Genomic DNA, 243,793 nt, shown 5'->3' on the forward strand with positions numbered 1-243,793 from the left:
AAGCTAGGACACATCTTCTTCCACTACATCTCTCCTCCCTCCCTGCTCTCTTGCAATAAGCACCAAATTGTAGCACACAATATTTATTCCTCTGTGTTCCCTGCAGTGAGGCTTGAACCCCATTTTGGGGGTTGTTTGTGATGCTAGGGACTGAACCCGGGAACTCCTCCATGCAAAGCACATGCTTTGCCACTGAGCTAAAGTCTCTCTGGATTCCTTTGCTTGCCTGCCCTAATAGGGCTTTTCCAGTGCAGACGTCGGTGGTGCTATAAAACTCACATGAGGTTTGAGTTGGGAAATAAATAAAAGAAGTGCCTTAAAATCATCTTTCTCTCCCCTCCCCCAACTTTCTTTAGAAAGTCCTCAGGCACCTGGAGCGAAGCAGAGAGTGCAGCTCTGCATCCCTTCTTAGTATATGAGGGCGTCGCTTTAAAGGCAAGATCCCACATCTCATTCCCGCCGCGGCCCATCCTGGAGGGACCCAGGCGGTGAGGCTGAGCTCCGCGCTTGCAAACTGCAGAGACAGCTGGCCTCTTTTGCAAAATAGCAGCCGCTGAGCACCCCCACCATCGCGCTGACATCACTCAATGCCTGCCTCGCTGTAGGCAGGTGATATATAAGACAGATGCCACCGTGCCTCTGCTTAACACGTGAAATGCATTTCTTAATTTCGTTTTCGCGACGCACGAGTGGCACAGCTCCTGTAAGCGGGGAGGGATCACAAGCTGCGAAGTAAGCGGCGAGCACTTTAAACTGTTTGCTTCTGGTTTTTTTCCAAAGGAACAGAGCGGGCTTCTGGGTTGCCTGCTAAATCTTTGCTACTGATAACAAGCTCCACCCTGCACATGCTAACTTGATTCGAATTATAAAACAGGGTTCTATACGGTGCCCTGGCAGCGCTCTTAACACCAGCCTGCAGCAGGGTTTCTATCAGGCCACGGAAAAGAGAGCAGGAGATCTGTCTGTACTTGAAGCATCGGTGCACAGTCTGCACGCAACACACATTCAATTCAACTCCCTGAGGAACCTGCTTGACACTTGGAATGGGTGACTAACAAGTAAATTGTCCCAAATCGCATGCAACTCCCATCACCTCTGAACATTGGCCACGCTGCCTGGGCTGGTGGGTCCAGCAAGGTTTAGAGTGCCACACACCGCTACTGCAGGCAACAAGTACAGTAGAAGAGGTTTGACAATGAACAGACAGGGACTTCGTCCTCCATTTGGAAAAGTTCCCCAGCATTCCACCAGAGGGCGGTCCCAGCTCCTGGCAGTGCCGGCCTTCAAAAAAATTGCAAAACTCCCATGCACAAAGCTTTAATTAAATATCCCTTTGAAATTCAACGCGAATTTGTGGAGCTCCGAGGAAAGTACTTCCCCAGGGGTGATGGGTGTGTGTGTGTGCAGGAAGTGGGACAGGCGTGGTTTCCTAAGCAGAAAGACAGTGCAAATTGCTCTCTGGGTGGACCCTCTTCCAGTAAGGCTACTTTTGAGTGGTTTTGAGAGGGATGAAGGAGTGGTGTCCAGGGCAGGGACACAGGGAAGAGGGTACAAAGGAATCTGTTTGGTGCGGCTCTCAGAGCTCAGGGGAGGAAGAACTTAGAGAAAATCTCACGGGTCCTCTTATCTGAATAATGTACTGAGTGTAGAACATCTTGTTGATGGAAATATGTCCTTGCTCTACCATATTATTTTTATCACCATCATCTGTCATTTGTTATAATTTACCAATCTCTTACCAGCCAGTCTGTTATAAAAGCTGGACTGTAACCCTGCTCTCCTAAACTACTACTTTTAAAAAAATGTATTGGTTTTTACAAGAACAAATCTAAAACAATAAAGAGAAAAAACTTTTAACGTATCCATATATGAGATTCTCTGAATCTTGTGTCTTCCCCCCATCCCCTGCATGGGTCCTTAAAATATTTTTTTCTAAAACTACATAGCATTATGTTCACAGTTTTCATCCCTCTAAATTATCCATATATTTCGTTTCTTTACAAGTTATTTCTAAAATCCAACTAACGTTTTTATTTGTTTACTTTGGTCTCCTAAGTAAGTTATGAATTTCCCCCATTCTTTTTAAAAGTCATTATTTTCTTGATTCCTGAGTATCTCAGTCACTTTTGCCATTTCAGCATAGTCCAGCAGTTTGGCTTGCCATTCTTCCCTACTAATGGACTGTTGGTTCTTTCTAACTTTGGGCTAGTAGCATCCTTGCAGCTGTTGTCACTTACATAAACAGTCTTTCTGGTCTTTTGGGTTGTCAGAACCTTTAATTCCTAACAGAAATGCTTCTGGGTTTTTAAAACAAATATTATTTTAAACATTTTTTAAAATTCATTGTATATCAATTCCCAAAAAGACTTTGTTAGCTCCTAAACTTCTAAGCAGACCTGATTAACCACCATTCTGTGCATGCTATAGAACAGGAAGCCTTGGAGAATTGGGGCCCACCTTTCCAGAGACTTAGTTCTTTGGAGATTCCCAGAGCAAGAAGTGTTCATCTTGCCTCCCTGAACTGGATTTCTTGTTGCAGCATAGAATATATTGGCTGCTGCCTTGCCACAAATACATTTAATACATTACTCTTTCCAGCCTCCTTCCTAGAAAACCCCATCTGCACGGAAGCCTCTGTCTAACTGTTGCAGCTACGGATTCCGATGGCTGCTACAGGCAGTTGGAAAACCCCTTTCCAGGTCTCTTGGGACCACCACCAACTGCCCGGTCATCTTCCTTGGCACAGTCTGCCTTCTTCATTAGCAAGGAGAAACAATGAAGCCCTAGTGAAAAGAGGGTCTTCTGTACACATGCGGCTCCTGCATGAACCATCCCTTAGTACATAGGAAGTGGGAGAATTTTGATGCAGTTCACATTTAAATGTGAACCTACCTAATCTACACTTTCTGAAGCAATGTGAGAAGTGAAACTCACATTTGCTATGAAATTTGCAATGCAATTCTCCAGTCAAGCAATGTGGAAAGTGTCCATCAAAGACTGGAAAAATATGAAGCTGAGAGGCACCTCTAGTCAGGCCCTACATAGGGGGGCCACCACTGCTGCCAGCCCTTCCTGTCACTCTGGGAGATGGTACCTGAGAGTGAGTCAGATACCAAGGCACTACTTCCATCGCCAAGGTCATGGAGATGCTGGCACAAGCAAACCTCACGGGCCCTGCCCACTTGTAGGAGGGCCCATTTGCTTTCCCAGAGCAGAGACGCCTGCCGCTTGCCCTGCTAAGGCTTGTGGCCCCCTCCCAAGCTCTGTAATGAGCCAGTATAGTCTAGAGGTTAGAGTGCAGGACTATGATGTGGGAGACCAGGGTTTGAATCCTCACTCAGCTGGGAAGCTCTCATTGGGTGACCTCCTACCTCACTGAGTGGTTGTTGTAAGGATCAAATAGGGAGGAGCTGAACTATGCACGCCACCTTGAGCTCCTTGGAGGAAATGAGGAATATGGAAATGAATGAATGAATGAATGAATGGAAGAGGCCGGTGGGGGAGCGCATTGTTGAGTCAACCACTTCAGCTCCTGCTCAGCCATGTAATTCACCTGCGGTGCATCACTCAGATGTAGGCATTAAAATAATTTTGGAGAAGCAGAAAGCCAAGGGTTCAGGTTTGTTTGTTTGTAAATACATATATTTATACAGTCATACCTCAGGATAAATATGCTTCAGGATAAGTATTTTCGGGTTACACTCCACGGCGACCTGGAAGTAACGGAGCACGTCACTTCCAGGTTTCGCCACTCTCACATGCGCAGACGGTCAAAATGATGTCATGCACATGCGCGGAAGCGGCGAAACGCGACCCATGCATGCGCAGTGTCTTACTTTCTATTCAGGATGCAAACGAAGCTCCGGAACGTATCCCGTTTGGATCCTGAGGTACCACTGTATATCATATAAACATATCGCAGTGGTTTACAACAACATAAAAAAACCACACAGTGAAATCTTTAAAAAGTTAAAAGCCAAAGAATTAAAAACAAGCCTTAGTAGACCATGATGAGAGGGTGTGCGCTTAACTGCCTGCCTGGCGGACAGAAAAGCTTTCAGCAGGCATTTAAAAGTTGGCAAAGAAGACTCCCACTGGATCTGTAGTTCTTCATCCGGCAGCAAAGGCCAGGACAAGGTGGGCCGATGATCTGACTCAACCCTAAACGGATCATCATTTTGTTCTCAGGTAGCATTGGGAGTGGGCCGTGATTGAAGGAGACAGTGAAGAACAAGCCAGTAAATCTCTCCCCCCCCCCCAAATATACACGGAAATTATCACCTTGATAAGAACAGTGGGTTGCATCCGTCATCTTCCACCAGCCTCCGACTGATGCTTTAAGTGACAGTTTCCTTCAGCTTAATTACAGCATCCCTTTCATCCCTCAGTCTGCTCCCGCTCCTCCCATCTCTGCACCACGTAACTGCCAAGCCCACAAGAGTGGCTGCCTGGGGCTCGGAGCAGGGGCTCCCTCTTCTTCCCCAACACTCGCCTCTCCCTTGTAAAGGAGAACTGGCCTCCTTCGCAGCTAAGGAGGATGGCCCTCTCCCCAGCGACATCTCTGCCGGTAACCTATGGTCTCAACCCAATGTCCCACTGGGCCAGCAGATGGCCATCCAGGGCTCTCCATGGTCGGGTGGACAGGGTCCCAGGAATGCCGCGCCACTGCAACGCAGTTCTTTGCTTATTTAAAGAATAAAAAAAATCAGCCCCACTACCAAGACTTCCTATAGCAGGTCTAGGGGCCAAATGTTGTCTGCCAGGCTTCTCTGGCCCTTGGAACTCTGTCCCCGCCACACACTTTGCCAGCCTCACTTCACACCCTCCTTGGGTGTTTTTGCCTGGCTGGACTGTGTCCTTGAACTCTGATAATGCCCCCTGTTAGGTTAAATGGAGGATAGATGTGTGTATGCGCCTAGAAAGTTGTCTACTGTTCCAGAAGGAACATTTATATTAATTGCTCCAAAAACTTTTCCCTCTGGCCCCACCCACCATTGGCATAGGACCCCCAGAAGGTTGATCAGAAGGGAAAGTGACCCTCAGACTGGAATAGGCTTCTCTGGGTTCCACTGGCCAGGAAGGTCAAGGAGCTGCATGCTTATTCTGGTTGATTTATTGAAAGTGCCAAAGCTAAAGGGCACGTGCCTGGTACCAGGGAGGCATTTAGCTCTGGGAGCCTTGGAGGCAGCATGTCAGAGGCTGAGAGACTGCCAGCTCCATTCCCCACAACCTGCTAGCTCTCTCTCTCACCTTACCTTGCATGTCTCTTCCTGGGTCACTACGATCCTCAGGAAAGTGCTGGAGATGAGCAAATCTGTCAATTTTGGGTTCTTATTCCCCCCCCCCCAGTCTTACATTCCGTTTCTCACATTTTCACATCAGTTTGCACTTTTTAAAAAAGTCCTCTTGCATTTTTAGTACAAATTTCATCTGCTTTTTAGCACAAATTTCTTCTACTATGCACAGTTCGTGATACTCATGCTTTTGCAAAGTGATTTTCTCCAACATGATGCATTTTTACATGTTATTTTCATGAATATATACAATGTACACTTTACCCTCAAATATGCATCTTTGTGCACAATGCACAGCTGGAGAACCGCATTACAAAATTGGTTCACACTGCGTTTCAGAAAGTGAGGATTGCCTTTAAATGCAAACTGAATCTAGTTTCTCCCCTGCCTCTAGGAGAGACAAGATTTCCATGTGCTTCAAGGCTTGTCTCCTCTCCACAAACACCAGAGCCTTAAGTGTGGTGGCACCCTCCCTTTAGAATGTACTCCCAGTGAACATCAGGCAGGCATCTATAGTGTTGGCATTTAGGTGCCTGCTTCAAACTCATTTGTTCGCCCAGGGCTACCCAGCTAAGCTGACTTGTTAAACTGATCTACAGAACTGCTGATTTTAAGCTATTCACTCCAAAGACATTTCTTTCTTAATGTTGGCAGTAGAGATTTATTTTATTTTGTTGCAAATGGAATAAACAAATAAATGCATCTGCTCTCTTAAGAAGGGGCCTGAAGGAAGGATTGCATAAATTGAATTTAATGGTACTTTTCCAGTCTCTCCATACTCAGAAATGTGACATCCACCTGTGGCCTCTTTCTGATAGAATTTGCTCCGTGACAAGGCTGCTCCTGTGCAACCGAATCTGTCCCTTTCTGCAGCGCTGCCCTTAATCAGCCACCCTGGTGGCACGCTAATGAGTGTTTGTATTATTAATAACATTTAGTACCAGCTGCCCCACATCCAAAAGGGCTTTGAAATCTGACCCTCCACATGTAGACTCCCCTCCATGCAACAGCGGTATTAGATGAGTCACACAAGATCCGAACTTAATTGAAAAATGTCCCTCCATATCCACAGCTGTTTGCTACTGAGCTGCCTCAGGAATCACCTGTACAGGTAGGGCAATGAAATACAAAGGAATGTTTGCATACTACCTTTGATTGTCTTTTGGAACTGATCATGTTAGCGGCCTTTGGATTCTTTCTTTCTTTGTGGAACAGCAGGTTATAAATACTTTAAGCCCTGACTGATCCACGCTCACCTAGATCCAGGCCTGCAGCAGATCTTGACCTAGTGACTTTGGCCACAGTCAGGAGGGGTGTCAGCCTGTGCATCCCCCCCCACTGCGGTCAAAGGAGGACACCTCAGGGCCCCTGACTTGCCAGCAAAGGAAGCCCACTTGCGCCAATAGGTCAAAGGAGGTCAGGTGAACATCCCTTAAGCACTTACTTAAAGGCTTCTGGCTTGCTCTGTGGAGCGAGCAACTGGGAGACGTAGTTTGTGCATTGCTGCAGAGAGCCAGGCGTGGACCTGCCCTCTTCATAGCTGAGCCAGGACTGCCACATCTGCAGCATATGTTTAAAGCACTTTGTTTAGCAGGCATGGCTTCCCCCAAAGAATCCCTGAAAGCATAGTTTGTCAAGGGTGCTGAAACATGTCAAGAGATCCCTGTTCCCCTCACAGAGCTACGATTCCCAGAGTCCCCTGGGAAGAGGGATTGATTCCTAATCTTCTGTAATATCAGCATCAAGTAGACAAGCACACAGGTGATCAGTGATGTATCACAGTTCCCACAACCAAGTCCCCTGAACTACAACTCCTATCAGTTGTGCTGGCTGGAGCTGATGAGAGTTATAGTTCCAAAAGTTTGGAGAGTGCCAGGTGTCTGATTGCCTGCTTGATGCTGATGTTACAGTCCCAGCAGGAGTTGGGCTTCTTGTTCTGTTAACTACCTATATACCATGCCAGGGGTGGAGATTCTGTGGCCTTCGAGATGTTTCTCCAGCTCCCATCATCCCTGACCATGGGCCTGTTGGGATCTCCACTCAACCAAGCTGATAAAGCTCATCCTCCTCCGGCCGAGTCCTTCGGAATCACCTCCGACATGATTGACAACCTGAACCTCTGATAAGGCTCCAGGCACATCCCCCATTCAGCAGAGAATCAAAGTAGCACAGGGAAGAGACGAGAGGTTTGGGCTACATTGCTAGGAGTTTTAGTACAAGCTACGCAGGCAGAAAAGACATTCTCTGTCTGTGAAAGACAGAGAGCAACTGGAACAAACAAAGGAACAGGAAACCACTAACGTCACATCCGTCTCCCGTGAGACTTCCAACAGTATGGAATGTGTGGAATGTAAACAGAGTCTTGTGACTCCAAAGCAGCTGCACGGTGGCAAACAGAAACTAACAGGGCCTTGCTGGCTAGGACTGATGGAAGCTGGAGTCCAGCAAAGTCTGAAGAGACACCAGTTTCCCCAAGGTCACCCAATGAGCTGCATGGCTGGGGGGAGGGATATGAACCCTGGTTTCCCAGATCCTAGGCCAGTGCTCTAACCACCAACTACATTGCTCTAACCAACTACATTGTCTGTGAGCTAAGGAGCACGGTCTCTTTCTATGTCATGCCCGGGTGACCACCTGTGAGTAAGAATGTGGTTCCACTGGGTCCATCTAGCTCAATATTGTTGACACTGACTGGCAGCAACCTTCTAGAACTGCTAGCCTTCAGGGTTTCAGGCAGGAGTCTTTCCAAGCTTCACAGGAGATACCATTGGGGGATTGCACCTGGGCTCCTGAATGCAAGGCATGTGCTCTATCACTGAGCTACAGTCTTTCCTAAAAAAGTTGCTCCTTCCCTGTGGTGGTTTAACTCCACAAAGCTCTTTCAACTGCTCTCAGGCTAGCTTCCCTCCGGTTTCCATAGCAATCAGGGCTCAACAGACTCTGCTTTTTGAGGAGGATTCCTCTCTCACATTCTGGCTTGAGAAGAAGCTGAAGCTGGAAGAGAACTGAGCCACTAGGGGGATCCCACGCACATCAGCTAGTGAGGAAGTGGGAAGGCTAGGAGCCAGACACCAGAAACCTATGATTTTGGAACAAGTTTTCAGCTTGTCAGGAGGAAATCAAGAGAAACCAATTTGACAGGAAACTGTGCAAAGGTTGCCACTTTTTCCTCTCGGCCCTGCTCTGCTGCACTTTATCGGCTGAAGCTTTTTTCTTTCCATAGAGAGAAAGCAGTGAGAGAAAGGGAAGCTTTGCCTGCTTAATCTGTGTGTTGGTCTGCTTTATCAAGAAACCCTAAGAACAGGACCGGCAAAACTACTGGCTAACTTGCACATGTCTGATGAGCACTCGGGTGTTAATTCAGAGGGTGAGTCCAGCGCATTCATGCTTGGAAGTCACATCTTCTGACAGGGGGCATCCTTCCCTGTGCCAACTGCATGTGGGCTGGTTGTGGTGAGGGAACTGCACATGACCAGAGGCAATAAAAGTGACCATTTGACCACATCATTCCTTCTGGGGAAGAGCCCCAGTTAAGAGAATCTGGTCCAGAGCTGAGCCCTGGCTCAAAGGAAGATGCTGCAGGCTGGATACCTGACTTGTCCATTGGCTCTGTGCTACCTTGCAATGGTCTGCTCTAGTGCAAATGCAGCCCTCCAGAACTCTCCACCTGGCCCTCAGGACTCCCTCAGGCCACACCCCTTCCCACCCCTGCTCCATGCCTTCCTTCCTTGCTTTTGCCTGGCAGGAGTGCACCCTTGTCCTTTTATCACGCCTCTCGCTTACGCAAGCCTTGATGGAGTGTGCATGTGTGGAAACTCTGGTTTTGGAAAACCGGGATGCGGTCTGTTGTGCAAAGGTAAAAACCACACCCATTGCCCCAGCCACCACTGCTACGCGGCCCCCAGAAGGTTGACCATGAGGGAATGTGGCCCTTGGGCTGAAAAAGGTTTCCGCGCTCTGGAGGGATTTCACCAGGGATGCGTACAGAGCAATCCCATGCATGTTTACTCAGAGAGAAACCCCAGTGTTCAGTGGAGCTTGTGGCCTGGTAAATATGAACTGTATCACTGACTTAATCATGACCTCAGCCATGTGCTCTGGCATCAAGCATGGGAGGTAAAGGTAAAGGGTAAAGGAACCCCTGACCATTAGGTCCAGTTGCAGATGACTCTGGGGTTGCGGCACTTATCTTGCTTTATTGGCCGAGGGAGCCGGCGTACAGCTTCCAGGTCACTTGGCCAGCATGACTAAGCCGCTTCTGGCGAACCAGAGCAGCGCACAGAAACACCGTTTACCTTCCCGCTGAAGCAGTACCTATTTATCTGCTTGCACTTTGATGTGCTTTCAAACTGCTACGTTGGGACTGAACAACGAGAGCTCACCCCGTCACGGGGATTCGAACCACCAACCTTCTGATCGGCAAGTCCTAGGCTCTGTGGTTTAACCTACAGCACCACCTGCATCCCAAATCAAGCATGGGAAGCACCTTTTAAATGTGTCCTGCCATCACGTCATTTCAGACTCTGGCTTTCATACCCTTAAGATGGTATTGTTGCTTATTTGGGGAAGGGCCCTAGCTGTATAATGGCAGAACACTTGCCTTGCATGCAGAAGGCCAAAAATTCAATCCCTGGCATTTCCAGGTAGGAATGGGAATGTGCCTTCCTTAAACCCTGGAGAGCTTCTGCCAGTCAGTGTAGACGATTCTGAGCTATAGGGAACCGTGATCTGACTTCCGATGTGATAAGCCCTGCTGCCTTTTGGGGGGTGGCTGTCCATTCTGCTAAGCGGGGCCCTGCATCTGTGCTCCAAAGTCCTCATCTGATGCCGCCGCCCGCTTCAAAGTGTCCCTATGCAAGCTGCCGCCTCCGTTTGCAGTGCATTGGATGTACCCCCCTCTCCTTCAGACCTCTGTCCCCGCTCCCCCTTTGCATTTCCTAATAACTCAGGGAGCGACGGCGATGCTTTGCCCAGTGCCGGACCCCTTGTTGCAGCATTGCAGCAGCAGCCGCCGTGCGCTCCTGCGAGCTGTTGCACGGGGAAGGAGGGGCTGTGTGACCTTGACGGCGCCGGCCAGAGAAACGGATCTGAATGCACTGCTGCAGCCGGGAGGGTTTCTGCCTTCCTCCCGCTGCTGGCATTGCACAGAGCCGGTGGTCTGCGATGAGGGCTTGCGCCGCACTCCCTCCTCCGCCCCCGCTCGCCACACAGGCAGCCAAACACTTTCCATACAGATGGGATCTGACATTGTTCGCAACACTCGGCGTCCTCCAGAGAGCTAATTGATCGCAGGGAGGGCTGGCAAGGAGCGGGGCGGGCTCGGCTCTCTCCATGGACATCCCTCTGCCTGTCGCTTGTGGCTCTGTAGCCAAGGCTCAGGCATGCAGCCTGCTCCTCTATGGACCCGTTTAAGGCAGGGGAAAGAGACTTCTGTTCCACCGCAGGACCTGCGCTCCCCAGAATGATTTAACAACCTCTCTTCATAGGGATGTCTGGAAACTGTAGCTCTGAAGGCAAAATAGGGGTTCCCCTTCCAGAGCTACAATTCCCAGAGTTCCCTGGAAAGAGGGATAGATGAAGCCTCTCTGGAAAATGTAGCTCTGAGAAGGGGAGGGAGTGTCCTAACAACTCCCAGCGCCTTTAACAAACCACAGCTCCCAGGATTCTCACAAGGGACCCATAACTGTCTAAAGTGGTGTTGCAGCGCTTTAAATTATATGCCATGAAAATGGCCATTATCTCCATAAGGAGGGAATTCTACAAGCCTGGAACCACTACCGAAAAGGCCCTGCCTTTTTTGTGCTTGCGGCTCTAATAGATCTTGATGGCAGGACCTCTAAGGCGGACATCCTTTCAAAGCACGCCAAGGCAGTGTCTTTAACCTCCCATTCTCCAGCCATGAGCACAGGCCTCGAATCCAGTCGTACCATACACAGACCTGATAACAATCTCCTTGACACTTTTATTTTATTTTATTAAAGCCACCCATCTTTCAGCAGCGTCTCACTATCTCTAGAGAATTCTCTTTAGATGCTGGGATGATAGTGCTCCTTCCGTTCAGAGAAAAGTCAATAGCATCGCTCTCGGATGCTCGCCTCCAGTCAAGCACGATAAGGCCAGATAGACAGAGATTGCGGGTGGGGACGGGGGGACAGTTCTGGCAACTGGCCAATCAGGAAACTTATTAAACCAAATAAACAAATAAATAATGCGGCTACGCAGTGAGAATTAACACAGCCGCATGGGTTGAATTCACCATCACTACCACTGGCAGCTCTGTGTAAAAGTGAAATAACCCCGATTTCTGTCTGTAGTGGTATCGAAACTGGAGATGCAAGAGCAGTGGAGACTGGTCCATTGGGGCAAATAGGGCACTGCCCCACTGCCCTCAACCTGCCCTCAATCAGACCCCACCTGCCTGCCTTCCTACTTGCAACTGGTCTAGGTGGTGGCACTGCCTCTGTCAGCTTCCTCCTCCCTAGTCTGAAATTTGTAGACCCAGCAGGGAGAAGGACAGAGGGGGAAATTAGTTGACCTTGCTTGTCATTGGCTCTGGTACCACCTGCTGTTGGGCTCCCTGCCTTCTACCCTACCAGTCCTAATGATCACCAGGGACCAACCACTGTGATAGAGCAGGGATGGGCAATCCGCAGTCCTCCAGGCATTTTTGGACTCCCAACTCTCATCAGCCCCTGCCAGCATGGCCAATGGTCAGGGATGATGGGAGTTGTAGCTCAACAACATCTGGAAGGCCATAGATTCCACACCCAGAAGGACCAGAGCTGAGTGGGGCAGCACATGCTTTGCTGCACAGGGTGCCAGGTTCAGTTCCTGGTTTCTCCTGTCAAAACTATATTATGGGAGCAACTGGTGTTCATAAGCAATACTGCCTCCAACCATGGCAGCAGAGCTTAGCCATCATGGCTGCTAGCCAACCATAGCTGCCTTCTCCATGAACCCACCAAGCAGATCCCAGTTGACTGATTTTTTCCAAAGGGAAATTAAAGGCAAAAATACACCAGGGGGAGGGGGGTGGGGGACAAAGATAGGGTTGCCAACTGACTAGTGGAGAAAGCTGCTTGGCCTGCTCTAGTGCAGTTTGGTGTGCAGAAAACCAGGCAATGATGCATTTGACGGTATGGAGGAAAGCGAGCTGATCTGATATCTGCAAGCTCTTCTTAAAGGCAACACTACAGTTGCCCATTTGCCTCTTTGCAGGTATTGGAAAACGGGGCCATTCTGGTAAACAGGGATACTTGGGAGATGTGTGAACTTGTGACTGGTCCTATGTTCCTGCTCAGGATCCCACTGTCCCTGCCCCACCCGCCAGACTGCCAGACTGCCCCGTGGCAGCCACCTATGGCATCCTGGCTCTGCTGGGAAAGTGGGTGGGCAGCCGGGGAGAAAAATAGCTGCAGCTGATTCTTCCACTTATTTTTTTGTGCCGTTCACAAGTGATATAAATAGAGCTAGGCCCGGTGCCTTTTGTTGTGATGGCTTCCAAGCTGGCTCTTTATAAACAATTCTTCGCACTTGCCAAGTTTCTGCCTCAGAATGAAGGACGGGAGGTAGAAATGGAGATCTGTGCCAGCCATGGCGCCTGTTCAAAGACGCCAACATTCCTGTGTGGGAAACTCTTCCGTGTAAGAAATAGCATCCAGTCTGCATGCAGCTATGGGGAAGGCCTGTGGCTCAGCGGTAGAGCATTCGCTTTGCATCTAGGAGGTCTGGTACCTGCAGGCAAGTCTAAGAAAGACACCTACGGACCACATTCACACCATACATTTAAAGCCACACAGTACCACTTTAAACAGTCATGGCTCCCCCATGAAGGATTCTAGGAGCTGTAGTTTGCTAAGGGTGTTGAGAGTTGTCCAGAAACTCCTCTTCCCCCTCCCAGAGCTGCAGTTTCCAGAGTGCCTTAATAATCTATCCCTCTCCCTAGGGAACTCTGGGAATTGTAGCTCTGCCAGGGGAATGGGGGCCCCTGACAACTTTTAGTACCCTTAACAAAATCCAGACCCCAGTGTTCTTTGGGGGAAGCCATGAGAGATTTAAGTGGCATCATCATGTTTTAAATGTATGGAGGGAAAGTGACCTTAGTCTGAGGCCCTGGAGAGATGCTGTCAGTCATTGTTGGCAATGCTGAGTTAGATAGACCAATGGTCTGGCTTGGTATGACACAATTGCATGTTCCTAGCTTGTGTGTGGCCACTGAGCACATCAGTATGTGTTTGTTGTCCATGGATATGCTGGGCAGGTATAGCCAATCAGTGCCTCCTATATATACAACCTCCAGCTCATGGAGGTTCAGCATGCTGGGAAAAAAGCAAATACCGTATTTTTCGCTCTATAACACGCACCTGACCATAACACGCACATCGTTTTTAGAGGAGGAAAACAAGGGAAAAAACATTCTGAATGAAACAGTGGATGTATCATTTTTGTGCTTCATGCTGTGGCCACAGACATGTGATCTGATGGTGAATTTGGGGTGACCCAATGCAAAAATCCTGAGAATTCCTGTGGATCCATGCTTTGTAACCACGTTTTTGCACCATTGCAGCCTCAGGCAACAGTGGGTGCGTGATTTTTTTGGTGCAGGCTGTAGCCATGGACATGCTATGTGATCTGATGGTGAATTTGGGGTGACCCAATGCAAAGATCCTGAGAATCCCTGTGGATCCATGCTTTGTAACCACATTTTTGCACCATTGCAGCCCCAGGCAACAGTGGGTGCGTGATTTTTTTGATGCAGGCTGTAGCCATGGACATGCTATGTGATCTGATGGTGAATTTGGGGTGACCCAATGCAAAGATCCTGAGGATCCCTGTGGATCCATGCTTTGTAACCACATTTTAAGTGGGGAGCGAAGGAAAAACAAAGAAGGGACATGAGAGGGGTGTGCAGAGAAGCAGCTGGCTAAGAATGCAGGAGAGGGATTTAACGGGAGGGAGGAAAGAAAGGCAAAAGTTTCCCCCCACCCAAGCCAGCCATCTCTCTCTCTCTCTCTCTCTCTCTCTCTCTCTCTCTCTCTCTCCCCCTCCCCCCTCTCTCTCCCTCTCCCCCAGCAGTACCGGAGCACAGAGACGACACTTTCCCCTCTTCTTGCCTGGAGGGGAAGGGCTTTCCCTGCTCTTTGTTCCATTTCAGCAAACACAGCAACGAAACAGAGATGGGTGGGCAGTAAGACCCTGAGGCAGAATGCAAGAAAGCAGCCGCTTCCTCTTTTCAGGTTTCCCTTCTCCGTGAAGCGTGATTTGATTTTTGCCTGATTTTTCTGCTCCAGGGACCACACATTCGCTCTATAACACGCACAGACATTTCCCTTTCCTTTTTAGGAGAAAAAATCTGCGTGTTATAGAGGGAAAAATACGGTACATTTTCTTCTCATTGAACTTCTAACTAATGCATGTGTTACTTTAAACCACATGAGGGCATTGTTTTGTTAGACAAACAGGGCCCTCATGTGGTTTAAAGTAACATGTGCATTAGCTAGAAGTTTAGTGAGAACAAAATGTGTTCGCTTTTCTCCAGCATACTAGATTGCTATCTAGCCAGCACTTGTTTGTAGCCTCTTTGTCTAATTTAACTCTGCCCCTAAAAGCTGAAGCATTTTTTCTTTGTCTCTCTAAACATTTTGAGACATGATATGCTATTTCTCTCTCACACCACTATTCGCCCTGTAAATAGTTCCTGCATGAATAAAGCCTTTGAACTCCATAAACTGTAAGTGATTGTTCCAATCCAATTCACCCAAGCTGCAAGCTCTCCTAACACAGAGTTCAATACGGAGGGTCCTTTAAGGAAACTATTCCCAGCCTTACATCTCCGGCGTATGCCTTCTGTTTCTATAAGGGGGAAGATGATTTAATCACATACCATATCACTGAAGACTTTGTGAGTCTAATGAGCTTAAGAACTTCTCCCATTACTTACAAGCACTCTGGGCATAAACTCCTTACTTCTGTCTTTCGATCCCTGTCAAACAGACCACCCCCACCCCTGGACCAGATATGTACCGTATATTGCTTTGCAAGCAAAAATGCATTCACTACCACTCAAGTACCAAGTAGGTGGGTAGGATGTCAAATTTGTATTGAATTTCTGTTGAATTTGTAATACCTATGCAGCTTACAGCAGAGGGTCAGTGTGCAATTTACTTCAGAGGGTGGGAGTGTCATTTTTCTCTTTCTTTTAATGTGTATCTATATTTACATTTCTTTGTCGAATATGTGTCAAAATGATCCTTTGTTTGCTGTATTTATATCATGGTTGCTTGTACCTTTAAAGGCTAAAATTTCCTTTGTTGATTCAGAGGAAAAGAATGCCAGGCCAATTTTGATGCCAGTTTGAAAACCATTTTTGAGTGTGATGCACAATGGATGAGAGGCTCTGGGTTGACATATGTCATGAAGTGACCCACATTTTTTGAGCTTTGTGGCTCCATTTCTGGGAAACCAAGAGGAATTAAACCTCAGAATGAGGTCTCAGGCTGCATGCATGCTATACCTTTAAAGCACATTTAAAGGACATGTTCCTTGCTTATCCCCACTCAAAGTGCCCTCTGGGTATTGTAGTTCACTGCTCAGAGTTACAGATCCCAGCCACCCTTAACAAACTGCAGTGCCCAGAATTCTTTGAGGGAAAAGATGTGCTTCAAAGATAGCCCCAGAAAGAACAGGGGCAAGCCCATTCTAAAATTGAAACCACCTTCTTTCTGTGTTCTTTCCATGTAACAGAGTGGGATGGACTACTTTGGAAAGTAGTGGACTCTCTTTCACTGGAGACTTTCAAGCACATTGGATAGGACACTTTGGCAGTGATTCTTGCATTGCAGGAGGGTCAAACTAGGACCCTCGAGCGTCCCTTCAAACTCCACAAATCTATGATCACGATGCTCAGTCAAAATGTCAGGGTCATATCCTAGCTCAGTAGACCCATCAAACTGAACAGACCAAAGTTTTAGCCGTGCTTATTCCTTTCAGTGGGACTGCTCTGAGTAGGACTAGCATTTGGCGACAACCCTGAGTGGGGTGGGGAGGAATAATAAAACGAGGCCAAGGTTTGGACCTTCCAAGCCTAGTGAGAAGCTGAACACCTCAAGGCTGGTCTGTTTCAGTGTCAGGCAACCTGCAGCCAGAACTGTGCAGAAAGCTGAAAGCTGGCTTTGAGTGGGAGGAGAGATGATGTCATCCTTGCTGTGGCTGCTTGGCTCATTGCAATCGGGGGCTGCAGAAGCAAGCATATTCCTGCCAGCCCGGACCCCTTGAGAGACTTTTCGGAGGGGAGGCACTTCACCTCTTCTTCCAGGGGGAATCAGCAGAAGCTTCCTTTTGCAAGTGTGTGTTGTATAGGCATTCATGCATATATATGTACCGTATGTATGTGTGTGGTGACAATACTCTCTGGATTCCGGGGTTGTGTGCTGAAGAAAGAGGAGAATTTGTACTGCATTAAAACACACACACACACCAGCAATGGCTACAAAGCAGGAATTTCAAATGGCTCTGAATGCAGAGAATGACAGGCATGGAAGAGGGACAATCAGGGCGGGGAAGAAGGAGCAATGGAGGTGGGGGGATGCATGCATGCGCTGAAATAGATGTATGGCCAGCTCTCGGAGACAGAATAGCCAGCCAAACCACAGCCCTGGCATGAAAGCAGGCAGGCGTGTTGTTGCTAGTGTGTGTGTGCAGAAAAGAAAGCCAAGTTGCTTTTCCAATTACAGCCCCAGACAATGAACCTGCCCTGCCCCCCCCCTTCTCTCCCCTCCCCACAATCCCTGCTGAATTGCTTGCTGGGTTTCTTTTTCTCTCAGATGAAAAGTTCCCTGTGTATACAGCCCAATCTAAAGCAAAAGGATAAAAATATCCCATCTGCAGCAGCAGAGGTCTCCTTTAGAACTTCTTTCCCCCTCTTTTTTGATGAGTCACATTTTTGGGGAGAGGAGGGGGGTGCACGCTCACCAACCCCGCAGCTGCTGTGCTGTGACTAATGGGGATCCAGCAAGGGTCTGTGTGTGTGTGTGTGTGTGTGTTTGTGTAGGCCTGAAGGACAAGCGCGCTTTTCCCTCCCTCCCCTTGCACTCTCTCTCTCTCTCTCTCTCTCTCTCTCTCTCTCTCTCTCCAGCCTCTTCTCCTTCCTCGCCTCCTCTGATCTGTCTCATTATTATATCCCCTGAGTCATCTCCTTCCACCTCCACTTTGGTGTGGGGTAGCTGCCTTTACTGAAGCCTTCAAAGGGCTCCGGCGCCACAGGAGCTGAAACATCCGGCAGGAGGAGAGAGAGGGGAGGGATTACCTGGACTTGCCGCCGCAGGTGATAAAAGGACAAATTTATTACAAGGGGTTTGGGCTCCCAGCACAGGGGAAACCAGGCCATGATCTGGCGGTCAGCAGTACCACTTTTGTGCCTTATGAGCCACAGGATAAAGTCAAGTGGTTTCCTATTGAGGTCTTACATCTAGGGACAAATGATCAATGGCAGGGATGAGCACAGAATTCCCTGGAGAGACAAGGTGACCTTTGAATGACCTCCAAATACAAGGCAAAAACCTGTGGCTGTAAACTTTCTCGGACAGGCATAGAGTTTTCAAGGGGTACTTCCAGATGGTCTCTTTATACAACATTGATTTGTTTGTACAGAGTTTGTATGGAGGTTAGATGATGTTGGCTTATTTACTGAGCATTTGTTCTGATTTGCTTGCGGGGAGGTTAGATTGCGTTGCATCAAAGCAAGCGTTAATGTACACTTTCCAGTGCAGTTTCCCATTGCTTTCCTTATTGCAAAAAGTCCAATCTTCTGAAGAAACAGGTTTGTTGCGCAAGGCCTCCCAACTGATTTTAATTGTGCAATCTGAATTTGCTTGTATGGGACTAAATCCCACCTGAAAATAGCAATAGTCTGGAAGCACCCAGAGATGGAACTAACCTCAGCCTTTTGATCTCTTTGCAAGTCCAAGGAGTACATCAGCTGCTTGCATACAATGCCTCACCAATCCATCTGTATGAAAGGCGGGTAAAGTCAGTCATCATCACTGTCATCATCATCATCATCCCATTGGAGGAGATGGATTTAAGGGACAGTGGCTAAGAACATAAGCAGAGCCTGCTGGATCAGGCCAATGGCCCATCTAGTCCAGCATCCTGTTCTCACAGTGGCCACCCACATGCCCATAGCTCTGGAATAGCTCAAGTTGGTAGAACATAAGGCTCTTAATCTCAGAGTCATGGGTTCAAGCCTCACGTTGGGCAAAAGATTCCTGCATAGCAGAGGGTTGGACTAGATAACTAGTGGTCCCTTCTAATTCTACGATTTTATAGCCACCATAGCTAGTAGCCATTACGAGCCCTCTCCTCCACGAATTTGTTCAATCCTCTTTTAAAACCATCCTGGTTGGTGGCTATCACTGCCTCCCGGGGGAGCAAGTGCCATAGTTTAATTATGTGCTGGAGGAAGAAGTCCTTTCTTTTATCCGTCCTGAATCTTCCAACATTCAGCTTCAAAGGATGTCCAATGAAAAGTGGGATTTTCTAGCTCATAGCTTATTTGCTTAACTCAGGGGTAGGCAGTGTGGCTTGGTGATCTACACATCCCACCGTCCCCAACTGCTGGCTGTGCTGCCTGGGACTGGGGGAAGTTGTAGTCCAAAACATCTGGAAGGCACAACATGCTTTACCCCTTTACCACTGTACTAGCCATCTTGAACATCCAGACTAATAATTCTCAGGCTTGAATCCATGTTGCGCAAATCATTTCCATGCCAGATCCACACCGTTTATGTCACTAACATTTACACATGTCTTTTCCCCAAAGAATCCTGGGAACTATAGTTCGTTAAGGGTGCTAGGTAATTGTAGGTGTGCGAGGGTGAAGCTACCAGCCCCATGATTCTTTGAGGGAAGTAATATGCTATAAATATGCATCAAATCTGATTTGAATTTAAAATGTGGATTTGCCTACAGTACTTTAGCTTGAGATCACCAAATCAGAAGAGAGCTAATGGGAGGAAACCCAACTGAATGGTCATTACTATGTTTATGGAGTATTCACCATTTTCCCACACCAGCAATTTGCAGATTTTTAGTGGTCTTTGACTTGCTTCCCTCTGTTTGGATGTGTTTTTGTGTTTCTGTGCCATTTTATATATGCCAGCTTCAGTCAGGCTTACTTACAGATGGGTACTGGAGCTTTGCAGTTGTGCTTGAAGGCTGCAGTAGAAAATTTGGGTTTAGAGAAGGCGTTTTGAGGTCTTGCAGTTATTTGTCTGATTTATTTATTTGCAGATCTACATCTATAATCCCATTCTTTTGCGGAAAAGGACTCCCAGAGTGGCTTCCAGTGATCAGTAATAACATAATTCCTTCCCTTCAGGTTTGCAATATAAAAGGCATAATAGAAGACGCAGCATCAAAGGGAAAAGGGATCAGGAGGGAGGAGGAGAAAAGAAGAAGAAGAGTTTGGATTTGATATCCTGCTTTATCACTACCCTAAGGAGTCTCAAAGCGGCTAACATTCTCCTTTCCCTTCCTCCCCCACAACAACACTCTGTGAGGTGAGTGGGGCTGAGAGACTTCAGAGAAGTGTGACTAGCCCAAGGTCACCCAGCAGCTGCATGTGGAGGAGCAGAGACGCGAACCCGGTTCCCCAGATTACGGATCTACTGCTCTTAACCACTACACCACACTGGCTCTCGCTTTCAGCACTGGTTCTTAGCTACGGTGTTGTTTTAAGTGGTCTTTCTAGCAGGGGGCATGGAAGCAAACTCTCTGCAGATTTTCCTCTGTGGATGGGTGCAGTTTGGTCCCCCTGCTTTCTGCAATGTTCCCCAGTAACCTCACCATGGTTTTGCGTCCCCTTTTGGGTGTCAGAGGCTAGAGTGTGCTGCCCTTTGATGCTGCATTCCCAGGGTATTTCACATGCACTCAGAACCTTGGGCCTTTGGGACCCAGATGGCATCGTGGGAGGTGCTGCACATTATGACGAGAGAAGGTGGCGGAGGGCTTGCCACGGCACTTGTGCAGATTTCCTCATTGATAATGAACTTTCCCAAGCAGAGTGGCTGTTATCTCAATGCCAAGCTGCAGGAAAGACTTCCAAGGGGGCAACTAGCAACTGGAAATGCAGGCTCCCTGCTGGTTCCTGTGTGCCTTTGGAAGGGGAACCCCACCCCTAGTCTCTCCCCAAGCAGAGATACCATTATGCGCAATATGATCACCGGCCTGGTGAGGGCTGTTAGGCCAGGAGCAACAGCAGTGCACATTAATCAAAAGCAGAGGGAGAACAATGCAAAGCTGCCAGTTGGCGTTAAATGTTGCCCCCAGGAAATTAATGAGCAGATGACAGCCAGTCGTTCATCCCTCTCTGCAAAGCTCCTGGAATATTTATGGCATGCTCTTGGCCCCTAAGAAGGCATCAAGAACCTCAGGAGAAGAACATTGGGAGGAAATATTTTCTCTCTCTCCAAGGAAGGGAATAGGGAAGGGGGGGGAGAATCAAAGTAAGTGATCAAGGAAAGATTGCATGAATGGAGTAGAGCAGGGTTGTTGGGATGCTATAGCTGTGTTTCTATGATGGAAGATGATTATCTCTAGGTCTTTGGAGGGTTCCAAAATGAGGAGTGAACAGGGCCAGATTTAGAGGAAGAGAGGCCCTAGGCTACTCCACCTGTGAGGCCTCTCCCCATCCCCCACCCTCACAACTAGAGAAAATGGAAGAGTGTTATGAACAAAATTGAGTGAAGCCAAGGATGATGGAAAGTATTTAAAATTCTGCAATTCACAATTTCTCCTCAAAAGGACATAAGATATTATTGTTAAATACCATGGTGATTTTTTCAAATGCATAAAATTAACACTGAAAAACTTTTGCAATAACTGAACTTGGTAAACCTTTTGTGCTCTGGGCAGGCCTGGAACTAGTTCCCATGTCTTGTTCCTCTCTAAGGAATCAAGGTCAGCCTTCATGGCATTTAAAAATGGCTCAGCATCCTCTGAGGTTCAGCTTGCGACCTCTTGGAAGCTTGAAGGTTCCCAAACCTTCTCTGAGCTACTAACAACAGCTGTATCTGCTATGACTGCTTTAGCAAACTCTTCAGCATACCTTTTGGGTGGTTTACCCTTTGTGGCCCTTTCAGATCTGCGTACTATACACAAGTCTTCCATGTTAGGCTTCTCCTCTTTATGAGAAGGACAGGGATTGACAAGGCATCTGACCCTTACCTGAATCTCATAGCTCTCCTGAGCTCTGATTAGTTATCCTTTAATTCTTGGGGGAAATAATTAGCATCACATGTCATATGCATGGAAGTTGCTGAACCAATTAACCAACTAGAAGGGTTACTGTTAATAGCACCAGTTTCCCTATAACTTGATATTCCTAGATAGTTTTGATGAACTGCAAAAGCATTTTTAGTTTGCTTTCTGTTGCCACCCTAGAACTTTTCTTTATTAGTGCCACTTTGTTTTGTACGATTCCTTGCAAATGAAGGAAAACAACTTTTCTGCTTGTATATGTTGATAATATACAAATAATAATAATACAAATAATACAAATGTGACCTGTGTGCTTGCTTGCTCGATTAACAGCTGTTGGGAACTTCAAGGTCCCTGCTCTCCTTTCTTATGGTCTTTGTACTGGACCTGGAGACTCTAAAAGAGAGCATTCCATGTCAAGAAGGAGGGGAAGTGGGCACCCTATCAAATGACAGGGCAGGAGCTACACGGAACAGGGCCTTTTCTCTGGTGGTGCCCATTGTATGCCTCACTCTTTCCAGACCTGCTTTCTTTTGGCCCGTATTTTGGAGCTTTATAATTTAGGAAAACTCTGGAAGAACTGGTTGACAAGTCATATCAGTTGCTGCCGTATGAGCGGATTTTATTTGCTGCTATTCTGGGCTTCTGGTGCACCAGGGTTTACACCAGCAGAAAAGAGTTGGGCAGAATGCCAGAAGGGATACAATTTATGAGTTTTCTCCATTATCTGCACAGCAGTGGGTGTTTAGTCAACAGTGCAAAGGCTGAGCTGAAGCATTCCCTGCTGGTTACCTGCTTTCAGTAATAGGGGTCGCTGTTTGGTAGTACCCAGTTGGTTAGCTGTCAGATTCTAGAGCTCCCTATAGCTGTCAGATTCTAGAGCTCCCTTAGGTAATTCACAAAATACAGCGTCCATTCATAAAACAAAGTGTTCATTCATAAAGCAGTAACATAAATCTCCATTGTTACATATTGGGTGTATATTTCAGCGGTTGAACGTACAGGATTATGGCCATGCTGTAGTGTAGTGCTTATGCAACTGTGAATAAAAGGTGGCTGGGCTCATTGTCTCAGGGTTTGGAGGGAAGAGGTGACAAAACTGATTTCCAATAAGTGCTCCCCCTTATTTCCATAACAAGTCCTTCAGTCTGTACTCTGAATGGTGACACCAGGGACCTAGAAGGTGCAGGGCTTGTCAGTCAAACCCCTGCACAGTTTCATCATGGCTGACCTTAAGGCAGTTGGAGCAATTGGGCCAAACAGGGCCCCGCAGGCCGCTCCTAAGGGGGCCCCCACACCAGGGCAATCTAGATGGATTTTATTTACATCTATAAGATTTTGCAGGCTTTGGCTGTGAACTGGGGCCCTACAAAAAAATAATAATCAAGTTGCGCCCCACTGCTTCAAATTGGGCCCCATTGGCTAGCCCTGAGTCTCATAGTTGCTGGGCCTGAGCTGCCCTGCCCTTGCATGAAGTCTTGGGTTTACAATTTTGGGAGAGGGGAGACTGCAGCACTGGGGAGCGGGGGAGCTGGCAAGGCCCCCTAGATTTAGAGGCCCAAGTTGTCCTGCCCTCACATGAAGTATTGGGTTTGTAATTTTGGGAGAGGGGAGACTGCGGCACTGGGGAGAGGGCAGGCTTGTGAGGCCCCCTAGACTAAGAGGCCCTAGTTGCCCTGCCCTCGCATGAAGTCTTGGGTTTGCAATTTGGGGATGGGGAAGACTGCCCGCTGGGGAGTGGGAGGGCTGGTGAGGCCCCCTAGATTTAGAGGCCCTAGGCTTCAGCCTAATTAGCCTATACATAAATCTGGCACTGGGAGGGAATTATGGCATGAGGTTGAATCCTAATAAACTCATCCTGGAAGCAGATAGGGATATAGGAAGCTGCCTTACACTGAGTTAGACCATCATCTACCTAGCTCTGTATTTCTACACTGACTGGCAGCACCTGTGTGGGATTTCAGGCTGGGGGCATTCCCCAGTGGCGTAGCGTGGGTTCTCAGCACCCAGGGCAAGGCAAGTAATTTGCGCCCCCTAACCCATGGATTTTAGCAGGGGGCAGAGATCTGCGAGTGCGAGCACACCCCCCCAGATGTTGCGCCCGGTGCGGCTGGCCCCCCCTGCACCCCCACGCTATGCCACTGGCATTCCCAGCCCTGTCTAGGGATTGATCGTGGGAGCTCCTGCATGCATAGCAGATGCTCTACTACTGAACTACTACTGAGATCCTGCCTCAAGTGGCAGATTTTGGGATGCCATTGAAGAGTGGCAAACTGTCAATCAACCAAGTGTGCTTTTCACATAGTGTCCCAGGGTTTACGAGGGCTTCGCAGAAGCTTATTAAGAGACTGGGCATGTTTATGAAGAATATTAAGGGGAGTTGTGGTAATGGTTTTCAACTATCTGAAGTGGTGTCCAGCTGAAGATGGAGCAGACTTGACCCCTGCTTCTTCAGAGAGCTGGATGGCCAAAATATGGGGAAGTAGGTTTCGGCTGAATTTTAGGAGAAACTTCTTAACAGTAAAAGCTGTTCAACAGTGAGAGAAGGTGCTTCAAGGGGGGGCGGCTCTCCTTTGCTGGAGGTCTCTAAGCAGACCCTGGGCCACCATCTGTCAGGGATGCTGTAGTTCATGGGAGAGGGAACTATGACCCTTAGATGTTTTTGATCTGCAGCTCCCTTCATTTCTGACTCCTAGCCTAACCCTCCAACCCAGGAAATGGGGAACTTGTGGTCCTCCAAATGCCTTGGACTACAAATCCCATCAGCCCCAACCAGCATGGGTCAAGGGAGATGACCAACCTCTGGAGAACCACAGGTTCTCAATTCCTTCTCTTCCCACTATTCCACACTGGCTCTCTTGTTAAACATTATCATGCCACAGCTGATGAGCATTTGGCTTAGACCCCAGAGAGTCACTGCGAGTTGGAATTGACAACCCTGGACTAGAATAACCAACAGAGGGTTTAAAGCAGCTTCCCAGGATGTGTTGCATTAGAACCAGCCAGATTCTCTCCCACAAACTTCTATTCAAGAAGCAAGCCTGCTTATTTTTAGGTCCAAAGAACCACCCTCTTCTTCACCTTCTCATCTCCCATCTTTCAACATCCTACGCCTCTCCCTACCTTTCTTCCCATGCAGGAAGCTCAGCACTTTATCATTTCTGTAGCAGGGAGAACCAAACTCACTGAAAATGCCAAGTGACAATAAAAAAAAGAGAAAAGTTTCCTCCCTCTTTGAGGAGACCAGAAAAGATGCACACGGATGTGTGCCAACTTGATAGAGGGCTTTTGCAGGCAATGTTTTCAGTTCACTCCTTCTACCCTTTATTGATGGACTGTCTGATCTTCAGTTAAGCGGGGGACTTGCCCTAGGCATGCAAAGTGGAGGGTGCAATTTGGGCATGGGTGGCATGGTTGAGGTGCTGCACCTCAGTGGACTTCTTTGCAATTACTGTATAACAAGAAGTTGAGTGCATGTTCACATGCACACATGCACCATCTTCAAGTATCTGAAGGGCTGTCACATGGAAGATGGAGCAAGCTTGCTTTCTGCTGCTCCAGTGGATTCAAATGGCAAGAAATTAGGTTCTGGCTAAATATTAGGAAGAACTTTCTGAGGGTAAGAGCTGCTTGACAGTGGAACAAACTACCTCAGAAGGTGGTGGACTCTCCTTCATTAGACGCTTTTAAGTAGAGGTTGGATGACCACCTGTTAGAGATTCTTCAGGTGCGATTCCTGCATTGCAGGGGTTGAACCTGCTCACCATTGGGGTGCCACTTCCAATTCTATGATTCTGTGCTCTGGAACAGCCTTGCATGATCATTACGCTGCTTTCCTCTTCTCCAAAGTTCCAGATATTGGCAGCTTCCAGGCAGCAGGGCCTCTAAATGTGATGGAGCAGCCATCTGATCCAGTCTGACAAAGCCTGTGTGTTCCTCTGTGCCCGGCCAAGTCTCAAGGCGATGGCAGCACCAGCAGGAAGGGGAGAAAGGGGGATCCCTCCAACCTTTGCCTGTCTACTTGGCTGCATTAGGAACAGAACAAGAAGAGAACAACAGCTTGCTGGCGGGCAGCAAAGGGAAGCTGTCAGTCTGCAGGAGCCTGCCAGGAGAGAGGAGATTTCCCCCCCTTTAAAAAAAAGGACTAGTTTTCTCTGTGTTTCTAATAAGCCCCAGGCTATTTATGCAGGAGAATGAGGTATTGGAATCTTGCAGTGGTAGGAAGGACTGGACCACTTTAGAGTGTTGGTGGGGAGGGCAGAGAAGGGGGCCACAACTCGGTGGTCTTGCCCATGTCTTGCATTCAGAAGGTCCCAGGTTCCAATCCTGGCATCTCCAGGTAGGCCTAGGAAAGGTCTCCGTCCAAAAAAACACTTTCTGTCAACTCTGGCTGGGACTGATAGGAGTTGAAGTTCAAAGCAATTGCAGGTTAGAGATGCCACCACTAGAAAACTGAGGCTGTTTTTGTTCCTCTAGCTTGCCATACACAGAGAAATGAAACCGAAATCAGAGCCCCCTTCTCAGCCCAAGAGTCTGCTCTGCAGCATGCCCAAAGGAATCACCTAGGCTGCAGGCCAAAAGAAATCTCCTGGGCCAGGAGCCAAGCAGAACTCCTGCAGGCCTTGGGCCAAAGAGGGCATTCTGGAGTTGCAATTGGAAATAATTTCATAAGTTCCCAGCAACAGGCCGCCTTTATAGGATGAGATAAGATGCAATGTGATAATAGCCTAGAGATGGGCTATCTCTCCATATATCAACTCTCCCCCTCATCTTTGTGCATCAAATCATGCCTTGCTTCTAATTGTGCAATGCAAACATCTTCCACTAGGGGAAGCAGGGTCTTGACAGCTGTGGCCCCCGAGGCTGCGGAATTACTTCCTACTGAAGCAGAAGAATTATTGCTCTTCGCTTGCCTTCTGGAAGGCGGCGAGGGTGAGTGGGGAGCCTGCAGTTCTCTAGACATCTAGACATTGGTCAGGCTGGCTGGGGCTGATTGGCCCTTAAGTACCGCAACATCCTGAGGGCCACAGGTTCTGCTGTTACAAAGCCAGCCATTTCTGCCTGACTTTGGGGATTTTGCTGTTTGAGGAAAGTTTTGACCTCTAGATAATATTTTTGTTTTGTATTTTTAATTCAGTTTTATGATTACAATTTCACATCTCTCTCTCTCTCTCTCTCTGATGCTGCAAGCTACTTTGGCAGCATGTCAGGAACAAGGAAGCCACTTTACACCTATCCAAAAAGGGAAGAGGTGCATAGTTAGAAAAAAGGACGCAGATATGTGTAGCATTTGCAAATGTTAATTTATACCTATAGATTCAAAACACAGAAATAATTACTATAATTTAACTAGAAACACAATCTATCTCACCATAGTGGGGGAGCCTTTGGCATGGAGACCTGCTTGGTCTGCTAAGTACTAGCTGTTGATAGGCAGCTCCAGAGTCCCTGCTCTCCCTTCCTCTAGTTCTTTGTTTTTAAGCCAGGCATGGACAAGACAGATCTCTGGATCACAGAATCATATAAGTGTAGGGTTGGAAGGGATCCTAAGGGTCATCTAGTCCAACCCCATACAATGCGGGAATCACAGCTGAAGAATCCATGACAGGTGCCCATCCACCCTCTGTCTTAAAATGCCCAGTTAAGGAGAGTCCACCACCTTCCAAGGTAGTCTGTCTTATCATCAGAATGTTCTTCCTCATGTTTAGCCCTAACATTTAATCTCCTTTCTTGTCATTGAAATCCATTGGTTTGAGTCCCTATCCTCTGGAGCAACAGAAAACATGTTTCTCCCCATCTTCAATGTGACAGCCCTTCAGGTATTTGAAGACAGCTATCATACCACCTCTTAATCTTCTCCAAGCTCAGCATCCCCAACGTTCTCAATCGAGACCCACCAACTCTCTCTGCCTAAGACCCCCAGAAAGCTGCCCATGGAAGATACGGAGCACCCTTCTTTTGATGTGCCCCTTTCTCTGGGGTACAGCACACTCCCTTATAGGGCAGATTCCAATGCTCCATCTAGGAGCCTTCTCCTTTCCTCTCATGGCACACTTGGAAGAAGAACGGAAGCAGAGTAGGCCAACTCTGTGCATTGAATATCTCAGCATAAAAGTACTCTGCCCCCACTTTCTGGAACTGCTGCCAGGTACCCACTATTGTGGCTTGCCTATTCTGTGCCTCCAAGGCCACTGTGACCCACACACCCACTGCTCTGGTCCGCCTGCAGTCATTGGCAACAATGATTGAATCTGTGCTTGCCAAGTTCTCAGGAGATGTCTGAATAAATGCTGAGCGTCCATTTTACTGGGGCAGGAGGACGGTTCTGAGCAAGCAGCCTTCAGGAACCATGTACAGAATCCATTGATAGGCCAGACCTTGTTGCATGTGGTGATGAGGGCCTCCTACTCTTATGCAAAGTCAGGCAGCTAGTTTGGGGTGACATGTAAGGGCAGCATGTTGTTAGCTATTTACTTCCATGGAGAGGCACTTTGGGGATTTTCTGCCTGGGGTGCCACAAATAACTTGGCCAGCTTTGCGGTAAACGTACCTTGACTTGGGAAGATTTGTACCATTTGCTTTATAATACTGCCTCAGGCAAGAAAAGAACTTGGGCCCTCGGGCTTGATTATAAAATGGGAATTAGCAATGCTGTATCTTAAACTAAGAGCATAAGAAGAGCCCTGCTGGATCAGACTAAAAGTTCTCCTTATTCAGCATCCTATTCCCTGGCCTCCAGGATGCTAACTAGGAGGGAATGAAGTCCATTGACCTTTCCTGCTGTTAAGAGTGCAAGAAGAGCTTTGTTGGATCAGACCAATGGCCCACCTAGTCCAGCATCCTGTTCTTACAGTGACCAACCAGATGCCCGTGCATCTTCTCAAAAGCTTCTGCATGCTACGATTCGGCTCAAAATCCAAATCTGAATGCAGAACCACTAGTACGCTCCAACAACAAATATATTGAGGCATACCACCTCCTTTGCTAATCTGTCTTCCAGAAATATTTTAAGGATTACGGGGGTGATGTGTCTAACATAGATTAGCAGCTCAAAACACGCCCCCTGCCCCCCTGCTTCCTCAGGTGGAGATCTGTTAATTCAAGCCTTTTCTTGTACAACAGTGAGACTGATAATCTGTTTATTTTACAGATACAGTCATCAAAGTGATCAGGCAACCACTGAGAAAGTGCTAGTTCTCCCCTCAAGTAGCATCCACCCCCCCATCATGCTGTTCTTGTTTTTTTTTTATAAATATTTATTAAGGTTTTTTTTATAAAAGAAATACATAGATAATAAACAACATTACTTATATCATAACAAAATTTCATAACTTGTTTGGACTTCCTCACGTCTCCTGCTCCCACTTACATCGTTAAAAAGTTTTTTTTTCAAGCAAATTATCATCTTGTTTACAATCTTATATCCACTCATTTAAGTATAGTCTAGCAATTCTCCGAAAGGTTTATGTTTTCCTTAATCTCACTTATCATCAAATTCCAGTCTAGTTTAGTGGTGGCCAATCTTCTTCAATCCTTTCTTCTCCCAGGTCTCGGATTCTGCCAGTCATCTCCGCCAATTGCATATAGTCCATCAGCTGCATCTGCCACTCTTCCAGTGTGGGTAGAACTTGTGTTTTCCAATTCTTAACGATGAGTATCCTTGCTGCCGTTGTTGCATACATAAAAAATGTTCGGTCCTTCTTTAACACCTTCTGGTCAACAATACCCAGGAGGAAAGCCTCTGGTTTCTCCCATCACGCTGTTCTTGGACCATTTCAAGGCTGCTTCTTCCCGGGCATTTGCAAAACTTAGAAGACTGGTTCCTTCCACTGCCTACATACCAAATGCCAGACTGTTTCTCTTCCACCCAAAACCAGTGGGGAGAGTTGTAAACTCGCTAAGCTACCAGCTATTAAGGCTCGTTTAAAAAAGCATCTCTCAGCACTTGTGGAGGAACATCTTGATCCCTCCTAGCTAAACAAAAGCCTAGGAATGATTCTCTCTGCACTTGGCACTGTGCAATAGCACTCCTTTTTACAATGTATTTATAGCTCCTTGCATTTGAATTGGGTTGTTCTTGGATTAATTCCAGATCCGAGCTGAAGGGCCGGGCAGCTGAGAGACACCATCCCAGCTGATTAAAGTGCTGGGTGATATTGTATAGTTCAGCTTTCTCCTGAGTATGGATTTCTCCTCTTGGCTTCCCCCCCAGATTGACTGCTCTCTGTGATATATATATATATATATATATATATATATATATATATATATTCCAAAATTGTCATTATTTGTTACATATGCAATGGACCTATAAATCACACCAGTGATTGGAGAGAGTGTGCACTTCCTTCTCCTGGAGCTTGCCATGGCTCTGGAGAGACAATACCTGGAGCTGGTGGCGAAACGGAACATATTCTCCATAGTCTCAGAAGCAGCTTTGAACGCTAGGTCCCAGGCTTGTAAACATGGAGTGACACAATGCCTCTAAATATCCAGGTATCTGTGGTATAAAGAGTACCTCTTCTTACAGATCATGCTTCTGTGTCACCCTTTCTCTAAGAAACTAAGGGTAACATGCAAAATGTTTCCCCATTTTATACTCACAATGATCTTGCGAGGAAGGTTAGACCAGCACAACCAATTTTCTTAGGCTATTCAGGGCTGAGCAGGAACTGAATGAGTTCTCTGATTATTTGGTGGTGGTGTGGAATTCCACCTGCTACCCTTTGAGAAAGAACCTTCCCCTTGGCTACTGCTTTTAAAAAGCTAGATTGGACCTAATTTGAATCGAAACCAGCCTGTCTTGCCCTGTATATCACGCTGGCTCTGAGGCTTTTTGGGTTTTTTGCAGAACAATCGTGCGTTGGCACACAGATGCCTCCTGTTTGTGGGTGTGTAGTGTAGCTATCTATAATTCTGCCCTTTAAAGCTTCCACAGTTCAATGAGAAAGAAGTATACCCACATTCAGCTCCAGAGAACAAAATATGACAATGGAACAAACAGGTAACTTCTTTACTTTATCACAGTTGCTAGAGTTTCCTGTGCAAAACTAGGAATTCTAGAGAGAGGGACTGGGGAAATGAGCTGCAGAGATATACAAGGAATACAAGAGTAGAGTGGTACCTCAGGTTAAGTACTTAATTCATTCTGGAGGTCCGTACTTAACCTGAAACTGTTCTTAACCTGAAGCACCACTTTAGCTAATGGGGCCTCCTGCTGCTGCCGCGCTGCCAGAGCACGATTTCTGTTCTTATCCTGAAGCAAAGTTCTTAACCTGAGGTACTATTTCTGAGTTAGCAGAGTCTGTAACCAGAAGCGTATGTAACCTGAAGCGTATGTAACCCGAGGTACCACTGTACAGATTTTTCAACCCAAGTCTCCACATTGTTTTGAAGCCTATAGCAGCTATGGTCCACGTAATCCCAAGCTTATTATAAGAACCACTGAGGGCTAGAAACTTGCTAGGTTTTAAGACGGTGGAGATTTTCTAGATTCTTCATATGCCAAGAGCCCATGTTCTGCAATTGCGCTGAATACCAATGATGGAAGCTTCATGCGACCTTTGGCGGCACTCTCTGCTTCTCCCAGTTTGACCACCAGTGCTGAGATGGGTGTGTTTGGGGAACCACAGCCAACCAGCATGACTTTGATTTTGGATCCACTAATTGGTGGAGCTGGGCTGAGTCAAATCATCTGAAGTCTCCCTTGGCTAAGAGCAGAGCCCAGATGCTGTATGCTGACAGCTTCCCAAAATTTCTGGAAGTTAAAGATCCGGTACCCAGCTCCCTTTGTAATCCATTCCACTTTTTGCATCCCCCCCCTCTTCTCCATCTCACCCACTTCCTAAAATGCTAATGTTATTAGCTGTAATTGATTGGCCTGTAGTAAGCTGTATTTCTCCTGCAAATGCAGTCTACAGAACAGAACGGACAGGTCCTGCCTGGGAATTTTTGGATGTCTTCCCTTCTTCCCTCAGCATGTCTTAATAGATCACACTTAGCTTAATGTTACTTCATGGGGGACTGCATTACCTCTCTTTCCAGTGGGAAGAGGAGTCAAAGTGGCCGTGTGGATTTGGGAAGGGCCACAGCTCACTGGTCCCAGCATCTCAAGTAGGGCTGCAAGAGATGCCCCCTGTCTGAAACTGTGGAGTGTTGCTGCCAGGCAGTGTACACGGTACGTAGACAGATGGAGCAATGCTCTGATTCAGTATGAGGAAGCTTCCTGTAACCTAATTCTGGGAAGGGATGTAGAATGCATGTTTTGTAGGGAGAAGGTCCCAGGTGCCGGATGGACCAAATTGGTCTGACTATATATAAGGCAGCTTCTTGAACTGCTCATCTGTCTGGGTTCAGGTTAAGGGGTGTCCACACTGTTGCCCTTGCCCTGACAGTAATGATGGACAAATCTGTCGATTTTGGTTTCTTTTCTTCACTTTTCCAATCTTAAGTTCAGTTCTCCACCTTTCCACATTAGTTCACAGTAATAAATCCTCATGAAAATTCATCAGCATTTCTTTGGCGCGAATTTCTTCTAGCAGACGCATTTTTGCACAGCGGTTTTGGAGAGCTGCCGATTCCCTATCTCTGATTTTCCCACTGTGGTGTGATGAGACTCTTCAATTCCAGTTTTTAAAGAGTTTTTTAAAGACAAATAAACATCTATTCCGGCTTGAGTTTTCTAGATGGTTTCATGATTACTGGTTTGATGACTACTGCTGTTGGAATTATTTTTAATCTTTTATCTGGGCTATAATGATGAGGCTTGTCTGCTGTCAGTTTGTGGCATTTTAATAATTGTTTTGCTCTTATTTTATCTATTTTTGTGTGTGTGTGTGTGTGTGTGTGCGTGAGAGAGAGAGAGAGAGGGGGAGAGAGAGGGAGAGAGGGGGAAAGAGTGTTTTGTATTTTAAATGTTCCAAGCCTCCCTTGGTGCTTATCTCCAAAGGCAACCTGAAAATACATAGCAAATCAATCAATCAATTAATTTGAATGATTAATAATTGATGGAAATAAGTTAGTAATAAACAAACAAAACATACACAGGTCCCACTATCTGAACACAATGTGTTTGGAGAAAATGGTTTGTTAGGCGAGTGTTTGCATAACGAGTCCATGATTTTCATTGATTCCTATGGGGAAATTCCTAATTCATTCCCAACCACGCAATTTTGACCCCAGAATTATGGGAACACCCTCTGAAATCTTGCAAAAGGCAAACAAGGAAGGGAAAAAATTCTCTTGTTTGTTCTATCTCTGCCGCTCCTTCCCACTATGGTTTCTGGCAAAACGGCTACCATGGACCAGCAAAACAGAAAAAAGTGAGGCTTGTTTAAGGCTGCTTATTTATTTACCATACTACTCACAGTTCCAGCTGTTTGGATAGGTGAATCTGTGGTATGTAGAGCAAGGTGTGGATACTAATTCCTCATGTTTGGATAAGTGAGCTTTTGTATAATGAGCATTTGGATAGTAGGACCTGGTGTAATTGGAACACAGCTGTCTGCTGCTACCACCACAAAGCCCATCAGTGAGAACTTTGCTGAGAACCCTCTACCCAACAACAACGATAACCTGAAGCTGGCTGGCCCTGAGAGCTCTGGCAGACCCCTGAGACGGGAAGAAGAAAAAGAAGAAGAGTTTGGATTTGATATCCCACTTTATCACTACCCTAAGGAGTCTCAAAGTGGCTAACATTCTCCTTTCCCTTCCTCCCCCACAACAAACACTCTGTGAGGTGAGTGGGGCTGAGAGACTTCAAAGAAGTGTGACTGGCCCAAGGTCACCCAGCAGCTGCATGTGGAGGAGTGGGGAAGCAAACCCCGTTCACCAGATTACGAGACTACTGCTCTTAACCACTATACCACACTGGCTCCCACCACATGGGAAGGAACCATGACTGTTGCAGTTTTGGGTGAGGAGCAGGGTTGTCAGTTTGGGTGAGGCTACAGGGTGCAATGCCCCTCCCCCCCAAAAAAGTATCACTCACAAATAAGAGGAAGCAGACATGAATAAGAGTGGCATATGCCCATTTTAAAGCCATGCGTGCAGGTTCATTCATTCATTCCATACAATTCATAGACCAAAGTCACACCCCTCACTAGACCTACTTCATTTGCTTCTTGAGTCTTTTCACTTACCCTTGAACTCTGATAAGGCATCTTGCAGGCCCAGACTGAGAACAGAGAGAGGTATCTGTCTGTGTATAAACTAGCCGACTGTCAAAAGGTAACACTTAAACTTGTTGCTTCACTCACCTTTGCCTCTGGTCCTAGAAAGTTGCCCAGGAGGGAAGATTAGACAGACAGTGTGGTGTAGTGGTTAGAGTGCCAGACTAGCACCAGGGTTCAAATCCCCGCTCACTTGGTGACCTTGGGCCAGTCACACTGCCTAACGTATCTCACAGGGTTGTTACGGGGATTGAGCGAGAAGAGGAGAACCATGTCCTGTACCCTTGAGCTCCTTCAAGAAATATGTGGGATAGAAATGCAATCAGTCAATCAATCAATCAATCAATCAATCAATCAATCAATCAATGTGCAGCCCTGAAAGAGACTCCCTACTCTTGGCACCAACTCTGGCATCCAGCCAGCAGACATGAGATGGGAAGCTGAACTCTGCAACAGCCACAGCTAAGGCTGAAGGGACGCCGCCAGCAGGCCAAGTATCAGCCGCGCTCCTCTGAAATGGCCCATTGAAGAGCTCCAGGCTTCTCGGTTGCAAGTCAATAGACCCAACACCAGCTCGTCTATTTATAAGCCTGACAAAAGGCCAGAGTGAAGCACTTGGCCGAGGGAGCTAATCCCTGACACTGTTTGCCATTGTCCACCGCCCAGTTGGCAGCTCCCTCCCCCGTGGATGCGCACGCTCCCCATTCTAGACTAGCAGCTGGGCGAAATGCTCCGCCAGAGAGGGCACTTGTAGGGCAGCAGCTGGGCTCAGGTGCCAAATGGCTCCCGCAGGCCCACGTACTGCTGCAGCCTCGCTTCTTTTTGGAGGCGACGGGGGCTACTGGAGATTGCGGAGGCTCAGGGGAGCAGCTAGGCTAGGCCAGTCTCGGGGGGGGGGGCGCACCAGCAATTGGCAAAGCTTTGGGTACAGCCGTGGATGGGAGAGAATCCCTTCCTTGCCTCCACTTCCAGCCAGCGTGGTGTAGTGGTTAAGAGTGGTGGACTCGTAATCTGGTGAACCGGGTTCGCTTCCCCGCTCCTCCACATGCAGTTGCTGGGTGACCTTGGGCTAGTCACACTTCTCTGAAGTCTCTCAGCCCCACTCACCTCACAGAGTGTTTGTTGTGGGGGAAGAAGGGAAAGGAGATTGTTAGCCACTTTGAGACTCCTTAAGGGGAGTGAAAGGCAGGATATCAAGTCCAAACTCCTCCTCCTCCTCCTCCTCCTCCTCCTCCTCCTCCTCTTCTTCTTCTTCTTCTTCTTCTTCTTCTTCTTCTTCTTCTTCCTCCCATCATTGCTGTAGCTCAGTCCTACAGCATCTGCTTTGTACACAAGAGGCCCTGGGTTCAATCCCTGGCATCTCCAGGTAGGGTCCCCCCTCCCCATAAACTCCTCCTTGCTATATACAAATGGAATCTGTCAAATGGGGGCGGGCATGTCAGTGGGCCAGTGAGGATCATAGAACTGTACAGTTGGAAGGGCTTCAAATGTAGACACCCAGTCCAACCTCCCGCAATGCAAGAATCACAGCTAAGGGTATAGGGAAGTGGGTCTTTGTTGTTGTTCATGCATGAAGTAAAATAAAGCAAAGCATTATCAGCAAATGCCTCCTCCTGCCACGTTGATTCTCAGTCCTCCCTGGCCTCCTGGCTCACCGGAGGTTGCCACCCAGCATGCCTACTTTGAAAGTGGCCACAGTGACGCAGCTGCAAGCTTGTGAGATTTGAGACTGACTTTCCCTGCTGAACGCGCTGGAGGCTGGCCAATGGCAGCGGGCCCAGCGATTTTTTACTCTACAGATTGGCAAGGGAGGGCAAAAGTCTGCTAGCAAAGGATGTAGGAGGAGAGGAGGGCATAGATCTCTCTTAGCATGTCAGGATCATATCCGGGAACATTTCTTGCCTGCCAAGCTCCTTGTTCCCCTTGCTCGAAGGAGATCAATATTCCAGGCTTCAGCAATTTAAGAAGAGCCAAGGAACCTGCAAGTGGGCAAGAGAATTCATGGTGAACTTTCCATGCTTTCCATGCTTCTTCCTCCTCGCCGGTCACTCCCTCTCCTCTGCCCACCCCAAAGAAAAGTCTGCTGAGGCATTGCAAGAATGACTAAACATAGTAAGAGCCATTCAACAGTGGACTGACTGCCTTGAAGGTGGTGGACTCTCCTTCGTTATATGTTTTTAGAGCTTGGGATTTAGACTATCAGGGATTCTTCAGATGGGATTCCTGCATTGCAGCGGACTAGATGACCCTTCATGTCCCTTCCAACTCTACATTTCTGTGATTCTATTAAAAAAGACATCTGGAGGGCTCCTATAAGAACAGGGTTGGGGAACCTTTTGGGCCCGGCCGGCCAACTTAAAATTAAAATTAAAAGAATGTTTGGTGGGCAGAGAGTGAATGAACCAAAGCCTGTGTGAATGGGGTCAGGAGTTGGGTCAGGCCAGCCTGTGCCACTTTCCTTTGCTGTTCAGCCTCAATGCAGCTATACTTAAGCAGAAACACAGGTTGTTCTTGGCACCAGTGACCTCCGCTGATAAGAGCTGCCTCTGTCGAAAGAAGGCTTGTGCTTGTGTGGCAGACATGGCTGCTTGCCCTGCCCTCCTGTGCCAGCAGAGGCCTTCCTTTTGCCTCTTGCCCACAGCTGGGATGGAGAGGAGCCACATCCTCTTGTCTGGAAGGCAGAGGAGGAGGCTGAGCACCCCTCCCAACGAGGAGCTCCGTGTAGGAGAATACAGGCTCCCTTGTTTGTACAGCGGGGTCCAGGCACCTTTTTCAAGAAAAGAAAAGGAGGGAAGCAAAAGAAGCAATTAATCTGGGTCATGACATTCACCCGGAGGATCTGAAAGCCTGAGACTTGCTTCACACCAGGATCAACAAAGCTGGAGAAATGCATTGTGTGTATCCACCTCCGCCTCCCTTCCTCCTCCCCCTTTCTCTGCTCCCTCCATTCCCCCTGCTTATTATTCTGGGCAAGTAAGGCACAGAGTACAAGATCTACATACTGCGGCACAAGGAAGTTACCCTTCAAACAGAGCATAGGTTGTGCTCAGTGACTTGCGGTCCAAAACCTGAGCATGCCACCTGTTTTTCTTTTTTTAAAAAAAGCCAGCCTATGCTGATTTCTTCCCTCGCTCTGCACACAAGTATCCTGCAGCCGCCAGAAGTTATTTATTTATTCTGTGCTTTGGAGCTTAGGTTTTTTTTTATGCGCTTACACAAGACAGAAAAAGGGTTGACAAATGTCATCGTCCCCCGCACATACACACCTTGGCAGGTGCCTCTTTAAAGAGCACTGCCTCATGGGTCAAAAACCAGTAGTGTGGCGGCAGGTTCAGAAGTGCAGGGTCCCTGCATGATAGCCACAGCCACACTCTCCCACCGTCACTGGCATCTGTGGGTTAAAAAGGATCCCGGCTGGTAACTGATGGGGAAAGACTTGAGCCTAGCTGGCAAGAATAGACAATGCTAGGCTAGACAAAGAGGCTGATTCAGGGCGAGAATAACTTGCCCAATCTCATCCTGTGAGCTTCATAGGGATTTGAACTTGGAACTCTCCATCTTCATCATCCCCCCCTTTCTGCAGTAAACCACACTCAGGGGGGCTTACAACACCAACAAAGTTACGTAGTTTACTAAGTTGCAAAATATAACAAAACTGAAACAAAGAATAAGTTAACAAGAATGTCTTATTGACAAATGTACAATAAAATTAAGCATTCCTCTTATCAGGGAAGGCAGGGATTTTTTGAGGCAAAACAGGACTTTGACGTTCATCTTCTCCACCCCAGGGGTAGGGAAGCCAAGTGACAAAGCCATGGGCCAGAACATCTCTCTCTCATCTCACTTGCCACACTTGGTGAGATAGGGAGCGTTCAGCAAGGACTTGCTGTTCATTGGAACACTCTGAAGGGGGGGGCATTCCACCAGCAGCAGAAGTGGTGGGGCAGGCGGGGTGCCGCCTCGTGTATTTCCGCCACCTGAGGCAGCTGCTCCACCCTGCATCATGGGCGGGCTGGCTCCGATGATGAAACATCAGAAGGCAGTGCATGTCTGGACAGGCCCCAGGCTGCAACCCTTTCTGGCCCTGCCCACATCCTCCTCAAGTGTTTTTGTCCAGCTAGACTGTGCCATTGACCTGTGCTAACCACTGTTGCTTGCATGCCTGGAGAGAGAGGGGTGTGCAGGGAACCCCTGACTTTTGCTGGGATGTCGCCTACTGCAGAAAGTTAAGAAACATGTCCTTTTTTTTTGCTCCACCCACTTTCGTCTTGGGCCTTTGGTCATGTCATCAGAAGACTTCCCTATAAGGAGATATGTGCCTTGGGCTTAAAAGAAGAAGCTCTGCCTCTCCCGTATTAGAGTCTGCTACCTGACCACTGTGTGTGTGTGTGTGAGAGAGAGAGAGAGAGAGAGAGTACACACACACACACACACACACACACACACACACACACACACACGTAATCTTCCTTCTCCGCATCCTGCATCAGAATTGCAACAAACCAACTGGGATGAGGCTGAGCAGGTGTGAAATCTGGAGAGGATGCAATGCAGGCTGCATCCCATCAGCCAGCAAGTCCCCCTTCTTCCCGCCCCCCCCCGCTTATCCGCCAGTCTCCGGGATGACATCACAGCTTCAAGGGGCTCCGAATTGGATTGTGTTTAATTAGCAGAGAAACGCTGCATTGCAGGATTCAAGGACTTTTGAGGGTCTCTCCAGCTCTCGGAGATTTGTCGCCGTCTTTTTTTTTTTTTTTTTTGGCATCAGCTGCTTGAGATAACCTACATCTGCAGTCCGGTACAACAGCTCAGGCTTCGAGGGGGGAGACATCCTGTGGCACTTTTGCCAGAGGATTTCAAAAGCCTTTATATTTCACTGCTAATTGATTTTGCATTTTAAAAAATCACAACTCCCCCACCCCCACAACCCCATACCTTTGGATAGAGCTGTGGTGAAGTTTGTTTTGCATGCATTGGTGTTTGGGGTTTTTGCATAAGCTGTGCTTTAAACTGCTAAGCCACTGTAGAAATATTTCTGAGCTGAAGGGAGATTAAAAATCTTCGTACAGTAGAGAATTTGCACTACGCAGCCTTTCCCAGGGGTAGAGTACTTGCTCTTCAAGCACAAGGTGCCTGGGTCAGTTGAACAGGTCAGGTAGCAGGTCATGTGAAAGACTTTCTGCTTAAGATCCTGAAAAGTAGCTGCCACTCAGAGAAGGACAAATTGCCCAACCTGATCTAAAGCTTCTTCCTGTGCTTTGGTCCTATATTTAAATTCACGAGACCCATGCAGAGAAGGAGGGGCAGCCAGGTACACTTGCCCTGGTCTTGGTGGGCAAAGCTGGCCAGGGGGCCCCACCAAGGACCAACCTGGTTTTCCTTGTTTGAGTTTATAACAGGTATAGGCAAACTTGGCCCTCCAGATGTTTTGGGACTACAACTCCCATCATCCCTAGCTAACAGGACCAGTGGTCAGGGATGATGGGAGTTGTAGTCTCTAAACATCTGGAGGGCCTATGCCTGGTTTATAACTTTATAACATCTGCCTATGCCTGGTTTATAACTTTATTCCAACAATACTCCCACCCCAGGCCTCAGGCAAGCTCTGCACAAGCCTGAGATCCACTAGGGCAGGGAACAGATGACCTGTGGCTCTCTAGATGTTGTTGTTGGACTTCATCTCCCATCATCCCTGTCCATTGGCCTGTTGGCTGGAGCTGATGGGAGATGGAGTCCAACAACAGCTGGAAAGTCTCAGATTTCCCACCCCTGATTTGTGAGAGAAAGAGCGAATATAATAATTTTATTATTTACATGCCGCTCATCTGACTGGGTTGCCCCAGCCACTCTGGGCGGCTTCCAGCAAAATATAAAAACACAATAAAACATCAAACATTAAAAACTTTCCCTATATAGGGCTGCCTTCAGATGTCTTCTATGGGAGGGCGTTCCACAGGTTGGGCGCCACCACCGAGAAGGCCCTCTTCCTGGTTCCTGGTAACTTCACTTCTTGCAGTGAAGGAGCCGCCAGAAGGCCCTTGGAGTTGGATCTCAGTGTCTGAGCTGGATGACGGGGGTGAAGACGCTCTTTCAGGTATACATGGTGCTGTCCAACTTCAGGCACATTTTGATGAGACCTAATATCTGGATCCGTTACAGTCTGGCTTGAGGCCCAGACATAGCATGGAAACTGCCTTGGTCACCCTGGTTAATGACATTGGTCAGGAGAGAGATAGGAGGGGCTTGTTTTTTCTTGATCTCTTGGCCACTTCTAATACCATTGGCCATGGTACCCTTCAGGAGCTGCTCATGGAGATTGCAGGCATTGTACTTCTGTGGTTTTGTTCCTACTTCCAGGAATATATATAGAAAGTGGTTATGGGAGGCCACATTTCAATGCTCTGGCAGTTTTCCCATGAAATCCCACAGGGTTCCTCCATGTACCTCCTCCTACTTACACATCTATAGGAGGCTGCTGGGAGCTGTCATCACTATTGTAATATATTTTTTCGTTAATTTTTACAAACATTCTCACAACAATCTTCATATTTAATAGTTACATTGTATCATAAATTGACTTCCCGCTGCCACTTCCGCAGTGTTTTCCCTCAAACCTTTTCAGGGAGCTGTCATCACTTTTGGAGTGACACTTTTGGATTGAAGCATCACCAATATGTGGATGATAGCCAGCTCGGTCTGTCTGCTTCATCTGACACAGGAGAAGTGGCCGAGGTGCTAGACAGGTGTTTGGAGGCAGTGAAGGGCTGGATACAGGCCAACAAATTGAAATGGAACCCTGAAGAGACAAGAGGTGTTCTGTGTTCCATGTTCTTTGGTCTAGGAGGTGGGAAGACAGCCTGTTCTGGACGGGGTTGCACTTCCCTGGAAAGAGCTGGGTTTTTCCCAGATATGACATTTTCACTTGAGGCCCAGGTGGCCTTGGTGGCTAGGGGTGCCTGCTTTTCATTCCAGCTGGTTCAGCAGCGGCAATCCCTTTTGGATAGAGATGCCTTGGCTACTGCACTCCATGCTCTGGTAACTTCCAGGCTGGATCATTGCAGCGTGCAGTGGTACCTCGGGTTAAGAACTTAATTCATTCTGGAGGTCTGTTCTTAACCTGAAACTGTTCTTAACCTGAAGCACCACTTTAGCTAATGGGGCCTCCTGCTGCCACCGTGCAATTTCTGTTCTCATCCTGAAGCAAAGTTCTTAACCCGAGGTACTATTTCTGGGTTAGCGGAGTCTGTAACCTGAAGCATCTGTAACCCGAGGTACCACTGTACTCTGTGTGGGGCTGCCCTTGAAGATGATTCAGAAAATCCAACTGGTTCAATACGCAGTGGCCAGATTAGTGGCTGGGGTTGCCTTTAGAACTCATATAACCCCTCTCCTAAAACATTGGCTGCCAGTTCATTTCTGGACCCAATTCAAGGTGTTCTTGCTAGTGTTTAAAGCCCAGAATGTATCTGGCCCCAAATATATGAGAGACAGTGTCTTTCCTAAGAGACTCTCTTGTGTGTTCAGCTCAGCAGAGGGGGCTCTGTTGGTAGTTCTGTTGCTCTGAGAAGAGTGGGTCGAGGTGGACCTGAAGAGGAGGCTCTGTGGCACCCCCTAAGCTTCAGAGCTCTCTCCCTACAATGTACACCTGGCACCTTCACTATGCAGCTTTGGGCAAATGCACCCTAGACCTTGGTATTTGAAACTTGAGATAAGTGTTTTTTTCAGGACCCACCCTATTCCTGTATTTTGTTTTAACTATTTTTTAATTCTGGATTTTGAATTGTCGAAACTCACCCTAGATCCTGCTGATAAAGGGTGAGTAGTTATAGTAATAGTAATAGTAATAGTAATAATAGATACATGCACATCAAACAGCAGAAACTCCTTGTCATTGCTGGTGTACTTAACACCTTCAACAAAATCCAGTCACTTCTCTAATCGTATACTGTGATCAAATACACCCCAAATTAGTCATATAGGTACAACAGACTGATTTGGGCATATATTTGATTGCAGTATCTTGATTACTGAAGCCTTTTTAAAGCAAGGGTTAAGTGCTCCAGCAATGACAAGGGAATTCTGCTGTTGCTATTTAAGATCTAACAGAAACAGTGGGAGATTCACAGTCCAGTTGGTAGAGCTGTGTGTATTCATTATACTCAAAACAAAAATTAAAATTGCACACTGAGGAAACCCAGAGTTTATTCTCAGGAAAGAGAATCCTGCAACCTGTGCCTGTTATTCATATGAAACACATTTGCATACCCTCTTCTGCCTAGGCAGGAGCCATGCAGAGTCTACCAAAGCTGTCCTGGATACCAAAATGCCCCCTGTAGAGTCGTTCCTTTCAACAGCAGCTTCTGCCACAAGGATTGGGAGCCTTGTTCAGCCCAAGGGCCACATTTCCTCCTGATTGAACTTCCTGGGGCCATGTCCCTATGGTGTGCGGGGCTAGAGGCAAAAGTGGGTGGAACAGCAAATGCAAATGTTTCCTTTGTACAGCAGGCTGGTTCCTACACACACTTGTGCGCCTATCTCTGTCCTGGCGTTGCCAGAGTTCGACACATTCCAGCCAAGTAAAAATCACACAAGGAGGGTACAAAGCAGAGGCAGTGAGGGGTGTGGCTTGGGGAAAGAGTGTGCAGTGGCATAGCGTGGAGGGTGCAGGGGGGGCCGGCTGCACCGGGCGCAACATCTGGGGGTTAGGGTTAGGGGACGCAAATCCATGGGTTAGGGGGCGCAAATTATTTGCCTTGCCCCGGGTGCTGACAACCCACGCTACGCCACTGAGAGGGCATGGCCTGGAGAGAGTCTTAAGGGCCAGACGGAGAGGCCCGAAGGGCCACATTTAGTCCTCGGTCCTCAGTTGTCCACTCCTGTTTACCAAGAGCATTTTAGCGGCTGAGAACCTGGATCTGCAAACAGTGGTACCTCAAGTTACAGACGCTTCAGGTTACAGATGCTTCAGGTTACAGACTCCATTAACTCAGAAATAGTACCCCAGGTTAAGAACTTTGCTTCAGGATGAGAACAGAAATCGTGTGGCAGCGGCATGGCAGCAGCAGGAAGCTCCATTAGCTAAAGTGGTGTTTCAGGTTAAGAACTGTTTCAGGTTAAGAACGGACCTCCAGAACAAATTAAGTTCTTAACCCGATGTTCCACTGTACTCCACTTGCTACTGTCCATTTGCTAATCTCCGTTTGCTGCATCCCATGCGTTGAGAAGCTGTTAAATGTGTGGCAGAGAGGCTTGTTGAAAAGTTGGCAACCCTGCCCTTTCACCCCACTGGAGATTCTGCTTCCCTCATCCTAGTAGAAGGAGGTGACAGTAGCATGATGAAAGACAGGAGGGGGGTGGATGTGGGGAGAAAGATAAGTGGGTGCCTACATGGTAATGCCTAACATTGCTTTGTGGGAGAGAAGAATCTCTCAGTGGCTAGAGTGCATGCTTTGTGTTGGCTAGAGTGCATGCTTTGCGTATGGAAAGTCGAAGGTGCAACCCCTAACATTGCCAGTTGGAAGAAGCAGCAGGTAATGGGGAAAACGCTGGATAGCTGCTCTCAGGTCAGAGTAAATAGCATCACACTAGATGGACAAGGGATCTGACCTGGTGTAAGGCAGGTTTCTCTGTTCCTAATGTGTTTATTTTCTTTTTTATTACACATATACCCCAGCTTTCCTCCAAGGAGCTCTAGGGTGTGTTTGTGTGTGTGTGGTTTTCTCCTTCGCCATTTTATTCTCAAAACTACCCTGTGAGGTAGGTCTGACTGAGAGACTGTGACTGGCCAAAAGTCACCCAAGGAGATTTGCGGCTGAGCGAGAATTTCAACCCTGGTCTGCCCAGGTCATAATCTGACACTCTCTAACCATTGCACAGCCCTACCTGGGTAACTGACAATCTCCCACCCCTGTTTTCCTGGCTCTGCTGTGGAGATTGCCAGCTCTTAACCCAGCCCCTGAAGCCAAGCCCTTAACAACACTTCAACATGCAGAAATGAGTGGATGGCGACTTTAGATTGGCACTGTGGAAAGCTTCTGCCATTCAAACTGTTGTTGAAAGTCAAAGGACCAATCCATTCTGTGTGGATTCCCCTCCCCCCTCCCTCACTACTGTTCTGGCTCTGTTCCTGTGCATTTAAACAGCAGCCTGGGATGCAGGGCAGCAATTTTCCCCCATCAATCTTTTCCCCCCTTCTGCTGCATGCTTAGCCAAGCCCATCTGCAAAAGCAGGCTTGCACGGCTTGGGATGACCCAAATACCAACCACACACTGGCATCTTCCAGGGCCTGGAGAAACCTCCTGTTATCTGCTGCTTGCATAGAACTGGAAAAAAGAGGGGGGAGGAAGTAGAGGATGAGGTTGTGTGTCAATCACTCACATATGGCTGGTGGGTTGGGCAATAGTTGGGCATGTATGAAGGCATTGCTTTCCATTCTACCTCGCCTTCATCACGCGCAGCATCGTTTGCATTCTGCTGCAGTTCATCTTCTACCTAAAGGTACGATTTTTGCATTACTGCCTGCTGTGGCAAAATTACGTAACTTACGTAATTAGTTACGTAACCTACGTTGCCATTATGTTATCACACCCCATTCATTTCCTGCAAAGGAAATGCAATGCAGATTGGGAAGTGGGGCATGTAATCCATTTTGTATCACTTGTGGACTGACAGCAACAACAACAGAATATTTCTTGGATTCACTGGATTGATTTCCATTCTGGATATGGGATGAATTAGTGCATGTCAGCGTTTTCCTCTTGTTTCCATTTTTGTCAGAATTCTCCAATATTCTTCAGCTATAGCTTAGTCCTAGTGCATCCACTTTTTGTTCTGAAGGTCCCAGGTTCAATCCCTGGCAACTCCCTGGGAGAGTTTCCTGCCTGAAACCCTAGAGAGCCACTGCCAGTCAGCGTAGGCAATATTGAGCTGGGTGGACCACAGTGGTCTTACTGAGTATAAGACAACTTTCTCTGTGGTGAGCTGTGTTCTCTGCAAGTGTGTTGCAAAGGCAGCTGTGCCCTGACTCCGACCCTCATTTACATTTAAAGCACTATGATATGGCTTCCCCCAAAGAATCCTGGGAAATGTAGTTTTTTAAGGGACCTGAGAGTTGTTAGGAGGCCCCTATTCCCCTCCTAGAGTTACAGTTCCAAGAATTTCTTGGAAAGAGGGATTGTCCTTAACAAAGGACACTTCCCAGAAGTCTTTGGGAATAGCCCTTAAGCTTTAAAGCAATACAGTGGTACTTCGGGTTACATACGCTTCAGGTTACAGATGCTTTAGGTTACAGACTCCTCTAACCCAGAAATAGTACCTCGGGTTAAGAACTTGGCTTCAAGATGAGAACAGAAATCGCCCGGCAGCACAGCAGCAGCGGGAGGCCCCATTAGCTAAAGTGGTGCTTCAGGTTAAGAACAGTTTCAGGTTAAGAACAGACCTCCAGAACGAATTAAGTTCTTAACCTGAGGTACCACTGTACTGTCATGCTTTAAACATAGTGTTGTGAGTTTGAGGAATCAGTCTATATGATGCCTGAATCCCTTCTAATTCCTGGGATCCTGGATCCAGAAAGGGTTAAAATCTAATGGATGCTTCCACTGTTGAACCATCCTCTTGGTGAGTTAATGGCACTAAGTACAGTTGCTAAAGGAAGCTGCTCTGCTCCAGAGGGCAAATGGGTGGGCCCTACTCCCTTTTGCCCGTTGTTAGTTGGAAGACATATGCCAGAGTTGAGTTGAGAGAGCAGGGCTAGAAGCAGGCAGAAGCCAGAGAGCGAGAGCCATGCTTGATTTTTGCTTGAGTCCAAGGCTGTGACTATGGGAGAAGCAAAATCCAGCTGGATAGCTCCATTGGTTAGAGTGTGGTGCTGATGATGCCAAGGTTGCAGGTTTGATCCCTGTAAGCGACAGCTGCAAATTCCTGCATTGCAGGGGATTGGACCAGATGATCCTCAGGGTCCCTTCCAACTCTATGATTCTAAGATCTTCTTGGAGTGTTAATGCTGGGAGCCACTCCATCGTAGGCTCAGGTTGCATATACAATCGTACCTTGGTTCTTGAACGCGTTGGTACTCGTCCGTTTTGGCTCCCAAGCACCGCAAACCCGGAAGTAAGTGTTCCGGTCTGCGAACGTTCTTTGGAAGCTGAAGCTCCTGCAGCCAATTGGAAGCCATGCCTTGGTTTTCAAACGGTTCAAGGTGTCGAACAGACTCCCGGAAAAGATTAAGTTTGACAACCAAGGTACAAGTGTACAGTACCTCTGGCTGCGAACGCGATCCATTCCGGAGACCTGTTCACAACATGTAAAGAACGCAACCCGCAGTGGCATGTCTGCACACACGCGGGTTGCGATTCACCACTTTTGCTCATGTGCGTGATGTCATTTTGCGCTTTTGCACATGCGCGAGTGGCGAAACCCGGAAGTAACCCTTTCCGGTACTTCCGGGTTGCTGCGGGACGTAACCTGAAAGAACATAACATGAAGCGGACGTAACATGAGGTATAACCGTATATGTAAACAAACCATATAGCATAAAGACATGACAGTCTCCACTGTCCCTCATTCCAAGGAAGCCAGATATCAGGTAAGCACCTGGAACCCCTGGGATCTCGCTCTGCTTGGAGATTGGGGTGGCTTGCAACAGTATGGTGCAGATGTGGCCTTGGTATAAGGCGCATCCCTATGTTTCTGCGTCCATCCAATGTTCTCTCATTGCACTCACTGGACAGAAGCCTGCAGGGACTTGGAGAGAAATCCTGAGACAGATAGGAAAGCTTCCATGTGCTTGGCTGTCTGTTTGGGAACATATGCCTGCCTGTCTGTTCCAAGCCTGCTGCTTATCCGATTCCTTACAGTTAACTTATGTTCCCATTCCCGCCCATCTGTCTCCCCAGCTAGTCCTCTTCTATATCTCACCTTTTTTGGGTTATTATTTTCGTTCACTCTTGACTTACAAAGGAGGCAGGAATTCTCAGGGCTGACCTTGCAGTTGGTGCCTGGATCTGAAATAAGACTGACCTCATCATGGTGCCCCCAGTTCCACATTCATGCCTTGGGCACAGAGCCCGGTTATTCGTTTCCCCCCCCACCAACCGCTTAGGCAGGCTGCTATTTACTTATTTACTTTACCAAAAATATATATAATTGCTTATTGTGTGAACAACATCACATGCAGTTTTGACCCCTAGGCCACTTCCAGACAGCCTGTTGATTGAGCCGTCATCTTAATTTGTTCGCAAAGAGGGCAGACAGTACCGGCTGTTTGTTGAAAATTCGTTCCACTTTGCTTATGGGGAGTTTATAGGATGGTTGTATGCTTAAAGCACATTTTCCCCACCCCATAATCATGGGAACTGTAGTTTGTTAAGGGTGCTTGGAACTGTAGTTCTCTGAAAGTTTGAATTTTCAGGATTCTTTGCAGGGAGAATGTGCCTTCCATGCATGGTGTGTACGCAATCAATGCTCTACTGCACTTTACAGTTTTTTCCCAAGTCATTTTCCTTATTGCAAAAAGGCGGAGGTGGTTTTTCGGGGGGGGGGGGCAGGAGTAAGTGGGTTTGTTGCACAAGAATGCCCAATCAACTTTAAATGTGCACCATGAAATGTGATTGAGTCATACCCCAAAATAGTGTCATTCTGGAAATACCTTTAGCCTTTTATGCTTTTTGTGGAAGAAGTTTGTTATCAGGCTGTGAGCTCAGGGCAAGGATGTGACTAGGCTGGAGCAAAGTTCAGGATCAAGTAGGGTTGCCAACTCCACCCCCCCCCAACCTCTGCATGGACCAATCTATAAATGGGCCAACGTAGCTATTTTTACTTTTTGTGTGTGTGAATCTTAACTGTATCCCTTTGTGTCTTCTCTTTCTCTAGCCTCTTTGTCACTTATCAAAATAATGGCTTTCGGAAGGGGTTTAATGGTGTCCCCTCTCAGTGGTGCATGCAGGTTTAGTGGGGTTCTCAGCTGCTGGTATATTTACATGTGGAGAGATTGATAGGCCTGGAACACAGAGATGAAGGCAAAGCAAGCTTTATTCGCTCCTTCCAAGACTGGCTTGCCCTTGCCCTCCTCTGTCACATAGGCTGTAGTTTGTTAAGGTTTCCTGGGAATTGCGGCTATTTGAGGGGAAAACTACAGTGCCCAGGATCATCTGAGCGAAATAACATGAATGCTACCTACCATACCCTCCAACATTTCTCTGATGAAAATAGGGACGTCCTAAGGAAAAGCAGGACATTTCGAGATCAAATCAGAAACTGGGACTGTTATGTAAACCCAGGACTGTCCCTGGAAAAGAGGGGCACTTGGAAGACCTGAGACTCCTCTGAGCAATAACTGTGTCCACCTCGTTTTGTGGTTTTGCGCGTGGAGTGAGCCCAGGCTTCCAAAGCAATGCTCGGTTATGGGGTCCTGTCCAAATGCCTGCACTTGCCTCCTGCCTGTGAGAAAGATGTGGTTGGCTGGAGGGAGCCTGGAGAGGGGTGGGTAGCATTGACAGACAGCAAGAGGCTGGCAGTCACTATTCTGCCCGCAGAATAACGCTTTTGCTACACACTGGTAAGCAGGCCTGCAAGGATTTCTCTCCCTTTTAATAGCCACTAAAGGACTCAGCCAACCTCTTTCTCTCCCTGCTAAATAAATCATGCTGGAAATGACCCTGCTTGGCTGGCGGTGGAATTCTATTCACTGCTTGGCTCCTGATGACGCAATGCTGCAGAGCCGGTTGAGAGAAAACCCCTGAGTCCACGGAGACCCCACAGATTCCTGCTCTGCCTCCTTTTCATGCTCCCACAATTTCACTGGCCCCTGCTTGCCTGGCTGACCATCAACAAACAGCATTCTATTTAATTTTTGTGGGGTTCAACATGGTTTCGATGCTTGGCCTAGAGTTGCCTTCCCCAGCTGAGTGCCCGCCAGATGGTTTGGACTACAGTTCCCATCAGCCCCTGTTAGCACTGCCAACGATTGTGGATGATGGGAATTGTAGTCCAAAGTGTTTGTAGGTTGGGGAAGGCTGTCATAGACATTTGGCATATCTCCTGTTTGAGGAATGTCCCCCAGTGGTAAGGCCAGCTATGGAGACACCACTTGTAAATCGAACACTGCTATGTTGTTCACTGTTCCATTTATACCCCACCTTTCCTCCAAGGCATGGCTGAGGACCAGATAGAGAGCTCTGGAGGCCGTATTTGACCCACCAGGCTTGCAAGAGTGGGCACATATATTGCCTATGCACCACCTCAATCACTGAGATCCTCTGATGCGACACATCTTGTGGTTCCCCATGTGGCCCCTCAGGGTTGGTTGGCCTGCCCTGGACTCAAGACTGAGGCTTTGTTGTGGCAGGCCCTGCCCTGTGCAACTCCCTTCTGGCAGATATTTGACAGGAATCATTTCTGCCTTCTTTTAGGCATCTCCTAACTGTGTGGAGTCAATACTGCCTGCACTGACTGGCAGAGGCTCTCCAGTGTTTCAGGCAGGGGCTTCTGCCAACCCTACTTGAGCAAATCTGCCAGAGACTGAACCTGCATGCAAGGCAGATGCTCTACTCTTGTGTTATGGCCCTTCCACAAACCAGCAGGAATATCCTTTGGTAGGTATACTATGAGATTCTGAGTTGGCCTCTGAGATTTTGAAGAAAAGGAAAGACGCTTTCCTCCTCACTCCCTTCTGTGGGCTCTTTGTCTCCCAAGTCCCAGTACTGTACACTGTTAATATTGACATTCCTGTTCCCCCACCCCACCCCCAGCGTACATTTTCCTACAGCTTGTTGTGTTTGTTTGTTAAATGTTTCAGAAGCCCCTGAGCACTCTCTCCCCCCAGTCTCTCCATCTCTCTTTGTTTTCCCCTCTGTTCTTTCTGCTTTAGAAACTCTTCCATCTCTAGCATGCGACGTTTGAATCCAGGGTTTATTTTATTCAGCTTGCAAGAGTGTTGGGGGTTGGGAACGGGGCAGCGTGTCTCCATCAACCCCTCTCAGTATCAGGGATACCCTCATGTATCTCTGGCTATATAAAGTTGAAAACTTTGAGCATCTCGTCCGCCCACCTCCCACCCCCCAAAGCACCTTCCTTTCTTCCTGGCTCACAAAGACCTTTGTGGCAGCCGCTACCGTCTTCTGCAGCCTTTATTTATAGCCTTGCCTTGCCCACATTCTCTTCCCAGCACAGCTGAGCAGCTGAACTCTTCATATCTTTGGCAAGACTTTCTTGTCTTCAGCTCAGCTATAGACAAGCATTGCAAAGGGAGGAGGATTCTACCCCACCACCTTTCTGATGAACCACCCCAAGAGTTTTTAAAGCACCCCCCCTTGACTGATGGGGGCAATATTTATTTTATTTGGTTCATTTAAAAACATACTTGCATACTGCAATGTCATAAAAAAATCAAAGCAGTTTACAGGTATATATACACAGAGTAATAAAAAAATACACAGATCAGAAAGTGTATTGAAGCACATAGTTTAGCTATGGAACTCGTTATGGAAAAGGAGGCAACAGAGGACACCAATCTGAATGTCTTTAAATGAGGATTGGACAAATTCATGGAGGGTATGGCTATCAATGGCTATTAGGCATGATGGTGATGCTGAGCCTCTACAGTCAAAATGCTTCTGAACACCACTTTCTGGAAATTGTAGGCAGGGAGAGCGCTCTTGTGTTTGAGTCCTGCTTGATCGTTTCCCATCAGGGCATCTAGTTGGCCACTGCAAGAACAGGATGCTGAACTAGGTGGGTCACAGGTCTGATCCAGCAGGGCTCTCTTGATGTTCTTAGGTGTTCAGATTAATTGCAAGCCTGAAAAGTTTTCAGCAAATGTTTAAATGGCAGTAGAGAAGATGCTGGGTCTCTGGGAGGAATATTCAATGGGACTGGGGAAGCGAGACTAAAGGCTCGGTTTCATGGTCATGTCAAATGAGCCTCACCAACTTGAGGGACAACAGCTGATCTCAGTGATGGAGCTGGATATAAGGTGGTCCCTAAGGTACCCTAGACCTAAGTTGTTCAGGACTTTGTAAATTAAACCTGGCTCAGGAGTGTATGGGCAGCCAGTGCCGATGTTTTAACAACGGTGCTAGAGAGATATATGCCAGATGAAGCCAATGGCCCTTCCAGTCCAGCATTCTGTTCTGACATAGGCCAGCCAGATGCTTGTGCAAAGCCTGCAAGCAGGAACTGAGCACAACAACAGCACTCTCCTCTCCTGTGGTTCCTTGCAACAGATATGGAACAATCTTCATCCCAAGGTCCAAGTTCTCTTGCGGACAGCCTTCACATGGTAGGTGTGTTCAAAGGCAGCTAGATGTGGGCAGAGCACCAGATGTGAGTCTTGCTTTTTTAATATACATTTCAGCTGTGCAAAAGTCAGAGGGCTCTATATGCAACCACATGCCTCCATCCTTAATCCAGGCAAGTGAGAAGCACCATTCAATCCAAGGTGGCAGTCCAACCAAGCTAAAGCACAGGGAGGATGTGTGGCTTCCAGAGGGGATGTGGCTTTGAGAGAGTCCTGAGGACTGGATAGAGAGCCCTGGAGGGGAGACTGTGACCATGTCAGTTGCCTGTCCAAGAACATTTGATGGGCAACTTCAGAGTCCCTGCTTGCTGTGGCTGATGAGAATTGTAGTCCAACATCTAGAGGGAACCAGGCTAGCAAAGGCTGTCCTAAAGCTTCCAGGAAATATAGGGCATGTGGACAAGAGCGATTTTCTGTTTCTGCTTTAATAGGAAGGGCCCTTTTCTTATCTGTTGCATCTAAATTAACACCAGTCACGTCTCAAATCAGTTTTAAAGTCTCTGCCCCAAAATCATGAACCAAGGGGCAAGCTACTCAAACGTGGATGTACATTCCCATTAATCACAACCTTTCCAGTGCACTCTGCCCCCCCCCCCCTTTTAATAGATTCATTTCACATTCTGGGGATAAGGAACTCAAAAGTAAGGACTTTCCGGTCAGCATATATAAAAAGTAAACGTATGCAATAACCTCCTTTATCCTGATTAGTTGTTTATGCTGATGTCATTATGTTATCGACACAGACCCTAATTGGACTTGTCAGATCTTTAACATTTCAGTAGCTTTGTCAGGGTGGTGGGGAGCCAGTCACCACCAATTACTGTAAGCCTTTAAATAATGGCTTTCAGCTCAAATGACATAATCTAAGACTGTCATTCTTTGAAGCAGGTGATGAACTTTTCTTACCTGATTTCAGTGGTTCCAGGCTGAAATGCTATGCACACTTTCCTGGAAGTAAGTTCAACTGAACTTCTGAGTCGACATAGAATCACAGAACTGTAGCATGGGAAAGGACCGCAAGGGTCATGTTGCTGCAACTCTGTGCAATGCAGGAGTCGCCGCTAATGAATCCCTGACCCGTGTAAGATTGCACTGTGATTTCACTGTCAAAGCACAGTTGTTGGGTGGAATGGGTTGGAGTATCTTTCTTCAATATAGTGCTTCCCAGATTTTGAACTACAGCTGGCTATTTGCCTTGCTGGCTGGGGCTGATGGGACTTGTTGTGGAAAATATCTGAAGAGCATCAGGTTGGTGGGAAGACTCGGCTAGAGTTTTGGAGTGAAAGCAGGGAGCTGTGGGTTCTAATCTCCACTTGGCCTCAGTACCTTCTGGGTAGTATTGGACTTGTTGATGCCTCTCAGCCTAGCCTACCTCAAATCAGTATTGTGAGGACAAAGGAGGAACCACATATTCTCCTACCTTGAGCTCTATAGGAGATGGGTTAACAGTGTAACACATTTTTAGCGCTCTGTGTTCTGAAATCATGTCAGTTTCTGCCTTTGCTCAAGGCACTGCAGATGGGGCCACCACAACAGTCTTGTGCGGTAGACTGGAGTAAAAGATGCTAACTGGCTAAGTCACATTTGAATCCAGTATTAAGTGCAATATTGTCCATGGCATCACACTAAACTGTCAGATAGCACACACCATTTAAATCTTTCTTTCTGGACAGTATATTGCAGATAAGGAACTGAGGCTGTGAGAAGAGGGCATTTAAGCCCCCCTGTCCCCGCAACAGATGAATACAGCAAATTCCTCTGGTTAAAGGTTGACGACTGAATTCATTTGCAGAGATGCAAGATTGTCTATTTAAAGAATTCCTCTCCTGTAGCCAAAAAAGGGGAGGCGTGTCCCAGAGTGGCTTTTAGATCACTACAAACAAGACAGTCCCCATGCCCAGGCTTCTGATTCAAAATGACACGACAAAAGGAAAATTGTGTAGGAGGGTGGATGAAATGAGCAAACTCAAGTTCTTCTAATGACCAGCTGGGGTGTGAAACTGCAACAGAGGTAGAGCTAAGGTGTTGGTCTCTCAGCTGTGCTAATGGAGTGGTCTTCCTGCCTCCCTTATTTTCCTTCCTCAGCTACAAACCTGATGCAATAGCTGTTGCCAAGTGATAGCTGATGGAGGGAGGAGTTTGGTAACTCAGCATGGCTGATGGTGGCTCTTTATCCCTTTGCTCCAGCTCAATTTTGACCAGTTGTCATTCATTTGACCTTGAGAAAGACAGAAAAATCCTGTTCCTAAAAGCTATTCCCATTGTTGTGGTCTAAGATGAGCCACAGCTGTCCACCATCACTCAATGATAGATTCTAAAACTTATTAGGGTCATCATGTTGACGTTTCAGATATCCTAGATAACACGAAATTTGAGCCCCCCCCATTGTCCAGACACCACTGGCTGGGACCAAGAGCCCTTCCACATATTACACAGAACAGGGTGGCAAAAGTTTGTTCTGTACCACTTCACATTACAGATATATACTTGGGAAGTATGTGTCATATCTTTGACTGATCCTCATTGAAAAAAAGCTTCATGAAAACTAGTGCAGGCTTACATACCTCTTTCTCCCTGACATACTTAATTATTTACTTAATTAATTAATAACTGCATGCAGATTGCTCTTCTCCAGTATGTCAGTTATCCTTATCGTTTTAAAGATGACTTCCCAAACTTGCAATCTGAATGTGGTTGGCTGGCATCCATCTGTCACAGGAGACATTGGAAGAGTGTGCCTTTGCAGATGAAGTTAATCCCTTGGAGATTTGCAGTGCCTGCTGTGTCTGTAGAGACCAATACAGGAAAGACATGTTTTGTTGCAGCTAGGGCAGATGATGGCATCTGGTTGTGATGCAGCTGTACCATAGTGTTTCTTCTTTCTGCGCTGCTCCCATTGGTCATTTCTCCTCTGGTCACTGCTGTGGATACAAAGTGGAACAGCTTGGAATTCTGCCACCTTGCTCTATAGAATGTGTTGATCAGATTCGATCCATGAGGCCCTTAAGGGACCAGTTGTCCACCACAACCACCTTCCTTGGCGTGGGTGTCTGACAGCAGCCACATGCAGATTCCTAAATGCTCCTCTGTCCCTAGTTAGAAGCAACTTCTGTGATCTTAGAGCTAAGGCAATGCTATTAGGTGTGTGGTCTGTTGGGTTGCAAGCTCAGGTTATGCTGCAGTGATGAAGCAGCCTGGCCTTGAGATCAAGAAGAGGGGTATTATTTAGGTACAGAATCCTTCATGACTGCGGGAGCTGTGAGCGCCTGTCTACTGATGCAGGTCATCCCAGCTGCAAGGGAAATGAATGACCAGGAAATTGCTGCAACCGCTCAGCCACTCTGCTGGCCACGCTGTGATGCTGCGCATTGCGACTCGCAAGTGGTTTTCTTGGCTCCTTCTCAAGCATGTTAATGATTTCATTAAGTGCCATCAGGGAGATTCCTGCGTGCCGCTGGCTGCCCATGCAGGATTCGAGACACGTCAGTTTTTTGCCTCTCCACCGGCCAAACAGTCCTCGGGCAATTCTGTCTTCCTGGCCCATTTCCCCACTGAGCGGAGGCCAGCAGTTTGTCCTGAGTCCTTTCCAGACCATTGGGCAGCTAAAAGTGTGGCTCAAAGGCACACAGTCTGCTATGGTCTGCGGCACACAGGGGAATGATGTGGCTGTCACAATGCTTAGCTCTCCTTGCTGGGAAGGCGGGCAGAACATTTGTAGGGCACTGGGGTCAGCGCGGAAACCCCCTCATTGTATTCTGTACAAACATGCTGTTACGTGCCTCTGCAATCTCTAAGCGACAAGAGACTTCAGGGGTGCCTGTGCCTACCCAGGGCTCGATTTACTTGGAATGAAGGTCAGCAGAGACCATGGTGCCTTTAACATATATGGTTTTTCATTTACTCATATGCACAACCTGGGCATAGGTTAGAGGGGCTCATGGCATTAACCCACACATATTTGCTTAACCTTTAGTTTTCCAGGGAAGCCCCAATGTCCAGCACAGAGCAGGGCATGTCTCTGTGTCTTCAGCTTCCACACAACTATGCCATTTGTTCTCCTTCTTGGCAGCTAGGTGAGGGGTGGGGTGAACATTTGTTCTGAGCTCAGTCGACCAGTGGTCTGACTCAGTAAAATTCAGCTTCTTGTGTTCCAAAGCTGCCTATAGACAGCATCAATTGGCCAGTGCCTGTGAGGTCCCAGGGGCATTCCCTAATCTCTGAAGCAGCCTTTCACCTTTGTTTCTTTTTTGAAAAAAAATGTTTAATATGGTGAAGTAGTTTCCCCAGGAAAATTTCTGACATGTTCTGGTTAATGATTTTTTTTTGGGGTGGGGGGAGGTTTCCTCCAAAAAGCTCAACAGTTTCGGTTTGTTCCCAAAAACTTTGCGGGTGTCAGGAATATGGCAACCTAAACTTTCCCCATTCATTCCAAAGCTCATCTTTGTTCTCCCCTTTTATTCAAGGCTCATCTTCACTCTCCCCCTTTCATTTCCAGGCTGATTTTCACTGTCTCCTTTCATTCTAAGACTCATCATCATTCCTCCAATTCACTCCAATGCTTATCTCCCTTGGCCCCCTTTCATTCCAATGCTGATCTTCACCCCCCTTCAATTCTGATGCTGATCTCCAGCCCCCGCTTTAATTCTGATGCTGATGTTTACTCCCCACTTTCATTCCCATCTGCACCATCACCCCACCCTGATGCTGATTTCCACTCCCCCTTCTCTCTCTTTTTAAAAAAATATTAATATTTATTAACAGCTTAAAGACTATAAAAGAAAAAAAATTTCAACAAAACAATACAACACAATACAAAAACAAAAACACTACGTAACACTAACACAAAACATTGAATTAACAGAACAAAACAAACACAATTTAGAACACATCCAATAATTTCAATATCTTAACTTTCATTCTCTTGTTTCCACGACCTGTTCCACGACCTGTTTCAGCAATTCCTTTCCATCTTCCTCTGTTTTCTGTCCTGCAATTTATCTTAACTTATTCTAACCTTATTTTTTCCCTTTAATACATTAAAAATCTATTTGTACTTAATTCCTTATAACATTTCTGCTAAAGCCATATAACTTCATTCCAACAGTTTTCTAACATTCATTAATTTTACAGTATTTCTGTAAATAATCTTTAAATTTTTTCCAATCTTTTTCCACCGACTCTTCTCCCTGGTCTCGGATTCTGCCAGTCATTTCCGCCAGTTCCATATAGTCCATCAACTTCATCTGCCATTCTTCCCGGGTGGGTAAATCTTGTGTCTTCCAATACTTCGCGATGAGTATTCTTGCTGCTGTTGTTGCCTACATAAAAAAAGTTCTGTCCTTCTTTGGCACCAATTGGCCGACCATGCCCAGGAGAAAGGCCTCTGGTTTCTTCAGGAAGGTATATTTAAATACCTTTTTCATTTCATCCACTCCCCCTTCTCATCTCAGCTGGCAGGCGGGTGCCGTTTGATGTTCACCTCAGGTACCAAAGTGTTTTGGGAAGGTCCTGTCCATGAGCAAGCAATGCACCCAGCACATTTTACACCACCTTGTTAAATATCTATCTGTCTTCATCCTGAATCTCCTGGCACAATAAATGAATGCCAGATCTGTCAAGTTGCAGGGTAAAGGGAACATACAAGGCATTGAGAACAGAGAGCCCTAGTTGCAAGAACGTCTGATCTGGAAGCCTTTAAAGAGGTGAAAGGGTCATCTATGGTTGCTAAGATACATCCTAGCTGGTGTCGAGTTTCATCATAATTCCCTCTTTTGGGGGAGAACTGGTTGTGGGTTACAGGCTGAATATTGGCCCCCCACCAGCCCAATACAGGGAACAAATTGTTCAGCTTGGTGGGTCCCACAATTTACGGTAGTTGCATGTTTACTTTGGGTTTTAATTACCTTTCAAATGATTTTTAAACACATGGATTTTTAAAATTATTATTATTAACTGGTAATTTTAACGTTTACATATTTTGCAAACTGCTTTGAGGTTTTACGACGATCAAACGGTATGTAAATATTGCAATAAAGAAATAAATCTCTCCTCTGGTGAGATGTCAAATTTGAATGTGCACTGTGAACATCACAGATTTTGTTTCAAAGTTTGACATCCCCAGCAGGTCCCGATCTGCTGGCACCTACCCATTTAGATTAGATATATTTATTTATTTATTTGCAAGGGATTGAACATGACAGCCCATAAGATGTCAGATGCTAAATAGCATGAGAACATAAGAAAAACCTGCTGGATTGGGCCAGTGACTCATCTAGTCCAGCACCCTGTTCTCACAGCAGCCAGCCAGGTGCCTGCAGGACCTGAGCACAAGAGCACTCTCCCCTCCTGCTGTTTCCAGCAAGTAGTATTTGAAAGCAATAAAAACATGGCAGGCCAATGTCCCATCTAGTCCAGTCCTCTGTTCACACAGCGGCCAATCTGCTTCCCTATTGGTAAGCCTGGCCTGCAAGCAGGAGCTTAGTGCTACAGCAGCACCTTCCCGGCTTGTAATTCCTAGCGGCTGGGATCAGAGGTATGCGACTTCCAACAGTGGGGGGAGCACACAGCCGTAATGGCTAGTAGCCACTGGTCACCTTGCCCTTCGTGAAGCTGCCAGCTGTGTGAAGGATTCCTTTGTCTTTCTCACGCAGCAAATTAACACGCTCCCCCTTCTCCCAAGCTGTTCTCTTTTCATGAGTGCATTGGGGGAGCGATGAATAAAAATAACATCAGAAAGCGTCTTTGTGTTTGTGTGTGCTTGTATGACACTCTCTCTCTCTCTCTCTCTCTCTCTCTCACACACACACACACAGACATGTAGCTCCCCCAAGTGAGAGGCTGCCATCTGCTGAGTGGGCGAGAGAGCACGAGACAAATCTCCCCCCCCCCCCATTGTTGACTAAAGGAGGCATCTGCAGCATTTTCTGATGCCAAGCGAGCAAAAGGTTCAAGGAAGGAGAGCCAGGGCTTTGCATCAGGATGCCTTCATCATCCACTGTGGACACCCTGGTAGAAGCGTGGTGGAACCAGATCTTATGAGGTGCACCAGAAGAGGAGGGGTTTGTGGGAGCCTCGGGGTCTCCCCTCTGTCCATTCCCAGGGCTGGGCTGGCTTCTGGGCTGGTTCAGCGCAGCGGTGGAGCATTGACAGCAGCCTTGCCAGAAGCCTTTCCCAGCCCTGCATTAGGCAGAGTGAGGCAATTAACAGGTGGCAAATTGTCAACGGTTAATTCTGTTCTGAAAGTTTTGTGCCGCTGTGGATTATGTATTTCTTTTGCCTCGTGTGCCAAAATAATCTTGGGCCAGCCCTTGTCAGAGGCCCATAAAAATTCAGAATGTAACCAAACTAACTCACAGAGGTTGGGTTGCCAACTCTTTTCTTTTTTTAACTGGCTCAGCTCCTGTGCTATTAATAGCAGCTCAATATGCTAAATTCGAGCAAGGTGGAACTAGTCCCAGTGAGGGGGAAAAATGATGGGGGGGGGGGAACCCACCTGCTTAATTTTTGTGTCCAGCTGCAGTTCAAATCCCCTTAGCAGGGCTTACAGAAAAGTTGGCAACCACACATTTAAGTTAAGTCACAGACTAATCTGCCCACCTGGGCAGCCGGGCTGAAACATGGCTCATTTTCTCTAGGTATGGGCTGTTAGTGGTTATGCAGAAGATTACACACTTTTATTCAAGGCTCAGGGACGTGGGTGGCGCTGTGGGTTAAACCACAGAGCCTAGGACTTGCCAATCAGAAGGTCAGTAGTTCGAATCCCCGTGACGGGGTGAGCTCCTGTTGCTCGGTCCCTGCTCCTGCCAACCTAGCAGTTCAAAAGCACGTCAAAGTGCAAGTAGATAAATAGTTACCGCTCCAGTGGGAAGGTAAATGGCATTTCCGTGTGCTGCTCTGGTTTACCAGAAGTGGCTTAGTCATGCTGGCCACATGACCCGGAAGCTGTATGCCAGCTCCTTTGGCCAATAAAGCAAGATGAGCGCCACAACCCCAGAGTCGGTCACGACTGGATCTAATGGTCAGGGGTCCCTTTACCTTTACCTTTATTCAAGGCTCAGGCTGTAATCCTATGCACTTCTACTTGGGAGTGAGTTTGCACATGCCCCTGTGTGTAGGGCTAGCATCACACATTACTTTAGGTCAGTTGGATAGCCAGATGCTTTTGGAATTCAACTCCCAGCCCCAGCCAGCATGACCAATGACCATTGTGTCCTAAGGCAATTTAAGGACAGAGCAATAGTTCTGAGACATGGATGGGGGACATACTTCCTTTGTTTTTTTGTGAATACTCAGGTCTTAGAAGAGGTGTTTCCCAGAAAGTAACAGATCTTTAAAGATAGTACTTGCCATTTGTAGCTTTTGTAAAGTACTCGTATTAAAGATAACTTTAAAAGTGTTGAGATCTGCTGCCCAGTAAATCAGGAGCACCTTTTCGGCTGATCAGAAGTGTTGTTCATCAATTGGTTGACCAAGACTGAAATCTTTGATGCACTTTATCTGGAAGTGAGTCCCATTGAACTCAGCGGGGCTTACATTTAAGCAGATGTGTATAGGATGGTGCCATCATTCTCACAGCTCTAATCTATATCTAGCTCAGGAATGGGGGAACCGTTTTCAGACTGAGGGTCATGTTCCTTTTGGGACAACCTTCCAGGGCCGCATGGTGGGTGTGGGCCGGGTGCAAAAGTGGGCGGGGCAATGAATGCAAAGTTTATCTTTGTGGAATAATCTAGTTTCTGCACATGCTCACAGACTCCTCTCTACCTTCCATCCAGATCGGCAAGAGGCACAGTCAAGGTATGATGAACAGATTGCAGTCAAGCAAAAGCCCTTCATGGACAAAGCAGGATGTGGCCTGGACCCAATGAGGGCCAGAGACAGGGACTGCTGGAGGGCCACATTTGGCCCCTGAACCTGAGGTTCCACACCCCTGAGCTAAATGGTATTATCAGGGAATAAAACACTTGTGGCAGGATATGTCTAGCCAAAAAGAAAGATCTCTACACTGCAGGGGGTTGTACTAGATGACCCTTGGCGTCCTTTTCAACCCTACAATTCTTTGATTCTATGAAAGCTCCCTGCTCTAAATTTCACCACTGTGGGGATGGTAAGAAAGAGGGAGAGAAGGGGAGACAGGAAAGGAAGAAGCAGGGTTGCTAACAGGTGAATCTGAATAAACATGGTGATTCTATGTCCTTCCATGATCTATCTTTGCACACAGTTGTCATTCTCTCCCCACTCCCAGAAAAAAACACCCCATACAGCTTGCTATTGTCCACTCAGCATCAATGCCTGCCCTAATTACCCAGCAGCCTTTGCTGTCCTTGTCAGCAGCTCATGGGGAATAAATTCCGACGGGTGTCAACCCTTCGTGCCTCAATTAGTTACTTTTTAAAGGAAGTGCTACTGCATATTTTTGCAGGAATGCTGTTTCCATGGCACCCAGCCGGCAGAAGCGTTTCCACGAGCTGGACGTCTCCCTGGCAAATCGACACTTGCAGAAAGTTGACCCTAGCCAGCTTTCTGCCCTCTGTTATCACACATTGGACAAACTGGTATGTACACAAGTGCATGTTCGTTCTCCGGCACACAGGCACAATGGATGCCTTTGTATGCCTCTCGGATTGATAGAGCGACACACAGCATGTTGAACGTGTCAGCCTATTAATAGAGACACTCTTCCTTTTGCACAGAGCCAGGTGTATATACATGATTATAAGTAGAGCTTGCTGGGCCAGGCCAGTCCTGTCCAGCTTCCCATTCTCACATGATGTGTGCAGGAAGCCTGTAAGCTGAATGTGAGCGCAGCAGCACTCTGCCCACCTGCAATTCTCAGCAACTGGTATTCAGAGGCATAAAACCAAGCTAGGCTCTGATTTCAGATTAATGGTTCCTGGGCCAAGCTGGAGAGTCTTCACCTTGAGACCCCTTGATCTAGGGCTGCCATACGTCCCAATTTCCCCAGACATTTCCAGGATCTGAAAAGGCAGAATTGGCCTCTGTGGGGAATTTATGAAAGGCGGGGCTTTGTCCTGGATCTTAGACAAATCAATTGAAAAAATTGGAATTTTTGTAAAGCATCAGCTCAACAATTTTTGGTCTTACTTAAAAAAAACTCAACAACTTTCGGGGTGCCTTGCAATATGGTAACCCTCAGGCATAAGAAGGTTCTATCAGCTCCAGTCAGCTCCCAAGAGTCAGATACGATGAAAGTTGCAGTCAGGTGCCACATTTTCTCCTGCCTTTGGTGAAGCTAGTAGAGATACCTTTGCTACTCAGATATGGCTTTGTGTGCCATTTAGGCAACTGAACATTTGAACATGAGATCAGGCCAATGGCTTTCCTTGTCCAGCATCCTAGCCAACTAGATACCTGTGGGAAACCTACACACAGGACCTGAGCGCTCTCACCACCTGTGGTTTTCTGATATTGGTATTTAGAAGCCTCACTGCCTCCAATCTCCGCTTCTCATTATGCAAAGTACAGCAATCATGGCTCATGTGTTACTGCAGGGGTTGCCAGTGTGATGCCTGTGGACACAATGGTACTCCCGATACCTTTGTCTGGTGCCCCCTTCCTGCACCTCCTTGGTCATGAGGTGGTGGGTGCAGTTACTCTCTTAATCCTTGGAATGTCCATAGAGCTGGAGGAGGAAGTTGGGAGTGTGGCACTCTTTGCCACTTCCTCTTTCAGCTCTATGTGCTTTTCAAGGTTCAGGGTAATTCTACTGCTCCCAACTTTTACCAAGACCTCCTGGAAAAGAAAAGTGTGTGTTTATGCATGTGCTTTATCCCTGTCTGCTTAGGAACACCCCTCAGAATTGGTCCAGAGTGTGGAAGAAGAAGGAGACACAATGTCCAGACCCTCCAAGTGTCCCTACTTTCCAGGGACAGTCCCAGGTTTACAGAAGCTGCCCCAGTCTTTTTTTTTATCCCGCTTTTCCTTGGGATGTCCCTATTTTCACTGGAGAAATGTCAGAGGATATGCAATGTCTCCTTCCTCAACCCCTTGCAGCGGTATGCTTAACTGCATTTAAACCAGCCTTTCTCAACCTGTGGGTCCCCAGATGTTGTTGAACTACAAATCCCATCACCCCTAGCTAGCAAGGCTAGAGCTCAGGGATGATGGGAGTTGTAGTCCAACAACATCTGGGGACCCACAGGTTGAGAACCGCTGATTTAAACCCTAATTATACATTACACCCACCACCAAGTTAATATGGGACCAGATCTGGTTTGGAGTGTGTTGTCCTCAGGTTGGCCCAAGGCAGGGCAGCCTGATTTGAGCTTGCCAGATCAGGGCCATGCAGTGGATTGGGCCGGGCAGTCCTAGCGTAGAACTTACAAAGGGTGGATTGGATGCAGGGATTCCTAAGGCAGTGGTTCCCAAAGTGGGCGGTGAAATTACCCAAGGGGGCACAAGTGGTGGCGTAAATGATTTTCAGGCTTTGAAAAGCTGGTATCACTGGATCAAGTTCATCAGTTTGGTTGAATTAATTAAACTAAATAATTTAAATGGGATTTTGAATAAATGTGCAACTAATTGTTACTCTTTGAATTTTATTGCATTATTATCTTCCTTAGTAGGCTGTGCAAACCACTATTCTGTATAATGTTTTTGATTGGGTAGGGAAGGGGGGCACTGGGAATGAGTTTATCAGACAAATGGGTGGTGACTTGAAAAAAGTATGGGAACCATTGCTTTAGGCCTCTGCCAACTTCTTGAAGAAATTTCACATGTGGAGCTGTCCATGGTGCTGCTGTACCTTGTGGGTATCTGCTAAGGATAGATCAGATCAGAAACTTCAGGAGGAGCAGACCAGTAAGGCACCAGCTGGAACAGGATATCCAATGACTCCCTAGAGAAGCTCCTTGCTCACAGGCTCTGCTCTTGCTACTGCTCCTTGAGCTGGTGACAACTTTTCACTTCGCCCCCAAAACTTGTGTGCACCTCGGTGTGATGCATGTTGCTGCAGGGAGAGCTGAGTCATGTTCTAATCCCTTTCTCCAGTTTAGCTTTCTCTCAGCATATCAGTCCCGTCATGTTTCCCCCATCCCTCGGAATGATGCTGGTGTGACTGTACATCAACAGGTCTCTTGTGGAGCAGTCTCATGTTGCTCCTCCAAGGGTACATGGCAGAAAAGAAAAGAGAAAGAGGCCCTCTTACTCATTGCTGAGGAGTAGCTCCGCTGCTGATTATGAAACGTGCTGAGTCAGAAATCTATTATTCCCTGCATTGATGCAAATGGGCTTGTTGGTTGCCAGTGGATCACCTTACCCGTCTTCCCACCCCTCAGGGTCTTTATGCATGTGACAGAAGAGGTCTGATGTACCCAAGGGAGAAGAGTGAGGGCGAGCAGGCTGAGTCAGCGTTTTTCAAACATGGTAAAGAGGCCTGAGTCACAGCCGCAGTGATGATGACAAAGCAAACATTTTGTGCATGAGGAACAAGCCTAGGCTTGTGGGAAGGGTGGAGTGGGTGGGTGGGTAGTTGGACTGGGAGCTGTCAATCAGGTGAGAGGTGAGGGGGGGGGAGGCGGAAGCTTGGCATGTTCTTCCACCCTAGTTCCTCATTAGATGTGGTAATTGGAGGTGATTAATTTACAAATGCGCTACCCGCAACTAGTGCTGACTAAGGTTTCCAAAGCTCCTTGAAATGACTCATCTGTCTGAATTCAAGGATAAGGGTTTAGCTGGAGGAAAAACAAAGTGGATATGATGGAGGGTTTGCTCATCTTGTTTAGGACTATGAAATACAAGTTGTGTGCTCCATCTCTATGGGCAGGTGCTAACAGGGGGACAAGTTCCAAAACACAGCCAGGAAATGCTTTTTTTTTATTTGGATCAAGTAAACAGTTACAAAACAGCAAGCAAACTTCTGAGTGTTTCAGAATGCTTCACCAGGCTGCATGTTAAACAAAGCCAGGGTTTGGGATGGTGGGCAGTGGCGTAGCATGGGGGGTGCAGGGGGGGGGGCCGGCCGCACCGGGAGCAACATCTGGGGGGGGCGCTCTCACACTCGCAGCTCTCTGCCCCTACCTGGCTCACTCACTCTCTCTCACTGCAGTGCTGGCTGTGCGAATCCGATCCGAGCCGCCGGGTCGCTGCCCACTGTGGAGGGGGTGGGTGCCAGGCGTGCGGTGCGGAGAGAGAGCAAGGGACTATCTGGGGGAGGGACAGTGCAGCGGCCGCCCAGCGCAGCGCTGAGTGTGGGAAAGAACCACACCAGACCGCCCAGGCAGCAGCAAGAAGAAGCTGGCAGCGGCGGCAGGTTAGGGGTTAGGGGGCGCAAATTACTTGCCTTGCCCTGGGTGCTGACAACCCACGCTACACCACTGATGGTGGGGAGAGAAAAGCCAGCTTGATGTTGAAGCCAGGCAGTCTGCACTTAGTCCTAAAATGGAGTGCAGGAGAAGACAGCCAACTTGATTCAATTAAGCAAAAGAATCAGAAGGCACATCAGAGGCCATCTATTCCAACCCCCTGTTGATGCAGGAAACTCTCTACGACAGCATCTGTGAGCACCTAGGAAGCTGGGGCTGATAACCTATGAGATCTCTGTTGGGTGGTGCGTTCTTCAAGCAAGGAGCTGTGGGCCACATATGTTACCTAAGTCAGCATCTGCTGAGTGGAATGATCAGGCTTTTGTGATGTCACGAGACAAGGTATGCAGCTGTGCAGTAAGCATGGCATCTAGTTTAGCCCTGTGGCTTAATGGACAGAAGTCCCCAGAAGATGGTTCAGCATGGGGTCTTTGGAGCATTGGTGGCCAACATTTTAGGGAAGGATACCCCAAGTCAAGTCAGGATTAAGAGACAGTGCTGCTTTGGTGCACACTGCAAGGATGTATCCAACCACCTTCCCCTCTATGGCTGCTGGTGCTTTTGTTTCTAATCTACTAAGCCAGACAGGCAGGCAGGACAGACCTGAGGCAGGTTCATCTTCTCTAGTAGTGCCACAAATCCCAGCTCCCTGTCTGCACCACCTGACCTATATCCTTCCTTTGGGCTCCACATACATATATGAAGTGGTGAAGTAGGCTTTCAGAATGGAAATAATAGAATCATAGCATCGGCAGGGACCACAGTTGTCCTCTAGTCCAACCCCCTGCAACGCATGAATATTTTGCCCATCCTGGTCCAGCAGGAGTTGCTCACAGTTTTTTAAAAGCTTATGTTATCCGTAGTCTTAAGGGCTAGCAGCTTGCTTTCAGCAAAACAAAATGAACTCTAGTCTTCGAGGTGCCATCTCATGCTCCTGGTTCCACATCTACAGGGCATAATTGCAGGGTGGACACTACTTGGGAATATCATAGCTTCTTTGGAGTATCTCTCTGCTGAGATGATTTCTTGCTTTTGACTAGATCTCTGGGTGAGAAGGCTCCTCTGGGCATTTACTTTAGGCTTTAAAAAAAGGCCTTTCAAACAAAGTCTCTGCCAGCATTCAGGGAGATCAGGGGCATCAGCTATCATCAGCATATAGATTGGGACATTAATGGGACAGAGCTCAATAGATGAATTGGGGGCAGCCTACAGAATGAAACCCTGCTTATAAATGGAAACAAATAACCACTGGGCAGCTGTGTGGAAACTAATGACAACAACTAGAGGGGTGGGGGGGACTGGCCCTCTAAGCCATGGTCCTTACAATCCCCATTGCATCTCTGCAGATATTTGCACTTTGCAGCAAACGATTCTCATGGAAGCTAATTGCCAGGTGCATATTTTGGGGATAAAGCTCCTGCAGCACCTGTGATACCTTCAGAAATGCTGGGGTGGTCAGTAGAAGTCAGGTGCTGAATTCAATGTGAGCCTAGACAGACTTGACCTACCTAGTGATTTTAAAGGATGGGCTCAGCCTGCCTACTTATTATCCTATTAGGGTTCTTTTTTACTTTTGTTAAATGAACTGAAGAATAAGATAATTGTTCAGAAAATTAAGTTCATTCTACTTTAATCAAAAGATGACACCTTCCCTCCTACTGCAGACTCTAGATTCTTTTAAAATCATACATTTGTTTGGCTTGCCCAGGAAAATATCATCTGTGGGGGATTTACTCCCCCATTTGAGTTAAAATTCAGTCTCGCACCCTGGTTGTCCCCATGCCTGGCAGGCAAGTAGCCTTCCATCCCTTTTGCTGGGTCTAATTCATGGTATGAATGTTGAAAAGCAGCCAAATATTTAAAAACTCCCCTAGGTCTTCTGCATGCATCTCTAAGTAAAGGGTGGATGGTTCTATCCACTTCAGTATTTCTCACTTTTTCATTTTTCCAATCATAAGTTCATTTCTCTAATTTCTACATCAGTTTGCAATTATTATAATTTTTTTTAAGTTCTCATGAACATAAGAAACCCAGCCAGATGGGCGGGGTACAAATAAATTATTATTATTATTATTATTATTATTATTATTATTATTATTATTATTATTATTATTTTTCGGTAGCAAATTTTGTCTTCTATTGACATTTTTTCCAATGCAATTTTGCCTAATGCACACATTCTTGCAAGCCCTTTTTGAAAATCAAAATTATTTTTATATGCTTTTTTTGCCAATATGTGAATTTTTATGCAGGCTTTACCCCAGTATATGCATTTTAGTATACATTAGTTGGCTAGAGAACTGCATTGTAAAACATGGAGAAGTGTGGATTTTGAAGAACAGCTGCATTGCAATCCACCTATTCTTTTGTGAAGTGCAAATTTGGTTGGTTAGCTTTTAATGGCATCAAATTTCTCCCCCACCCCTATCTCTTAGTCTCTTCCCAAAGTGCAGAGAAGTGGGAAATTTCCAGCCATTATTTATTTAAGTGCCCAGGCTGTACTTGGACCTGAAAGAGACATAAATAATGATTAAGAACAATAGCCCTTTTATTAGTCGAGCTTGCAAAGGTGCCCATGGCATTATGCGGTGATGAAATAAAACCAAAGGCGACCTAATAAAATAATCAGTGTCAAATGTCAGACTCTTGGCACACAAACCCCAGTAACATAAACAACATGCTGGCAGTGTGTGTATGTGTGTGTGATCTTTATAGTGGAGGGAGGAGATTCACTAGAAACCCCCCAGGCAGAAGAGAGACAGCAAGGGGGCCATTGGTTTGATTCCCTTGCATTCCAAAGGAAAGAATAGATTGGTAGGGAGACAAGTAGCTTCTGTTTTTCAGGGTCTAATGGGAAGGACTAGCAGACTGAACCATTTGCATGGTCCCTTTATTGTGAAGTCTAATTGTAGGTAATAGAATTCTGATGATGGCAGGGAGCTTTGAGCTCATCTAGTCCACTGAATTGTATCAATCACTTTGATGAATGGTGTCAGAGCCACCCGAGGTCCCAGCTCACAAGAGACCAAAGTCCAGTCCAAGATATATACAAAAGGTTTTATTGAAGAACATTGTTGTCGTTACATCCAAGCTCCGTGGCTCCGCATCTATTACCCTTAGATGTTAGAAGTCCCCTCTGAGTCAGTCCCGCCCCTGCACCAGCTTAAGAGGCTTGTACTGCTCCACCTTTTCCTCTCTTTCCTTTTCCGCAGGGTCTTCCTGCCCCCCTGTGCTCCCTCCCTCCGGGACTCCCCCGAGGCTGAGTCTTCTGCCGCCTGCTCCCCCCTCCTTCGTGCTTTGGGACCAGGCTCCTCCTCAGGGCTCTCCTCATTTCCGCGCACCTCCACATTTGAACTTGGCGCGCGTACGTTGCCTCTGACCTTCCTTTCGACCGTTACGCTACTCTCGGTACTACACTCCTCCCCTTCCGGCAGGACGTTTTGCTCCGAACTCCTTCCCCTCTCTGCTTCCTGTTCTGCTCTTTCTGACACACTGGCAACTCCACCCCCTTCACTCCGTTCCGACGGAGAGGCCGGTCCCGATCTCCAGCCCCCACTGGGGATTTCCCCTTCGTTCCCCTGCTTCTGACTGCCTCCCTCTCTACTGCCCCTTGGCCTGACCAGGGGGGCTCCCTTTTGGGAATCCTCGGATTCACTTGACGGACTCACTGACAACCTCGGGTTGTCGTCGTCCTCTTCCTCGTCGCCCTGGGACCCCTCCCCCTCGCTCTCTGTCCCTGAAACCCTGACATCCATCCCCCCCTCGAAGCCCCCCCTCCCCCCTCCCGCCCATCGGGTGCAGGTTGTAGGAGCTGCAGCTCTTCGGAGGTGGATGCAGGATACAGGTTGTGTACCTCCATATCCTCTGCTTGCAGTTCGGTGTATGAGTGTTCGAATGCGGGTTCTTGACCCAAAGTGTTCTCTTCTCCCTCTTCCATTGGTACCTCGTCTGGTGCTGCCGGCCAAGGTCCCGTCAGCCATTTCCTGCGCCAGTCCTCCTCTGGTTGCTCGTCCCACCAATAAGAGGGTTCTGTGTCCACCCCTGAGCACGATCCCCTGGGCGGGCTAGATTCTGGCGTTCTCTCCTCGGCTGAAGAAAAACCCCCGAAAGTACTGTCTGAGAGTGTGGGCGTAAAGAGCCAGTCATCAAAGTACTCGGCTGGCATGGGTCTATGCGGGAAAAGGGCATGGAACTCGTCTTTTAGAAGAGGTTCGTCTAAAGCGTAGCCCGGCACCCAACCGTTGGCACTGGCTGGAGTGCCCTCTGTGGCTAGAAAGTATTCTACCCCCTCTTCCCCCCATCTCGAGTCCAGGATTTCTGTGACCTCGTTGAGTGGTTCGGCCCTAGGCGCCCTCTCCCTCTCCTGTGACTTAGTGTGTAGTTGCGGGACTGTTTCAGACTCCTGAAACCTGTGCGGTGCCTTGTAGGGGGTGAGCACCGACCTATGAAATACCGGATGCACTCTGGAACCTTCGGGGAGGGCTAGTCGAAAGGCTACAGGGTTGATCTTAGCCTCCACCTGGTACGGCCCTAACTGCCTGTGTCCTAGCTTCTTCTTGGCCAACGACTTGGCTGGCATCGCTTGGGCCGCTAACCACACCCAGTCCCCCACCTGGATCTCCTCCCCCGCTCTCCTGTTTTTGTCTGCCTGCACCTTATATGCTTGCTTGGCCAGCTCCAAATGTCTCCGCAGCTCTTCGTGCACCTCCTGCAGCTCCGCTGCAAACTGGTCGGCTTCTTGCGGCACCCCCTCTCTCGGTGCCCCGAACCCCGGGAAGGTTCTGGGATGACGACCGTTGTTCGCGAAGAACGGCGTCACCCCCGTGGACGCGTGCTTCGTGTTGTTATAGGCAAACTCTGCCATCGGCAGGTAGTCCACCCAAGCTGCGGGTCGCTGATTGGCGTAACATCTCAGGTACTGCTGCATGATCGCGTTGACCCTCTCAGCTTGGCCGTTGGTCTGTGGGTGTCTCGCCGACGTAAGGTTGATCTTGACGTTCAGGATACCTAAAAGCTTCTGCCAAAAATTGGAAACAAACTGGCGCCCCCTGTCGGACAGGATGGACTGCGGCAGCCCATGCACCTTGAACACGTGATCAATGAAGAGTTTGGCAGTCTGTTCCGCCGTCGCCACCTTTGCGCACGGAATGAAGTGCGCCATCTTGGTGAACAGGTCCACAACCACCAGTACCGCCGTCTTCCCTCTGGAGCTGGGCAGGTCAGTAACGAAGTCCAGGGCTACCCTCTCCCACGGTTGCTGTGGCGTTTCCAGCGGTTCCAACAGCCCCGCTGGCTTCTGGTGTACTGGCTTGAACCTCTGACAAGTGTCACACCTGGCGACGTAATCCGCTACCTCTCCGCGCATCCGGGGCCACCAAAAGTCCCTTGCCACCAGTTCTATTGTCTTCTCCTTACCGAAATGGCCAGCACTGGGGGCGTCGTGCAACTGCTGCAGAACCTTTGCGCGAAGCTCGTCGCTTGGCACGTAGAGGGCACCTTTGCGAGTTAGCAGTCCGTCGCGTAGTTGGAACTCTTCGCCACTCTGCACACCTCTGCGCAACTCCTCCATTTTGGACTGTGCGAACTGATCCACTTGCAACGCGCGTCGCACCGTGTCCAGATCTACTGTGATGGCAGCGCACGACCACGCCTGCGGTGCGAAAATGTGCTTGGCTGCTACTGGCGCCGCTTCATCGAGATATTGCGGTTTCCTGGATAGCGCATCGGCTATAACGTTGGAATCTCCTGGGATGTACTCTATCCGAAAGTCGAAATCCGCGAAGAATTCCGCCCAGCGCATGTGTCTCTGGCTTTGGAGCTTCGCCGTGCGCCAATACTCTAGGTTCTTGTGATCCGTGCGGACCTGTACTGTGTGCTTGGCTCCTATGAGGAAGTGTCGCCACGCTTTGAAAGCTGCGTGAATGGCTAACAGCTCCCTGTCCCATATGGTGTAGTTTTGCTCCGCCTTGCTGAGCTTTCGGGAGTAAAAGGCACCGGGTCTCCAGTTTCCATGTGGATCTTCTTGCAGGAGTACGGCTCCAACCGCTCTGTCTGACGCGTCGGTCTCCACTCGCATGGGCCTGCCTGGATTCACGTGCAGCAGCTGCTCCTCGGAGGCGAAAAGGTTTTTAAGCTTCCGAAAAGAGCGCTCCGCCTGTTCCGTCCACACGAACCTCTTCTTCTTGGAACTCAGAGTGTCCGTGATCGCTGCCGTCTCCTTTGCAAAACCTCTGATGAATTTGCGGTAGAAGTTGGCGAAGCCAATGAATCTCTGGACTTCCTTCCGATTGCGTGGGCTCTTCCAGTCCAACACCGCGCGGACCTTGACGCTGTCCATGGCGAGCCCCTTGTCGGACAGCTTGTAGCCTAGGAAATCCACCTCCGTCACATCAAACTGGCACTTCTCTAACTTGGCGTAGAGCCTGTTCTCCCGTAGTCTCTGCAGGACTTCTTTTACGTCCTTCTCATGGGCCTCTTCCGTTTCCGAAAAGATCAGGATGTCGTCGAGGAAACACACACATTTCTTGTAGAGAAGTCCCGCTAGCACGTGATGCATAAAGGCTTGGAAGACGTGAGATCCATTTTGGAGACCAAACGGCATAACTCTGTATTCATACGTGCCCAGAGGCGTGAACATGGCCGTCTTCCACTCATCGCCCTCCCGGATGCGTATGAGGTTATACGCTCCACGCAGATCCAATTTGGTGAAGATCTTCCCCTTCCTCACGGTTGCTAGGAGATCATCTATCTTGGGCATGGGGAAGGCCTTGGGCTTGGTCATACTGTTTATGAACCTATAGTCCACAATGAGTCTTTTTTGGGGCGTGTCCTTCTTCTTTACAAAGAACACAGGACTGCCCCCCACTGCTTTCGATTCCCGGATGAATCCACGCTTCAAATTGTGCTCTATGAACTCCCTGAGCTCTTGCATCTCGTCCTCAGACATGGAATACAGTTTTGCAGTCGGCAACTGCGCCCCCGGCACCAGGTCGATGGCACAATCATAAGGTCTGTGGGGCGGCAACTGGTCAGCTTCCTTCTCGCAGAAAACCTCCAGGAACCCTTCGTACTTGCTAGGTACTGCCTGCACCATGCCAAGTCGCAGCTGCTGCTCAGCCCCCTCCTCCTGGCAGGACTGGATGCAATTTTGAGCACAGTACGATGAGCAAAAGGTGATCTGGCGTTGGTACCACGCTACAGCCGGACTGTGTCTCTCCAGCCAACTCATGCCTAATACTATAGGCGTGTCAGACAGGTGGGTGACATTGAAGCTAATGACTTCTCGGTGATCTCCTATCCGCATCACCATGGGAGGTGTCTGTTGCACAACTTGCCCTCCAAGCAATTTCCTGCCATCCACCGTGACTACGTTCAGAGGCGTTGTGGCGGGCAGAAGCGCTATGTGATGCTGCTTGACGAATTGCATCCCCACAAAATCGGCGTTGCTCCCAGAATCGATCGTGATGGGCACTTCTAGGGTGGTCCCATTTGGCAACTGAAGTGTTGCGGTGAGCTGCACCGCTGGCTTGGGTGGTAAAGGGTCTGTGGGTTGCAAAGACGCTGGGGACTGTTCCATAGATCCGCCTGGCTGAGCCTCAGCATTCGTGCTTACATCCAGGCACTTTGTTTCCCCTGAGGCTCCTCTTCTTGGATCACTTCTGCTGCTACCGTTGCTAAAGCTGCAGTGTGTTTCTGGAGCCTCTGGGGGCACTCTTTCGCCATGTGCAGTGCACTGTCACAAATGTAACACTTCCTGGTCCCTCTAGGAGGCTTCGCCTTTACTGCACCGGAAGCTGGGGCTCTGGCTGTTGCTTGAGCCTTAGCACCACCAAGTTCCATCGGCTCCTCCCCCTGCCTCCCCAGCGGCGAGGGATGTGACTGACTGAACTCCCTGGGGATGAAAGAAGACGTCCTCGCTGGTGGACGCACCTGACGTTCTTCCTCATTGTGCCAAGGACGTCCCTCGTGACGTATCCCAATCGCCAGAGCCCTCTGCACCACCTCCTCCAGGGTCTGAGGTCTGTATCCCCTGGCAAGTTCGTCTTTTATGGGACCGCTGAGACCCTCCCAGAACAAATCCCTCACAGGTGTGCAGTCTTTCTCCCAGCGTAACGCAGTCAGTAAAGCAAAAAATCTGGAATGGTACTGACGCACAGTGGCTTTGTCTTGCCGCAGTCCAAATATCTCCCTGCGTGCAAGATCCAAATCTACGGTTGACTGGAAGCAGGCATCCATCGCTTTAATGAATTCAGCAGAATCGCGGCGGGCAGGGCCATCTTCACGCCACAAATTGCGCAACCAGTCTCTGGCCGCCCCATACAAGTGAGAAACAATAAACCCCACTTTCTCCTCCTCATCTTTAAAGTCATGACGAAGCAAGTGCAATGCATACAAAACGTCTGCTCTGAAACTGGGGTAGTGCTTCAGGTTCCCATCGAAGTGGGTGACTAGGCTGCCCCCCCGCCTTCCAAGTCCAATTCCCTCTGATCTGGACCCTGGGAACCCTTCCCTGCTTGCACGCTCCCACCTTGTTTGCAGGTCTTGGCAGCGCTTCTCCATTTCGTCATGCTTCTTCTGAGACGCAAGGACTGCAGCGGTGAGTTCGGAAACTGTAGTTCGCAGTGCTGTCAGCTGATCCTCCGCACTCATGGCTGTCACCGTTTGTGAGCTTTGCAAAAAAAAAAAATTTGCGTTCTTTGGGAGGGGACTTACTGTCGGAGCCACCCGAGGTCCCAGCTCACAAGAGACCAAAGTCCAGTCCAAGATATATACAAAAGGTTTTATTGAAGAACATTGTTGTCGTTACATCCAAGCTCCGTGGCTCCGCATCTATTACCCTTAGATGTTAGAAGTCCCCTCTGAGTCAGTCCCGCCCCTGCACCAGCTTAAGAGGCTTGTACTGCTCCACCTTTTCCTCTCTTTCCTTTTCCGCAGGGTCTTCCTGCCCCCCTGTGCTCCCTCCCTCCGGGACTCCCCCGAGGCTGAGTCTTCTGCCGCCTGCTCCCCCCTCCTTCGTGCTTTGGGACCAGGCTCCTCCTCAGGGCTCTCCTCATTTCCGCGCGCCTCCACATTTGAACTTGGCGCGCGTACATTGCCTCTGACCTTCCTTTCAACCGTTACGCTACTCTCGGTACTACACTCCTCCCCTTCCGGCAGGACGTTTTGCTCCGAACTCCTTCCCCTCTCTGCTTCCTGTTCTGCTCTTTCTGACACACTGGCAACTCCACCCCCTTCACTCCGTTCCGACGGAGAGGCCGGTCCCGATCTCCAGCCCCCACTGGGGATTTCCCCTTCGTTCCCCTGCTTCTGACTGCCTCCCTCTCTACTGCCCCTTGGCCTGACCAGGGGGGCTCCCTTTTGGGAATCCTCGGATTCACTTGACGGACTCACTGACAACCTCGGGTCGTCGTCGTCCTCTTCCTCGTCGCCCTGGGACCCCTCCCCCTCGCTCTCTGTCCCTGAAACCCTGACAAATGGTTTTTGATATTTTCTGATATTTTGAATTATTATGATTTCATTAGGGACGCAGGTGTCGCTGTGGGTTAAAGCCTCAGCGCCTACGACTTGCCGATCGAAAGGTTGGCGGTTTGAATCCCTGCGGCGGGGTGCGCTCCCGCTGCTAGGTCCCAGCGCCTGCCAACCTAGCAGTTCGAAAGCACCTCCGGGTGCAAGTAGATAAATAGGGACCGCTTACCAGCGGGAAGGTAAACGGCGTTTCCGTGTGCGGCTCTGGCTCGCCAGATGCAGCTTTGTCACGCTGGCCACGTGACCCGGAAGTGTCTCCGGACAGCGCTGGCCCCTGGCCTCTTAAGTGAGATGGGCGCACAACCCCAGAGTCTGTCAAGACTGGCCCGTACGGGCAGGGGTACCTTTACCTTTACCTTTATGATTTCATTGAATTGTATCAATCACTTTGATTATTTTGTTGGTGTTTGGTTTATTTATATGTTATTGTGTTGGATAATACAGTGATTGTAATGTTTGTTGTTTTGTAACATTTCTGTGATTATTGTAAGCTGCTTTGAGCTCAACATTTGTTGTTGGAAAAGCGGAAGAGAAGTATCAAATCAAATCAAATCTTCCCTCTACCTCATGCAGGATCTGCAATACAGGGTGTGAATGCAGCATCCCTGACAGGTGGTTGCCCAGGCTCAGCTTAAATATCTTCAGCCAAGGAGAGCTCACCACCTTCCAGAGTATCCTGTTGCACTGCCCAAGGCTCTAATTTCTTTATTGCTTTATTTATCAAATTTATATCTTGCCCTTCCTCCCAAAGGAGCTCAGGGTGGCAAACTACAAGCTGTATCTTATCTCAAAAACAATTTCAATATGATTGCAGACTGGTGCAGATCTCTAGTGAAAAGGTTTGTTGAAAGAGGAATGTCTTCAGTAAGTGCTGGAGAGACAACAGAGGCTGTAGCTGTCTAATATTCAAGGGGAGGCCATTTCAATGCAGTAGCAGGTGCCCCAACACTAAAGGCCCAATTCCTATATAGTGCAGGATGGACCTCCTGAGACAGATGGTATCTGCAAGAGAGCAGAACTTATGCATGCAAGGCATATGCTGCCCTGAACTGTGGTCCTTCCCCAAAATTACTCATGAAACATTGGAAGCTGCCTTAATACTGAGTCAGACCATCTAGCTCAGTGTTGTCTCAGCTGACTGGCAGTGATTTCAGGCCGGGGTCTCTTCCAGCCTTACCTGGAGACACCAAGGATTGAACCTGGGACCTTCTGCATTCAACACAGATGATCTGCCATGGAGCTACAGCCCTTTCCCAATAATCTGGCTGGGGCTGATTGGAGTTGGAGAGTTCTACAACATTCAGAGTACCTCAGGTTCCCTGCCCTTGCTACCTAGAGCAGTGTTTCCCAACCGGTGTTCCGCGGCACACTAGTGTGCCGCCGGACGTTGCCTAGTGTGCCGTGGGAGGGAGGCGGGCGAGTCGGGCTAATCCTCCGGCCCCGCTCCCCCGGGGAACGTGCCCCGTCATCCGCTTCTGCCTTGCTCCCTGTGACAGGAATTCCCCAAACTGCATCAGCATCTGCCGCTTGCCCAGCAGCCCCGGCGCTGCCTTGCGCCCGGCGCCCCCGCCATCCTCGGCGCAGGGAGCGAGGGGCGCGCAGGCAGGCGCTGCCCGGCGGAGCGACGGCTCCTTCCGAGCGGCTGGCAGTGTCTGGGCATGACTGGCCTCCCGCCTGGTCCCGCGGCGGCTGCAGACGCGGCCGAAGCAGTGCAGGGAAGGAGATGCCCGGCCGCCCAGCCCCGCCCCGCACGCTCCCACTCTCTCTCGGCGGCCGGGGAGCGGGGCCAAAGCGGGCCCCCACCTGAGTGGCGGCTGCGTGAGCCAATAGGCGAGCTGGGGCAGAGGGGGAGGCGGGGCTCCGGAGAACAAAGGAGGGAGGGGGCACCCGGGAGAAGGGGGCGGGGCGGGAGGAGCGGGGAGCGCGGCGCTGCGCCCGGGACGCCCCAGTTCCGCCGGGTTTGAAGCCGGCGGTCTACCTCTGCTGGCCGTGGAAGGCAGCCGGGTCTGGGTCGCACCCCGAGAGTGGCGGGGTCCGCGCACAGCCTGCCCTCCAGGCTGGGAAGTGGCTCCTAGGCTCCGCCTGAAGCCACGCAGAGCCCGCAAGGCGCCCTCGGCGCAACTTGGCCGGGGCAAAAGGCGAAGCTCTGGAGGGAAAGGCGGCCGGATTCCCCTCCTCGGCGGGTCCGGTGGTCTCCCGCCTCCTCTGAGGAAGGGTCTCTTCTTCAGCTTTTCTGATCCTTCGTGGCCCCGTTGGGAGAAGCCGAAATAAATAATGGCCGTGCCATTAAAGTTCTCTCTTTTATAAAAGGGATCCTAATAGAATCGTAGAGTTGGAAGGGATCCCCAGGGCTATCCAGTACTGTACAACCCCTGCAGTGCAGGAATCTCAGCCATAGCATCCATGGCAGACAGACATCCCACCTCTGCTTAAAAACCTCCAAGAAGGGAAAAACCTCCCGAGGGAGACCATTCCCCTGTTGAACAGCCCTTACCAGCAGAAAGTTCTTTCCCATGTTTAGTCAAAATCTTTATTGTAACGTGAATCCACTGGTTCGAGTCCTACCTTCTCTACCTTCTATGCTGTTACTATTTTTTTATTTTTTTTTACATAAGTAAAAAGTGACCTTTCCCCATCTGGCATGGTGGTGTGCCTCGAGATTTTTTTCATGAAACAAGTGTGCCTTTGCCCAAAAAAGGTTGGGAAACACTGACCTAGAGGACCTCTCTCATAGAGATGCCTCTGTACCCACAGAGAAGCAGGCCTAATGGAGGATTTCCATTTTTTGACCAGCAGTTCATGTAGTGGGTCGCTCGGGTCTTTGTTTCCCCCCTACACCGTCTGTCTCACTAATGGCCCCAGGCCTCCAGGATGTGCTCACCTAATGGCTGCCAGAGTGCAGCAGGCACTGCTTTCCCCTGCTGTGTCCAATTACTCCGACCAAGCCCCGGGACAGATGAAAGCTGAACGGATTGAGTTCCGGCACAATAAAGCAACAGTGATTATAGCCTTGGCTGAGCAGAAAGCTCAGACACGGTGTTCCTCTGTTATGGTGATGGCAGGGAGGTTGTTGCTAGGCTGCAGCTCACCCTCTCCATATCACACCAGCTGCCCTTGGCATGAATTCCATGTCCCAGCAACATAGTCCAAGCTGCCCTCCAAGTTCCCTATAGTGGCCCAGTTTTCACAGCATGGCTGGAAAGGGGTGGGGGAAGAGAGCGCTTTTCTGTCCCTCGTTTCCAGGGCTCCAGAGATAATTGCAGACAAGCGGCTGCCATGCCGAGGAGGGAAATTGCAAGTCAGAGAATGAGTGTGTGACAGGAAGAGGATTTGAAGAGACTTTGGGGCAGGCGTGGGGGTTGGCCCCTGGAAAATGGCAGAGAGCCTTCAAAAAGCACTTAAGAACGCCTCCCTCTGCCCGTCATTTTGCTTCTGGGGAGCTCAACAGCACAAAGCCAAGAGCTTGTTAGCTTCTTGGTCCCAGTGTGCTGAGTAGCAGGCAGTGTGTGGGTCGGTGCAGTTTGGTCCTGATGGAGCATTTGCCTGTTTCAGATCGTACACATAGACCATTGCTCAACTGACTATGAAATCTCAACTGGAGATTAGGGCTGGAACACAGGAAAATGATGCTCAGTGGAAGAAAAATGAGTTGAGGGAGCTCACTACAGGGATGTTTTTAAATTTGTTTGCAGGGTCTGAGAAACCTGGAGCTCGACCTTATGATGACAAAACGTGCTTGGCCCAATATCGCCATGCAACACCAGGGTTGACCGTGGGCTTGGGGGAGCAGAGCCCTCAACGTAGTGCCCTCTGGAGTGTCAACCTTTATGCCAGTCACCCCCCCCACTCCCCTGGCAAGCTTATCTGATGGTGGAAGGGGTGCTCCTCCCAATGGAGGCCTCCATTTTTATTTCCCATAATGCCCTTGAAGGAGCATTGTTCCAGGGCACCATGGGAAGTTAAAATGGAGTAAGGGGATCAAAGGCAGATAGGTCCTGCCAGGGCTATGGAGCCCCAGCATCTGTCCAAGGAAAGTTTGCATGGTGATGCTGTCATCACCAGTTAAGTCTTCACTGTTCTGTTGCCTTATTCATGCTCACACCTGGGTCCTTTGCAATGTTCAAATGCTCAGTAGATGCCTATCATTCCGTATTTAGAAGCTTTACTCATCATTTTCTTCCATCTGTCCCTGCATTGCTCAGGAATGGATTCTCAGTAACAAGAGAGTCTGACTGTGGATTTGGTCATTTCCATGGTGGGTTTAAGGTATGGAGTGCTTGTTGTTGCTATCGTCACTCCATGACGACATTGTGGCTTTCACTCTGTGCAGCATGACGGCTGCATGCAATTAGCCCAGGCCCTGTGCCAAGTGGCAATGCAATCCAAAACCCCTTGCAACTTTGCAGGGAATTCTGGGACTGCCTCACTCTTCACACATCACATTCCCCCTCTGCCTCTCAATAGTTGTGGCTTTGTTTACTGCCAGCAGCTCGGGGGGGGGGGGTGTCCTCCAAAGCCAATGTGCCAGGAGCCAAAAATTCAACACAACTCAATTTTCAAGGAGTAACCAAGGATGGTGATGCAATTGCTGCTTTCAGGATTGGGTGGGCAGAGTAGTCATACATTAGCCTTTCCTAGCTTGCTGCCCTCCAGATATTATAGATAACGACTTCTATCAGCTCCAGCCAGTCAACATAATCATTCAACAGTGCCACATGACCTGTTCTGCACCCAAAAAAGTAGCTGGATACCCTTGAGTGTGGTGAAGGACACTGTCCCATTGACAGTATTGAAGTAAGATTTCACAGCCAGTACAATCCCCGCGGCGGGGTGCGCTCCCGTTGCTCGGTCCCAGCAACTGCCAACCTAGCAGTTCGAAAGCACCCCGGGTGCAAGTAGATAAATAGGGACCGCTTACTAGCGGGAAGGTAAATGGCGTTCCGTGTGCTGCGCTGGCTTGCCAGATGCAGCTTGTCACGCTGACCACGTGACCCGGACGTGTCTGCGGACAGCGCTGGCCCCCCGGCCTATAGAGTGAGATGGGCGCACAACCCTAGAGTCTGTCAAGACTGGCCCGTACGGGCAGGGGTACCTTTACCTTTACCTTACAGTCAACGTCTGCATATGGAACACAGTGAGAGAAGGCAGCCATCTTGTCTGTCTCGGGCAACAAAATGTCTGGGGCTGGTCCTGAAGTAAGTAGAGCTATTTCAGCACTTGTGAGATACATTTCCAGTGGCTAGAACCAATCAACAACCGGGCCATTGCCTTCTGCACCAATCAAAATGTATTTGTAGTCTTTAAACGCAGCACTACATAGCTTAACCTTTTTAGGCGGGGTGCAGGGAGGCTACTTTGAGTCCACCATTTTGAATGAGAATTATTAACAAAACCCTGATAACTGGGGCAAGGGGGGATGTTTGGACTATTTGCATGTCATTGCCTTTGTGGGTGTAGTTGGAGCATCTTCATGTACATAGTTTTGGGTGTAGCTGATGCTGAGGAGCTTGGAGCCAAGCAGCTTATGCAGTGTTTGCTGGCAATCAAGGCAGCTGGACCTGTTTTATCTTGAGCATGTGTCAATGGTTAGAGAAACCGTTGGACCTCCAGATGTTGTCCATCAGCCCCAGCCCTCCAGGTGAAAGGAATCACCCTGATTGCTTTTTAGTGAACTTCGAGTGGATGAAGGGATGATGGGACCTGCAGTCCAAAAAGCATCTGCAGGGCCACAGGTTTCCCAGCCCAGCCCAGCCTCATGTCACTTGCCTGGAGACTCCCTGTGTTCACCTGCTGTGCATGTGTGTCTGAATGAGGCTGGGCACCTTTTCCCATCATGGAAATATTTCAGAACAAAGGCTAAGCCACACAAATCAACTGCAGATATGTTGTGCAGGTTTTCGGAATGCATCAAGGATGCTGACTCCTCCTCCCTGTCGTGTGGGAAGTCAAATTTGAACCATCTGTCAATACAGAAGTGATTATTTCTCTCCTTTGCCCTGTGCTGGATTTGCAATAAGATCTTCTGCTTCATCAGTTAGGATAGGAGAAGCCTTATACCCAGGCCGTGCCCAGTTCTTCATAGGCCAGGGATAGCAGGCCTGTGACTCTCCAGATGTTGCTAGATTACAACATGACTGTTGGCTGGGGCCATGCTGGCTGATAGGAGTTGTAGTGCAACAAAACCCAGAGGACTGAAGGTTAACTGCCCCTGCTCTAGACCGGCACTGACTTTGGAAGATCTCAAGCTCAGGTGTTTACTAGTCTGTTTCCTGGGATCCTTACAGTTGCCAGTAACCTGGTCAGATACAAAGGAAGACAAGGGCTTCTGTGCCTTTAATAGCTGCCCAGAAGAGAGAATTTTAGGAGGGGCAGCTTCTCACCCCTGTACAACAGTCCATGCTTGCAGTATTCCCTCTTCTGCAAGACTAACCTTGTTTCCCTTGCTTTCTGGCAAACAATAAGTCACTAAATTCAGTCACTTACCACAATCTAAATGTGGAGCCAGGATTTTCTCTCTAGAGTTGAATTCAGTATCGAAAAACAATAACTGGGGTCAGAGGTAAACATGTGGAGGATGCGCATGAACGATGAAAGTCTTTTGAAAAGCTTAGATATCATTAATACAAGTAAGGTTTGAATGTGGAAATGGTGGTGGAGGTGAATTGGGGTAGGTAGAGGTTGCATAATATTTTTACTGCTTTAGAATGAAGAGAGCCGCTTTGCACTTGGATTTTCTTTGACTTAGCAGCCAAAGGTGCTTCTCTGATGGGGATTAATGCCTTGAAGATGAGCCATGCTGGCTTGTGGCTACAGTCATACCTCGGGTTGAAGTAGCTTCAGGTTAAGCATTTTCGGGTTGCGCTCTGTGGTGACCCGGAAGTAACAGAGCATGTTACTTCCGGGTTTCGCCACTCGCGCATGTGCAGGTGCTCAAAATGATGTCACACGCATGCATGGAAGCGGCAAAAACCGACCAACGCATGTGCAGACGTGCAGTTGAGTGTTACGTTCTATTCAGAATGCAAACGGGGCTCCGGAACGGATCCCGTTCGCATCCAGAGGTACCACTGTACTCGTCACATCCCGCCTGTTTGAGTGGGTGGGGGTGAAAGGAATGATCCTGATTGCTTTTTAGTGAACTTGAGTGGACCAATAGACCAATTTCAGATCCTCCCAGTTTCTCAGTTTCCAGAAGTTCAGTTCTCCACATTTCCCCATCTGTTTGCACCAGCATTTTATTGCAAATTTCTTATAATAAATTCATTTAAATGTGAAGCCAAGCTCCTTAATATACAGTGGTACCTCAGGTTACATACGCTTCAGGTTACATACGCTTCAGGTTACGTACTCCGCTAACCCAGAAATAGTGCTTCAGGATGAGAACTTTGCTTCAGGTTGAGAACAGAAATCATGTTCTGGCGGCGCGGCAGCAGCAGGAGGCCCCATTAGCTAAAGTGGTGCTTCAGGTTAAGAACAGTTTCAGGTTAAGTACGGACCTCCGGAACGAATTAAGTACTTAACCTGAGGTACCACTGTAATGTAGTTTTGTGTGTGTGTGTATATTTATTAATTGATATAGGCCTTTTAAGGCACGCTTTACCTTTGCATGTGCATTTTTGTACACATTACTTGTTTGGATAACTGAAGGCAAATTTCAAAGAATGGCTGTCTTTCGGTTTGCGTATTGTTTCAGAAAGTGTGAATTAGGTAAGTGGGCCTTGACGTGTGAACGGAATCATGTTTCTCCTCCATCTCTTGGGAAACTGATTCTGTCCCTTTCGTAGCTTCACTGAAGAGAGAATTTTAGAAGGGGCAGCTTCTCACCCCAGCACAAGTATCCCTATTCCACAGACTAACACTTCAGACCGGCAGACCTGGCCCGTTTCTGTGGTGGCCTGTCTGCTCCCACTTGCTCAGCTTGCCTACTTGTAAAGAAGCTACAACAACATCATGAGTCTCTGGTGTTTCTCATGAGGAATCCAGCTGTGCAAATGGCAGCCTGCCATAAAATCTTCTACTGCTTGAGGAAGTGTGCAGCAATATCACTGATTTCCCAAGCTGCCTACAGGCATGGCCAAACTTGGCCCTCCAGCTGTTTTGGGACTACAACTCCCATTATCCCTAGCTAACAGGACCAGTGGTCAGGGATGATGGGAATTGTAGTCCCAACACAGCTGGAGGGCCAAGTTTGACCATCAAGCAGACTCTTACTATGTTCTTATGGATTCTCAGGTGGTCACCTTACCAGACACTGCCCGGACTGAGACTTGCCTAGCTTTACCAAAATTACCACATAATGTCTCTTCAGATCCCTGTCCTGGCGATGGACAGATCAGTTCATTTCACCCTTAAAAAAAACAATACCCGTGAAGTATATTGAAGAATTCAGAGAAACAATAAATCTGAAAAGTTAATCATGCTCCAGTCCATACATTGGTCCAGGAGGTGCTGATCAGGTCAGATCACATCAGAATTTATTATATAGTTAAATAATTTCTCAAGAACACCTATCTGTAAGTATGTGTCTTGGTCCTAGAGCCACGTATTTGAAGTCTAGAACCCACACAGTCATTGTTGTTGTTGTTGTTGTTGTTTAGTCGTTTGGTCATGTCCGACTCTTCGTGACCCCATGGACCAGAGCACGCCAGACACTCCTGTCTTCCACTGCCTCCCGCAGTTTGGTCGAACTCATGCTGGTAGCTTCGAGAACACTGTCCAACCATCTCGTCCTCTGTCGGCCCCTTCTCCTTGTGCCCTCCATCTTTCCCAACATCAGGGTCTTTTCCAGGGAGTCTTCTCTTCTCATGAAGACAATCACTAGCAACACCAAATAGCTTATGCTTTATTTGGGGCAGTGGGAGCTCTGACATAGGAGCTCATATAGGCATTTTTTCCTGCCAAATCTTTATGATATATTTTTGGGGTGGGATGGGGGGGGAGGATGTGGTAATTGCAAACTCAATTACCCTCAGCCGTAGAACAGCTCCTATTCCTAGCCTCAAAGTGTGAGAGACAAATTACTTGGAATATAAAAACATCTTAAAAACAACACATTTTGTTTTGAAATATTCGTAGTCCTCTGTGCCAAAAAATATTTCCCCCTCTTTTTGAATACATTTATGGTCTACTAAAGATAGACAGTGGCTGTCTTCTAATTCAGGCATGATATGTAGCAGGGATTTGCTTTTCTTTAAAAACAAAACAAAACCCTGCAAGTTACTATGCAATCCCACCTGACTTTAAAGCATTCTGTGTCTCTATAAATACATTAGGATTACATGAATATAAGTTGTTTTGTTTATTAATTCCATTTATAGTTTGCATTTTCCTCCAAGGAGTTTCAGGTAGTATAAGTGAAATTCCACCTCTCATTACAACCTCACAAGGTAGGTTAGGATGAGAGATGGTAATTGGCCCAAGGCCAGTGCCTTTCTTGCTCGAGTGGGGATTTGAACCCTGGTCTACTAGGTCATAGTTTTAGCACTATAACTTCTACTCTGCAATGGCTTTCCAGTGGAATCTGCAAGCAGAAGCTTAGGGCTGAACGATGCATATAATTAAACACATTGCTTGCAGTTGTACAACTCTATCAACAGCAGCCACTAGGGGGCTGGCAGTCCATGGGCTGCACAGAGGGGGGGGGGTTAACCCTTTCCTTCCATACTGTGGTTCTGGCCAATACCATCCCTGATTCTCCCGAAGCTGCTATCTGGCCCAGGAGTGAAGCATTGGCGGCAGTGAAAGGGTTAAAACCCCTCTCACACAAGCCATGGCTCCTATCCTGATCGCTTCCCACTCCCAGCAGTGGAGATCCGAGTCCCAAATTAACGTGTTCTGCATATCAAGGGGGAATGTGCATGTTAAAGATACTGTGCAGGCAGGCAAGCCCTACCTCTGTGCATGTGTCCCTGCAATGTGGAGACCTATTTGCAGAGAGAGCCCCGTGTTTTCTGGGACCCCCGTTATGCAGAGTTCCTGAACACATAGGAAGCTGTGTTATACTAGGTCAGACTATTGGCCTACCTAGCTCAGTAGTGCCTCTACTGGCAGGCTGCGGCTCTGCAAGGTTTCAGGCAGAGGTTTTTCCCATCCCTGTTGGAAATGCCGTCTTCATTGGGGATTGAACCAGGGACCTTCTGCATGCAAAGCAGATGCCCTACCGCTGAGTTTTGCCTCTGGAAACTGAGGAAGCTGCCTTCTCTTACCATTGGTCAATGACGCTCAGTGTTCTCTATTCGTCTTCTTATGTTTATATGCATTTCTTTATTGTTTAGCTGTTGTAAATCACTTAGAGATCTTGGGATAGTATGTGGTCTATACACGGAAATAAGGGATAAAAAAAATCTCTGTGTTTAAAAATCACAGATAATTTGGACTGATGGACCTGGAAACATCACTTTCCAAGTCACCAGCACAACTCACCAGAAGGGGGAGCTGCTGGCTTGGGCTGTGCCACAGAAGGGCGCCAGCAGCACTGACTGTGTCCAGAGAGTGCTACTGCAGAAGCCATCTCGGCAGGTGCCCAGAACTTTTAAAGGGATACCCAAGTGGTCCTTATGGGACGCAGGTGGCGCTGTGGGTTAAACCACAGAGCCTAGGACTTGCCGATCAGAAGGTCAGCGGTTTGAATCCCCGTGATGGGGCGAGCTCCCGTTGCTCGGTCCCTGCTCCTGCCAACCTAGCAGTTCAAAAGCATGTCAAAGTGCAAGTAGATATATATATAGGTACTGCTCCGGCGGGAAGGTAAACGGCGTTTCCGTGCACTGCTCTGGTTCGCCAGAAGTGGCTTAGTCATGCTGGCCACATGATCCGGAAGCTGTATGCCAGCTCCCTCGGCCAACAAAGCGAGATGAGTGCCGCAACCCCAGAGTTGGCCAGGACTGGACCTAATGGTCAGGGGGTCCCTTTACCTTTAAGTGGTCCTTTGGGTCAGCAGAATGCTTGACTATGCACTGTTCCATCAAGGCAGTTCAGCGGTCCTTATGTTTTTTCGGATCCGATCCCAAGTGCCAACTCAGGACTTTGACAGGGGGAAATGCACCTCAGAATTGACTTTATTTTATTTATTTGGCAGGATTTATATGCCACTTAATAATAATTTTTAAGAAATCTCTAAGCAGGTTACATAAAATGTAGTAAAAATATTCAGCAATAAAAGGAACCTTTAAATGCAAGCTGATGCAATAAAACAACCAAATTATAGATAAAACCAACAGATCTTTTTTTAAAAAAACAAACAAATGCACATAATAAAATTACCTGCTTGTGTAGGATTTTGCCTAAACAGAAAGGTTTTCAGCAGGCATTGAAAACAATACAATGAAGACACCTGGCTCATATCAATAGGCAGGGAGTTCCAGAGGATAACTACTGCCACACTAAAAGATGGTTTGCACCAGGGAGAAGAGAGTATCTTTCCATTTTACGTTCATTATTTCAAACCCAATTGCTTAGAACTCATCCAGGGGGTGGTCTAGTAGTAAGCACAACATTGCCTCCTAGCAGAAGGTCCAGAAAGGCAATAAGTAAAGAGCCATGAGTTAATAATGGGAAGGGGCCCATCTGGCATAGTGGAGGTAAATGCCTTTTGAGAGCAGCCAATTCAACGACAATGGAAAGGGCGGCTTCCATATTGGGAATATAATGGAACCTGCGTGGTCAGAGATCCTTCAATCCTGCTTAGCATTAGGCCTGTGCTGGCAAATGTTAGCTGTACAGCTAAGGGAAATGACACGGTGAAGGAACCCCTGCCTGTAAAATGAAGGTAGAGACTGCCCTGCCAAGCAAAGTCATTTGGATCCCATTGATATGATGATTATTAGGTGAGCTGACTGTTCACCCAATATTAATAAATATTAAAATAACAGTGATTAGGCAATACGGCTGCACATTTTGCATTTTGGAATCAAAAGGTATCAGGCCTCCAAAGCCCAGGCTTGTGGTTTGAGGTATACAGGTATTCAGTCTTCTACACATTATGCAGAATGAGGCCATAGAGATGCTGACTGAACCACTCCAGACTGCAGGTGAGGGTTTGTGTGTTTGTGCGCGCAATATTTTAAAAGTCTTCTCTGTTTAAATAGTTCCCCACATGTAATCTGCAAATTCATCAGGGAGAAGTTGACAATAAGATTTTTCTCCCTGCAAGCAGGAAGTTTGTTTGCTTACATGAGGAAAGATTAGAAATATAATCTCTCATTCCTATACACACCCACACCCAGGAGTCTTTGCAAAACCTACCAGTTTGTTCCATGCAATGTGCAGAATAATACTCAGCAGTGTTTTGGATGTTCCAAAGATTTGACAAGAGAGGAAGCACAAATAGTTAATACTGCTTCTCCTTATGCACCTGGATTTTATCCAAAGTGGGAGAGGTGCATTTTCCTATGAGTTGCATTTTTGGGAAGGGTACTCAGTGGCAAAGTACCAGGATTGTATGCAGTAGGTCCCAGATTATATTCTCAACATCTCTAGGAAAAGCTGAGAAAGAATGTGGCCTGTGATCCTAGAGTCACTGCTGGCCAGTGAAATGCAGAGCTAGATGGATCAAAGATCTGGTTTAGCATAAGGCACTTCCTCCTCATCAAAGGAAGACCCTGCTGCAGGTCCCAGCATGTACCAGAACTAGAGGGAGTCAGGGCACCTTGGGACCATAACCCAGGAATGTGCTGCACTCAAGAAATCTACAGAATTTGCGGGGCTGGTGCACTGCTTGCTCGGTAGTAGGAGAGATCTCATTGCACGAGAGAGGAGGAGAAGGGCTCTCACTGGTGCATCAGGAAAGGTGTGACAGCCATATGGACGACAAACAACAGCAACAATGTAAAATGTCAATTGCTGCAACAGCTCCACAGAGCAGCTCTAACAACAGATGAACAGCTCCACTGCTGTTCAGCATTTGGGCAACAAGGCCTCTTCAGAACCTTGCTGGTGTTGCTGAACAGCTTCTCTGATATTCACTATGGTGTACTTTCCTCTGTGGGTAATAAATAGCCCAGTACTGTGGAACCCCTAACCACTCTTTTTCCTTTCATATAAGCTAGGGGTGGAAAACCTGTGGCTCTTCAGATGTTGGTGGACTACAATTCCCATCATCCCCGACCATGAGCCTTATGGCTGTGGCTGATGGGGAGTCCAACATCCTGAGTGCCACGGGTTCCTCATCCCCAATTTAAGGTGCTGTTGGCTTTGATTACTAAGAAGCTTAAGACTCTCATGATGCTCTTACTCTGCTTGTTGTGTGCTCTAATTCCATTGACTGCTTTTCTATTGTGACGTTTTAATGTTCTTTTAATTTTTTTCCATTTGAAGTGGTGTGTGTGTGTGTGTGTGTGTGTGTGTGCGCATGTGAATCACCCTAACCATCCTGTGGAAGGGAAGGCCATAGAACAAACAAAGAAGTCAAATTTTAAGATCCACAAGGAAACTCTAAAGCATTGTAATTCTTGGAAAGGGCTTAGCTTAGATTGGTTTAGATATGTATTACAGATACAACTTTAAATGAAGCACCTCACTAGAGGTCATATGCGGAGATGGGAAGAACAGAGAACCTGGCTGTCAGTCTGGTATCTGATTTGTGTTTCTAACTGAGGGACACAATGCACAGTTGAAGATAGCAAATATACAGTGCTCAAGACTCATTCAGACTCATTGACACCACTGCACGCCTGTATCTTCTGGGATTGCTCCTTCCCAGTCCTAGGTGCAAGGAGGCATATAAGAACATAAGAAATCAAGGCAGCCCCCCCCCATGGCCTTAGGCAAGCTGCTTCTCTCATCTTGACTTCAGTTCTGCTGCAGTTTCCATTCAGCTCAGAGGTAATTTCCCAGAGGGGTTTGGTGCCACCGTAATGTGAACTGTCAAAACGATAGGAAGTTTGCAAATGTGTGAAAATGCCGATTTCCTGGGATTTTTAAAAATAATTTTTAGAAGTCACCCAAAGTGATAATTTTATCAACCCCCTTTTTTTAAAGAGAGAGAGAGAAGTGTTTTGACTGTGTGCTATTGACTCTTTTTGTAATCTACCAATTGCTGAAGCTGAGAGGCCTATATTGGAAACTGGGAGCTGAGTGTCTATACCACAGGCATTGATGAAGCTATCATACCACCCTCTGTGTTGCGAAAAGGAAGGGTCAGATCCAGTGTTGGATTTACGTATAAGCTAAACAGACTATAGCTTAGGGCCCCACTCTCTTGGGGGCCCTCAATTTTTTTAAAAACAAACAAACCTGAATGCACATTTCCAAATTTGTTTTGGGTATAAGCTTTCAAATGCATGCACACTTCTATACATTTTTTATTTATTATTTATTTCAACTGCATCAGACCAACATGGCTGCTACCTGAATCTAGAATTATAAAGATGAATGTATTACCAAGAATATTATTTTTGTTTCAATCAACACCTGTGATTGGCAAGACATATTGCTTCAACAAATGGCAAAAAGGCATTTCTAAATATATTTGGCAAGGGAAAAAACTGAGAATAAAATATAAAATACTGATAGACACGAAATATACAGGAGGTTTCTCCCTGCTGGATATGAAATTATATTATGAAGCATCTTGTCTGTGTTGGATGAAGGAATGGTTGCTGTTGAAGAAACCACATATTTTAGACTTGGAAGGTCATGATAATATTTTTGGTTGACACACTTATCTGTGGTATGAGAAGGTGAAAGTTCATAAAGGTTTTACAAACCATATAATTAGGAAAAAAATCTGTAGAAAATGGGACAAATATAAAAATTTATTGGAAACTAAAACACCACTTTTTCACCTTTGGAGGTAAGTATGACGGAAAGTTGTGCAACTTACAGAAATTTATTAAGAGAGGAGAGTAGAGAATTTAAATTAAAAGAGTTTAAGGATTTACAAGGAATGTTAACAACATGGTTGTAATATCAACATTTGAATGAAATATTTTAAAAGGATATGAAGTGGAGGTTTGTGGAACAACTATCACAATTAGAGAGAGACCTGTTAAATTGCAATGTTAAAGTGATGTCTAAAATGTACAAGGTGTTATTGGAATGGGAGACAAAGGATGAACAAGTGAAATCTTCAGTGATACACTGGGCAATAGGTGTTGGTCATAATATAGAAATGGAAGCATGGGAATGATTATGGAGTACGGATATAACATTTGCAGCATTTTACAGTTTAAGAGAAAATTATATGAAAATGTTATATGGATGGTACCTAACCCCTAGTAGATTGGCAAAATGTATAAATCAAAGTCAAATAAGTGTTGTAAAGGAAAGAAGGCACCTTTTTCACATGTGGTGGTTTTGTAATAAGGTTAAAGCTTACTGGGAAATGATCTATAATGAATTGAAAAAGATATTTAAGATAACATTTGTAAAAAACAACAACTAGAAGCTTTTCTCTTGGGAATTAAAGGATTAGAACTACCCAAACAGTATAGAAATTTATTTATGTATGTGACTACAGCTGCAAGAATGTTATTTGCCCCAAAGTGGAAGGATGAAGAGGTCCCAATGAAAGAAGATTGGATACAGAAACTAATGGAGTATGCAGAAATGGTGAAACTTACTGGAAGAATAAGAAATCAAGACAACAAACTTTTTAGAAAGGAATGGAAGTGGTTTATTGAGTATTTACAAAAAAAAAATGTAAACAGATCAAGACATTGGCAGGATCATTGTAAAAACCTGCAGTTTTTTAAAAAATATATGAGATAGATATCAGAACAGAAAAATAAAAGAATAATTTAAGACAATTTGGAGTATGCAGGAAAGGATGAAATGTAAGGAACCGCAGAAAGAGGGCAGAGGGAGTTGAAACTGAAAATGCTAAAACTTGGCAAAGTAATGTATATAAGATGAAAATTATTTTTAAAAAATAATAAAAAAGAACTCATTTCCCTGTGATACACAGCCAGTTGTTTCACACACCCACAGCAGTAGTGTTTAGGCAGGCTCTAAAATCATTTTTCATTCAGGGTTCCTTTTAATGAGGGGGTTTCATAGGTAGGAGCCTCAGTTTATCTTCTAGCATGGCTGCCTGAGGTAAATTAACCTGAAATGTTTTGACTACTGTTCTGATGACTGTAGTTATGTTGTGTACATCTGAAATTGTTTCAAATGTTGCAAAACACACTCATGCCTAGTAAATGTATCAGAGAGAAATAAATAAATGTAAGTCAGGGCTTACCCCTCCCACTTTCTTTCTTGTATGTGGCAGGACTCACTAGTATGGAGTATGGGCAGGTCTTTCTTTGCTGCACATGGCAGCCATTTTGTGCTGGCGCCCGTGATACTTCTATCAAGATATGAATGCAGGTACCTTTTTTTCTTTTCTTTTTAACCGGAAAAAGCCCTGATGAAAATAAAATAAATGTAGTATCATCAACAAAACTGGGCAGAGCAACTGTTGTACAGGAGGTTATGTTCCAGCCACATGTCAGTGGTGTATCATTATCGTTACAGTTATATATCCCACCTTTTTTCCAAAGAGCTCAAGGTGGAAAGGGTAAAGTCAGCCCAGGGTTCCTTGCTGAATTTCCTGACTTAGTATATAGCAATCGTCCTACACGGATGGTATTTTACATAGGAAACAGAAACAGAGTCGGGAGGACCTTCAAAGGTCATCTCGTCCAACCCTCTTCCAATGCAGGAAATCTGAACAGTGATGGGGATTTCATGCATCAGCAACAGGGTGAATGGACTAGCTGATTTTAAAATAATTACTATTATTATATTTAAATCACATCTTTCCTCCACAGAGTTCAAGGCACTGTGTACGGTTCTCCTCTCCCTCACCCTCAACTAGGACGTTCATAATAAAGCATGCAAGTTTTGCAGACTTATACCAAAAACCCACGAAGTGTCATATGTGTTGCAATTATTGCTTTGCACCCTTTATTATTTTGCAGAGAAGAGAGGAGGAAAATGCTTTGTGTTCAGAGCAAGACATTTTTTCTTTCCTTATATCCCACCTTTTCTCCAAAGAGCTCAAGGTGGCATAAACACTGTTCCCCCCTCCAGTTTATTCTCATGACAACCCTGTGAGGTAGGCTAGGCTGAGAGATGCTAACTGGCCAAAAGTCACCTAGGGGGCTTCTGAAAGGTGTGGAGGAGGTTGTAAGGCCAGCACAGGATCCCGAGGGCCAGATGCAAATGTTTGGAGGGCCCCATCCAGCCCTGGCCATTGCAGTTCTCCACCCCTTGGTTCATAGCTTTTGAAATTGTAACCCCAGTCTTCGGCAATAATGCTTTGAGGGTTTTTTTATACAACCAAGCAATTGTATATAATTTGTATGAAATGAATAAATACCCAATGTGGAATGTACAGGTCAGCTATCATGGACAGAACATGCATGAAAATGGATGGGGATTGAGTTTGTCAGGTTAATCAACAACTAAGGAAACATTGTGCAAATTGGTCTCTGAAAGCTTTGTTTTCTGACAAAGAATAAACCAAGTTCTGCGTGACATAGCTAAATACTCTGGTGTTTGGTAGGTTTATTGCTCTCATCGGACCTTTGAAGTCCTCCAAATCACAATCTGAAAGGTGGGGACTGTGGGTGTGGGTGTGTTTCCTGTTGCGCTGCCCAGGATATAAAAATGGAAGTTTAAAAATAAAAACCAATAAACATCAGATCATCAAAATGGGATTAATATAACATAAAAAAATGCTAATGGGATTTGGAGGCTTGGTAATCAAGGCTGAGGATTATAGGGATCATCAGAATAAATCCCAACCGCTGAACAAGGTTTCCAGTGTATCTTTCGTGGTGCTGGGTGGTGGGGGGTTAGACGTGCTGGGAATGAGCTGGGGTATCTGTTGTGAAGTCAAAGAACACCAGGTTTTAAGAACAGAGTGTAAGGTCCCATCCGCACTGCACATTTGAAGCACCCTGATGCCACTTTAAGAGTCATCGTTCCCCCCCCAAAGAATTCTGGGAAGTGTAGTTTGATAAGGATATCTGGGAACTGCAGTGTGTTAAGGGTCTCCTCACAATGTTAAGCACCCTTAAAGAGCTACAGTTCCCAGGGTTCTTTGGGGGGGAAGCCATGAATTATAAAACGATATGAGAGTGCTTTAACTAGGTGGTGGGGATGTGATCTGAGTTTCCAGAGAGCTCCATCAGTGTAGATCCCCGGCTCCAGGAATCAGTGGATCCCCTCAGCTGATGCAATTTAGGGACTCTGCTTAGTTTGGAAAGGAAAGAGACATGTAAGCTGAGAATCCTCTTACAGGGACCCTGGCCTTCTGAATACTCTATGTGCAATGATAATGGCAATGTTTTGGGGAAAGACGACCGTTTCTTCATCTTGGGAACCCAAGGACTGATTGACCTTGACACCCCCAGAGCTGGCTTTGCCCAGGTCACCTGGGAGGAAGAGGGTGAGGGTAAAATGTGCAGCAGATCAACCCAGCATCCTCATCAGGGACTTTGTGGCTGCTGTTATTTCTTCATCCCAGCAATCCTCATTGCATCCTAAAATCTGTTTTAAACCTACCTGGTAGCCAGTTAAGTCTTCCCTAGGCCTCCTTCCCCCTACCTTAAGATAGTTACAAACTGCTGATGTTTGGGCTACAACATCAGCTTTTCCTCCCACCTCCAATCATCCTAATATTGCAAAACACCAGGCCCAAAGCATTCCGTAGGACTCAAAAGGTTGCTCGCTATTTGGGGGCATTTTAAATTCATCAATTAATCAGTTTTAATATTTGCAACCTGCACTTTCATAAACTGCATCAAGGTGGCTTACAACCTAAAATACAATAAAATAAATAAATTAATAGATCTCTGAAAAACATAATTAAAAACATCAATAGATAGTGGTTGCTTAACAATTCATATTGTGAAGGCCTGTTTAAAAAGTACAGTTTCTAAGGCTAAAAGAAGACAGGAATGGTTCCTGCCAAACCTCTAGTGGCAGGGAGTTCCACACGGCAGATCCTGCTGCTACACTAAAGACTCAGTGCCTAGTAAAGACCAGCCAGTCCTCAGAGGTAAGTGGGGAACCACCAGAACTGCCCCCTTGGAGGATCTCTGCAATTGAGGTGGAACACGAGAGAGCAGACAGCAGATCTTTCAAGTGTCCCTGTTTTCCAGAGACATCCCTGATTTAGAGAAGCCGTCCCTGGTTTCTGATTTGATCCCAGGATGTCCTGCTTTTCCTTTGGATGTCTCTATTTTGATTGGAGCAATGTTGGAGGGTATTGAGTTATCCGACCCCCGAGCGGTTTGAAGGCAATCCTGTATAGGGAAGTGATTTTTTAAAAAAATGTTCTATTATGTTTTTTTAATATGTTGGAAGCTGCCCAGAGTGGCTGGAGCAACCCAATAAGATGTTTGGGGTATAAATAGTAAAATTATCATTATGGAATGGGACGTCCCTATTTTCATCAGAGAAATGTTGGAGGGTGTGAGACAGTCGTTGAGGTACTTTGGGCCTGAAGTCAAGTTTAGGGCTTTGTGAGATAACACAAGAACCTTGAGGTTTTGGAGCCCCTTGATCATTTTGGTTTTCCTCTTCCAAACACTACAATATCATTTTTTTAGATGAAGCAACCAGAACTATGGACAGTGTTCCAAATGTGTGGGTTGGACCATAGATTTGTATATATTATTATTATATTGGGGGTTTTATTTTTCAATTCCAATTTTCAATTTAATTGAATAGATTAGTTTCACACATCTGAGTAAAGTTCAACATTTTCTTTTCCAATCTGCTATTTTTGGTATACCTGTTTCCCTCCTCCTCAGCTACTAATATTTTTTTTGCTGCTGTCAGTAAAGTCTGATGTGATTCCCTCCCCACATTCCACTCACAGCCAAATAAGGTTCAATGGAATGTCTGCATCTATTATTGCCTTAATCTTGCTTAATAACCTTATCCAAAAAAATTTGCATCACCAGACTGTTCCGCCAAGTGTGCAATGTATCTGCCTGCTGATATTTGCCTCTCCAACACTCAGCCTTCTCTTCTGGGTAAATCTTTTTAATCCTCCTTGAAGTCAAGTGCCACCCTGCTATTATTTTAGAGGAACTTTCGATGGGATTTACATAGGGTGAAATATGTCTCCTCTGCTCCTGTTTGCATCTCCCTTTCTGTATCTGTCAGATATTAAGAACTAGGCCAGGACTAAGACGTAAGCTTGAAGTGAGCGAAATCCACTTCCTGAGCTCTTTTTCTTTCATGCTCCAAAAATGGGGAATCTACGGAGAGAAACGGGGGGCAGACAAGTTATACTTTATGATCATGCTCCTCTCTTTTCCGCGGCTACACCTCTGAACCTACTGACCTGGGAAACCTCAGGCCCAGAGACCGAGTGTGGCCCTGTAAGCCTCTCTGTCTGGCCCCCAGAACCCTCTCCAAGCCACACCCATCAATGGCCCCCTGCTTCATACCTCAAGTGTCTTTGTCTGGCTGTATTGTTCCTTAGGGACGCGGGTGGCACTGTGGGTTAAACCACAGAGCCTAGGACTTGCTGATCGAAGGTCGGTGGTTCGAATCCCCGCGACGGGGTGAGCTCCCGTTGCTCGGTCCCTGCTCCTGCCAACCTAGCAGTTCGAAAGCATGTCAAAGTGCAAGTAGATAAATAGGTACCGCTCCGGCGGGAAGGTAAACGGCATTTCCATGCACTGCTCTGGTTCGCCAGAAGTGGCTTAGTCATGCTGGCCACATGACCTGGAAGCTGTACACTGCCTCCCTCAGCCAATAAAGCGAGATGAGCACCGCAACCCCAGAGTCAGCCACGACTGGACCTAATGGTCCCTTTACCGTTACCTATTGTTCCTTTTGGTTGCCTGGGTAGAGAGTCAGTGCAGGAGGAAAGAAACTACCCTGCTGTGCAAAGGTCAAAATCATATTTGTTGCTCTGCCCATTGTACTTCTGGTGGTGCTGTGGTCTAAACCACTGAGCCTCTTGGGCTTGCTGATCAGAAGGTTGGTGGTTCGAATCCCCACGATAGGGTGAGCTCCCGTTGCTCTGTCCCAGCTCCTGCCAACCTAGCAGTTCGAAAGCATACCAGTGCAAATAGATAAATAGGTACCGGTGCGGCGGGAAGGTAAATGGCATTTCCGTGTGCTCTGGTTTCCATCATGGTGTTCTGTTGCACCAGAAGCAGTTTAGTCATGCTGGCCACATGACCCGAAAAGCTGTCTGTGGACAAACGCTGGCTCCCTCAGCCTGAAAGTGAAATGAGCGCCACAACCCCATAGTCACCTTTGATTGGACTTAACCGTCCAGGGGTCCTTTACCGTAACTTTTTTTATCTTTACCTTATTTCTGGTCCCACCCACTAATGTCATGTGGCCCTCAAAAGGTTGCCCAGAAGGTAATATGGCCCCTGCATTGGAAAAAAGGGTTCCCCTCCCCTGTTCCAAGCCTGGTCTCCATTTCCTCTCCTTCCTCCCTGCTGGTACTCTGTGAAACATCCACTGGAAACAATGGTTGGCTGTGGTTTCCCAGGGTTTGTGCATCCTTTCCAGCACCGTTTGCAGGCAACTAGTTTTGCATAAACTGAGTGATCATCTCCTGCTTGCATCCAGGTGTTTCTTCTAACAAAAGGATCTAGAGGGGAATGCAGCTGTGCACTGCATCCAGGTGCACAGCGACACTGGTGACAGGTGCAGAAATCTGTTTCAGCGTGAAGATTCCCCTTTGTTAGATTAGGGTACACGTGTGCACACAGCAAAACGAGCACATGCAAAGCTATTCTGACTACACAGACAATGTACACACAGCTTGTCCTACATGAAAATTCCTTCTGGGTAGGAGGAAAAAGAAACGCCTGAGATTACCAGTTTGCTGCAATTTGGGTGCAGTCTAGTAGGGTGGAAGGAGCACCTGCTTATGTGCTGAGTTCTCAGAAGGAGAAACCCAGAGTTGTGCTCTACCCCCCTCCCCCTTTGCATATCTCAAACTTTCTCCTCGCGCAGAGCTGAATGCTCGAGTGTCCATCTTCTTAACTCTCTCTCTGTCTCCCTTTCACGTTTGGCTGCTGATTATGTTGTAACTCCTCGCTTTTTCATTCTCTTTGGCAGAGAAGGATGAGCCGAGGGTTCAGTCCCCATGAAAGATGAAGTGGAGGGAGAGGGATCCAGAGGGAGGGAGGGAATGAGAAAGCAAAGAGGTTCTGCCTGCAGACAGATACTGCTCTCTTCTCCCCCTGACAGCTGGGCTCAGAATCTAATCCCCTGCCCAGGGTAATAACCAGCACCTGTCCCCGGCTCAATAATCTTGAGCATTGATTCCAGCAGGAGGCCTCCTCTGGCATCTGCGGATCAAATTAATTACCCTGGGGGAGGCGGGGAGATGAGCCGGGTGCCACGTTGGAGTTTTCAGACTGAAGGGCAGCTCCTCCTGCAGCCTCACTTGGGACCAGAAGGGCAGCTTGGGACTTTGACCTTGTCTGAGACCTTGAACCAAGCTGAGTTTCCCAAGCAATGGACTGTCAAGGAATGGATGGGTGTAATCAGATTTCCCCTGCAGGTGGCTGATTGTTCTGGTAGGATTCCTCTTCCTTGTGGGGGGCAGGGCAGCGTTTTCATTCCAAGGGCCGCATTCCCTTTGTCAGCAGCCCTTTGGAGGCAACCTGTGTCCAGAGCGGGGGGTGGGGGGGGGAGAGAGACAGGACTAGAAGCAAAAGAGGGTGGGCAGGGAAACGCATGTGACTCTTTCATTTCCATTGATGAGGTTTCTACACATCTCTCTCTGTCCTCCATATGTATCCAGGAAAGCAAGAGGCATTGCTAGACTTCAAGGACAACAAATCCCAACAAGGCAAAGTTACTGAAAGAGGGCACAGAGCAATGTTGATGAGGGGTATGGCCTGAAGAGGGTGCTGTTGCTGAGGCAGAAGCATGTAAGGTCTGGCCAGAGAGGTCAGGGGAAGGGCAGAGGCTCTCCCTGACCTTTCTAAGACCTCCTAGCTGGTTCTGTGTGAATGATAGGCAAGGCTGTAGGGGCCCCATCTTTTTACCTGAAGACAGGTGTGGACCAATATTCTCACTCGCACATCACCTGTTTTGAGGTCTCTGCACTGGAGACCAACCCATTTTCCAACCTCAAATCAAAGTGCTGATTTTCTTACTGCAAAACCCTCAAAGAATCTTGATTATATCAGGAAATGTTGCTGCGATCTCCCTGCCCACCCCTCTTTGGCGCTGGAGATCTTCCCTTGCAGTCCCTATGGAACTCTTCCAGTAAGGGTCATAGCTCAGTGAGAAAGAATATGTTTTGCATGAAGAAGGTCCTGGGTTCAACCCCCAGCATCTCCAGTTAGGGTTAGGAATGACTCCTGTCTGTAACCCTGGGGAGCCACTGCTGACTGACACTGGCAGTACTGATCTAATAGGGGATGCGGGTGGTGCTGTGCTCTAAACCACTGAGCCTCTTGGGCTTGCCGATCAGAAGGTCGGTGGTTTGAATCCCTGCAACAGGGTGAGCTCCCATTGCTCTGCCCCAGCTCCTGCCAACCTAGCAGTTCGAAAGTACGCCAGTGCAAGTAGATAAATAGGTACTGCTGCGGTGGGAAAGTAAATGGCATTTCTGTGCACTCTGGTTTCCATCATGGTTTTCTGTTGCACCAGAAGCAGTTTAGTCATGCTGGCCACATGACCTGGAAAGCTGTCTGCGGACAAACACCTGCTTCCTCGGCCTGAAAGCGAGATGAGCACCGCAACCCCATAGTCACCTTTGAGTCCAAACCGTCCAGGGGTCCTTTCCCTTTTACCTTACTGATCTAATGGACCAATGGTCTGACTCTGAGTAAGGCAGCTTTCTACGTTCCCTCTGTTCTTTGATCTCTGAAACATCATTTGAAAGAGGCTTTGAAAAATGCCATCAGGCCTCTCTCCCTCCCCCAACTCCCTCAAGCATCCGCAGATGCCAGCTCACCCTCTCAAAGTCTCTCTTAATCACCTCGCTGCTGCCACTCCTCCCCCCCCCCAGTTTAGCAGTATTGTCATCCCAGTTAATCAGTGACCCTCACCATTAAGGATCATTAAAGCTTAATTCACTGCCCGGGGAAACATTTTCATTATTAAGTGGAATTGTTGATTAAATGGGTCCCCGATTACAAGGGAAATCTGTCCCTTTCCTTATGGGGAGGGGAAAGTCTGCAGGGCAGCACCAGTCATAAGTTGGAATTCCACTACAACAGGGGAGCCAGACCTTGCAACGTTGGTTAGGTGATAATGGGCAGGTGCATAGTGGCAATATTCTTACAGCTCTGTAGATATACTACTTTGTGCCTTCCAGCAGGGATGGAGAACCTGCATTTATCCAGATGGTCTTGGGCTCCCAGATTCCATCAGCACCAGCCAGCATGGTCAATGGTCAAGAGTGATGGAGACTGTAGTCTAACAACACCTGAAGGGTATCAGGTTCACCATCCCTGAGGTAGAACCGTAGAATCATAGAACTGTCGAGTTGGAAGGCACGCTGAGGATCATCTTGTCCAACCCCCTGCAAAATAGGAACATGGGAATCAAACCAATGTCCCAACGGTCTCTGTGTAAAGACCTTTCTAGGGCTAATACAAGTTGTTGGTGACCTCAGGCAACTCCAGAGTGCATGGGTGCTCATCTCTTGCCTTTGGACTTTCCACCGTTATCTGGTTTCATTTATTTGTTACTTTTCCTCCATGAAGCTCAAGGTGGCCTATATTCTTCTGCTCCTCCCCATTCCCCCCCCCAATAACCCTGAAAGGTGGGTTAGGCTGAGAGGCAATGGCTAGCCCAAGGTCACCTAGTGACCTCTGTGGCTGAATGGGGATTTGAACCCTGGTCTCTCCCATGTTCTAGCCTAGCACTCTAACCACAAAACATCACTGCCTCTGGCTGGCCACTGAGTGAACAGATTGCTGGATAAGATGGGCCTTTGGCCTGTTCTAACAGGGCTCTTCTATTGCTTTTTCATTGCTAGGGGAGAAGGGCCTGAAGCCTGATGAATGCTTTGATGTGTGTGCATGTGGAAGCTGAAGGAGGCTTTGATGGGAGAGGATGAGTCAGGTGGTGGGTGATGAGTCTTCTTGAGGCCAGCCTACACAGCTCTTAAACCAGGAGTTGTGTCAACAGCATCCAGCCTACATTTCTGCCTGGTGTGACTCCAGATGCTGATCGCAGCCACCTCGGGAACAAGTGCCACATCTCCACTAGCTTTCTCACAGAAGCCTCTTCCTAACAGCTCCCAGCTGTCTCCATACATAGGTGCAGAAATGTCTTCACATCTCTCGCTGCTGGGAGCTGACAGAACCCTCACAGAACAGAGCATCTCACTTAACTGAGCTATAAAAGAGGCATGAAGGCCGGTTCTACATTTCTAGCTGGGATGGTGGATCAAGCAGGTTTCTGGCTTTTGTTGGAGCCAGGGAAATAAGTGTCTTATTACCCCATGGTGATAAATTATGGCCAAGTTTGCACAATGAGCAGATGAGGCGATAAGCCCATGTCTGGACCAAACGCTCTAAAACAACTGCACAGGTGGCTATTTCATTTTGAGGCCCAATTCAAGGTGTTCATATAAGTTTTTAAAGCTCTAAATATCTCAAAGACCACATTCTTCCCTGCATACTCTCTTGGGTGTTAAGATCATGAGGCAAGGGCCTCTTGGTTGTTTCACTGTCCTCAGAAGTTTGGGTGTCGGTGGCCTGGGGGGGGGCATTCTCTGTAGCAGCCCCTAAGTTGTTGAGTTCCCTCCCCCCAGAGGCACACCTGACACCTTCATTGCATAGTTTCCACTGTATGCTGAAGATGTATGCCTTTATTCTGCCCTCCAACACCTGTAGAATCATAGAACTATAGAGTTGGAAGGGACCCCTAGGGTCATCTAGTCCAACCCCCTGCAATACTGGAATCACAGCTAAAGAATCCCTGACACATGGCCATCTGACCTCCAGCCCACCACCTTCCAAGGTACTTCCAAATAGCTCTTACTGTCAGAAAGTTCTTCCCAATGTTCAGCCAGAATCTGCTTTCTTGTAACTTGAATCCATTCGTTCAGGTAAATGAGAAATATATATTCAGCCCCCCCCCCCATTCTCGTGACCGTAATTTGTTTTAAGCTGTTTTTAATAGCGGGTTTTAAATTGCTGTAACCCACACTGGTATATTTGCATGCCTTTTTGGAGGGGGGAGATTCACTTTTTAATTAACTTTGGTGAGTACAAAGATGCAAAAAATGGAAGAGGAACACACACAGACAGACAGACAGACAAACAAACACACGCACACACACACACAGCTTCATGGCTTGTAAAATTCCAGAAGTGTGCTTGCAAAACAATAACAGTACAGTAGACTCTCTCAATACAGAAGAGGAGGATTCTGCAAAGATCCTTAGGAAAGCCCAGTTTACCCATGGCTACCAAACAAAATGGCTGTGCAAGACAGAGAACTCCCTGGCTCAAGGCCGAAGCCCCATCCCCATTTCCTTCTTCCCCTCTCCCAGCGTGCGTGGCACCAGGCAACAGGGGCTTTTTTGCACATAATTCCTAAAGCCTAGAGCTTGCCACTTGAGGAGGGTGTGGATGCAAATTTGTCTTTTTGATGCCTGGGTCAATGAAATTGACTGGGCAGGAGTGACAAATCAATGGTAATTTGGTTGGTGGGTCTGCTGGCATAGCAAGAAGTGAGTAATTAGAAGGGCAAAAGAAGTTGCAAACAGTGGGCGCGGGGGGGGGGGGGGGCTTTGCCAAGCCTCCACCTATGTTATGGGTTCACTAATTAAGTCAGCAGCCAACTGGATTGTTATTAATTTGACGGAAAGGTGCTTTCTCCCTCCCTCCATCTCTGTTTGTCAGTGAAGCCAGGATGAGATGTTGCTTCGGAGAATAAATGAGTATCTACCTCTGGTCTTCCTCTAGGTTTGCCTATTTTATCTGTTTCTGAACCTACGAACAGTTAGACTGCAGAAGGGGGCAGGGAAACACCAATTGGAGACAAGCACCATAGCTCTGTAGGGACACGGGTGGCACTGTGGGTTAAACCGCACAGCCTAGGGCTTGCCGATCAGAAGGTTGGCAGTTTGAATCCCCGAGATGGGGTGAGCTCCTGTTGCTCGGTCCCTGCTCCTGCGCACCTAGCAGTTTGAAAGCATGTCAAAGTGCAAATAGATAAATAGTTACTGCTCCGGCGGGAAGGTAAACGGTGTTTCCGTGCACTGCTCTGGTTCGCCAGAAGCGGCTTAGTCATGCTGGCCACATGACCCGAAAGCTGTACGCCGGCTCCACCAGCCAATAAAGCGAGATGAGTGCCGCAACCCCAGAGTTGGTCACGACTGGACCTAATGGTCAGGGGTCCCTTTATCTTCACCTTTACCATAGCTCTGTAGTACAACCCAACTGGATGTGTGCAGATGGTCTGAGGTTCGAGTCGTGCTATCCAGTGCTTTCTTCTAGAAAAAAAAGGTGCTGATACTGCATAACCAGAAAAAAGGCACTGCTGCTGTTTCCTAAGAGCACACAAACACAATAATCATAGAGTCACAGTATTATAGAGTTGGAAGGCACCCCCAGGGGTCATGAAGTCCAATCCCCTGCAATGCAGGAACAATCCCCAACAGATGGCCATCTGCTGGATCAAGCCAATACCCCTTCCTAGTCCAGCATCCTGTTCTCACAGCAGTCAACCAGATGCTCCAAAGCGATGCCTGAAAACAGGACCTGAGCGCAACAGCACTCCACCCACCTGTGATTTCTGGTTAAGTGGCATTTGGAGGCAGACTGACTTCAAGAAAAGTGGAAAGGACCTCAGGTCACAGAACTGGAGGCCCCTGCCAGACAGAGCCGATAATGTTGGCTTTCCCCTGGCCCACTAGAATTTGCACACAGCCAGCTGCATTTTTCTTTTTTGCCATTTTTATACCGAGCTGCAAGTCAACCCCGTGATGCACGGCATTGCAGTGTGCGTGTCTTCCACTAAATCAGTGGTAAAGCATAAAGCAGAGATAGCTGGAGAAGAGCCCTGATGGAAACCCAGGGGAGCTGCTGTCAGTTAGTGTGGACAATATTGAGCTAGGTGGACTGATGGTCTGGCTCAGTATAAGGCAGTTTTCTATGTTTCTATTAGCTGGGAAAGGGCTATAGCTCAGGAAAACTGCATGCACAGTAAAACTCAAGAGAAGTTCATCTAGCTTGGTGACAGAGGACGCGCTTTGCATGCAAAACTGCCCTGATTCAATCCTAGATAACTCAATGTAACCATTGAGAGCTGCTGCCAGCCAGTGTAGATAATATTGAGCTATATGGACAAATGGTCTGACATGATATATGACATATATGTCCTCTTCCTATGTCCCTAGCTCTTGTGCAAGAGTTTGTGGAAAAACTCTGATGCACTTCCTTCTTTTGCTCACAGGTTTTTGGATCCAGGCCTCTGTTTTTTCAAAACCACCATGAAGTCAGCATCGTGTACAGTTTTTGGTGGTACGAGACTTGCAAAATAGCTTTGTGCGCCCTTCTTTCATTTGATCAGCCCGAATGGCTGGATTTCAAAGTGTCAGATTTTAAGCCTGAAAGTGTGCAGTCAAGTTTCAGCATCAAAATCTGCACGGTGGTGTTTTATTGGATATCGAAGTTTCCGCTTTGGAGAAGTTCTTTCTTCTCCTTCATCATCTGCCTTGATCCCAAAGCCTGGCTTACTTTTCAAAACCAACATGGTTATTCCCTCCCCCTGCCAGGATATTTCCCAATCTCCTCTTTTAGAGCGTCAGACAAAAGATCTCAGCAAAGGAACGTGAAATTGCTCTACGGTTCTTTTCCCAGACATGGTCAAAAGAAACAGATTGAGAGAGAAAGGGAAGACGAGGAGCGTGGCAATGACAGCAACATTTTGGAGGAAGTCGTGATGAGGCTTTGCTGGAAGGCCTGGGGGCGAGGCGGGTGGGGAGACTTTGATTGCAGCAATGAAATATAAGAAAGCAGTCATTCAGAGCAGCTCAAATCTTTTTTAGCTGTCTCTCCAGTTCCCTGGTAAATTCCACCACCCACACAGCACAAGTCTGAAGCTTCCAAGAGCAGTTGGATTTTCACTGAGAAGTGGCAGCATGAACATAACAACACCCCATCTTGGAGCAGATCAAGTAGAGAGCCCTGAAGCTCAGGAGAAGTTGGAGAAGGTCCCAGGTCCAAACACCTTCATCTCTGGGCAGGGCTTGAAAGAAGACTCAGCTCTTAAAATCCTGGAAGGTTGCTACCAGTCAGTGTTGACAATACTGAGTTCGGTGGAACAATGGACCAATTCAGTATGAGGCAGCTTCCTGTAACCTGATTCTGGGAAGGGATGCTTGCTGGGTGACCTTGGGCCAGTCGCAGCCTTCTCTTAGCCTAACCTTCCTCACAGGGTTGTTGTGGGGATAAAATGAGCCATGTATCCGCCACTTTGAGCTCCTTAAAGAAAAAAAGGTGGGATAGCAATGTAACAGCTATCTAAATAAATGTACACCGGATATTAATTAGAGCAAAATTTGGCCCGGATAGGCCTGGTGCTACTTTACTTCACAGCCAATAGCTTGGTGCCATAACTGCATCTTCCTGCTCCACCTAGTGAATGGAGAGAGCCAGAAAGAGCTGGAAGAATACAAATGAGATTGAGGAAAAAGAAAAATGAGTTGGGAGGAAGGGGGTAATGTGAACAGCGGGGCCCAGAATGACGGGCTGAAAAGGATCCAGGGAAGCTGAGGAGGGCGAGAGGACGGAAGGGAGGAGAGGGGGGTCACCCTCAAAGATGAGCTAATGGAGACAGATGATTACTCATTTCTATTAAACACCTGTGTTCGTTCACTGCTGCCCACTAAGTGCTGCGTTAAAGATCAGATGGTAATGAATCCATTGGCGTGGAGTGTGCCTGTCACCGCTGTTAGTGTCACGGCTTTGCTAATATTATAGTGAAGGGGGAACTGCAGTCTGGTGACGCTTCCTTCCTTTGTGAAGAGGACACGTTTGCCACTCACCTGTCTCTCGCAGGCTCTGCATCCTGGAAGCTTAGGCCTGCTACGGGAGGGGACTAGGAAGCCACACAGCCAGGTTACTTGCCCTGAGCATTTGGGATGTGTTTCTCTCAGAACCAGCCAACCACCAAAGATGCTGTTTGGTTGCAATGTGGGCAGCTGGCTACCTGACCAGGAACTGGAGTCAGCTTCCTTGGGTGGAGAAGAAGCTCGCACCTAGGGGAAGTGTGAGCTGCATCTTGACCTTTGGGAAGGATGGGTCTAAGCCCTCTCAATATAGAAGTGTTTGAGGCCTCTCTAGGAAACAGCCAGGAAGCAAATGCACCAAAGAGGGGAACCAGTGGCAGGGAACAACTCTCTTTCCTCCCAAAGGTGAACCTTCAATTGAAGGACTTTTTCAGGAAATATTTTGCTCCCTCAATGCCTCCCCCCCCTTGTGTGTGTTTGTGGGGTGTGTGTGTTGAGATTTAAAAATGGAGAAAATGCATTGTGCTCCAGATGACTAGAGAATATTAATACACAAATGTTGGGTCTCCAGGAGGTGCCCTGAAACCAGTAATTTCCTTGCATTCATCCATTTACTTACTTACTTTATTTACGTATTGCCCATCCTTCACCCTAAGGTCCCAAGGCAGGTTGCAGCATTAGAAACAATATTTAAAACAACTTACAACCATAAAAAACAAGGTGGGTCCTAAAAGTATACTCCTCAAGTGTGAAAAGCCAGGGTGAAGAGGTTCATCTTCAGCATTTGCTGGATGCTGCATAATGGTGCGAAAGTCCAGGCACATCTTTCTGGGGAGGGAGTTTCATAGCTTAGGGGCCACCGCAGAAAATGCCCCCTCTTGGGTCACCCTTCTAAGTCTCTGAGGTCACAGCCCTAGAAGAGTCCCCTGCACTGATCTCAGGTGCTGAGGTTATGTAGGAAGTGAGACATATTTCAGATATTTGGGGCCTGAGTTGTTTAAGGCTTTAAAATGATGGAGCATCTCCACCTCCATCATTCTGCCCAGACACTGAGGTCCAGTGCCGAGGGCCTTCTGACGGTTCCCTCACTGTGAGAAGCCAAGTTACAGGGAAGCAGGGAGAGGGCCTTCTTGGTAATGGCACCCGCCCTGTGGAACGCCCCCCCACCAGATGTCAAAGAGAAAAATAACTACCAAACTTTTAGAAGACATCTAAAGGCAGCCCTGTTTAGGGAAGTTTTTAATGTTTAATAGGTTATTGTATTTTAGTGTTTGTTGGAAGCCGCCCAGAGTGGCTGGGGAAACCCAGCCAGATGGGCGGGGTATAATTTATTAATAATAATAATAATAATAATAATAATAATAATAATAATAATAAATCTCCGTGGTGTATGTGTGTGCTGTCTGAAACTCAGCAAGACCAAAATAGCCTCCGAAAATAAATGTATGTGCCCTTACCTCTCATCCCCCACCTTTTAAAATCCCCTGCCCTCTCCTATTCCAAATGCCTCCACTGATCAGCTACGAAGGCTTCCGTTGCCTAAACTACCAATTAAACTTACCCAATCTTGCTGCTCTGCTTTGAATAAATCAAAAATGCTGCCTAGGAGAGCAATCTCCTAGACTTGTGGGAAGGCCCACAACTCACAGGATTACCGATGGGCTGGGTAAGCTGGTTTAAAATCAATTTCATTGTGTCATGAGGATATTGCATTTTTAATTTCACCCTCCCTCCCCCCCCCCGGACGTTTTCCATCACTGTCTCTTGGAGCAAAACAAACACCCTTCCCTTGCAGAACAGAATCTCCAACACTTAGAAGTTGCTTGTAGAGGAGGGCATGTGAGGAAATGGGGTGAGGAAGGGAAAGGCAGCGTGTCAGATCTGCTCCTGTATTTCTGTGGCATTTATTTTCTAGGCCATGTGCTCCTAGGGGAAAGGAGGAAGACAGAGGAAGGAGAGATGTAGAGAGCTGCTCTTTATAGAACTTTCGGTGCTCCTTGGTCTCTTCCTCTATGCGGCAAGCGAGGACAGGAGATCAGACCTCAAGAAGCGATGCAGTAGCGCATGGATGCAGGAACTAGGATTTTTTAAAGAAGTAATTCTGCTGGGGTGAAGGCAATTTGGCTCTGTGGTGAAGAAAGCAAGCCATAGATAGCTTGGGGGTTGGGGGTGGGACACAGGGCAAACTATAGTAGTTTTTAAATAATAATAATAATAATAATAATAATAATAATAATAATAATAATAATAATAATATTTATACCATGCCCATCTGGCTGGGTTTCCCCAGCCACTCTGGACGCCTTACAGCATTTATAAAAACATAGTAAAGCGTCAAACATTTAAAACTTCCCAATACAGGGCTGCCTTCAGATGTCTTCCAAAAGTTGTGTAGTTCTTTATCTCCTTGACATCCCATAAATCTAGAACTTGTGGACACCCAGTGAAGCTGAATGATGGAAGATTCAGGACAGATAAAAGAAAGGACTTCAGCTACGGAACTCACTCGCGCAGGAGGCAGTGATGGCCACCAACTCAAATGGGTTTAAAAAAGGATTAGACAAATACATGGAGACGGCTATCGATGGCTAGTAGTCATGATGGCTGTGTTGCCCTGCAGGGATATGGTTGGCCACCGTGAGAACAGGTTGCTGGTCTGAATGAGCCATGGGCCTGATGCAGCAGGCTATCCTTCTGTTCTTAGGCTTTTAGCAGCTGGGAAATGCTAGTTCTGTAAAATACAAAGCGCCACATCCCATTTGTTTGTTTGTTTGATAAAAACTTATACACCACTTGATTGTAAAAACAAAACAAAACCCTCAAAGCAGTTTACCAAAAAGATAAAGTGATAAGATCAAGAAAGATTTACTGCAACTCTACTTTAAAACACACAGAAGTTAAAATACCAAAACAGGTTAAATTTACTTTGACTTTCTTCTGCTCATAGCCTTGCTCTGTGGGTCAAACACATAGATTGTAAGCTGCTTGGGGCAGGGATCAATTGTTTCCACTTTGGTTACTCGGTAAAGGACCAGGATGACAGTGTATATATAATACAGGCTGTGGAATTCAGGAGCTCTGCATTAATGACTACTAAATATTGATCGGCAATTATTCACAAGCAGTGGCATAGCGTGGGTTGTCAGCACCCGGGGCAAGGCAAGTAATTTGCACCCCCTAACCCATGGATTTGCGCCCCCTAACCCTAACCCCCAGATGTTGCGCCCGGTGCGGCCGCCCCCCCTGCACCCCCACGCTACGCCACTGTTCACAAGGTTTCCCAGTGCGTCCACACTGCTGCTCCAGTGGGAGAATAATAGAATAATAGAATTGTAGAGTAGAAAGGGTCCCCAGGGGGTCATCTAGTCCAACCCCCTGCAATGCAAGAATCTTTCACCCAATGTGGGGCTTGAACCCACAACTCTGGGATTCAGAGACTCGAGCTTTGGGAAAAGGTGGGCAGGATCTCTGGAGTAAAGGCAGCACGATACTTGGTTGGGATCATAAATCTTATCTTGCCAGTGAACTCTCTTTAGACACCTCTTTCACTTTATATACATTGAAAGTCTTTAAACTTATCTCAATAGTCAACACCCAGGGAGGGCATTCCAGAAGCAGGGAAACCACCACTTAGAAGGCCCTGTCATGGGTCAAAGCCAACCGGGCAGCAGCCTAAAGTGGCACCATCAACTGGGCTTCACCTGCCGTCCATAGGGCCTGAGCATTGTGGATATGTTCTGTTGAACCTCCATCAAGGCTGCGAATAGCAGCATTGTTGTGGCGTCCAGTCTGCTTCCACTGCGATTGTTGAATTGAACAACATGGCTTCCACAGGATATTCACAGCACTGCAACCTGGGGCATTTTGAAACTGCAGCCAGATACCCACTGCCAGGTAAAAATTGAGTTTGGGGAGCAAGTGAGGTCAATTTGACATAGCTGCCAGCTCCGTGGGCCCTTGGCAGATGCTCCTGCAGCTGGATGTTGAAACCACTGCTTCTTTGCATGTTCCGCAGACCAGATATATGCCTGCACATCTGAGGACGGGATTGACACCTTTATACTGATTCATCTATCAGTGCTCAGCATAATGCTGCTGAGATGGAAAAACCAATGCAATAAAGGGCCGATGCAGCTCCTAGCTGATTAAACGATGCCTTCAATGACATAACCAGCTTACTCTCCCCTCTCATAAATCTTCTCCTCTCCATTGCCCCACGACATTCTCCCAAGTACAAGCTGATGTATGCTTCTTGTGGTAAATGCAGGCCTGGGAATCCTGGGTAATGCAAATTGGCAGGATAATGTGGAGGAGAAGGGAAAGCAGTGGTGAGAGAGAGAGAGAGAGAGAGAGAGAGAGAGAGAGAGAGAGGGGTTGCACTGAACTCTCTACCCACCACAGACTTGCCCCTATATCCTTCCCCCACCCCCCCAACTAACATTCCCACATCACACAAGGAAAAACACCCCAAGGGTGTGGAGCATTGCAGAGAAAAGCCACAAATGGGGAACAGTTTAAGCCTCCCATCAACCACTGTATCTCTCTTGCAAGTACAGCCCTCCTATGCTTCTTTGCAGGGGTCATTTCTTTTTGCTAAGCTTGCTTGTTTTCCTATGCAACATCTTCTGTTCTGGGATGGGATTCTCGAGCTCCAAAAGGCCTGAAGGCATCAGTCCCCTGTGTTCATTAAAATGTTTCTGGTTCCCTTGTTTCAGTGACTGCTGCAGGCTTACAAGCAACCCAAGGAACAAACAATCAAACAAGTCAATGGCCACTTCAAACCACTGGCCTGGGCAGGCAGTGGATCCCTCCAGAATGGTGTTTCTTTGCAGGTGTAGTCTGCAACATGCCATGGATGCATAATCTTGCATCGGTGGTGCATTTATACTGCCCTGCTCACACACCATTCCACTTTATTAGTTGTCCTGTGATGCATCCTCAGCATTATTGAATTATTGCCATCTGGAAGGACATTTGTGAACTATAGCACAACAAATGCAAGACATGCATGCCCCCCCCCGAGAGAGAGAACATTTGTGGTATAAAATGTTACAGGATTTCAGCAGAAAGCTAAGGCACCTGCACCAATTGGAAACAAAGCAGTATGTCTTGTTGGATTCTGTTCAACAGAATTCCTGATCTGGACCTTGTGTAGGGTAGAAAATAAACTGCTCTCCACCACAAGAATGAGTTTCAAAGGTTTACTGCAGCAAAGTCTTAAAATAGTTACTTTGTATTGTATAGAGTTTAATTATAACACATTGCTCTTAATCAAGCAAGCAATGTGGTTGTATCTTCTTTTTAGTCCTCAGTACAATTCAATAAACGTTCCTCTGTCTGGTCCCAGAGAGAGTTTTTAAGCAACTTGCCTGTTCTATCTTTGTGGATGGTTCCATTAGTGACTTAGACTCCGAGGTCTCAGGTTTCGTCTTCCCTGAAGAGAGATTGTTCGGGTTTCCAGTGATGACTCATCAGTTCATTTAAAGACTGAAATGGAAACATCCAACCTTTTCTGCCGCATTTACCAGAGTGAAACCTCCTGCCTCATGCAAACTTATCTGCTTTGCAAATGCAAACCTTTACATTTGTCCCCTCAGAAAAACTTCAAGGCATATAAACATTATATTTCATGCACACTAAACTTATATCTTTTACATTTCTGCCCTGAAACTTTTGCAAACACAAACAGTTTGGAAGCAGAGTCAAGTATAACTGCTCCAATAGCATCACAGATGTACAATAAAAATTATATTAGGAGGGACTCAGTGTGCATCTGATGTTACCGTTGTCTCAAGCATCACACAAAGGCTAATCAGACCTCTCTGCTGTTAGTTTTCTTTGGCTGGGTGTGTTAAGTAGTGGTACACAAGCTTCTCCCAGTTCAGCTCAAAATATTCTGAGCTATAGTCTCTCCCATGTCCCCAAAACTGGGGAATGGTATGATTTATGCCAATGCAAGTCATTTTAGAAGCAGAGTGGGTATGCTGTTTGAGATGAAGGACTACATTCCATCATGGGCCACATGTTATTAGTGGGTGGGGTGAGGTAAAAGTGGGTGGAATACTGCATATGACTCTTATCTTTGTACATTACGCTTCATTCTGGTCATACAGAAGTCAGAAGATTTTATGGATATTTAGTTTTTTTATTAAGTTTTGGTAAATCTTAAACATCAAATCAAGTACATAGCAATTGACTGAATGAAGTTAAAAAATATATGTAATAAGGGGGAAATGAATACAAATAAAGAACGAACACTGAGCAAGTATGAAAAATGTATACAATAATATTCAGGGCAAGTATAGCAAAATTTCCTCCCTTTATTATCCATGCAAGCAAATCAGGATGGATGCTTAGTGTTGTCTACCTCCTCCATAACAAGTCAGAATGAATGGTCAATAAAAAACAGAATGCAAATGCTTTTGGATGGGATTCAATTGCTTACCGGCAAATCCAGGTTGTGCAATTATAGTCCTGTGCAACAAACTTGCTTCTGCAAAAGATCAGACTTTTAATGAATGTTCAGCAAAGGCCAGATATATATTCTAGCCTCCGCATAAGCTTTGTGCAGGCAAATCGGGATGAATGCTTGGTAAATAGGTCATCTGGAGGGGCCCTCCGTTTTATCTGCCTCACAGGGTTGCTATGAATTTGAAGGCGGGGAGACTGTGCACACTTTCCTGAGCTCCCTAAAATGCAACTAATAGATGTTGCTTTTATTTTATTTGCAACATACCTCTATGTAACCTGAAAGCATGCCACACAGTTCTGGCTGGGCTCAAACTTCATGGACTTCCTCGATCCAAATGTAACACTGAAATAATCAACAGACAAAACTAAGCAAGGCTTCAGACCATGAGAGAGAGTATAGTGTGGTGGTTACAGTGCTCCATGGAACCAAGGTTCAGCTCCTTGCTCAGCCTTGACTTGCATTATGTGGTACTTCACCCACCCTAACCTACTTTGCAGGGTTGTTGTGAATATAAAGGGTGATACTGCACCAAACTCCTTGAAGTAATTCAACAAAGTGCCTCAACTCAAAATGCCTATTTCTTTCCCCTCTTTGTTGATTTTTTAAAAATAATATCTCTCTGTATAGTTATATTTTAAAAATGATTCTGTCCTCCTCCCATTTCTTGATCTTCTCAATGTAAAGGTTTGGAATAGAGAACTTGGGGGGAGCTGAAGTGCCATGGCACAGATCTGCTAAATCCTGGTGGATATATAGCATTGCAAATTAAGAAAAGAAAAAGAAAAAGTATGTTCACTGGAAGTGGGTGTGTATTAAATCCTGAGTGAGGCAGCTTTTTGTGTACCAGTTAGTCTTAACAATGATATAATTTACTGACCCTGTGAAAAACCTTTATATAGTTTATGAAGTCATTAGAGAAGCAGCTCTGCTTTTTAAAGAAGTCACTTCCCAGGCTCTGGAAAACTCCACAGTGAACTATCCATGGTCCTGCTTCCCAGGCAGAGAGATCTTGCGAAGTCACACATGTAAAGTACCTGGGACAGGGGTCTGCAACCTTTAAGACAAAAAGAGCCACTTGGACCCGATTCCGAAGAAAACAACAACTGGGAGCCGCAAAACCTACCGGCTGGCCTACCGGGGGTCCAAAACAGGGACGTCATTTTCCTCCTGGCAGTCGTAGACCTGCATGCGAGACGCTGCCCTCCGATCTGACAGCGGGCGGGAAGGTGACGTCAGGACGGTGCGTGACTAACGCACACACCGCCCCATGCGATGTCACAGCCAGTACAGCGCCAGCCACAGTGGGGAGTGTCGGGGCGCACAATGCACCTCCTCCTCTCGCTAGTATCTGCCCTGGAGCCATGGCAAAGGTGTAAAAGAGCCACATGCGGCTCCGGAGCCGCGGGTTGCGGACCCCTGGCCTGGGAGAAAGCAAAAGCTAATCTGAAGGACCTTGAAATCAAATGTTCCAATGACAGCCAGTGCAGTGTAGTGGTTAGAGTGCTGGACTAGAACCTAGGAGACCAGGGTTCAAATCCCCACTTGGCCATGAAGCTGACAGGCCAAGTCACAGTGTGTCAGCCTAAGCTATGTCACAGGGTGATTAGGAAGATCATGGTTATGTGTGGTGATGCAGCCCTCAAGGAACCCTCAGAGCAGGATGGGTTCATCTGCCTCATATTTCAGCTGAAGCAAGGAACAGAGGATGCTGACGTGACATTGGTCCACCTAGCTCAGCACTGTCTACCAAGGATGGTGAACAGATGGAAAGTCCTGCTGGGTCAGGCCAAAGCCCCACCTAGTCCAGCACTCTGTTCTCATGGTAGCCAGCCAGATACCCATGAGAAAACCTCAAGCAGAATGTAGGTACAACAGCACTCTCCCCTCTTGTGATTCTCAGAAGCTGGTATTCAAAAGCTGCCTCCATCAATGAAGGTCCAACAATAGCCATCACGGATAGATTCCAGGTCCCATAAGCTGCAGGCAACCCAGCAAATGGTCAAGGATTATGAGAGCTGTAGTCCAGCAACAACTTTTCAGGCCTTGGTTCCCCACAGCTAACCTAAATTGACTGGAAGAGGGACTCCAGCATTTCAGCTAGGAGAGTTTCCCAGTGCTACCTGCATATGCCAGGGATTGAAGGAAGGACCCCTTCTGTACAAAGCATGTGCTCTGCCATTGAGCTGTCTCTCCTCCAGGAGCCAGCCTGCCATTCACAGAACCCAGCCGCATCCATTGGGTTATGGATATTCTTGTTGGCTGAGTGATGGATACTGATAGAGCATTTTGTGTACAGCTGTTCTGTTGCTTGAGAAATGGGAGCACAGAAGGGTTTCTCAACATGCAGGAAAGGAAGAAGGCCAGTCATTACTAAACTACCTTTCTCCACTACCACCACCATCATTATTTTGAAAAATCTATTAGTTGTATGTGATTTCAAATGTCGCCCTCTACTGTCCTTCAGTGCTTTGTGCTAGCAAGCAAATTGGGTCTTTCTGGATTCAAAACCCATTGCTGGATCTCAAGGCAACTCTTGATACAAACACAGTGAAAGACTATCGATGGTATAAACGGACAGGAATGGCCTGAGGTGAAAGCACTGGGGAAATGTGCCACCCACTGTAATTCTGCTCTTATGCAGCCATTGTATAAGGATCAAACCTTCATCTAAGCTGCCCATAGAAAGCTCTTGGGGATTTGTTGTATTCATAGAATTGTAGAGTTGGAAGGGACCCTGAGGGTCATCTAGTCCAAACCTTGCAAAGCAGGAATCTCACCTAAAGCATCCATGACAGGTGGCCATCCAACCTCTGCTTAGAAACCTCTGGTGACCGAGAGTCCACCATCGTCCAAGGGAGTCTGTTCCATAGCTAAGCAGTTCTTACTATCAGAAAATACTTCCTCATTTCTTGTAACTTGAAGCCATTGGTTCAGGTCCTAGCCTCTGGAGCAGCAGCAAACAATTTGCTCCATCTTCCATGTGATGTCCCTTTAGATATTTGAAGATGGCTATCATATCTCCTTTCAGTCTCCTCTTTTCCAGGCTAAACATACCTAACTCCTTCAACCATTCGTCATATACGGCTTGGTTTCCAAACCCTTGATCATCTTGGTTGCCCTCCTCTGCACATGTTCCAGCCTTACTGAAATCAAGATATACTATGTCCACAGCATTCCCCATATCCACCAAACTTGTAACTCTATTAAAAAGAAAGAAAAAAAAATGAAATTCACCTGGCATGACTTGTTTTAGAGAAACCCATGCTGGGTCTCTCACCATGGGATCTCACCCAGAAGTTCCTTAAGCATTTTTTAAATCAGCCTTCTTAAAATCCAGAGTGGATGTCCAACTACACTCAACTTTCCCTTACCTCTGTATTATGAAACCCAAGAGGACATGATCACTTACATTCCATAGTTTCCAGTATTTCTTTTTCATCATTCAGATATTCCAAGTTGGTGAGGACCAAGTCCAAGAAAGATGTTCTCCTTGTTGTTTCTTCCACCTTCTGGGAAATGAAATGGTCAGTGACGCAATGGAGGAATTTGTTAGACCTTAGATTCTTGGCAGGGTTTGAGTTCCAACAGATATCAGGGTAGTTGAATTCTCCCATGATTACTGTATCTCTTCTCTTTGAAGGCTTGGTAATCTGCTCTAGGAAGGCATCATCCGAGTCTTCAGTCTGGCTTGGCGGTCTCTAGCAGACACCCATAGTAAGGTCACTGTTGCTTTTCTCTCCTACCATTTTTACCCATCTCCTCTAAATCGTCCTTCCATGCTCCAGGTCATGGAGCTCTTCACAAGTTGGTCTGTCTCATAGGTAAACGTTCATTAAAAGATTCCACCCATGCAACCTACACTTGCTGATTCTCTCTACCTGCATGCATGCTGCAACGAAGACCATAATGATTAAGAAACTCTTTTTTATGCTAAGCAACTTCAGATTTTGTATTCCAAGTCCAATGGAAAGTCACCACATATGCAAGGAGGTCACATGTGAAGATGCTGCACTGCACTGGTACCTTGGATACCAGAAAGAAAACAAACGATCCTGGCATAGCTCAGCAATATCCAATCCCAATGAAGCTGCAATGCTTCAGCCCATTCATATGAGGAGTAAGAAGATGTTGTTTTTATATACTCCTTATATACCCAAACTTCTTCTAAGTGGCTTACAATTATAATACATAACTGAAATGCAGAATAACAAATCCACCGGGGCATTATTAATTAAAATATGACCATGGAGAGCCACTGCCAATCAGTATAGGTAATACTGAACTAGATGAACCAATGACCCGACACAAGCCAGCTTCCTATGTTCCTGGTGGCGCATAGGAAGATAGGAAACTGGCTTATTAAGTCATACCATCTAATTCAGTACGGTCAGCACTGGCTGGCAGCAGCCCTCTAGGGTTTCACACAGAGAAACTTTCCCAACCCCTAGCCAGGAATTGAACTTGAGACCTTCTGTATGTTAAGCCGATGCTCTCAGCAATCGATGGTCCTTCTTCATACAGCATCACCGAGAGGGTTGCAAATATTTTCTGTATTAAAAAAGAGAGTGAGAAATGCAAAGCATAGCACTGTCAGAAAGCATGTAGCTGTCAGGTAAGATCAATTTTCAAATTTATAGCGGAATCCTATCTACTCAGAAGTAAGTCCCACTGAATTCAATAGGACTTACCTCCAGGGAAGTATTGTAAGATTGCTGCCTTGGTTATGCTGTAAGTTACCATAAACCATAGTGACATTTGAGAGAGAGAGAGAGAGAGAGAGAGAGAGAGAGAGAGAGAGATAACAAAAGCATATAAGAAAATCCATAAATATGAAGTATAAAAATGTGTGGTACAAACTCACCACAATCCAATCCTTCTGCAGTCTGACTCTATGCATGTGTCCTTGTAAATCAATCCTGCTGAATCACAAACTTTAATCCAATTTATTTCAGCAAGAGATAGGGTTAAACAAAGGTTTAATTTGTACATTGAAATAATCCAAAATGCTTGAATTTGGTTGGATCATGACCATGCTTCCTAATACACAGATATGGGGAAAAAAGGAAAATGAAATACAAAGAAGTCATTTAACAAATACTTAAGACATGCCAGCCTCAGGCTGAAAACTAACAAGAAAATATAGTTGAATGAATTCTCTATTACTAGGGTAAATTTCTCAAGGGTTGCCCATTAGTGGGAGTAGATTTATCTGATTTTTGTTTTTGCTTTGCTGCAACGACAGCACATCAAATTTGCCTAGGCTCCTCTCATATCCGGGGCCAGCATTCTCTGCCTGAACTGAACTCCCAGCTATAGGCTTGTCCCTGGACTTGGCTGAGGCCTGACCTACCCGTCTCACAGTTAATTCTTTGCCAGATGTGTGTGTGTGTGTGTGTGTGTGTAAAGAGAAAGAGAGAGAGAAAAAAAACTATTTCAATAGCAGCAGCTTTAAAACCCTTTGATTCCCCCTCAGTCAGTGAGTGGCAGCACAGTGGAAACATTAGACCTTGACAAGATGGCTGCCTCCCAGCCCAGGCTTGCGTTTCAGTGATGGGAGAAATGGAAGACACCTGCCAAAGATCCTCTCTGTCACTGTCTGCCTTGGACCTGCTGTACTTCTGCAGGGCTTCATTAACGGGGGGAGATAAGATTCAGAGAAGCCCTGCGCTGTCAGCTTCCATTCACCCCATGCCAAGCCCAATCCTTGGCTCCAGTCAACACTGAAAAACTCATTTGTCCTCCACCTGATGCCCTCCAGACACGATGGAGTCAGGCATCTGCTATAGCGGTCTTCTTTTGCCTTCACTGAAGGCATTGCAACCCCGAGAACTTTTTTTTAAAAAAGAATTATATTAAACAAAATTTATATACAGCCACAACTCGTTTTATTATGCTTCACCTTATTGCGATTCACAGGTGTTGCTCCTTACAAGGACACGGGTGCAACTGGTGGCAAACTGGCTGCTTCCAGGGGAAAGAAGCTCACCCCCTCCCATACCCTCCAAGTGTCCCTATTTTCCAGGGACAGTCCTGAATTTACAGAAGCTGTCCCAGTTTCTGATTTGATCCCAGACTGTCCTGCTTTTCCTTAGGACACCCCTATTTTATCAGAGAAATGTTGGAGGGTATGGAGTTATGTGACCCCCCAAGCCAAGGAGATTTGTAACTATTCAACCTTTAGAGGACATCTGAAGGCAGCCCTGTATAGAGAAGTTATTTTTTAAAGAAATGTTTAATGCTTTATTATGCTTTTATATAATTATGGTGCTGGAGGACACTCTTGAGAGTCCAATGGACTGCAAGAAGATCAAACCTATCCATTCTGAAGGAAATCAACCCTGAGTGCTCACTGGAAGGGCAGATCCTGAAGCTGAGGCTCCAATACTTTGGCCATCTCATGAGAAGAGAAGAAAAGAAAACGATCCCTGGAAAAGACCCTGATGTTGGGAAAGATGGAGGGCACAAGGAGAAGGGGACGACAAAGGACGAGATGGTTGGATAGTGTTCTTGAAGCTACCAGCATGAGTTTGACCAAACTGCGGGAGGCAGTGGAAGACAGGAGTGCCTGGCGTGCTCTGGTCCATGGGGTCACGAAGAGTCGGACACGACTAAACGACTAAACAACAACAACAAATGCTTTTCTATATGTTGGAAGCCACTCAGAGTAGCTGTGACAACTGAGTCAGATGGGCAGGGTATAAATAATAACATTATCATTACAGTATTGATATTATTTAGATACCCCCATTTTCATCTTTCTCTTCCCTCAGCCTCACATGCTAAGGAAGCCTCTCTGGCCTGCCTCTCATGCAGGTCCCTTTCATCTTCTATCCATTGCCTTCCTGGTGATGCACACCAACTTTCTAAAAGTGATCCCCAAATATAGACCAACAGAACACATGAGACCCTGGCTAGGGGTAGGCGGGCATCTAAATGCCTCGTGATTTCCCAGTTTCCCACAGCATGCAACCCAGTGGTAGCAGCATTGGCTTACATGCAGAAAGTCCCAGGTTCAGTCCTCATCAGCCTCTCCAGATAAGGATGGAGTAGATAGAGATCCCCACCTGCAACTCTGGAGAGTCACTGCCAATTGATGGACCAGTGGTCTGACTCATAATAAGACAGCTTCCTATGTTCTTAGAGAGGGGAGGGAAGGAGCGACCCAAGCCAGGGTTTCGTTGGAAAGGTAATTGACAAGATAAGACCGGGGCATTATATTACCCAAGTCGAAGCCGTATAGGAGGTTAATAAGACACGACAGACAATTGTTGCCGTCTGATACAGCGAATGTTGTGCAAGTGAGTCTATTAGTGGGACGGATGACTAATACGGTATGTTGGGGAAATGTGCTAGCGGGAGGAAGAACTGCTAATATGATTCAATTGACCCATTCTGCATGAGTTAACACATCGCTTTATCCCCCCCCCACCCAGAAAAAAAAGTCATAATCACAGGTGGATCATTCTGACTGGTACTGGAAGATCAAAAATAGTTTCCTCCCTCAAGCCAGCTGTGACAGTTAGTCAGTGATGAACCACTGATCATCTAGGGAAAGAGGAGAGGAGGGAAAGACGCAATGAGCTAAAATAAAATCTCAAAACTTACTTGATGTCTTCCAAAATCTCATTCGAGGGCTTGTTTTGCTCTCGTAATAATAGTTTTGAGGAATTGGCAAAGTTCATTGGTAGTCCAACCCACATCCCTGATGTTGCCTTGTTGGTTGGATTGGGAAGCGGGAAGAGGTGTTGGTTGAGGCCACCTCATTCTGGGCCTTTGTGTGACGATGTTGGAGGATAGAGTTCGGCTACATTCAAACCATGCATTTAAAGCACTATGATGACACTTTTAACAGTCAAGGCATCCCCCCTAAGGGATTCTGGGAGCTGTAGTTTGTTCATGGCGGGGTGAGCTCCTGTCTTTCGGTCCCAGCTCCTGCCCACCTAGCAGTTCGAAAGCACCCCTAAGTGCAAGTAGATAAATAGGTTTATAGCGGGAAGGTAAACGGCGTTTCCGTGTGCTGCGCTGGTGCTGGCTCGCCAGCTGCAGCTTCGTCACGCTGGCCACGTGACCCGGAAAAGTCTTCAGACGGCGCTGGCTCCCGGCCTCTAGGGCGAGATGAGCACACAACCCTAGAGTCGGACACGACTGGCCCATACGGGCAGGGGTACCTTTACCTTATTCCATAATGATAATTTTTCTATTCATACCCCACACATCTTACTGGGCTGCCCCAGCCACTCTGGGCAGCTTCCAACGTATATAAAAACATAATTGAACATTATTATTTTTTAAAAAAAACCTCCCTATACAGGAGGGCTCGGGGGGGGGGGTCAGATAACTCCATTACCCCCCCCAACATTTCTCCAATGAAAATAGGAACATCCTAAGGAAAAGTGGGGCATTCTGGGATCAAATCAGAAACCGGGATGGCTTCTCTAAATCAGGGTTATCTCTAGAAAACAGGGACACTTGGAGGGTCTGACACACACACATTTTGGTTGACTGGGCCACCTGTAATGTGCCCTCACCTGCCTTGGGTGGCAGATTTTGAGCATGTCTTGTGTTAGGTTAGGCTCTAGAAAGCCTCAGGCTGTCTTTGCCTTGACATTAGATTTGGGGTGGAAGACCTCCGGCCCTCCAGGCCTCTCTACTTGGCCCTTGGAATTCTCTGCAGACCACACCCCTCACTGGACTGGCTTCATCCCTCGAGTATTTTTTGCCTGGCAAGAATGTGTCCTTCAGCACTGAAACTGCCTTTAGCTTCCCTGGATGGAAGGTAGAGAGGGTGGTGCACATGTTTTTAGAAATTAGCTTAACTTACAAAGGTAAATGGTATATTCCTTGCTCAGCCCAGTTTGCCTCTGGACCTACACACCACTGGCATGTGGCTCCCAGGAGGTTTCTGAAAAGGGAAGGTGGCCCTCAGGTTGTAAAAGCCCCCCCCCTTCTTAAGACAGTTTTCTTATCAGGGCATTTGGCTGGAATAATATTGATGGTGATGATGATGATGATGTTGATGATGATAGAATATAAATTAACACAAGGAGTCTAGACACTTCTGTCCTATTTTTGTTTTTGTTTTTAGCCCAATGAGAAGAATGCCATCTGAGTCACAAGGTGATCAGGCTGTTGGAAAGGAATTTGCAAGCTTTCACTTCAGATCCAGGGATTAAGAGCTGACTTGGTGCTTTTTCTCCCCAGCCCTCCTCCCAAAGTCTCCTGTTTTTGCAAGGAAAGCAAATCGCAAAGGGTTTGGGACCCTGATTCTAGGAACTTTTGTCTAGAAGGTCTTGGCTGGCCTTGGGGCCTTGTTGCCACAACTCAAAAACATGCAAAAAGAGCCTTGCTGGACCAGAATTATGGGGGGGGGGATGGGACAGAGGGTGTGTATTCTGGAACATGTCATTGGCCTCATTCCCAAATACATTTAAAGCATGGTGGCAGTGTGGGCAGAGAGGACACGGGTGTGGCAGTGGGGTCACAGCTGCAGCCAGGGTGCAGTGGCAGGGCCCCCCGAATCTGCTGTCAGAGGTGACTGCCTCCCCTTGCCTCATGGCCCTGCTCCCAGCCCTCCCTGAAGATGCCACAGGGACTTTCTGCATGAAAAGCAGACGCTTGGTCAAGTGACCTACAGTCCCTTTCTGCCAATTTTTAGTACTGGGGTGGAAATCCTAGGGGGTGATCTGTGGGAGTCACAGGGCAGTAGTGCGTGGAGCCAGAGCTGGTGGTGGGCGGAGCCAGCAACAAAAGTGCACCATATTATTTAATCTGGAATAAAGACCACCCTGATTGAATTTTCACCATTGTTACCTCAGATTGAGGTCCACTTAGAAGTAAAAGTCCCACCGAGTTTCATTTTTTTTTTAAAGAACACAGAAATTTATTTATTTTTTGGTACAACAAATCAATGCAGCTGTGGTTCTGTAAAGAAAGCAATATCTTTCTGACTTTAGTGCAGGGGTCAGCAAACTTTTTCAGTGTGGTGTAGTGGTTAAGAGCAGTGGACTCGTAGTCTGGTGAACCGAGTTCAGTTCCCTTCTCCTCCACATGCAGCTGCTGGGTGACCTTGGGCTAGTCACACTTCTTTGAAGCCTTTCAGCCTCACTCACCTCACAGAGTGTTTGTTGTGGGGGAGGAAGGAAAAGGAGACTGTAAGCCGCTTTGAGACTAGGGTAGTGATAAAGCGGGATATCAAATCCAAACTCCTCCTCCCTCCTGCTCCTCCTCTTCTTTCAGCAGGGGGGCAGTCCACTGTCCCTCAGACTTTGTGGGGGGGGCAGACTATATTTTGAAAAATAAAAAAATGAATGAATTCCTATGCCCCACAAATAAAAGCACACATTCTACTCATGTAAAAACACGCTGATTCCTGGACCATTCATGGGCCAGATTTAGAAGGCGACCGGGCCAAATCCTGGACCTTAGTTTGCCTACCCATGCTTTAGTGCCACACATGCAGAGCAGGAATGTACCAATTTATTCTTGTACAGCTGTGGAAAGGAACACATTATCCTCAACCCCAAGCCATACAACTAGGAAAAAAATGTGTGTGTGTGTGTGTGGTGAGGAAATCAATTTATTTGTATCAATAGCCTGCTAATTGTATCCTGCTAATTGTTCTGAAACTACGTAGAAAGTGGAAAAGCAGTTTTAAAAGCAGGTGGGGGTGGGGAATCAGCCACAAGGAAACAAGGAGGAAGAATATTGACAAGCCAGTAAGTCTGCAAATGAGTGTCTGGGGCTGAAGCCTTATGAGGAATAGTTGAAGGAGAAGAGGAGACTGAAAAGTGATAAGAGAGACATCCTCACATACCTGCAGGACTGTCACATGGAAGGTGGAGCAAGCTTGTTTTCTGCTGCTCCAGAGAGTAAGACCCAAACCAGTGGATTCAAATGAAAAGAAACAAGATTCCTACTAAAATTAGGAAGAACTTTCTGATGGTAAGAACTGTGTGACAGAGGAATGAACTCCCTCAGAACGTGGCAGGCTCTCCTTCATTGGAGGTTTTTGAACAGAGGTTGGGTGACCACCTGCCAGGGATCCTTCATCTGTGACTCCTGCTTGGGAACCCGTTCCTACAGTTCTGTGATTCTATAAACTCTGATGGAATCGAAGGATGGAGTAGGTTTAGGAGGCTGCAAGGACCCACAGGTTTCCACCTGTTGTCTAGCCTATATATTATCTACTCTGAGAGGCAGTAGTTTTCTGGGCCCTCAGGCAGAAGCCTTTCCCATTAACTGCTGTGACCCATTTAATACCAGGGACTGAACCTGGGACCATCTGCATGCAAACACGTCCCCTTCCGCGAAGCTGTGCTCCCGCTTCTTGCCCTCCCACAGTCACTGTGACAGATTCAGAATGCTGTCCGCAGCTACTAACAAATGCATCTTCTGTTTTTACATGCACACATTTGCATGTAGGAAATAGCACGAAACCCACATGTAGGTTGTGGGTGATTGCACATACTGTGGCATTTGTCACTGGTGTATACATGTGTACAATGGCAATTTTATGCCTAAGACTGCAATCCTGTGCACCCGGTCTACAAAGTCCCTCCATTTAATTCAAAAGCACTTATTTCTGAGAAAATTTGCAAGGGATCACGTTGCACAGCTTTGATAGTGGCACTGACAAGACCTATAATAGCTCTGGCATTCCATTTAATTGAAATAATTAACTGTGGGCTTCTGGTTGCACTATTTAAAGCTGCAAAATTCCCTGGATCTCCCAGTAGTTTTGTCCCACTGAGACACTGAATGTCTGGAATGTCCCTAGCTGTGCAGGTCAAACAGTGCAGCATCAGCATCTGGTGTGAATACCTTTCCCTAATATCTTAATTGCAATGGCCTTTCTTTACTTATAAAAGCTGGCTGGACATGAATGTCACTGTCCATGTACAGAGTGCCATTAACTTCTCAGGTTCAATTCACCTTGAGACTCCTTGAGTGGAGAGAGAAAGAGAGAAAATATTGCACAAGTTAGCACCTTTCCTTTTCCAAATGAAGACCTATTAGAGTGTTATGCATGGGTGAGAAAAGCTTCTCTTCCAAAAATTCTCTCTTCTGTATGACTGTTAAGGGCACAGAAGCCTTGTCCTCTGTATCAGGTCACCCTAAATGCTGTGCCAGACTTAAATAATAATAATTCTGATGTATGTGTACACACACACACAAACAAACACACACATGCAATAAATTGCTCGTGGGGACAGGCTGCCACCAGCACTCTGGTGCTTAGAAGCTTTCACTGTCTCCCTATGTTATTGGGCTGATTAAAAGGGTCTTGTATTCCTTTACAAGGTTCTTAACAATTTGGGCCCAGAATAATTTTAAGTACCTAGGGTTGGAGCATGGCAAGAGGTAGGTAGGAGTTACTTTGACACCCCCCCCACCTTTCTGAAAAAAGTAGGGCGGTCTCTAGTCTTGACAGATGAGCATCCCTGCCATAGCTTTTGGAATACCTCTCCCTATATGAACCTACCTGGACCCTCTGATTGTCATCCGAGGCCCTTCTTGGGGGCCCTCCTCTCAGGGAGGCTCAGAGGGTGATGATGAGTGCTATTTTTCTAGAAAAAAGAGGTGCCAGAACTTACCATGAATGCCTCCCTTGTTCTCTTATAATGGCAATGGCACCCAGCTGAGAGGTGCCAGATCTGAGTTCAGGTGCTTTCCAGCTGAAAACCAGCCCTGGATGACAGGGGGCCTTTTTGGTTATGGCTCCCTGTCTGCGGAATGCCCTCCACAGCAAGGTCCACCTGGTGCCTTTGTTGACATATTTTTGGAAGCAGGTGAAAACATAACTCCTGGCCCCAAGGGCTTTCTTAGACTGAGTTAAGCCTATTTTATTGTTAGTGTGCTGCCAAAGCTTTCTAACATTGTTCAGTGGGGGCTGTTTTTTAATATTTTGTATGGAATGTTAATGTTATGGGAATTTTTCTTTTCTATGGCCTAATACGTTTATGCATATGTTTTTAAAATGTAAATCACTTTGTAGGGAAGAAAATAAATAATAATAATAATAATAATAATAATAATAATAATAATAATAAAATTTTAAAAACCACATTCCCTCTTTATGTGGATTCCCAAAATAAATGCTCCCAGAGGGCCCACTTTTCTAAGATACACCTCAGCTCCCCACAATTTGTCCCATTGCACCACAAGGGCTAGAAACCTGAACACCAGGCCACCCCCCCACCCTCCAGGCAACCCCCCCACCAACTTCCTCAAATGCTTTCGCCTGGCTGAAAATGCCATTGCACATAGCTGTCAACTTTTCCCTTTTCTTGTGAGGAATCCTATTTGGAATAAGGGAATTTCCCTTTAAAAAAGGGAAACATTGACAGCTATGCATTGCACTATAATAGTGTCTATTGGAAGATGTAAATATATTTGTACATGTGTGTGCATCAACCTCCAGCGGCCCTCTGCATGAAGCGAGAGTCACACATGACCTGTTGCTCCATCCACCTTTGCCTCTGGCAACCCAGAAGGTTGCCCATGAAGGGCTATGGCCCTTGGGCTGAAAACAGTTCCCCCTCCCAGCTGCAGCATAACCCAAACATGCAGAAAAGTAGGCAACCAGAGGTGCAGGTGCGACTCTCAGTGGCTGGTGTGATGCAGGTTGGTTTAGCCTTCACCCTAATGGTGTTTTCAGTGGCACCTTTCACATATCAGAGCAAGAGCCAAGGGGTGCATGGTGGGGATAATGGGCTGGGATCAACATCCTGCCTCCAATTAAGCACACAGGGCTGCCTTTTACCGAGTCAGAACAGTCTCCCATCTAGCTCTGTACTGTCCACACTGATTGGCAGCATCTCTCGAGGGTTTCAGACAGGAGGCCTTTCTCAGCCCGATTGAATCTGGGACCCAGGGGGGGAAGTGAGGTGATTTTATATTATGGACTTTATGGTCTTTATAACATCCCATCTTTACACAGAAATGCAGGAAGCTGCCTTGTATTGAGTCAGATCATTGATCCACCCAGCTTAGCATTGTCCATCCTGGCTGGCAGAGGACCGCCAGGGTTTCAGGAAGGGGACATTCCTGGAGATGCTGGGGATTGAACCTGGGACATCCCTGCGCTAAGTTGCAACCCTTCTATTTAGATGGATAAGGCCAACGGCCCATCTATTCCTGCACCCTGTTCACCTAGTGGCTTGTTTGGGGGAAACCTAGTATTACGTCACTCCAAAACGCGGTAAGCCAGCCCTGATGCATTCGGACCCGCCTCCTCCTGCTCGTTCTGCTGAGTGGGTCCCCGGACTTCTACCCGCAGCCCTGCCTTGAAGGTCTCCGCTGCTGGGATCGTCTGCATGCAAAGGATGTGCTCTGCCACTGAGACAGCGCGACTCCCATGAGAGGGTCCGGGAGGGTAGGGCTGCTGCAATGTGCCTCTGAGTGGGAAGCACGTCCCCCTCCCCAAACCTCTCCGTCCATCATCATGACCACGAGCATTTTGCTAGGGGGCGAACCCTGCAGCACCCTAAAATTCAACTGTGTAGGGGGGGGGGGAATCAACCACACTCAGAATATTGGGGGAGAGGGAAAAGGTTACCAATTCCGGCATGCAATACACACAGGCAGTCTCCTCCCTGCTCCCCTGAAGCAAACCTTGGTCGTTGGTGGCAGGGGAAGGAGGGAGACCAGCAGGAACGGAGGGCTGGTGGGGGAGAAGAAAGGAGTTTCAGCTGCAGGAGCGCAAGCAGGGCGAGTGGGTGAAAGGCTGACAGCTCCGCCATCCCACTCGGGGATCGGAGTCATCGGCAGGAGTGTGGGAAGCGGCGGGCGAAGTGGAGAGCAAGTGCATCGGAGCTCTGGAAAGGGGCACCTCCTCCCCTTCCCTCCCTTCTCCTCCACACCAGCTGCAATGGGGAGCTCTGCAGAGCTGGGGCTGCAGCCAGCACCCCGCCCCCCCGCGCTGCACGGACCCCCTCCTCCTTGCTGCTCCCTTCACCCTGCTCCAGGGAGCCCCCTCCTCTTGGGGAACCGGCCATGCAGCTTGAGCAGGGAGGGAGTGAGGGAAGGGAGAGAAGGGGGGAGGCACCCAACTCCTTCTCCCTGGCATTGCGCATGATTCTGCGGCTCTGTGCATTGCACGCTCCAACCCACCTTGGGAGGAGGGGGGAGGAGGGGGAGGCTTCTCTCCCTCCCTCCCCCCTCCCTAGCGTTGTCTGCGCCCGGAGCCAATGGGGGCCCGCCTCTCTCCCCGGCCGTCCAATCGTCGGCCGGCGGGGGCGTCGCCCAGGAGGCTCAAATGGCCCAGGCTAGGCTGCGCGCCGGAGAGGAGTTGTGCGCTCTGGCTGGCGCTCGCTCATTGCTGGCTGTGCGTTCCGCGAGCCGCGCAGGTGCCGCTGCACGTCGGGGAGAGGCAGGATGGCGAGGGCGGCGGGGAGGCAGCCAGGAGGAGGGCTGCGGAGGGCATGAGAAGGAAGCGGAGACGAGGGGGAGGCAGCGCGCCTTGTGCACTCGCCCCGGGCTGGGCTGGGCAGATGAGAAGGTCCCCGGCAGGGCAGGGCGCTTTGCAGCTAGGATGATGCTCCTGGTCGGCGGGCGGTAGTACTATGATTTGGTATGTGGCCACTTTGATAGCAAGTGTGATCAGCACCAGAGGACTGGCAGCAGCTCAAGGTGAGTTGAAGTGCACCGGGTCCGTCCCCCCCTCCACCCCCCTGCAGCGGTTTCTCCTTTGCGCTCTGGGCTGGCCTCTTTGGGCACCGGGAAAGCTCTCCGGGCTGACGCTTCCTGTGTGGACCTTCCCTTCTCTCTCTCTCTCCACCTTTCCTCTCTCATTTGTTACCTGTATCCCTTCGATTCGAGAAAGGATGCTCGGCTTTTCCTCCGCCGCGCCGCCGCCTGCGCGCAAAAGGAGTTTCCCTTGAGAGTAGGGGAGCGCTTCAGATTGTAAGGAAAAGAAAAGAAGAAATACTCACAAATAAAAAAGGCAGCATGCTTTCTGCTCCCCGCCTTCCTCCCCGGAGAGGGGTTGGTTTCAGAAATGGTTAAGTGATACGGTTTCATCAGTACAGTAAAAACCATAAAAAAATAAATAAAAATCAGCCAAGGATGCGATGAAGCGAGAGCAGGACTTGAATAAGTCTTTTGCAGAGTTTTTGAGACCTTGGACCACGGCTCGTTCTTGGTCTTATTTTATTTTTGTTGCCTGGTTTTTCTGTAACGAATTCAGAGGAAGGTTTGGCAGAGAGGATGTCGATGGACTTTGCAGAAAGGCGTGCAATTGACCAGTGCATGTTCGTGATCCAAGTAACGTATGAGTCCGTGATCCAGCAAGAGGACGATTATTTTCTTTAATGCTGAAGTTGCTTAACAAAGCAGTGCTATGAAGGCTGCAATCCTGTACATGCTTACCGATGATGTAAAGCCCTACTGAACGCTTCAAGGCTTGCTCATATGTAAGATCTGTTTGCCTGGAAGTCTAAGCTACTTCCAACCTCTTTTCTGAATACTCTAGGGAGAGCTAGAGATCCTGGGTCAGTGATGAAGCATGTGAACCTTTTTCACATGTGTGTGACCTGTCACTAGGTAGCTGCCTACAGTATTTTTCTTGGGGCAGAGAGATCACCATTGAAAGTGAGATTTCTAGTTTCACATGTTTATCAGAAAGAAATCCATCTGGGCTTTGTATTTAAATGTGATTCTGCGTAGTTACCGGTAAATACTAAGATATAGAGAGTTGGTTAGCTCATTTTTTTTCTTGCAGGCATGAATAAGCTTGTGATTCAATAGAAGATTCTAACTTTACTTAAGAGATGACAAACTGGATTTCCGAGAGGTTGGGTAGGATGTTTGGCAAAAGGCAATTCTCACCGCGTTGTGCTGCAGTCTCTGGTTTCAGGGCTTTTTCATTGTTGCCACCAGTGCTGTGGAATGCCCTCCCAGCTGAAAAGGAGAGGCTTCATCAGTATTGGCATTCTGCCAGCTCCTAAAGACACACCTGTTTAGGCAAACTGTCCCCCGAAACTGAACTTCAACTTTTATTTTTTAAATTTGTTATTTAAAAAAAGCCTGTTCAAATTGTCAAGGCTTTCAACTTGTGCTATTCTGTATTTTATTTAGTATTCTCTTAAATGTTCTGAGCAAATTGCTACCGGGTATTTTAACCATGTATGTATTTTATAATGGATTTTATAGCTGTGAACTGCTTTGAAGCCATTTTGGCACACGAGCTGTATATAAATAAATACCCATATTAATAAATATATATATGTGCCTCTTGCCATTGCAGTGCAAGGACTGTGCGGGTGAATATACAATTTGCTCAGGGGGCTTAAAGTTTGCAGCATAAACCTGTATCTTATTTCTTGCCCAGTGAATCAGCCTTGGTTATGTATGATTGTTAAGTACTTAAATGATTCTGAACACCATCTGGGGGAAAGCTTAGAGTAGCAGTAGCCTTGAGCATTTTATGAAAATGCTAATCATTTTTTAAAAATGACCTCTGTGGAGGGCAGTCAACCCAAACTCAAGCGTATGAAAGCTTAGCTCATAGATAGCCATTGTGTGCACCATATGGGATGGAAGACACCTGAATGTTGCTGGTGGTGCTGGGGGAGATTGGGGTTGCAGGGAACGACCACTTTCAATAAGTTAACCAGAGAGAGCTGCTGTCTGGAAGCAGGCAATGCTGCAGCCCTGAGATCCATGAGTGCAGAGTAAGAAATAGCGGAAGGAAAGTGGGTTTGTCTCTCCATTCTCTTGGAGGCTGGCACAGAGCCGGCTGGCATGACATGCACACCTTACAATTTTTTCAGTTGAGAGCTGGTGTCCAGCTATGCAAACCAGCCTGCAAGTCACTAGTCCACCACACTTACCTGTATATCATTTATGTCAGCACCCTGCAACAAGGGCACACAACTCCTCCTAGCTCACAGAAGCTGTTCTCCTTGGTTGCTTGGAAATGACATTGTTTGCCGCAGGTGACCAGGCACGCTCACCTGCCTGATATAACCTCTTGTTGCTTTGGGTCAAGGGCCTCTGGCCAGCTCTCCCCTTTGGTTTTGGGGAAAGGATGTTCTTAAAAATGATTTTTAGTAAAGCTTGGCTGTTCTTAAGGGATGGTGTCAGGCGTACATTTCCAGGATTAGCATATGTGGCTCTCTAAACAAATTTCCCGCAACCATGTTCACGATCCATTAGTTTAATTGCATTTCTCCGGTGTCATTTATTTTCTGGTTGCTAAGCACCTTGCATTAGTGTGTTTAGTGGGAATCTTCCATCGGAGGCTAGTGTCGCTACCCCTGCATTGCGAGATGTGGTCTGCATGTGCAGCAGTATGAGGTGGGAACAAGGTGCTTCAGACTGCAGGTAGCAGTACTGGTGAATTGCATTGTGGAACTCCCTGCAAGCAGAACACTAGCACAACAGGGAAGGGGCTGGGATCTCTCCCTGAAGTCCTAGGTTTTATTAATTGCACATTTTTGTGGGGGTGGGGAATGGATGGGATGTTGAGTTGTGGCAGAGGTGGCGCTGTGGGTTAAAGCCTCAGCGCCTAGGACTTGCCGATCGAAAGGTCGGCGGTTCGAATCCCTGCGGCGGGGTGCGCTCCCGCTGCTCGGTCCCAGCGCCTGCCAACCTAGCAGTTCGAAAGCACCTCCGGGTGCAAGTAGATAAATAGGGACCGCTTACCAGCGGGAAGGTAAACGGCGTTTCCGTGTGCGGCTCTGGCTCGCCAGAGCAGCGATGTCACGCTGGCCACGTGACCCGGAAGTGTCTCCGGACAGCGCTGGCCCCTGGCCTCTTGAGTGAGATGGGCGCACAACCCCAGAGTCTGTCAAGACTGGCCCATACGGGCAGGGGTACCTTTACCTTTACCTTAACTTTGCTTTGCCTGGCATAATGTTTTATTTGGAATAAATAATGCTGATGGCAAGGCATTAATGGCTGCAAACCTGAATATGCTTATTTATTTCCTCCAAGGAGATCAAGGTGGCATGCATGGCTCTCCTCCTCCCCATTTTTTATCATCACAGCAACCCTGTGAGGTAGGTTAGACACTGTGGCTGGCCCAAGAGTCACAGTGGAGACTTTGTGGCTTGCATCTACATAGGTGGCTGAAATCAGAAAGGAGAGGTCCATAGCTTAGTGGTGGCACAGCTGTTTGGCATGCGGAAGGTCTTGGGCTCGGTCCATGATACATCCAGTTAAAAGAATCAGGCTGGAACTTATGGGAAATGCCTCTTCTAGAGAGCTGCTGCCCATTAGCATAGGCCAGAGTGGCCTGGAGCAATATTTCCCAGCTTGGTGCCCTTGTTGGACTCTTGCTCCCATCATCTCTGACATTTGGCCATGCTTGCTGGGGGCTGATGGGCGCTGGAGTCCAACAGCATATGGAAGGGTGCCAGGTTGGGAGAAATCTGTGCTAGAGGAATAAGCCATGCAGAGTCGGGCAAGGCCAGTTTGCACCAGGAATTACACATTCCTGAGATGCTCAGTGCCGTGGGTGCATTAGAACCAGCTCAGACAGCTGGATCACCTAGCTTGGCACTGTGGTCACCATGGCAGAAACTCTCCAGGTTTAGGATCTCAGTCAGGCTTCTTTTATTTATCTGCTTATTTATTGCAGTTTTAGACTGCTGTTCAGCCCACAGGATCCCAGGGCAGTGTAGAAAAGTCTGCAGCAGTGGTGGGAAACCTTTGTCTTGAGGGGTGTAATTAGGAATTGGAGATCCGACTGCCAAGATACTTTGGGAAGCTCCCCCCACCTTGGGGTGGACATCCATCCACTCCTGGATGTCCAATCAAGCTCAATGTTGGAAGATTCAGGACAGATAAAAGGAAGTACTTTATGCAGTGCATAGTTAAATTGTGGATCTCCCACAGGAGGCAGGGATGGCCACCAATTTGAAAGGCTTTAAAAGGGGACTGGACAAATGCACGGAGGACATGGCTATCAACAGCTGAAAGCCATAATGGCTATTCTTTTGTCTCCTCTTCCAGAGACAGCAATATTTCTGAATACCAGTTTCTGTAAACCCCAGGAGGGGAGAGTACTCCTGCTTGCTGGTTTCCCACAGGTATCTGGCAAGCCCCTGTGAGAACAGGATGCTGGACTAGACGGATGACTGGCCAGATCCAGCAGAGCTCCTCTTGTGTTCTTTCCTGCCCCTGACATCATATATAATGTCAGGTACTGTACAGCGAAGTTCCAGCTGTGGTTGCTGCAGAGGAAGAACTGGAAGAGAGCTCAGAGCTCCTATTTCCCCCCCCCCCCCTGCAGCAAACCAGAATGCAAACCAGGGCTCCAAAGCAACAGACCCCCCTTTGCAGTTCCAGTCACAGCTGCAAAGGAGGAACCGCTCCTGATTATTCTCCTGCAGCCGGGGTCCTCCCCTTGCAGGATTGGATTGGGGACCTTCTGCATGCAAAGACCTTGTTCCACTGCACTGCAGCCCCACCATTGAAGAGCCGATTAACAAGTTATGCTCTGGCTCCTACCATCTCTCCATCTGCCGGTGGACCTATCGGACCATGTAGGGAAAGGCTTTTTAATCAGTCAAACCAGCTTGTCCTCTTGTGGCTAGTTGGGATTGTCTCCTAGGGACTATACAGCGAAATGTGTGTAAATGTTGCTGCCTTCCCCTCTCTTCAGACTGGCGACGTGCCAGAATCACAGGTGTGCATGGGCTGGTATCAATCTTTATAGGCTTGTAAATCATTTTATTGGCATATTTACACAGCCAGCACAGCGCAACCACCTGTAAGCAGAAATATCCTTCTCTCCCCACAACTCCAGTGGATCAACCCATGTTGTCCAAAGCAGACAATTCCATCAGCAAATGATAGCCGTGCAGCCATTGCCAACCTGGTGCCCTCCAAATGTTGCTGTTGTTGAACTCCCATCAGCCCCAACCAGCATAGCCCATGGTCAGGGATGGAGGCCCACAGGTGCACCATCCCTGTAGTCGACAATGCCCTACAGCAGGGATGAGGAACCTGTGGGTCTCCAGGTATGGTTGGACTACAGTCTCCATCATCCCTGGCCATTGGCCATGTTGGCTGGGGTTGATGGGAGTTGGGGTCTAGCAAAATCTTGGAAGCCATAGGTTCAACCTAGGAGAAAAGTCATGGCTCATTAGTGGAGTATGTGTGAAGTTCCCAGACTGAATCTAGTTCATCTCCAGATAGGGCTAGGAAGACGTCTTGTTGAAACCCCGAAAAGCTGCTGCTAGTCAGTGTTGAGTTGGGTGGAGCAATGGCCTGATTCAGTATGAAGCAGCTTCCTATAACCTGATTTTGGGAATCTCAATGGCAGAGTGCATGCCTTGCAAGGAGAAGGTTCAATCTCTGGCATCTTCAGGTGTAGAATATGAAAGACTCAAGTCTGGAATCCTGGAGAGTCGCTGCCAGTCAGTGTAAACAATACTGAGCTTGGTAGACCAATGATCTGGCAGCTTCCTGTGTGTTCCTAGGGCTGCCTTCCAGATGGTGGACTCCAACTCTGATCAGCCCCAGCCAGTGTGACCAATGGTCAGGCATGATGGGAGTTGTGGTCCAAGACATCTGGCGGTCATCACATTGAGCAAAGCTGCTCTCAGCGGTTTGTTCCTTGGGGCCCAGGACCTTTGTGTTCTCCCATGAAGCACACTGCATGATCTTGGTCACTGCCACTCAGCCTTATCTCCCCCACAGGGTTGTTGTGGAGGGTTAAATGAGGAGGGGGAGAATTTTCCATGTCACCTGGAGCTCCTTGGAGGAAAAGATGGGATATAAATTCAAAGAATGAATCAGTGAATAAAATGATTGCACTGTCAACACCATGTATGTTGATGGTGGCATGTGAAGATTTAGAATTAAACCGGAAAGAGGGAGGGATTCTTATTACAAGAGGTACCCCGCAGTAGAATAAAATCTTGAAAATCATCAGAAGAGCAGCTCTTTCTCCCATTAACCTACCTGTCATTGCACACCTGTGCTCATTATTTTATGCCACACCAGCAACTTGAAAGGGAGAGGGAGACAGTATGTGCTGAATTTTCACTTTGCTGCTTTTCGAGTGCATGTGTGTTGGGGGTTCTTTCCCTTTATCTACCCTCTACATTACCCCCCACCAGACCAGATTTTTGTGTCCTGCCTACTGTTCCACTGTGGGATCGAAGGTAAAAGGAGGAAGGAGCACAGTGAGAATTGATGGTGTGTGTGTGATGAGTTGGTGGAGGATGAATGGCAGAAACTCCCCCTGTCAATGCAGCTACCTGGAGGAGGATGTGGGTGCAGGGATCATCCTGGGTTTCTTTGCACCAGAAGCTTCCTCTTTGCAACTAGCCCCCTTGGGGGTGACACACTTCACAAGGGGAGGGGCCACAGCTCCTTGGAGAGCAGGCCATGTGCTTCATATACAGAAGAAGATCCACAGTTTGCCAGTGATGGGAAATATTTCTCTACCCGAGCCCCTGGACAGCTGCTGCCACCACTGAGCTGGGCGGTCAAATAGTCGAATTACCTGGCAGAAAGCAGCTTCCTATACCCCTGTTACCAGTGGCTGCACGTCCCAGTTTAAAGTGGCTTTTTCTCTGCCAGTGAGATGCTGTTTAGTGAGTATGATGATGCCACGGTGCTACATAGCCAATCAGGTTTGGCATGATGGTGATGTCATGGAGGGGAAAGGAATCCCTCCGGTTTCTCTCTCTCTGTCTGAATGGGGAAGGAGGCAGGCATCTCCATTGCTCAGGCAGCTGCATCGATATTCCCTGCATTCTTCTGCTGGTGATTTCCTGCTTGTACAGCAAGATTTCTGCCCTGGGTCCAGCCTGGACTTGCAGGAGCAGCTGGTGCAGAATGTGGATGGGAGAATTCATAGAGGGACACATGCATTCTTTTGAAAACAATGAGAGTGTGCATAGATTACTTCCTCACTGAAGTGCACGTTCTTACTCATGTTTTAGTTAGCTGCCCATGATTTGATTGAGATGAGGGAGGCTCTGTCAGGTTGCCTGATCATAATGAGATGGTAACCCCTTCTCTCATCACCCAGTCTCTTGTGAACATTTTTTTTGTGCCCTTTTATGCAGGAGTGCAAAAATACCTGAAAGAGATAATGGTCATAGATGGTTTTGGAAGTGGTGAAAATGCCTATGAAATGCACACCTGACTTTTGACTTGGCGTGAAACCACCCCTTTTGCCAAGTTTGCAGATGCTTCTCTGACTAGTCACCTTGAGGTGATTTTGTATTTGCCACAGGTAACCTGATAAATGGTTGTTCATGTCTTTGGTTTAATCATCATCATCATAATAATAATAACAACAATAACAACAATAATAATTTATTATTTATACCCCGCCCATATGGCTGAATCTCCCCAGCCACTCTGGGCGGCTCCCAATCGAGTGTTAAAAACAATACAGCATTAAACATTAAAAACTTCCCTAAACAGGGCTGCCTTCAGATGTCTTTTAAAGATAGGATAGCTGCTTATTTCCTTCACATCGTTAGGGAGGGTGTTCCACAGGGTGGGTGCCACTACTGAGAAGGCCCTCTGTCTGGCTCCCTGTAACCTCACTACTCGCAATGAGGGAACCGCCACAAGGCCCTCAGTGTCCGGGCTGAACGATGGGGGTAGAGATGCTTCTTCAGGTATACAGGACAGAGGCCATTTAGGGCTTTAAAGGTCAGCTGATCTTGGGTTTGTGTGTGTTTGTTTGTGTGCACATGTACACCACCTCAGAGATTGCCATGAAAAGTAGTTAGCCTGCACTGGAGATGATTTCAGCATGCCTCTGGGTATCATTTTGCAGTTCTGTGCAATGGCAGAAAAACTGCAGCATTTGAAATTGCCCTCATAGAATCATAGAATGGTAAAGTTGAAGGGGGCCCTGAGGGTCATCTAGTTCAACCCGCTGCATTGCAGGAATCCCAGCTAAAGGCAGATGGCCATCCAACCTCTGCTTAAAAACCCCCAAGGAAGGAGAGAACTTGGAACTTGGGGTGTTTGTCAACTACGTTTTACTCTGAGTAGGCCCATTGAAACCAATGAAACGGTTTGCATCAGACTCTCCTTCCCCATTTTAGCAGGAGGCGGTTTGCTTGAATCCTGCCAAACTGAGCAGGATTTAACCCCTGCTTATTAGCTGAAGAATGCGGGTTAAATCCTGCTCTCTTTAGCAGCACGCTCCTGATCCTTGCTGGTGAAAATGGCTCCACGGACCAATTTGGATCCACAAATGGGTCAAGATTAGGCTACAGCCTAGAAGTTCTCCACCCCAGCCCCTAGGCTCCTGGCCATCTTTGCTACCCTTCCCTGAACCAGTTCCAATTTGTGCATTGCACAGAGCTGGACATATTAACCCCTTGCATTGTTTGGTTGTCTTTTAACATCATTGTATTTGTTTTTGTATGGCATCAGCTGCTTTGTGCTTACATTTGGAGTAAATGCAAGTATTAATCAACACTGGAGTGGACAGGTGGGGATTTGTACTAGAATCCCCTTGGTCCTATTATTGAAACTCTGACCATTACATGAAATGGGGGAGGATGAATCTGTCAATTTCAGTTTCTCATTGTCCTAATCTTAATTACACTCTTCCATATTTCTACACCAATTTGCATTTTTAAAAAATGCTCATGAAAATTCACCAGCAATGTAGTGTGCCTTTCTCCTCCTAATATGCACATTTTTTGCCTGAAGTTTTGCACAACTGTTCAGACTTTTTGTATATTTCCACCCATTTTTGCCTTTCCACACACCTTTCCTCCTGGTTTATGCATTTTGCACATGTGGTTTGGTTAGAAGAAAGTGCACTGCAGAATTTGCACATTTTAAAAGGATATCTGTGATTTGCATTGAAACGTGAACTGAACGCCCCCCCCCCGGTAACGCTGCACCGACTTCCTAAAAGGTGCCCCAGCCTCTTCAGTTGCTGGAGTGCTTAGTGGGAGAGCCCTTCCTGGTCTTGAAAGATCCACTGAAGATTAGTGAAGGGGGGGAGATAGTAGCTCCTTACTGTCTTCTTTCTGGGCCAAGAGGGGTGCTTTAAGGAAGGGGGGGACTCCATGATTTTTTGGGGAAAAAAAGAGTCTCCCCTCCTCTCCATAAGTGTAAGCTCAGCTGTGATGCAGTGAGATAAATAGACCAGGTTTAGAAAAGGGAAATTGGAACTTGTCTGAGCATAAAGGAAGGAGAAGAGGTGGGCGCTGAATTATATGACAAGCGTGTCTGCCTTGAGCGGTGTGTGTAGCGCAAAAGTGAGTGCTCTACAAGTGTACGCACAGGGTGAAGAATGATGGCTGCGTATTCCAATTGGTGCGTGGGTGTGGGTTGAGAGTACTACACGATCGTAGCGAAGCCTGCGTGCTGCACGAGCCGTGGTGTTTCTTGCGAGCATGTACCAGAAGCGTTGTGCAGGAGGGTGTGCCCTTGGGAGGCAGATACGGTAACTGTGGGTGGAATCTGCAGCATGCAGGACGCCAACTGTCATGTGCAAAATCTACCATGCACCCCCGGTGTGGACGTGTGTGCCTGTGCACACTTGCAAAGTGTAGAGCGAGAGGGTCAGGAAGGTAAAGTGTGGGGAGTTCTGGAGTTTGGTGGTGGCTGTTGTTTTTTGTGGTTCTGACAAATGGGTTGCAAGCAAAGAATGAGCTGTGGTCAACTTTGTGGAAGGACATTTTGAGTATCAGTATATGCACAGGTCCAAACCAGAGCAAGAGACGGTCTCCTCCATGTGATGAATATAAAATTGTAAAATTTAATAACAAATATTTAAAAATAAAAAGGGAGATGGTCTCCTCCAGCATCCTTCAGTCCAGGAGTGAGTGCAGGGCAGCTGCTGCTACCATGGGCCTTGGTGATGCAGCTTCTTCAGTGGCAGAGGTGGAGAGAGGCAGCAGATTTCGATGTGGGTGTGCCAACTACCTCCTTAAGGAGTCAAGGCCTGGTTGAGGAAATCCCTCTCTCCCACCTGCATGGGTTGGTTGCATGTAACCAGGTGCATCCTCTCCTCTTCTGGATTGGCCTGGGGACCAGCTGAACTCCTTCATATGTGTTGAAAGAGGCAAATGTATGTGCTATGTGAATGAAGACACACACACACACACACACACACACACAAAAAAAAGAAAGATCACTGGAGTTTGTAGTTCTTGCTTGCATGGATGTCTTGCTGAAACTGCTGACTTTTCTCTTTTGCAAATAAGCCATGAATACTGAATGGAATCTTAAGGTGACACTCCAATCGATAAATGCTTGCATTCCTGGCTTGCTAGTTTGGACAGCTCAAGGCGACACTTCATTCAAATGGATGCACAGCAGATGGGGGTCCAAATGGGGGAATTTCTCCAGACACTTAGGAGCCACGTTTTTTGTGGTCCTCAGCAACTTCTTCCTGGGTGTGCAGTTTATCTTACTTCAGTTACTACCGCATTGGCCTGAATATAAGCCGCACCTGATTATAAGCCACACCTTTAAAATTACCCATAAACGGGGGGAAAGACAATGCCCGAGGAGGAGCGGGGCCGAGGTGGGCCAAGGAGGCAGCACCTTCACTCCGGTGGTGGTGGGGCAACAGCACTTCCAGAGGGTCAGCACTACCATGCCCCCCACCACGGGATGGGTGGAGAGAGGTGGCGGCTGGCAGGACTCACATGCCCCTCAGTGGCTCAAGCTGGGCAGCACCTTGGGCTATCTCCAGTCCAAGATGTATCCTGTTCCTCCTCCTAGCAGACCTCACTCTCTGCCTCTCTCGTCTACGCTCCTCCCTTCATTCCTCCTCCCTCCTCGCCGCCTTCTTGCTTCCTCTCAGGGACCTCCTCACCATGCCGTCATCTTGGGAGCCGGCCCATCCGAAACCAGGCAACATCCAGGGACAAGCCCACTCCAAGCCAATTTTTGTAAGTTTGCGAATATAAGCTGCACTTTAACTTTTCACAGTCAGAATTTGGAGGAAGAAGGGTGGCTTATATTCAGGCCGATTTGGTGCTTATACAGTAATTTGTTCATTGCATTTATATCCTTCCTTCCGCAAAGACACTTGCAGCAGTATCCTAGGGTACGAGTCAAAAGCACAGGAAGCGGCCACCTTGCTGAAGCTAAGCAAGGCTGCATCTTGTCAGTGGCTGGATGGGAGACTTCTTGGAACCAAAGGCATGGCCCATAAGTGTTCCCATCATGGACAAAAGACAGGATAATAAGTGTGACATCTTAAATAAGCTTTAACCAGTAGACCCAACAGACCTGTGCTCTTGGAAGGCAGGCTGGGAAGGAATGGATGTGCCAAAGTGCACTTTTTCCTTGCAATTATAGCCCACCTTTTTCTCCAAGGAGCTCAGGGTGGCATGCATGCTTCTCACTTTTCTCATTTAATCCCTACAACAACCCAGTGAGGTAGCTTAGGCTGAGAGGCAGTAACTGGCTTGCAACATTCTAACCACTATACCATACTGGCTTTATGACATTGGGTGACTTGAATCTGGAGACGGGAATAGTTGTACTTCCCTCTCCCCAAGGGTTGAATTACTACAATAGAGACTGTGCTGGCCGTGATGTGCACACTGATTTCCTTAGTCCTTTTGTGGTGCATCAAAAGCCTGTCAGATGACATTAGGGCAGTAGGAATGAGGGCGCTCCCCACAGGCAGCAATGGACGTACAACACTGCCTTCAGTTGCCTGTGGCGTTGAGTCTCCTGGCTCAAATGTGTGTGGGGTGTACCGCTGACTACATTGCTCTCTTGTTTGGGGTCATTGGGCAGCAACCTTGATCTTGCATTGTGGGGGAAATGGTTGGATGTTTATCTGGCCAGTGGTCACAAATCCATCATTCAGGGGCAGGGAACTTGTTGCCCTCCCAGAAGCTGTTGGACTACAGCTCCCATCATCCCTTGCTGCTGGCTTTGCTTGCTGGGACTGCTGGGAGTTGGTGGGTAACAGTTTCCTCATTCCTCCTGTAGGTTGCTGAAGGTGTTAACTTGCACTCCAGATATCTGCATCTTGTGAATGATTGTGAGTACACAGTAGCAAACATTAATCCAGCACTGAACTTTCTCTTCCGCTTGCTGCAGATAATAACCATAATAATTTCCCTGTTGCTGCTACAACCATTAATATTACCACATCTCTTATTGTAGTTCTTCCCTGCTTTTCCTCTTTGATCCCAAGGTGGGTTACATGTGAAACACATTTCTATGCATCGGGGCGGGGAACCTTTTTCACTTGAGGGCCACATTCCCATCTGGTCTCCCTTTTGGGGGCCACATGTCAGAGGTGGGTGGAGCATTGAAAGTAAATTGTAGCTTTGCTCAGTAGGCTAGTTTCTTCAAAGTCGCCCATCCCTCTCTGTCCTATATCCAGGCAAGTAAGAAGCACCATCAAGAGGTCAAAGACATATTCCAGTCAGGCAAAAACACCCAGAAAGGAGACAAAGCAATGCTCAGTCCTGAGAGTCAGAGAGAGAGAGGCCTCCTAGTGGGCTGTGTTTGGCCCACACACTTGAAGTTCCTGACCCCGCTATACATTAGAAGCACAGCAAAAGTCATGAAGCTTTGGACTAGGTGGTGCCTGGCTGGGGAAAGCTCCATTGCTTTCCTGCCTTATCCTTTTTTAATCTTGGTTGAGTCTAGAGGGAACTTTCCCTGCCCTGCCTCCCCACTGTGAGGTCCTATTGACTTCTGGCTCTTGGGAGGAGAGCGAGAGCCGTAATCTTCCAGTCCTGCTGGGCAGGCAAAGATTAATCTGATTCCTCGTGATTACTTTCCAGGCTCCAGTAGAAGGTGGTAGAGGTGGGGGTGGGGATGGGAAGAAGAGTAATCACCCAGGGTTCTTGGTAAGACTACTTGTCAATTGCACTGCTAGCAGTGGACACGTGGATGCTTCCAGCAGAAGTCCAGGGTGGTGCATTGGTTGGAATGTTGGCCTGGGGCCAGGGAGACCCAGGTTCAAATCTTCTCTTGGCCATGAAGCTCTCTCTGAGGACTCGTCCCAACTTCTGCTTGTCCTGTGCTTAGAAAGCATGAGCCTGAGAGGTTTTCTGCTTGCCCATTGCTTTCTCGGCATGGTTCCAAGTGGTCTTTCTTTTGTCCCACCACTTTCCCTGTGGAAACCTGCAGTTTAGCGCTGAATTGGAACAAGCATCAATCCACAGAAAAACCAAAGGACGTTTGCTCCAATTCAGTGGTAAACAGCTGGTTTTCCCGTGGGAAAGTGGTGGGGCAAGTGGAAGTGTGGACGAACCCTGAGTGACCTTCGGTTCATCACACTCTGGCTTCATTCATGGGGCAGTTTATTCCATTGTCACGACTTTCCCCTAACTGCTAAGTTCTGCATTATATTTGAGCTTTCACATGATGTAACAGCCACTTCTGGAACTATAGTGGAATATAGTGCAAGTTGAGTGCTCCTTTCCATGTTATTTGCTTCCAGGAAAAATCTACTGGCAATACGGAAATGAGTGCTAAACTTGTGCTACATTTCATTGTAGTTGTGTGAAAGCTCAAATAAAATGTAAGAAATAGCTGTTAGGGAAGCAGTGTGGAAATGGAACAAACTGCCATGTGAATGGAGCCCCTCTCTGCCTTCGGTCTTTGTCTTCTGCCATTTCTATCCCACTTGTTCTCCAAGGAGTTCAAGGCGGTTTACAGTGTTCTCCCCCCTCTCCATTTCATCCTCAGAACAACACTGTCAGGTAGGTTAGGCAGAGATCATGGCTGGTTGCAGGTCACCCAGTGGGCTCCATGGCTCAGCAGGGATTTGATCTCTGGTCTCCATGGCCTGAGTCCAAACACTATGCCAAACTCACGTTGCTTCCCTCCCTCTTAGGGTTGCTGTGAGGCTAAAATGGGTGGTGACTGGTAAGTTTGTGGATGTGGCGGGTCTTTTTCTTAATGGTAATGTTTGCTTTGAAACTTAAGGAGGCTGACGTTGGATGAACAGGCCCTTAAAATGTAGGTTTGGGTCTGTGCTTGGTGGGAACCATCTTGCTTCGTAGGCCCCAATATGTTATTCATGTTGACTGGCAACTCTCAGGACTGAATGGGGGCATTGTCCTCTTCCTATCTCTGCTTTCAGAGAACAGTGAGCGCCCTAGTTACTAGATTTAGGACTGCATTATTATTTTTCAAAGCCAAGGTCTGGAGCTGTTATAAACAGAAGCCGGTTTCATGTTCACCATTCTCCAGGCCACAGCAGGGCAAACAAACACTATCTAGTTACCGGTACTTCATAGTGAGACAGTCGGGCTGTTCTGAAGTGGCAGAAGGTTTAATTGGTTTAACCTGACAATATCTAGTATTCAGGCTTGCTTTGCTTTCCCCATATTTATTTCTTGTTGAGGATCCTTGAGGGCACCGCAGTCATAGCATACTGAGGGGCATTGTTGTTGTTGTTAGTATTTTATTTGTTTGCCACCCATCTGACTGAGTTGCCCCAGCTACTCTGGGTGGCTCCCAACAGAATATTAAAAACATGATAAAACATCAAACATTAAAAACTTCCCTAAACAGGGCTGCCTTCAGGTGTCTTCTAAAAGTCAGGTAGTTTATTTCCTTGCATCTGATGGGAGGGCGTTCCGCAGGGCGGGCACCACTACCAAGAAGGTCCTCTGCCTGGTTCCCTGAAACCTCACTTCTCGCAGTGAGGGAATTTCCAGAAGGAAATGCTCAATTTCAGTGTCAGGGATGAACAATGGTGGTGGAGACACTCCTTCAGGTATGCAGGGCCAAAACTGTTTAGGACTTTAAAGGTCAACACCAACACTTTGAATTGTGCTTGGAAATGTACTGGGAACCGATGTAGATCCTTTAAGGCCTGTATTATATGGTCATTGTGCACTGGGAAAGCCTCAAAGGATCTTTGAAACCCTAATTTCTTCTACTTGCCTCTGCATATATATATATTTTACTGCCAGAAAGAGGGGATTTCTCTTTTAGCCTTTTTCTTGTGGGGTGTTGGGTTCATCTGAATGGGGTAGTGCCTGAACCAGTTCCAGTTCCCCCGTATATCTGCTCCACTTCCCATTTTTGGGCCCCTCCCTGTTTTCTCTGCCTGTCTGTATGACCTTGAGGCAGGTTGCTTGACCTAGACGGGTCCAAGTCATTCCATATGGAAAATCTGGTTTAAAAAGCAGGAAATAAACCCTCCCTCCAGATGCTGCTTCTTCACCGATACAGAGAAGCAAACTGAGGAGAAGGAAAGGTCATTGACCAGGGACTTGCAAAAAGATGGTGATCATGGATGATGGCTGTTGCCAGAGGTGGTCAGGGAGGGGGCCTGTGCACGATGTGGCATGGATACACCCCACCCCTTCGGCAATTTGATAACCTGCTGGATGTTTTGTAGTAACAGGGAGGGAAGGGGCATGCAGAAGCAGGGCAGATTCCTCAGAAGTTTCTTAGATGACTGAGCATCTAATTGCAGCATTCTGTCACACAGTTTCTAACTGGCTGAGTACAGATGCTGGCTCCAGTCTGGTTTGACTGGCAATGTGTTGTGTGTGAGCTTATGATTCACCCAGTACTTCCTGCTCTTCCTTGATCGTAGTCCCCCCCTCCTGCCACCCTGTCATAGAGAGGAAGTTCCAAATATGTGATTCAGCCATGGAATTTGCTCCTATTGGATGTGGTGATAGACACTTGCTTAGATGCCTGTTTCGCTTCCTTAGAAAAATAAGAATGAAGGTGGAGCCCAATACATGGAGGACCATTTCCTGAAAGATAACCTATCAACTACTGTTAGCAGTAGGAACAGAGAAATCCCCTGCCATCAATCCCGGTTTGTTTTTCATTTTAAAGCGAACTGGCATTTTTCAGTCTTAAAAGCAGTTATTAGATTGCCTAGCAGTTGTTCTCTGGATTCCCACCCCCCTGCAGTTTTGGTGGAAAAAATGTGCAAAATGCTGATTTGAGTGGAAATGCGTTGAAGGGGAAATGCACAGAAAACCTTCCAAATGCATATAGTGGGAGAGAATGCAAAAAAGCGTGTTTTAGGGGAAAGTGCATCTAATATAAATCCCCCCACCATGCAGTAAAAAGCACCTTCCAGGAAACAGAGCAAAATGGGCATGGCTGAATACATGCCAAGCTGACACAGTACAGGCATAGGCTGATTTGTCCACCCTTATTTACGTGTGTGAGCTGAGTGGAACCTCCATATCCACAGGAGGCTACCAACGACTAGCTGGCCACCAAAGTTGGAAACTCAGTGCTGCATTAGATAGACCTGACACAGCAAGGCAACTCTTATTCTCTATTTTTCCACCCTTGTACACCTCTACTCCTTTTGCTGTCACACTTCGGAAAATATTCCCTTCCTGAGATTAGGCTTAATTTGGGGTGTGTTTGGAGGTCACCGGACATGCTCAGTTCTTCTTTCTTCTTTCCGAAAGGTTTAACAGGAAAGAGCTGCCTGCTACTTCTTGCTCATCTTAAGAGCTTGGTATGGACTCATCATGATAGATTTGTGTGTGGGCGTTACAGATAGGTTCCCTGCATTGCCATGGACAATTGGAGGTGTACATTCTTCTCCCTCTGGTTGCCAATAATTTGCACTCTACTTTGGGGAGGACCCAGGAGGATGGCTGTGCCACTAATGGAGCCACATGGCAAAGACAGGCAAGGATGCAGGGCCAGGATGCAAAACCCTCCCAGTATCTCAGTCCTGGTTTGGGGCAGGGCATATATCTCCCAGGCCTGCTAGGAGTTCCAGATGGGTGTGCAAAGTGGCAGAGTGGTCCACTGAGCCCTTTAATTACCTGTTGATGGCAGAAAGCCCAGTGCTTCAGACACTGCCTGTAGTGAGATGGTTTTTAACATCCTCTAAGCTTTTTTCCTGTGGCCTTGAGTGAACCCTTCAGATTACACTGACAAGCGTGGCTGCTTCTGCGCAATGAGGTGCTTTGGAGGAGCTAGCTTCCTACTGCACTAGGGCGACGGAGGCAGGGTTGGATGCTGCTGCTTGTTGAGGCAGAATGAACGGATGCAGCCAGCATCTTGGAGGGGATGAAGGGCAGGCATTCCAAAGACCAAATGGAAGGGGGGGGGGCTCTTATTGCATCTAAGGGCTGCATGAGATGGGCAGCACTCCTTCCCTGCTGCTGAGCCCTCACCCAGAACCCAGATATCTTGTATCAGCTGCTCTGTTCTGCTGCTGTTCTCATTTAAAACCCAGTTGTTCTGGTTTTTAAAACTGCTTTCACCAACCTAGTGTTTTGAACTACAGCACCTGTAAGCCCCAGCCAGCATGAAAACGAATGAGCCCGACCATCTTATTGAACATGCCAAATTAAAGCATGCGTTGCTTTTTTTCTTTCTTGGCAAAATAGAAGACCATTGGGGAAGATATTTGACTTCTGGGTCCAGCATTATAAATGATATAATAGGTCATGTATTGTATTCTACCCTGGCGGATTATGAATATTTATGAACCCTGTTGACTGAACAGCGTGGTCACTTAAACTTTCTGTCTCATGGAACATATTTGCCCTCTAATTGCTCATTGCTTGTTGAACGTTTGGGGGCATTTTGCTCATGGTTCAGCACACCTAACTCTTTTAACAACCCAACTCTCTTTTTATTGGATTGTGGGCTGTTTTGCATAGTGGTTAGAGTGTGAGACTAGAACCTGGGCAACCAAATCCCCATTTGGCCATAAAGCTCCCTGGTTGTGACCTTGGGCTAGTCCTTTTTCTCAGCTTTAAGCTGCCTCACAAAGTTTTTGATGGGGATTAAATGAGGAAGAGGATAACAATGTATACCATCTTGAGCTCCTTGGAGAAATAAAATAGTTTTAAGAATTAAAAAAACAACAACAGAAAAAAGGACCAGCATCAGTTTCCAAATGTTTGACAGAATATATCTACCTGTTTACTAAAAGGGATAGAAATATACAAATGAGCTCCACCCCATAGCTGTGGGGCTGCAGCAGTGAGGCCCTGCTTTTAGTAGACTGCCTCAGTTTGTAAAAGGCTGGGGCCCTGGTTTCTTGGGCCAGAGGGATTTTTCTAGAGAAGGCGTCCCTTGATACAACCACTTTCCAGACCATTTAGGGTTGTAAAGGGCATAACTAGCACCTTGAATTTGACCTAGAAATTGGCTGCCAGTTGAGGTGTGTTAGAATACGCATGCTCTTGCCAACTCACATCTGTCAGCAGATGAGTGGAGCTATCTTGTAACCAGTGAAATGTACCAGTTGCTGTTTCTGAACCAACTTCATGAGTAACCTACATAGAACACAGTAATATTAATGAGGAATTCACCAAGCCATGAGTGACAGTAGCAAGAAAGTGATCTTAGTATCCTTGTGTCTGTACAGAAATATATACATTTTGCAGTGGCAAGGGACCATTTTTTTAAAGATAGATTTGATGCAATGTAGTTTTTATTCATTTACTATATTAATAAATATGTTTCCCAAGTTGAACCGCCAATGACGCATGTTACTCTTAGGAGGGGTCTTTTGATAATCCATGTGTTGAACAATGTTATGGATTTATGTTTGACTGACTCTGCTCCACACCTGGTTTGTTATTGCTTGTTTATTAAAATCAATAAAATGCACATTTTTAAAAAAGAAAAGAAATCCATACCTTTTAGAAATAGCTTTTCTTTTTCATAAGCTGATACAATTCTTGAAGGGTAAAGGCAGGTGGGCTTGCATGCACAGATGTTTTGAATGATGCTAATCCTAAACATATCCAAGAGAAAATTCCAGTGAACTTAGTGAGGCTTACTTCTGAGTAAATATGCCCAGGCTTGAACTGCAGGTAAAATATGAAGACTTCCATTTAAAAATAGAGAAAAAAATCAGTAGGTTTAAATTGTATATAGTGTAACAAGTTAATATGCACTCTCACTCAGGAAATAAATGCATTACAAAATGGTAAGCTACATCTGTCCTCCCCCTTACAATTTAAATTGCATTAAAAAAAAATCAATTCACCCTAGAGCTAAAGAGGTTGAGAGAGATTTTCTCGGCCGTGGACTGTTCCATGCTCCTGTGTTCACATCTTCATGACTGCAGTGTTGAGTGTCATGCATGCAAATAAGAACAGAACTTTCAGATCTCTTCAAACCCATTACTCTTTGGCGGAGTCTCATAACACAATCAATTGCAAGTAATCTAATGACAGAAACACATGTGATTTTGTAATGTTTATTTGGGTTCAGTAGAAGGATGGGGAACCTGTGTTTCTCCAGATGTTGTTGGACTGCAATTGCCTTCACCCCTGACCATGGGCTATCTTGGGTGGGGCTGAGTCTCTGAGTCCAACAGCAACCACTTGTTCCCCATATCCTGTTTAGAATGATGAAAGTGGTTTGGCATTTGGATGTGTGCATGCCAACTTTGTTTCTCTTGGAAAGGGATGCTGAGGTCCACGATTAAGTGGGATCTTCTGTCAACTTTGGGGGTTGCTTATCTCATGTGCTTGAGCTATCCGAACATGCCATTACTTGGGTTGAGCAGGTAGCTAAAGCCAGAGGAGTTGGACTGGGATGTGGGAACTCCAGGTCTTTCCAACTATTCAGTTTTAAGCTTTGTTGGCAATAGTCAGATCATATCTGGTTTATGGTGTCTGATTCAGGGCACCACATTTTTAAAAGGATGTTGGCCATCTGCAGTATGTCCAGAGAAGGGTGACCATGCTGTTGAGATGTCTGGAAACTAAAGTCCTAAGAGGAATGCAGTGGAGGCAGGCCTATTAGGGCCAATGGGGCAATGCCCCACCTACTTCATTCTTCCTTCACCCAGCCCCCATTTGCCTGCCCTCTTACTTACAGGCAACCCAGGGGGTGGCACTGCCTTTCAGCTTCCTTCTCCTTAGTTTCAGGGTTGCCCCTTGTAGAACTCAGCAGGCAGAAAAATGGAGATTAGTTGGCTCTGCCTGTCATTGTCTCGAGATCCTTCTATTGTTGGTTTCCCAGCCATTTGCCCTTCCATTCCCAAGGAGCACCAATTGCCAGTGGAGGAATGGCTGAAACAGCTAGAGACTTGATAACTGCCTTTGAATCTCAGATATTTGAAGGGCTGTTATGTGAAAGCTGGAGCATACTTGTTCTTCTGAAGCTTCAAATGATCAAGGGAAATGGAGCGAGACTCCTCTTGAGGAAAGGTTGAAGTGTTTGGGCCTTTTTTCATTTAGAGAAAATGTGATTAACAGGTAACATGATAGAAAAATTATGTGTGGCATGGAGAAAAGGGATAGAGCAAAGTTTCCCGCCTCCTCTCTCTTGAACACCCAATGAAGCTTAATGTTGGAAGCTTCAGGGCAGCTAAAAGAAAGGACTTCTCCACACAGTGCAGAGCTAGACCATGAAGCTTGCTCCCACAGGAGGCAGTGATGGCCACCAACTTGGATGGCCATGTTCTACCACCATGGCTATGTTCTACCACCATTATCAGCATTCTGAATACCACTTTTTTGGGAACAGCAGGTGGGCAGAGTGTTGCTGTGCTCATGTACCCAGTAGCACCTGGTTGGCCACTGTGAGAACAGGATTCTGGGTTAAATTGACTATTGGCCTGATCCAGCATGACTCATCTCATGTTCTTCTTCTTCACTGGATGCATTTAAGCAGAGCCTGGCCAGTCCTCCATCAGGGATGCTATAGTTGCAATCCTATGTTTTGCATTGAACTGAGGGTTAGACCAGATGACCTCCAGGATCCTTTCTAGCCCCATGCTCTTAGAAGTACTTTCATGGAAACTGACCTGGGTTTTGTTCTGTGGTGTGTATTTTTGGTAGTTTTTTGTGTAGGCTCTGTTTCCCACATTTACATCTGCGTCACCTCCCCTCTCCAAATGCAATTAAACATGGCATGCTGGAGGAGTGGGAAATCAAAATGGGCCAAACAGTTCATGGTATTTGGGGGGTGTTGGACCTAAGGAAGGCAGAAAGAAGGCATCTTGGTCACATTACTAAATTTGACCAACTACATTCTTTCTGTGGCACCCTTGTGGGGCTCAGGAGCCCCGTTATGTCTCCCCTTGCTTGCAGAGCTGGTAGCCCCTCACCACTTTTTGAACACCCTCCCTTGTGGAATGTTCTCTCAGCCTCGTCCCCTCTCCCCTCTCCTTGGGAGTCCTCTGGGCAGCCGCAGCTGCCACCCCTGGTCTCTGAGCTGCCCCCCCCACCCCAAAGAGAGGTGTCTTCTCACACTGCCCCACAGGGGCCTGGGAATCACCCACAGCCAGCCTCAGAGGCACTGTTCGTTTGGGGAGCTTGTAGCCAGGGTTGCTGCAACAAATAGCCTGCAAGACTTAGAATCAGAGATGCAAGAGGGCATCAGAGGAAGGGAGGGAAGGAAAAAGGCCAGAGGCCAGTGTTGTCCACAGCACCCCCGACTATCATTCAAGGCACCCCAAGGTGCTACAGCACACTGGTCGAAAACCACTGCCATAAGCCAAAAAAGCTTGTACAGTGGTACCTTGGTTTAAGAACAGTTTAGTTTATGAACAACTTGGATTAAGAACGCTGCAAACCAGGAAGTAGGTGATTTGGTTTGTGAACTTTGCATTGGCATAAGAACATGTTTTGCTTCCTGTTGAGTGTGTTCCATTTGTAAATTGAGTCCCCCGCTGCTATGGGAAAGCATGCTTTGGTTTAAGAACGGAATTCCAGAAAAGATTAAGTTTGTAAAGGAAGGTACCACTGTATAAATTTAATTTATTAGGATGCATTTATTGCTATTAAGTTGTCTGCTGTTGCTGCACTGTAGAATAAGTTCAAAGTGACATCGTTTTTAGTTGTTGCTACTTATTTCTAACAAGATGGAAATAATACAAGAAGTCGTTTGCCTTTAGCTTCAGCAAGATGGAAACTTCTGGTGATAGCTTCGGTCAATTTCACAGAAGCTTTCTGAAAGATTTTAAAAGCAGCTCTGGAGATCTATAGTTGTGATCTTTCTCCCCCTATGTATAAGGTTCCTCCTACTCTTTGTTGGAACTCTTGAGTAATTCCGGGCAACGTAACTAAAATAAGAGAAAGAGGGAGATACCAGCTTTAATCTGTCTGCTCCTAGTCAGGGTTTTCTATCCAACCTATACCATTGAGCAGATGGAAGTAAGAAAGGTAAAAGGCTGAAGGAGTATAATGAGAATGGACAGAGAGAGATCTGGGAGAGAGTGATGGGTTGTTGGAGGACAGTGGAAACTTTCTCTGCTAGTGCAGCCACCTGGAAGAGGATGTGGACCTTGGCATTAGCTGGGCTTCAAAGCAGAAGCTTCTCCTTTTTGCTGGGGTCCCTTGTGGCAAGGCACTGTGCAGGGAGAGGGAGCCAGAGCTCCATGGTGCTTTTGCTTACAAGAGGCTCCAGGTTCAGTTCCTTCAGGTCCAGTGAAAATGGATTGGGTAGTGGAGAGCCTGGGAGAGATGCTGCTGCTCAGAGCAGACAAGTTACCGGGAGAAAAACTGACTTGGGATAAAGCAATTTCGGGATAAAGCAATTTCTCATATGCCAATGATGCTCAAGGAATAGGAATGTGGGGAACATAGTTTCACATAACTCCATACCCTCTGACATTTATCCGATGAAAATAGGGATGTCCTAAGGAAAAAATGGGACATTCCAGGATCAAATCAGAAACTGGGACAGCTTCTGTAAATTTGGGACTGGCCCTGGAAAATAGAGACACTTGGAGGGTCCGGTGTAGCTGGAGAAATTTGCACTAAGAGACTTACAAATCTTCATGATAACTTTAAAAAAACAAAACAACACTCAAACAGTTGTGGAATTTTAGAGAACCAAACTTAAGACTGGAAAATGACAAAGTAGAGAAACTGAAATGGATTCATTTATGTGTCTACCCACACAGATATTTGCTTACAGAGGCCTTTTTTTGTTTGATGGACTTCATGGCTGAGACTCTAGCCTTTGACCCAACTTCTCCTTTTTCAGACTGATGATGCTTCTGTGACTATGACCTGCCCAGGGACTCTGGTCCCAGTTCTGCCAGGGATAGGCTTTTGCTACTTCTTTATATAGCTGCCTGCTTGCTGGGCCATGCTGCCATCCCTCCCCCCTCCAAAGAAACCATCCAGAAGATTACTTATTTCCCACAGTTCACTTGCCCTTTAGCAATTACTGTGTTTCCACTTTGCAGAGGCTAGAGAGTATCTGCTAAGGATGGGAGCTGGGAGAGCGGGGAGAGGGAAGTGGTGGGGAGACAGAAAGAAATGGCAAAATCTCTTCTCCTCTCTTTGGCATTACGTGACACGTATGTGCTCTGGTTGTGGCTTGTGCTTCCACGTTGAGCTTGCAGGATGCAAATAGATCAAGGGAGAGCTCTCCCATCCAATAAGCACGCGGCATGCAAATAAAGCAGGAGAGAGAAAAGGTGACTTCATATCTTTGCAAAGGAAAAGCCGTGAGCCGTGTTGAAGCTGACATGATAGGCAGGCGGCAAAGCAGAGAGAGGAGGAGGAGAGGGTTAGCTTCCATTGCGTTTCCAACACTTCAGATTCCCCCTTTTCCAGGACTTTGCTTCTGTTTGCCTGCAGTTAAGCTCGTGTGGCGATCCGCTGTTTTAATTTCTGCCCCCACCCCTTCCATCTGACGCCTGCAGGACAGGCCTGGGTTGCTCAGTAAATGAGAGATGTGCTGTGGCCTCATCTTTATTATTACCCGTATTCCAGGACTTGACCCTGGTATTAAAAATAGCTTCCTTGGATGAGCCCTGCACAAATTAAACCTTATGCTGCATCTATTCTCTCCCCCCCACCCCTCTCCCTTTTTTAAACTAGATGCTGAGTAGCATATGCAATCAGCCTTGCTTAGAAGCCTGTCTCATTTGCTTAAATGGCCTCTAGGGGAAGCATCCCAAATGTTGACAGAGGGGTTGTAAATTGCAGTAAGTAGGAGTGATGTCATGCATGCGGTGACAGGCGTTTGCTTAAATGAGAGGAATGCAGTAAAGGCTAAAACATTAGGGACTTACGTGTGTGTATGAGAGAGAGAGAGAGAGAGAGAGAGAGCAAGAATGTGTGCACTCTAATCAAGGCTAATTGTCAGATAATTCTTGCTTTAATGCAAGGGTCATATAACTTCCCCACAAACAAATCAAAATGAATGCTTGTTAAATAGCCAATGTCATCTAATCTCCCTGCAAACAGTTTGGATGGATGATCAGATTGGAGAACTGGACCAAAGTTAACAAAATGATTAACTGCAATTCTAGGCTGCATCAACAAAAGTATAGTGTGCTGATCAAGGGAAGTAATAGGTAAAGGTAAAAGGACCCCATGACCATTAGGTCCAGTCGTGGCCGACTCTGGGGTTGCGGCGCTCATCTCGCTTTATTGGCCAAGGGAGCCGGCGTACAGCTTCTGGGTCATGTGGCCAGCATGACTAAATTGCTTTCGGCAAACCAGAGCAGCACACGGAAATGCCATTTACCTTCCTGCTGGAGCGGTACCTTTTTATCTACTTGTACTTTGACGTGCTTTCGAACTGCTAGGTTGGCAGGAGCTGGGACTGAGCAACGGGAGCTCACTCCGTCACAGGGATTCGAACCACCAACCTTCTGATCAGCAAGTCCTAGGCTCTGTGGTTTAACCCACAGCGCCACCTGCGTCCTCAAGGGAAGTAATAGCAATGCTCTATTCTGCCTTGGTCTGACTCCCACCTAGAGTTCTGTGACCAGTTCTGGGCACCACAGTTTGAGAATGACAAGCTGGAAGCTGTGCAGAAGAGGGTGACCAAGATGATCAAAGATCTGATGAGGAACCATGAGGGAGTTGTGTATGTTTAGCCTGGAGAAGAGGTGATATGAAAGCAACCTTCAAATACAAATGACTCACACCTTGCATGGGGCTTACGTTCTGGGGATTGCGCATAAAGCTGAAATCTCATATACAGGTGGTAACCATTTCATATGGGCGGTTCCGTTCCTGGCCCCCATGCCTGTTGGCGAAGCATGTATAAGCACGACCTTGCCCCCCATCTGAGATCTCACGATAGCTTCCCAAAGCCCGGTAAGAAGGCAGAGAACTTAACAGCCCTTTCCGCAGCAGGAAAACCCAGCATGGAAAGAGCTTGCATGGGATAGCTCAGTTGGTAGACATTGAGATTCTTAATCTCAGGATCGTGAGTTTGAGCCCCGCATTGGGCAAAAGATTCCTACATTGCAGAGGGTTGGACTAGATCAGTGTTTCCCAACCTTGTGCCTCCAGCTGTTTTTGAACTACAACTCCCATCATCCTTGACTAGCAAGACCAGTGGCAAGGGATGATGGGAATTGTAGTCCAAAAACAGCTGGAGGCACAAGGTTGGGAAACACTGGACTAGATGACTCTTGGTGTTCCTTCCAACTCCACAGTTCTATGAGCAATAAACAGGTAATCTGGAAGCTGCCAAACCCTAATTGTATGTACATTACAAAGTAATTGCAGCCAATGTCCTCATGGCCAAGACATGGAATAGGAGGCATTGAGGTTTACTCCAGTAGTGGAGTATATTCTTACCTGAGACTTTTCAGGGAGGGAGGTTGCTGGGCATATTCCCATGCCTTTGGCTTGGCTCGCTGTCAAGTTTTATTGGAGCTGCTGTGGTTATGCATTTTTATTTATTTTTTTAAAAAAATTGTGTGCTGAGAAACCATTAAAGGATTGTGTGGAGATTGAATTACCGGCTTCCTTCCTGTCAGCAGGGCCCACGAGGAAACACAGTCTAGTCGAGAGCTGTTTCTAAACATTATGCTACTAGCATGGAGGGATCTGGAAGCTGGCTCAGGATAACGGAGACAGGAGATCAATCGGATGTCGTCTACCTGGGCAGCTTCCTGAGAAATGCTGTTTCCAGTTTAATCTCCGGGTTCTTTTCATAGCTTGAATCGAATTTGGGGAAGGGGCTTCTGGCACCTTTCCACCCTCTGTTCTTTTGCCTCAGCTGCAAGTTTGAGCTGCTTTGACATTCAGCGGGTATGTGGAAATGATCCTTCATTGAAAGGTAGCTTACCATGGTTGTATTTAAGCTCTCAGAATGGTTTCCAAAACCAATTCAAACAGCCACTTGCCTTCAGGTTTATAATCTAACAAGCCATGACACAAAAGGAGGAAGGGAGGAGGAGGAAAGAGGAAAGCAAGCAAACTCTTAAATGTATTCATGTGACTGCTTAGTAGATGCAGATTGTGCTTGTTGAGGGATGGTTTAAATCTGTTCTTACTTCTTACTTCCATGTAAGGTGGTACATTTAATCCCCGTAATAATCCTGTGAGGTACGTTAGTCTGAGAGGCAGCGAATGGTCCCAAGGTGGAGATTCAAGTGGAGATTCAAACCCTGGTCTCCCAGATCCTTGTCTGACATGCTAACCACTACACCACACTGGCTCTCCTCACTGAGGACTACCTGCTTTGACAGCTACTGATGCAATGGAATACATGCGTGGCTTTGGTGCCACCTCTGGATGTGCATGGATTGTGAAAAGGAACCACTCAGCTTGTTGGGAAGTGTATTTAAGGCAGGGAGAACCTTGCTTGTGTTGCCATCTGGCTGTCTTGGGGAGCAGAAGTCTTGTACAGGGCTGCTCCATTCATGTTCTGCATGGTCTTCTGCATACCGGGTAGAGGATAACTTCTTTTTCTTCTTTTTTTTGCATTTTATTGAGAAACCAAGTAATTCACATTTCTCAAACTGATAGGTAAATTGAGGCACAACTGTCCTTCGAAACTCCCATGTCTCTGAATTTTGCAAATCAGTTCTCTGTAGCAACAAAAATGTACTGAAAGTGTGCATAAAAATGCATATATTTTGTGAAAATGGCAAAAATGCATTTTATTGGGGTAAATTGCTTGCAAAAATGTGTATATTAGCCAAAATTGCATACAAAAATACGTTTTGGTGGCTAGACCTGGGAGCTCACCTAGGAAAGCTAGAGTCTGAAGCATAAGTAGCAAAATCCTTGAATGACTGATTAGGCAAGGGGCTAGTCCTTAGTATTTTTATGTTGCCTGCCCGAACCAGAGGTTCATATTGACTGCCATGTTCCAGGGTCATGTCTGGGTCTAAAGTGGACTCTGAGTACACACACACATACACACACACACACAGACGGTAGCCCACTAGATTAGCAGCCATTTGCCAGGGATGCTGTGCTGGCATCCAGCATTACAGACCCTGCATTGAGCCAGAGGGTTGGACCTGGATGACTTCCCTGGTCCCTGGGATTCTATGCCTCTTCCGCTGCCTGCTTCCCATTTCCTTCTCTGTCTGCTTTGCTCTGCTTCGAGCCTTGTAAACTAAACTGAATTTGCAAAGCCCTACAGGTGAGCAGGTGGCCCTGGTGCTGACCGGGAGATAAGAGAACCGGGGACAGTGCCAAGGTGCATCAAGTCCTCTGTTTCCTGGCTGGTCTCCAGCTGTGCGTTCGGGAGATGCCGCAATTGCTTTGTACCAGAGACAACTTGGACCAGCTCCGAGTTTCCACGCTGCATAAAATGACTGGGCAGGGAGCTGGCTTCGTGAGGTGCTGAAAAAAAGCAGCTTGGGGCACTGTTCTCCTTCCAAGCATCCGACCAACCTCCCATCACTGATGGAAGTTTCAGCAGAAGCTTCTTTGTTAGACCCTAAACAAGGAGTCTGGAAAGGGGCTATAACCCAGCAAATGCTTATTCTTTTTGCCTTGCCTTGGATGCAACCTGGACTTCCTCCAAGGAGCTCATAGCAAAGTATCTGGTGGTTCCCTCACTGTGAGAAGTGAAGTTAACAGGGAACCAGGCAGAGGGCCTTCTCGGTAGTGGCACCCAGAATTCTTTACGGGACAGAATATGATTTGAATGTGCTCTAAAATGCTATTGTGTACAGAAGCATGGAATCTACCTTTTTCACAGGTGCTACAAACTGGGCTGATTTCTCTTGGAGCACATTTTAATTTCAGCCTTGCCCTTTTCCCGAAGAATAGTTTGGCCATGGGATACGTTACTTGCCAAAATCCACATGTGCTCTGCAGCCCTTAGTGATGGTGCCGATGAGCCATGAGGGTGTCTTCTCTAGAAAGAGTTGCTTGATGCTGCCTTTGTTATCTCTTTGGCCCCAAGCCTGCTAGATGCTACTGTTGATAAATTTCTGCCCTCTCTGGCATTTGTTTTTAAATGATTTCCAACACCTGCTGTTAATGTTCTGCTTTTTCAATTGTTTCAGTGTTCTGAATTCTTGTTTTAAATGTTGTTTTAATAGTCCATCTGGAAAATCTTAGAGTTGAAAAGCAGGGTATAAACCTTTGTAAAATGAAATGGAACGTTGCCTGTTCAGGGAGCCCTTTTCACAATGACTTTTGTGCCACACGTGTGTATGAGAGAGAGAGAGAGAGAGAGAGAAGAGACTAGTCATTGGTCTTTTCAGAACTGGTATCTAGCCAGTGGGACGCGGGTGGCGCTGTGGGTTAAACCACAGAGCCTAGGACTTGCCGATCAGAAGGTCGGCGGTTCGAACCCTCGCGACGGGGTGAGCTCCCGTTGCTCAGTCCCTGCTCCTGCCAACCTAGCGGTTCGAAACCACGTCAAAGTGCAAGTAGATAAATATGTACCACTCCAGCGGGGAAGCTAAATGGCGTTTCCGTGTGCTGCTCTGGTTCGCCAGAAGTGGCTTAGTCATGCTGGCCACATGACCTGGAAGCTGTACGCCGGCTCCCTTGGCCAATAAAGCGAGATGAGTGCCGCAACGCCAGAGTTGGCCATGACTGGACCTAATGGTAAGGGGTCCCTTTACCTTTACTTTTATCTAGTCAGTAATCCCACATGCAACATGAGTTCAAATTTTCACTTTTCCCATGTTCTGCCTTTTGTCTCTGCCCTTCACTGAGTATAGTGTTCTCAGAGTGGCCAAACTAGATGCTCCTAAGGGGAGCCTGCAAGCAGGGCATGAACACAGCAGCACTCTCTCCTTCTGCCATTTCCAGCAACTGGTATTCAGAACTAGACTGCCTCTGACAGTGGAGGTAGAATGCACCCTGCGGTGTGCCAACCCCTTCAATTGCGGGGGCAAGGTGGGCGCGCTTGGTTGGTGGTCACACGTGCCTTGATCTCTTGCAAAACGGTCATTTCCTGTAATGTACCCCTGCTAGTACTTCTTCTAGTTTCATTCTCAAGGCGAAAATGAACCTGGGACAACAAAAGAAGTTGCAGCCTGGTCTTAAACACATCAGGAAAAGGTGTAAAAGGTTCTGGCCACAAGCTGTCAAATCGAGGGTCAAGTTTGGGGCAAAATATAAAGGTGCTCTCCGGAAATGGGTGACGGCTGCAAAGTAGATATTGCAGAGAAGGTACTTGAATTAATTGATTTAGAGGAATTGCACTGCCAAATCCCCAGGGAAATTAAAAACATTGTAGAGAGATAAAGATGGAGACTCTAAAACTATGGATCAAGCTGCAGAACTTGTGGATGGTTAATGTTAAATGGCAGAGGTTTGGGAATAAGATCATAAGGAACCTTTTTCAGCTGGAGGGCCATATTGAATCATAGAACTGTAGAGGTGGAAGGGACCACGAGGGTCATCTAGTCCAACCCCACGCAATGCAAGAATCTTTACCAAATGTGCGACTTGAACCCATAACCCTGAGTTGGAGTCTCATGCTTTACCCACTGAGCCATTCCATATACTGGGGGTGGGGCCAGAGGCAAAAGTGGGCAGGGTATCTAATGTAAACTTAACCTTTGTTTCCCCCCACATACACCTTTGTTTATTCCCCGTTCAGATGAGCAAGAGGTTTTATTGTCCAGGGACACATTCCAACCAGCCAAAAAGGTTTAAGGTGTGAAGTAGCCCTCGCAAGGCTAGTGGCTTGGAGAGAGTGGCAGTGAGGTCTGGAGAGTTTCTGGTACCAGATAGAGAGGACTGCAGGCCGTATTTAGCCCCAGAGCCTCAGGTTCTTAACTCCTGCCTTATTTAAATGGATTCTTAAATACACGGAGGCTGCATTCACATGGCAGTTTATTCTATTTGCATGGTATTTCCCTAACAGTTAATTTCTAGGTATAATTCTATTTGAGCTCGCACATGATATATATAAGCCCCTTCCGGAACTATAGTGAAATATAGTACAAGTTTAGCACTCCTTTCCGCATTATTTGCAAAAAAGAAAGAAAGATATAACACAGAAATGAGCCCTCGCCTTGCACTGTATTCCACTAGAATCCCAGAAGTATGTTTTACGTTGTGTGAAAGCATGTAACACCTAGGAGAGAGTCATGCAAAAGGTGCAATGCGAATGCAGCCAGAGTCTGCACTGTAAAACAAGATGTGAAAGGCTTCTGGGCTTCAGCTAGTTTCTGCCCAGGATCTGTTGCAGCAGCTCCTGTGTCTGAAAAGCAGACCCTGTCCCTTTTGGGAGGCATTGCTCAGGGCTCCGAGTTCCAGAGGTGCTTGCATGTGCTTTGCAATAGCATGCATGCATGCTTGACAGCAATAAAAGTTCCCCCTCTTCTTCCTCCCTCAACCCTCCCTCAGATATTGTGTGTGGGGGGGAGAGGTGGCACGTTCCTGCTCTTTTTGCACATCCGTGGAGGTTTTCTGAGGTGGTGGGGAGGGCGAGAGGGGAGGGAAGGAGCTGAAGTCTTCTTGTCTGCTGACAGGTTGCGAAAGCCTCAGTCAGATTTGAAATGCAGTGATAATGAGGCGCATCAAGGTGCGAACAAAGCGTGTGCAATTGGTGTGTGCCTATGCGTATTGGGGGAGGTCAGCCATTGCATGGAGGGTGGGAGAGGAGGTTCCAGCAGTAGATGCTTTCTGTAGGCTTCTTTTGGGGGATGGAGAGGAGGCAGCAGGGAGCTGCCATCAGTCTTTGAAATTGAGAAGGATCTCTCTCACTCACGCATCCCCTTTATTTTAAAGCATAGGGTTGCCTTAAAAGAAAAGAGGGGAGGGGCAGCTGATAGGTGAGCGATTCCACCATTTACTCTACAGCCCTATAGACCAGGGAATATCCGAAATCTCCTGATAAGACTTCCGACCCATTCGCAGCTGCAGGTCTTTCTCAACTTCTAGACATTTTGACAATAGGAAAAAAACAAGGCTGTATGTTTAAACCCACTTACTCGGGAGGATGTCCCATTGGACTCAGTGGGGCTTCCCTCTGAGTAGACAAATATAGGATTATATTGTCAAAAAAGAAAAGAAAAGAACAAGGCTTCCCTTCCCTTTAACTTAGGCTACTGAAAGAAAGCTAGCTTGAGTGGAGACCAGGAGAGGGTTTTGGGGTGTTTGTGGAAGGACATTCAGCTTGGTTCTGGTACTGGGGAAAAATTCTGGCCGAAGATGTATTCAGCAGGCACCCTTTATTCTGAGTGCATGCCCCCCCCATTGCTTCTGAGCCACTGTTTTGCATCAGGCTCTGGATGGGGGTCATTGGGGGATTCTAGTAAAAAAAAAGAGTGAACCCCAAGTTGATCACACAAGAGTAGCGTCAGCCCACCCTTTGCAATTGATGCGGTGCAATCTGCATTTAAATGCCACACAGCTTTCTCCCTCTCTCCTTCCCCGCATGCTTGTTCCCTCCTGATAACATCCACGTATGCATATCTCTATTATCTTCCCATGGCTTGTGCTGGTGTTTGTGCAGTGCTGTGGCTTCTCCAGCTATCCGGTTTTTGCAACCTGCAGCACCGAGGCCACCTGTCCCACCCGGGTCCCCGAGAGACTTTCGTCGTAAGCCCAGCTGGGGCCCCGCTGGGGCCACTTGCTGGTTAATGCCTCTATCTCCTGGGTGCCAAAAATAGATTTGCCGGCGTACTAGATTCCTGCTGTGGAAAAAACAGTGATGTCATTCTGGGCCAATCAGCACCAGCCCTGCAGAGCAGAGCGCAGAAGCTGGCAAGGGGAGGGGGGGAGCTTTTATCTTCCTCTTCCCGCTCAACTTCTTTTTCTGAAGATGCCTCGCTGGAGGAGGCAGTGGTCCTGTCCTGCTTTCATGCAGAGAGAGAGAGAGAATCAGAGAGAGAGAGAGAGAGAAGGGAGCGAGGCAAGCCTGTAGTTCTTTTGTGCTGAGGTTTAGCCCTGGGATGACTGACTCTTCAGTGTAAATGGAAGCCAGTTCCACACATCCAGTCATAGATATAGATAAGGGTGTGTGTATGTGTGAGAGAGAAAGAGTGAGAGAGAGAGAGAGGGTGGGAGGGCACAACTTAAGGATTCTGGTTATTCAGATCTGGCTTGTTTACTTTCAAAGGCTGGGTCCCCTGGGAGGGGCAGATTTAGTACCCCACTCCCTGCACCCCTTTAATTTCATAAATAGAAGTGAATGGTTGTTGGCTGTGCATACAGGGCAGCGTGCGAGGTGAGGGGTTTGTGCTGTTGTAGTAAGGGGGGAAAACCTAACCCTTGACAGTTGACACATGGGTCTTCTCTGACAGGGACACCCATTTCTAGAGTGTGCAAAATGTAAGGGTTTTTTTAAAAATGGGGTTTGGGAGTGAGGAATAGGACCTCTCTGTTGGGATGAAGCTTCTTGTTTCTCTCCCTCCCTCAACATTCAATATTTGGAGTGGGGTGGGGGTTAATGGTTTGGAAAAGAGACCCCCAATCCACACAACTAGTTCCACCTGTGTCAATTTGCCCATCTACCTCTTGGTCAATTTTTAGACAGTTAAGAGCATCCCTGAATATCCACGGAATGCAATGCCCTTGCCTTTGGTGGGGGGGGGGGTCACTACAGCCTGCATTCCACCCAGCTGGGATGGCAGGGAGGAGAAGGAGGCTCCCAAGCGGAACGAAGGTCTTGCTTCAGGTTTAATGCCCTGGTGTGCCTCTCTCTTTCTATAGATATTAATCTCTAGATGGAGGACCCCGTCCCTCTCTACAGACAGTCAAGCTTCATTTGACAGTACTGATGAGAAATGACATCACCAGGCTGCACCAGCTGCTGTGCCGGGTTTTCCTTTCCTTTGCAAAAAGCAATGTGTTTGGTTAACTCTTGCGCTCTTCCTCAAAAGGAGGCAAGAAAATAATAATGCTTGGAGGTCTTTTATTTTAGCAAAATACCTTTTCTTTGTTTCAAAGCATCTCACTTTCCCAGTAGCCCTTATTTCTAATCGCCAAGCTTTTTTCTTGCTCTTCCTGCAGTAGCTTGCCCTATATAAGTGATTCTAGTGATATAAACTAAGTCTGCAGTTTAATTTGAATCCAGTTGAGATAGTCTTCAGCTGCCAACCCCAAGAGAGTGACCAGGCAGGCTTTTGTTAATGAAGTGTTAATGGATGGCCATGCCATTATTGCTAATGTTCCGTGTTGTACTGATGTTCAGTGCTTTTGTTTTAAGTGCTTATTAAAAGGGACATTAGAATCTGTAATCAGGGCCAGGCGCATGCTGAATTTTGGTAGCACTGCAGAATATAGAGGCAAATAATTTACCTTCCTGTAAATATAAGCTGGTTCCCTTCCCACCCAATTTCAAAGTAAGATTCTAGTCCTTATGGATTCAAATCACAATACAGTGGTACCTTGGTTTACGAACTTAATCTGTTCCGGAAGTCCGTTCTTAAACCAAAGCGTTCTTAAACCAAGGCGTGCTTTCCAATAGCAGTGGGGGACTCAATTTACAAATGGAACACACTCAACAGGAAGTGGAACATGTTCTGCTTCCATGGCAAAGTTCACAAACCAAAACACTGCAGCGTTCTTAATCCAAGTTGTTCATAAACTAAGCTGTTCTTAAACCAAGGTACCACTATACTCTTATTCCATGACACCCACTGTACCCTTTCCCTTTTCTGCGCCTGCACCTTAACAACTGGACCTCGTGTGGTGTCAGTTGGTTAGAGAGTGACCAACATCTTTTATTCAAAAAATGCCAAAATCTCCCCCCAACTCAGACTGGACTGGGGGGAGGGGGGAGGGGGAGCAGAAGCAGGGGAGGAGCAACATTTGTCATAATCTGGAGGTTCTGAGGCAGAGCTGGAGCAGGTAGCAGGTGGAACAAAATATGTTGCATGAAACACTGAGCTCTCTGGATGTACAAAATGTTGTGCATGCAAGCCAATGTGGAGAAAGAAAAAAGTGGTGTGTGAGTGTGTGTGTGCAATGCACAGAAATGCACAAGTAATTTAAAAAAACACCCATGTAGGTTCAAAGCATGCTGGAGGGTTTCTGTGGATATCTGAGGCTATGTAGGGGGTGGACCAGGAAGGCTCTGTGGAAATAAAGGCACAGGTTTGACATAACCCTACTGTTTATTTTTTATTTTTAAAAATGTTTCTCCTCTAATAAGGAAGCTGTGATTTTTCACAGTGTTGGCAGTTAGGGCTCTAAAAATAAATGCTGCGATTTACTGGCTTTGCAGATCCTGACACCGGTTACGCAACAGCAGACCAGGATGGTTGGCTGCCTGGTTAGACCAGTGAGACATAGGCTGTTAAGTGACCCTCATCCCCCTGCGTTGGTGGAAGGAGCCTGGCCGAGTGGCAGAGCACAGCCTTTGCATGCGAAAGTCCCCTGGTTCCATCCTTGACGAAAGACTCTCACCTGGAAAAAGACCCAAACCCCGGAGAGACACTGTCAATTAATGCAGAATAGGCTGGACTGGTTGGGCCAGCAGCCTCTGTCTGCACAAGGCAGCTTCCTCTGCTCCTCAAACGCAGAAAGAGTCCCACAGAACCAGACCAGTCTGCTGCTTTCTACAGTGACCAATCTGACGATTCCAGGAAGCAGACAAGCAGAGCTTGCAGTCAGTACTTATTCCTGCTGTTTGTACAGCTACTGTACTGACATGCAGAGGTAACAGGGTTATGAACCTTGAGGATCTGTTTTATCAGTGTGGATTACAGACATATCATCCATCTAATCCCCTCTTTTAAAGCCTGAGAGCAAAGGCACACCAGCGTGGTGTTTTGGTTAGAGTGTTGGAACAGGGCCTGGGAGAGCAGGGTTCGAATCCCCCGTTCGGCCATGGGGCTCGCTGGGAGATTTTGGGGCAGCAACTGCTTCTCAGCCTCACCTACCTCAGAGGGTTGTTGTAGGGGTTAAATGAGGAGGGAGAGAGAACTCTGCATACCACCTTGCGGGGGTGGGGGGGAAATAGTACAAAACTGGTCCATCTAGCCCCAGTATTGTCCACACGGTCTGGCAGCAGCTGTCCAGGGTTTGACACAGAAGTCTTTCCTCTGCTGGGGATTGAAACTGGGACGTTCTGCATGCAATGTTCTGCTTTACCACTGAGCTAACAGCTGTGTGGGCGCTGTTTCCCTGAAGGTGGGATTAGCCTGGGAACTGAACTGAGAGCCTTTCTCACACAGCTTTACCATGTGTGAATGAGAGAACAAGAGTGATTGAGTCAGACCCTGTAGACCAGTAACATTGGGGAGACATGGTACGTTTCAAGTTTGCACAGACCTGTGTGCCAGCCATGCCATGTCCCCTAGTGGTGGTCCTGGCCACCTGAACGTTGCACTCTGAGGAAGGGATTGCAGAATGCACAAAAAAGTATATATTTTCTACAAATGAGACACAAAACCATCCAAAGCTATCCAATATTAGAAGCATGAGTATTTTTATTTTAATCACAGGTTTCTATGGGCATTTCCTTGTTACACATTGGTTTGCTTCTTCCTCAGAGTGAGGCATTGTGGGCAAATTCCTTCCAGAGAGCACCTGCACCGCTGCTTTGCTGCAATGACAGCAAAGAGCTATTTTCCCTCCCACTTATTGTTCAAGTCTGTTTTTGCAGAGGACAGGTCTGGCAAGCTGGGAATGGTTGGCTGGCCAGTCAGTTGGATCCAGAGCAGTGATGGTAGTGGATGCGCCAGCCTTGCAGGTGGAGGAGGCTGGTGCCTATGATCCATCACCCTTTCCAATATGCCGCCTGAGCCATAATGGGGCCAGCCCTGGTAGACCTGTGGTCTTCCCCTTGTGTGATGTGCTCTCAGTTGTGTGAGGCAGTGCCTTCCTACAGCATGTCAGAGGTCAGCAGCCTGCCACATCTTGGGGTCCCATGTGGGAACTGGTTGTGGGTTTAAAGGGCCAAAGATTAGCATTGCGGTCTAGGGTTGGGTGCAGGTACAGGTGGCAGAGACAGTGGTGCAGATACGCCTCTCCCTTTTGCAGGATTTGAGTTGCAAATCTGATGCTGCTTGATTACAGCTGAGTCTTTAGCCAGGGTATGGGATGGCTGGTTTTTTTAGCAAGTTGGCTCATTGGTTCAGGATTGTCTCTCTGGGGCTACAGACGGTGATGCAGATTTGAGTTGACCTTCTGATGTTCTGCATGTTCAGGTGGGATTTGGGTCTATAAGTGTGTGTGTGCATTTGAATCTGGATTCTGGCTTATGGGTTGGATGGAGGTGTGATTCTCCGGTTGCAGTTAGGGTGCACATGAGGAAGGCACCAGGTGTGTGTAATGGATGCTGGCCTCTCTCTCTCCCTGTCTCCCTGGGTGTAGCAGCCGCTGTAATCCACCGTGTTTCTATTTTAACAATGCTGTCACTGCTTGTACTGCAGCCCAGGCTGCGTCAGCGGTTTCCCCATCAAAGGCCCGTTCCAGGGATTTTTTGGAGCGCTTTGCTGGTGATTGGCTGCAAAGGCAAATTGGTTTATGAATGGATGCTGCTCCTGCTACAGGGAGGGGAGAAATTCCCTGCAGGTATTCCTAGGCGATGCAAAGATGCTAAAATAAAAATCTCACGCCCCACCCCTGCAAAGAAACACACCAAAACCCATGTGGTTCTTCCCAGTTCTCCCCTCCTCCTTTCTGTTCTCTGAAATGAGAGGCAGAGAGGCTTCTCTGGTGGTGGTTGTGAGAAGCCCCTACGGGAAGGTCACCTTGGAGTGATGCTGGGAGGCTGACTTGGCAACTGCCTGACTCTGCCTTTGTCTGCTCAGGGTAAATCCCCTCCAGGCAGGGGGCATTTAGAGGATGCCTGCCTATGCGCGTTGAGCAGGGGGGTCCAGAGCAGAATTCTCATCTTGCTACCTTTATAGAACAGCCTTTTGCACAAACAAGTGTATATTCCTTTGAACACACAGGTGTCTCTCCTCTTCCCAGTTTTTTTTTCTTTCTACTTCCTGCTTTTCTATCCTCAGCAGTCAGCTTTATCTTGGAGCCTTTTGCAGAGATGCCTATTTTTTGTGATCTCTCCCCTTTCCTATGCCCTCTGCTTGACCCACCCTTTCATCCTGGGAGCCTGTCCCCCATTGCTTGGCTGTCAAGAGCAAAGTGGACCGAGATGATGCAAAAGGCGCAGAGCATTCTGAGCACAAGTTTGGTGTTGACCTTGATAAGGAATACAATGGTATTTCTCAAGATTAAATTTGCAGCCAGTTGTGTGTATGTCCCCTCCTGATGGATATAAGGGGAGGGCCCATTGCTTTCTGATAAAACATGTGCTTTGCATGCAAAAGGCCCCCAGGTTCACAGAATAGTAGATTTGCAATTTGGAAGTGACTCCCAAGGATCATCTAGTCCAACACGCTTCAATGCAGAGTTGGGAGAGATCCCTGCTTGAAACCCTCAGAATGTGGATTCTTGGTAGTGGTGTGCTGACCCCCAAAAGAGAATGCCTCATACAACAAAACTCCTCGCATCATGGGGAAAGTACAGACATGTTTCTTCTCTTCCTAGGCACTGTGTTGCAAAGCCAAAGTTGTACTAAACACATTTGATTATGAATTTTTTAAACCCCAATATCCTACCACTTTAAACAGCCATAGTTTCCCCCCAAGAATCCTGGGAAATGCAGTTTATTAAGGCTGCCAAGAGCTGTTAGGAGACACCGCCCCCCCTCTATGGAGCTACAATTTCAAGAGTTCCCTCTGAAGAGGGATTGGTTGCTAAACCACTCTGGTAATTGTAGCTCTGGGAGGGGAATAAGGGGATCACCTAACATCTGCCAACTTCTGTTCCCAGGATTCTCTGTGGGAAGTAATGACTGCTTAAAGTGGTATGATGATGCTTCAAGTATATAGCACGGGTGGGGATTGTGATGGCCATTGGCTAGAAACAATAAAATCTACTGTGGTGTTTTTTGATTGAGGTGGGGAGCCTTCCACCAAAACCTCTGTTCTGTTTCTGCCCAGGAAGAGGGCATTAAGGCAGTGATGGACCTTGGGCTCTCGAATTTCAGTGGCACTTTGTGCGACACTAAAACTTGCCCCCAGCCTCTCTCGCTACATTCTACAGCATCGTTGTGGCGCCCCCTGCAGCATGGTGCCAAGTGCACACGAACTAGTTGTGCTCCCCTAAAACTGCCTATGGTTAAGGAGTCCTCTGGCCTGCGGCTTGGCAAGTGCAGAGTGCGAGTGAGTAAGTGCAGCCAATGTCACTGGCCATTTGAAGCTTGCTGAGCTTAAAATGTTGTTCCTACTGAAAATAAGAATCACTGGCCCTTGCCAAACCAGCAATTGGGAAGCAGCCCCACTGATTCCTCCTCTCCCTTTCCTTCTTCTTTTTCTCTAGGTGCCCACGGCTTAAGGGAGGAACCCGAGTTTGTGACAGCTCGTGCTGGTGAGAGTGTGATCCTGGGATGCGACGTAATCCACCCACTGACCGGCCAGCCCCCTCCTTATGTGGTGGAGTGGTTCAAGTTTGGAGTGCCTATCCCCATCTTCATCAAATTTGGGTTCTACCCTCCCCATGTGGACCCAGAATATGCCGGTGAGTCTTCTTTTTACCCCACTGTAATAAAAACCATGGAAGAATTTTTCTCATCTACACTAAAAACTTGAATGGGTTCTATTATTTGCATAGGGTTTTGTTTTTTAAAAGACAAGCATGAAAAAGGGAACCACCTATTAAGCAGGATTATGCATGCTTCATCTAATATAAATCCACCAGTAATGCACTACTTTTGTTGCAAATTAACGACATGTTGCATAATACACTTGTAAAAAACACACCAGGCTGAAGGGATTCTTGTAAATCACAGTTGCTAGCCAATAGGTGCTTACCACTGTGGCCTCCCCCCCCCCCCTTACAGGCAGCTGTTCTGTAAGCTCCTAATCTGCAGGGTCTATAGATTCGAAACCTGCAGAATCATTTCTTGTATCTTTCCCACCCCAGAACTTGTAGTTGCACAGAAAAACTCGTATCTTGTGTTCATGACTGGGGAGATAAGATGCTTTTCAAAGTGACCTCTGCCACAAGTAAACCGCTGCATCTGTCTTTACCCTTGGTTCAATTTGGGCTGGCTGGTTAAATACAGAGATCAGGCCAGACTCGTTTTGCCTCCTCCTCCACCACCACCACCACCTCCCTCTTCTTTTTCAGGAAGTTCTTTCTCTCTTTCCCCCTTTTTTTATTCCATCATTTCCGCCTGGTTGGTTTTAATTAAGCAGCGGCAGAGAGAAGCCAGCTGGGCTGTCGGGACCAAGAGAAGCCGAGGCAGCGAAAAGGAGGGCATCTGCTGCTGCTCCCGTGCCTGTTGCCTTGGCTTTCCAGTGGCAGCAGAGAGCCCTGAGTGATGCTTTCGGGGTCCCTGTGCTGGAAACCTCATGTGACATCCTCGGAAGGGGGAGCTGCTGCTGCTGCTGCTGCAACTCGCTCGCACGCTCATGTGCTAAACCTCTTTGGACGGATGCGTTTGGGGAGAGCCGGGGAGAAGAGAATGAGAGCTGACATTGTGGAGGGACATGGCCTACCTTGGCATGTCCTTGTCCCCAGCTTCTGCGTGGCCCAGAGGGCTTGACTCCAGGGCCATCTCAGGATAGCTCCAAAGATGAAGATGCCTGGTAAATGCTGGAGGACTCCTGTGCTTACTGGACTGTCCTTTGAATTTCTGAGAGCTTATGTACAGTTGAAAACTTTGAAAAGCAAATGTAGAAGAAGGCAGGGTAAGGGATGGAAGAGAGTGGCTCGCATGGCCCTGCCTCTGCTGCAGGCACCTGCCTCTCCCACTTGTCTAGCTGAATGTTTGCTGTGGCCACAAGCAGCCAGGAGTGCCCCTGGCACCATTCAGGAATGCGAACTAGCCTATTAAGTCACCTCTTGAAGCTGTGCAGTTTTCCCTGCACTTGAGTGGCAGCTTTGGAGAGCAGATGCATTTGCTGCTGCTGCAGTAGTTCGGGCATCATTTGTGCAGCCCATACCTCCCAAAATCTAGCCGAATCCAATGCTGGGTGTCAGTTGGGCGCTCTCTGTCTATCTGTCTCTGCCCTTGGACTCTAAGAAGAGCTCAGCTGCTAGATCACACCAAGAGGGCACCTGAAGGGGAAAAAAAGAAACAGCAACACACTGGCCTCTGCCATCAACCAGAGGACAAAGGCCTCTGGGAGGCTGCTCCCCTTACTTTCCAGCACAAACGCCAAAGCATGGGAAAGACTAGCCTGGCTCTATTAATCAGCTAGAGGAGGAGCAGCTTCAGGGAGCTTGCTTCTCCCTTTCCTGTCCGAAATAACACTTGCCTCCAACCGTGAGTTTGAGCTTGGGGGCTGCACTGTGGAAGCAAATTCCATAGTTTATCTAGGCACTGTGTGAAGAAGTGGGAGTTGTAGTCCAGCTGCATTAGGGAGCACCGGGTTGGTTTCCCCTTGTCTACGCTGACAGTAACTCTCCATGACTACAGGAACCTAGTCTTTCCCAGTCCTATCTGGGGATGCTTGGGATCAAAACCTGGGACCTGTGAAACACAAGGCACATGCCACTGAGCTGTGGCCCTTTCCCAAGGCTATGGTCCGAGTGCATATCTCTCGCAAACTCCAGATGTGTGAGAATCCAGGTGGATAAGGAGGGACATTGCAGAAGCATATGCAGTCCTGAGTGGCATGGAGAGAGTGGGTGGAGAGATGTTTTCTCTTCTCCTTTTCCCTAATAGTACTTGAAATGTGGGGAGGGGATGCCCAATGGGTTTGCAGGTCTCTGAACGCAAGGAGTTTTCAATTCTGGCAGTGGGAGGGAGTTGGAGGGTTTGTGAAGATGGGGTTGAGGGATGCACGTCAGAAAGCAGAGTTGCTCTTCACTCAGGTCTCCTTTCAACTGTAGGCAAGGATGAAAGGATTAAACAGGGGCTATGTGAGCAGGGTGGGTTTTGAGGAGGGCTCCATTCTGTGCCTCTCAGTCTAGTCCTCCTCATTCTCCTCTTCCCTTCTCTGTTACCTGGTTTGCTTGCTTCGTGAGGGATTGCCTGACCCTGAATACACAGGCTCTTTCTTGAAAAGGGAAGGGGAAGAGGGAACAGCTTTCAGTGATGATATTTTAATCCCCACAAGCTTCTCTCTGGCCTCAGAGAAGACTGGAAACCAGATGCATTTGCTTTGTCTTCTCTCTCTCTCTCTCTCTCTCTCTCTCTCTCTCTCTCTCTCCCCCCCCCCCCCACCCCATTGATGCATCTCGAGATGCAGGAATTTCCCTGAGCTTTTTCCTGGAAACTAGGGGCTCTGGTGTCTAAACAAGATGCAGCAGTGATGGACACAGTTTCTCCCCATCCACGTTGCCCCTGTCTCATTCCTTTATAAAGCAGGGGATGATGGGGTTGCGTGTCTTACATCAGCAGGAGAATGTGGGTCAGGGGTGCTGAACTTTCCCCTGTCCCTTCCCTCTAACCCTTAATCTGTTTCTCCAGGCACTCTCCCTCTCCCCTTCCCAGCTCACTTCTGATATCAAAGCTGGGAAAGGAGCTATGGAGTGGGGGCGGATTCTTCAGCCTTTTCTTGCATGCTCCTCTTTCTGCAACCATAAGACCCTCCCACCCTTGCTTGCCTTGTATGCAAACAGGGCAAGGCATGTGAATGATGATCCTGCCACTTCTGATCTGGCCCTGAGTCATTCATGCCCTTCAGTGTTTCACAGCTGCAAATGCTTGTAGCACACAAACGAGTTACTAGGATGGTTCATGCAGCTGAACCACCTAAAATGTGCTGCCAAAGAAGGACTCTTCCAAAATATGCTCAGTCTCTGTGATACCAAGCACCCGGAGTTTCCTTCTCTCTGTCTCTCTGTCTCACTGTCTTCCTCTTTTTCTTTTTCTTTGCCTTCCCAGGTCTCTGGTTGTTTTTCTACTCCATTTCTCATACTGCTTGACACCCCGCCCCCCAAGGACTATTGCTCACATTGCTGGAGGCTGTACTGCTCCAACTGCTGTAACCATGTTACTCTGCAATAGCCCTGTCCTCCACAGACTTAAAAGTGGTTGCTGTTGTGGTTAAAGGTTAGCTTGAAAAGCATCCTTGAGGTTCAAATATTAGCTGTTCAAAGCACATCTAGGCAGCATGTGAAATGAAGGCTGGGTGCTGCACAGTGATGGTTAGGGCTCCTGCACATGCACATATTGCCTGAGGAATGCCCTTCCAAGTGATGCCTGCCTGATGCCAACCTTGACATCTTTCTGGTGCCAGGTTATGGCTTTTCTCTTCCTGCGGGCATTTAATAGAATTTATAAAAGTTGTAAACTTGCTTTGTAAGTTACTGAGAGCTTTGCCTTATTCTGAATCAGATCATTAGTTGGTCTAGCTTAGTACTGCTTTCACTGACTGGCAGCAGATCTTCAGGGTTTCAGGCAGGGATATTCCCTGTCCTACCAGGAGATTGAATTCGGGATCTTTCCAAAGCAGGTGCTTCACCACTGAGCTATGCCCTTTCCTGGCCTGTGTTAGTTGTCTAAGGCCGTATTCACACTGCAGTATCACTTTAAACAGTCATGGCTTTCCCCAAAGAATTCTGGAACCTATAGTTCACTAAGGATGCTGAGAGTTGTTAGGACAGGCATAGGCAAACTCGGCCCTCCAGATGTTTTGGGACTACAACTCCCATCATCCCTAGGTAACAGGACCAGTGGTCATGGATGATGGGAGTTGTAGTCCCAAAACATCTGGAGGGCCGAGTTTGCCTATGCCTGCGTTAGGAGATCCCTGTTCTACTTACAAAAGTACAATTCCTAGGGGTCCCTGGGAAGAGGGAAGAGGAATAGATGGTTAAACCACTCTCGGAATTGTAGGTCTGGGAGATGAATAGGGGTCTCCTAACAACTCTGAGACCCTTAATAAGCTACAGCTCCCAGAAGTCCTTCAGGGAAGCCATAACTGTTTAATGTACCATATTTACTTGAATGTAGTGTGCTGTCGAATCTAATGTGCAGCCTAATTTTCACGACGTAACTTGGCCAAAAAAGGGGTGCATTACATTCAAGTAAAAACGGTAGTATCATAGTGCTATAAATGTATGGTGTGGCCTATATAAATAAACAGGGACAATTGAAGCTGATTCATGAGTCTTGTAGGTGCTGTTATGAACATTTTCCATGAACCAAAATTTAAAAGTCCTGTGGAAGAAAATGTTTAGTGTTCTACTCATTCGTGGGTAAGCACCTGGGATCACAACCACCATGAATGCCCCACACAACTCTCCTCCTACTAGCAAAATATGGCTCTGTAGTTGCCCTGAACGTCCTTGTGTTGCCCACGTTCTGTTGGGTTCAGTTGGTGAACTCTGTTGATCTCCACCTTGTGGCTCTCTTCCAGGCCGTGCCAACCTTCATGACAAGGCATCTCTGCGCATTGAGCAGGTTCGCTCCGAAGACCAAGGCTGGTACGAGTGCAAGGTGCTCATGCTCGATCAGCAGTACGACACGTTCCACAACGGCAGCTGGGTGCACCTCACTGTCAATGGTAGGTATGGGGGCTGCTTTGCCCAGGCCAGCTCTGTATCACTCTCTTCTCTTTCCAAGCATGTGTGGTGGCCTATCACACAATTGTTCTCATGCCGTTCCACCACGTGGAATTCTCCGTTTTCATCAAAGCATCTGCTGTTGCCTATTATAGAAGTAGGACCAATCATGTGAGATGTGTATATGTGTGTATAATAATGCAACTACATTTATCTCAGGGTAGACCTATTGAAATTAACCTAGTCCTGTTCATTAATGTCAACGGGTCTGCTTGGAATAAATATCAGTAAAGAAGCCTAATTATCTACCTAGCTATTCCAGAAGCTCAATAACTCCCTTGCGCAAAGTGCATTTAATTGCTTGGCGCTCCCTTGACCTCTCTCTGCATCCCCTGGTTACAGGACCTGAAATTGTCCTCTGAGGCTCCCATGTGTTTCATACTCAGAGAAAGCACATGGAGCAAGCACCCAAAACCCACACCGACCCAAGAACAGTCTAAATCACAATCTTGTCACAGTGGCCAAAGAGTGGGAAATAAGAATGAAGGGAGAAAAGGGGAGCTGAAATGATTGAAGGGATGGAGAGACTCCTCCCTTTGGAGGGGTTGCAGGGTTTGGGACTTTATAGTTTAGAGCAGTGTTTCCCAACCTTGTGCCTCCAGATGTTTTTGGCCTACAACTCCCATCATCCCTGACCACTGGTCTTGCTAGCTAGGGATGATGGGAGTTGTAGGCCAAAAACATCTGGAGGCACAAGGTTGGGAAACACTGGTTTAGAGAAGAGGCGAGTGAAGGGTGGGATGATAGAAGTTTGCAAAATTATGCATGTCATGGAGAACATAGATGGAGAAAAGTGTTTCTTCCTCTCTTATAACATGAGAATTTGTGGACATCCAGTGAAGCTGAATGTTGGAAGATTCAGGATAGGGGAAAGAAAGTATTTCTTCATTTGGTGCATAGTTAAACTATGAAACTCACTCCCCCAGGAGGCAGCCATGGCCACCAACTTGGATGGCTTTAAAAGAGGATTAGAGATGTCCATGGATGATAAAGATTGGTGTTGGTTGCTGGAAACACCAGGAAGAGAGAGTGCTTTTGTGCTCAAATCCTGCTTGTGGGTTTCCCATGGGTATCTGGTTTGCCACTGTGAGAACAGGATGCTGGACTAGAATGGTTGCTGGCCTAATCCAGCAGGCCTTCTTAAGTTCATGTGAAGATGGTAATAGAAGGAATTGGGTGTTAAAAAATAAATTAATTACCATTTTATTGAAAGAATTTCAGTGACGAAAGAGGAAAGAAAATGGAGAAAGAAATAGTGCAAAAATACAATAAGAAAAAGATAATATAGTATATTTACTGTAATCAATTACATTTCCATACGTTATTATATATAAAATATTATTGTCCAAATACATATATGATTAATAATAACCTACTATATTTTGTATAAACTTTGCTTGGATAAATATATTGAGAAGGAACTGGGGGTTAAAACAGCTGACTAACTGTTGAGGCTTCCCTTGGTATGAGGATAGTAGAGAATAGAATGAATAGAGCTGTACACATAGTTAGATCCATCTGCCTCCCCCTCCTCCTGTGGTGAAATGTCTGTTCAGTAACATTGCTTGGCTACCTAAACACTGAATCAAGTTGACATTTATAGAGTAAATCACAGGAGGCTGTAATTTTCTCTGTAACCCCAACTACTAAATCCCTTTTCTGTTGCTCAAGTGACCACAGCTGTATTCCTGAATGCAATTATTCAGCTTTTCCTATCATGTAGCAGCAAGCTTTTCATGCACTCGTTTTGTCTTCTGAACTTTCTCCCATTAACTTTGCATTCCACGGCATTTTTCCCCCTGTGGGATCATCTTAGAAGGTAATCCCACGCGGCTGCTTCCATGTGGGGAGCAAGGGAGGGAGAGAATGTCTCCCCAGGCTGCTGGCTGGTGCATGGGCCTTCTTGCCCCTTTGCAGTATGTAGCTATAAGAGTCTGTCTGGCTTAGCAGAGCTGAAATGTCAAGTTTCAGCCTTGGATTACTTTCAACCAAGTGGTAGAAACTATGACAGCAACATAAATATGTGGGAAACTTAGAAGTTTGAGGAGGTAGACAGTTAGGAGTGGAGTCAAGATCTGCAGGACCATGGACAGCTCATTCTTAGCTGCCACCAATTTTGTTCTGATGAAGGCGGCCAGAGGCCTCTTTGCTGATTGCCAAATTCGTTCTTTTATTGCCTCTACTCCCCATCTTTTCTCCAAGGAACTCAAGGTGGTGAACATGGTCCTCCCTCTCCCTATTTTAGCCTGACAAGAACCCTGTAAGGTAGGTTAGGCTGAGAGGCAATGATTGGCCCAAGGTGACCCTATTAGCTTTATGACTGAGTGGGGATTTGATTCATGCTATCCTAGGTCCTAGTCTAATGCTGAAACTGCTACACCACACTGGTTTTGAGGAGAATTTGCACAGGAAGAAGTTGCCTAAGCTAACAAAGGGTACTTCATCAGTGGCATCCAACTGTTGATCTTGCCTCTGATGAAGACAAACTGCCTGGATACATAATGTGTTGAGTGAGAGGAGCCAGGCCTGGGTTCACAGTCTGACAATAAACCCTTATTATCAGAAAAAGAGTCCCCTCCTCATATTCTGTGCCAGTAGAGTCAAGGGCTAGTGGTCCTGCAAGACGGATATTCCTGATTCAAGGTTACTGTTAGAGGGTCTTGAGGTCTAGGTGTGAATAGCTGACTGGGGTCCAAGTTATCATGGCAGCAACAGATGGAAAGTACCTCTGCTTCCCAGAGCTTTCAGTTCCTGCTTCCAAGGAGGAAAAGCACATTAAGGAAGTGCAAGTGTCCTGTTGTTCAAAAAAGGCATAGCATCCTAGGGGGAGATGGAGGTAAGCATGAAGTTTTGGAGAAGCAGTGACAAGTGAGGTGGAGCAGGTGTGCAGCAGCCTGTTGGTAGCTGGGTGCTGGAGCTCAGTGACTGTTCTGGAGCTGAAAAAGGGATCTGGTGGCAAGGTTTGAGAAACTGTAAGTGGGTGGCAAGGAGCAGTCCAGGCCTCCAAGTTCCAGTGAGAGGGAGAGGAATTACCTAAAACTGGCCTTGTAGGAGGTGACCCATATTGTTATACAGGGAGCTGATGCATCTCCCATGAGCTGCTTAGCGTTGGGACCAAAGTAGCAGCTACCTGTGCTGAGATGGCTTTCAGTAGAACAAGGAGGTGGAAACCAATGGTCCAAATGCAGCCCTCCATATACCCCTTTGTGGCCCATAGGAATCTCCTCAGGCCATGCCCCCATCCCTCACTGGTCTTTCCTTGAGTGATATTGCCCAGGTGCAATATATCCTTCAACTGTGCTAATGGCTCTTGCTTACCAGCATGGAAGATGGAGAAAGATGTTTATGCAAAGATCTGGCTTTTGCATGAATGAAAATATAGTCCACTTGGACAAAGGTAAGAGCCTTTGTTCTTTTGTCTCTGGCCCTGCTCACTGTGGACATGTGGGCCCTGGAAGGTCACTCATGAGCAAATGCTGGCCTTGGGCTGAAAAAGGTCCCTTGCCCCTGTAGTAGAATAACATTAAGGGATGCCATCAGGTGAAAGGGAGGAGTGTTGATCAGGGATTGGTAAGGATGTCAATATTGGAGGGTTAACAAGCAGCGGGGATGAGCAGGAAAACAGCAGCTTGTGGACCTAATCCATCTCCCTGAGGAATGTTGCCCTGCTTTCTGGCAACCCATTTCTGTAGGTGAGATACAAAATGCTGGTGCATCCTTTTCTAAGAAGCTGAGTTGTTGACCATGGAGGAAACTGCAGGTGTGTCTGGCTGCTGAAGCATCTCACCTGCATATTTGCATCAGACCTGTTTTGTGATGCCCTTTTCAGACATGGCATTTAATGCTTGTGATTCGTCACCTGCAACTTTCATAAGCTGTGACAGTGTTTGGGGGTGATCAGCGATGTCAGGAAGGGGGGCAGAAGTGTTCCTTGAAAAGCAGAGAGGGGAAAGTGAGTGACCTCGTTAAATGGCTCTGCTCTGTGCCTAACTTAAAAGACGTGCCTGGGAGATGGGAGGAACAAACCTCCAGGAAAATGAGCAACTTGGCCTCGTTAACTTTTAATAAGAGCTTTGCACTCAACTGAGCATCCTTTGAATGTGTGTTTCTTGAAGTATGAGGCATGCTCACTGAGGCAGACTCTGCTTCTCGTTCCAGCTGCACGATTTGCAAGCGGTGGCAAAGCTCAGGAGCTATGCCTGCATGAAACCATGGGTCGGGGTTTGCTTTAAGGCTTGGCTCCAAGGACATCAGAGGCTCCATTTATTTTATTTTATTGCTCTAATTAGCTAAGCCTTGAAGTCTTGCAAAATGTGGCATATTGTCATGTCTCAATTCAGAGAATGGAACAGGAACCGCTTTGTAAAGATCACAGGCCTCCCCCTGTGTGTCTTTGTCTTTTTTTCTCTCTATTGATGGGGAAACGTCTTCGTATTTGTTTGGCTGGCACTTTTTTAAAAAAAGGAAGCCACCTCTGGGAAAATGTTTAGACCTCTAGGGCTTGTTGAAAGATAGGAATGGTGAACATTTGACCCTCCAGATGTTTCCGAATTACAACTGCCATCAGCCCTGGCCAGAATTGCCAATGGCCAGGGATGCTGGGGGAACGGAGGTGGCTCTGTGGGTTAAACCACAGAGCCTAGGACTTGCCGATCAGAAGGTTGGCGGTTTGAATCCCCACAATGGGGTGAGCTTCCATTGCTCGGTCCCAGCTCCTGCCAACCTAGCAGTTCGACAACACGTCAAAGTGCAAGTAGATAAATAGGTACCACTCCGGTGGGAAGGTAAAGGGTGTTTCCGTGCGCTGCTCTGGTTCACCAGAAGTGGCTTAGTCATGCTGGCCAGAAGCTGTCTGCGGACAAACGCCGGCTCCCTCGGCCTATAGAGCGAGATGAGCGCGCAACCCAGAGTCGATCATGACTGGACCTAATGGTCAGGGGTCCCTTTACCCTTTACCTTTAGGGATGCTGGGAGTTGTACCTCAGCAACATCTAGAGGGACACAGGATCTCCACACACCTGCCTTTGTAGTTCACTGCTAGGAGAAAGGCTGCTTCTGAATTTTCATTTTGACAACGGCGTATCTACGGTGGTGCCAGGTTGAATGCAGCCACTGCTTCCTCACTAGATAGGTCACTGCAGTAATGCTCAGAAGCCACAATATTTATAATTCTTCAAGTTTACTAGGATTTGATCAGACCTAATTTTATTGGGATTCCCCCCCTACATAGAAACATTTTCACTGATCATAGACAGCTGTACCCCTTAGAAAATCAAGCAACGCTACCTTGGGACAAAGGGGCACTGTTGTTGCATCATGGCTGACTGAAGAGAGAGATTCTCTGACTTGCAGAATAATCAGTGCAGGCTTCAGAGTTGTAAAGTGCTTTGGGGAGGCTCTGGACAATGCTGCATTTTCCCATCAGCATTTTGGATGCTTTTTTTTGTTTTTTGTTTTGAATGTGACATAAACAAATGAGCTGAGGACTAGAGCGCATCCATGGGGCTTGCTGGCTTTGCCTGACTGTTTTCCCTGGTTCGTATATCTTCTTCCAACATCAAGAGGTCTCTATCTTTTTAAAAGTTAAATTATTGAAAGTGTTAAGTCAGTGCCCTTGAATGAAGTTTAATTGGGAAGCTAGGAAACTACAACCCCTCTGAATCCCAACAGGAAAAGATGGAACACGGTTTTCAAGTTGAGTGGGAAGAGCGCTGTTGCACTTTATTCTGGCTCGCAGCCTCCCCACTTGCGGAATCTGGTTGGTCACAGTGATAACAGGATTCTGGACCAAAGGTGGACCTTTGGCGTGATCCAGCAGGACTCCTCTTAAGCAGAGGCCTGAAAGGCATCTCCTGGCTCTCCCAGCAAACTAGGTGTGGTTACACTCCCCCTTCATAGAGGTTCACTTGCTGGGAGGGGGAGGTAGTGAGAACCGGTGGGGAGGGTTGGCTGATGGTAGGAGCAGACCTCACCATAACCCAGGCTTCCATTTGAAGATTTGTAATGGGATGTGGAATTCAGAGCTCTCCCTTTCCCCCTCTCACCAGTTCCTGCTGGGAGTTGCCATCCCCAGGGCCGTGGCTTCAGAAGATGGTGAGCGCCTGCATGCATATCTCAGTGGCAGAGATGAACTTCACTTTCTATCATCTCCAAATAAGGGATGCTGGGTCTCAGATAAATGCCTTCCTGAAACCCTGGGGAATTAGAAGAGGGCTAGGTGAACTATAGGTCTGACTTCGGTATAAGGAAGAGATATGGATATAGATATAGATAGAGATATAGATTATAGATAGCCTAGAAAGGAGAGGAGCAACATAGTATAAAACCATCCTATAGCAGTTGGGACTGAACCTCCAATTCTGCACCTCATTTGCAATTGGTAAAATGGTGTGTGTGTGTGTGTGTGTGTGTGTGTGTGTGTGTGTGTATCTCTATCTCTATCTCTATTTGTAATCTCTATCTCTATCTGGGTATCTGGGTGATTTTCCAGCATGGGTCCCCAAATGGGTGCAAAATAGGGTGAAGGTGTTGGTCCCTACACAGGATGAAGTCCCTGGAAGGGCCTTTTCAGTGGTCTGCCTCTTGCGTTGCCCACTGAGGTGCATCTGAGCACATAGCTGCTTCTTTTAGGAAATGGGTGAAGACACACCTCTTCCAACAGGTTTTTGGGTGAATGACTGAAATAATTTATGAATAATTTGCCACAAATGCATACTATGGTTTGTATCCATATTTTCTTGTATTTTATGTATATTACATTATGCATGTATGTTGTGTTGTTTGTCATATTGCTATATTGCAAAGCTCCCCGTGGCCTTTTGATGAAGCACTATATATAAATTTCTTAATTAAATGAATAATCTTGTGGATGGCAGCAGCACTCCCATTCGCCCCGCCTCACCAAAAAAATAAAAAGAAATCCCCTTGGAATGACAATATGTCATAATGGAACGGATTTCTAAACAGCCTTTAAAAAAAGGGGGGGTTACAAGCACCCAAAGGAACATTGCTGCTGCAAAATAGAAGACAGCAAAACACTGTTAAAAAGTAAGAATTTTCTCCTCTCTTTTTGCCCCCCAAAGGGAACCTTTAGCTCAGCCTTAATTGGAATATCATCCTTAGGGTTTCTTTCTTTTCTTCCTTTTTTCTTTTGGTTTGCCATTGTTAGCAGCACGAAGAGCAAATCTTTTCCTGCATAAGCCGTGACCTTGAGACTTTTACGTTACCATCTTTTGGGGTGTGTGTTTTCTGAGAATGAAATGTTCAAACCATTTCCAGTGTGGCTGGGATTTCGTTTTTGTTTAACACTTCCTGGGCCATGTCGCTGGCAGCTTGCAACACTGCAACATTGTGGGCTGGAAAGAATGAAACCCACCAGTCTGGCTGCATTGTGGGGAGTTAATGAATCGCAAAAAAAAACCTAACTAACTTGTGTCTGGTTCAGTTGCCCCAAGGGATGGGGGTGGGATGGCAAGGTTGGAATTCTGTGGCATTGTATTTAAGGGCTAATGATGTTCCTAATGCTTGCTGAGAGCCCAAATGGGGGGTTTTGTCCCCTCCCAACAGCAACCTTCCTTTTAAAGCTGGGGCTAACATCTCAAGTTGCTTTCACTCACCAAGATGTGTAAGAGAAAACCTACAATTGCCAGAATGCTTATGGGTATTACAAACCCTTTCCCCTGTTTCTTCATGGCATAGGATAGCTTTCAAAACCACACAACAAAATTTCAAAGGCCTTACATCTACGGCTGTCTGCATGGTAAAGTTGTCAGCCTCTGATTCCAGTGTCATGTTGCTGCAACATCTACAAAACAATGTGCCTTAAGATGCTGAGGTAATTGTCTATGGCGGTCTTTGTATGTGAGGTGGGCAGATTTACTTGGTTCTGGGCTGCAGAGTTCTGGAGTTTTGCTCTGCCAGTCTGGAATGAATGTCAGAAACGGAGATAGATTCTTCAGTCCCTGGCGGGCACCCTTAGAGAGAACTGCTGTGATTAGACCTCTTAGTACATACCTTAAGGCTTTGGGCAGAGGAAGGGGGCATAATCTTCATAATCTTGCCTCCTCACCTCATCAGAGACCCCAGATGAAGGCTGGGGGAACCTTTTTCAACCCAAGGGCCACATTCAACCATGCAAAAGTAAAATGTTTTACAGGCACACACCTACACATGCGCTCCTCCAGCATTCGTTCAGGCCAACGTGAAGAATAGTCGCAGTTCAAGGGCACTTTCCAGTCATCAAAAACACCTGCAGAAGGTAGAGATCAGTGAACGGTGTGACCTGGGAAGAGGGATATGTAGCCTGAGGAGGCATTTTGGGAAGAGATATTTCGTGGGCCCTTCAATCCCAGCTTGTTCACTGAGGTCATCTGCAGGAACATCATTGACTATTTCCCACATGAGGTTTGTTTGGTAACATGGAGAAATCCTAAGCTGATCACTTTCCCTTTCTGCCAGGCCTAGACGGGCAATTGAGAATACATCCTTCTACAGTGGTTTACTGGTGTTCATTTTCAACATTGTTTTGTTTTGCTTTTAACTTCCTGATGCTTCTACTGCATGGTTTTATTGCTATAAACCACTTTGATATATTTTCATGATGTAGCGTTACGCGAAAGTTAAATAAGTACGTAAGTAAGTAAGTAAGTAAGTAAGTAAGAGTCCTAAGGGACAGAAAGAGACACCCTGAAGGCCACATCCAGCTCCCAAGGCATGAAGCTCCCCAGCCCATATGAGCAGGTGAACCCAGGGCTCTGGGTTGGCTCTGAGCCACATTAGATCTCTGCCTTGAGATTTGTGGCTTATCAAAGGAGTGGCAAAATATCCCACATGCCACCTTTTTACTGCCTGGGAGCCTCTTCCCAGGATTGGTCCACAGCCTTCCATAATTCAGTGGGATTTAGTTCTGTTCAGAAAAGGCTTTCAGTCCAGCCAACTCCTAAGGTTTTGCCCCCTGGGTGGCATTTGGCAGTGTGGATAATTCACATTGGAAACTGCAAATCAGATATATCTACAGCATCTTCACATCAGTGAGATGTCTCCGGTTCTAAGGAATCTGCCATTCCTCTACATATGACTCTGGACACTTAATTTTAAAAAACCCTGGTTTTTAAATAACCTTATTGCAGACTTAATCCTCCAGGTCCAACAGTGCAATATAAGTAGAATTCGCGTTCTTAAGAATTTATAATTCATACATTATTATTCTCTCCCCACCCTCTCTCACCCCTCCACCCTGAGCACATTAGCCTAGTTAATTTTTTTCTTTTCAGAAAATAAGCAACGTTTTCTGGGGGTGGTTACCCAAAAATCAGTTCTTTTCAGAGTCAATTGAAATTGCTGGAATGCCTTCTTAGAAAATTGGAATTAACAGCTATTTATGATTAGGCCTATATTATAATTCTGCCGGAGCCTGTTTAATCAAAAGGCAGATTAGTTATCTGCACTGTGGTGCATCTGTGCATTTTGATAGCTTTCCTACAATGGTGGGGTGAATGGGTCCCGGAGTAATGCAGGCAGATTTTCCTGTATTTGATGGAGAGGGTGTTCCTTTCATACTTCAAATTAGCCAAAATGGCCACTGCAAATGGTCATTGCACTTGCTTGAATGTATAGTTAAGTGTTTTGCATAGAAATGTTGCAAACAACGCTTCGTGCATTTCATAGCCTTTTGGTCACACTCCTTATAAAATATATTCTCTCTGCATATGAATGTGTATGTATATATAAATAAGGTATCTGCCAACCGAGCATAACACTTCATGTGTCTGAAATAGTCTCAAATCCACAAAGACATGCCATCTGTTAGTCTAGTGCCACAAGGCTCTTTGTGTGTGTGCCTTGTGAAGAATAGTTCTTGCTACCCTCCTTGGTTAGACCCCAAATGGAGTCCTGTGTTCAGTTCTCGGCACCACAGTTTAAGAAGGATATTGACAAGCTGGAAGGTGTGCAGAACCTTTATCTAAAATTTGGATAGAACCTTATATAAAATCCACTTTCCAGTTGTTCACTCTTTAGCTATTTACTGTATGCTTTTACTTACTCTTGGGACGTTGTCTGAAGCCTGTACAGGTAAAAGGATGCTTGACAAAATCCATTTTGTGGGGGAATGGATAACAGACCTGATGCTAACAGACCTGATCCACCCCCCCATCTGTTGTGCGGATCAGAACACAGCCCCTCCTTTGGATTTCACATGCCTTTGAAGTTCTTCGGTCAAATGATATTACCAAAATGCACTTTGAATGTGGGAAAATATGTCAAAGAAAAAAATAATTCAATGTGTATTTTTCTTACCCTCCCCAAGAAGAAATAGCAGATTAAATTGGATACAGGACAGAACAAAGTTTATAAAAGTCACATAGGTATGATACATCCATACCTATGTGTGGGTCAAGAGAACCATGTTTCATTTGCAAAGGGTTTGTAGGCCAGCAATGCTCAAGTTCAAGCAGATTCGGAATGTGTGGCCAGGGCGTGTGCCATCATCTTTCTCATGTCTTGTTTTTCTCCAATCTCCTTGGCAGCTCCCCCCACCTTCACAGAAACTCCCCCCCAATACGTAGAGGCGAAGGAAGGCGGCAGCATTACACTCACCTGCATGGCTTTCGGGAACCCTAAGCCAACCGTCACCTGGCTGAAAGAGGGGGACCTCTTAGGTGCCAACAATAAATATCAGGTAAGGTATCAGGTAAGGTCATGCTCGGGACGCGGGTGGCGCTGTGGGTAAAAGCCTCAGCGCCTAGGGCTTGCCGATTGAAAGGTCGGCGGTTCGAATCCCCGCGGCGGGGTGCGCTCCCGTTGCTCAGTCCCAGCGCCTGCCAACCTAGCAGTTCGAAAGCACCCTCAGGTGCAAGTAGATAAATAGGGACTGCTTTCTAGCGGGAAGGTAAACGGCGTTTCGTGTGCAGCTCTGGCTCGCCAGAGCAGCGATGTCACACTGGCCACGTGACCCGGAAGTGTCTTCGGACAGCGCTGGCCCCTGGCCTCTTGAGTGAGATGGGCGCACAACCCCAGAGTCTGGCAAGACTGGCCCCTACGGGCAGGGGTACCTTTACCTTTTTAAGGTCATGCTCAGAAAGGGCCCCATGGCTCAAGGATGGAGGAAATACTCTGCATGCATAATGTAAAGGTAAAGGGACCCCTGACCATTAGGTCCAGTCGTGGCCGACTCTGGGGTTGCGGCGCTCATCTTGCTTTATTGGCCAAGGGAGCCAGCGTACAGCTTCCGGGTCATGTGGCCAGCATGACTAAGCTGCTTCTGGCAAACCAGAGCAACGCACGGAAACGCCGTTTACCTTCCTGCTGGAGTGGTACCTATTTATCTACTTGCATTTTGACGTGCTTTCGAACTGCTAGGTTGGCAGGAGCAGAGACCGAGCAACGGGAGCTCACCCCGTTGCGGGGATTCAAACCGCTGACCTTCTGATCGGCAAGTCCTAGGCTCTGTGGTTTAACCCACAGCGCCACCCGCGTCCCATGCCTTATGTAGGGAGGTACAATTTCTGGCATCACCACATTCAATGGAATGTGGGTGGGATGGCTAGGAAAGAACCCAGGATGAGGCTTGGAGAGCTGCTGGTGATCCGAGCGTGCCGTACTGGGCTAATGTAAGAACATGAGAGGGGTCATGTCTTGTCCAACATCCTGTTTTCTCTTTTTGGATGGCTCTGTTTTCGCTTCCAAAGCATTAGGCACAGAACCACTGAAGTTTGGTGTATTAGGGGAAATTGCAAGAGAGGTTCTCTGTCAGCTTCACCAGTAAGGCAAATAAATTTGCCAGCCATATTACCTACCTACCTATACATGGCAGGTGCTTGATAACTCTCCTGATCTTGTGATTCCAAGCAAACAGTACATTTAACCCCTGGATGGCCACAGGGTACCGCTATTGGATTTGCAAGTATTTACCAGCTGACATTCATGGACTTATTGTCCTGAGAACCTTCTGAAATGCAATTCCCAAATTGGGAAGGATTCACACATCAATTAGCAGTGCCTGTGGCACTGAACACCCTTTTACTGTTTTCGGTTTTTTAAAATAAAAAAAAACACACTATGCATTTCTAAATATGTCATGTTTGCTGTCTTAAGCTGTGACATCCGCCCCACGGGGTGCAAAGCTCTATCATGCAACTCATCAAAATCTCACAGAGGGGACCACCCTGTTTCATCCTTTCTCATAAATGCTCTCCCCCCCCCCCCGAAAAGCCTCTGTCCTTTGCTCAGCCAGGAATTCAATCTGTATGAATTGTAATTGGCAAATCAGGCATTGGAATTGGTACTGGCACCAATGAGAATAATTAGGAGTCATTTGTTAATGAGCTGAAATGGAAGGGTGAAGTGAAATGAAGCTTCGCGTTGGCAGCGGGGTGGAAGAGGATGGATCAAAGGTGGAGGAAATAATGCATGCATTGCCTGTGTGCTCACTTCACACTTGCACTAAACAAAGCAACGTGGGAATAAAAGTATGGTAGCTTAAGTGACCCTGCAGTGGGCTAGGCTGCTCATAGTGTGTTATGGCAGGATGAGGTGGGATTATCATATCCCCATTCAGAAAGGGGCTCAGGTGCCCCCTAATATTCATTCCACACGTGTAAGAAATTGATCTTTATGTGTGGCAGCACCCACACTTTGGAACTCCCTGCCTATTGACATCAGCAGGTGCCTCCGCTGTACTCATTTGGGTGCCCACATAAAACATATTTTGTTTGTTTCAGCAAGCCTGTCCAGACCTGCAGAACCTACATGTGTGGGTTTCTTTATTTCATTCTTTAACATGTATAAAACAGGGGGAATAATTATAATGATGGATGAAGATTAAAATACGAAAAGCTAAACTGTAAGATAGGCACATAGAATGAATACAGTTACACATGGGTTGAAATTAGAAAGTTATGCCACAAATTTGTGGAATATCTGGAACATATAAGTGAGGGACAGATAACGCTAACGGGATTTAAAGAAGCACTGTGAAAGACTATGAAATATTGTCTAAAGGGAATAGAAAGAAAGATATTAACAATGTCAATACAAAATTAAGAAATGTGCAACTTAAATTATAACTACGGATGATTTACGGATAAGCTGGAGGAAGTCCCAAAAAGGAATATGTTGTGAAATTTTGATGTGAAACTAATATGTTTTTGTTTGTTTTTTCTTTTGATGTAAATTAATAAAAATTCATTAAAAAAAGAAATTAGAAAGTTATGTGTGTTTTATGTCTTCTTAGCTGCTGTTGGTTTTATCTTCATGTTTTTAACTGTGTTTTTATTGATCACTTTAATGTTTCATGTTTTTGTCAACTGCTTGGAGGTTTCCTTACAATCAAACACTGTATACATATTGTTAAATAAAAAAATGAATAACTAAAATGATGCGGGAGGGCGCAACCTCACACTCCGGGGGCCAAAAGCAGGCCTCTAGCCTTTTCTGTCTGGCCCTTGGGACTTTCTCTAAACTCCACCTCCTCTCCCCATGCTCCACCCCTCCCTGGTCCTGCTTCATCCATGCACTCCTTGATTGCTTTTGCATGCCTGGAATGTGTTCTTCAAATGCGATCATTCCTATTGCTTGCCTGGATGGAGGGGGTGTGTGTGTGTGTTTCTGTGCAGAAACCTCTGGTGCTTACTTGGCAGGAATGTAGCCAACAGTACAAAGGTAAGAGTTATTTCCATTTGTGTCTCCCACTTTTTCCTCTGTTGGTTAGAGTGCTGGACTAGGACCTGGGAGACCAGAGTTCAAATCCTCAGTCATACAGCTCATTGAGTGTTTTGGGCCAAGTCACCTCATCTTAGCCTCACCTACCTCTCAGGGTTGCTGTGATTGTAAAATGTGGGGGGCATGTATGCCACCTTGCAGGAAAGATGGGGTGATGATGAACAAGAACTTAGAGGTACAGTGTTGATTTAGCTATTCAGTACATGGTGTCCATTGTAAGTCTTACTATAGTTATCCATGGGTTGATGGAGGAGCCACTGAACAATTTTCCATTTTCATGCAGGATACAAAATTGAACTAGATTGTGTCAAAGTCATTAATATGTGATTCATGTTTTCTGGTATAGGAAACTAGGGTGTGGGTGTGGGTGTTTGGGACCAGCTAGAAATGGTCCAGATGCATATTTATTAGAAATGCAAATAGCAGCCATTGTGGGAGTGATGGTGATGATCAGGGAGGTGGTGTTTTAACACTTTCCTCCCCTGCCTGTCAAAAAAATGCCCCTCTGAAGCTGCTATTTGCATTGGGAAGGAATGAAAGCATGCAGTTAATGCTGCACATAGGTTTAGCTGGGGTGTGTATGTGTGTGTGCATGCATATGTTTGTAGCTGCAATGGTTTTGGGTGACAAACTTTCATTCTCTTTTTTTTCTTCCTCTTCAGGTTAGTGATGGGAGTCTGACTGTTGTTTCCATTAGTCGGGATGACCGGGGCGCTTACACCTGCCGGGCTTATAGCATCCAGGGAGAGGCTGTGCACACTACCCGCTTGCTTGTCCAAGGTAACTAGCTGGAGAGTCCTTATGGGCTCCCTAGAACAGGAGTGTGCAACCTGGTGCTCTAGAGACATTGCCAGACTCAAACTTCCATCAGGCCCAGCCAGCATGGCCACTAGGCAGGGATGATGGGAGTTGCAGTCCAGCAGCAGCTGGGGGTATCCATTTGGTGCTACAACTGATGCTTGCTTCAGCAGCATATTTTACTTAATTATATTTGTTTTAGGTCTTATATTTCGCTTTTTGTCCTGTATGACCCTGTGCAATGGCTTCATTGTTTATTATGTTTAGGAATCCACTCAAACCTGAGTTGTTTAGGAGTTGTTGCCTAGTGTACGATTGAAGTCGCTAGAGAAATGCCTTAGTGGCTAACGGATGGAGACTGTTCTTCTGGGTTTGGTAAACTTTGTGAGCTGGCTTTTCTGTTTCATGGCACGAACAGCGGCTTCCTCCTCTGCCCTGCGATTCTCTTTAAGCATGAACTTACAGCAGGTGTGGATGGCATGGTTGTGCCGCTCCCCTGAACCCTTTACAGCCGGGTCATTGCTGGTTACTGGGAGAGGAGAGGTGGCAGAGAGGTCAGCGTACCATGTTTGCACAGCGCCAACCTTCCTAGTACTCAGCAGTGACTCAGCTGTTGGGAGTTCAGGTGAGTGCTGCTGCCCCACCATGCCCTCTGCATGGTGGGTTGCATATAATATGAGAAATAAGGGAGGAGCAGAGTTGCACAAACACCAAGGTGTGCAATGGCCTGCAACAGGAGTGCAATGTTTCTGTTTTAACCAGTGCTCTCCCCCCCTTAAAAATGTTTAGGGGTACTCTCATTTTGACTCAAGAAAATCAACATTTTATAGTTCAGATCGGGAAAAATAAATACAGTAAATGGACAAAAGTTCAAAGATTCACAAAATGTTTAGGGGTATGCGTCCCCCTGCGTCCCCCCCAGAAAAAGCACTGGTTTTAACTATTTGTGTTTTTCTCTTGTGAACTGCCCTAAGATTTTCTGATAAAGTGCGGCATATAAATCTAATTTTACAAAAATGCAAAAAAGGGATTCATAGAAATATATATATATACTATTGAAATTTGATACTCCTCCTCCCCCCAAAACTCATTTTGTAATTCTTCCAAACATCTGTCTATCAAAACCCAGTGGTTGGTTGTCCCTTCACATGCTAGCGTGATGGCTGGATGGTACTGAGGGTTAATGAAGAGGCTGAGTTAAGGAGAGAGAGGAGGCTGAGACCACCCCCCTAAATTGTATCTCCATGTCTATATTTTAAAAATCATATACGTAGGTGGTTCTTATTTACTCCTGTGTAGAGAAGTAAAATGCTGGTTTGGGGACAGTGTTGCAATTGGACTGTATGTGGAATCTGCCTTTCAGCCCTGATTCTTCGTGGTCCTGTATTTTTCAGACAGGAAATTGCACGTGCATATTTGTACAATGTGCCATTTTATGTAGAGAGAGGCTTGCTGCTTCCCCAAAAGTCTTGGCCACAAAGGCTTTTGCAGTTTTGATTCTGAGTTAGCATCGTCCACCCTTTCTTCCTATGTGCTCTCTGGCACAGGTGGGGGAACCTGCAGCCTTCCAATCATTGCTGGACTAAGACTCCCATCATCCCTGACCATTAGCCATGCTCACTGGGGAGGATGGGAGATGGAGTCCAACCGGCCTCCCCACTTGTGCTTCCTAGACTTTTCTTAGTGCCTCCTGCTAAAAGAATAGTTAACGGCTGCGTCTGTTGAAGGTGACCCTGAGCAAGTGGCCACATAACCTTCAGCCAGTGAGATGAGCCTCTTTCCCAACTCCCCATTAAAAAAAAGACCCCCTCCACAATGCCATCAATAAATAAACAAGAGCATTAAGTCCAGACCTCAGACATCTAAAAAGTGCTGAAGGCTGCTAGCTCAGCTGAAGAACCCCAGGAATGCAAAAGAGGAGCAGTGGGTCGGATGTTTGTGTGTGTGTGTGTAAAAGAGCAGAGGCCTGATGCCTCCTTGTCCTGCATGGGAGACAAAAGGTTTCGCAGAAGGCAGGTGGAGCCCAAACTGGCAGCCTTGGCCTTGCCTTGAGGGGAGAGGGGGATCGTTTTGCATTGATTTCCTGTGTCTGCATCAATAGTATTAACTTCCCTTCCCGCTCCCTTCCTCCTGCTTGCTTAACAGCTGTTCTGCGAGCTGGATTTGTCTGTGCATTGATTTTTATTGTTGCAGTTGGGTTGCTCCTGTTCTTTAAGAGCTGGGGCAGCTTGCGGTTCGAGTTTGCAGCATCACCATTTTAAAAACAGGGAGGGAACAGAAAGAGCAAAAGAAATATAGAAGGGAGATATAATTCTGCAGATTATTACCGATCCAGAAGAGCACAGGCTGCTTCTCTTCCCCTGGTTTCTTTTGGCAGTAATACAGAGAACAGCTAGTGGGTTCTGATGGGAGACCCCTTAGGGGAAGAGAGATGACATTTTATGTTCCCCCAGCTGTCAGTCCTCCGGGTCAATATGTGAGGCCACCTGCAACCCTTGTCCTACCCTTGCTTATGGCATATTTTCTTGGAAGGGCTCAGGCTATTCTGGGTTCACTGGCCAGTGGATGAGGCCACAGTGTCCTGTGACTCATGCTGTCTGTTCTTGACTTGCAGCAGATCTGCATCAGTGGCCATTCCAAGCCAGAGACGATTTAAATGTTCTGATTTCAAAGAACACGCTCAGCCACTGAGGTGCAGCCCCTTGCGAAGACTCATTGCTCCATTTGGAGGGTAACATTTTGGAGCAGTGATAAGTTGCATTGTGGGTATGCTTTGGAGTGCCCAAAGATCTGCATCATGCTGCAACAAAATGTTGCGGCGTGTCCTCACCTCCCAGGAACACAGGAAGCTTCCTTGTATGTAGTCAGACGCTTGGCTCATCTTGCTCAACACTCTCTCTACTTACTCGCAGTTGCTCTTCAGGGTTTCAGACAGGAGGCATTCTCAGCCCTAGCTGGAGATGCTGGGGACTGAACCTGGGACTTTATGCATGCAAAGAAGATGCTCTACCACTGAGTTTTGTCCTGCAGCTCTTCAGGAGTGCTCTTGATCAGGGTTCCTCCCCAATAGCCTTGCTTGACTACTGGATATTAAGGAGCTCAAACTGGGCTGGGTGGTGGAGATTGTTCCAACTAACACACAACATTCAGTAGTTACTGAGCACGCCCACTCCACTTGTTTTTTGGGGTACATTGTCCCCCCTTAGATTTTTTTTTAAAGATTCTCTTGAACTTCTGCAAGCCTTGGGATTCTTCAAAATATGTTAGGCAGGTCCCCCCCAAGTATATTATTTGTATTTGTGCCCTCTTTGCAGTACATGTGTGACCCGCCCCCTCACCCCAGCTATGTGACAGTCACTCCAAGGCTCCCTTGCGAAGTTATTAATGCAGGGCAGACAGCTGCCACCACCCTCTTTTCTTGGAAGCAAAAGGTTTCTGTCTTTTAAAGAAGAGGAATGATCTATGTCCTGCAAAACTGTCCTCTTCTGCGCAGTTGTTAAATCTGCAGGAGCCCTGACCTCCTTCTCAGCTGGCCACCCCAGCTTTAAAAAAAAAGAACTCCCAGGCCTTTTCAGACACCGCAAATGTGTAAGTGGCATTCGTCTGTCATGATGGCAGTTAATGGCCCTGCATTCCATTAGTATTAAAGAAAAATCCATTTAATTGGAACACAATTGTGCATGGGCCTGCCATCCTGATTGAACAGCCATCCTGGTTTATAGGCAGACTGTTTTAATTCACACCCTCCTTCCAAAGTCTGGAGAGTCTTAAAATGAAAAATGGGGGGTGGGGTGGGGAAGGGAGAGATCTATTTGGAGAGAAAATAGCCTTTTTTGTTTTTAATGGTGCATGTACAACTTTCCTTCATAAACAAAGCAAAAACCTCTTTTAATCTAGCCAACATTTGCTCCTGGAGAGGAGAGTGTAAAATTTGCAAGAGCAGAAATGTTGTTCTGTGCAAATAATGCTGATTTAAAGCAGTGTTTGCAACCTCACAGGCCAAGCCTTTGCCAACCTGGTTTTGGATTACAACTCCCATCATTCCTGACCACTGGCCAGCACTCTCCCGGGATTCTGACTGTTTAAAGTGGTATCACAGTGCTTTAAACGTATGGTGTAATGGAGTCACACCCAGGCCATGATTTGTATGTACTTGCATATACACACAAAGCTGTCTTATTTGAATCCCCACAGAATTCAATTTCCTAGATGCCAGTGACAGATAACCTCTTTTAAACATGCCCCTTATTACATATAGCAGAGGGAAATGCCTGATTTAGGGGCCAACTTCAATGCAAACCCCAGAATCCTTTGCAGCTGCTCTCTTCATCTGTCTCAAGGACAGGAAACATGATAGCCATGAGGACTAGCCTCTTTACTTTTCTGTAGGATCTGGGTGTTTCAAGCACCCATGATGGTTCTGCAGCAGCCTTGCTGAGAAATGCTGTATATTCAGAATCTGTGCCATGTGGTGACTGACACATAGATACATAAACATTCATTTCCCATCTAGCTCTGAGGGGAAAACGTGGCCATTGTTAACACCCCCGTAATAATTCTTTTCAATTTAAAAATGGCCCTTTGCCAAATGTTGAAATTGGGCTATAGATAATCATAGTAATAAGCATTTTTCTAGCACTTCAGAAAATTGAAAGCAACTCATAACATCTTGATAATCGTGACCACAAACCTCTGTAGCAAGCCAACATTATCCTAGTATTCTAGATTTGGAGTTGGGAATTTGGGAGATGGCTGCAATATTGAGCCAGGCTAATGGTCCAGCTAGCTCATTATTGCGCACAACAGGTACCTTCACTTTTCTCAGTCCCACTTTTAACCCAAACATGCATTTGGGGACCAATTTCTAAATATTTTGCCTTACTTTTGCATGGTGGCAATGCTCTTCTTGTTACTCATCTTGGATCAGGCTGTGACTCACTGATGGGTCCCAGTCCATCAGTTCAAGACCAGTAGTCTACATTGGAATTTGCAAACATTGGCTGTGGGTGGGAAAAGTCTCTCTCGTAGGCAATGTCTGCAAATAACAGCAACTGAGGCTGCTTTCTTTGGCTGAAGAGCAATGGGTCAAATTTTGTTTTGGCTGTGAGCAGCTGTTCCCTGCTGGGGACTTGCATGTGCAACCAAAACAGAACTGAACCCCTGCTCCCTTCCATCATCTGAGTGATATCAGCTGATTGACGATCCTGCGTGATTTGGGGAAAACAGCCTTGTGGGCCAAATTGGACCCCCTGGTTGGCCAACATTGGCCTGTGGCCTGGAATCTCCACACAGTGACAGGCAGTGGCTCTGCAGAGTATCAGACAGAGCTCTCCCAGTCCTTACCTGGAGATGGTTGAGATTGAATCTGGAGCCTCCTGCATACAAAGCAAGGCTCTGCCAGTGAGCTATGGCCCAGTACCCATTGAGGTGGGATTGAGGAGTTGAGCCTGAGAAGTTTGCCTTAAGCACCTTTTGAGAGTGAGAAGTTCAGAATGCTCAGTTCCCGTGCTGGACCAGATGGGTCCTTTGGCCTGATTCAATGGGGTGCTTCCTATGTTCTTACGGCAAAGTCGTCTCAGGGCCAGATGCACCAACTCAAAAGTACACGGTTCTTATTCTACGAGGGAGGAATTCAGAGTGGAGCTGTGCTGGATTATGTGACCTGGGCGAAATGCCAAGAGTTTGTGTTCGTTAGGCACGGTGGCTCTTCTTGCTCTCGTTCCCTGCACCGTTAAGTCAGCCGCTCTTAGCAATGAGCTCATCTTCCCTTTCTTGGCTGCTGAGGTAACTGTTTGTCTCCTGCTCTCCCACAGGACCCCCTTTCATCGTTTCCCCTCCAGAGAACATCACGGTTAACATCTCCCAGGATGCAATGTTCACCTGCCAGGCTGAGGCATATCCAGGCAACCTGACCTACACTTGGCACTGGGAAGATGAGAACGTCTACTTTAAGAAGTGAGTTTGGATTGTTTTCGGGTCTCTCTTTCTTGTCTGGTCTTGGTGAAGGATGCGGTTGGGAATGGGGCAGCTAGGGTGAGCAAGCAGCCTCAGCTCTCTTTTCAAAGGACTGCACACTCCAGCAGGAGGCCCTTGGAATCATCCACTAACAGTTATTCATTTTTAATTAAATGCATTTGACACATACGTTTGATGGCAAGGTTTGATGGATAGGATCAACCCTCTTCCCCAATGCTGTGATCCTGATTGAACTTGCCTCCCTGTCCAGACTAACTGTTCAATTGTTGTAAAAGCCATGGGAGATCCCAAGTATGTCTCTGGCTTTGTGCTTAAGTCCTCTGTGCTGTGCTGCAAACCTGTCAATATCGGGAGTTTGTATAGTCAGGAGATGTCTGCCTCTGGCCCATCATGTAGTTCACATTCAGTGGTGTTAAATCATTCATAATTGAGCCAAGGAAGCTGCCATTTACTGAGTCAGAGCCTTGGCCCATCTAGCTCAGGACTCGCCACACTGGCTGGCAGCAGCAGCTCTCCAGGTTTTCAGACATGGTTATCTTCCCAGCCTTACCTGGTGATTCCCGGGGATTGAACCTGGGACCTTCTGCATGCAAGACGCATGCTCTAACACTGAGCTATGTTCCTTCTGCTACACACTGGATTCCCCCTTCTCCCTGACCCTGTTGTTGCTCACTTGTCCTCTCTTTTGCTCCTTTTCCATTGCAGCGACCTAAAGCTGCGGGTTCGGATCCTGATTGATGGGACGCTGATCATCTTCCGAGTCAAGCCTGAGGATGCTGGAAAATACACCTGCATTCCAAGCAACAGCCTGGGGCGCTCGCCATCAGCCTCTGCCTACCTGACTGTGCAGTGTGAGTGCATTTGTCTGGGGTGAATGGAGGCTGCCTGGGTGATGAGTTCCCAGACACAGGAGGACAGTCAATGACATGCTTACTGGCATGAGAAATGTCGGCAGTGGCATCCCTGTGCAGCCTCCCCGTAACTTTTTACAGGCACTGAGATGACTGTGTTGGCACAACGTCAGCCCAGAGAGTGGAGAATAAATTGTGCCTAAATTACTGGGACTGACGAGGCACAAGCTGATCAGTGCGGTTGCTGGGTTAATTGCTTTGTTTAATGCAATGCTACCTAGCCCTGCCATATTGTACCAAGCAGCAGATGCTTCAGAGTTAGAGTATCATATGAGTATTAGATGTCCCCGGGGAGGGTTAAGCTGCCACTCCTTGCCTAGGCAGGATGCACACCCATCAGCTTTTATTTAATTCTTTGTTTTTAAACCAGTGCTTGCAATCTGCTAGGTGCTTGGCCAGCGTTGCTTCCTGCAGCCCCCCACCCCTCAAACAGGACACAGTTTAACCCCTCACTCACTGTCTCTCTCTCACACACACGTAAAATGTTGTCCTGCTCTGCAGGTTATGGCAGCCATGCCAACTGCAGTGTGAGGAGCAGCAGGCTGGCCCAGGCAGACTGGCCGTGCATCAGGGTTTAATGGGGCGGTGGGAGTGCCTTTCAGGCTGTGATTCAGGGAGCACCTGTCTCCTCTCTGTTAAACTCACCTGCAGGGGAAAGAGGGGAGATGTGCTTCACAGTGCAGTTTAGCAAGATGCTCTGTGAAATGCCTCCCCCTCTGCTTTAAAAGGGGCTGGATGTTGGATCGAGGGGAGAGGCTTGGTGAGGTGTAAAGGGAGGGGTGTTTGGTCAGCTGTAGGGGAAGGGCAGTTGCCAAAGGGGTAGGTAGGATTGGTGGAGTCCCTAGCGTGTGCTTGTGTACGTGTATACATTTGTTTCCAGGGGTTTTTCAAACTATAGGTGAGATACCACACCGATCCTTGCAAACTCAAGTGCATCAGAATGGTTTTATATCTCTGTTACATTTGTTTTATCTCAAGATGGCTGGTTTTATCTCAAGAGAGCTGTGCTGCGGCTCCCAGACCCAGCCGTGTGAGTTGGATGTTAACCACAAGGCTGAGCTGGAAGGGACACAGTAGTGTGCAGATGCCCTGGCACACTTGGCATGCCACTGCCTTTGAGAAGGAAGTTGGGGATCAATAAAACAGCAAGCAGCTTGGGAAAGGGCAGGCTTTTGCCTCCAAGGTGAAAGCCCAAAGCATATAGTAACAACCAGCCGTATTCAGCAGGCACTGCCTGAGGCTCCTTGAAGCAACCCAGATATTGGCTCATGGGTCATTGCTGTGCACTTTGACCACATATGACCACTTGCCCAAACTAGTGCCCTCCCAGATAGTTTGGACTACAAAACCCATCATCATTTTTACAATTAAGTGGTATATAACTGTTGTTAAATAAAATAAAATAGTGTTGCATTTGCAGTTAAGTTAGTGCTAGCCACAGTTTCCTTGAAAACAGGGTGTAACACTGGTTACTTCTAACCATGGTCTGTGTTAACCTTGGTGCAACACTACACCATTGCTTAAAAAGTAAACCACAGACAGGAGAGGGATTAATGCCAGAAAAATGAGGAGGAGAAAGTGACTGTGCCTGCAGCATGTTCCACATCTCCTAACTATGGTTACATTTTTGCCCAGAATTAAAAGCTCTTCCTGGTTCTGGATTCACTGTTTGGACTTTGGTGCTTCATACGCATCTGCAACATGCTATGAACCTAGGAGGAAAGGCGGATCACTTTTAGGTTCCGGTTTTCCGGGTCACTTTTGCTCCAGTTCTTGTCTGGGAGGGAAAGCTGTCTCGTTCAGTGTTCCCCAAGTAGCTGTCAGATGGCAACGGCTTTTGGCCAGTCATTAATCAACCAAGTTGGATGCTGTCCAGTGACCTAGAAGTGAAAAAGCTCAGTGTCCCGTTACCAATCCCTTGAGCCTATGTTGATTACATTTCCTAAGACATGGCACTAAACTGTGTGTATACAAATCAAGTTCCTCATTACGCCCTGGATATGAATCTGGGTTACGATGCCACAGACGGCATCAGATGACCTTGATAAACGTTTCAGTCCTTGGTGGTTGTCAGCTGTTTGCAAAGTGTGATGGGCTGGGGGAGTGGTGTGTTTGTGTGTGCGCTGTGCAGTGCAGTGTGATCAGACAAAACCTCTGATTGAAAAATCCCTCTCCTTCTGGAGGATCTTACTCCCGTTCACAATTCATGTGCTGAGTGCCGCTGGAACACTGCTGCATGGGAATATGCAAGGCTCTTTTATGGATTTTAATCATTTGGTTTTTAATCTTTAATACCTCTGTTGTGTGGGTTTTTTCTTTTTTTAATTTTGTCCCTGGCAGGCTATCAAATTTGGAAAGCGAAAAGAAACGAACACAAAACCCTCTAAAGCCAGAATAATAAGGATTAATGCCCTCCCTCCTCCTTTTGACTTGTTCCCATCAATCACAGAAGCAGGGGGATCCAAAATCCCTGACAATGGTGGCGTCATTCAATCACTCTTGGTTTGACGCTAGGAATTACCCGTCGCCTTTTTTTTTGCTCCCCACCCCCATCACCCAAGGGAAGGGGAGGAGAAAAACAAAAGCGAATGAATCTGGAATTCCCAAATAGTCAGTGGACCAGAAAGCGGAGGATGCAAAAGGAGGTTTTAGTCTCTGTTCTGTAATACTGCTAATTGGACAAGGCTAAGTAGCGCAAGGGAGCAGACACAGGAAGATGTGGAGGATGAGATTTGGAGGACTATGGTGCAGGATCCAGGCACGATGTTGCAATCAACCAGTTTTTGAACCAAGAACCTCATGGCAGTGTCCTGGAGCCCCTTGAGAGGAACCCAGTCACTGTTGTAGAAGAAAGAACATTGTTGCCCTCCTGGACTCTGGTGTCGCTTCGCCCTGTGTCAGCTTATTGGTTCATTCTGGCCTGGTCTGGCTATAAATACCTCCAGGTGAGGCCTGAGTTGTTGCCTAGGCAACAGACAGGCCTTGGCCTTGCCTGTGTGCTCCTCCAGCCTTACTCCAAGTATTCCCTTCAGTCAGTTTTTGTCTTTCCCTGTCTGGTCTGGTCTCTGCAAACTTGCTTTCCTGTCCATTCTGCCTTACCCCCTTGTTCCAGCTCTGTGCTAAACAGATTTCTTGATTCAGGTGCTGACTTAGAACTGACTGTGGTATGCATTTGTCTCTGCCCCCCATCTCTGCTCCCCAGTGATTTTGAGGCGTACAAACAAGGGCAGAGGGAAAACACTGCTCCCAGAGCAGGAGTGATAGTGTCATGTGCTGGACCACATGGGTAGTTGACAGGCCCTCCTTGCTCAGGCAAGTTAATGAGGTGGAATCGAGGGTTTCAAGTTTTGCTATGGTCTGTGACAGATTAGCATCAGAGGAATGAAGGAAAATAGTGAAGCAGAGGCTGGGCACTTCTTTCTTTTTCTTTGATGGGGTTCCTGCTTCATGGCACTTCCTTGCAAGATTGTTTCCATTTCTGATTAGAAGTCAACTGTTGCATTTCAAATGTCAGAAGATCTGTTGTTAAAGCTCGGTATGTTTTACAACTTGAGCTTATGAAGTCAGAACTAAGTATCACTGAGTCAAATGGATCTTGCTTGCAGGATTACAGTCATGCTGCATAGTTGACCAATGCTGTGGACCCAGGTCTCCCCAGCCAAATACCAACACTCTAACAATCACTTCACCACCCTTTGCCAACTCACTAGCCTAAGGATGTCAACTGATCCTAACAAAATGGGTATTGTGCTAAATACACCTGCTATTTAAGGTGTACATGTGCATGGATTGTCAGTGATGTCTGCATTTTTGAACTCTTGTTGGCTACGAAAGCTGTCATGATAAGCTCCTGCACTTAAAAATTGAATCCTATGCCACTGGTCCCAAATCATGCTGCAACTCATGTTTCAGCTCTGCCATTCTCTCCAATAAACCCACACCCCTGTATCCACCACCGAGAGAGAGAGAGAGAGAGAGAGAGAGAGAGAGAGAGAGAGAGAGAGAGAGAAGGAAAATAAAGGGTGTACTTGTAGGCACACTATGATGCAAAATTAGCCAATTGTTGTCAATGATGCTATGACCCTGATTCAGATCTTGCTGTGAAGAAGCATCCTGTTTGGCGATGGCTAAGCCTTTTGGTTAGTCCCAAGGTTCAAGGACCCACTGTCATGTGGTGAGCTAGATGATGCTCATTTGGCCTCAACTCTTAGGAAAAGGCCATAGCACAACAGTAGATCAGATGCTTTGCTTGCAAATGGTCCCAGTTTCAATCCGCAATATCTCCCCACAAAACTGGGGAAGACCAGAGAGTCTTTGCCAGTCAGTGCAGACAGTATACCAGCAGCTTCCCTCACAGTAAGCTTCCGATGTTTGTCAGGTATTTTCCCCGTCCTTGTTGTCTTTTATGTTCCCCCCACATGTGTTCCAAAATAGCCTCCTTTCCTTAGCGATGCAGCTAAAGGTTTTAATACTGTCTCCTGTTCCCTTCCAATTATACTCCTCCAGCCGATCAGAGTGTCCCTGCCAGAGCAGAGAACTCCCATCAAATTACTTTAGGTTGCCTTCCTTCCCTTTATTTTTTTAAAAAGTAATATCTAGTATTTAATTTTTTAAAAATCCCTTCTCTGTTGGTGCACTGCATGTTCTGTCTATTACAGGCAACTTCTTTATCCAAAGCAGCAGTGAAACCTCTTGGGTTAACAACAACAGCTAGAACTAAAAAGGAAGTGTGTTTTTTTTTAAAATAATGAAACTGAAAATTGATTCCTCTCTTATTATTGTTCTCAATTGAGAGTTCTCTGAATGTGGTAGTTTTCATATAGATAAATATATGTTTTTCCTCCCCCCACCCCCACTGGTTGCTGAGATTCCACCCAGGATTATAATACCCAGAGTTCCCTGTGGAGAGAGAATGACTGTTTTTAAGCAGTTTAAGGCTGTGGTATAGATATGGTATCTTTTTAATAACTGGGGGGAAAGGGATGAAACATGGAGCAATATCCAATGTCATGTGAGGGGAAGCTTCCTTGCACAACAAGACTTCCTTTCTTCCCCTTGCAGCCCCCTTGCATGCCTCCCAAATCTGTCCCAGAATGTCCCCCAACCTCCAGGAGTAGGTTTGGGGGGGGGGGGGGAGATGCAGGCAGGATGAGAGGAAGGGGAAATATAATGCTGCTTATGAAAAGCTGGACTGCAGTCATATACTCACTTACCTGGAAGTAGCTCCTTACAAATTCTGCAAAACCTAGGCATGCTTAGAATTGCACTGTTGAATATGTGCTCACTGAATCTCTCTTCTGCTTTACCCAGAATTCTTCTTCATGCTCCTGAGTGGGGGCTCCCACCTTACCGTAGCCTTGATTTTTATTTTATTTTAGGTGGCAGCTTGATGATGTACAACCCACCTTCCCAGCTATAAAAATAAAATAAGAATAACATGGAGAAGTTGATCAAAGCCCTTCCTTCCTTCCTTCCTTCCTTCCTTCCTTCCTTCTCTCTCTCTCTCTCTCTCTCTCTCTCTCTCTCTCTCTCTCCTGGCGCAATGGGTGAATGCATCTGGCTGTTAACCAGATGGTTAGTGGTTTGAGCCAACTCTATGATTCTATGGTTACAGGGTTCATTGTATTTGAACAGGGACCTTCAAGTACACCTCAAATTCCACTCCATCTAACTCCCAGTGGGATGTACCAAAGCGGGTAACCTTGTTATCCCTTACCCCATTTTTAATTATAGCATAACTATCCTTCCTCAAATTTTATGCAAACAACTTTGGGAAAGGTGTGAGTTGCACCTGCTAAATGTTGACTGGGAAAGGTTTATTTTACTTCTTGAGTAAGATGGCAAAGGATTTTAATGCTGATCATGGGTGTGTGTGTGACAGAGAGAGAGAGAAGATGGAGGGGGGGTGTGTGCCTATATTTTTCTCTCTCTCTCCCTCCCTCCCTCCCTCTGCTTCTCCCTCCCTCCCTCTTGACTGAAAAATGCTTCCATGCTCCTAGAGCTTAGCACAGATAGATTGAGATAAAACATTTTTGGTGACGTAAGGGTCCATGTAAATGCTAAGTGTTGCTCTAATGGAGCTGGCAGAGATAATGAGCACAAGGATAAAGGTCTCTGGAGGCCAGAGTTTTATGAATGTTACTGATTTAGTATGAGGGGTTTTGGACTCCATTATTAAAAACGTTGCTGACCTCTGTTCAATTAGGCCACAGTAGAAAGGTACAAGCTTGATGCTTGTCTGGAGGGTTCATATTTTAAAGCTCTTCATCCCTTCTGACTTATCCCATCCCAGATCCTGCCCGTGTGGTCAACATGCCACCCGTCATATACGTTCCTGTGGGGATACATGGATACATTCGCTGTCCAGTTGAGGCGGAACCTCCGGTTACCCTGGTCAAGTGGAACAAAGATGGACGCCCTCTGCACATTGAAAAGGTAGAAGGAGCTCTTAGTTGTGTATGGTTTTGTTTGTTTTAGCACTTCAGCTGTTTATTACTTGCATTAATATCTGGACTTTTCTTCAAGGAGCTCAGGGTGGCATGCAAGATTGTTCCCTTCCTGTTTTATTCCCACAATAGCCCTATGAGGTAGGCTAGGCTGAGATAGCGACCAACCTTCAGTAGTGTTAGTGGGAGATTTGAAGCTGAATCTCCCCAGATCTTGATCTACCACACTGATTTAATTATCCTGGTTGAAACTAGGTTTTGGTTGTTATCCTATACTTGCTTAGCTATGAGTATGCCTTGTTGAACTCAATGGGTCTGCATCCAGTGTAGCACTAAGTTAATGCCTCTTAGCTGTATACATGTTCCGATGAAGAAATTCACCGTTGTTGCACAAGCAAATGCATAAGCAGGTTGCTAGTAACTTTGTTGCATGACAGATGGTGCAATCTGTTGTGCAATGAATTTCCACTAGCACATCCATTGTGTTTGATTCCTTTGTTGCACAACATTAAACCTCATCTGTCTGCTAGGGCAAGAGCCCTTGCCCTAGCAGACAAAGAATGTAAGTTACAGACCAATGGGACTTAGTTCTGACTAGATGTGCATAGGATTGCTGTTCATTAATCAGATTTTCTGATGAAAACTGAAAGTGAACAGTGCCCCTGCTCCATAGATATGTCCCTTGCTTCAGGTATAGCTATACCTGAAGGAAGGTGAGGCATACAGTTGGTCAGAAATATATTTCTTACTGAAAAAGACACTTGCCCTTCTCCTGCTACTTTGCAGAACTCTTGGAAATAAAAAATGGGTGTCTTACCAGAAGAACATGTTCTAGCCCAAACACCGCATGTAGTTCTTCTTATTTGGTTTGGTTGGCCTCAGCTGGATTCCAACATGGCAGCAACAGCTGGAAAAAGCTGAAAAGTCAGGACTGGTCCTTTCTCAGGATCTTCCAGCTTCCCCTCCAGCATGTGAGAGCCCCCACCTGGGTGTCCCAACCTACTGGTTGAATTCCTGTCCTGTATGGAATGCCTTTTACCAATTAATGACCCACTGACCCACTGCCTTCCATGTGATCTCTGTCAATTTCGGCTGGGACACCCTTGTTGCATACGAAGATGCTGCACTTCTCCCCTCCCCACACCGTGTGAAAGTCTCTTGGCATTTAGAAGAGAACAATAATTTGGATTCTTCAATCTAATCAATCTCTCCATCTAGGGTCTCATAGGGAGTTTATTCCTCTTGTCACTGTGGGAGATGAGCATCATTAATCTAACACTGGTGGAAGTATAACGGGTCATCTGGCAGATATTACTATATATGGGATGCTTAAAAGATCCTCTTTAATGAGACTCCATCCTGCTATTACCTTGGTTTGAAAAATCCTATCAAGGACTTCATTCTTTTAAATATTTAAACAAAATACTCAATATTTAGAGTTTCCTTTAAATATTAACAGTTTAAAGATTATATTCTGACTGTTTCTAATGGAGTGTGTGTGCAGGGAAGTCATCTACTAATGTGATTCTCAACTTCAGGCATGATAGTGTTGATGATCAGGGAAGGGTACAATCCAGCCACAGCTGAGCACTTGGAAGCCTTGTGGATTTCCATGGGGAAGATACTTGTTATGTGCTTAGCTCACTCATTGAAATCAGTGAGTGTTCATTATGCCCAATGTTTAGAAGGATCATGCCCACTATTTGCCACCACAGACACATGATGTCTGTGGCTGATGTGGAGGATAGGAACCCAATGGGTTGATCCAGTGTTGGGGAATCACTCCCGATATGGGTCAGGTGCCACGATTTCGCATAGGCCCACCATTGGGAGAGGTGTTTTGGCCCATCGGTCTCCTTGTGGATTCCCAGACAGCGTCACCCTTTCTGGACCCCTTTAACGCGGTACTCGTGTGACTAAGGATCCAGCCCAATGCCTTATATGCCAAAGTTGTGACAGTTGCTATGAGGTAGGTGAAAGCAGGGCTTTTTTTCAACCAGAACTCAGTTCCAGCACCTCTCAGGTGGACACCATTGTCATTCTAAGAGAATGAAGGAGGTGTTCATGGTGAGTTCCTGCACCTCTTTTTCTAGAAAAATAGCACTGGGCGAAAGTCTGCAAGCTGGCCAGTTTGCTTGTAGAAGAAAATTGCTCCTTGGCCCCGAATTTGATGACTAATTAACCATAGCAACGTCCTTATGCCAACTTGCCCGCTCCCCCACTGAGCAGGCCTCTAACTGTCTGGGTGGATGGTAAATCATGTGTTGGTCAACCAAGAGGGTGGTCTGCTCCAGGTCACCCTCCTAAATACTCCAGGGACATGCAGGACACAGCCCACATGCCCATGCCCTGATTGGCTTGTGGGCAATATACACTCTTTTAGAAGGTCCGGCTTGGCCAGGTGGAGGGCCGCATCAGGCAGCCACCCCCTCCTCAGCCATGCAGGAAGGTGGCAATATTCCCCTGTCTGGCTATAACCACACTGTGCGGCAAATGTTCCCCCGCCCCCCAGAGCTCCGGATGAGCAGATATTGCCCCAAGTAAGGGTGTTCCCATCAGCAGAATGTATTTCTGTAATGAGCAAGGTAGAAATGTATATATATGTATTAATGAGCAATCTAGATTTCAAGCTGAGTGACAAAACATGTTTACCATAATCTTGTCATGGATTGTTTCTACCAAGATACAATGAGTAGTTATGTTCATAACACGTTGATAACTTATTGCATGGTGCCAGGGTTGCATGTCTTTCAGGGGAAGGTCTGTTGCTTAGTGGTATAGCATCTGCTATACATACAGAAGGGGACGCTGGTGGTGCTGTGGTTTAAACCACAGAGCCTAGGACTTGCCGATCAGAAGGTCGGTGGTTCGAATCCTCGCGACGGGGTGAGCTCCTGTTGCTTGGTCCCTGCTCCTGCCAACCTAGCAGTTCGAAAGCACATCAAAGTGCAAGTAGATAAATAGGCACCACTCCGGCGGGAAGGTAAATGGCGTTTCCGTGCGCTGCTCTGGTTCGCCAGAAGTGGCTTAGTCATGCTGGCCACATGATCCGGAAGCTGTACACCGGCTCCCTTGGCCAATAAAGCGAGATGACCACAGAGTCGGCCACGACTGGACCTAATGGTCAGGGGTCCCTTTACCTTTATACATGCAGAAGGTCCCAGGTTCAATCCCCGGCATCTCCAAGCAGGGCTGAAATCATGGAGAGCTTTTGCCTGTCAGTGTAGGCAATCCTGATCTAAATGGGAAGGAATTCAGTGTTGCACTAACACAAATGTTCCATCAGTGTATGTATTTCTGCTTGCCTGATGGAATGGTGCCCCTGCTTACTCCCACTGCATGCTCCCCTGACCCCTCCAGAGCCAATGGGGGGCACACAGGGAAAGGAGAATAGGGGGAAAGTCCCATTGAACTAGTGGGACTCATTGTGGTGGCTCCTGCTACCGCACGTATGGTCTGGCTTCGTATAATGCAGCTTCCTGTGTTCCCTCACATGGCTCCAGCACTGTAACTCAGGCACCATCTTTGCTGCAATCCCAGCCTGTTACAACTCTTGAGTCAGCTGATTCCGATAAGCTAATTCCTGCCCACCAGGACCTTTTTAAAGCCATAACCTTAGTGTTTGCTTTGTATTCCAAGGAACTTCTCTCTGGTACAAGGATATTCCCTAAGCTCCTGCCCTTCCTGCCACCCTTGATTGGTGCTCTAGATTTGTTTTGGACAACACAGCTGCTACTGGGCTGCTTGGATGGATACTAACTCCTCCTGTTGTCAGGACCTGAGCACCAGAAATGACCTTCCCAGGGACCCAATGTTTGGCACGATGCTTTATTCAGAGGCATGAGATCTCAGATGTTTTTGAGCAGGCAACAAAGGATACCTTAGTCCTGCTTTGTTTGCAAGCTTGCTGGGGGCATCTGCTTGGCCACAGCTGGAGAAGCAGCAGTGCACCAGATGATCCTTTGGTCATCCAGGAAGATAGTTAGGAAGCTTGAGCCCAGTTCTTTTCTGCAGGGCCCTAGATTTCCCGCCTATTCCCAGTCCCCACTTTTAAACACCTAAACCTAAAAAATACATTTCTGGTCTTGCTTACTGGGTGATTCATGCTGTAAAGTGCAGTGCCAGGGATACCATGTCCTATGCACCACTTTAATACTCCAAAGGAAGATCTATACATGGATACACATAGGTGTCGTGGGCCTGCACCCAAAGCCCTCTACATGCCTAGCTCCTTCCTTGATCTGATCTGGCACAAATGGCTTCCCTTAAGTGGGGTGGGCACTGGGGCTGAATGTGGACCTTCCCTGGCCTTTGGAGGAGAGCGAGCATATGTTCCCTCGAAATTACAGTCAATGGTAGCTTACTCTGGAATAAGTTGCTATATGCTGGAATCGAGGCCGGCACTCAGGTGGTATGGTATGATTTTGCACCCCAGCCATCATGATGATGGGAATAATTGGTGATCCTAGGGTACTTTGTTTTTGTTGAGTGCTACTGACCAGAGCTATATTCAAGCTGATGCCAGGAGGAGGAATTGTCCACATCTCATTAGCAGGGCTCTGTGTCAACATGTTTCCCCGAAGCGATACATCTGTGCCATCCAAGTAGGCCAATTATGATAACTGACTGTCTCCCAGCAGACAGAAACAAAGGGATTACAAATGCAGTCCAAAATGTTGACAAGGGGATTTTGGTTTATGAATCCTCCTCCCCCCCAAATCTAAAGAACTGCTGTCCTGTTTCTCTCCTCTTCCTTAGCATTTGCTAGGTGTGATTCTTGATGTTTTACAGCTGCAGCTTTGAATCTTTCTTCCTGCTTCCCTCCCTCCCCTAAGAAAAAAAATAAAAAAGAACTGTGGACCAGGGCTCTAACTCTAGTAATTCATTCTCTCTCTTCTATACAGTGCTTGGAATAAAGTAGCTTGAATTAAAAAAAAAAAGTTCACTGAATTAGTTCAGAGACCTCTGAACAACCCTGAAAGTTGCCCCCATAACTTTTGAGTGAATTGAATGTAGATTAAGTTTTAGGATGGAACTTTGAACAACTTCCAGTTAAAACCTTCAACTTCTTACATGTGGGTTTTCTTTTTTTACACGTTGGACTTTGGGGGCCTTTAAGCTTAAATGTGATAATTGATTGAAGGAATGAATTAAGCTATTCACATCCCACTGTGTCCATATTTTGATGTTGTTGTTTTAGTTGTTTGAAGTACACTGTATGCCTCAGCACAGCTGCTTGTAACATTGTGAATACTGAAAAGTATTTTGCCAATGATCATTTGGATGAACTTGAACTGAGCATGAGCCAAGATAGTTCATTTTGTAAAGGGGGACCAACATGAACTAGAATTAATTTCTTTTTGGACACGTTCACCTAGAACTAGAATTAAAGGTAAAGGTAAAGGTACCCCTGCCCGTATGGGCCAGTCTTGACAGACTCTGGGGTTGTGCGCCCATCTCACTCAAGAGGCCAGGGGCCAGCGCTGTCCGGAGACACTTCCGGGTCACGTGGCCAGTGTGACATCGCTGCTCTGGCGAGCCAGAGCCGCACACGGAAACGCCGTTTACCTTCCCGCTGGTAAGCGGTCCCTATTTATCTACTTGCACCCGGGGGTGCTTTCGAACTGCTAGGTTGGCAGGCGCTGGGACTGAGCAGCGGGAGCGCACCCCGCCGCAGGGATTCGAACCGCCGACCTTTCAATCGGCAAGTCCTAGGCACTGAGGCTTTAACCCACAGCGCCACCTGCGTCCCAGAACTAGAATTAGTTACTCTTTAAAAAATGAACTTTCTAAGCTCTGACATTGAGGATCTGGCAGCTGCTAGGACGTTTCTGAATTAAGGATGAGCTGAATTGCTTGTTCCCATTCTGGAAAGTTTGGGTGATTTCACTCTGCCAGAATTCCAGAGGATTGTGAAATTTGGAGTGGATTCTTCAGTTTGCACTGAGGATGCCTTCCGAGGCCTTCTGCATCCAGGAGAACTTTACATGCTCCCAACACTTGTAACATTGACCCTGTTGCTGCATGAGAGGTTTCTGGGCATAGAGATGGAGACTTGTGTGGCCTGGGAACAAAAAACCTGAATCAGAACAGGTACCTGGACAGACTAGGCCCCCATTCCTGTATTTAATGTGTTGTGCTTAGACCTGGAACTCTTTAATCCAAATTAGGTACCTAGGACAGATTTGCTCCTAACTCCCTCTCCCATAATCAGCTCCTGGCAATGACACAGTCCTTAGGCCTCCACTTGAAATTTCCTTAGATACCCATATTATTTCACTTGCAGAGGTGAAATCCATGTGTCTGCAGGGGGTCAGGGCAGGGGAGAACTTCCAGAAGGGAAAAATGCAGAATTGAACAGGGTTAAAATGCTCCTCTCTCACACCTCAAGAATTGATCTTTCCCCTCAAAATGCAGCTACAGTAACTCCATTGTCTTAAAGGAAAAGTCTTTAAAACAGAATCCTACAACCACAAGTTATATTAAGTTTAGCAGGTGGCGCTGTGGGTTAAAGCCTCAGCGCCTAGGACTTGCCGATCGAAAGGTTGGCGGTTTGAATCCCTGTGGCGGGGTGCGCTCCCGCTGCTCGGTCCCAGTGCCTGCCAACCTAGCAGTTCAAAAGCACCTCCGGGTGCAAGTAGATAAATAGGGACCGCTTACCAGCGGGAAGGTAAACGGCATTTCCGTGTGCGGCTCTGGCTCGCCAGAGCAGCGATGTCATGCTGGCCACGTGACCCGGAAGTGTCTCCGGACAGCGCTGGCCCCCGGCCTCTTGAGTGAGATGGGCGCACAACCCCAGAGTCTGTCAAGACTGGCCCGTACGGGCAGGGGTACCTTTACCTTTACCTTTACCCTGAATCACTAGGTGGTGCAAACAGCACTGTAGTGACATCTACTGACAAATGAAAAGCATGACATCAAAGTATATATTGAAATGTCAGCTGAAGAGGAGGGGTTCATTGCTGTTCCAGTCTATGCAGCATCTACACTTAGATATATGGCTACACATTCAACCAGATAATTTAAGCGGAGAGAAAAACACAAAACAGCCCTATATCTCATATGAAACTCAAAAACTGCAATGTGTCTAGTCTTCTCTCTTGCCTGTGCAGTTTTCTGGCTGGAGTCTGATGGAAGATGGCTCAATTCGAATAGAAGAGGCAACGGAAGAAGCTCTTGGCACATACACCTGCGTGCCTTATAATGCCCTGGGTACAATGGGCCAGTCCCCCCCTGCCCGACTCGTACTGAAGGTATTTATTTACTTTTTAAACATTAATATATTTCTCTTTAACTGAAGAGGCTCACAAAGCAGCATACTCACAAAAAAAGAGAAGTAGTGTGGCACTGCGTACCCTTAGGCTTTTATTCTAAAAGGCATGGCACACAAGGAAAAAGGAACAAGGAGGGAGGAGGGCAGAACTCCCCCCCCCCCCAGGTCAGGCAGCAGTTCCTAAAGTGCTTATACTAATCAGTTTGAATGCAAATGGCCCACATAGCCTGATGGAATGGCTACTACTAGGTGACATCTGAGGGAAGGCTAAAGGTGTCTGGTCTCTCAACAGAGGCAGTTGAATTGCTCTGCTTCTCCCTCAAGCTCAGCAGTCTGATGCAATAACTCTGAGGGACAGTTGGGAAGAGCCAGAGGCAGCTAGTATCTCACCTCTTGATATATTGCATACTGAAAAGCTTGTGAACTATGCATATTGCACTGAGCATGCCTAACTTTGGATGCAATCCACATCAACAAAATGCCAGCTCTGATGGCAAGACGACTGTTGTGAAGCTCTCCTGGCTGGGTGTGGTGTGCGGGGGCACAGTACAGAGCCTCTCTGGGTGCCCCAAATCAGATCAGCTCACCTTAAGTGAAGAGACCACAGGCTTTGATTTAAAAGAATTTTAGATTCATTCAGTTGAAATGAGTCTGTCTGATTCTGTTGCTAATGTGATAGAAGACAGATGCCCAGCCCTTTTGAGCTCAGAGGCCCCCTTGGAAGTCTAAGAAACTGCCACGAACACCACAAGTGTGGGGGTGGGGGTGGGGAACCAATATTTGGAGATGCTTAGACCCTCCCTGCCCAATGAGCAATTTTTTTTATTAAAAAAGGCAGCCCCCTTTAATAAAATCAACCTAACAACTGCAAAATGCAAAAAAGGGAGGAAGAACCCTTAATTTAAAAAATAAAGTGGGGAGGGGCATGAGGATCTGGCAGCTACCAAGGGGTGGTGGTATCTGAGTGCACCATGATGCCTGTGGGGACCCCAGTGGTATGACATACTATAACAATCCACCTTCTAAGAAGCTGAAAAAGTCAGCATGCAAATGTCGAGGAGGAGGAGATGGTGCTGTCAGTTGGAGGCATCCAGCAGAGAAGATGACCTGTCAATCTGCCAGCATTGGGCAGCTCTTACATACTGTCTCCATGAAATAGACAATGAATGTGAGTGTGTGCGCACGAGAGCATCGTGCAAACCAAGTCAAGCAAGCTGCATGCTTGTTGTGAGCAGCTAAGCGTTGGTGGGAGAGAGTGTGCGAAGGGAGAACGAACACAGAGAAGGTATTGCACACCCGCCTCATCCGTGAATTTACATGGGTCAGTGATTGTATGTATGTCAATGTAATCTGTTTAACCATCTGGCTTTTGGCAGACTCATTAACTGGCTAAAAGTTCTGTAATTGGATGGCAGATTTTTTAAATGCAGGTTTCGGCTGTGCGTTCAATGAGAGTTGTTCGATTTTTTAATTTCCCCCACCCGCCTTTCTCTCCCCTTGCCTTCCATCCCTGGCTGCAGGACCCACCCTATTTTACGGTGCTACCAGGCTGGGAGTACAGACAAGAGGCAGGGAGGGAGCTGTTGATACCCTGTGCTGCTGCAGGAGACCCCTTTCCTGCCATCGCCTGGAGAAAGGTACCCGGCCTGCCAGAAAAATCTGCAGTGCCTTTGGCTTTTGATGAATATTGCAGACAGAGAAGCCACACTCTGTCCCGGTAAGAGCAAAACTGCAGGTTCAGCTGCTTCGCTTCGGGCTGTACTACTGCCGCCCCCGTCCCGCAGGTGGGTGGGGGAGAGACCCAGCTCCTAGCAAGGAAGCCTTAGAAGCTGCAGAAACCTTAGCCACCGTCAGCCAGCAACAGCAGCAATTGCAAAATGAGCCGCTCTGTTTTATTCATTTCTTTATTGCAATCATATCCCACCTTTCCTGCAAGGAACTCAAAGTTTCCCCTCTCCTCATTTAGTCCCCACAACAACCTCATGAGATAGCTTTGCGCAGTGGCAGTATCGTAGCCAATGAGGTTAATCCGAGGCGCAATTATTGCTAATTGAAAACTTTTCCAGAAAAAAACACAAACAACCTCATGAGATAGGTTAGGCTGAGAGGCAGCAACTGGCCCAAGGTCACCCACTGCACTTCATGGCTAAGTGGGAGTTTGAACCCTAGTCTCCCAGGTCTGATGCTCTAACCATTGCACCACACTGGCTCTCACTTGCCCACTTTCTCCACTCACTCTGGTATCTACTGCAGGCCCCCCCTTGTGGACCCCTCCCTCCAGTGCTACAGTTGCCCCAGTGCAGTCCATGGGACAGACTTGCCTCTTTCTGTGCTAATATTTTGCAACATACTGCCAGATCAAACCATGATTTGCTGGAGCTACAGATGAAGGAACCTATTAGTTTTGCTTCTCTCTGTTTTCCATTTTTCTACTCTTAAATCCAGTTCTTTACATTTCCCCAGCAATTTGCATTTTTTTTTTGGGGGGGGTCCTCCTGAAAATCTTGCCAGCATTTTGTAGCATAGCCGCTTTTTGTTCTGTGCATCAGCTTGAGATGTGCAACTTTGGTAGTTTCTCCTTAAAATGTAAACAAAATTCAAAATTCTTTCATGTTCCTAGCTGGAGTACAGTCAGGAGGATGCTGTCTCTTAACTACAGCAGTCTTTCATATGAGGAGCATTGCAATTTTAGTGTTGAAAGGGACCTTGGGAGGTAATCCAGTCCCACTCCCTTTGCTTGATGCAGGAATCTCGCAGCCCTAAGAAATAGTAATCCTGCCTCTGCTTAAATACCTCCAGTGGAGGCATATTTCTTACAAGTAGCGTAGCAGCTCTGAGCTTTCCCACTCCAAAATATCTCGTTCAGCTGCTGCCCCACTGAATGTCCTTCCTCAAGCTTTGACTCTTAGCAAATGGACAAGGGGTTTCTCCCATTTTGTGTCTGCTGTGAGAGATTCAGCAGGGGGTATGGTCCAAACCAAAGCCACCAAGTGATATCAGCTTTCCCATTTTTCTGTGATCTTCCGTTGTGCATTCTCCCCATTCTGACTCTCTTAAGAGTCCTAGCCTACTGCTGCTTGCCTAGCTGTGCTCCACATCTGGACCTGGGCCCCAGAACCTTCAGGGAAGGGGAGTAGCTCAGTGGTAGAGGATCAGCTTTGTGTGCAGAAGGTCCCATGTTCAATCCCACAGCATCTCCAATTAGTATTGGGAAAGACACAGAGTCTGAAAACCTGGAAAGCTGCTGCCAGTCAGTGTAGACCAGGCATAGACAAACTCGGCCCTCCAGATGTTTTGGGACTACAACTCATATCATCCCTGACCATTGGTCCTGTTAGCTAGGGATGATGGGAGTTGTAGTCCCCAAACATCTGGAGGGCCGAGTTTGCCTATGCTTGGTGTAGACATTACTGAGCTGGGTGGACCCAGTGGTCTGACCCAGTATAAGGCAGTTGCTCATGTCCTCAGGGTGTCCCTTCATTGCTGCTTGGACTGTCTGTACCTCCTTACAGCACTGCCTCTTCTTTCTTTTTGACAAGCAGAAGCAACATACACTGCCAGAGGTCAGGAGGGGGAGATCTGTTTTGTCCATTGCTGCAGCTAAAGTGATTCCCATGGCCAAGTGCCACACTAAACATCACCCTACGGCCCTCTTCTGGTGCAGATGCAGGGAACCTTTGTCCCTTAGGGTGTTGCTGAACTGCGGCTCCCATCATCCCCACCAAGCACAGCTGGTGGCAAGGGATGGTGGGGCTTGTAGTCCTGTGGTTCCCATACCTGTTCTTTGGGAAACAGCACTGCCTGAAACTCAAGGGAAACAGAGTGATTGCCTCATCATGCAACCAGATATTAATAGGGTGAATGCAGGTGAGATCCATGGTGTCGTAGCTCCCTCTAGCGGCCTAAAGCTTTAAACTGAGAATGCGTACGTAGAATGCAAAAGAATACAGTATCTATCTACCAGTGACCAGATCAGCTGTCATGACCTTTTGACCCATTCCACAAAGAATTCTGGTAACTGTAGTTTTGTGGCGTGGAGGATATTTTTTGAAGGGACCCCTGAAGAACTGTAGTTCCCAGGATTCCTTGGGTTGGGAGCCATGAACATTAAAACTGGCCTAGAAGTGGTTTAAAGTCATAGTGCAGATAAATGTATGCACTCAGTGTTTCATATCCCAGAATCCATCTATTCCACCTCCCAAATATTACTGTCTTTTTTAAACATACATTACAATTATGTAATGTTCATAGCTGTTAGGTGGGCCGCCTTCAGTTGTTGCAGAATTATGCAGGCATTCAGGTCACACGGAACACTTCATCTTTTTGTTGCCTGACCCCACTGACCTGCATCCTTTGGAGGGTGAACATCTGCAGGGAGAAGCCTGCTGTACTCAAGTAGGTGCTCTACTAGTGGGGTAGTAGAGCAGGAACATTTCATTAGGGTACTTTTTTCCAGCCATCACAGCCATCTCTACCCCTTTTCTGCTCCCTTTTCCCTATGGGGTATCTAAGAGCCCATATAGAGTCATTAAGTAGGTTCTCTATCGGTAGGAGAAAATAACAGAGGCCAGCCAGAGTATATTGAGAAGCAAAGCAGCTAGTAAGCATGATCTTTATTAAACTGTTGCAACAGGGTCCCCCACTCACCCCACGCAGGGAGGGAGGAGAGGAACCTAGAACAATGGTGTGCAAGCTCTTACATAGACATTTGAAAATTGCCTCCCCTGTGACTCAAGACCACCCCCCAAAACATCATACATACATCACTGAAGGGGCTGTCTACAGCAGAAAACCTGTCTGCCATGATACTTAATGTCACTGATTGCTTTTATCTGGGCATCCTGGCCATTCTTTTGTGATGGTAAATATTCAGTTCCTGAATCCAGGTCACAGGCTCACCCTATTTAAACACAGATACACCCTTCAGACAGGATTTTTTAGCAAAAGACAAGGGGGAGGCTTTCCCATTTCCTTCCTTCTTGCAGAGAAACATTTGAGGTCAATTTGGGAGAGTCAAAATGGTTTCAGGATTGCTCTCCTGTACTATTTCAGACATGTAGTTTATATACTTATGCATGTGTTTGCCTTGTAAGTTTATGCACATAGAATTCCTATAACAGTGGCTAAGAAAAATTAATGCATCAACCCACCCTCAAAGAAGAGTGGTAGATGCAGATTTACATGTGCTACTTCATAGATGTACTGGATTTCTGTTTTAATTATTTCTAAATTTGTACATCTCACTGTAGAGGAAGCAGACTATGGGTTGATTACCTGTGTCTCTGCTCAGCCTGCTGACCAGCTGCTAATTGAGAATGTGTAACTTCAGGGTTGTTCCTGCTCTTCTTTCTTACGATTCTTTCTCATTTAAACTGGACTTGAGCCAGGCAACCCTTCAAGTAAGGAACTGTCCACTGTGAAGGGGGTCCCCTGCCCAAACCCCACTTTATCTGTGCAGCAGAAGCACCCTCATGCCCATTCCTTGCTCTGTCCTTGCCTGCTCCCTCATCTCTGCGGGTTCTCCAGCTCTGCCTTGTACCTCTTTATGCTCCTTTCTCCACACCTGCCTTACCTGCTCATACCGCCTTTTGGGAGCTGACCTCTCTGGCCAATGATTTTGCCAAAGATGCCTCCAAGGGTCTGCAGGAAGGGCCCAGAATCGCACCCCTCTCCCAGTTTGTGCTAGCAGCATTGGCATCGTGTCGCCTCACTCTGCTTCCCTTGCGACATGCCTCTGAGTTGTGTTTTCTCTCTCTTTATTTCTCCTTCCTTTCCCCTGTGCTTTCTCTGTTGTTTGACCAAGGTAGGGAAGCCCAGTAGAAGCAAGCACAACACCCTTCCGAGTGGCAGCCTCCAGTTCCGATCTCTCAGTAAGGATGACCACGGAGAGTGGGAATGTGTCGCTACCAACATAGTCACAAGCATAACTGCTAGCACTCATCTGACTGTCATCGGTAGGTATGGGAATGGATTGGAAGCGTTCATGGGCATGTCCAAATGGGGGATGCCATGGATGTTTGTGGTTTTTCTTCTCCTGGAGTGAAAAATGTTATATTTGCTATTGCTGATAACGGTCCTGAGGAAGCAACCATTTGCAAATAGTTCTCACTGAGCTGTGGGGAGAAAAAACAAAACAATCAGAATAAGCAGTTGCACTGTTAAACCAGCAGAGCAATGGTGGTTCAGAACTGCGGGAATTAGACTCTAGTTCCCATTTAGCAGAGCTTTGTGGAAGACAGTCCTGGGTCATTCGACCTGTTTATTAGTTCTCTTTTCCCCTCCTATAGAAACTACGCAAGATGCTCTCTTTTAAAGTTTAAAGAGCAAGTAGCTTTTACTTAGTGTACTTGCAGTTGCAGATTAAATACACAACGCAGGTAGGTGATACATAGGTTGCTAAAACATCTTACATAGATTAAATTGTTACAGACGAACTCTGACTGAGGCAGATACCAGCACAACGCAGCATACCTGCTGGTCTAACTGTTAAGACTGTTCAACTAACTGCCATAAAGGTACCAACTGCCATAACTGCCACAGAGCACATGACATCACAGAGTTCTGAAGCTCTTGCAATTAACCCTTTACATACACATTATGGATGGTAACATTTCACAAGAATGACCCGCGAGAAATAGTCAGATAAGAATGTGTAATAGTGTGGCTTGCAATAAAATAAAATTACAGTGCTCAAAATACATTTCATGGCAGCCCCTTAAAGGTGCAATTTTTAAACAGGGTTTTTTTTGGGGGGGGGGATGATTAGGCTAAAATTGAAGGAGTCAGGAAGGGGACTGTGTGGGTTTTAATAAGGATCCCCCTCTCCTTTCTCAACCACAGGAGCACTGTTTTTAAGTGGTGACTGAAATACAGTAGTTGTGAAATAGTCTTGCCTGTGCTTTTTGAACCTTGAAACTATAGCAGTTTGGGAACCACCCCAAATCTGATGGCTCTGAAAATAGCAGATCTGCTTTTGTGGACAAGTCTCTTGAGCAGATCAGGGCCGTCTTAAGCATATCCGGCGCCGTGGTGCAAAGATCCCTCTGCACCCCCCCCCCTTTCCAGAGTTGCCGAACTTTTTCAGGGGGGAAGGCGCTGCCGGTGATGCTCCCAGCTTTGCGGGGCTGTAGGAGGCAGGCAGTGACTGGAGGGCAGCTCCTCTGGTGGGGAAGAGGAAGAGGCTGGCTCCCGGCTCAGCTGGCCGCTCTGTACTGTGGTGGCCATGGTAAGTGGAGGTTCTGGGTGTGGTGCTGCTTTGGCGCGGCATGGCGGAGGCGGGCGAGGATGGCGAGCTGATGCCGGGAGGCACCGCGTCCAGCCTCCATCTCTTCCCTGGCACCCTTCAGAACTTGGCGCCCTGCTCCACTAGCCTCTATGGATAAGACGCCCCTGGAGCAGGTGGTGGTGGTATCCAGGAAGATGGAAATACCTGTAATAAGGAATGCAGTTCTCTCTTGACCATTGCAATTGAAAGGGTAGGAAGAGAAATGTTGAACAAAATCCTAATGAGAAGTTACAACCAAACAGGACAGGATGTCTGAATGTTGGTGGCGAGGAGGAGAATGGAATAGAGTCCGCTGAGGAGGAGGGGTGGCTCATGGCTGGCTTCTTAGATAGAACACAGCTGATAGTGTCTCCAGAATAGGAAAAGAATGGATTAGGAGAAGGCATGCTGGGAATGAAGGGTATGTGGAGAAAGGAGAAGTGCAACGGAGGCTGATCTCCATATTTAGAAAGTCTGGCCTCTGTGTGTATGAAGAAGATACCCAGTTTTGGATCCATACTGGAGGACAAGGAAAATTCCCAGATACTGATGTTTCCTTGAAAACAGCCAGCTAGCAAAGGTCTGGTGGAACCATCAGGTTCATAAAGGCTCCTAGCTGATGCATAATTGATCCAGCGCTGGGGATAGATAAAGAGGGAGGAATGATGGCGACTTATTTTAGAATCAGGGTTCCTCATGAATTCAAGGGTTTTCTTGTTTTTTGTTTTGTAACATCTGCATAGTGTTGCTGACATTAAAATGGCAGTATGTATCCCCACCCATCTAATCCTTATTTACTATTTCTGGGGGAAATCTGATAAGTTTCTTTAGAAAACAACAGATATCACCTGTTAGTGCTATCTCAGTGACCTCATCTGGAAGCATGTTTTCTTGAAAGTTTGACTTGAGATAAAAGAAAATACTGTTCTGCCACCTTTGAATGAAAAAATGCCAATCAATCACCTTATGTTTTGGGTTGAGTGCTGTTTCCCCAACTTCTCTTTGCCTCTCTTTTCAATGATTTCATTGTGTGGACTTTTCAACTGTCCCATCTGTTTGCTCCAGGAGTCAAAATGTTTGATCCTACAGCCCGCAGAATGGCTAATGGATAATTGGAGGGAGGTGATGTGCTTCTCTGTGTCAAGGGAGGCTCATATTTCTTGGATGATCTCTGTGGCAAATGCCATGTCTGAGTCATAGATGGTTCCCAGGAAGAGAAGATCATTTTTTCCTTTTAATTTCATGCTCCAATGAGCCTGTTGCTAAAATCTGCTCTTTAATTCTTTTTTTATTTTTTTAAATTTTATTTTGGCTATCTCTTTAGATGGGTTGAAGGGGAAGAAAAGGAGCATCCTTTCTTGTTGATTGGTGCAAGTTTCTCACCTGCAAATGATGAGTCTAGACACATATATGGCTTCAGCCTCAATATTTGTCAGGGCCTAGCAGGATTCAGGCCCCCAATTACTCAGATTTTGGTGAAGAACCATAACTCAGTGGTAGAATATCTGCTTTGCATGCAGAACGTCTCAAGTTGAATTCCTCGGCATCTCTGAGTAGGGCTGGCAAAGAATCCCTGTCTGAAAGTTGCCAATAGCCAGTGTAGACAATGCTGAGCTAAGTAGCTCCAGTGGTCTGACCCTGTATAAGACAGCTTCCAATGGACCCACACCCTCTGTGCTTCCTTGATTACTGCTTTGGTTCACCTGCACCTTTCCAAAGCATTGCCTCTTTCCTTATACAGATAAGCAAAAGGGTAGAGGCACAATCCTCTTCCTACCAGAAGGTGGACTGCAGAGCCCTGTTCAGAAAAAAATCAAATGGGTGAGACTAGCAGACATTCCTAGGGAAGGATATTCCATAGTTTCGGGGCAACCTCAGAGCAAGCCCAGCTTCTCATATGACAATATAACCTCCAAACATATATGTGGAGGGGATGCAGAGGAGGGAGAATTGTGAAACCTCATAATTATTTGATCTCTAAGGGGTTCTCTTTGGCTTTAGAATATTGAATTTTCCCTGGATCACACTCTATTTTATCTAGAAATAATGTGGAGTAGGTGAGCAGTCATGTCTACATAGACCGATAATAAATAATGTATCTTCTTAAAGATAATGGATGTGCTTCTGGAAGGTCCACAGGCCCCAATGCAGCACACAGACCACACTAATGCAATGGTATGAGCAGCTGAACCTCCCTGAAGTACAGGTTGCATGGACTGGTTGTGTATCCATTTTAAACATAGTGATGACCACCCACTTGGACAGCTGTAGAAGAGCATTAGACACATTCACACTGAATAACGATATCCATGGCTACTAGCCATGGTGTCTGCATTCTGCTTCAGCTGTTGGAGGCCTCTGAATGTCCATTGCAGGGAATCACAAGTGCAGAGAACTTCTGTTGCACTCAGAATCTGCTTGTTGGCTCCCCATAGTCACCTGGTTGGCCACTGTGAGAACAGGATGCTAGACCAGATGGGCCTTTCTCCTGCTCTGGGAGGGCTCTGCTCACATTCTCATGAAGTGACCCATGGATTTGTGTTGCTTCCAATGGACAAAGACTATTGCACTATTAGCAGAAGAGGTTTCTGTCAAGGGTTGTGAAACGAGGGAAGCTGCCCACTGGATGCTGCTGATGCTGATGCATTCCCCTGCCCTCAAATTAATAATGTCAAAATTACTGATGTTGCATGGTGATACCCCTCTCCAAAACTAGGTTGCCATCTTTGAACCTGGTTGCTTAGCCCTTTAATTTCCACTTCTCTGTTCCTCTGCTTTTTAACAGCTATGTGTTCTCTCTTTATTTTGCCCTGGTACTTTGTCCTGATAAGGACAGAAAATAAGAAATATGAAGATAATAGAATGTATAATATAGGGCAGGCTACCTAAATTTAGAAAATTTGACTAAATTATCGTAAGGATTGTTAAACACACTAATGATCTCAAAACAGTAGTGATCTCAAAGACAGTAGTAGTAGTAGTAGCAGCAGCAGCCAGGGACTCTCAGGGCCAGGGACTGAACGTGGCCCTTCAGGCCACTTCAGCTAGCCCTTTGGACTCTGCCACACCTTCCCAGGCCATGCTCTGTGCCTTCCTCTATTGCTTTTAATATGTCCTTGAGTTCTGATGGTACCTCTCTTGCTTGGAGGGAGAGTGGTCTTTGTCTGGCCACACCCACCGTTGACATGCGACCCTTGGGAGATTTCCCATGCAGGAATGTGGCCTTCAGGCTGAAAAAGGTTCCCCACCCCAGTTTTAAAAAATAACTCTATAATTTGATGTGCAACAATGTTTTTTCTAATCATTTCCCCTCAGCATCTTAAACAGTTTCATTCTTTTTTCTCTCCCCCTCTTCCCTGTTTTCAGGCACAAGCCCCCATGCCCCAGGCAACGTGCGTATCGCTGTTTCCATGACCTCTGCCAATGTTTCCTGGGAGCCTGGCTATGATGGTGGATATGAACAGACATTCTCAGTTTGGTACGGCCCTCTGTGAGTCATCCCAGCATGCTTTGCTCTCTGCTTCTTTTCTTTCTCACTCGGCCAGAACTCGGAGCTGGAAGGGGCCTTGCCCTTCTGAGGCTGGAGTTCCCCCAAACAGCTTGTTTTTAGCCTGATGTGCTTGAATGCCAATCACTCTAAGCGAGCCAGCAAGGGTGTCAGGTGTACCCAACACTTCTTTTCCAAAGAGGAAGATTAGCACAGAATAGGGTTTTCTCCACCCCTCTCAGTGGTACCTATATCCACTGCTGCGAGGCTGTTCATGTGCTTTGTTTAATACACTTATCTCTTGTCTTTGTTTCCATAATGGAACTCAAGGTGTTGTAGGTGGGTTTCTGGGCACTGACCAGGCCCAGACTTCCTGAGGTGCAAACCAGAGATGATATCAAGCATTTGATTGGCCCTTGTGTGCTTAGCTTTTTGTTTTACCAAATAGCAGCCAAAGTGGGGAGCAGGGGCCATTTGGAGCAGAACCCCAACATTGGGGGAAGGGGGTGTTGGCACTTTGTCCCCACTGCTATCATACTCTTGATCCCCCCTCCAGCTGCTCTTTGACAGTTTTTCTCCCGCTCTCATCACATGAGAACTTGTGGACCCCAATGAAGCTGAATGTTGGAAAACTCAGGACTGATAAAATAATGTCCTACTTCATGCAGCAGATAGTTCAACTATGGAACTTGCTGCCACATAGCTTGCGTCTCATGAAGTTGAATGCAGCCTGCCAGTCCTATATTCATGGTTTCATCAAGTGTTTCCTGTTTGGTTTTGATTCCTATACAAAAGATAGGACACCCACTTTTGTTTAAAGGTTTCTATTGAGTGGTTTCTCCCATTCCATAGTTTATTTTATTTTGTCATTTAGACCCCACCTTTCCTCCAAGGAGCTCAAGGTGGCATAGATTGTTCTCCCCCTCTCTGTTTTTTCCTCGCAACAATTGCTTATAGCTCATGATTTTATTCATGATCATTATATCCCAGGTCTTGTGGGGGATAGGTAGATAGATAGTAGCTACAATGCCTATCAGCACAAGCTAGCTCAGAGAGCACCAGGATTCCAAAGAAGGGAGCATAGCTCAGAGAGTAAACTGCATTCATGGCAGGTGGAAGACCCCAAGTTCAATCTCCAGTTAAAACCATGGTGGGGTACCTCTGGCCTTCCAGATGTTATTGGACTCCAACTCCTGTCAACCCCAACCAGCATGACCGCTAGCCAGATATGGTGGGAATTGTAGTCCAGCAACATCTGAAGGGCCACAGGTTCCCCTCCATCAAAACTATCAGGTAGCAGCAGGTGATTGGGAAGGACCCTTCTTTGCCTGAGACCCTGGAAAGCTGTTGTCATTCTTTGCTGGTCTAGATGGGCAAATTGGTGTAAGGCAGCTGCATGCCTTTCCATTTCAAGCTTTTTGCCAGATTAGGCAGGTGCTCAGATGTTGCTGCAGCACAGCAAATTCATTGCCTTGCACACGGCTTGGCAGAAAGAGGCCTCCAAGCTGATTGACATTCTGTCACTCTGTTGACTCTGAAGGAACAGCAGAGATGACAGTGACCTGCATTTCAGTTGTGTTTCTCATCTCAAATCCTTGGGGATCTTCTCCCCACCCTTTCTTCTCCTCTTCTTCTCCTCCCTCCTCTTGATGGTCCAAGCTGATCAGCTTAGGGGTGAGGATGGTGGGTTGCTGATGGAGCAGAGATTGGCTATGTGCTTCCCCATCATAAAATCTACTTGGCTTCCTGAAGAGGATAAAGGTAGCGCTTGAGAAAGTGAGGGTTATATGATTATGTAAAGAAACAAAACGTGAGAAGGAAGGAAGGAAGGAGGAAGGAAGGAAGGAAGGAAGGAGAGATGGAAGATAGGGGTGGGATAAAGGAAAAGGGTGTTGTGGGAGGTGGAGGAACACAGATCAATCAAGGGAATAGGCTTAGAGTACAAAATTTATGCAGCTGCCTCTGTGATTAAAATATCATTGCAAAGGAACGATTAAACTATCTTCCCTCTGTGAGCTGCGTCTCACCTTGGAGGGGAACAGCCAGATTGCTGTCAGCTGTCCTGGCAATTTTTACCCCATCACATTGTTGAGAAACAGGGATATTTTCAGAACCTTTAAAACAAAATAGGTTAATTTTCTTTGGCTTGGGTCTGCGCAAGGAGTCCCCAGGGGTGCGGGAAAGGAGCATAGGCATCTGTGGCAGATGCTTCTGCATTAAGCCAGCTCTGTGGATACAAGATGCTTCCGTTTTGGAAGGTTCCCAAGGCAAAGAGTAGCATCCCCAGAGAGCCAGTGTGATGTAATGGCTAGAGGGTTAGACTAGGATCTGGGAGTCCAGGGTTCAAATCCCCTACTCAGCCATGAAACTTGCTACTGTGTGACCCTGGGGTGGGGAGCAGTCACTGTCTCTTAGCCTAGCCTACCTCAGAGGGTTGTTGGGAGGATAAAATGAGGAGGTGGGGAGAGCTATGTCCATCATCTTGAGCTCTTTGGAGGAAAGGTGGGATCGAAATGTAATAAATAATTGATAAACATTTTCCCCCCTCTACAGGGAACCTGGTCCATGCTGACTCACCTGCTGAAGAAGCCCTGCATTTCTTTTACAGGGATCCCGGTGCCCTCGCAGAGGATTCTGGGGCATGCCTATTTCATGCAGGTCCCTGGTTGCGTCTCTTGAGCCTCTTTATGGCCCTGCGTGAACTGAGCACAGCCTAAAACATTCCCAGTGCCCTTCCAACATCTGGCATTGCAGGGGGAGATTGCAAATGACAGACGAGCTGTCTTTCACCATTATTGATTCCCACCCTCCTAACTAACTGAGCTTTGGGGAAGCCCAGAGTGCTCCAGGACATGGTTTCAAAGTCACTGCCCTAAGGAGTTGTTTGCTTCCATCTTTAGCAAAGAGTTGCAATTTATTACCCACTGGAGCCACTTATTGGTGCCATGCTAAATTCTCCCTCCCCTTTTAATTTACATCCTGCTGGACTCTTATTCATTTATTCTCCCCAAGTGAATTGCAGTTGGGTTTGGTGTTTTTTTGGTGTATGTGGTGCAGCTTGAAGCAGCTGGATCTTCCCTTTAGGGCAAGAAATGACAACATTTTCTCGGTCTATGGTTGTATTCCAACAGGGGTAATCTATCAGAGAGAGTCTGCCAACTGTGAGCAGACATGAAGCCTGCATTGGGGCAAAAGCAAAAAGGAGACTACCTCCTTTTTCTCTCTATCCTTGCCTCCTTTCTCCCCATCCAACAGTCTGCCAGGATCTGCCAGAGGTCTGAACTGCTTGCTTGCAGAGGGCTTTATTGATGTTAGTGGGAGGGCCTCATGCAGTTTGAGGTTGCCTGCCTGCTCCATAGGGCCTTATCCACTTCCACTGTTGTCTATGGGTTGTAATCCAAAGTCATGCTAAATTAAAGTCACTTAGTGGTATACTTGTTGCACCCTTGAAATGTTTTGCCCCAGCGGAAAGTTGTCGCTCAAGAGAATGCATGAGCAGGTTGCTGGTAATTTTGTTGCATGACAAGTGGTGCAATGTATTGCACAGAGAGTTTCCACTAGCACCACTGTTGTGTTGGCATCTTCTGTTGCATAACATTAAAAAGGAATGGAGAAGGTAGCAGAGTCAGATCAGCAGAGCAGGCTAAGGATCAGAGTTCCTGCATGCAGCAGGTGCTTTGCTGTATAGGCAAAGCTTGCCAACAGGAGATGTTACAGAGGAACAGGAAAAGACAGGGACCAGTCACTGTGAAGAGGGGCAGAGCAAGACAGACTGAAGCTGCTCGGACCTTAAAGGGACCCACGTCTTCCCAAATTGTTCCTTGGAAGGGCTCTGGTTGAACTCCAAAAGTGTTGGAGGGATCCTGACAGGCACTGTTGCCTTTGCCCTGTGGGCTGCTGTCCAGATGGTCCCATTGTCTAGGCTTTTGCTGTGCTGCCTGGATCTTGCTCTGGCTTCACTTTAATCACATACTTGCACCTACTTCCGCCAGCAGCTTCATTTCTGCAGAAGCAGATGCTCTCGGTGGAAACCTTACATAGGATTAGTGGTGCAAAGGAGAATTGTCAATTCAATGGGCCAACCCCATTTTGTTCCTTGAGGCAAAGGGCAAAAATTGTGGCTCCCTCAAGTTCATGTCCAGAAGCTGACCAGATTAGCTGTGGAATCTTATCTCAATGCCGAACAGCAACCTCCACTGCCCTGAAGGACAGCAGGCTCACTTAGGGGTTGCAAACCTGGCCATATGGTGCAAACAGCCCTACCCAATCCTCACTCCTCAGCATCTGCTGCCTGCAGTGACTGCCTCACTCTTCATTATGGTAGGGACAGCCCTGGGCAATCCCCACTGCCTTCTTTCAATGCTCTGCCTTCCGTTCCATTGGCATCAGCAGGGCCTGGAATGCGACCAAAGTGAATGAAATCATTTCTTGGCCATGGTCCTCATGGGAGGTGCTGTTCAGGTGAGCCTAGCCTGAAGGCAGCATTTGGCTCTGGCATTAATTTGGCAATCCCGCTGATGACGTATGAGTCAGCCTAGCCTCCCACCTGCTTATCCGTTAGCAGAGCTAGCACCGTGTGCCATGGAGAGGGTCGTCAGTAATTAATGTTTAGATTTGCCGTGACAAATAATCAGGGCTGATGCGGTAAGAGACCCATGGGTGCAGGATGGCTGGATGAAAACATATCATTTCCGATTATCATTGTACTGTTGGGGGCTGTCATCATTTCATTAGTTTACATCCGATTGGATGGAAAGATCTGTACCCAGGTTTAGAGTGGCAAGCAAAAAACCAATTTACATCTCCCTCCTCTTTTGCTGCAGTGGAAACAGATCAAGCCTTTAGAAACTTGCGCACAGACCTTAGTGGTACAAAATTGCAGGAGTGTGTGTGTGTGCGAAGAGAGCGAGAGAAGAAACTCATTACATTAAGTGTTGGGTGCAGAATTCAACTTCTTCGATGTCTCACCCTTCATTAAAATCAACAATCAGTTTTCTAGCCCATATGATGTTTAAAAACAGGTTTGAAAGCTTGTGGGCAACACCTGCTGCATTTGCAGGAATCAGGGGAGTCTCTGAATAAGATCTGTGGGAAGCCAGAGGGTGTGGGGTTCAGGTCTCATTTCCCCCTCCCATGTAACTAGTAGGAGCAAAATAAATAATGCAAATCTGGAGTGATAATGCAAATGTGCTGGATTGAGTCTGGCCGCAGAATCAAGCATTCCTTGCCATGAAATGTGAGTCATGTTGGTGCAGAATTTTGTATTTAGCAGAGTCCTGGGTGTCATTGGATCCAACCCCAAGTAGCTCCATTGTTCATTAAGGAATTATCTCTCTCTTTTTTCCTCTTTCTACACTTTTCTTTTCTCTCTCTTGTTCTCTTTTTTCTCTTTGATTTCTTCCCTCTAAAGAACCCGCCCCTTCGATTGTCTTTCTTCTATCTTGCCAGGATGAAGCGGGCACAATTTGGACCTCATGACTGGCTCTCTTTCCCAGTGCCAACTGGGCCCAGTTGGTTCCTCATGGATAATCTAGAACCGGAGACTGCCTACCAGTTCAGTGTCTTGGCCCAAAACAAGCTAGGCACAAGCTCCTTCAGTGAGGTGGTCACTGTGAATACTTTAGGTGAGACTCAGAAGAGGACCTTGTTGATCCAAGGTTCCATAAACCAAAATGACAAAGCCATTTTAAAAAAGAAGAATGAATTACTAGCAGTGTCGTACCCAGTGTTATTCTGGAATTCTAAGAAACCAGAAAGCTTTCAAGGGTTCTCCAACTGGTTCAACATGGTGTCTAATTGCATCCAAGCATAGACAAAAACCTTCTCACTGATCTCAGGAACTGCCAAGCAGAATTTGGTTATGACATCTTAAGAAAGGGGGGGGGAGGCACATGGAAATTTAGTGCTGTGCTTACTCTCAGTAAAAGTAAAAGGTTGAGCCAAAGGCGGCGTGGAAGAGCAGAGCTTCGAGGAAGCAGTTAAGGGGCAGCAGGATAGGTGGCATAAAGCAGGTATTCTGAGGAAAACATTCTGGGCATAAGGGACAGTAAGGGTGAAACGGCAGAGCTTTTAAAGCAGAAGTGGTCAAACACTTTGACAAATGTGCCGCAATTCCAGTGTAAAACACAAGACCCATCACCGCCCCCCCATAGGTTTCTTGCATCTGTTTTTAAAATATTTCTTTTCCCTTCCCCTTCTATCCCAACATTTTTTTTTTATCTTCAGCATTCCCTGTCACAACTCCAGAACCCCTGGTGCTGGTTACTCCACCAAGGTGCCTAACAGCCAATCGGACGCAGCAAGGAGTCCTATTGTCATGGCTTCCTCCAGCCAATCATAGCTTTCCAATTGACCGTTATATTATGGAGTTTCGGGTTGGAGAAAGATGGGAGATTTTAGATGATGCCATCTTGGGGAGTGACAGTGACTTCTTTGCAAAGGATTTGACTCAGGTAAGTGGATGACAGATTGAACCTACAGTGTGGTGGTCTTTCTGGGAAATCTTGGAGTGAATTAAGTGTGCAAGCTTAATAGGAATTCCTTAATAAGAAGGCTAGTAATAATAGACAAGTTTCCCTGAAAGACAAATTGTCTCCCAAACTGTTTATCTTTCCTTGCAATGTTCTGCCACAGAGGAGTGTTGGGTATGTTCCAGGCTGCTCTCTGACAAAAATGAGGTTCCAGGAAGCCTGAGCAGTGCTGCATATGAGCTTGTCTCTACATCCTAGAACAGTGTTCTTCAAGACTGGGTCTCCAGATGTTGTTGGACTACAACTCCCATCATCCCCAGCCAGCTTAGCCAAGTGTCAGGGATGATAGGAGCTGAAGTCCAACAACATTTGAGGATCAAAGGTTGAAGAACATTATCCTAGAGCATAGCCCCAAATCTTCTGTAGAAGAGGTTCTACAGAAGACTGCAAAGGGTTCCTTGGCAAATAGGCCTTTGGAGCACCAGAAATGATGCCCTAATGGTGAAACTTTCTAACACACTGCTCTTTCATTTGAGAAGAGTGGTTGACATACTATCCATCTCTCCGAACTAGGAATGCTTCTGAAATTCCCATCCAAATTCCATTTTAAAAATTATGTATATCAAAATTACCTGGTCTTGCTTCTGAAGTGGAACCAATGCATTAGTAATCCTCTGTGCTCCATTTTAAAAATAATAATAATTCTCTCTGTTCTCTTTTATTATGTTTAATTTTATGTTATATATTTTTACCAGTATAAGCCACCTGGACGACCCTTTTGACTGTGGACAGGTGGGGTATAAATGGTATTGCGAATTCAGTTTTATGAAGCAAGTGTTAGGTAATAAGTGATATGTGTGTATACATGTTTGGTGTTAAATGGTCCCTAAGGAAACCCACTAAATACATTTTGGGGGCTTCATTGCTGCACTCACTATCTTTTTGGAGACCCTAGAACAGTGTTTCCCAACCTTGGGCCTCCAGCTGTTTTTGAACTACAACTCCCATCATCCCTGACTAGCAAGACCAGTGGCAAGGGATGATGGGAATTGGAGTCCAAAAACAGCTGGAGGCCCAAGGTTGGGAAACACTGCCCTAGAATACTCTGTTTTCTGACTTCACTACAAGTGTTGCAACCTGATGACTCTAGATACTAAAAGTGGCTAATCTCCCTGCATGTATAAAGCCAATTCCTTTGCCACCACTGGGAAAATGTACTGTTTCCAATTAAAAACTGAGTCCAACTGTTGACCACAGTTTGTGGTGGCATTCATTTTTCACAACAAATGTCAGCATTGGTTGTCAGGCGATGTTTGATAATGCACATATTTCATGCCATAGGACACATGGTACGAGTTCAGAGTTCTGGCTGTCATGCAAGACCTCATCAGTGAACCCAGCAACATTGCCGGCGTATCCAGCACAGGTAAGGAAGTGCTTTCTCCACCTTCCATTAAGCTTTTTCACCAGCCAAACCAAATCTGCAGATGGGCAAGATCATCACAAGGAGTGGGTCCTTCTTGAGAATGGCCTCAGAACTGAGGAATTGTCCTGGCCTTCCCTGCCAGATGAAAGATTTGAACTCAGTTTTGTTTTTCTGCCAAATTATTTAATGCATAAATCTGAGTGATACATAGAGGAGGGTAAGGCTATCAATGGCTACTAGCCACAATGTCCATGCTTTGCCTCCACTATTAGAGGCAGTAGTGCTTCTGAGGAGAGGAGAGTGTTATTTTGCTTGGATCCTGCTTATGTGTTTCCCTTGGGCATCTAGTTGGCCACTGTGAGAACAGGATGCTGGACTAGAAGTGCTCCTGGCCTGATCCAGCTTAACTTGTGGTTTTCTGGATCTTGTTGGGCTATTCCTCCCACCATCCCTGACCATTGGCCATGCTGGCTGGGGCTGATGGGAGATGTGGTTCAACAAATTCTAGAGGGCCATAACGGACCTGTTAAATGTTCAAGGTGCCAGAAGCCTTGTCCCCCCCCCCCACATGGAGATGTGTTTGAGATGTTGACTGTTGTCCAACCCTCTTCAAAACTGCCTACCACAGCACGGCAGCATCAACCATTTCCCAATGAAATCTCCTCAAATGTGTGTGGTGAAGAGATGATGGAAGTAATTCCATTTGTTTATTCTTACTCTGATGGTCTCCCTGCAGAACAAGTGCCTATAGCAGTGTCTTAAGAGGCTCCCCTATTATCTATCTCTTCCAGACATATTTCCACAGCCAGAGCTGACTGATGAAGGCTTGGCCCGGCCTGTGCTGGCTGGAATAGTTGCCACCATTTGCTTCCTCGCAGCTGCCATCCTATTCAGCACTCTAGCTGCCTGCTTCGTCAACAAGCAACGCAAACGGAAACTTAAGCGCAAAAAAGGTGAGTCTGTACCTTGCATTTCCTGGAAAATTAAGGCAATAATCATCTAGGCGTCAAGACAGCCTTTTACTCTGAAATCTTGAGGAAATAGTTCTGGGATAAACATGCTGCATTCCAAGACACTTGCTTTTCTAGGCACATAATATGTGTTCAAACTATTTTCCCTCCACCAAACTTAGGTCGCATTTGTACCATCCACTTAAAGCACCATGATGCTACTTTAAACACGTATGGCTTCCCCCAAAGAATTCTGGAAGGTGCAGTTGGTTAAAAGTTCTGAACATTGTTAGGAGGCCCCCATTCCCCTCACAGAGCTACAATTTCCAGGGTTTACTGTGAGGAGGAATTGATAGTTAAGCCATTCTGGGACTGGTAGCTCTGGGCAGGGAATAAGGGCCTCCTAACAACTCTCAGCACCCTGGACAAACTAACTCCCAGAATTCTTTGGGGGAAGCCATGACTGTTTAAAGTGGTATATCAGTGTGGTAAATGGATGGTGTGAATGTGGTCTTAAAATGTCTCTCTACACCCCCACTTGCCTACTTTGGTATCCAGCTAAGTTGTGTAATACTGTGTTTTAATATTAATGCATTGTGTTTTAATTGTTGTATCCTATCCTGGGACCTTATGGCAAAGTATGGTTAATAAATTGTAGTAGTAGTAATAATAATAAGAGTAGTCCCATTAAAACTAATGTGCTTAAGTTAGTCTTGGCCCTTCATTTCAATGGGTCTATTAAATGTATGACTGACATTGGATACAATCACTAGATATGATGATAAGGTCTCAAAGAGCTAACCTCTTTCCACAGTGTCAGGTTGTATTGTGGGGTGGAGTGTCGCATGACCAAACGTTTAATAATAATACCACAAAGCATTTGATGTCTGGAAAAAAGAAGTTGACCTCGCCTGCTCTCTGATGTGCTAGTTTTATATGCAGTGCAACTACAAATAAAACAGCATATAAAACACTGATATGCAGTTACAGATAGGTAGCCGTGTTGGTCTGCCATAGTCAAAACAAAAAAAATTCCTTCCAGTAGCACCTTAAAGACCAACTAAGTCAGTTCTTGGTATGAGCTTTCGTGTGCATGCACACTTCTTCAGATAACCTGAAGAAGTGTGCATGTATCTGAAGAAGTGTGCATGCACACGAAAGCTCATACCAAGAACTGACTTAGTTGGTCTTTAAGGTGCTACTGGAAGGACTGATATGCAGTGTTAGGGCATGCTCTCTCTGCTGAAATACAAGAGGCCCTATCGTATTGGCATTCCACTGGCTTCTGTAGAGAAACTTGTGCAGGCAAGCATTTCCCAGAACTTGAGCTTTGTGTTTTGTTTAAATAATATTTTTAATGGGCTTTTTTTCTTATGTATTTTAATGAAGGGTGTTTTTAATGTTTTTTATGGAATTGCTTTATTGCACATATTGCATGTGTGTGTGTTTTTTATAATTGATGTTATACTTGTAAAGTGCTTAGAAACCATTTTGACATGTAAGCAGTGTATAAATTAATAGATGATGATGATGATGATGATGATGACGATATGTGCAACAGCATCTGGTCATGTGGAGAAACACTTAATGTTGTGAACATCCTGTAATAGTGGGGATACCCAGTTTACATTGGCTGCAAGGGTGAGCTTCTTGTTCTGTTTTTCATTGTTGGAAAAGTAAGAAATAGGGTGCCTCATTCAATGTTGTCCTTTCAACTCTTTTAATTATTTCTCCCACACCCCCTTTATATTTTCCAGACCCTCCTCTCTCAATAACCCATTGCAGGAAGAGTTTAGAGTCTCCGTAAGTATCTGTGTGTTGTAAAAAAGCAAGCAAGCAAACAAAAACAACAGAAGAAAATCTATGAAATCATCAGTTAAAAGCAACCATTCCCCTTGAGAGTTACACTTCCCAGAGTTCCCTGGGAAGATGGATTAAATGGTTAAACCACCCTGAGAAATGTAGGAATAGAAGGGTTTCCTAACAACTCTCAGCACCTTTAACAAGCTTCATCTCCCAAGTGGTATTGTGGTGTTTTAAACGTATGACATGAATGTGGCCTTTGCAAAGGAGAAGTAATATTAATAATGATGTCCCACATGTCCCACCCTAACTTCTGCTTATTCATTTTACATCCACTTAAGGAGTTTATGTTATTTAGTGCTCATACATCCTTTTACTCAAACTGTGGTGTTAATCAAACTACAGACCTTGGTCTTCTCTGTGATCCATTATTAAAATTAGGCTCCCCCCCTTTCTATGGCACAGGTTGTCCTCTGGAAAAGTGAGCCCCGAGAGCATCCGGACGCTCCGTCCCCCCTCTGAATCTTCCGATGACCAGGGCCCACCCGGCAAGCGGATGCTTAGCCCCAGCAAGGAGAAGGAGCTCTCCCTTTACAAGAAGACCAAGCGGGCCATCAGCAGCAAGAAGTACAGTGTTTCCAAGGCTGAGGCAGAAGCTGAGGCGACCACCCCCATCGAACTCATCAGCCGCGGGCCAGACGGCCGTTTTGTCATGGATCCTTCAGAGATGGAGCCCTCCCTCAAGACCCGCCGGATAGAGGGCTTCCCCTTTGTGGAGGAGACGGACATGTACCCGGAGTTCCGCCAGTCCGATGAAGAGAACGACGACCCCGTGATGCCTGCCTCTGTGACAGCCCTCAAGTCCCAGCTGACGCCTCTCTCCTCCAGCCAGGAGTCTTACCTTCAGCCACCAGCATACAGCCCAAGGTTTCACCGGGGCCTGGAGGGGACGGGCACCATGGAGAGCCGCCTCCAAGCCACCGGCCAGGCCAGGCCTCCTGCCCCCAGGCCATTCCACCACGGCCCGTATTACGGTTACCTCAGCAGCAGCAGCCCCGGCGAGATGGACCCTCCGCCTTTCTACATGCCGGAGGTCAGCCCCCTCAGCTCTGTCATGTCCTCCCCTCCTCTGCACCCAGAGGGGCCCTTTGGCCATGCCACCATCCCCGAGGAGAATGGAGAGAACGCCTCCAACAGCACGCTGCCCCTGACCCAGACTCCGACGGGGGGCCGGTCCCCCGAGCCATGGGGCAGGGCCGAGTTCCCTTTCAGCGGCCTGGAATCGTCGCCCATCATGTTCCCCCACCAGCTCCACCAGTGCGAAATGGCTGAGAGCCTGCAGCCAAAGGCCAGTCTTCCTAGGGGACCACCACCTTCCTCGCTCCAGGTCCCCACGTCCTACCCTGGCATCCTGGCCCTGGAGGCACCAAAGAGCTGGACTGGCAAGTCGCCAAGCAGAAGCCAACCTTCCATGCCCACCGCCGCCAAATGGCAGGACAAACCTATGCAACCAATGGCGAGTCAAGGGCAGCTAAGACACACCAGTCAAGGCATGGGCATACCTGTGTTGCCTTACCATGGGCCGTCCGAGTCAGTCAGCCACAGCGGCACAAGCACATTTGGCCTGGACACCAGGTGGTACGACCCCCAACCCAGACCTCGGCCCAGCCCCCGGCAAGCCAGGAGGGCTGAGCCCAGTTTACATCAGGTGGTGCTACAACCTTCAAGGCTTTCCCCCCTGACCCAGAGCCCCCTCAGCTCCCGCACCAGCTCCCCAGAGCTGACGGCGCGGGCCAGGCCACGGCCAGGCCTCATCCACCAGGCGGAGATGTCTGAGATCACTCTGCAGCCTCCGGCGGCCGTCAGCTTCTCCCGCAAGTCCACCCCGTCGACAGGATCCCCTGCCCAGAGCAGCCGGGGAGGAAGCCCCAGCTTCCGGCCAGCCATGGCTTTCACTTCTCTGGCCACCGGCTATCCCCCCCCTCAGTGCCCTTCCCTGCCTGTGGAGCCCATAGACGTCTTCGGACAAATCCCCTCTCCGAGGAGGGGAGGGGAGGATATTCTTAGGCCGGAGCCGACACCGACAACCAGTTCGGGGTAAGTGTGTGTGTGTGGACATTGCCAGCTTCCCCTCCCCCCAGCCTCTCTCTCCCTCCCCGCCTCACCTGCTCCCATCCCTTCCCCACAACTTCTTCCCCTGCCACCATCACCTGAATCCATGTCGAGGCACGCTGCAGCAACTTTTTTGGAGATGGCCTCCAAGTGGGATTTCTAGTATTATTTCCCCCTCCCTTCCCCAGTCAAGTTTTGCAGTGTTGGGCCACCCCCTGCCAGTGTCCATTACCCCCTCAGCATGGGCGATTAGATCCATAAGGTCCCTGGCCTTTGGGACTGTTGGGAATTGTGTACTGTTGGTTAGCTCAAGGGCTCTCCCTTTTCCTCCCCCATCACAAGAAATAAAAATATTGAAGCTTTCATTTTTGTTTGGGAGTCACGTGCCGGGATGAAATGAAGAGGGTGTCCAAATGTCTAAAAACTGTAGGTTCAGGTGGTGTTTCTTTTCGCTTTGCAACTGGGTCAGTGAGCCCCAGATATTACCAGTATTTTCCTCTTCTAGTTCCTGGCTGTTTACTTTCCTGGGACATTAAGGCCTTGAGGCCCGCTCTTTGACTTCTTCACATCCTTCTTTTACCCCCCCGAGAGGGTTTGTCATCTTCCATGAACGAAACATGGCCGCACGAGCCGCCTTTTTCCACAACATCTCCAAAAGGGGTGCTGCAGCCCCACCCACAAGACTTGGGCGAGGCGAGAGAAACAAAGACATTAGCCACATGAACAGCTTGTAAGGAGAGGACCAAAAAATTAAAAAAGTCAAAATCTACCCCAAACACACAGAAGTCAAATCAGGAAGCCGCCAGCACCCTCGGATCCTGTCCATGCAAGGGATTGCAGCTGGCCAATTACCTCCAGCAGCTGGTTTTCCAGGTACCAGGGTTGCACCAGGCAAAGCGTCTTCTCTTTCTTTCCGTTTCTTCCTTCTCCTCCCCACACCTCTGTCTTTCACACTAACTGTAGGTGCGCTCTCCTTCCATCCTTTTGTCTTTGTTCAAACAATTTTTTTGTTCTCCATGTAGTGGAGTTTGACTCCCCTTGCCCCCTCTCTTGATCCCGCAGCATTGTGGAAATGAGTGGTGGTACCCCGCCCCCCGCCCCGCCCAAATGGCTTGATGGAAACATGTGTAGATCAATTTGGATCAGGAGGGAGAAGTGACTCAACAGCAAGCAAGGAGCGAAGGGTGGGCTGGTTTGACTGTGCGGTCAGCCTGGTATGTGAACCTAAGCAGTGGTTGTGGTAGGGTCATTGTAGAGCAAAGGTGTGAGACTTGAGTATAGCGTGGGAAGCTGGCTTTTCATCCCCTTGCCAAACATCCTTGCATTCTACCTATACTCTCTGGTACCTGGAAGCACTTAAGTCTTTGGAGACCATTTAGCCAGGTTATTGGTTGCTTCTTCAGGAGATTCGACCCAAGGGATAGGAGACATGTCTTTGCGCTAAACAGCTGAAGGGCACTGTAAATGACTAGCAAAATGAAAGCAACCTCTGCTACTTTAAACCTATGCTTGTATAGACAATCTGAAACCTAATGGATCCAAGACTTCCACTCAAAGACCACATATGGGAACATATTAGGACACTCTAGAGCAGTGTTCTTGAATATTGGGCTCCCATATATTGTTGATCTACAACTCCCATCATCCCCAACAATTGGGTTAGTTGGCTGGGGATGATGGGAGTTGTAGTCCAACAACTTCTGGGGATCCAAGGTTGAAGAACACTACTCTAGAGGACATGTCCACACTACAAACTTCACACCATTCTAACTGCCATGACTCCCCCCCGTAGAATCATGAGAATTGTAGTGGTTTTTCTGCTGAAAACACTTCCTGTTAAGAGATCCCTAACCCACCTTTACCCTCTCACAAGTGTGTCAAATTTAATTTTAATGTGTCAAATTGCTCCCCATTAATGGTACCCCCAAACCATTCACTGTCCTACTTGATGTTGAGGCTGGCCCTACCCTCCTCATGCAACTGCAGTTCCCAGGCTTCCCTGGAAGGAGGAAATGAATGTTGAGCTGGCTTCAGGTCTGCAGCCTGAAGCTTTCTGCAGGTCTGCAGCTTTCTCTGTGTTAGCGCCCTGTTGTCTGTGCTTTGAAGCCATGCCTTCTATACACTTTCGCCATCCTTTCTTTCGTTTCCATTTCTTTCCCCCCTTTGTTTTTCCAGCATTGTTTGTTTGCTTCTTTTGTGTTTCAGTTTCTTTCCCCCTCACTTTTCCTTTTGGATTTATTTTATTATTATTTTTTCCTCCTCCGTTTGACTTGCTGATGTCTTGTGGAGCTTGGCTCCTTGCGGGTGTTGATAACTGCTTTGTTTTTGATTAATCTCAGCTATCTGGGCAGTGTTGTCGAGACAAGCCACTCCTCAGCTCAATAGGTAAGGGCGATCAATGTCTGGAAGGATGGTGCTGTGGGGCGTGGTTGGGGAGAGGGGCATGGGAGGGGATTCCAAAGGAGGGGGGCTCTTTTCAATAATATATATCTATATATCTATACATTTCCTTTAAAGGGGAATAAGGTATTGCAAAATCCAGGACAAACCTTTGCACACTTAGTCTCTGTGGCTTTTGGGTTTCCCCATTCTCTTGTACATCTCCCTCTCTCTATAAGCACAGACTCTATATCAGCCAAACTTTTTTGGGCCACTGACCCCTTGATTCCATAAACTCTACCCCAGTGTCCCCTACTCTATAAAAAGTATTACTCAGAATAATAGTTTGCCTTAGTAACAGTAAATTGAACATGTATCCAAAATCCAATTTAGTTTAATTCAACAAAACTAATTAACTTGACCCAGTGATACCAGCTTTTCAAAGTTACAAAGTCATTTACACCTCCAACACCTCCCCCCTGCTGCCCCCTTGCTCCTCAAGAGTGTGCCCCATCACCAAGAAGGACCACAATAAATGGATATCAAGTGGAGCAATGTGATTGAATCAGTGAGCTCAGATTCTAGCCTAACACTTTTAACCGCCACACCAGTCAGAAGTTCCAAACCCCGTTTTTCAGAGACCCTCCCATATAGCTTGCTGTGTATGAGATTATATTACCCATCTCTTCCCCATACTTAATGAGCAGGCTGGACTTACCATTACCTTACCAGAGTGAGGCAGCCACCTCAGACAGCTGATTTGGGTGTCATGAAAGGGCAGCAAACTGCTAAGTTATAGGTAACTCCCCATTTATGCATGCTATATTTACATGTGACGGTGCACATGCAACATGCCACAAACCCAGAAGTGGAACCTGGAAATGTGAAGCACCCTGGAGAGTCTTCCTGGCTCACCAGCAGACCCTCTTTGGGCTCTGGGGAGGATCTCCTTGTGAGCCAGGAGGATTCTCCAGGGTGCTCCATTTACACACAGGGAAGCCTGGAACAAAACCACTGCATAAATTGGGAGATGCCTGTATTTAATTTACAATTATTTTTAGTGATAGGGACAGGGAGCAGGGCTTTGGGATGTTCTGTTTCAGGTGCCAAAATTACTGTCATGGCCTTGAGAGCTGTGCACCTTGACTGTCAGGAGCAGGAGGAGCCTTTTGCAAGACCATACCCTCCAATTTTTTTCAGATGAAAATAAAGACATCCCCTGTAACATTTCTCCGATGAAAATAGGAACGTCCTATTCTATCCCCTCCATTTCTCTGATGAACATAGGAACATCTTATTCCGTCCCCTTCAACATTTCTCCAATGAAAATAGGGATGTCCTAAGGAAAAGTGGGACATTCCAGGATCAAATCAGAAACCAGGATGGCTTCTGTAAATCTGGGACTTTCCCTGGAAAATAGAGGCACTTGGAGGGTCTGCAAGACCCTCTGATAGAATCTCAAACCGCCAGCCTTGGGTGGCAACATGCCAAATACTGGATGAAAACTTTGTTCTCACCATTCTTCTTAGCAAAATAGCAAAAGCAGGGGCTTTGACAGAACCCCTAGTAGTCTGCTGTAAAGGCCTGGTTGGCTTTGCTTGCCCAAAAAATGGCCACAAATTGTGCGGGCACTGATTTATGTCCTGCAACATTGATCTACTAGGAGTCTCTCCTTAAACGAGAGAGGCTGGGCATTTCTGCCCTGTGTGAAAACCAGCAGATGATAAGCGACTGCATACTCTGTTGTTATTTAAAAAGAGACTCCATAAAGAAAAGAGGCAAGTGATAGCTTTATGATTTGGGGTTGTAAAGTTGTCAGTGGGTGAAGCGTTGCTGGGCACTTTATGACCAGGTCAGTATACAATCTTCCCCACCCGCAAACACACACACACACAACCCCACTGTTTTATGGAGCCATAAAAACTGGTTTATGAGATTTGTGCAGACACCTTAGATCAGCTCACTTCCATGGCGGGGAGGCAGACAAATTTGGACAGGCATCTGGAGCATTGCCGTCAGTGTCTCTGGATGACTCTCTCTTCTGCAACATAAAAAACCCAGTGCCATCTTCTGAGGACTGGGGAATGGATTTCAATACAAGGTCATGCCAGGGGAACTGCAGGCCAAGTTACACTTAAGATCCTGGGTGATTTATTCTAGGCCTCCCCAATGGAAGGCCCATTAATACCCAGTGGCAGATTGGATGGGACTACTATACCAGGCTCCTTAGTCCACCCCCTACTGCAGTCTTTTGCAGCTTGGCACCCTCCAAATGTTTTGGGACTCCCATCAACCCCAGCCAATGGGGAGGGATGATGGTAGGTGTAGCCTCAACAGCAGTATCTGGAGGGCCACAGGCTCCCCATGTCTTGCCTTGGTAGATCACATGACCAAAAGATAGGAAGCCACTTTGAATCAGGTTGGACCATTTGTCCCTCTAGCCCAGATTATCCTTTCTGACAAGCAGCAGCTTTCCAGGATCTTGGGAGGAGAGTCTTTATCATCACCTGCTACCTGAACTGTTTAACTGAGCCAGGGACCTTCTGCATTCAAAGCAAGGACTGTGCCACTGATCCATGGCCTGGTTTGGTTTGCGTTGTCATCACCCTCTTTTCAATTTTTAATCTGGGCTGCATGTACAACACACACACTCAACATTCTGCACATTTGACAATTCAAATTTTGCATCAATGAAAGCTGGATAAGATACCCTCACCAAATATTTGCAAAGTTTGCGTGATGCTCTTATTTAATATAATTTATTTTGTTTTTGCTAGTTGTGGAGTGCCGGCTGCTAAAATCCTAGCTCTTAACTGTTGCACACACCCTGTTTGGCTTCTGGGATCTCAGCAGGCATTGCCCACACATTTTCAAAAATATATTTGTGTTCGTATGGGCTAGAAACTTGGCTTTTCATGAGGTTGAAAGCATTGGTTGTCGGGTGGGGGTGAAGCACTGGTTCTCAGGAAGCTGAATTGTGGGTGTGCAGTACTGCACCCTGCAGTCCTTTAGGATATAAAAAGCTATGTGTGTGCTCTCAGTTCACTGTGAATGTCTGTTAACCAAGGACAGGTCTCGTTGTCCCCTCACAGTTAATCTCATCACTGTAATGGGAAACCCAAAAACCACAAGGCCAAGCTGGTGTCCTGCGTGCTCTTCCCTTAAGTGGGGCAGGGCCTCATGCTCATAGCCCTAGATGTGAGCCTAGGTGGGGGTTGGCCAGGACTTGCATATGCCCTGACAGTTGTCACTCTGGTGTACATCTTTTGGAGTTTGAGGACTCTTGTCTGTCTGTCTTTTTTGGAAGAGAAGAGTTTTCCCCTTTAAAGGCTGTCCATGTGCCAGTTCTTTGCATGCATTTCACACTCGCTCTGGCTTGGAGAAGTTGTAAGTCCTCTTTGTCTGATTGCTTTTTCTCTCTTATTTCATTATGATTTCTACCTTACATTTTGCTTTCTCTCCCTTTTCTCACTCCATTGTTACTACTTTTTCCTCCTCTTTCCTTCCCCTCCTTCTCCTGCCTTCTCCCCCCCTCCCACCTCTCTCTCCTCATCTCCCAACCTCCGCCTCCTCTCCCTTGTTCCTTTCCCTTCTCCATCCCTCTCCTGTCAGCATGGTGAAAATCCGTTGTGTAGACAATTTGTGCTGTCCCCCGCAAACCTGGTGAAGGGATGCCTTTATCTGGTGTGTGCCCTGCTCTTTTATCAGCTTCCTCCTTACCTCATTGCACTGCTGCTACTGCTGCTGCTGGTGGTGGTGGAGCCTGGCACCGCAGTAGGAAAATGCTTGGGGGGCAGGATGGGAGCATCTTTCATTGACTCAGCTTGCAAATGGGTATGCAGCAGTATCACTCAAGTGTAGGTCCTTCTTGGAGTTTTGAGGTGGCTGGCAATCCCTTAAAATGGAGAAGAAGGGGTCTCTGTGCTTAAAAGCTTCAAAATCCTAGAGGCTGTAATCCAGCGTTTTGGGGATAGACTCTATTTATTGAGGTAATGCTGTGCTCATTGTACCTTTCCAGCTCGGTGTCTTATTCCAGTGCCAAAGGTTGCCACTTCACCCTTACATTTCTTCCTCTACTCTTCCAACCTTCAGCTGGGAAGGAAGATCCAGAGAAATAATAGCTCCCAATTTCTGCCATTGCTGACTAGTAGAACTGCTCATTTTAGTTGTCCTTTACTGTTGGCATTCAAGAAGAATACTGTGCCAAATAGGCAAACCATGTATCTCTTCCAGGTGTTTTTTCTCCTCTTGTCTTTGGACACTCTGGAAGGAAGCCATATTAATCTTTTCTTGCTTTAGCCTAGTTTTCACCTACGCTCAATTAACATGAACTGGACATTTCAGGAAAAACTTATCCATTTGAGCCCTAATTATAGAGTCTGGGTAAGAATTTGAAATGTGGCTAACACAGCATGCCATCACCTGGTACCATGTTTAGTTTAGTTTTTGTAAAAAGACAGATCAATGGGCCATAACATTAGTGTTTAATAGGAAAGAGTGGGGTGATACTCAACTAGGTTTACTCAGGGAAAACTCACTGAAGTGAATGAACCTAGTTTAGTAATATTTATTCATTTCAATGGGTGTGCTCTGAGTAAAACTTACTTAAATACTATGTTGTTATTGTTATAATTATTATTAAATAATGATGTTTATATACTGCTCTTCATCCAAAGATCACTGGTTGGTTTGCAACATAAAAACACATAATAACAAAATAATAATAATCGCTTGGCCCACAAACACATTTAAAAGGTCATAGATTGTAAGGATGCAACAAATATCCATGATACGTTAAAAAAATAGCTGGAATGCCAACCTTTGAAGCCTTATGTGCTATTGAATAGTGGCCTTCCTTCCTTTGCCATCTAACATTAACTTGTGGAAAAACTGAGCTGAGTTTCTGCTATCTCAATTAAAGTAAATATCCTGCACTCATAGTTGCAGATAAATACCCAAAATACAGCAACAGATTTCTGAACAGGCACCCCAGATTTGTGTAATAAAAAGGTGGGGTGGGCAAGGGGATTGATAACAGTTCACAAGTAGGCCAGTTGCACTGAATAGTGTCCAATATGGTGATTTTTTATGATATAGTATTATATAAATACTTTTATTAAAAAAAAATAGCTCAACATAATTTATTTGTTGCATTTGTATCCCACTTTTTTCCTCCATGGAAATAAAGGTGGCGTATGTGGTTCTTGTCCTCCTCATTTAATGCCCACAAAAACCCAGTGAGGTAGGTTAGGCTGAGAGGCAGTGACTGTCCTAGGGTCACCCAAGGAGCTTCATGACCAGGTGGGAATTTGAACCTGGTTTCCCAGGACCTTGTCCAGCACTTTAACCACTACACTACACTGGCTCTCCAGTGCTTTAATAGGGAATTGTGCTCAACAATAGCCCAGCACTCAATGCAGATGTAAGCATGGCAGCTATTGGAATGGGCAAGAGTGGTGAGCCATAGGCTAGCATGATGTGCAATAGCACACCAGCCAGCTAATTCTGCACTAGGTGGTATCCAAACTAGTGTGTGCCATTACAAGTTGGAAAATCCTGCCATTGCAAAAAAAAGTCTATCCATTTTTGCACATTTGTCCTGAACATGCAGCCTGTCTTTTCACCAAAATAATTGGAGAGGTTTCATAGTCTTTAATGCTTAGAATGCTTATTTTTATGCAATTAGTATAGCTTATATATATATATATATATATATATATATATGCAGGTTTTGGTGTCCTCGGGTGTCTTCCCGTGTAAAAGTTGGGGTGTCTAGGCGACGTTTCGACGAGGTCTCACTCGTCATCTTCAGGCTGGTGCTTTCGGCTTCTTGTTACTGGAACAAGTAACTCTGTACTCTGTTCCAGTAACAAGAAGCCGAAAGCACCAGCCTGAAGATGACGAGTGAGACCTCGTCGAAACGTCGCCTAGACACCCCAACTTTTACACGGGAAGACACCCGAGGACACCAAAACCTGCATTCCTGTACCCGTGAAAATCTACGAAAGCAAATATATATATATATATTGTTACTGGAACAGAGTACAGAGTTACTGTTCCAGTAACAAGAAGCCGAAAGCACCAGCCTGAAGATGACGAGTGAGACCTCGTCGAAACGTCGCCTAGACACCCCAACTTTTACACGGGAAGACACCCGAGGACACCAAAACCTGCATATATATATATATATATATATATATATAGAGCCATATTCTTATATATTTTAGTTTTATTTTGCCCCCCCCCCCAAAAAAAGAATAGTCCATGCACACATTTCCTGAGTGTAGGCTGGGGAAATGTAGATCAGTAGAAAAGATGTACTGCAAATCGCAAAGATGGCACAAAAATGTTCAAGGTGACTTGTTTTGCTCCCCATCTTATCTTACCTAGTCCTTGTACGAGGGAGATGTCTGATATCAACTATTGCTTGGTGTTGAATATATGTCACACACACACAAAGAGAGAGAGAATTTTAATCTTTGAAACCTTATTATGAACATGCTTCTGTTAGCAGCCCAGTATGCCTCATAATCTAACATTAACAAGGGAAAAAACATAATCTGTTTCCTGAGCTGGGCTAATGCAGTTTTCTGGATTAGTAGTTTACAAGGAAGAAGAAAAAGAAACTTCATCACTTTAAGCTTGATTCCAAATGTTCTGCAGGAACAGGGAAATGGAAACTTGGGCTGGAGCTCCTTTCTGCTGCCGTCTTCTGCGCCATTGACTGGATCTTGACAAATGTCCCACCGCCACCTTCCATCGTCTCTTAAAAAACTTCAAATGGGAGTGACTAATTTCTCTCTTTCTGCCATACTTTTCATACTTCTGCTGTTCGTGTCCCAGCTTGTTAATAACATTTTAAATTTTGCTGAAAATTGTGTGTTGGCGTAATTGTCCCAAATGGTAGTACACTCAGGTTGGATATTCAAGACACATGTTAAAGGAAGCCTCTCAGGGTGTTTTTTAACAGACATTGTTATTTTGCTTCCTCTCCATCTGCTTCTTTTGTTGCATCTCAAGTTTGAACATGGGAGTCAGGCTGTTATGGGAGGCAGTGAAGAACCTGGGATGCCATTGAAAAAAAATGCATCTTTGAAAAAGCTGAAGTCAAGGAGCTGGAAAGATGTCCTACGTTCCTTTTGTTGCTGCTGTTATCTACCTATTTAAAGCTGGCCTTCCTGAAAGAACTCCTGTTTGCAACCATCTCTGTTCCCTGGATCATTTTAAAAACAGTGAAAACACAAGAGACGCTTTGTTTGCAGTGCAGCAGAAAAGAATATGGAAGGAGATGAGAATCTGAATAACATTTCAAGAACCCAAGAGAAACAGTGAAGATAACATGTTGCTTCTATCTGTTCTACATCAATATTTATTCAGACTTCCTTCTTATCTCCATACCAGAAGTATTAGGTTCAATAAATATCTGCTCGTACTCTGTAATTCTGTATTTCGTCACTTTTTTTAACCAAAAGGGAAGAAGAAAGAAAGCCAGATAACATTTTTCCATCACTAGATTTACCTGGGTTTTGATGGGTTGCTGCATTCCAAACAGTTAGCCTTGGGTATTTTGTTTCTCTCACAAAACTCTTCATTCCTAGTGCTCAGATTAGATAACAGTAGATAGGGTCCTGACCCCCTTAGCTGCTGTTTTGAGAAATTGAGGTGGGCGGATTATATGGCTAAAACAGGGCTGGGCCTTATGGAATTTATTACAGTCAGCCAGTCTTCTCATCATTCAAGCACTGATCTGGCACAATATTTGCTACTGAGGGCTGAAGCACAGAGCCCAGGACTTTACTAGAGCAGCATGAAACTAGGCAATGGGTTTTGAGAACTGCGCAAGGCAACTTTTGCTAGGCTGGTGCACTACATAGGTTTTAGAATACAGTTATGCTGACTGAGGCTGATGGCAGTTGTACTCCAAAGCATCTAAAAGGGCACCAGGTTGGTGAAGGCTGGCATAAGGTCTGGCCCACAGAGTTTGTATTTGTGTGTTTATATAATACATCTGCTTTGGAACATCCTCCCCTAAATCACATGATTCTGAAGGAGAAGAAGCAGGATGATACAGCAAGAATGCGTGGGGGGGGGGGGAGAGTAATAAGAAACAGAAGTAGAAAAATCAACAAAGAAATGACAATATGATACCATGTTACACTACTGTGAACTAAGTGTAGCTCATTATATTTGCAACCAAATCTATCTATGTCTAGTCTAGTCACTCATTTATTATTTATTGCATTTATATCCTCCTTCCCCCCCCCAAGGAGCTTAAGGTGATGAACACGGTTCTCCCCTTCATAATTCAATCCCCTCAACAACACTGTGAGACTGAGAGGCAGTGACTGGTTTCCAAGATCACCTAGTGTGCTTCATGATGTTTTGAACCCTGATCTCCCAGATCTTCATCCAACACTCTAACCACTACAACCACACTGGCTGTCTAGTCCAGCATTCTCTCCCACAGTGGCTAATCAGATGTCTATGAGAAGCCCTGTGATGTGGCCTGCCCCCAGCAAAGGAGAGACTCACCCCCTCTGTGGGTGCCAGAGAAGATTTCTGCAGTTCTATGCACAAGGAAGGGGACACTGACAAGAGAAGCAACTCTTTGTGAAGGTTGTCATGGCCCTGGACTTTGACGGGTGTCTCCAAACTAAAGAGAACTTTGGAAGATTTTGCCACAGTTGCTGCCTCCACAGTGCATTCCTTTTTGTTTCTGACCCCCAAACAGTCAAAACCTGTTTAGCTCCACCTACTTGGTCTAATGGACCAATTACTAAGACATTGCAAATGACAGGACAATTAGGGCACATTGGCAATGTTATGGGTACAGTGGTTCAGCTGAGGGCAGAGAGACGTAATCTCTTTCAGTCCTTCACCTGATCCTTTAGGGCAGCGGTTCTCAACCTGTGGGTCCCCAGATGTTGTTGGACTACAACTCCCATTTTCCCTGAGCTCTGGCCTTGCTAGCTAGGGGTGATGGGAGTTGTAGTCCTACAACATCTGGGGACCCACAGGTTGAGAAAGACTGCTTTAGGGTAGGAGTGGGGTGATGGGACAAGCATTTGAGCTAGAGCAAACCTGCCCTGTGGCAATCCAGAACTTGTGTTGGATGCCTGGCCATCTGTCTTGAAATAAAGAGAGAAGGCCTTTCAGCTCGCTTCAAACTCAGTCTATCCAGAGAGAAATTCAGGAGTGGGAAACTAGATCCCTCTAGAACAAGGTGTAGTCAGCCTCCTGAAGAACATTCTAGAGATGGTATACCATTAAAGAGAAGGCCCTTATCTAAGAAACAATAGATTTAGCCCTGCAGATGCTGTTGGTCTCCAACTTCCATCATCCCTGATGGCCATGCTGGCTGGGGTTGTTGGGACTTGGGGTCCAACACAGGGCATGTGGAAGAAGCCCCATATTAAGTTCTACAGATTTTGATGGAGCAAGTATGCTTTGAGTTGTAGCTGTAGCTCCAGCCAACCCAACAACATGACATTGCCTATGGCAAAATCCATCAGCTGGAGCTGTGGTTGTCCAAAATCAGTTTGAAGTGTGACAGTGTAATGGTCTAGATACGTCCTTTGAGAAAGTCATTGGTAGTCTAGGAGTTCTCCCACTTTCTCTTGTACCTTTCAAGACAGTTTGCAATGTTCCTCTCCCTTGGACTTGTGTGCTGTATGCTTGTGTGGTGAATATGCAGAAATGATATCTCATTAGGACAAAACTGGGATGAATGCAAATGTATATTGGAAATAAAGTTCAGAATTTTATGACCTTCTCTCATTGCATCTGCCACCCGACACCCCATGATTCTTTCATGTCCTTCACCTTTTTGTGCTGTGGAGTTGGGATGCATCCTTTTTCTACTAAATTTTGGTAATCTGCCTCACCACTGTGGACACCTGTTATATGCCTTTTTTCTTTTCTTTTGCATTTCCTCCCCTCTTAATTCCAAAAAGTGCCTTATTGGACATTAGAATTGACACTTTTTTTTTTTTTTAAAGATTGCAGATCATTTTAATTCAAGAGCCTTGGTGCTAGTTTTATTTCAATTTTTTTCCAGCATGGTTCATTTCTAGAGATCCAACCATTTGTAGGAGTTTGCTTCCATTCACAGGAATGGCCAAGGGGTCGGAGTCCTGATGTCTTTTTTCTATAACCTTTGCCTGGTTCGACCTGAGCAGCATTTGTTGTGGGAGTAGCAAAAAAAATTAATATCAAACAATTCCCAAGGAAAGAGCTGGTAGGGTTGGTTGGGGAATGCCAGGGGTGTCTGGCAGTGTGGGGTGATAACACTAATATATTCATGAAGAGGTGAGGGAAAAAAGGTTTCCCCTCCAGCACCAGTGTGGTGGTGTGGACCCTTATTTTACCTTCCTAGGACCCTCCTCATATTCCCCCCTCCTTTTCCACGGCAGACCTGACAGAGGTTGAATGCTCTCTTCCCAACAGAGAGACCTCCCTTGAGACAGAATACGGCAGGGGGCCACTGATGGCGCTTGTCTGTTTTGTCTTTCTAGAAAACGTCCATCTCCAACCCGGAACGCTGCTGCACCTGAGAGGCTCGAAGCTCTGAAATACCAGCGGATAAAGAAGCCCAAAAAGTCATCCAAGGGCTCCTCGAAATCCAAAAAACAAATCAGTGAGTGCGAGGAACACGAGACTCCCGGCTAATCGTCCCACCCCCCGCCCTGCCTGCCCCTTGCCACTTTGGGCCTGGCACAATACTCATTGAAGTCAATGACTTGTAATGAGAATTGATTCCGTCTCTGGGCCTAGAGAAAGTGTGCTACTCTGTCCTGTTTTTCACCTGTTCATGGGATCTTCAGAAGTGAAAGGTTCCACCACCCACCCACCCCACTGATATTTGCCTTCATCCCTTAAGCCAAAAGGTAGTTTGTAGCCCTTTTCACCTCCAGTTTGTATAGACCCTGAGCTGGTGTTCCCTACAGTTTTCCGGTGGATTTCTCTTTAAACTCAGCTCCTGTGTCTCATTTCCTTTTTCCTCCTACCCCAGTTCCTCAATAAACTCTCCTAACTCCTCCTCCTCCTCCTATTCTGCCCTCCTCTTGGTTACATCTTTATTTAAACAAAACCCTGCCTCGTTCCCAAGGATCATCCATCCTCTCAGCAATCCCATGAACATCTCACACCCTCTCTGCATAAAGCAAACCTTCCCACCCCAAAGCATTGCTTTTCTTTCCCCTGTTCTCCTACAATCACGCAACTTTTCATGTGCTAAAATAATACCTCTCTGCCTTGGTTATATTTTAAGTTGTGTACTGAAATTCTTTTTCCTCCTTCTTTTTGTTGTTGGCTTAAAAAGAACAAAGAATGAAACAAAACTGCTGATTGCCTGTGCATCCCTCCATGATGCCTGTGCAAAATGCCTAACCACCCTCTTCCTCTGCCCTTGTCACCTTCCTCCTCAGATGGTTCTGCCTCCCAGGTTCAGCAACACCCTAACTCTCAGGTACTGTGGCCTGACGAAGCTGTCTGTCTCCGGAAGAAGAAGAGACATCCTCGCCAGGACCCCTTTGCCCGCCTCTCAGCACTGAAGGATGACCTCTGCCACCGGCAGGTTCCTGAGGACCAGACAGCCATTCTCAACAGTGTGGACCATGATGATTCCAGTGGGCATGCAACCTTACTTTAGAGTAGCACCAGCCAGAGAAGGGACAAGGGGGAAGCTGGGTGTGTATGTGTGGAGGGGTGGGGCAGGATAAGGGTGCAAATATCTTGTGATCAGGCAGAATCCACAGAGAAACAATGGGGAGAGAAGAAGCTGAAGCACAGGTGTGTGTGCACGCGTGTGTGTTTGTGGCTCATCCATACTGGAGGGTGTGGGCTTCAGTCTTGTTTTTGGCTACCAGCATGGGGGGTGGGAAGTGCCTAACAAAGCAATTAATAACTTACATATGGTGCGCAATACCCTTGTGTGGTATTTGATAGGAGTAAACCCAACATGAAGTCTTTGACCATTGCAGGATGGGGGGACCGTTTGCATCTCCCTGTAGCATTTTCAGTTGCAATGCAATCCGTTAGGATAGGCAATATCTGAAATGAGAGAGGAAGGGAGGTGGGCGGGCATGGGAGAAACATCCCTGCTTAAGCAAATCAGCTTTGTTTGGATCTCCTGCAGAGGATCAGGCAAAGGAAGAGCTCAGTGCATGGAGTTCTGTAGGAGAGGGAAATGGAGCTTCAAAGTGACCACCCTTTGTAAAAATATTCATCATAATAATCTGGTGAGCCTCAAAACCTTCTCTGTGCTGTGGCTTCCGTCTTATGTGTCCTGGAAGGAGGATGAGATTTTACAACTTGGTTTCCAAAATTATATATATACAGTGGGGGTTGTTTTTCTAAAAGAAAAAAAAAGTATAGATACAGGATACAATGTATATTTATACAGTGTGTGTTTCAATTTAGGTAGAAAACACTGGGGGGGGAGAGAACAAGCTTTCCTAATTTAGGGAGTGGGTTGGGAGTGATATAAGAATTACCACAGGAGTATCATGGGTTGCAGTTAAGAAACCAAGATTTCAAGCTGAGGTTTATGACCCGATGGATTTTATTAATGTGGTGCAAAAATTGTAATGGAAAAATTACCAGCACACAAACACACACACACAAACACGCAAAATCTGCTTGTTTCAACTGTCACACCTTTTTGATGTCTGAATATTCTGAGTGAAAGTACAAATTACAGTTTACTTTCTTATCTGTCAAATGAAGACCTAGAATTAGAGTATGTATTGTGTTTTGCACAGTTGAATCAATGTACACGAGAACCTTCTTAATTTCCACTAAAAAGGCTGGAAGGTACCTATTTTTTCCCCAGACGAGAAAAGAAGGTGGCAGCTTGTTGAAAAATTCTGGTATTTGCATTCATCTCCCTGATCATAGATTGTTGCAAATGGTAGGTTTAGAATGGCTAATTTAAAAGTGCAAATCCTGATAATGCTAGTATCTGTTCAGTAGTATACTATGAAGAAAAAGAGTCTTCGTACAGCAAAACCTTACTATATCAGTGCCTCCATTCACA

The 243,793-nt window shown here is 46.9% G+C and overlaps 1 protein-coding gene across 6 annotated transcripts; it reads left to right on the forward strand.

Moving 5' to 3' along the window:
* The first annotated feature begins 125,513 nt into the window (after positions 1 to 125,513).
* On the forward strand, positions 125,514 to 243,475 carry IGSF9B (immunoglobulin superfamily member 9B). Of its 6 annotated transcripts, XR_014558319.1 has the most exons (21): positions 125,514 to 125,863; positions 164,545 to 164,742; positions 169,539 to 169,685; positions 180,270 to 180,421; positions 184,125 to 184,242; positions 190,074 to 190,215; positions 190,942 to 191,087; positions 197,440 to 197,582; positions 204,706 to 204,846; positions 206,387 to 206,503; positions 210,670 to 210,820; positions 215,497 to 215,620; positions 221,066 to 221,241; positions 221,843 to 222,069; positions 223,429 to 223,513; positions 224,305 to 224,466; positions 226,221 to 226,266; positions 226,732 to 228,363; positions 228,884 to 229,251; positions 230,718 to 230,763; positions 241,272 to 241,313. XR_014558319.1 is itself a non-coding variant. In XM_083714312.1 (20 exons), the coding sequence occupies exons 1-20, from the start codon at positions 125,797 to 125,799 to the stop codon at positions 242,405 to 242,407; spliced, it is 4,320 nt and encodes a 1,439-aa protein (XP_083570438.1). In that variant the 5' UTR covers positions 125,514 to 125,796; the 3' UTR covers positions 242,408 to 243,475. The 6 variants fall into 6 exon arrangements, 5 of the variants coding, with proteins under 5 accessions (XP_083570438.1, XP_083570439.1, XP_083570441.1 ...); XM_083714312.1 differs by lacking the exons at positions 228,884 to 229,251; positions 230,718 to 230,763 and adding an exon at positions 242,184 to 243,475 and having other exon boundaries at positions 241,272 to 241,393; XM_083714313.1 differs by lacking the exons at positions 228,884 to 229,251; positions 230,718 to 230,763 and adding an exon at positions 242,184 to 243,475 and having other exon boundaries at positions 215,497 to 215,608; positions 241,272 to 241,393.
* The last annotated feature ends 318 nt before the right edge of the window (positions 243,476 to 243,793 follow it).

The sequence above is a fragment of the Podarcis gaigeae genome, assembly GCF_964106915.1.
Source record: "Podarcis gaigeae genome assembly, chromosome: 15".
Lineage (NCBI taxonomy): Eukaryota > Metazoa > Chordata > Lepidosauria > Squamata > Lacertidae > Podarcis > Podarcis gaigeae.

Coding starts and splice junctions, on each gene's coding strand:
- IGSF9B (XM_083714312.1), top strand. CDS start 125,797: ATGATTTGGTATGTGGCCACTTTGATAGCAAGTGTGATCAGCACCAGA. Junction 197,583..204,705: donor GCCCTCTGCACATTGAAAAG/GTAGAAGGAGCT, acceptor TTGCCTGTGCAG/TTTTCTGGCTGGAGTCTGAT. Junction 241,394..242,183: donor GAAATCCAAAAAACAAATCA/GTGAGTGCGAGG, acceptor CTTCCTCCTCAG/ATGGTTCTGCCTCCCAGGTT.